The sequence below is a fragment of the Bicyclus anynana genome, chromosome 19 (assembly GCF_947172395.1).
Source record: "Bicyclus anynana chromosome 19, ilBicAnyn1.1, whole genome shotgun sequence".
NCBI lineage: Eukaryota > Metazoa > Arthropoda > Insecta > Lepidoptera > Nymphalidae > Bicyclus > Bicyclus anynana.
In genome coordinates this window covers 8,750,205-9,038,562 of record NC_069101.1, presented here as the reverse complement: position 1 = coordinate 9,038,562, position 288,358 = coordinate 8,750,205, and the positions used below count along the sequence as shown (strand labels likewise).

At 36.4% G+C, this 288,358-nt stretch overlaps 5 protein-coding genes and 1 long non-coding RNA gene across 10 annotated transcripts in view; 1 reads left to right on the top strand and 5 right to left on the bottom strand.

The window, feature by feature from the left end:
• Nucleotides 1-46,251, bottom strand: part of LOC112045005 (uncharacterized) — a 223,345-nt gene extending 177,094 nt beyond the window's left edge. For all 5 annotated transcript variants that reach the window (XM_024081038.2, XM_052887313.1, XM_052887310.1 and 2 more), the window contains exon 1: nucleotides 45,988-46,251. In XM_024081038.2, the coding sequence (XP_023936806.1) occupies nucleotides 45,988-46,009 (22 nt within the window). In that variant the 5' untranslated portion in view covers nucleotides 46,010-46,251. The remainder of the gene's footprint in view (nucleotides 1-45,987) is intronic.
• A 13,741-nt stretch (nucleotides 46,252-59,992) lies between these two features.
• Nucleotides 59,993-156,281, top strand: LOC112045359 (MOXD1 homolog 1). Its single transcript, XM_052887253.1, has 13 exons — nucleotides 59,993-60,222; nucleotides 112,785-113,395; nucleotides 139,962-140,111; nucleotides 141,225-141,383; nucleotides 142,586-142,898; nucleotides 144,222-144,323; nucleotides 145,505-145,668; nucleotides 147,723-147,839; nucleotides 149,176-149,322; nucleotides 150,376-150,530; nucleotides 150,664-150,758; nucleotides 151,154-151,320; nucleotides 152,257-156,281. The coding sequence occupies exons 2-13, from the start codon at nucleotides 112,829-112,831 to the stop codon at nucleotides 152,437-152,439; spliced, it is 2,319 nt and encodes a 772-aa protein (XP_052743213.1). The 5' UTR covers nucleotides 59,993-60,222; nucleotides 112,785-112,828; the 3' UTR covers nucleotides 152,440-156,281.
• A 293-nt stretch (nucleotides 156,282-156,574) lies between these two features.
• On the bottom strand, nucleotides 156,575-192,991 carry LOC112045358 (carboxylesterase 1C). The gene is made up of 5 exons (XM_024081508.2): nucleotides 192,559-192,991; nucleotides 174,975-175,081; nucleotides 173,338-174,572; nucleotides 160,280-160,414; nucleotides 156,575-157,866 (listed from the first exon to the last, which is right to left on the bottom strand). The coding sequence occupies exons 1-5, from the start codon at nucleotides 192,989-192,991 to the stop codon at nucleotides 157,434-157,436; spliced, it is 2,343 nt and encodes a 780-aa protein (XP_023937276.1). The 3' UTR covers nucleotides 156,575-157,433.
• Nucleotides 175,417-176,192, bottom strand: LOC128199139 (uncharacterized). The gene is made up of 2 exons (XR_008251816.1): nucleotides 175,874-176,192; nucleotides 175,417-175,833 (listed from the first exon to the last, which is right to left on the bottom strand). It is a non-coding gene; the product is annotated as an uncharacterized LOC128199139 (long non-coding RNA).
• A 9,936-nt stretch (nucleotides 192,992-202,927) lies between the features above and the next one.
• Nucleotides 202,928-203,746, bottom strand: LOC112045323 (uncharacterized). The gene has a single exon (XM_024081461.1). It carries the CDS (start codon nucleotides 203,744-203,746, stop codon nucleotides 202,928-202,930), a length of 819 nt encoding a protein of 272 aa, XP_023937229.1.
• A 23,902-nt stretch (nucleotides 203,747-227,648) lies between these two features.
• Nucleotides 227,649-234,608, bottom strand: LOC112045314 (antigen LPMC-61). The gene is made up of 3 exons (XM_052887425.1): nucleotides 234,450-234,608; nucleotides 229,938-230,097; nucleotides 227,649-228,549 (listed from the first exon to the last, which is right to left on the bottom strand). Exons 2-3 carry the CDS (start codon nucleotides 230,081-230,083, stop codon nucleotides 227,757-227,759), a joined length of 939 nt encoding a protein of 312 aa, XP_052743385.1. The 5' UTR covers nucleotides 230,084-230,097; nucleotides 234,450-234,608; the 3' UTR covers nucleotides 227,649-227,756.
• Nucleotides 234,609-288,358: the final 53,750 nt, after the last annotated feature.

The window sequence follows — 288,358 nt, the reverse complement described above, 5'->3', positions numbered from 1 at the left end:
TGCTAAATATTTCACGTTACTTACAGTTTAGCTAGCGCTTTTTTTACCTAAAGCTTTTACTTTATGTACTTATTTAATGTTCATAGAATACAAGTACCTAATAAGTCTATGTGTTATGTACACTGACGATCAAGTAATCTCAAATGCCTGCAGCGCTAACGGATTGACAGCCGATAAAACTGATCGTGTGTTGTGCAGGACATCATGCCGATCGCGACCAACACAACTTTATAACGCACCGCGACCGCGACCGCGTAAAATAAGCTTTTACAATATATATACGGTTTGTGCCATAATTAATGAATTAAACGAATGTGAAAGTTATATCATCTAAGAATCTGTTTGGTTAATTTTTAAATAAACCGAATTTTTAGATTTTTCGGAGTAAGTGTACCTTGCAAAGTATGTCATGCTATTTACGGAACAACCTGTAGCAGAAAAAAATATTTAAATAGTCACAGGCACAGGCACAAAGCCTGTGACTACTATTCTCACGGAACCTATACTTGTTTTTTCTGTGTCTTTATTTCAGTCTTAACTAATTATGAATTAAAAATTTATTCAGTAAACTTTTAAATCCGTTTACAGATTATAATAAACAATATAAAGCCTTTAGTTATAAAGCCTATATAGTTATAAAGCCTTTAGTTAGCCAATATAATCTTTAGTGGCTGGGGCACGTAGAGAGGATACCAAATAGTATAGAGGGCCAAAAGTGATGACAAAATCGAGACCACAGCACAGAACACATATGGACCACAGGTAAAAATATTAAAAGGAAGACCTAAAAACACATGGCTAGATTGTGCAAATAGTGGAAAAATTATATGTGTGGGAGAAAAAACATAAAGAAATAAAATGAACGGAGAAAAGTGGTTGACACAACCGGCTGTAGCGCCGAAAGCAGCAAGTAAGTAAGAAGTAACATAATATATAGCTATATTAAGTAGAGACCTAACAAGACTGTAAGTGATACAAGATTAGACCAGTCTAACTCCTTGGTTATACAATCCTAACATGAAGCATCTAACGAACAAGTTACGGGTATATTTGTTTACTGCACGAACTGGTAACTATTTGCTTCTTGAACTTCAAGTTAGCAATAGTTCCTATTGGATTTACCTTCCTTGTTTAAGGAATCTTTTTTTTTAAGTTTATGGAGCTTTTAGTCTAGAACTAACTGATACCTGCGTCTTTCTTACGTGTGACATTCTGTTTTATCTCGCGGAAACCATGGATTGTAACAGGATAAAAAAGTAAGCGTGTAGGAAATTGAGCATGTAAAGTACTCCTTCGTGGCGCAGTGTTATGCGCGGTGGGTTTACAATACAGAAGTCCTGAGTTCGAACCCAGGTTGAGCCGGTAGAGGTTTTCTTAATTGGTCCAGGTCTGCCGTGGTCGACCGACCACCGTACCGCCAAGCGATTTGGCGTTTCAGTACGATGTCGTGCAGGAACCGAAAGTGGTGTAGATTTTCATCCTCCTGCTAACAAGTTAACCCGATCCCATTGAAGATCGCATCATCATTTACCATCAGGTGAGATTGTAGTCAAAGGCTAAACTTGTTAAAAAAAACTACTATGTCCTTAACTTGGTTGTCACACAACGGTGTCGACATAGACACTCCTGAGACGAAAATTAATATCAGAGTATATTTTCCGACTCAAACAGAATTTCGACCTTTCAAAAGAAATGGCGAAAGCCCGTTTGAATAAAGCATTCTGAGGTTTTAGTGCGAGATTTGGAACAGTTAATGATTTGGCACTTCGGAATGAGGTCATGCGACTCAACGGCCGAGTAAAAGGAATAATTACACTATTATTTAGTTTCATTCAGCTTTGATCAATATGAAACTGGTCATTTACATGGAGAAGAGTAAGCATTTGAACAGCTTGCTTCAACAATCGTGCTTTTGTGCATCAAACAACTATTTTTAAATTGGCATCATAAACATAGGTTCCTTCAGTTTACATTACGCACAGCAACGTGTTTACTGTTACTTTATAGCCAATCCTGCTTTATAATAGTACATTATGATATAAGTGCGGTAAGTTGAAAATTACAGCTGAGGCAATATTGCAGCTCGAGCCAAAGGCGAGAGCTATAGTAAGGAAACAGAGGCTGTAATTATCAAAGCGCACGTATATCATACGACGTTTATAACGCATTTGCGAGAAAACACACTTTGAAAATGAATTTGCATCTTTGCCTGTTTTCCTTATGATGACATATTGATACGCTTGTTATTTTTATACAGATAACGAAGTGCGCACATCATCGTTAATTTTTTTTTATATAAATGCACCAAAAACAGCCAGTATTACTAATAAAGTAAATTAATTGTTTTGTGTTTCTGGTCCAGATAAACGGTTGACATGTATGGTCAAAATTATTAAAAATTAAAGAATTAAATGTTTTTTTTATTATATTTTATCTGATAAAGTTAATTAAGCGATACTTTACGAGCAACTGTGTTATAATAAAATATAGAATTATCCGCTGAGATATAGTTGCAGAAACAGTATTTATTTATTTTATTAGGAACAGTTGTGCAGAAAGCACTGCCTTTCTTGAGGACTTGTTTCAGGCCAAAAATTAAAAAAAAAACACTATACAGTACGTATAGCAGACACACCAGTTGGCAACTTTGAGCACGCCACTGCAACACTTGCTTTCTCACGAATAGTATAGGCAAACAGACGTCTGGGCGTTTATAGATGCTACGTCACATCACCCAGGTCATTTCTTAGGTCAGAGGAATATGGGGTGGTCACTGACCCGAATTGGATGACATCAGTTCACACTTCCACGGACAAAATATTGTCCTATGTACTGAAAACATTTTATCTAGCCGGCCGGTAAAATTATTTTTTTTACGTCATTTGCCCTAAAATAGCTTCATCAAAACCCGACTAGTGAGATGTTACTCTCTAAAATTATGGATCATACAATAAACATAAAATCATCATTATCATGTTGTCAGCCGATGGACATTCACTGCAGGACATATGCCTTTTGTAGGGACTTCCAAACATCACGATACTGAGCCGCCTGCATCCTGAATCCCTGTGACTCGCTTGATGTCTTCAATCCACCTGATGGGGACTAAAAACATAAAATAATATTAACAAATGAATGAAGTACTTGGCTATACTTACTTGAAATCTTTTCTGTTTTCGGAAATCAGAAAAAATAAAAATCCATTTTCGGAAATCTTAACAACTATTTTATAAGTGTCAATTTTGACATTAAATAAGACTACCAACCAAGATAATATATTTTAGAATTTAAACTATCGTGAGTGTTATTCATATTAATTGATTATGAAACACGGCTAAAACTCACGTGATATTACGTCGGAGTATGCCCGACTAGTTTCGAACCCATACGGGGCCCTTAGTCATGAGCTGGTTCTTGCATCGCGGCACGATCCAAACTGCGAAGCGGCTGCGCGACGCGCTGCTGCACGCATTGCGCGCGCGGAGAGGGGTTAAGTGGTGGGGAGTGAAGGTTCCGTTACACTCTCCGACGGTTCATTAATGTCATCTTCATTAGACTCGTCTTCTTGTAAGCAAACCGAACTAATGCTATCTTGTTCCAAGTTTGTTGTATGTGACAATGAAAGAAATAGCGGTTTCCACGCTGTGGGCAGCAACCATCCATGATCCCGATTAAAATTCGGGTGACGACTAATTTCTATCACTTCACGTATCTTACGAGGTACTAGAAACTTTTCCCTTGACAATACAGAAGCCTTATCAAAACGGATATAATGAGTCGTACCCGAAGCTAGAACATGCTCGCCTATTGCTGAACCGTCCGTGTCCACATTCTTCATGCTCCGACGTAATATCACGTGAGTTTTAGCCGTGTTTCATAATCAATTAACAAGATAATATAGTCACTAAGTAGGTGTGTACGACTATTTTGTAAATGTTCGCTAGTCAATCACTGCACATGGCCTAAACAAAACTAAATAAAATTGAGCACAAATATTGTTTAAAGTATATCAGAAAGGCTATTTTTATTCCAATATTCCCACAGGAATACGATCTACGCAGTTGTAACCACAGACCACAGGTAATACACAATATTTGACCTCGTAGCTATGTTATTCGACCTTTCGTAGTACACCTACGCGCTACGTAGACTGCTACGACGATAGCTCTGTGAGGTATTTATATGCTAATGCACGCGTCCATATGTGGGTAGACCTTAATAAAAACCTTTTTTTTCTTCTTGGGATTTATGTTCACGTAGGCATACCAACCCGGAAAATTTCATTCATTCTGTAATTAAATATGTGTCCTAGAATTTACGATGTAGATGAAAAGATACTTTAATATAAGGATTTTATTTTATTATTATTTTGAGATTCCATTAAAAAATTCGAGTTACCCGCTTTTTTTTTTCATCATCATCATCATTATAAGCCGATGGTTGTCCTCTACTGGACATAGGCCTCTTGTATAGACTTCCAATTACCACGGTCAAAATTAAGCTTTTCTTTCTTGTAACAAAGCCCGGCCCTTGGGAATTCGGTGGTGTTACAAACCCCCCCCCCTCCCCCCTCGAGTCATTAATAAGCCGTGGGTCTCGGTCATTATCATCTGATTAACATCTGATAGAGGTCGTTAAATAATTTAACATTATCACCCTAATAACACAAACCCACATTTGAGAAAGTCGTTGTTGGTAACTTGTATTTCACTTGGACAACTTGGGTGATTTAAATTGAACCGGGTGGCTTAGGTTACCGTAATAACAATGAACTTATATTCAATAACAAGAGCCGTGATAGCCCAGTGGATATGAGCTCTGCCTTCGATTTGGAGGGCGTAGGTTCAAGTCTGGCATGCACCTCCAACTTTTCAGTGTTAAGCTAAAAAATTAAATATCACGTGTCTGAATTAGTGAAGGAAAACATTTCTTAATTCTCTACGTGTGTGAAGCCTGCTAATCCACATTGGTCCAGCGTCGTTAACTATTAGTCTAACCCTTACATTCTAAGAGGAGACCCGTGCTCAACAGTTTTAATTGATGTAAACGATGATGATGGTTCAATCTATATAGATTGTATCTTATAATAAATCTGTAGAGAAATCAATTCTGTACCTGAAATATATTTCCAAAATAACTATCAGGGGGTGATTAGTGATGCCAAAAATGCAATCAGTAAAATATTTTTTCTGTCTGTCTGTCTTTGTGTCTGTCTGTCTGTCTTTCTGTATGTTCGTTATAGAAACAAAAACTTGGTAAAATTGTTCTTCATACTCCTGGGCTAGTTATAGTATACTTTTCATCACGCTACGATTAATAGCAGCAGAGCAGTAAAGGAAAATGTTGGGAAAACGGGAGAAGTTACTCCATTTTTTAAGCTTTCGTCGCGTGTGCAGCCTTAATGGGTAGGGTAGGGATAGCGGTAGGGTAGGGGTAGAGTAGGGTAAGGGTAGTTGAAAGTTTTCATTGACATTCACGCAAACGTAGTCGCGGGCGTCCGCTAGTTACATAATATATTGGTATGCAAAAAGTGAAATAAAATTAAAACCAGCAAACCAAATTCATATTCTTAATGAAATGAGACCGTGAACAGAGTAATTGTACCCTTATAAGTGACGTTTCTGCTTGCCAATCAAATTACGTATTCACGCCGACAAAGCGACAAGCGACAATTTGTTGCTCGCTCCCCATATTTGCAAAGTTGTCCGTATTTTGAGAAAATTAAGACCGCCTAACCGAATGATGGCGTTAAATTTAACAAAGTTATTTTAGATACGGTTGTTCATAATCATATAACTGAGTGGAGAAGATTTATCGTTTATTTATTTATTCTCAAAGGCATGGCTAATTCGTCTGCTTGTAAATCAGGTTTTTTTTATTCTCTACAAGTTAGCCCTTGACTACAATCTCACCTGATGGTAAGTGATGTTGCAATCGCAGTGATGATGTAAGCGGGCTAACTTGTTAGGAGGAGGATGAAAATCCACACTCCTTTCGATTTCTACACGGCATCGTACCGGAATGCTATATCGCTTGGCGATACGTCTTTGCCGGTAGGGTAATAACTAACCACGGCCGAAGCCTCCCACCAGCCAGACCTGGACCAATTAAGAAAACCTCAATCGGCCCAGCCGGAAATCGAATCCAGGACCTCGGTCTTGTAAAGCCACCGCGCATACCACTGCGCCACGGAGGCCGTCAAGATGTTTTTATATTTTTCTTATATATTATACACCTCTTAACCCCCTTTGGGGTAGGTTTTAGGCCAAAAATATACTATTTTCGGGAATTTAACTCAAATAAAGGATTTTGCGGAAACGTTCATGTATACAGGATATTTGGCATTCATTAAACTAAGTCAAGATAGAAAACCCTAGAGATTTTTTTTATTTTAACCAGATAACTAGGTGGTGTATCTACCATTTGCGTTTTATCCATGAATTACTTGTAGTTTACGTGTAGCTTGTAGACCTATCATATATATTCAAATCAAAATTCATTTATTTCAATAAGGCTTAGTTTACAAGCACTTTTGAAACGTCAAGTTATGTCATGATTTAATGGTGACAATTAAAGTCAAAAACTTAAAATTAAAGTTACGAGAGTTCCAAACGCAATTGGTCCGAGAAGAGACCACAGAACAAACTCGGCCAAGGTTTTTTTTTTTCACCACTATTTTACAAACTTATTAGATTACAACTGTAATAAGACTTTCCTTTATGCTTGCGTTTTATAAATTAACTTTATATGTAACAATACAGATAGGTTGGTACGTTGGTTTATACATCTTTTAAGGTACCTACCAACAGGAAGAAATCTCCCGTGAACGTGCCTTAACAGTCAAAAGGTGCTATAATTAGTAATCTGCTTAGTCTTAGGTTGGTGAGTTAATTAGAATTCTCCGAGCGCCCTATTGGGCTATTAACACCAGAAACATAAGGCGTTGTACACACGTCGCAATAAATCACCGAAATATATTAGTTTTCTTATGTAATATATTTATCAAGGAAAGCAAAAATTATATCATCATTAATATCAGCCATTAACGGCCCAATACATTACATCCTAATTGTGGGACTTATGTGATAGATTATAATATACCCTCTACAGAGCTTAGACCCCACGTAGCAAAAATATTATTTTCAATAAAGTTAATTGAACAAAATTTGAATTGTATTCAATAAAGGTAATTTTACGACGGCCTCCGTGGCGCAGTGGTATGCGCGGTGGATTTAAAAGACGGAGGTCCTGGGGTCGATCCCCAGCTGGGCCAATTAAGGTTTTCTTAATTGGTCCAGGTCTGGCTGGTGGGAAGCTTCGGCCGTGGCTAGTTAGCACCCTACCGACAAAGACGTACCGCCAAGCGATTTAGCGTTCCGGTACGAAGTCGTGTAGAAACCGATAGGGGTGTGGATTTTCAACCTCCTCCTAACAAGTTAGCCCGCTTCCAACTTAGATTGCATCATCACTTACCATCAGGTGACATTGTAATCAAGGGCTAACTTGTAAAGAATAAAAAAAAAAAATTTAATGAAGAATTTTTAGGTAATAAAGAAGAAATACTTAATTACACACAAAAATACAATAATAAAGAAAACATTTAAAATTATAAACTTAAACTTAGCATGCAAAGGCGGCCTTATCTCTATATGCAATCTCAAGATCTCAATAAAAACACCTGACGATGAAAGTTTTATTTTCATGGGTTTTCTTGCAGTGGTCGGAAAAAAAGAATCTTACATTACAGACACAAATTCTTATCAATAATAGAACTTTCCTTTGTTAATAAATATAAATGGATCGATTTTGATGCATTATTTTAAGTTTGAAAGCTGATGTAATTGAGAGGGATCTTATGTGACAATAAAAATCAAATTCGAACATATCGTTATTTTCAATTATAATAGGAAAATCTAACACAACACACATGAAAGTCGTTAGTCTTTGATGGGGATTTATATTATTGGGAACTATCATTTAATTAATAAAAGATTCTTGCCACCATTCCACGTGGTCATGATTTGTATAGTTATTAGGATAAGCTAGCTTAAGTTCCTTATTGTATTCTTTATCAATAAAAAAAAACAAGAATAAAAGATAAAATTCAAAATAAATCAAGCCATAAGTATAAGAAAACAAATGGTTGTGGATTCTTATTGCACGCATATATTCTTTCAGTCTGCAGTCTAGACTCTAACGAGGATTCCTGCCGGGGATGCGCATAATAGGGTTGACGCCCCCCTTTCCCCCCTTGGGATAGTTCTTTCAACTGAGTTTCTTTGTGTATTTTATAATATCGTAATAAAATGATCTTTATTATTCTAAGAGCTTTCTTAGAGTATTTGACCGACTTAAAAGGTTTTGTACTTGCCACATATGTTTTAACTAGCTGACGCCGCGCGGTTTCACCCGCGTGGCTCCCGTTCCCATAAGAATACAAGAATAATATATAGCCTATAGCCTTCCTCAATAAATGAGCTATCTAACACTGAAAGAATTCTTTAAATCGGACCAGTAGTTCTCGAGATTAGCGCGTTCACACAAACAAACTCTTCAGCTTTATAATATTAGTATAGATACCTCCAACTTAGATGGGGCTTTCGTTTAGGGCATTTTTTCAGGCAATGTTATTGTTCGATCTTGCCATTACCATGCAGGTAGTTTGAGAAAAACCACATCAGAATTGTGTCAATCGTCAATCAATGTCAGATGTCGGTTTGACAACTGATGCAAGCGTCATCTCCAAAAGACGCCATCTTGGACTACCTTGCCACATATTGCATCATCCAGCCGTGCTGTGTGCATGTCGTACCTGTACGCGTGTTTCTTTCATTCGGCCGTGCCTAAGAAACAAATTCGCACCGTGTGCGCGCGTTAAATGCAAGAAAACGTTTTTCTTGCAAGAACAATCTGTGTGTTTGTGTGTGCCTACCTCCTGAAAGAAAAGAACTACTCCAAATCGCAGGCTCTCCTTGGTCTTGCCGTGCTGCCATTGGGGGCGAGTGATGCAAGGTTGGTGTGGATCACAAATTACTTTTTTGGTTTTGGCAGAAATCAGCAAACATACATACATACAAAATACAAATAAATACAGTCCACTCATCACATATATCAATAACCAGCGTAACATTAAATTAGTGCATAAAACCACACAGTTATTATATTAGCGGTTTCATCAGCATACTTCCCATTACCGTGAGAATATGGGGATAAATTATAGCCTGTGATAACTTGACTTTCAAGTGGTAAAGAAATTTTCAAAATCGGCTTAGTAGACCCAGGGATTATCCCCTACAAACTTTACCTCTTTATAATATTAGTATAGACTAAAGGATGGTCGCGACTATGTCCGCATAAAATTCAGTTTTTTACAAATTTTCTGAAAAAAAAGTAGCCTATACGTTGCTTAATAAACTTCATTATCTTGCAGTGAAAATCTTTTTAAAATATGTATCGTTTCCAATGGTTAGCTAAACAAACAGACAGACAAATGAAAATCTCAATTTAAAACTTGTTTATGCTTTATTATCATTTGTAAATAACTTTATGCGCTATTATTTTAAAGTCGGAGACAGACACTTCAAATTTATTTAAATGTATGAATGATGATGATGGTGATCTATCCATGATGTTTTAATAATAAATTTAAGGCTGTCTGCCAGCCCACCAAAGCGGAGCGAGGCAGCGGAGCCGAGAATTAGAAAAATATTAACCAATAGGATTGTACGAAATCTCCGCTCTTTTCAGTGGACAGGCACTTGCGAGCTAGTTAAAAAAAACATACAAAAACGGTAAGTGGAGAGGGAGAAACGGAACAGGGAATCACGTCTTCACAATACTTTCTCACTCCGCTTCACAATATTGCTTCTCTCCGGTGGCAAGACACAGTACGCAACTCCGCTCCGCATTAGTCCATTTCTCCGCTCCGCTGCCTCGCTCCACTTTAGTGGACAAGCAGCCTACGCTAAAAAAAATCATAATTACAAAATATCCTATCGACAAGATTAATTGAGTTTCAACCCACACGTTTGTATTATGCTTTAATATTCCCACCAATTTCAGTGTGTTCTGTGCGAAGCTATTCCAGGTAACCGTTAATATACTCGTAACTACGGGGAATTCCTGTACATTCACAAAACCGAGGCTTGCGTTCTGGTTATTTTAATCAGCAATAATGGATATTTTATATATATTATAGCCGTGATAGCCCAGTGGATATGATCTCTGCCTTCGATTCCGGAGGGTGTAGCTCTTCCAACTTTTTAGTTATGTGCATTTAAAAAAAATTAAATATCACATGTCTCTAACGGTGAAGGAAAAACATCGTGAGGATAGTTGCATACCTGAGAATATTCTTAATTCTCTACGTGTGTGACGTCTGCCAATCCGCATTGGGCCAGCGTGGTGGACTATTTGGCCTAACTCTAACATCTTCGCCTCTGGTTGAAAAACAGGGCATCATTTTGTAGAAAATCGCTCTTACCGTTGAGCTATTGAGGCTTTATTTATCTTACTATATAAATACAAAAGGTCCATCATTCATCAAGAAAACTCAAAAACCACTTGACGTTCAAAGATGAAATTTTTCTGGGACGTAGAGTATAGTTAGTAGAGGTCCACTAAGAAGGGATTTTGTGATATAGCCGGATTAAGGAGGTCTAAGGGCGAACGAAGTTGCGGGCGTCCACTAGTTCTATATAAAAAAAAAACAAAAGTATTATATTACACTCTCATAACCCGTCTATCACAAATCGTAACTATACACCACCGCGTACAACCACTGGAACTCGCACAAACACATCAATCGTCACTTAAGCGGCTGGGCGGCACGAGAGCCTGTCATAGCCACACCTTCCTCAACTACTAATATAATTTAGTTTTTAAGCTATAGCATATCTTTTATCTGAACCGCGCGACCGAATCAAGAAATTCCGTATGGTTTCCAACCGAAACAGCGTCTAACGTCGTTTCAGTTCGACACACTTCGGCATGGTGTTTGTGTGTTTGTGTGTAGACGTATGCTTTAATTGTCTAAGTAGTTAAAAAATGCAATCGAACAAAAAGCTTTATCGAGTACCACGCGTATTTATTGTTTGTAGCAAATAGACTTCGAAACAACTGGACAGGTTTTTAAAATTCTTTCACTAATGAAAAGCTACATTATGAGCGACGAACATTTTATCTCCGTGTTCTGACAGGATTGGAATCAACCTCAGGTCTGCGTCGCAGGGGTCTGTTAGTTTTCTAAATGTTAAAAGTTTATTAGCCCATGCTCTTACAGGTATTTATGTAGGTTTAAAATATGTTACCATACATAAGTATGGTAGGGAAATGGAGTTTTGACATTGGTGGCTGTGGAGGTAACCATTTTCTAGGTCCAGACCTTCAACCGTACAAGTACCTATAAAATGTATACTTTTATATTTTTCTCAGCATTATGTAAGAAATCATGTCCCCATTTAGCAGTCGGTTTGCTTCAAGGCAACCCATCTGAAACATGTATAAATATTAAAGTGCAAGGGTGTGTTTTTTTAATCTTTACATGACTTTGCCCTGAGCCCTTGACTACAATCTCACCTGATGGTAAGTGACGATGCAATCGAAGATGGAAGCGGGCTAACTTGTTAGGAGTAGCTTGAAAATTCACACCCCTTTCAGTTTCTACACGACATCTACCGGAACGCTAAATCGTTTGGCGATACGTTTTTGTCGGTAGGATGGTAACTAGCCACGGCCGAAGCCTCCCACCAGCCAACGAAGGGTTGCTAAGCTAAGCGTCTGGTAACTGAGAAGTGATCTAATGATATTCCTTAAAAAATATCAAACAATTTTGTTTTATAACATTGGATAATTGCAGAAATGGAAACCTTTGTACATTTTTTCTTCTTCTCCTTTCAAAACCACCATGGGACCATGGGACCAAACCCCATAGTTGTCTACTGGAGTATAAGTTGGCAAACATCAGCTTTTACCAAACATTCTGTGGTAATATCAAAATCAAAAGAAGCCCATATTCGATACTGTGCCATTTTTTTAAACCGCGACGCAAAAAGAGGGGTTTAATAAGTTTGACGTGTCTGTCTGTCAGTCTGTCTGTGTCACCATAGCTGACAGATGAAGCGATTTCAATTTAGTTTTTTTGTATCAAAGCTGACTTACGGACGAGTGTTGTTAGATATATTTCATGAAAATCGGTTGAGTCGTTTAAAAGTTGTTGGGGTTGAAAGTATGGAAGAACAACCGAATGTCTGCAAATATACTCGAGTGAGGTCTCAAATTAAAGCTAAATATTGACGACTTGATTCTGAATGTAATTAATAATTTTATGACATTCGGAGGTTTTTCAAAATATTCTATTTTATGTTATAAAAGCTAACAAATCCTTATTTTTCAAAATTTGGTTTAGCTTTTATAAAATGTAGAAGATCTGGCTATCATAGGCTCTTAGTACAGTATGAGGAAATGTCTCACTGTTAATGAATCACAATAAAAGTTGTTATGTACGCCGCACCGCCGCCATCCAGCGCGCCTCTGACGCAGATTGCTTTATGTGGCCGTGGACATTTGGGCCATTTAGGCCGTAAAATTTACGGCCTAAATGGCCTAAGGTACCCTAAAGCAAAATTCGACTAGAAATATATGATGACAAGAGTATTCAGTTTCAGTTATGGATGTTCAAACCCATCAATATAATTTTGATGGGTTACGCTGAAGTCGCTACGAAGTGTTGCTGTTTATAGACGACGGTGTTCCACTTATCATCATTATCATCATTGCGTATGTTACTCACTGATAATGTAAGTTTTTGATAACACAATTTAAAAATTTGTCTAGTTTTGGGGGCTATTTCCAGATTGGCCTGCTTGGTTAGTAAATTATTACAACAAAAACCTATGTAACGACAACCTAAACCTAAATAGCGCACCAAAATAATTTTGATTTAATATCAATAATATCTTAACATTAGTCAGGTTTTGTAAATTAAATAATAATTGGCGGGTCAAGCAGTCCCCCCTGATGGTAAGTGGTAAACAAACGACTATAAATATCGCAATACTTTGCAGGACTTGCGAGGAACACGTCTTGCGAGGAACGAACTACAATAGCCTGTGATAATACACTGTAATCTTTGAGCCTGTGTTCGTCAAGCTTAGTTGGTATAGCGCTCGGCAAACATCTTGAACCATAACCGGCGTAGTGGGGCAAAGTTCGCGCAGGTACACTTTATGACAATGGACAAGGCGGACTGATTTACCAATAGAAGGCGCGCGCGCGAACTGTATTCTCCCGCGTTCCCTTCGCCCTACCAAAGAGACCGACAAATCGACTTCTGCTCATTTTAATGGATTGTTCAAGATGTTTGCCAAGAATTATAAGCCTCAAGTGCGTAGCTACCGCCTTATCATTGATATGGGGCCCCGGAATACAGGAGCCCCTTACGTGTGCAAGCAAAAATTGGTGAAATGTTATTAACAATGTCTAAATCTGGTGCTTTCTGGAAAAAAATCTATACTAATAATATAAAGCTGAAGAGTTTGTTTGTTTGTTTGATTGAACGCGCTAATCTCAGGAACTACTGGTCCAATTTGAAAAATTCTTTCAGTGTTAGATAGCCTATTTATTGAGGAAGACTATAGGCTATATATTATCCCCGTATTCTTACGGGAATGGGAACCACGCGGGTGAAACCACGCGGCGTTAGCTAGTCAGATATAAAAGCTTTCGGCTCGGTTGATAAGTTACAAATATCAAGCCCAATAGAAAAATATTGTTACCTTAGTTACATATTGATAGTTATGATTACACTAATAACTTTTTTATCGTTCCAATTAAATTTTTAGTTATTAATAATTTACTTAAGTAGCCGCACCGCAAGTAGGATGCGACCCGAGGTCAATTGACCTCGTACGTCATCATACTTGCAGTGTGGTACGGGGTCAATTGACCTCGTACCACCGTACCAGCGAAGGTGTTAAAGTTGATATTTGGTGTTATTTGGTTCTTGTCCGATGTAATCAATGTATACATCGTGTTGGTGTAGTTTGAACACAATTGAAGAATAGATTTATTTTTCATATCACCGGGAAGATTTTGCAATTGAACATTGTAACACTACAATGTTCAATTGCAAAATCTTCCCGGTTAAAAATTATGTTGACACCAACATAATTTTTGAGGATGCTCCAGTTTTGGAATGAAATGTCCGAAAATTATCTTTGGTATCTGGGGGACGCTTGAATTAATCGTTTTTTCGGAGAAGATAACAAAATTATGCTCTAATGATAAAGAACTTACACAATTATTTCCTCCACACATAATCCGCAAAGTGACACCTGCTTCTATTCCACAGTTATAAGATAGATAACTTTTAACAAGTTACGTAAATAAACGCAAAACTACGTTAGTTCCCGTAACAATCGCAGCTGCAAAAATAAGAACAGCATACGAAATGTGACCTACATTTCTCTTCCTATTTTAACGACTGTCAAAGCTACAAGCAGCTTATCTGGCATCGTATGCTATTCCGTTGTATCTACCAGTTCTCCAATCTAGATACAATCAGCTTTTGTGCATTAAGTAACACGTCTACAAATAAACATTGCACCTCCTGGTTTACACTTGGACTTTTATAGATAAACGGATAAGGAACTGGACTCTCATCTCAGAAGTCTAGGCTTCGTTGGACTGTCACCAATACCTACCCATTCTTACAGTCTTTAAGACTAATTGAAGGGAATATTGTTCATGCTAAAGACATGCTTAAACTATATATAAACATCAATGCCACTTTTCGTTGTGATTTTATAACTCAAGAACGGGCTCACCTATCCAAACCAAACATTTAGGCTTTGTTTGGACTATTTAGTAGATAGTTTAAGTGAATTTTGCACAAAATCGGTCAAGCGGTTCTTCATTTATCATATTTTTTGTAACAAATGAATTCAGGGTAGGGTAGCGAAAAAAAGCGAAGCTTGACTGGGTCCGCTAATATTCTACAAGATAGTTATAAAAGTTAAACACCATTTTTAAAAAAAATATTTAAAAGTGCATGTTACAAGTAACCCAAGAGTTAATTTAACCCAAGAGTTTATTTATTAAGGACAGTATAACTGTTGTCCAGTTGGGAAATTCGTATATTAGTTGAAAAACTACTGACCTAATGGTCCGGTACTTTATCTGAACTGATAATAAAACTGGTATATAAATATGTCTTCGAAGAGCCTCTTGTTGCTCTCTGGTGTGTGGGTCGATTTTGGCGACCTTCCAGATTTGGTCGAGTGTCTCGTAACCTTCAAATATATAATTTTCTCAACTGTCTATTACGTAGCGGCTGAAACTTTAGTATCTGAAACTTGATATTGTCTGTTGGAAAAACTCTTTTTCTCGAATATATTTTTTGTTCAAATCGAATCGAATAAACCTCTTTTTTTGCAGGCTGACTAGTATTTCATTTTGTGGAGTAAAAAATATAGGTCTACTCTAAACGAATTTATTTTTTGTTTCATATGTTTTATGTTTTACTAGCACTAGACACTTGTATTTGGGAGTGTTGTATTTTACAGAAGGCCTATGTCCAACAGTAGACATTGACTTTCTGATGCATCATAATTAATTAACTGTCAATAAAAAGTGTTTTTTATAGCGCAAAATAATACTATAATTCTCTATTTCAAACAGGTAAAGTTTGTGGTATTTTAGGATGTAATTTCTAGATCTACTGAGCCGATTTTGGAAATTCTTTTGCCAATAGAAAGCCACGTTAATTGTGAGTGACATAGGCTATATTTTATCCCCGTATTCTCACAGGAACGAGAACTACATCGGTAAAACCACAGAGCGTCAGCTAGTATGATTTAAAGCATTACATAGTCCTTTCACGCTGAATTTAACCTTAATCAGTGGTGTCAGCAGGTGTCAGTTTGTAAAAGTTCAGTTTAATCAATGAAAAATTGATTTCTTTTGTACGATAACCGTCTAAATCAATTATGAATTTAAAGTTTTAAGCCTTTAGTGGAAACTTTATAATTTGTAGCAAAATTTCGTTCCAACTTTACTTTAAACTGAATATTTCATCGTTACATTACACGTTAAAGCTTACACTAACGGTAACGTACGTCATGAGCACACTTTGAAAGCTAACTCGATCAGGAGCACCGTTATACGGGTCAGGTGGTTTAAGTTAAAATTTACAGAATATAATACATTTACCTTGTTTTTTCTTGTTTATTACATACTAGTAACTATATTTATTTTAGTTATCGGCTTTTAGTTATGCCAATGCATAAGTTTAAGCAATGTGTCAAAAAAACATTTATTTTGTCAACGTTACTTACTACACAATTGATGAGATCCTTAAGAGCGCGCAGCGTGTCGGTACGATATGGTAAAATTCGAAGCGCAAGCGAGACGCCGAATTATGACTTTCACGTGAGTGAAAATCACGGAGTGATTGACGCGCGACGCAAATTTTATGACGTGAGCGCCAAAACCATTTTTACCTAATTGCGAGTAAATTAAACAAAATAATGAAAAACAAAATGGTCATGTTCAAGATATATACCTAATTTTTCTATACAAAACAAACATTTAAGAAAATAAGTTTGCTTTTCCTGAGATTGAAAGCAAAATGTGAGCAAAACATGTATTTTTCAAAAAAAATAAACTAGCGAGAAAAGTTTTACAAATTGTGTATTTTGTATAGTCATAACGAAGCTCAAGTCAAATATCAGGCTCCTAACTTTTCCAGAAACTGAGATCCAGAACCATTTGTAACCATCAAATTACATATTGCACACTCTTAATGATAAAGATGCTTAGAGGTCATACCATTGGATCAGCTTCTACCTCCACACAGAAAATAAAACTAAAAGAAATGTTAATGATGTTAACAATTGTAAATTCTTCAAATAGATTTCTTTTTGAAAAGAGCAACTGTTGAGTTTCTTACCGGTCTCTTCTCAGCAGAACTTGCCTTCCAAACCGGTGGTAGAGCCTTTACGAATAGTTGAAATTGACGTTTCAAAATTGCTTGTAAACTATACCTACTTGAAATAAATGAATTTTGAATTTAACATCTTTGCATACTAGCTTATGCCCGTCGTCCAGGAAACCCACAGGAACTATAGATTTTTTAGAGACAGCACGTATAACCAAGCGTCGGTAGATATCTCAGGATTTTGTAAAGAATATCCACAATTTGTCTTCAGATTATTCCGGAGTAGGTATAATTCGGTCATATGAGAAGAGTACACACTACAAGCACAAGAACAGAATATGTATACAAACTCTAGTATGATTAATTCTATACACGAGTATTAAGTTCCTCCTAAACTTCCAAACTCAATAATTAAGCTTTGCACAAGCGTGAAACATTACGTGCTCTCTAAGGCATGGAAGTGTCACGTCACTGCAGATTTCCTAACTCCAGGCTACTTACTAAAATGATAATAGACTACTGTTTTTTTCTTAACAGTGACATTGAATGTTATGATTATATGATAATCATACATATTAAATGTGTTAAAAATGGTTAAAATGCATCACATACAAATCTTGATAAAGATTCATAAACTAGCGGACGCCCGCGACTTCGTCCACGTATAATTCAGTTTTTCACAAATTGAAAAAACCATGGATTTTTCCGGGATGAAAAGTAGCCTATGTGTTAATCCAGATTAAAATCTATTTCCATTCCAAATTTCAGCCAAATCGCTTCAGTAGTCGCAGCGTAAAAGAGGAACAAACATACTTACACACTTACACACTTACACACAAACTTTCGCCTTTATAATATTAGTGTGATAAATGATTTTCAAGATCAATAAGATGATTTGACAATCCGACAGGCTTTGAATTTAACACAGAATATACCGATTACTATATAATATATTAATCCTTCGTTACATTGTAACTATAGAAATAATAATTATTATTATAAATGATAGCTCAATAGACTATATGAATGCTACTTTACTTGTTCCAAATATAGAAGCAACCATCGTATATAAAAACCTATTTGAAACAAAACAAAACAATTCAAATAAAGAAATAATTTACGTCGCTTATCGTCAAACAAACATGAGATAACTTATCCAAGCGGCTATTTAATTTATGATCACGTGGAGTAATGTTAATAATACTGGCTGCATTTCCGCGTTTAACAGCCAGGCTCATTCTTTGCTCAAAATGAGCCAGTCATTCTTTAACAAGTCAAATTCAAGCCATTCTGTCTTGACAGGTTTTAGTCTAATCAAAAAAATCGACTACACACACACTAATAATATAAATGCGAATGTTTGTGTGTGTGTGTATGTTTGTTCCTCCGTTATGCTGCAGCTAAACTAGTCTTACTTATATAAAACTTGCGGACGCCCGCAACTTCGTCTGCGTGGAATTCAGTTTTTTACAAATCCCACGGGAACCATGAATTTTTCAGGGATGAAAAGTAGCCTATGTGTTAATCCAGATTAAAATCTATTTCCATTCCAAATTTCAGCCAAATCGCTTCAGTAGCCGCAGCGTAAAGGAGGAACAAACATACACACTTACACACTAACTTACAAACACACTTACACAAACACTCGCCTTTATAATATTAGTGTGATTCCCATGTATTTTCTGTCTTAGTCTTTTTTCAAGTTTTTATATAGTTTTGCTTGCGACCGTCGGAACTTGGAAATGTATAAAAGACTGGAAAAATGTGTGGAGCTCACTCGGATTATGTAACGTCGCGTATAAAATATTGGAATCTTTATTTCTTTTTGGTATATTATAACTGTGGAAAAAGATTTCAGTTAAACTTTGCGTTATGCAAAGCGAAGAAATGTTTTTCCTGTCTGTAATATCGATATCTAAATTTTATTTATTTTAGCCCGCAACGCTATCCACTTAAAATTTTAAATACGCACAACAATTTTCCCTTACATTCCATCCATTCCTTAAATGCAGTGGCGTGCACTTCATAAATGCATTAAAGTACTGCATACTCTAAAGGTTGTTTTCTTATTGCTTATTAAATGAAGATTTTCCCAGTTTGGTTAATTTTTCTTACTAGTGCATACCCTGATCAATAACCATATGCACGCCACTGCTTAGATGAAATAAAACCCGAAAACTGCATAAAAATCAGTTTATTAGTATAATAGTGAGGTTTGAACAAACGTATAGATTAGAGGATTTTTTTAGTAACCATCTTTATCAAACATTCACGTAATACGTTCATACCTATTTGAATGACCCTCTACAGGAGAATTAACGGAGAAAAGATTTAGAACTTACACTCACCACACTGCTCCAATGCAGACTGACAGACTTAAAGTTGGACTTCAACTATAATGAAAACTATTAATGATAATGATTGGGACTAACAAATTAACGTGCTCTCGGAACAACCTACTAACTTCCCAACTCCGGGCTCCTACTGGAAAATTCTTGGAATTAAAAAATCCAAAAGACCTAGGTTCTCATTATCCAGATTTGCATAAGCTTACCATTAGATCCACAAGTATCAAAGTTGTTGAGCCGTGATAGCCCAGTGGATATGACATCTGCCTCCGATTCCGGAGGGAATAGGTTCCAATCCGGTCCGGGACTTGCACCTTCAACTTTTTAGTTCTGTGCATTTTAAGAAATTAAATATCACGTGTCTCAAACGGTGAAGGAAAACATCGTGAGGAAACCTGCACACCAGAGAATTTTCTTAATTCACTGCGTGCGTTAAGTCTGCCAATCCGCATTGGGCCAGCGTAGTGGACTATTAGCCTAACCCCTCTCATTCTGAGAGGAAACTCGAGCTCAGCAGTGAGCCGATTAAGGGTTGATAACGAAATACCTGTAACATGTAACGGAAACTCATATGCCTGCGCCTATACCCGAAGCTCCATCATTGTTTGCGGAGCTTAATAAAACCCAACGACGTGAGCTTAACACGGTTTATCGAAGCGACATGGTAAATTGCCCGTGATAATTGTCTCGACATGTAGGGTGACAAAGAGTGAAGACACTGAATACAAAGCGGAAGAAGCTATTTACTGCGATTAGTTATACTTTTTCTTGGTGATTATATCATTTATTACGCGTGATAACTGTCGTAAAGTCATGTCGTGAGGAGGCAAAGAGATTATGTCAGACTTATACCGACTAATACAACACGGCATTCCTATTTTATGACTGGACCATTGAAAAATGGCACATTTTTTGACAGAATTGTGTTACGCAGGGTGTAAAAATTGTGTAACTGAAACATGTTTATTTGCTACGCACATTAACAATTCAAACGAATGTTTTACTTTGATGTTGTAAAAGGCTACAGAAAAGGACAATAGTTACTTCTATATCTACGGTACTACAATATTTTTTTAAATAATTGTACCTACTACAATTTCACCTTATATTAATTGATCCAGTGTAAGTAAGATACTTTAAAAGAGTAATTCACTGCTACTCATTACATCGAAACTAACCTTGTTCCTTCGCTGTATTTTGTAATACATCTAAATCGCTTTACCGGTAAGGTGGTCTTGAAGCCTACCAAATCAGAACTACACCATTTTTCAGAATACTAAGTTGACCTGCCAATTCAAGTTTAACAATGGCACTCTACATGTATACATATAATCGAAGACCGGGAAGAGCATCAAATGAAGATTCCAAGATTTTATTACATACATAGTTATAAGTGAAGCTAATATAAAGCGTGTAAAAAAGGAAACCACGGAAGTTATTTAGTATCACTTAATTGAAGCAGTCATTTCTCATTTTGTTATCAACTGAGTCAAATTACTCATGGAACTCAACCGTAAATAATACTTCCAATGAATAATAAATAATGATGGAAAAATTGGATAAAATGTCTTCTGAGACTTTACGAACAAAATGTCGAAGTTTATGTAAAAACAAGTTATTTATTCTGTTTTATCTTCAACAATAAAGGGTCTTCTGACTCGATGTTGTAAGTGCGGAACCGGAAACGTACTTTTTCCTTTCTTTTATCTTTGGTTTCGTCAAAAGGCCAATCTTTTGTACAATTTTTAATTCAAACACTTTTTCGCTGTGTAATTAGAGTATTCGGTTAATTTAAGATTTCTTTTACAGCATTGGTTTTATAAAAGATACTCGTGAAATTATCTACAGCTTTAGACTCATGATTTTGGGATTAATTATTAATAATGTGAATTGTTGTAGTAATAGTTGACGGGGTGGATTAATGAAATAAATGCTTAAATAAAAAAGCATCAATTAATTATACAGAACCCCAAATTATCGAAGAATCTGTTTTTTTTAATGTAATAATTAATAACTCGCTTTTACCAAACTATCATACTATGAAGGTGGAAATTTATGTGTAAGCGTGTCTATGTTAGTTTTTTACGCCGAAACTACTGACCTAATTTACCTACAATTTGAAATGAAGATAGATTATGCTGAAATAATGGTACTTCTATCGCGGAAAATACCTTTAACAATCAATAACTTTCTTGAGCATGTTTTACAGTACTGCGTTTATGACCTCACTACATCTACTATATAAAAATAAGTCGGGTTTTCCTTCCTGACGCTATAACTCCAGAACGCACCAACCGATTTCCACGGTTTTGCATTCGTTGGAAAGGTCTCGGGCTCCGTGAGGTTTATAGCAAAGAAAATTAGGGGTAGGGTAGGGGTAGGATAGGGGTAGTGTAGGGGTAGGGTAGAGTAGGGTTAGGGTAGGGGTAGGAGTAGGGGTAGGGTAGGGGTAGGGTAGGGGTAGGGTATGGATAGGGTAGGGATAGGGTAGGGTGGGGCTAGAGTAGGGGTAGCTAGTTGAAAGTTTACATCGACTTTCACGCGGACGAAGTCGCGGGCGTCCGCTAGTTACTACATAAAAGCAATATAATATGAGCAAGAGCTTATATAACTCTCATTTTCCCATTTTCTAAGGCATAAGCTAAGGCATCATACATACACAAAACTTTAAATATCCATGAATATAATGACATATTTATATATACATGTATTTATATTAATGTATGTATAATGTATGTCAGTATAGTTTATAATATTTATTATAATTATTTTATATTTTGTGTAATATGGTTTATATTAGGTACACTAAAACTATAGGTATATTAGGTATATTTAAATTAGGTATACACCATCTACAGATTAATGTCCTCAAATAAGTTCCTTAGCCTTCTTTTTATGTTTCTGTTTCCCTTGTTTTCTATTATTGTGGTGTGCAAATAAAGGGTATTCAATAAAAATTACCTTTTTGGTCCTGCTTTTATTTATTCTAATTTATCCAACATATTATTTACTAGCTGATGCATCGCAGTATCATCCGCGCAGATCGCAGATACAGATATCAAACATAGTGACACTCACAAATGTCTTGACTTACTACTGGTTAAAGAATTTTCATGATCGGATCAGTAAATCCAGAGGTTTTCCCTAAAACCACACAAGATTTACTTTTTTATAACATTAGAAGATTAACTCCGTAACTCTATAAAATAAACAATATCTGAAACGGACAAATTACTAACACAAAATAATTGTGACGCAAAAATCAAAGAAAAAGCCTGCTTTTCGCATTCCGGCGTAGTATCATTCCTTTTTTTATCGAGTTAATCCTATCAAGATTCGTAGCCTATTTAGAGCTGTATGTCAAACAAAAAGAATTCCCTTCAATGTCAGCAATTCATCCCTTAAATGTCGGTCCCTTCGCACGCTACAAACACTTAAGGGGAATTCCTTTTGCCGCTGTCCCGACGTCTCGGTAAAACGCTGCCTATGTTTTTCATTATCCCAACCTATAACAATAAATCTTCGCTCTGTGAATTTGGGTCAGATGAAAATTTCTCGTTTCGTCCAGTTTTAAATGCGTATCATTCTGGAGAATATTTTTTTATGGGACCCACGTTGTGCGAGCCATGTGTAGAGCCGTGATATGACCTCTGCCACCGATTCCGGAGGGTGTGGGTTCGAATCCGGTTCGGGGCATGCACCTCCAACTTTTCAGTTGTGTGCATTTTAAGATATTAAATATCACGTGTCTCAATCGGTGAAAGAAAACATCGTGAGGAAGCCTGCATGCCATCGTGAGGAATTATCTTAATTCTCTGCGTGTGTGAAATCTGCCAATCCGCATTGCCATCTTAGATGGCATCATCACTTACCATCAGGCGAGATTGTAGTCAAGGGCTAACTTGTAAAGAATTTATTTCCTCTCCTATAAGGATCACCCAGAACTTATAACTCTTTGGCAGTTAGGGATATACGTAGCCTCACTTATGAGTACCATACAAGTTCACTTTACCTAAATAAGGACATTTTTGTGACTGAGCCAATTACAGTCAATTTTGTTCCTGATGAATGTTCTGTTTTCAGATGAGTAAATGTGTTCATAAATATTGCGTATTAGTCTAATCGTTGTTATAATACTAAGGAATAAATAATTCTGTTTTCAGATCAACACATAGTTTCATTTGTCTATTAAAATACTATCGTCTTATATGTATAATCAAACCAGAAACAAACTACAACGCCTAATATTTATTAAAATATAAACATAATAATTATTATAGTAATAAAAAAATATAAAAATCGTAGTCTTATCAGATATGTCACAACTGTATTACTGTACAATTTGTTTCATCGCATCTCCGGCGTTATTTTATCTCATTTTGCTCCTTTTATTTCACAAAATACATGGCAAACTTCCATAAAACCCGCGACGAAGGATATTGCTTGACAATAATTGTCTTGTCAAATAGGGTGACAATATTCCATACGTTTTTTAACCGACCTTTAAACCTGGTGGTGGCTCTAGGTAGTCTTTTCACTAACTTTTATTAGCGTCGTTAGCCTATATTGACCATATTAACATGTACGTTAGCCAATTTAGGAATTTTGAAGGTAGCAGGTTTCGAGAGTACAGGTAGGCCAATTCACTAACTTTGACTATGTTAGTGGACATATCCGAAATGTATTAACTAGCTATTGTTGATAAGTTTTATTCGCTATTTTTTTAATGCTGATAAAAATTGAGATTATAAGTAAAAATGTCAGAATCCGTTTTCCGTATTCGGAAAACCGAATGAATGAAATCAGTATAAAATACATTAATGACGCACATGTAAGTTTTTCCGAACGGAACAAATTCCACGCGTACGTAACGAATGCGAGCCCTTGCGACAACATACATTCAGAATAAAGAAATACATAAAGTCTGCGGTAGTCTCACGGAATTCCAAATCGAAATTACACATTAGAAAAATAAACACGGAAAACAAATATATAAATATAAAAAAAGATTTGTATTTGTATTTATTCCTAAAGTAAAACGGAAAGACTGCGATAGCCATACACCTCGTATAGCTATCGCAGTCTCTCGATCCACAATATTAAGCAAGCAATATCGTTAAGGGCGCAGTGTGTAAAAAAAATCTAAAATTTCCAAAAGCCTTTTTATCTCTAAAATACGTGTGTTTTATCCACTAGATGGCAAAACAGAATTTTCAGAGCGTTAATAATAATACATAATTGAATGCAGAGCAAATTTATGATATTGCATTAATGCGTCGGTATTTAGTGAATATTAAATTGGATCGAGGGTAAATATATCACTCGCATAAATCGAGAGCAAACTTTAATAAAGTTGAAGTTACTGCCTCCACAAGCAGACGTGAATACCACATACATTGTATCTCTTGAAATGTTACCGTAACATAATCTAAGATTTGGTTTAGGTTTAATTAAAATGTAACAAAATTTTAAAAGCTTATTGAATCACACCTGAGATTCTTAAAAGCTTTTCTAATCAACGACAACTTTGCCCATAACTGCGATCTCATGTGGCTTATTATGTATCTCGGTGTCCCATTCAAATAATGAGTCACTATATCGTTTTTCATCGTATGTTCGTTTATGCAATCATCCAACATCGTATTTCCAACAAAATTGTATGAGACGAATATCTTAGCATTCCATGGATTCACCGTGCAGGTGCCAGGTCCATCGCGTGGTAGAGAGAAATAATCCGAGCAGAGTCCTGGACTTGTGACTACAGAATGTAGGGCTAAGGAATTCCTTGATGATCGATTAACACTCCCCTCCTCCGCTCGTGTTGTTCCTGCCTAGCCAAATTTGGTAAAATCCTATTAAAGCAGCATTGTATAAGTTAACAACAAGACAGATAACACATCAACAAACATAACAATATTAATTATAATATACTTTACTAATTACAGCAACATAATTTTAGATTCACTCGTATGATCATAAGCTTGTGTCGACGCTTCAATACCATTAGCGCCTCAGCAACAATTCAATTTACGGAATGGCTCGGGTTAACCGTGATGGATAATGCCTTTTAAGCTTTATATTTCTCTTGCAACACATCAATCTATTTTGATGTCTTGAGAAAACTCTTTTAAGAAGCTTTTTAACTTGTATTTAGTACTAGCCTGACGCCGCGCAGTTTCATTTCAGTACGGGCATAATATATAGCCTATAGCCTTCCTCGATAAATGGGCTAGTTATATAAAATTATAATAGATAGTTCAAATGAATATATGTGGTACGTGGACTGCCTATGAATTTTCAAATAAAACGCATTAATTTTTTTTTTCGTTGTAAATATTGTTTTTCGCAAGAATTTCTCTGCCAAGAATTTTGCAGAGTACGATTATCTACGAAGAATTTAGAAAATAGTGTGGATTACTTTGAGGGGTGAGGTTACGACGGGGATGAAAGGAGATGGCTGCTTATTACCTGCGGATTTAGCTCGGCATTCCGAATTTTTTAAAGTGCACTTCTATAAAATATTTTATGCTGGGACTTTTTCAAAATCTATAAATATTACTACGTATACCTAATACCGTCAGCCGTGATAGAACAGTGGATATGACCTCCGCCTCCGATTCCGGAGGGTGTGGGTTCCGGGGCATACACCTCCAACTTTTCAGTTGCTTTCAAGCTTATCCTAATTGGTCCATGTCTGGCTGGTAGGAGGCTTCGGCCGTGGCTAGTTACCACCCTACTGGTAAAGACTTACCGCTAAGCGATTTAGCATTTTGATATGATATCGTGTAGAAACCGAAAGGCGTGTGGATTTTCATCCTACTCCTAACAAGTTAGCCCGCATCCGGTGTGATTGTGGACATTTAAATAATAAAAAAAAGTCTGAAGAAACATAAAAGCTTTGTTTCATGAAATAGATATAAGGAAAAAATGGCATATCACAGTACTTCACGTGGACGAAGTCACGGGCGTCCGCTTGTATTGAATTAAACCACAATAGGTATCGCGTCATGTTTATGACTCAGCAGAATTAGTTGACCCAAAAACTTTGCTAATTAATGATGTTTGCTACGCGAAATTTTGCCTCGATAGCTCAGTATTACAGGGTTTTCGTGTAACAAAAGTTGTTTAAAAAAAAACAATTCATTATTTTAATTTTAATCACCATATTATCATATATGTATATATCATATCAGCCGATGGACGTCCACTGTAGGACATAGGCCTTTTGTAGGGACTTCCAAACATCACGATCCTGAGCCGCCTGCATCCAGCAAGTCCCTGCGACTCGCTTGATGTCGTCAGTCCACCTGGTCGGGGGTCGACCAACATTGCGCTTTCTAGTGCGGGTTCGCCATTCCAGCACCTTGGGACTCCAACGTCCATCGGCTCTTCGAACTATGTACCCTGCCCTATGCTACTTCAGCTTCGCGACTCGTTGAGCTATGTCAGTGACTTTGGTTCTTCTGTGGATCTCCTCATTTCTGATTCGATCACGCAAAGATACTCCGAGCATCGCCCGCTGTATGATTCTGAGCCTTCTAGTGAGGCCCATAGTTAGCGACCAGTTATTTTTAATTAATATTCTATTTATTTAATTTATTTCTTTAAACAATTCAATTTCTTACCAACGTGCAAATCTGTTCGCGCCTGTTTAACACAAATCCTACAGGAACCATTGATTTTTGGGATAAAAAGCAGCCTATGTGTTACTATGTGCTATAATCTATCTTTAATCCAAACTTCAGCTAAATCGGTACAGTAGTTTCAGTGTGAAAGAGAAACAAACATCCGGACAAGCTTTGTTGTTTATAATACGAATAACTTTAAAAGTTCTATATACAGTGGCTTGCACTTCATATATACAAAAATGCATTGCCTACATGTATTAGAGGAGAATGTTCTATTTTGTACGTTGTAATACGTATAGTGCTTACCCTAGTTGAATACCTTGTGCACATCACTGCGAGTATGTAGTAGTGCTACTGTTAATAAATTGACCTTTCTAAGCCCTCGAACGTGGGCCCGTGTTAACAAATGGTGTTTAGTTTTAGCCAAATAATTAGGACAAGTTCGCTAACTAAAAGTTTTAATTAGAAGAGCTTTGCGTTTGGAGTAGCTTACATTAAATCCTCTAACCGACTTTCAAAAAGACGTAAAATAATTTCAGAGCATGTTTTCTAAGCACGCAATTAAATTGTCGATCTCTTAAACGCAAATCTGTGCCACATTCCATTTGACTGGGGTTCGTTTGGTAATTTAAAAATGTATTAGTTTATTAGGATTTATCACAATTAATAAGGAAGTTGCGTTTTGAATGCCAGTTATGTTATTAATATTCTATGGAGACGAGTTATTAAAAGTTCTCTAGTACATAACAGAGTATAAATACTTTGCCGCACAAGGCATTTTCTGCCTCGTCGTTAACAACCCATATTCGGCTAACTGCTGAGCTCGAGTCTCCTTTAAGAATGAGAGGGGTTAGGCCAATAGTCCACCACGCTGGCCCAATGCGGATTGGCATACTTCACACACGCAGAGAATTAAGATAATTCTCTGGTATGCAGGTTTCCTCACGATGTTTTCCTTCACCGATTGAGACACGTGATATTTAATTTCTTAAAATGCACACAACTGAAAAGTTGGAGGTGCATGCCCCGGACCGGATTCGAACCCACGCCCTCCGGAATCGGAGGCAGAGGTCATATCACGGCCGTTATTTTCTGCGTATTGTATTTAAAACCCATTTATTTTTCTTGTAGCCTGATTACCAGAGGCATATGTGTCTAATAGTAATTTAACCAGCATTACTTCACACCAGTGGCAATGAATGGAGTTTTGACGAAGGTAAGCCGTCCCAAAGAAAAGGAAATTCATACCGCTCAACACAAACTCCGGTTTGTCATAGATCCATACATATTTATTCAATCCATCACCATAATGAATATATAAGTATGGATTTTTAAAAGGTAACCCGGAGGGAATCTGTCTGTATGGACTCTTCGCCGCTGCTTGACACTGAATATCAGCAGTGGATGATTGACAGCAGAATTATTTCATTTTTCATCATCATCTTATCAGCCGATGGACGTCCACTGCAGGACTGAGTGTGAGTGAGAGTGCATTGCTGAGGTCATTAATCATGATGTTCATCCAGAGTCTCTGCCATGATGACAACATCATCCGCGAACCGCAGTTGAGTTGAGTTCTCGCCATTGATGTTGATGCCAAGTCCGTCCCAGTCCAGAAGCTTAAAGACGTCTTCCAATGCGGCGGTAAATAGCTTGGGAGAGATCACATCTCCCTGTAGCACTCTTCATTTCATTTTTACTACTCATCATCATCATCATCATCATATCAGGCGATGGACGTCCACTGCAGGACATAGGCCTTTTGTAAGGACTTCTAAACATCAGGATATTGAACCACCTGCATCCAGCGAATCCCTGCGACTCGCTTGATGTCGTCAGTCCACCTGGTGGGGAGTCGGCCAACACTGCGCTTACCAGTGCGTGGTCGCAACACTTTGGGACCCCAACGTCCATTGGCTCTTCGAACTATGTGCCCCGCCCATTGCCACTTCAGCTTCGCAACTCGTTGAGCTATGTCGATGACTTTGGTTCTTCTGCGGATCTCCTCATTTCTGATTCGATCACGCAAAGATACTCCTAACATAGCTCGTTCCATCGGCCGCTGTATGACTCTGAGCCTTCTTATGAGGCCCATAGTTAGCGACCAAGTCTCGCTCGCTCGTTTTTACTACTATTATTTATATATTTTCTATACTATACTGCACCGAAATTATTCTCTAACAAAAACCTCTTTTTAGGTACTGTTTGAAGTGTGGAAGCGACGTTGAAAATATTACAAAAAAAGAGAACTTGAGGTTCCAGTAACTAGTAATTTTTATATAAAACTTTTCCTCTACTAAAGCCCGATTTGCTCTTACAACAAAATAAGCTGTTCACAGATGAATGCACTGAAGCTTTTGATCGCTCATGTTAAAAAGAGAAAATATTTTTGAAATGTTATTAAAAGTTTCTTTGTGATACTGTTCAAGCGATATACCAAGTTTGTAGGATTCTATCGATACGCAAAACGAACATTATTTTGTAAGCTTAAAATAAAACCATTTGTATGGTGGTAGGCCTCGAAAGTGGTTAGTCGAATATAGTACGCGGCCTGTAAGTTGAAGAGTGCACAATGACACATTTTCGTGTGTTATCGACGATAAGAGGGAACAAGTAACCATAGCAACGCGTTGACTCTAATATAAACTCGTAAATAATTATTTGACATGTTTAATGTTAGTCAGGGATCAGTGGAACATTATGTACAACGGATTAACTTGTTGAAGCTACTCACGAAAAATTTACTTGTTAGTAACAAATTAATTGATTATGAAACACGGCTAAAACTCACGTGATATTAGGTCGGAGTATGCCCGACTAGTTTCGAACCCATACGGGGCCCTTAGTCATGAGCTGGTTCTTGCATCGCGGCACGATCCAAAAAAAATGTTAGTAAAAAGTTACTTTTTCGTGAGAAGCTTCATCTCGATGAGACGAACAACTTATTTATTTACGAAAATTGATGCTGATAGCTAACTGAGTAACCAGGAAATAAAAATTTCTGAGCGTCGAAACGTGATAATGTACCACGCAATTTGTAGGACACTGTTGTTGTTAAGTTGTATAACTATTAATAAATCAACAGTTAAAAAAACATCTGGTTAGTAACAACTTCTGATAAACTACCCTCCTCTGAACTTATACTCGTATCAATGACGAGGTTTTTAAATTACTGCCGTATTTACCAGTTGTTTTTTACGGTTGCTTAATGCCCCCAGTGACGTCGTAGTGGTTCCGTAGGGAGCTATCGGCACATACTCAGACAGAAAAAAAATGTTGCTTAATTATTAATAGGTACCGGAATCCACCGGAGATCTCTTTAACACTTATGTTTAGTTGATTTTTTGTACCTGCGTTGACAACTGTCATTAAGGTATAACTTACTTGCCGAGGTCTATACCACTGCATAGTGTATACTATAGTATAGGTACTTACTTATTTATACTTGGTATCTCATTGTTAGTTTAAATAGGTCTAAACTGTCAATTAGATACCAAGATAGGGTAGGCGTAGGATACGGGTAGAGGTAGGGTAGTAAGAAGTATGTGGACAAGTCATAGCGAAGTTTGACCGGGTCTGTTGTTAGGTAAAAACTGGTACATAATATACTAGATAAATAAAGTTTATTTTATGAACAATTATAATGTGTTATAGTCATACATACTGGTGGCATACATAATGAAACCCATATTTTGGTTTATGGAGGTCAACAAGGGGTCAATCTCGACCGCCAAATGACGCTACACACTCGTGTGTGGAGAATTATGACGTCATAATTCAAATTGGACATTTTCATGTTAGCTATTAATTTTGTTTTTATTAATTTATTGTGGTCAGCAATTATTTTATACTGTTGTCGGTAGCATCGTCTTAATCATCATCATGAGTTTTTATAAGGGTTTCTATAAAGTATTTGAACATCATACATTATTAATAACTCATATTCGGCTCACTGCTAAGCACGAGTCTCCTCTCAGAATGAGAGGGGTTAGGCCAATAGTCCACTACGTTGACCCAATGCGGACTTCACACACGCAAAGAATTAAGATAATTCTCAGGTATGCAAGTTTCCTCATGATAATCGCCATTTTAGACCCGTGATACTTAATTTATTAATATTCACATTACTAAAAAGTTGGAGGTGCATGCCCCGAACAGGATTCGAACCTGCGCCCTCCGAATCGAAGGCAGAGGTCTTATCCGCTGGGTAATTACGGCTCCTCCTACCTACTACGTCATTATAAGTAATTATGTTTAAAATTTAAAAATAAGTTTTATTTTCGGAAAGATACAGAGATAAAACTATATCGTATCTAACACGAGGTTGTACAGAAATCCTTTGATTCGTGTTTGAGATTACCAAGAACATACTGAGTAGGTACGTACGCCGTATATGCTCATATTTATCATCATCATCATTATTAACCCATATTCGGCTCACTGCTGAGCTCGAGTCTCCTCCCAGAATGAGAGGAGTTAGGTAAATAGTCCATCACGCTGGCCCAATGCGGATTGGCAGGCTACACACACGCAGAGAATTAAGAAAATTCTTTGGTATGCAGGTTTCCTCACGATGTTTTCCTTCACCGGTTGAGATACGTGATATTTAATTTCTTTAAATGCACACAACTGAAAAGTTGGAGGTGCATGCCCGGACCGGATTCGAACCCACACCCTCCGGAATCGGAGGCAGAGGTCATATCCACTGGGCTATCACGGCTCTTACTCATATTATACAAACATTATTCGTCATATCTATATAAATACCCTCCCATAAGAAGTTATCGCTGCAATTAGATTTTGACGATCGTGGTCTCATTCGCACGAGAGTTAAAAAGCGATGGGTTAAAACCGATCGTTGGTGGGCGTAGCGTACTCATATAGTACGATGTTGAACGAAGGTCTGTTTCAAACGTCCAAAATTTAAAATGCGACACTGCTCGTTAAAAAAGCGTCGTTTTAAAAACGCTGTCGTGTAAACATACCTATACTTGGAAAGCATTTGTTGTATTTGAACGCCTTTTCAACGTCCGTTATAAAAACTCTTGTGCGAATGAGGGTTAAGTCACTTTAGTAGATTATGTTTGCTATATTAACTTACTTTGCGCCATTATTTAATATGTTTCTCTTCATAAAATTAAAATACTTTAGCAGAAATGTACAAACCATGTTCCATGCGAATATAATTCCGAACGAATGTTATATTTTAATTTAATGGCCTACTTTCATGTGTTAGGTTTATGATGATAACGTCTCTATACGTCCATTACATTATAGTTATTACGATTATATAACTATTTGAGTCACAGGAGACAGGAGATAAGATCTTAAACCCACCACACCGCTCCAATGTGGGTAAATTTCGGCGATTTCTCTGGTGCAGTTGATAGTGCTGCAGTTCTCAATAGAGAGGTCCAGGGTTTGATTCTCAGTTTAGGATTCTGTGTAGATTGGCTCTGGTCTGGTCTGGTAGCAGGCATCGGCCATGGCTACTACTACTACTACCCTACCGGGAGTATAGGAAAACATAAAAAAAATATTTGTACCTCTTTTCAAGTAAGCCCGCCTTCGTATATATTATTGAGTATATCACTGAGTCGTGATATAACATCAGGTGTGATCGTAGTCGAAGGCTAACTTGACATTGAATAAAAAAAATATTGTGGCAATTATTGAGACTGGAACAATCACTGTGAGATGTTAGCAATAACTACCAGGAGTGACCAAATTCCGAGAGACTAAATACACGGGCAATTATACCTTGACAACCGATACACGGGCAATCATACCCTGACAACCGATACACGGGCAATTATACCCTAACAACCGATACACGGGCAATTATACCCTGACAACCGATACACGGGCAATTATACCCTGACAACCGATACACGGGCAATTATACCCTGACAACCGATACACGGGCAATTATACCCTGACAACCGAAACACGGGCAATTAAACCCTGACAACCGATACATGGGCAATTATACCCCTGACAACCGGTACACGGGAAATTATACCCTGACAACCGATGCACGGGCAATTACACCCTGACAACCGGGACACAGCAATGATATTTTGCGGCGGAAATAACCAATGCAGTAACAGTAACTTCATTGGACGAGATCTTAAACACAATCAATATCTGCACAGCATCTTTGTCAGCCAAAACGAATTCGCTACTAAGAGACTAATAAGACGGAAAGACCCATAGTCATTCCGACCCCCTACTTTCGTTTCGCCCTCAGGCTGAACTCTAGCAGTTTGCGCTCACCCATACCCCCTGGGGACAGCTTCTGAGGTCCTCAATAGAAGCAACAAATATAGCATCAGAAAAAATGCGTCAATGCGTCAATGCGCCCTCTTCCTACCAATAGAAAGTCAGCAAATCCCATTTATGAAATACGGGGATAAAATTCTAATGATTATTTTTTTTAATCGGTCCAGTAGTACTCAATGCAAACAATCAAACCTTTTCTCTTTACAATGTTAATATAGATACGGTGGTAGTGTTTCATAAATAAAAATATACCCATAGAAGGCTTATTTTTTATTCAGTGACAAGTCTTACGACGATTTCATTTGTTGTTAATTAAAGATGCAATAGAAGAACTAGCTTAGAAGTAGCCTACTAACAAGATAATAGTATTAATAATAATAATTATTATTATTGATTCACTAGTACACATAAAAATAATTTTACATAGGTCTGTGATTTCCACACTAGGATTCCTTAGTGGTAATCACTTTCTTCCACAGTAGTGAAACAATATAACAGTTTATGAAGTGTGTGACAAACAAGTTAAATTAGGTAATGTTAAGTTAGGTGGTAAGGTAAGAAAAGTTCTACTTATCATGTAAAATACCTAATGACAAAAACATTTACCACCCCAAATCATTACAGAAAAGGAAGGACTGAACACGGAGAAAAAGTAATAATTTTGACTCTAAAAGCTCTTAAGTAAACTTCAAAGTAAACAAAAAGATTTAGCTCAGAAGCCGGGACCGTGAAACACAAATTAGATGACGTTTCACTAAATCCATCTCCCGGCGAAGGCTTCGAGGGAGAGTGCTTAATGAAATCCTGATTTTCCTCCTCTAATTACTGAAATGATTTCTTTTTGTTTTATGTTATAATTCACAATTATTTTATAAAACTGTGGACTTTCACTTCGATTTCTAATTTTCCGTCAGATTTAAATTCAAAATTAATTTATTGTAAGTAGGCTTATTTTACAAGGACTTTTTTAGCTCCGGGTTAATGGACACCTGTGTAGGTACATTCAGGCTTCAATTATTACAGGATAATTTTCAAAAAAAGTTTCACTAATCACTAGTATACGATTTTAATGCCGATCTATACTAATATTATAAAGCTGAAGAGTTTGTTTGTTTGATTGAACGCGCTAATCTCAGTAACTACTGGTCCGATTTGAAAAATTCTTTCAGTCCTAGATAGCCCATTCATCGAGAAAGGCTATAGGCAATATATTATCCCCGTATTTCTACAGGAACGGGAACCACGCGGGAGAAACCGCGCTGAGTCAGCTAGTAATAAATAATTCAAGGATAGTATTTTAGAAATCAAAAGAAACGTAAAAGATTATTTAAAATTAGTCTGTGTTAATTTTACAAGTAAGTACTGTTGTTTTCCAATTGCCGTTAATTAGTAATATCTAGTTATTTCGGGGATCAGTGAGTTGAAGGACTCTGAGCAAGTACCTCTTATGACCCTGTTAATGTTTGTAACCCCTATTCCTTTAATAGGGGTTTCTAGAAAGTTCCGTCCCTAAAGCTCATTAAAATACAGGAAAGACAAAAGGAACATTCAAAAACGGTTTATATGAAAATCATCTTAAAAGCCCTTAAGTGAATTTCACAGTAAACAAACGACTTGCCGGCTCGGGACCTTGGAAAACAAATTAAGTGACGTTCTACTGAATCCAGCGCGTGGAGAGAGCTTATGACTTTTTCTCGAAGGGCTGAAATTAAAATGAAATCCTGCCTTTGGGTAGTGGAAACTATACCAACCTAACCTAGCTTAGATCGAAATTTTAGCTGAGTAGAAACGATCGTGAATCTGTGGTAGACAGTTTATTAAATTGCGTGACTTATGGGCTTTTTTGCCAGATTATATTTAATTTATCACGTAATTATACGTATTATGTTGCTAATTTGGACCATCTAAACTTACTACTAAAATGTGGCATGTTTGTTCAGCATAAATTAAATTAGTAGAAATAACTTTACAGCCTATATTGTTTTGTCATCATCATCATCATCATATCAGCCGACGGACGTCCACTGCAGGACATAGGCCTTTTGTAGGAACTTCCAAACTTCACTACTTTGGTTCTTTGTTTCCTCATATGATTTAACAAGTCATCATAACCATAATCATCATCTATTTTTAACCGACTTCCAAAAAGGAGGAGGTTCTACGTTTGGCTGTATGTATGTTTTTTTTTTTTATGTATGTCCAGCGATAATTCCGTCATTTGTGGACCGATTTTGAAAATTCTTTTTTTTGTTTTGAAGGGTTTGATTCCAGGGTGGTCCCATTTTTTTCATGTCAGGATCTGATGATGGCATCCTGGAGAAATCGAGGGGAACTTTCGAAAATCGTAGGGTGCCGATACAGTGTCATGTTTTAATTAACCGTTTCTGAAAGAACCACCGAAATTTTGTAATTTAAACGGCTTAAATTAAAACATCACTGGCTTGACACCGCCTTCAAACTGATCAGAAGGTAGCACATAGGTAAGATATTATTTTTTGCTTTTTAGTTTAGGTTAATTTTTGAGTTGGAAGTCGGTTGAATTTTTTTTTTTTAATTTTTAATTTTTAAAGGCCCCCCATAGAACTAGGCCTACCGTCATGAAGTAGACCCACCACGCAATGTAGGTTGGCATAAACGGTTTAAAGAAAACACAAAACAATGGTAAGTCAGTATAAAATGTTTTGTAAAGATTTTCTTCATTGTATACGGTTACATCCCACCCCACTCCTTTCCATATCTCCAACAAGGCCACAAGACAAGATCTCTCAACATATTATTAAAAAACTCAGACCAATTATTGTATAGGACCTGCCTCGCTAGACGTTACTTTTCTGTTAAAGTATATGATCAACGATCTAATGCGATTATAGAAACTGTCTCTATAGTATTGATGTTAAATAGTTGTAATCGTGTTCGTCGGTTAAAGAGCTCCGTAAAAATACCTTTTTGTGTAATTGAATTGTGTAAAAAACGGACAAAAACTTCTAGTTTAGTATAAGATATATACCAAATCTAAGCTTGTTTTCTTCAGAAAATGACAGACAATTTTGTTCGTGACTATGAGTGCGATACAGGTCCTTCTATAATTGGTCTGAGTTAAAAAATTATACTTTAAAATAACATGTTTATTCAAGTTTTGCTATCATTTCAAGTGCATGCTACAATTACGAATGCATTGCTGCAAGGTCGCTTAGTTTTATGAGAAGTAGTTAGACTAACTCAACTCAACTTATAACGAAGCTGACAACATCAGTAAGTTCTAAAATAAAAACATTTTACTGACATTATGTTTTATTTTTTGTTTGTTTATATATTTGCGTATTTCATCATCATCATCATTATCAACCCATATTCGGCTAACTGCTGAGCTCTCTCAGAATGAGAGAGGTTAGGCCAATAGTCCACCACGCTGGCCCAATGCGGATTGGCAGACTTCAAACACGCAGAGACCTCAACCTCCGATTCCGGAGGGCGACATTCGAATCCGGTCCGGGGCACGCACCTCCAACTTTTCAGTCATGTGTATTTTAAGAAATTAAATATCGCGTGTCTCAAACGGTAAAGAAAAAACATCGTGAGGAAACCTCCATACCTGAGAATTTTCTTATTTCTCTAAGTAGGTACGTGTGTGAAGTCTGCCAATCTGCATAGGGCCAGCGTAGGAGACTATTGGGCTAACCCCTCTTATTCTGAGAGAAGACTCGTGCTCAGCAGTGAGCCGAATATGGGTTGATAATGATGAATCACAATCGGGGTCATCTATATCCATAAGTTTTTGCATTATACAAAACTTTATGACAAAGAGTAGACTCAATAAATTCATCAATTCAATTTCATTTACATTCTATTCAGTTCACTTTAGTTTCAGTTGGGCCCTTTACGTAGGTATAGGATCTGTATCTTACTGTCCTTCTTAATCATTATTATTTTAGTGAGAAATAATGCTATTAATAAAAATTAATTGGTAAAATATTCTTCCCCTAGAAGTTCTTAGCAGCATACTTTAAAAATCCTACATGCCTGTTAACTTTTTTGCTTTACTAGTTTTAGCCAATCAAGCTAAAAGATTAGGCATATATACGTAATAACAACTTGAGCAATGTGCGAAATCGCCTAAAGGCATCCTCCATCATATATTACCTCTCATACATCACCACTTGACGTCTAATGTCACACTGAAGAGTAAAGTTTCGCGTAGGATTCGATTAAGAGAAACTATATTTATGAGACTTTTACCAGACCATACGACTTTCATGTATGTACCTAATAAACAAAATATACTTACCTAGATTTTTGACGGCCTCTGTGACGCAGTGGTATGCGCAGTTGATTCATAAGACGGAGGTCCTGGGTCCAATCCCCGGCTGGGCCGATTGAGAATTTTTTTAATTGATCCAGCTCTGGTTGGTGGGAAGTTTCAGCCGTGGCTAGATACCACCCTACCGGCAAAGACGTGTCGCCAAGCGATTAGCGTTCCGGCACGATGTCGTGTAGAAACCGAAAGGGGTGTGGATTTTCATCCAACTCCTAACAAGTTAGTCTGCTTTCATCTTTGATTGCATCATCACTTACCATCAGGCAAGATTGTAGGCAAGGGCTAATTTGTAAAGAATGAAAAAAAAAAGGCTGTGAGAGAATAATGGGTTTGGTTTTTAAATGGGAGATTTTAGAGGTTTGATCGCAACAATGGATGCATTCGTAAAATACAGAAAAACTTAGATATTATGTCTGAATTCGCTAAGTCAGAGCGATCACTCGTTAATTTTATTTATAATAGCGTTAGAGAATAAAATCGTGAGAATACCCGAGAAGTCTCTTAAACGAACTTAAGTATCTTTAAACCAAAAACCAACTCTTACTTTCTTAGTCATGGTAATTTTAACTTTTACTCTTACTCTTGGTAATTTTAAGAAGATAATAGTAATTTATTATGACGGTCTTGTATTGTACTATAATTATATATTGCATTTACTTAAGTGTAAAACGTTTATCGTTTTAAATCTTATTTTTAATACACAATTATATTTCAACAAGGACAACGGGGATGATGACTAGGTTTGAATATATTGATTTTTATGATACATTTTTGATAGAAAGATTGTCTGGATATTTGTAAAATAAAGAAGATTATAAAATTTCTAAATCTATTAAAAATCTTTCATCGTAAATAGATGAAAATTCAAACAGCTTCAGCTTCCTTACATTAAATGTGACATGTTTAATAAATGAACTATAAACATAAACGCACAAATAACAAAGATATTAGAAATTTTGTTTGAACGCCCATACAAATCTAACGATCATTATGTATCTACGTCGTCATTAGTTCGTGCCATTTTGTATGGGGCGTTCTTCAGGGATCCGCGGCAGCGCCGCAAATCTGACCCTTTAAATCCCTGTAACTCCGAAAGTAATCGCAAATACCCTGTTACTTTTACAAAATTGCTTTACTAGTAGCATACTCTTAATTTATATACAACTAGCTGACACCGCATGGTTCCCGTTCGCGTAGGAATACGGGGATAATATATACCCTATAGCCTTCCTCGATACATCAATTCAATCAAACAAACAAACAAACAAACTCTTCAGCTTTATAATATTAGTATAGATTTAAAAAAGTGTCATCATCCCTACTAAAGATCTTTAATTTAATTCAATGAATACATTATTCAATACGTCATTAGTCCCTGACGCCTGAGCTAAAAGCAGAAATAGCTCAATCGACCACTTGAATGGTTGCGGTCTCGTGAATAGACACTAATTACTATCGGCACTAATTAACTAGCTTTTGTCTGACGGAAAGCAAACTGAAACTGAACATGAACGCTAGAACAAGCTCATGATTTAAGACCAGGGAATGTTATCGGAACTAATACGGCACCTACTCAAAATATCTACGTGAGTTTCCGGTAACATTTTTTTTATTAAAGTTGCCCTACAGTAAACCCGTCTTTCGATTGGTCTCAGATATAACATACCTACTTACCTATCTTTGACAAATAAACATGTATTAAGACTAGCTGACGCTGCGCGGTTACACCCGCGTGGTTTCCGTTCCCGTAGGAATACGGGGATAATATATAGCCTAAAGCCTTCCTCGATAAATGGGCTATTTAACATTGAAAGAATTTTTCGAATCGGACCAGTAGTTCCTGAGATTAGCGAGTTCAAACAAACAAACTCTTCATCTTTATAATATTAGTATAGAAGTATAGATATCATCGGAGCTCGTGTAATGATAGTGTCGATATACTTGTAGCAAAAAAGTCCAATTGAACCTAAACAGTTGTTATAATTTGTCTTCCACTTACATATAAAAATACTTACAAGACAAGCTAAATAAATGCTAGGTACGATAGTTTAAAGTCTGAAGAACAACGAGCCATTTTCAATTCTAAACTATCATCCAATTACATTGAAAGTAGTTGTGCAAGGTCGTCTGGAATACTAATATCTTCGTATAAATAGGGCTAGAACTGTATCTCTACGAAATAAACTGCCAGACTTAAGAAATAAATCAAGTTTGAGTTATAAGAAAGTGTTTATGGATTATAATCCCTACACAACTGTGAATCCAAAATATAATGAAACAAAAAAATAACTTTTAATCCGCTCTCGCTCGCTCTCCTGAAAAGTAGATTTTTCCACTTTCGATACTTTACCTAGGGACCATCGCCATAGCTATGTTTTCTATCCGAACAGACAACCATAACTGTCAATACATTATCGCAGAACATAGAACTTAGGCCCAATCTTGATATTCATAGGGTACTAGCGGATCCGGTTTCGCTTTGACTTCTTCCCTATGCCTACCCTACACTGCCCTACCCTACCCCTACCCTACCTCTAACCTACCCCTACCGTACTCCTACCCTACCCCTACGCTACCCCTATGGCCTATCTCTTCCAATAAAACCGCCTCCATCTCAGACTGCATCGTCACTTAGCAGTCAAGGGCTAACTTGTTCGCTGAATGAAATATAAATAAAATAAACAGAATAATATATACTTAATACCTAACCTTTTGGATGTTCCATTCTCGACCCAAGTTCATAAAGAAGCTTCGAATAAGCTGACCAATGCACCCAGCAGTCGTAAAATAGTAATAGCCTGTTACACTCGTAGTACTGAATATACTAAATTGCAAGACAAAAGCTATAAATATTTTTCTAATCCTGAAAAAGGTTCCTAACTTTATAGCAACCAATAAAATCTTATTGATACATATAAAGCTGGTTATAGATCGATTCATGTGAAAGGAACGCTGACAAGCAATATGCGTAAGCACTAAGTACACATGCTCAATGCTTGGAAATTGTATACTTTACAAGTACATGCAAAAAGAATCTCCTACTATAACGATAACTTCAATGAAAAGTACTTCTTTGTAAAATACGAGTTTATGACAAATTACTCTTACATAACTTCCTTACATATAATAAATGTCGGTTAAACAACCTAACTGAATAAAATGATTAAAGTATTTAACTTTGCAGATTCTTTAGCACTTTTTTACTTTCAAATGTTATGTCAAATTACTGTTTTATGCGAATTAGTTTAAGCTAAATATTTTACTGACAGCCTTTTTAAAGATGATCCACTCTCGTGGAGACCTACTTAAAATATTATCTGCTCATAATATATTTCTTAATCAATAAATTCGTTTCATGTCACGGATAATAGAGCTCTTGAAATCGATACTTTTATTTATTTATTTATTTATCTAATATTCTATAAGATACATATTTATTTTGCCTAACCATGACAACAGACCACAGTTGGTTTTATTGTGCATTGGTCTCTCATTTATTTATTACTTCTTTTTTTTTTAATTTTTAACAATATAATTATAAAATACAAAACATTATTAAAAATTTATAAAAAAATTCACCCTCCCGCTGCGGGACATTTGAGTGCCCATTGTAATTATTACATAAACAATATTGAAAAAATAACAAACAAAAAGACAAAATGACGAAAAAAGAACAATCATTAGCGGATAGTAAAATAAACAACATAATTATTGTGTGAGTGTACCGCTGCTGCGACGCTACACAGGCTGTCCAAAAAGTATTCCTTAAATTTCCGCCTATGCACGTTCGTAAATATAGTAGTATCTTTTAAAAGGTTTTTGACCGTGTCTGGAAGATCGTTAAAAATAGTTGGAACAATTTATTCCAGCCTTCTAAATCGCTTTCGGAGGAATCCATTTTATTTAAGTTATAATATTCGAAATAAATTACGAGTATGTAGGTAGCAAACATTGTCATTCGGATAACTTTCGCGTAGTTCAGTTACTTTATCAGTGCTTCTTTTTCGTGACATGACTTATTCACCCGGGTTACCCGCATACCCCCTTACTGGAAAGCCTTTCGCAGCTATTATCTCTCTCTTATTTATTTCTCCTAATCGAGTTAGCAAGGGATGAAAGATTTATATTTTCATCCAACAACGAAAATATAGTCTCAATCTAAGTATTTTTGGGGGCATGTAAATCTTCTTTGTAAATCTATTCGTTAAGAGCGTTTTTTTTTTAGAAAAAAATTGCTGGCCTAATGCGGATTGGCAGACATCACGAATAGTAGAGAACTATTCGTGATGTCTGCCAATCCGCATTGGGCCAACATGGTGGACTATTGGCCTAAACCCTCTCATTTTGAGAGGAGACCCGTGCTTAACAGTGAGCTGAATATGGGTTATGTGACAGAGATCATCCGGGAAAATACTACCGCCATGCCTATTTCAGCATTACTGTGTTCCAGTCAAAAATGCATGGTGAATTATAGACACATAACGTCTTAGATGTTGTTCCTTGCAAGCCTTGCGAAGTGTTGCTTCATTTATAAACGAAAGTATTCTACTTACCATCAGGCAATTCAATTTGGTTCGTCAATTTTACTATAAAAAAAACTTTAAGACTGAGGATGATTCCTGAAAATATTTGTATTCTCAAATCACCGATTAGTTACAGTTGACAATTATGTAGAAATACCAAAGAAAATTGGCTTTCATTTTCACGGTAATAATAATTTATGTCTTACAGCGAAAAGCTTCTACCAACACCATAGGAATCTTTTGCTTAACTGGATTGGATGCTGGATTTAACTGCTAGATCAAGAGTCGGATACATAAGGCAGTTAGTTATTTTTGAAACTTACCTACTGTGAGAAGATACCTCACCTGGACCACTCAAATGTCAAGTGTTGAATATTTTTTTTATAATTTTTTAAATAGTGTTATATATTATATTTTGTATTTTATTAACATGGTTAAAAAATTAAAAAAAAAAGAGAAATAATGAAAGAATTTTTTTTTTGTATATTATATATGTAGGTAAAGTTATTAATTACGAAAATAGATATAATTTACTTCCCAAAATAGCCTACTCTAACATACCTATGGTTGCACCTTGCTGCCGTACTAAAGTTGCTAGCCATTCCTCCATTAATCGAATTTGTAGCCTATTTAATTCTCTGCATCAAAATAATCAAGACATCAAACTTTTTAATTCTAAAACGACATGCTTCCGTCGTAACGTTATCAACTCCCTGCGCAGGGAAGTTGAAGATTAAGTGTAGGTACTTTACTTTATTTTACTATTAATTAGCTCTTTCTTCTTTGTTCATTATTGCTTTCTTTATTTTTTTGTGTTAATTGTAATAGGGGTGATGACAGTTTTTTAAATTGTACATAAATTAAGAGTACGCAAATAGTAAAGCAATTTTGTAAAAGTAACAAGGTATTTGCGATCATTACTTTCGGAGCTACAGGGATTTAAAGGGTCAGATTTGCGGCGCTGCCGCGGATCCCTGAAAAACGCCCCATACAAAGTGATACGAACTTAGGCAATTAATGATCGTTAGATTTGTATGGGCATTTAAACAAAATTACTAATCAAAATTACTAATATCTTTGTTATTTCTGCGTTTATGTTTATAGTTCATTTATTGAAAAATGTCACATTTAATGTAAGGAAGGTAAAACTGTATGAATTTTCATCTAATTACGATAAAACATTTTTAGTAGATTTTGAAATTTTATAATCTTATTTATTTTGCAAATATCTAGTCAATCTTTGCTTTTTATGTATAAATTAGTTAACATTGACCTTATTTACCCGAATGTATCATAAAAATCAATATATTCAAACCTAGTCATCATCCCCATTGTAGTTTATATTATTTTATAGTGTGTTTTGTTTTGCCTAAGTATTTCTGTGTCTACAAACCAGGATGTTTATGTTTTAAATCTGTTTTTCCATTATTTATTTATTTATTTATTTATATACATAACAAGTGCCCAGAGAAACATTACAGTTTCCCAATTCGTTTCTCGAGCAATCAGGAATAATAATTACTACAATAAATCTTAAATTACAAAATGAATATTAAGCAAAAATAATAAATTAAAAATAATAAATTCAAATTCAAACAAATTAAAAATTAAAAATAATACATTCAAATTCAATCAAATTAAAAATTAAGAATAAATTAATATTAACCAATTCAAATACATTAAAATTAAACAATTCAAATAAATTAATAATAATAGTCAACAATTAAAATACACAAAACAAAAATAATAATAATAATAATAACAATCAAAATGAACTATTCAAAAAACAAAATTAAAAATGTCATATACATAAAATCTATTCTAATAACAATTTTATTTTATTTACAATCTGATAGACAGGAGTGTGAAAAGTGTGAAAATTATATTTTATATCATACTATATAAATTATTTTGTGTGCATAAATTGCATTCCTGTTTAAATAAATAAATAAATATGATATCACACGTAACATCTTCATCATACAGATCGTAAACCATTATCCAAGTGTGGTAAGTTTCCAAATAAGTACACCAAAAGGTTCCTTCGTCAATATTTAATACTTCCAGTCAACGAAAGTCTTCAGTGTTTTAAAATTTAAGGCTCTATAAATATTTACAACAGATCTCGGATTCCACAGCGTAAAGGAATAAACATGTTGGAAGTAGAAAATCGACAATATGTGTAATATATCTCTATAAGGTGCTGGATTGGCGACCCCGCACCGGAAAGCGCAGCGTTGGTCGACCCAAGCGGGTTGCGGGGAGCCGCTGGATGCTGGCGGCTCGAGACCGTTATGTTTGGAAGTCCATGCAAGAGGCCTATGTCCAGCTGTGAACGTCCATCGGCTGATAATGATGATGAATGATGAATATCTCTGTATTAATTAATAATTCTTTTGTATAAATTGTACCATCATAAATACACAGAAAGACTGTCTAATAATCATCACTTACCATCAGGTGAGATTGTTATAGTCAAGGGCAAAGAATAAAAAAAAATTACAGATAACCATTATTCAAAGTAAGCTCGAGTCTCCTCTCAGAATGAGAAAGGTTAGGCCAAATAGTTGTATGCGTATAGTAATGCGGATTGGCTGACTTTTAGCAGATTGTTACATTCAATTGACTAACAATATATAGCTTTTTGATATTATTTTCAGTAATTTGAAAGGGTTTTTTTATGCAACGCCTTACAATGCAACAAAATCATTGCATTGGGCTTTATTCGCAAAATAAAACGAAGAAAACTATTTAAATAACGTAATGTAAATATTCTTTCCAAGTTTACAATGACCATATACCACTGAAACCCAGCCTGCTGGATTTATACATAATTATACATATACATCACAATAATATAATCTCAAGTAGCTTCAACTTCAAGAATATAGTAAAAAGATAAAGCAAATATGTAGTAACAACGATCCATCATGGAGAGAGGGTAACTATGGCAGCTTTTTCACATCAACATCCAAGTTATCCTCATAACCCTTAACATGTTCGCTGAAAGAGGTCAATTGACCTCGTACCGCAGCAGCAGAAAAGTATTTTAGCATCTTCAAGAGTTACGAGGTCGATAAACCTCGTTCCGCACCACAGAAAGTTTTAGTACGAGGTCAAAAAACCTCGTACCGCACCAGGGGAAAGTACAGAAAAATCAGTGCCGCAGCGAACGTGTTAAGCATCAGCCACTATATTGAAAAAGAGGTATAAACATGTGGATTTGACAGTCGCATAAGAAAAAAAATTGTTAAATTATCTAATAATAATATTTTCCTGAAAAAATGGGGCCCTTGAAATATTTACTCACCGAAAATTATATTGGAATTATAATCCAAGAGAATGATTACCATGTAAGTTCTACAAACATAGGTATAGCAAGCACATAATAGGTATCAAATATCCTTTCAATTTTTTTCAGTAACTATTAGTCCTACAGTTTTATTCACTATTAATTATAGCAATAAACAGCTGTTTTTATAATATAAAACAAGAAATCATAACCACGTGGGTCTCACAGCCGTTTAACAAAGAAAGTTAATGCTAATACTTTTGTTTTTCAGTGACCTATAACTTTAGTCACTGAAAATGTTGGCTGTATAATTATACAGGATGTTCTTTTTTTGAAAATCAAACGACTATTAAAGCCCGAATTTCCCATAAATAGCTTTTCTAGTGCATTTGAACTCCAATAGAAATGAAATCGAGCTTTTTGTTGTCAACAAAAAATTGCGCAGGTCTTATAGATAAATAAATGGATCTAAGCAATGTACATAACCTAAATGTTTTATTTTGGTTGCATAGACAATTAAACCACAGTGAATATTAGAGTAAGTACACATCAATAACATCAATAGTAACGTAGAGACACGACTTAGAATGCCCAACGCTACCCAGTTAGCAAATTAGCTGAAACACAGACCCATTCATAAGCTGGTAAACGGGTAAGGCTTACCTGGTCTCAATTCGAAAGGCATGATATCAGGCGTAAAGCGCCCCTCCCCGCACCGTGGCCCGGTCACGCCGTCCCACCACCCCGCGACATTGCACGCCCGCTACTGCATCCACACACACACTAACACTTGAACACTCCAAGAGTTACCGTACCGCGGCGTGGTACCAGCGACCTGTCAAACGGTACGCATGACGCACGGAACGTACCAGTTACGTCGAGAAACGGTTCGGGACGGTACGACACAGCGTCCGCTCCGCCGGCGGTCACAGTTCTGGCGCTGGGATGCGGCGCGCGCCGACTGCGCCCCCCGTTGCCATGACAACGGTCCGGGCGATCCACCTCGTCCTCTCTCGCATACAAAAACAAAAATAGCGAAATTAATTGCGTAATCGTGTGAAAAGACAATTTTGCACCCAAATTCATTAACAACTTCAAAGAGTTCAAATCATTCACAGCCTTAAATTAAGATTATCTAACCTTTATATTTACAAGCCGTGATAGCCCAGCGGATATGACCTCTGCCTCCAATTCCGGAGGGTGTGAGTTCGAATCCGGGAATGCACCTCCAACAGTTGTGTGCATTTTAAGAAATTAAATATCATGTGTCTCACTAAAGGAAAACATCGTGAGGAAACCTGCATACCAGAGAATTTTCTTAATCCTCTGCGTGTGTGTAATCTGCCAATCCGCATTGGGCCAGCGTGGTGGACTGTATATAACCCCTCTCATTCTGAGAGAAGTCAGCTGTGAGCCGAATATGGGTTGATAACGACGACGAACCTTAACATTTGAAAAAATAAACCCATTAAAAAAAGCATTCCATCGGAAAATTCGCTACTTGAAGAATGTTATCAATACTCGAATAATATCCAATTAGTTATATGTTACAGATGAGTATATTATGTGAATAGGTTAATTGGTGCACCCCGATATCAGTTGAACAGAGATGAATATATTTTATATTCAGGTGACACAAAAAAATTTAACGCAAAATCTGTGATGCAGTGAATTGCACCTCATGAAGCTAAATATAGGTACTATTATTCAATGGCTATTTGGGAAACGTTAGTTGCCAATTTTATTAATGCGGGTCAGTAAATTAATATTTGGACTAAGAGGCTGCGATAGCCAGACATACTTTTACAAGGTTCTCGAGTAAGGGTTGTATTTTCATTTATTATTTTTATTATTAGTTTATTACAAAATCGGAGGTATTTGTATGTAGTTGTTACGACAGTGATAGTATTAATAAAAGGGTATTTGATGATATGATTTCAGTTGTTTGTTAGGCAGCGTGAACGCCGTCACACTGCTACTCGCGTTAGTGATTTAGTGCACTAATGTTTTGTGGTGGGATTATTACTGATCATAAATTGTTTAATGTTGGCATTTCGGGGAGGTGAGTGTTAATGCATTCTAAAGGGATCCCTTAAACCTACACCCAAGGTAAGTCCTGGGACCTGCTCGAGGTGTTTCTTAAACCGAAAAATGATAGTACAGTCACTATCGCTGCTACCCGTCACGTATAGGCTGAAGGTTTGTCAGCCTATACATTAAATGAACATAATGTACCGTAGCCAGTTATGGAGTTTGGACTCTAGTGGCTTGGGAAGGTGGTCCGCCTTTAAAATAACTCTGACAAACGCATAGTTGTGGGAAAGATGATGAAAGTCAAAAGACCGTGCGGTCAAACACCTAGCTGCTGGTATGACCACGTAGACAAATGGGACGGTCAGTGACCCGACTGTGTAGAAAATTATAAAGAAAGCAAAAAATAAACTGGATTATCGACACGACCTTCAGCAATGGAGACCACGAGAAAAGTTCCCAACAAAGACACTGGATTACCGACACGACCTTCAGCAATGGAGAACACGAAAAAAGTTCCCAACAAAGACACTGGATTACCCACACGACCTTCAGCAATGGAGAACACGAGAAAAGTTCCCAACAAAGACACTGTATTACCCACACGACCTTCAGCAATGGTGAACACGAGAAAAGTTCCGTAGACAAGAAAAGAAGATCCCTTTAAATTTGGCACACAAATTAATGCATAGTCACTTAGGTGAGTGCAATTATATTTTAACCCGTAATTAATAAAATCTTAAGTTGTGGCTTTTCCGCGTATATTTAACCGCACCATCGGGTTTAACTGGGCTTTTATCACCAAATTTTAAGGGCGTAACTCGTCATTATTATCAAAGTGTTTTAATTCAGTTTAAGCCTCAATAGCCTTACGGTTAAGAAGAAAGGTCTTGTATTGGGTTATATTGCTGACCATTGGATTATTGTCCTACCCACAACCTCAGTCTTTATGAGTAATTAAAGGGGAAGAGGAATATTGGTCATAGTTAAACAAACTGATATTCTTTTTTTTTAAAAATAGCTCACTATATAACAAAACTAACAAAGCGTTTGTAATTCTGACTGTCAAAGCAATTAGTTACTTTGTACAGGTCACAGGTTCTCTCCTACAGAAGAGATTGAATTAGAGCTTAATTCTACCTCACTTCTTCAATAAGCGTTGGCGAGCTGTCAATGTTGGACTGTATAACAATCAGAATGTGTTATGCCCGGAACCGATAGTTTAAACTGCTGTCGAAGGCACGAAGGTCGACGATCGTACTTGGAAAGTCGGCATACCAAAAATTTCTTGGAAGATAGAAAAACCCAGAACTTGCTATTCAGTACTTGAACCCAAGGCAGTGGCGAATCTGCGAGACCCCTTTTTTAACCGACGAAAAAATAGACCAGGTTCTCATTTGTCCGAATTTGATAGCTCTGTTTTGTTTGAACGCGTTTTTTGCGCGGTGAATTTACTAGATGGAGGTCCTTGGTTCGATCCCCGGCAAGGCCGATTGAGTTTTTCTTAATTGGTTCAGGTCTGTCTGGTGGTTAGTTACCACCCTACTGACAAAGACGTACCGCCAAGCGATTTAGCGTTCCGGTATGATGTCGTGTAGAAACCGAAAGGAGTGTGGATTTTCATCTTCCTCCTAATAAGTTAGCCCGCTTCCATCTTAGACTGCATCATCACCGGTAAGATTATAGTCAAGGGCTAACTTGTAAAGAATTAAAAAAAAACGTCAAAGAAACGAGAGTTTCTCCTTCAGATACATGTAGTGCTTTGTTAATTAAAGCCGTTTATATCAATTATACACTTACTCATAATATAATACTCGCATGATAGTGGGAGAAATATAGATGTGCTGAAAGAGAATATTATATAATTATACTAATATTATGAACAGGTTTTGTGATGTCGTAGGGACCTCGCGGGGGTCTTGTGGCTCCGTAAGGCCCCTTTGGGTGGGGGGCAGTAGGCAGCCGTCCACTTTGCCCATGCCTAGCTACGCCACTGACCCAAGGTCACTAGGTCCAATACCCCCCATACTAACAACTGGGCCAACGTAGCTGTTACGACATAACGAGCTATGCTAATAATATGTTAAACATTGTTTACCCACCTGCTGCCCCAAAGCTAACACAGAGCTGTCGGTTACCTTTATTAATCCGCGTCAAACAAAACAAACAGCGCGTTTGTATTTCTAATTATTGTCAAAGCAAATAGTTACTTTGTACATGTTTGTTTACTGAAAAAAGTTGGGTCATTCATTACATAACGACTTGCAGAGCGACGGCCTGCGTCAGCCAGACAAACCTTATATTATGAAGTGTAAGTCTAATAAAATCAGTTTTTCACAAATCTCGCGGGAACCATGGATTTTTCCTGAATGAAAAGTAGCCTATGTGTTAATCTAGAGTTAAATCTATTTCCATTCCAAATTTCAGCCATAACGTTCAGTAACCGCAACGCAAAGGAACAAATATACACACATACACACGCACTTTCACACACACACAAACTTTCGCCTTTATAATATAAGTGTGATGAAAGAAAGTCAACCCACAGGTCTACCATAGGCTTCGAAATTTTTTTTTCCAGACACTCGACCATCGAAGTATGAAACGTATTTTTTGATATTTTCTACGAAATATCATGAGATATCATGTATTCAATCCCCAGGCCCTTTGTTTTTTGCTTTGCTCCTTTCCTTCTTTGCTCGAGACTATAAAATGTTAACGCTAAAAGCTTTCGGACTGGGAACATAATATCTAATTTCTTATATGATTTCGTATCATGCTAAGGAAAATACAAAAATTCGTTTTACATTTGGATGGTTGAAGGTCTGGACCCCTGAAACCTGCTACCTCTCAAAGCCACCACAGTCCAAACTCCATAATTGTCTACCGTAGTTACCTATGTATATATGTATATTAATATAAACGAAGCGATATATCTAATAGGGAGAGTTACAAACGATATTAAAATTAAAAGTACGAGGTTCCAACGTCACAAGAACCGAGTGTTCCAATTACCATTACTCAAAGGAAATATTTAAATCCATTGTAAATTCAAAGTTTCATAACTTATCAGCATAACTAAGGTACATTTTTGAGTTTACGTTGAGCTTCGAAAACTTTCTCCCGTGTTCGGAGTAATTTAAGTGGGAAGTACGTGTTACATTAATTAATACGTCATACACTTTATAATAAAGCAGATAACGTGGAAAATGAACACAAAGTTGATGTAAAGTTTACTCCGAGACAAGAATATAAAGCATAAGACATGAGCACGTCTCATTAAGGAGTAAGAAAAGTTATGCTTATCTACTTGTGACAGTTATTATGCTGAAAAGTTGGTAAATAATGCCTGAATCACATTTATCAGCATCGATTCGTTAACAACCCACATACGGCTCACTGCTGAGCTCGAGTCTCCTCGAATGAGAAGGGTTAGGCCACCACGCTAGCCCAAGGCAGATTAGCAGACTTCACATACGCAGAGAATGAAGAAAATTCTCTGGTATGCAGATTGTTTTTCACCGTTTGAGACACGTGATTTTTATAATTTCTTAAAATGCACTGAAATCTACTGAAAACTTGGAGGTGAATCACACCTCACACACACCATACCACACAATCACACGCTACGGAATCGGAGGCAAAGATCATATCCACTGGGCTATCACGCACTCCACTGGGCAATTAAAAAAATCCTTTTGTGATTTCAATGGGAATTTCGTTGTTTATCATGATTTGAATGGGTCCATCTTTTTGTTACTTATTCAAAACTAGCGGACGGCCGCGACTTCGTCCGCCCTCAAACCTCCTTAATCCGGCCCTATCGCAAAATCCGTTCTTAGCAGATACCTACTAACTATAGACTACCTCCCTGCCAAATTTTATTTTTGTACTTCAAGGTTTTCGAGATTTCGTGATGAATGGACTGTCGCATTTATACAGGATGTCCTATAAATATTACGACATACTTTACAGGGTGATAGCTGACATCAAGTCCTAATAGATAACGCAATATATGTTAGCCGAAATTTTACGGTTGTTTTATACAAAAAATACAAAAATCCCTACCTTCAATGCAGTTTAATGTATGTCGTAATATTTACGGTACACCGTATATTTAGGTAGTTACGGTATATTAAGATGTAGGGAAGATTTTAGTATAAATTACTTTCTATTTTATTGAAGCTGTTTTCAAGTCAAAAAATTATCTTTTTAAGCAAATATGTTCTACCATTGGTTGCACCATAGCTTACCATCAGACATAATTGCAGCCAAGCTAGCTTATCAGAAAATACATTAAACATAACGAAACAGTTAGCGAAAGAAAAAAAAAAACAATCGTACTATAATATTATAAACGCGAAAGTTTGTATGGATGTTTGGATGTTTGTTACTCTTTAACGCCGCTACTACTGACGCGATTTGGGTGAAATTTGGAATGGAAATAGATTTTACTCTGGATTAACACATAGGCTACTTTTTATCTCGAAAAAATCCATGGTTTCCCGAGATTTGCGAAAACTGATGATTTTGATGATATGAATGTTTGTTACTTTTTCACGCCTCAACTACTGAACCGAATTAGCTGAAATTTGGTATTAAGATTTATTATAGTCTGGAATAGCACATAGACTACTTTTTTTCCCGGAAAATCCATGGTTCCCGAGGAATTTCTGAAAAACTAAATTCCACGCGGACGAAGTCGCGGGCGCCCACTAGTTTGAAATAAACTGCAGAATTGATTTATCTGCCAATGTAAATCGCAGTTTTTCAAATCTCTACTCATCCAAGGGCAAATCAAAGAATCTATATAAGTAAGAAGTGTAGAATTTTATTGAGACGCCATATTGATTTCTTTTGATAGACTAACGTACTTATTCACAAAGGGTGTCTGAGAAACCTCTTTATAAAACTGTCGATAGAAAAGAGATAGGTATTTCTTAGAAGGCATATAAGTTTCTAGCTTAAAGAAAAAGGTTCTATTTGAGTATATATGTAGGTGGCTCGCAATATCCATATCTAAAATCTTTTTTTATCATATCTAAAAATTATCTATGATAAAACTACCCTCCTCCCAACTTGTATCAATAACGAGGTTACAATACAATAACTTTACAGCCTCAATGTCCTACAAATTGCGTGGTACTCGTTCCGACGCCTAAAAATTTTTATTTCCTGGTAACTCAGTTAGCTACCAGAATCAAGAATATCGGAGAGAAAAAAAAAGTTGATTGTCTCATTGATGAAGCTTCTCACGAAACATTAACTTGATTATAATCAGTTGTAAAAAATGTTCTACGGATCCTGGACTATATGCTCACCGTGTCTTCTGATATAATTATTATGTACATAATATAAAATATAAAATAGAAGTCGCATCCGCTAGATGTTTGAGTAGATTCTGAAGATTTATGGCAAATATTCTTTAAAAAAAAAGCATTCTACGTGGCGGTGGGTAGGTATACTCTTGTGAGCAATGGTCTTTGATTCTCTTTCCTTTTATGTTTTCACCAGATTATCATAATGTGGAAAATGTCTTATGTACCCAATGTAAGCATGTGTTTGCTTCAAGAAGGTACAATTACATGAGGATGAGTATAAGCTATTTTTGATATATGTTAGGTTAAGTCATGCCAGTTTAACAAACCAATAAAAAAAATCAATACACTGAATACAATAATGTTAAGATTACACGGATGCATTTTAGGGATTACAATTAGAAGCAATTTCTAATTAAATAAACATACTACCTACTCATAGATAACTTAACTGAACTGACTGGAAAATATTATTATTATGAAATATAGCCAAAATTGTATTTGTACCTACTTCGAAACTTTTTAGACGATAAAATATCGGTTCATCCAAATACGAAAAATTATACTCCTGATTTCCCTGTGGACTAACTTGTGGTTGACTGTTAAAGAGGAGGTAGGTAGGAATTATTACGAACCGTATCCATTTTTAAGGTTCCGTAAAAATGAGAAATTGGTACTCTGTTTCTACAAGTTTTCCTCCAACTTAAGCACTTTGTGGATTTAAATCCGGTCCGGGGCATGCACCTTTAACTTTTCAGTTGTGGTGCATTTTAAGAAATAAAATATTACGTGTCTCAAACGGTGATGGAAAACATCGTGAGGAAACTGGCATTTTCACAGAATTTTCTTAATTCTCTGCGTGTGTGAAGTCTGCCAATCCGACTTGGGCCAGCGTAGTGGACTAAGGCCTAACCCCTCTCATTCTAAGAGGAGATTCAAGCTCAGCAGTGAGCCGAATATGGGTTGATAACGACGAAGTACTATGTCATCATCATTAACGACCCTTATTCGCCTTACTGTTGAGCGGCCTCCGTGGCGTAGTGGTATGCGCGGTGGATTTACAAAACGGAGGTCCTGGGTTCGATCACCGGCTGGGCAGATTGAGATTTTCTTAATTTGTCCAGGTCTGGCTGGTGGGAGGCTTCGGACGTGGCTAGTTACCACCCTACCGGCAAAGACGTACCGCCAAGCGATTTAGCGTTCCGGTACGATGCCGTGTAAAAACCGAAAGGGGTGTGGATTTTCATCCTCCTCCTAACAAGTTAGCCCGCTTCCATCTTAGACTGCATCATCACTTACCATCAGGTGAGATTGTAGTCAAGGGTTAACTTGTAAAAAATAAAAAAAAATAAAAACCCTAATAGTCCACCAGACTGGCCCAATTGACACATACGAAGAGAATTGAGAAATTTCTCCAATTTAAATACAGAATATACCTACCTAAGTTTTAGAACTTGAAAAAAAACTACAAAAGATTAATCAATGTTTATCCTAATACCTAGCAGTGTTTATATTTTATCTTTAATGTTTGAGATCATTCTCCCTATCCTTTATTAGGTATGTATTTATTTTAGGCTATAAAATGGCAAATTTAAATAGTCACCCTATTCTTAAATTCGAGGGAATAAAACTTTTACGACCCCTCTAAGTTACTATCAGCTTCACGAGCAATTTGAAAATTAGGTAGTACGTGTTCAGCTTTTTAAATGGTGGTTTTGTGCGAACGAATTGTAACAAAACGCCTGGCATTTGTTTTGCGTTTTTAACGGTCGACCCAACATTTAGTATTATATTTTAGCAGGCGCTAAGTTATTTAATTACCCATTATGCCCAGCAGTTCCACTCGTGTATACAAATTATCGTGTATATAGCGAACTAGCAAACGCCCGCGACTTCGAACAAGCTTTCAGTTTCATCCTCTTTTTATCTCCATTACATTTTACATTCTAACGACAATTATTATGTTATAATCAAGGACATTCCATACAATTTTTCAACACCTATCTCAATCCTTCTCTTTGACTGTGCCTGGTCATGTTCTGGTTCAAGTTTTCATTTACCATTAGGTACCTACAACAAAATTCAACTTGATTGATTCAATGCGACTTTTAAGTTGTACTTTCTAAAATTTTGCGCCTTTAAATAAACTGTTCAGTGTTATAATATTAGTAGTTAGATATACGTAAAAGAATTTTTTACTCAGACGTGGTGGCGGGTGTCTTTTTATAAACTAAGGCCATAGATTTATAACACATAGATAGTGTGTAGTCGAAGAATTCGTTAGCCGTCTTATGTGCCCCGAAATGGGAGCCCTTGACGAATCGCTACACTACGATAAGTACGCTTGTGTGCGTGTCTGCGAGTGAAATTAGGTTAGCTCTTACGCTATTCTTCTTTTGCTTCTTCTTCTTGATGTTGCGGCTCTGCAGGTTGACCGTTACCGATATATTGTGATCGTTACTGACTAAATTTCCCCTCTAATACTGGTTGCCGCCAGGTACAGCAGCAGTTTCTTGGCTGGGATGTGTTTTACCTCCTCCAAGTTTACTGTGAAATGACTAAGTGGAGGTTACGTTTATGTATTAGAGCTGGGCAATTGCATAAGATGTGCATAGGTGTTTCCTCTGCCTCTAGACAGAGTCTGCACAGATCTGTGTCTCGTAGGTTAAGATTGAACATGTGTCTGTTAAGTCCACAGAGTCCGGTAAGTTAGCTCTTACGCTCACAATACGCACAGAAGTGGCTTACGTTTGGAGTAAAAAATGTTAGGTGTTGCGGGTCTATAAGTTATCAGTCTAAGGCATTTTTTTATACGGTCTGCGGGTGGTTCAGGTACTCCAACCTTTTGTTGTACAAATTATTGTGTGAAGCTATTGTTTATGTTGTAGTACGTACTTGTTATTAATTATGTTTATTGTTATAAGAGTAGTGACGTATAATACTGTAACCTTTTGTAAAGATAATGTTTTGTGTACGCCTTTCTTTTATGGTACCATTGTATTCACGCCGAAAATGAATGAGTATGACAATTTATGGTATTATTTATGGGTTCCTAATTATCATAGTTTAATTTTGATTAATTCTAGTTCTAGTTAGATTGTTAGGTATTTCATTTATTATAAACTTCATCATCATCATCATTGTCAACCCATATACGGCTCACTGCTGAGCTTGAGTCTCCTCTAAGAATGAGAGGGGTTAGAGCTTAATAAGTTCCATATTTTCTCTCCTATAATGTCAGCCACTGACGATCAAGTAATCTCATTTTAATCGACCAACAAACGATCAGTTTTATCAGCTGTCAATCCGTTAGCATTAGGAAGGCCAAACTGATAGAATATGCTTATAATGACGATTCCCACAGGAACGGTATCTACGCAACCGCAAAGTTATTATTATTATTAAGCAAGTTATACCTACTTATAGCAAAAAAGAAATTGAGGACCCAAAATCCCAAAGTCGGCGAATCTTACGTAAAGGCATTGTTACCTGCCCATCACTTCGTCCTGGCATCTTTCATTCATTGAATTCCTTTGAATGGGAAGGCGAGTAAAGAATTCTTGGGAAACGGCGGATAGATACGAGCCATCTGCAATTTGTGACTGAGTGTGTTTAATGGATAATATATTTTTTAACCAACTGGAGGTAATGTTTTTCGGGAGTATTTCGTCGTTATCAACTGCTGAGCTCGAGTCTCCTCTCAAAGTGAGAGGGGTTATGCCAATAGTCCACCACGCCGGCCCAATGCGGATTGGCAGACTTCACACACGCAGAGAATTAAGAAAATTCTCTGATACGCAGGTTTCCTCACGATGTTTTCCTTCACTGTTTGAGACACGTGATATTTAATTTCTTAAAATGCACACAACTGAAAAGTTGGAGGTGCATGCCCTTACACACACACACACCCCCCGGAATCGGAGGCAGAGGTCATATCCACTGACACGGAAGGTTGGATATACGAGTATTTTAATGTAATAATTTACACCATCTTTTACCTTAATAATAAAACAAAATCGTAAAAATATCTTCTATTAGAGCAGGTAGAGCCAGAGATACGTATTGTAAATATCTTTAGAAATCATTCTTGAGTGAAGGACGTTTTTATTGAAAAAATAGCAGCGGGTAGTAAGGAGCTAGAGACAACACTTGAAGTGACAAAAAGATAGCCCTTCGCCACTCCAAATTCAATTATGAGCTGTGAGAGGGTTCTAAAGTGCCCTTTAGGAATGCTACTGGCCATACTTGAGTTTTATGACTTTTACTACCTTCTTATTAATGGATTTTACTCCAAGTGATTAAAAAAGAAATTTAATATCACGTGTCTCAAACGGTGAAGGAAAAACATCGTGAGAAAACCTGCATACCTGGGAATTTTAATTTTCTACGTGTGTGAAGTCTGTCAATCCGCACTGGGCCAGCGTGGTAGACTATTGGTCTAACCCCTCTCATTCTGAGAGGAGAGTCATGCTCAATAGTGAACCGAATATGGGTTGTTAATGATAATGATGATGATTAAAAAAGCTAAACGTTTGTCAGACCATGTTCCTACCGCAGGTTCAGCCATACAGCCGATGCCTCCCTCTAGACCAGACCAGAGTTAATAATTTAGAAAAATTTTAATCTGTTGAGAAACGTCATCAACTCATTTTCGTTTGAGTGGGGTTAGGCTAATAGTCCACAACGCTAGCCCAATAGATAGACTTCACACAGAAAATTCAGGTATCAAGTATGTCTGTCAACCTAAGTTCGAATTGTGTTATTTTAGTCCGTGCTATTCGAAAATCCCAAAGTCCAAAGGGATTTTTTCCTCCCCGAATTGAAAAAAGAATCTCTTTCACAGAAGCAGAGTGAGACTACGCGCTTTTTTACCCCCACTCGGGAACACGTGCGGGGTTTTTTATAGCACAGACACGTAATGAACCGTATGCTCGGAAACCGTCGCGCTGCCCAGGATATCCTGTTTGAAAAATAAAAGAGCTACCCCACACCTTTGTAAGAACAAAACGTTTATTACAGGAGGCCGTTCAAAGCAAATTGAACTTTACGTTCTAAGCGATAGGGATGATTTTAATAAAAAATATTCAGGAAAAGCGTCCTGTTTGAGTGTTCAAAAATAAATTACGTAGTTACTTGTATAGTTTCATTACTTATAGTTATATAGGTACGTCATCCGTTTAGGGTTGTGGATATTATGATCATGATCATACATATGACATATGACTAGGCATCATTGGTTTCGCTGCCAGAGCATCGCAGTAATCTTCATTCTTTGACAACCCTTGGACTCGTACAAAACGTTTTGCGACTGCGAAGTTATGGACTGACTTCCAGCTTTAGTTTTCCATGCCACATACTACATGGGTCATCATCCATGATAGTTATATTCTTAATTGGTAGAACGATAGAAACAAATTGCAGATGTAACAAACATTTTGCTTAATAAAACATGTTGAATAATTTTAGACACATAAATTATGTGTATGTATAGCTAATGAAAGAATCACAAATACTCAAATTGGTAGGTGCTCATATAACTTGGTTTGTTGGTTGCTTAGCTAGTTACCAAATACATACTACCAAAAGGCGTTAATTTGATGTATAAAATATTAGCATCTAATCGTGAACAACTTTGAAAACCACTGCTTTAGAATGTGTAAACAAGTCCATAAATTTACAAAGTTAGTTAGTTTGTATTATGTCACACATGGGATCTAAGTACATTTTACAAAACTGCGCTTTTTGGTGTGAGTGAGGCCGCCATTCTAGCACCTTGGAAAGAAGAAGATATTTTTTTTAAATGTAAGGGTCACAGATAGTAGGTAACTGTAACCCTTATAAAAAAGAATTTACCTACAGCTCAACATATGCCACTCGACTTCTCGACTATGACCATTTCAGCTTCGCAACTCATTCAGCTGCGTCGGTGACCTAAGTTCTTCAGCGAAGGACCATATTTCTGATTTGATCACGCAGAAATACTCCAAGCATAGCTCGCTCCATCGCTCAATGAGTGACTCGAGGCTTTGGAAGACAGATTCTACTGAAAACAGCCCGCAAGAAAGAAATGGAAATAATTTGCAAGACATGCTGGGATTAAGTTCAACATTACTACTACCCGGCAGCAGATATGAGCATGGCGGTTTTACTTCCCAACGAGTTCAAACCCTGAGAGTCAAGTTTTAATTCACATATTATGCTATCTTGTCTCAGCAGACGAATAAAAAGTATTTCAACATTTAAGTAACTTTAATTTGTTTGTAGGCAAACAGTACACATCAAGTAGGGCTGTAGTATAATAGGTATATATCATAACATGATAATTAGAGGAATCTAAATTCTAATCAAAGTGGGAGTCTGGAAATCGTGACATTGAGACCGGGAAGGAAGGCTCAATAAACGAATTGAAAACATGAATTAAACTTTAACTTTAAGTAAAGTTAGATATAGATAGGGCATAAAAGAATAATTTGATGTCTAAATAGGTAAACTAACTTTTTAAATTACTTGATATAATTTGTGACTATCGCACATAATGTAAAAAAACCCCCGAAACGTGGATTTTATGAAATTTCCTTCAAGGACTTTTGTCAGACAGCCCTCACTAGAGTTTTCTATTTCATCGCAGATTTTTTAAAATACTTTTATGCTCTGTTTAATATGTTCTCATTTTCTTTTGACATTTGCTTTCTTAACGGTACGTTACACTTCTAGGTGGAAGAAAAAATCTACTCCTATTTGCTAGTCTTTCCGTTTTAAATAAGGTTTTTTTAAACACTAATATTAATTTTATTTATACTTACATATTATATTATAAGTAATTAATAATAAGACTTATGACTCATTATCAAAAATAACTTCAAAATATTGCGTTTTCTCAAGTGCATAGATAAAAATATATAGCCGTTACCAAAATACAGTCAAACCTTTTTTATTTTTTGTCAGTCTGTTTGTCTGGGTAAAGCTATGGAACGGCTGAAGTTACATTCAAAAATTAAGTAAATAAGTCCCAATGTCGGTAATTATTTCGACTTTACCTAAGCACAAATTGAAAGTCAATAGATCGAAAAAAATAATCATAACGAGCTGAGTTGGTATAAAATAAGTAGTACAGGTAGGTAACGTTTATTTTTAAATAATTACTAGTAAAAGGTTTAAAACTTTTAAAAGGTTTGTTAACCCAGACACATTAAAAACTACCACCATTGATTTACCCCTACCGGCGGATTTCGTTTCACGCACGCCACACTCATTCTGCACTACTCGCTCTCTTTCTGGCTCATTCAGTACGAAACGTTTGCCGGCTGTTCCGAAACGTTCGACGTTCGAAAATATCAGTCGCGCGCTGACCGTCATATTGAACGCACTGCGCATGCGTGAACCTCACCAACGGACTAACTTCGAAACAACGTAAATAAACAAGTGATTATCTGTGCCTTAAATCCGAATTCTTTTGTGTGTGTCTATTTTTAATTGATATTGCGATCTTTATTCGAATACAATTAACATTTTGTTACGGAAAGTGCCAATTTGTGCTACGATTTTGCGAGTAAGTTCTTACTTCTTACTAATTCTTTTGTTTTTTTTTTCTTTTCGCGGACCCGGCTGCGGCCGGCTGTGATTTTGTGATTTCTTTTAATCATTTATTGCAACAGGAATCTGCAGCGGAAAGATGTTTTCATTTTCTTATTGTATTCATTAACATTTTGGTTATTGTACCTCGATTGTTTATTTCTAAGAAAGATCGTATTATCTATCCTCGTATCGTATTATTTATGTTGGCTGGTGGGAGGCTTCGGCCGTGGCTAGTTACCACCCTACCGGCAAAGACGTACCGCCAAGCGATTTAGCGTTCCGGTACGATGCCGTGTAGAAACCGAAAGGGGTGTGGATTTTCATCCTCCTCCTAACAAGTTAGCCCGCTTCCATCTTAGACTGCATCATCACTTACCATCAGGTGAGATTGTAGTCAAGGGCTAACTTGTAAATAATAATAATAATAATAAATAATCTATCCGGTTAGGCTTGCTGTATGGCATGTGTGACATTGAAATACTTACGTCATAAAATGCATTTTTAATTTTTTATACATATTCATTAATATTATGGTCATAGTTGAGGAACTATTTATTAAGTATTACATACATACACACGCCACTACTTAACTAGGTACTTAATATTAAGTAAACGTACATAAGTTAGTTCTACTCGTAAATAAGTACCTACGAAGTTAGGTATTAATCAGATTTATTTTAATGCCAACCACACACGATCAATTTACCGTCAAGTACGCAGCGCTTAGGCTGTGGGCAGTGAAAAGAATATAGAAATATAGGGTAAACTTGATCGTGTGTGGCTGGCGTTAGTGAGCACCTAGGTAGTAGGTACGGTACCTAATACATAATACCAATCACAAACTTAGTGCCACGTCTAGGGAACAAACTCATGAATACAGACGCAGGGCGGGTAACTAGCTATAAAAAAATATGACGTTCGTGTAGGTAGGTACAGCTACCTAGTTATTACAATAATTTTTGATTTTTTTTTATTATTAAAGACTTCAATGTGAATTAAAACTTTCAATTCAATTTGAACTAAAAATACTCGAGTAGCAATCTAAAAGTTTATTCTAATTAGACAGCTAAGTAGGTAGGCGGCTAACTATCTATTTGTATTAGTTCAATGACCTTTCATCTCGAGACAAAGATATTCAGACAGCTTGGTCTAGACCCAAATTACATTGCTCTGACGCTAATATAGGTATCTATAACATAATAAATTATTAAGTAGGTTGTAGAATTTACTTACCTAGTTGGCTTTATCTATACTAATCTATATACTCTATACTAATACATAAAGCTGAAGAGTTTGTTTGTTTGTTTCTTTGATTGAACGCGCTAATCTCAGGAACTACTGGATCATAGGATCAAACCCAAGTTTTCTGTTTGGTTTCGTCTAACAGGCATTCATTTTACAGATAGTAAAATCTATACTAATATTATAAAGCTGAAGAGTTTGTTTGTTTGGTGGAACGCGCTAATCTCAGGAACTACTGGTCCGATTTGTAAAATTCTTTCAGTGTTAGATAGCCCATTTATCGACGAAGGCTATAGGCTATATACTATCCCTGTACTCCTACGGAAACGGGAACCACGCGGAGGAAACCGCGTGGCGTCAGCTAGTATTACCTATAAAGAGGTAAAGTTTGTGGCGATGTAGAGGGTAATCTCTGTTATACTGAATCAATTTTGATAAATCACTAGAAAGCCCCGTTATTTGTGAGTGTCATAGGCTATATTTTATCACCATATTCTCATGAAAACGTGAACTACGCGGTTGAAACCGCGTTGCGTCGGATAGTTGGTAAATAAAAAGGCAAGTAGGTTATTACTTACGAAGCAAATAAATATTATGTTTAAATTATACGTATCTACCTAGTTGACTCACTAACCAACTCACGAATCGGGAAGTATATCACTGTAATACACGAAAATATAATATTAATCATATCATACACACAGACATGTAATGCTAAAATTAGCTAAATCGCAAAAGACCAATTAGCGGAGATTTATTATATCAGTTGACTCTATTGGAATACCTTCGCTAGAGCGTTGCGAAAATCTTACAACACCGCTGTATAAAGCCTAAGGCAAACTACACACGTGCATTCTATTTATAATGTTGGATTGGTTGGACTGTTTGAATCGGCGGCTTTGAAAAATTAAAGCCACATAGCAAGCAGGTGTCTGATTACCGAATTTAGTGTTAAGTATCTTTACTTAGTAAAATATTGTTTATTACGGTTCATAATCCGTATGTTTGTTAAAACAACATTGATTTACGACAAACTCATATTGCCTAGATATTAGCATAGAAGACAATAAACTGTCTACTAAATTATCTTTAGCATTTTTACTTATATCATTGTTTTGTAGCTGTATAAATCAGCACACATTCAAGGGATTGTAATTAAAATCTGCCGAGGGAAGATGAATGATTCCTTGGCAACACTTTTTTCTAATAATGTTTTTTTTTGAAAGGGTAGGTATTTGTCGGATTTTCAGCTCCTCCACCAAAAGCGTCGCTTAGATAATTTTGTTTCTTTAATTAGAATCAAAAACTAACCTTATAAAAAGAAAAAAAATACACCGTACTTATTATTTATTTATTTACACTAACAATATACCATATGAGACACGCACAAATAGATAATTTTTATAAATACCTCACATTCACAAGTACTTACTATTAATATGCAAATGGAATCAACATCATAATGCAATCTTAAGTTTTGCAATAGACAACTGCAGACAGCAGGTGTGTCCCAGAACTGCCAGACAGTCGGGTGTGTCTTGCTTAATACAAGGAGCGGCCCAGCTTCTTAAGTTCTAACCTAAGACACCGTAGCCTTACATTCCTTTATAATTAACACCATTTAAAACCATGGGAAGTAAAAAGTGCTAAGAACGAAAACCGAATCGGTTCAGAATTTCAGATTCAAACCGATTGATGCTAATTGGTAGAAAAAAGAGGATGTTTAATTAACTCAATTAGCGTTTAAGAATAAAATTTGCATTTTATCGGAAGACCGGTCGTTATATTCCTTGTTTGCGAAATCTATAAGTGTTTTCCTTAGTACCGGAGTAAACAATTTTCACTGGGGCCGAAACTATTAAATTATTAATTTAGGTATTTGAGATGAAAGATGCCCTTAATTTACCCTCTAGTAAGTTACTTAACACTTAATTAAGTCGGTATTTCATCTGCTAAAAGCAAAACTAAAGTTGAAGGAATTTTAGAGAAACATTTAGATTTAGAGAGAAGACGTCAATTTGGTGAATATACAATACACATGATACGATACATGTATGTCCCATTGCCTTTATTGGTCTTGTGGTAAGCTGGTTCGGCTACAGACAATGAGGTCCGGGGTTCGAATCTCGGGTCAAAAAAAAAATGGGTTATTGGGATTTTTCTTACAAGAAAAATCCTAATAGTAGCCTGGATTTGTGAAGTTATAGCTTGGCAACTTCGATCGTAACACTCCCGGTGCGGGAGCGGGCCGGGGGGCGTATAGCGATGAATGAAAAACCCACGACTGACGCACCTCACTACCCCGCACGCACGATTTCACACCCGCACTGTCTTTCCCCTAGTCGCCCGCATATCATGGGAATGTCATCAACGAACTTGCTTGCAGCGGTGGTAGTACATCCCCGATTATAAAATTTCAAAATCTATTAAAAACCTTTTTTCGTAATTAGATAAAACATCATACAGCTTTAGCTATTAGAAACATAAACGCACAAATAACAAAGATATTAGTAATTTTGTTTGAACCGCCATACAAATATAACGATCATTATGTACCTACGACGTCATTAATTCGTACCATTTTGTATGCGGCATCTTTCAGAGATCCGCGGCAGCGCTGCAAATCTGACCCTTTAAATCCCTGTAGCTCCGAAAGTAATGGTTGCAGATAATACCCTGTTACTGTTACAAAATTGCTTTACTACTAGCATAATCGTAACTTATATACAATTTAAATAACTGTCATCATCCCTAATAAAAACACATAAACTAAACACTAGAAAACACAATGTTCATCACAGGAACATTTTCCAGTTGTGAAAAACGAACACACGGCCTTATATGCAGAGGGGTCACTCACTGCGTACCGTCGTAATTTGGCCGATAATAATCCTAAATTAATTAGTTAATAAAATATAATATTTCATGGTCAGAGCAATGGCAGTGGCGTTGACTCCACGGCCTCGACCTCGTGAGACCACGTATTTTTAGTTCCCATTTAACATACCTAACCGAACTAGCATGTGAGTCACAGTAGGTAGGAAGTTATGCGAACTTTGCCTTTGTGAAAATAAAATTTTTACAATTATTATATTACATATGTAAAATTTTATAACCGTGTTCTTGAAACTTCCATGCGAGCGGTCTTTTACTGTGCGTAATATTTTGTGGTCTTACACAACGATTTATAGCCCCCGTGATACTATGACGTTGTGTAAATAGACAGGTGAAATGGCATTATTGAACTTATGAATGAAAGGCACTCTCTTGCATGATCAAGAATAACATTCGCTTTTATCATTACCAGCATATTTTAACGATCCTTAAAGGACAGAAAATTCTAAAGACTATTATGACTATTTTTAATAGGTTAGTACGAGTAGGTACAAAATAGGCAATCTCTAAATCTGTGCCAGCGGGCCTGTTCACTATTTTGGTCTTTATTATCAACCTAATAAAATAAACATCAAATCGATTGACAAAGTGTCATTTACCTACTGTGTAATATCAGCTGACAAATCAGATTCTGTATAACAAAAGGGTTGATAAAAAAATAGTGACCAGACCAGCTGGCACCATAGATTTAGAGATTGCCTATTTGTAACTAATCATACTAACCTATTAAAAATACTCATAATAAGTAGTGTTTAGTATTGTCTGTCTTCGTTTAACTAACGTTAAAATAATGATAATGATGAAAAGCGAATTAATCTATATCTAAAGACATAACTGATAAGAGTTAAATAAATAAAATAGATGTACGTAAGTACCTATCAGTTCAGGCTTTCGCTATGCAAAAAATGGCATTATAGTGTGAACTCGTAATTTTGGATTTCACTCACGGATTTCTCCGAAATTAATTTGTTATGATATTATATTATACTAAGTAGTTTAACATATTATAGACTACAGATCCGAAACAAGTCTGTTTGCAAGTGAAATATTACCGGGTAGTCTTGTGTACCGCCGAAGAACGGCATAGACTATGCATCTACGCTTATTAATTACATCTTTGGTTATTCGAAGTGAGTAGTATGAATTCCCAATTACTCATTAGCTTTACGCATTAATATAACAACCGGAAACGTATTATTATACTGACAAAGTAATGAAAACTAAAATTATCACCTTCCCAATTACATCTTCCTGATTTACTCATTTAATCGGCTTGGACACAACTTTTTGTTTGTTATTCTTTCTACATCTGAGACCATGTTTTATGTATGTAATATCAGCTTTGTCTTTTAACTGGCACTAATTACCATATTAGTCACGAGTCATGAACATAACTGATGATCAGTAAGTAAGCAACGGAAGGAGTTTTTTTCTATCAATAATAATTATCACACGAAATTGTTAGAGTAGTGAATTAGTGCTAAACCATGATCTCATTTGATGGCAATTGGTAAGTTATGATACACTCTCATGAGGATGCAAGTTTGGTATTATAATGACGAATTCAAAAATTATACCTAATCTTGGATCCTAATGCACGCCATTGACGATCAATTATTCTCACGTTTCTGCAGCACCCACGACTTTAAATGATCGTGTATTAGTCACTGCGTGCATGACGGCTCGACTTATGAAACGTATTCGCTGCCGTTTGCGCTGCAGATTGGATATCTATGGATAGACACTCCAGCTGAACTATCACTATTTTGGTCTTTAATATCAACCTATTAATATAAACATCAAATCAATTGACAAAATATCATTTACTGTGTGATATCCACCAGTAAGCACCGGATGACATTCTTACATAGAATCTCACAATGTGTCAACTAGCACACGTCAAAGATAGTGAAAATAAGACTGTTGAACTAATAAAAAACACAAAGTTATCTATTTTGGGCTCATCTGTTGTTTTGATACGAGTTGCGAAGCTGAAGTGGCAATGGTACATACTTCGAAGAGCCGATGTTGTTTGGGTCCCAAAGTGTTGTAATGGCGACCCCGCACTAGTAAGCGCAGTGTTGGTCGATCCCCCACCAGGTGGACTGACGACATCAAGCGAGTCGCAGGGATTTGCTAGATACAGGTGGCTCAGTATCGTGATGTTTGGAAGTCCTTACAAAAGGCCTATGTCCTGCAGTGGACGTCCATCGGCTGATATGATGATGATGATGATGACTTTCGCTCAGGTAGGTTTACTTTACTTACGTTCAGTACAGTATAGTCCAATCTAATACGCTCGGCTAACTAAACCCCCTTGTCGGCATTAATCGTTAAACCTGTGATGCGAATCGTTTCGAGAGCTAGTATTCCCTTGAATGGTTTCGCGTTTGTATCTGGGAGGACCGATTTGTGGCTAATACCTTTGATATTGCTACCAAAGCACTCATATCAAGCCTTTTTTTATTCTACACCACTGCAAAATCCTCGTGGATACTCAGTTAAGCTGGGTAGATAGAATTTTACTGTCAAAAACTCATGGTAACGAAGATAACGAAGTGCGAACACCGGCGTTTGTTTTTGTTTTGACAAATGCACCAAAAACAGCCATTTTACTAACAAATCTCACATATCTCTTATTATCTCACAAAGTTAATTTTATTTATAAAATGTTGAGCACTTTACATAAAAACTCTTTGCCTTGATTTAAAAAAGTACTGTTCGTTTTTATACGGATGATAAAGGTTTTATATTACATTACGGCACATGTGCGTAATGAGATACATTACGATATTGAAATTGGTGAAATAAGCGATATTTTACGAGCATATGTGTTACAAATATATATTTTTAGAAGCAGAACTAGTTTATTCAGCAACTGAAATTGAAAACGGATTAGATGTATGGATAGAATAAACTTGTACAAGTAACAAAGTAAACCCGCTTCCATCTTACAGTGGAATTCATAGACGTTGTAGGTCCGCTGAGAGTCAAATTCTCAAACAAATAGAGGTAAGATTCGACACTCAGCGGCTGAATGGTCCCCTGGGGTTACATCAGGTGAGATCACAGTAAAAGGCTAGCTTGTCATTCAATAAATAAAAAAATGCAATGTTAGAGGAATATTTTAGATGTACATTTCATCATTATCAACCCTTATTCGGCTTACTGCTGAGCTCGAATCTCCTCTCAGAATGAGAAGGGTTAGGCCATTAGTCCACCACGCTGGCCCGGATTGGCAGACTTCACACGCAGAGAACACGAAATTCTCTGGTATGCAGGTTTCCTCACGATGATTTTCCTTTTTAATAAGTTGAAGATGCATGCCCTGGACTGGATTCGAACCGATACCTTCCGGAATCGGAGGCAGAGGTATCCACTGGGTTATCACGGCGGTACATTTACAGTGTTAATTTTAAAGGAACCAGACTTGCATCCAAAGAGTATAGAAGCGATTAAATAATTAATACCAAACAGTGTGCTTTGCCAAAAAGCATTGATAACGTTGCCTTTGATATGAGAGTCGAGGACCGTTTTTGCAATAATTCACTTTCAATTAGGATACTCGTAACGTTCATAATTTACAGTTTAGACAGTGCACTGTAATTATACCACTAGGGTGTGTTGCATTACCAATCTCTCTCAATTTCGAATAATATTACTAGCTGACGCCGCGCGTTTTAACCCGCGTGGTTCCCTTTCTTGTAATACGGGGATAATATATAGCTTATAGCATTCCTCGATAAATGGGATATCTAACACTGAAAGAATTTTTCAAATCGGACCAGTAGTTTCTTAGATTGGCGCGTTCCACCAAACAAACTCTTCATTTTTATAATATTAGTATAGATTTTACTATCTGTAAAATGAATGTCTGAACGAAACCAAACAGAAAACTTGGGTTTGATCCTATGATCTAATGTAAACATCCAGCAAATTAAAAAATGCTGGATGTTTAGATTAGGTCATAGCATAAAAAGGAACTGGCACTGTATTTTGGATAAAAAAGTCATAATTAATGAAGTATTAAGTATACTTAAAGTTGTAAATGCAAATCCGAAAGTGGGCAAACAGTATTCAAGTTGTAAGTAATGATAATCACATATGGCAGGACTACACAATTTAACTGTTGTATGGAACGTCGAGTATATGATCTATGCGTCAGTCAAATTGGCTTAATTATAGAGTTCATCAATCTCAAGGGAAATAACGGTAAAGCCTAAACCATAATGTGTCCAATTAAATGGACTACTGGAAATTCTATCCGCAGTAACACAACGCCAACGACACATTTATTTAATCGTTAACAATTATAGAGAAAAACGAAACAGTGTAATTTGCGTTCTCTATTTAGCTATTTTTTAAACATTACATACTAAGTTAATCATTCAATGCTAGGTTTGTGTTTTACATTGGTAAATATGTGCTTTTTAAATCAAAACTTTTTCTCTTTCTCCTAAAACTATGGTTGAGGTGTCATTAATTTATTTAAATAAATATTTAGTCCGACTTCTAAAATTTACAGTTTTTGTTAACAGTTTTTTTGCTCTTATTTTTAAATATTTTGTCAGATTCGAAATATCTTTAATAGTTTTTTAGATACGAGTATAAGTAAAAACCAAACCCCTTTTTTATTTTTAGTTTTAATTTTTAAGAGCAGCCTTTAAACTTTTTAAAAACTATCTACATACAATTCCGAATCGAATGTTAACCTTAACCATAGTTTTAGGAGAAGGAAAAAGTTTTGGTCTAAAAGCACTCGTTTACGTACACTGGTATTTGAGAATTTCTGACACTTCAATATAATAAATAATACTTACAAAAACAAATAATATACTCATATAAAATATGTATTAACTAAGCAAGACTTCTTAACGATTAAAATTAATATTTTCAATCAAAATTGTATGCGTAAATATTATTGAAATGCACTGGAGTACACAAAGTATAGCGTGCTAGCTTCCTCTATTTTGAAATCGGTTGAAAAGGTTCAAAGAATCAGGAAATTGAAACCGGATGATGACAGTCGAACAAAAAGTCTACATTTAGACGCTCCTGAACAAGCTTACAAACAAGTAAAAGTGGAATTCAAACCATTCCCAGAGGGGATCGTATTTGGTAACGTGGGAGAGCTAGAGGTGCTAAATAACCAGGACCTTAAGTTGGCGCCTTAGGGACACCGGAATCTTTACCAGGACTTTATTAGTGTTACGAAAGGAAGTTTGTTGAAGAAATACTTAAGCCTGTCACCGTATTTATTATTGAAACTGACACAAAACAAACTACAATTGAACAATTAGATGTAAGTGCCATAAATTTAAATGTATAGATAGATATTTATATAAATAACATTAGTTTCACCCACGTAGTTTCCGTTCCTGTGAGAATAGGGGTTAAGAAATAATCTACGACACTGCCAAATAACGTAGCTATCTAGTGGTAAAAGAATTTTCAAAATCGGTTTCGTAGATCCAGAGATTACCCCCTACAATACCACAAACTATACCTCTTTATAATATTAGTATAGATTTACATGTGAATTGATTAAACTTTAATGCATCGAGATATTTAGTAAGTTTATAGAATGTCAAGACATTTAATAGTTCTAAGTTCATATGACATTAAACGAAGTCTTAAGGTTAAAATGTTAATATTGCTTGAAAATATAACTTTCCAGACGACCTCTTGCGGAGATGAGCAATCCAAATAAAATAAATCAGAGTCAACATTTATTGTCTTGGTTGATGTTTTGGTAACCTGTTAAATCATTAAGCGTGAAACATACCTAAATTCGTACTTTATAAATATTTCATATAATGTTTTATTATATTATAAATAAATATTATTTAGTTTGTAGCAAATGGTTTTAGCTTTAACGTTCTAACTTTAGATTTCAGAAATCATTTTCTTGTTTTTGGAATCGATGATAGAGTTAAATTAAATACTCGTATTATGTTTTTGACGTGACAATGTCTTATAATTCGATGGAGCTGACCGATCCAAAACATGACGTCATGCGTCGTTCCCTCGCTCTAGGGTTGCCAACTTTTTTTACAAGAAATAAAGTATATTCTGGTCTATGAAGATTATTAAATAGTATTTTTGAAAAACGATCATTTTCTTTTGAAAAATGCAACCATTCCATCAGTGTTTTCTTAAGACGTTGTCACGTTCAACTATCGTCAGTAAACCGACTTTACAGACAACCGATTTTTCGTAACAAAGATAGTTATCATAAAATCAATCACACATAAATCTAAAACACATTAACTGTCACTTGTTATTCGAATATCAGCAATAAATAATATTGATACGATCCGGACGTAAAGCCAATAAACATATCGCTGTTAATGAATAATCTGCGTGTAGATATTTACTTTGGGACAAGCGAGACGCCCAATTTGCATTTATTTTAAGTATTTTAATGAACCCGACGTTTTTAGGATGTTACATGTGAAACCGTGCAAGATACAGATAAGATACCGTTGTAAAGCATTTTCCGTTTCCTACATTTTATTTTGTGTTATTCTCACGAGATCATTTAAGTGTTTGGATTTGTAAATAAGTTTATTTATAAAAAAAAGTAGTAGACTTAATTATACTATTAATATTATTGTTGAAGATAAAGGTAATAATTTAATGACTGTATTGAAGTTATCTATAAATATAAGTCAAGTTTTTGCTAGATCTACTACATATTATGCACAATAATAACAATAGATACAATATATAAAAGAATGATGAAGATGACTAGTTTGCGCCAATGACTAAGCAAGTGATTATGAAATATTGTAAAACCTCCCTAGTATTGAATATTGAATTGAATTATGTTACGCATAAGAAATCTTCTTATAACATTGTTCTATAAGTAAAAACCAACAAAAAATGCTTTTGTCAAATCTATAAATTACTGCAGATAAGGATTAATTTTATGACTATGACACAGACTATAACACAGAACATAGATCACTAAAGCTAATGCTTATTGGTCTGAGATCCGGTATTAAAAATATATACCCTCATATGTTATTTATTATTTATATGAAACAAATGATAGATAATACTCGCAGTGACACATTGGGTTGCCTAGAAAAATTGCGGCCAGACACGTTTTCATGCAAAATCTAGAAAACCATGAACTAGATCAAAGGTAACTTAATAAAGTATTAATTAAGTTACCTTTGATCTAGTTCGTTAGTAGTTAGTAATTTAGAAGACATTTATAGAAGACTATTTTTTTTTTGTATACTTAAACAATACACATCACTATTTAGCCCCAAAGTAAGCATACAGAGTAGCTTGTGTTATGGGTACTAAGATAGTTGATATTATAATATTCATATACATTTTTATACTACAAATAAATACTTATATAATGTATAAATACACACAGACACTGGAAAACACCCATGCTCATCACACAAATATTTTCCAGTTGTGGGAATCGAACCCACGACCGTGGATGCAGAAAGCAGGGTCACTACCCACTGCACCACGCGGCCGTCACTAAAATATAACTGAGAAGGGTAACTGTTTATTACAGTTGCAGTGCGAAAGCACAGATACAGTGCGAAAGCAAGCAACCCTTCTCAATTCTGTGGAGTATATTCTGATGTACGATTTTTATTAATTAACCAAAGAGAGAAGTATATCAAACACATAATAAAAAAAAACTACTCAACTCAACTCAGAAAAAAATAAAAAAAATAATTTCCTATCCCAAATAAATAACAGATGAGGATATATTCCTTATGCCGGATCTCGTACTATACATACAGTGCAGTGGTTGTATTTGAAGTATCGTCTGACTTTCAAACGCCGTACTGGCACAGCAATAAATCAACGCGCAATGAGAACATTACTCAGATGTTATCATCTATGAGTCATCTTCAATTTTATCACATCAGCCTAAGACATGTCGTGACCGGTCGATGCGTGTCATGAACTTGACTGATCCAGCGCCGTTTGTCTGCGGTATGCCACAATTAAATTGTATGGATTAGAGTAATATGTGTAATCAGCCGTTGACAAAGAGCCGAGTGATATTCATAACTAGAGAGGAAGCGTCGCTTGTAGCGTGTGACTATGAATTTTGATGTAATTGTCTGTAATTGTGATGACTGAGTCGTGTTTAATAGTAGAGAAAGAGTTAATGAGAACATTAGAAATCGTGGAAAGCTATTCATAAAGATTGAAATTGTTCAAATTTAGTATCATTTTGCTTAAGTCTTCTTTGATGTGAATTTTATATAACTGTTTACTAGTTTTAAGAAGGGATATTATTATTATTTCAATTACCCAATCAAGTTTAGCTTTGACAGTTATGCAAGCAAGAAAGCTATCGGCGACAAATAAAGTTTTTAGCTGCTAATATTATATAAGGATTAAATTTTAATGATTGGTGGTATTTGTTTAATTAATTACTCTTCTGAAATCTAAAGATTTATTTTAACACAGCTATTATATAAATCATTAAATTGCCATGAAATAAAAGTAAGTTTTATGTATTTGAAAACAGAACAGAAATAATCTGTCAAAAAACGAATGAACTCGGCCCCTAAACTTGTTTTATTGTACCAGTTTAAATTGTTCATTTTCTTTCGTGCCAGTTTATAATTTTCGAAGGAAGTAACTTATTAACAGGTTTCTTTTATCTTTATGAGTCGCTTACTCGCTTCTGATTCACGTCTGACCTGCGTGTCGTGTCAAAGTAATTCGTCATCTTTTATTTGTTTTTTTTTTCTTTGTTTGTTGTGTATGTTTAGTAGGAATCCGCATTTAACTTTGTATTTAAAAACTACGAATAGTTTCATAATTGGGTTACTATTTTTATTTTTTAGTTAAATATTATGATTTTATGTGTGTGTGTACATTGTATTTAAAAAAAACAATAGTAATTTCATAACAAGTACAATTCAATATATAATTGGATAAGTGCAATTCTTATCTATATAGTTAACATTTATGAATTTCTTAAATCGATTATATTTTGATTTTTGTTTCCGTTTTCAATTTTCAATTCATTAAAGACATCGAACTACGACTAAGTAACCACTTGTTGGTAAAACCATTAAGAAACAAGACGAAAGGTATCAATCATTTCAATTTTAAATGTGGGTGTACGTAATACTGGCCGTGACTACTATGGATAAACAAAGGTATAACCTTTAAGAGTATAAATATAACGATCATTTTATATTGAACGTAGACTGCTAAGAGCTAGTTCATAAGCAAAAAACGTGGATTACTTCGCACATAATGACCCCTTGTGGTTGAACAGCGGATATCCTCCACATATGTTTTAAAGGAAACAAAAAGTCGGCAATGTTTTGTACCGTACGGCTACCGTACAATTTTTTCCTTGCCCTAAGGGTACATTCGCGTGCCGAAAATTACACGCAAAGGTAATATTGAACAGCTCCTTGCAATCTTAGTAATAGGCATTCGGGAGCATCGGTAATTTCCATGGGTAAAATGCAAATGGGATCTTATTCGTTTTGTTTGCTAATTTATTTTATCACGCAGCATTTCACGTGTAATCTAAGAGCTGGTGGCAGGGTGTAAAGAATAGTTGGGTTTTGCATTACAATTAAACCTCACTACACTAATTATATTTAGCTAAGTGACTTTATTAGCTAGCTATACCTACCCATCCAAGTTTGCCACAAATATGTGTGTTCTATACACTTAAAGACTGCTTTTATATTTGTGATTTAGTGCTACATAAAAACTGTTAAGCAGTTCCAAAAAAATTGCTCGATTTTGTGCTACATAAAAAAAATGCTATTTCATTAATCTAGATAATAATCATAATATAGGTACTTATATTATCAATACCAATTCTTGTTCTAGTCACGTTAGTTTGTCACACACAAAAATCAAAACTGCAGTATGTGTAATACATATTAGCAGAAGTTTAATTACTTCTGCTATAGAATTACTTAACGATGAAAACACTTTTACGTAATTCTCAAACGTAAATAGTAGAATTTCATTTAGAACTTCTATTATTATTCAGGCAATCTCGTCTGAAACTAGATGGGACATTAGCATCCGAATCGTCTCTTAGATTGACGTATTTCATCTGTTTAACGTGAGTAATTCAATATTTCAGAGGCGTTATGGAAATTCATTCAAGCGCACATTCATTGTGGAAGAGGTTGATGAAAATATGAAAATTATTCCAAGAAAATTTTTGTACTTTTATAAAACAGATAGCTAAGTAACCTGTCAAGTAGTTACTAAACGGAGAATGAATTTATTATTAAGTTATAGTGTTTGTTTTTTGTAATTTTAGAGACAAAATCACGTTTACTAAACAGAAGATAATGAGTTTGTTTCTTCAAATTCTTAGATTCATTCAATATGTTAATAGTAGTGATTTAATGTGTCCTTTTTGTTTTTAATTTGATAACGTAATTATATGAGTACCCTGTTTTAGCAGCATTTAAACTAAATTAATTTTGAAATCAGAACATATTAATTTTTGAAAGAACACAAATAAGACAAGAATTAGTAGTTAAAACTTTGCATCAGTCATACACTTACACAGAATGTTTAGGTGTAAATAATCTTATTATGAAGAAAAAAAAACAAGTATTGAATCTTATCGTCTACTTAATGTGGAAGTCGATTCACCAGGTCCTATAATAAAAGAATGGTCAGTAACTAACTACTCTATAATGATGGGTGTTGGCCGCTTGAGGCAAAATGTAATGGGCGATATGCCGATGGTCGATACTTTTAAACTTGTATTAAAACTAAGCGCACCCAAATACTTAATAGCATCACTCATTTCTGAACTTATTTATTATATAGCTTTAGACAGACAAACACGGCAGGATGGGTTTTACAATAGGCATAATATTGGCGCTTATTTGATCGAGAGCCATGTCATTTAGAGAATAGCGTCTTGTTCATGGATTAGCTATAGACTACTATAGCTATATTTATAAAAAAAAAAACGAAAAAATGTAAATTTTTTATTTCTCTTCTTATCATTAATCTGGTATTAAAGTAGTCTCAACTACTCTTTATCAGCATCAGCTATCAATCTGTCAATGAAAGTCTTGTTGGAATTCGTTCTTGCCATTTCAGAGATAATTCGGAACAAACAATTACTTACTGACAAAAAAATTTTGGTTTTTAAAATGAGTACCTAAAAAGTGAAAACTTGTTAATTTACAATTACAAACATACGCTTGTATTTTATTTATTTGTAAAATAAATGTATAAGTTGCTTAAATGTTATCATGCATGATTCCAAGCAGGTGCGGCATCAATTTTAAGCCCCCCATTTTATAAGTTAAAGCTAGTTTTCCGAACCTTGGCTACGTCGTACACATGACAGTGCGTTCACACATTATAGGGGCTTGATTGATGTTCATCAATTTGTCGTGAGTTCGCCCTTGACAGGTCGTTGAAAGTTTGAGGCACAAAAATTCGTCATAAAACAACAAATTGAGGTTAATGGTGAAAGCTATTGTTTGGAGGAAGTAGATAATGTTGGGCCTTTATCCTTTTGTAATTACTAGGGTCTGTAGCCAAGTCACACATCAATTCTCTTTCTAAAAACGCTAACTCTTCGAAATTTAGAACAAATTCACATAATCAATTAGATAGAATAGTTTACAAGCACTTTCGAAACGTCAGGTAATCATAATATTAGATAATGGTGATAATGAATAGTCGAAAACATAAAATTAAAGTGACGAGGTCCAAGAATAGGTCAAAACAACTCAGCTAGGTTTTTCTTTTTTAGTTTATTAATAGTAGCCATTAGTCAGTAATTTAGTATATTTTATTTCCAAGCTTTTTTTATCGTTTATATAATCAATAACATTATAATACGACTTTTCTATAAGCTTGCGTTTAATATCCATTCCGTAACATTTATTTAAAAGCGAATGCCTAATTTTCAGATCTTTTTTTCTTCTAAAGCACACATCCATTTGTGCAGACTGTATTTAAATTATATTTTGTAACATCTAGTGCCATAAATACATGCAAACATAAATCACTGTTACATTTTAACACCAAACATTTCAACGAGGTACCCCTTTAACCGGTTATCGTTACTACCTAAGAAGGCAGGTTAACCATCGGTCAAATCACTCTTGATGATATATGATTGCCGAGATTTGTGTAATGACGAACCGACAGCTACCAGACTCTGTTAGGTTTTGTTTTATTTGTTGGGTAATGAAATGAGTAATTTTGTTATTAACTTGAACTATTATCAGGAAAATTGGTTTTTGTGTTGAAATTGCTTTGTTTTAAGATAACAATGTGTTCCTTCAAATTTACCTTTGCCCGATATTCATTGATCGCATCGTCTAGTTTTTAGTCATCATTATTAGTTAATTACAATACCACAATGTCTTGAGATGCTGTAAAGACTTCCATAGCCTAGCTATTACATATTTTACTTTCCAACGCTAAGATCAACTCGAAAATTTGTAACTTAACATATTGATGATCAATTTATAAATTTAGGGTCGTATATACGAGTAGATCCAGTTTTTTTTATTTTTACATAAAATTATGCTCCACAGCAATGGACAAAAATTGTTTGATGACACGATGAAATGATAGTATCTTTTTAAAATTCTTGTATTTGAATTTGATGAGCAAAGTTGGACACATTTTAAATTATAAAGCCATCACGTTCCCACAATTCTATACATTACAGGTGCTCAGGTGTCCTGCTATTTTTTAATAGTACACGCGAAACAAAGCTTCACAACCTGCGCGGAAATCTGATTACGGATTCTCTTCCAACGTAAGCTTTATGCAAATAATTTAATGCTACCGTACGTACACTGAATACGGCAGTATTAACTTTGGGGCCCGCATTCCTACGAATGCCTCTATAAATTTAATGGCGCTCGACTACTTAAATACATACATTACCTAAAGGTACAGACAACAGAACTACTCAAACTATTACTGGTTTTTATTTCAAGTGTTTTCGTCGTTTATTACCCATCCCACAAAGGTAAACTTTTATAAAAACTGTATAATGGCCAAACTGTAAAAAAGGTTACATACGAGTACAATGCGGTTAAATTATTGTCTGTGCATATTTTAGGCGTACAATAACATCTACAATTCGTGCCTATAACAAAGCTTAATCCATAATTTTTCGTCTATAGTTTTTTAGAAATTCTACTTCACAATAAGTCTTGCGGTTTATTAAGTATTCAGACTTCCAAATAACTTGCATTTCTATAAAAATCTATATTATTTTACAAGGTTACGAAATGCGGGTACAATAATATATCACAAGTTATTATTTGAGAAACTTTGCTCCCGTGCATTCAATCCAATACGCTATTCTTCGGTACATAATTTTCCTCAGTTTCTTATTGTTTTCTCTTCTCTTGCGAATCTGCTCGTTAAACTATGTCTGCCTTGCTCAGATACGCCATTAAAATTATAATAATCGCAGCATGTAGAGTTTCCGCGTAACAATTACTACTTGACTTTTGCATCTAAGCTTAGAATAGTTTAGAATCACTTGCCACTTTGCTTTTAGCGGTTATCTTGAAACGTTAGCGAATAATAATGTCGAGTAATGTGCTTCGTATGTGGCACGGTAGAGACGACTTATATAATTTAACTAGCTGTGGTAACAGTTTACTAAATGGTTTGTTTTCATATACTTATAAAAAAGTTACTTCCTTATGTTTCAAATTCGTCATGTCCACGTCATAAAAAGTATCCTATTTTGAGTTTTCGTTAGATGTTTTAGTCAAGATTGCTTATTTTGTTACTCAATAAAAGAAACACTTTCGCGTTCGTTCCATATAATTTGTATCAAGAGACAGAACTTAATCTGAATAAAATATGGCTGAGAACCCACGTGTAGTCGTCTATCATTTTCAACCTGGAAAGGAAACAAGTGGACCAAACCCGTCGTGTGAGTTTGTTGACTGACTGCGCTGAACTGGTTATGATGTAACAGACTGAGACTGACCGTCAAACAATGACTCATACAGCGATTATGTTCCGAAATTTATCTCTAGATTTATTGTTATGAGGTTTTAATAGGCTTTTCTTTTATGTTGATCTTTAAAATAAGTAGGCGTATCTATAAATAATAATTTTTGTGTAATCTTTTGTTGTGATATTTGTTAAGTAGATTTTTTTAATCGTTATCTTATGGAAACACTTGACTTTCTTTCACTTGAGTTTGAATAAAAATAATGATGGGAATCGTAGAAAGGGTCTGAATTTCAAAATTAAACAAGTCGAGGCCACCATTCACCCGTCCTCTTCAATAACTGGCAACACTACTGACAGGTGTGTTCCCGTCGTGCCCCTTTTTTCAACGTCCGTTTTGTTCAATGATAGCATCTTTAAAAAGACCAAAGACCCGAACCAGACGTCATCCAAATTTCTACGCTTATCAATCGTAATAGAGCTTAAATTTAAAGGCGTTAAATTTTAAGCGGTACCAGTGTTAACAATGAATGGATCATTTCCCATACAGTATGTTACAACGGTTAAAACCGTCGGGTCACGGTAAAAGCAGTTTTATATCGATCACACTGGTGTTAAGATTGATCGATCGAGAATGAGCTACCTCATTTAAAATAAGCAACTATAGTCACAGGAGTTGTTTTTCAATTTATTTCGGGATACGAAATCACGGTTTATATGCTCATTCGTGAGTGAAAGCTTACAAGTATTTTTTTTTTACCAAACAATGAGTCCATTCTTAAGTATAACTTTGGATTTAACACATTCTTATGTATATAGTCTATCCACAGTGGATTCAGCTTCAGAGTAAGTCTAGTATGTCTCAAAAAACTCATGAATGGCAAAGGATATTCATAACTGCATATCTCATGTTACTCATTGCTCTACCTTGACGTTATCTTACTCTATAATGTGTTGTATTGGTCTTATACTTACATTAGTTTATATTGTACAATCTCATACCTCTTGTTACCTTTCTACGTAAACAAAATCACTGTAATAATGTGGTTCATTTTTAGAAATTTTTCGATGTACGTCAGAAGTAGTAGGTACAGACGATTTCTTTAAATTCGTTTCCCATCATTGTTTTTCACGGTTCGTAACAATATCGATTTTTATGCTTCACACGCGATGATTCTTTCCTCCATATTGGATTCTTCTCACGTTACTCAGGTGAAGGCGTCTCGATAATTGATTTCTGGGTCATTATTTGTCGGCGTTTTGAAATCATTGGCATAGAGTTTCGCTAACTAAGTTAAGGTTAAGGTTAAGGTTATATCTTCATTGATTCTTGTACTAAATGTACATTATTAAAAAGTGATCGTAAGTAATTTTAAATCTAAACATCTAATTTTTGGTTTACGAGTACATTATTTTAGTATATTTTTTCATTTCAATAGTATAGTTTTCAAATAAAATTTTCTTAATTTACGAGGCTTATTTCCTTCAAAAGAAAACAGTACGGACAAGAAAGCCTTCGTAAATAAGTTCGTTGCAGATGAAATCACAAACATATTGTTAAATATATAAAATGTTGCATTCTACGTTCATTTAAAACGTTTTAATAGACACTGTTTACATGCGTTAGGTCAACCCATTAACGCTTTGTAAATTAAACTTTTAAAACCGACATTTATCTTACATCGTTCAACTTTAATGGCCTCACGAATTCACGATACTGCAGATTTGATATTTGTAACTGATGGTATTTAAGTTGGCGCTACTCCTATTATTTTTGGAAAATGTCAGCTTGCCAATTACTAGCAACCAAAGCCACTTAAATGTTTTGCTGCTGTTCGAAATACTTTACATTTTCTTTATCATTAACTTTACCAATGCCTCTTCCGCCGTTAAAACTTAATTCTCGTGATGTCTTGAATCTGCTTAAAATATTCAACTTGTGTCAATTGGTATTCAAAATTGTATTGAATCTAACACTATTAAAATTATACACCTGTCTTTAATTTAGTTATTTTTCCTTATTTTTGCTGCAAATACTATTGCTAGTAAAAACGAACTTGAATATAAATCATTTAGATACTTACATTCCTAATGAGTTTTTTTCTTGGATTTTGCATCTCCAAAATCTGATATGCATTCAGTGCCTTTGTTGAAATCCTTTATAATGATAAAATCAGTAAGTTAAAGAATGCGATGACTGCGAACAAAAAATATCTTATGTGGGTTGTATAGTAGATATATTTACATGATACTCGTAACAAAAAGGTGAACCGTTCGTCGACTCATTTGCTCATCAATAAATATGCTAGTTTAAGAATCAGTTAGTCATTTATAAAGTATGAGAAAGCCATTTAAATGTATCGCGATTCTAGGTGTACCAATGAATGATGCATGGGATATTCTTAGTAGTTTTGCGAAATGGTTGATTCTGTTTTATGAGCATGACACATAAGCCCCATAATCTGAGGTAAAGATTATGGTATTACAGGGCGTTATCTCTGGATCTACTGAACCGATTTCGAAAATTCTTTCACTACTAGAAAGCCACGTTATTTGTGAGTATCATAGGCTATATTAAATTTCGTATTCTTACAGGAACAGAAACAATACGGGTAAAACTACGGGGTGCCGGCTTTATACAATTTGGTAATATGCTGTTGACTGCGACTTGACTGGTTTACATAACGAATTCCAACACATCGATAACGAATCATTATCAGGTGTAGACTAACAGGTAAATGCCGAATTTGGTTCTACAAACCATTTACCTACTCTGTCACCATCGTTATTAACTTTGTAATAATGTGTGAATTTGCAATTTGTAGCCTGTGTTGAGTTACGTGCAGTGGCGTGCATAAGGCTGTCGATCAAGGTATGCCCTAGTAATAAAATTAAGCAAACTGGAAAAAGAGCCGTGATAGCCCAGTGGATATGACCTCTGCCTCCGATTCCGGAGGGTGTGGGTTCGAACCGGTCCGGGGCATGCACCTTCAACTTTTCAGTTGTGTGCATTTTAAGAAATTAAATATCACGTGTCTCAAACGGTGAAGGAAGGAGCACAAGGACAAGGACAAGGAACATCGTGAGGAAAGCTGCTTATCAGAGAATTTTCTTAATTCTCTGCGTGTGTGAAGTCTGCCAATCCGCATTGGGCCAGCGTGGGGAACTAATGGCCTAACCTCTCTCATTCTGGGAGGAGACTCGAGCTCAGCAGTGAGCCGAATATGGGTTGAATATGATGATGATGAGGTAGGCGCTTATTAAACTATATTATAAGGTTTAATAAGCCTAAATTTCCCTCGGGGTTCTTTGTAACAATATCAACAGAAATCAAAATTTTCAATGTCAACATTTGTATAAAGCAAGCGTAATAACTTTTAAATGTATGTAATTATACTAAAACAAACATTGTTAGTATTTGTAAAAGCAAATATGTAAATTTTCATATAATTTGTCATACGAACATACCTATAACGAATGTATACATGGCAGAAGATCAATTAATACAAACCAAATGTTTATTTTTTACTCTCAAAGGCAATTGGAGCCGGGCTGTATTTACTGTCCTAAGCAAGTTTACTTTGTGTTGATAAGCGAATGACTTAGGACTTACTTTACCAGGAATAATTCTCTCGGGACGAACAGAGGTAAAATGGATGTGAATTTTATATAGGACGACTTGAAGTTTATCGGAAATGGGTAACTGTTCAAAAGGCTCTTGGGTATTCTGAAAAACTTAATAATATATTCAAGAGTTCTAAATATTTCATCTCATTTACATATCTCTATAATAGCCCAGTGGATATGACCTCTTCCTCCGATTCCGAAGGGTGTGGGTTCTATGCACACAACTTTTCAATTGTGTGCATTTTAAGAAATTAAATATCACGTGTCTCAAACGGCGAAGGAAAAACAGCGTGAGAAACCTACCAGAGATTTTTTTTAATTCTCTGCGTGTGTGAAGTCCGCCAATCCGCATTGGGCCAGCGTGGTGGACTATTGGCCTAAGCCCTCATATTCTGAAAGGAGGCTCGAGCTCAGTGAGCAAATATGGGTTGATAATAATAATGATGATGACATATCTTTATGTAAGTAGTCAATTCAAATAAGCGGCTAAAGTTTCTGTTTCGCTGAAAAGGGGTTGGGGGGGGGGGGGTAAATAGTTGTACTAAATCTGCTTGAACGACCTCAGGGTAGGGGTACAGGTTAGGGTATGGTATGGCAGGGGTAGCATTAGGGTAGAAGTAAAAAGGAAGTTTGGACTAAAAGTCATGGACTTAAATAAAAGTTGAGGCTGACAAACTCAGCCTTTATAAAATGTGGTATATCTACACAATCCAAGCTCTTGTTCTAGTCGTGATACCGATCAAACGGCAGCTTATAAAACAAATAAAAGATAACAACTGTCAATGTAGTACGAGATCCGGCATAAGAAAAATATACCCTCATCTGTTATTTATTTGGGATAAGAAATAAATTATAAAAAATATTCACATTGGCACTTTGCAAATAGGTAAAATTACGTTCGGATAGAAATGAATGATTATTTTTTTAAATCTACGTCTCTTATTGGTTAATTAAAAAAAATCGTATACTAGTTAAAATAAAACTCAACAGAAATAAAAACGTAAAAGCCTGCTTTTACGCTGTAACTGTTGGATTAGTTATTTGGAGGTCTAGTATGTCAAATGAAAGCTTATTTTAACTGTAAGTATTAAATTATGAAATGACATGCGTTTTCTGCCTTCATTTCTAATTTCTTTGTTGGTAAACAGTACCTGCTCATCAATAAAGGCAACCTATTTGCAATGTGTCACTGTGAATATTATGAATTATTTATTTGTTATCTAAGTATACTAATATTATAAAGATGAAAGATTTGATTGATTGTTTGTTTGCATTGAAGAGGCTCTGGAACTACTGAACCGATTTGAAAAATTCTTTAACTGTTGGGAAGCTACACTATCCCCGAGCGCTATAGGCTATATTTTATCCCCGTATTCCTACGGGAACGGGAACCACGCGGGTAAAACCGCGCAGTGTCTGCTAAAATAAATAATAGATGAGTATACATTTTTAATGCCGGATCTTAAACCAACACGAAGCGGTGAGTCGTTGAAATTCTGTTTGGAACTGTGTGGCTCACCGAGGAATGATAATAGTGTATTGAAAAGGAATCTGGTGAATATCGCTCTCACCAGTACATTAACCCCCCGGCATTATATCCAACAGTGATAAACGATTTACGATAGAACTGAGCAAGCCGAATTGGAAACAAGGTCGTTGTGGAAGAGTGGCGTGCTTCGAATACCGCTTAATTATAATCGTTACTACTAAGTGTGAAAGAGTACACTCACGCAAGATGCTCTTACAGTGAAATTCGTAGACGTTCTGGGGGCGCCCCCAGGGGATCGTTAAAAGCAAGAAACTTCAACATGTTTTACTAGTTTTAGCAGACTCAAAAGTGAATACAAAAATAAGAAAACCAATGTCGAACAACGGTTATAACTCACAACATTAGTCAGGACAACTTAATTAACAAATCAAACTGTAACCAAAAGACCCTAGAATGGCAGAAAATGATCTTGAGTGAAGTCACGCACTTGTGAACGTTGTGTGTAGGGTTAAAGGTACCTTTGACTGTTAACAAACATTCCCCTTTTCCACACAAGTCACTCTCCCCGCCTATCCCAAGTAACCCATAAGAATTACACAACAAGAGATGTGGACGGCTCTAACGCCACGAGCACACTGAAGCCGTCCGTACCGCAAGTCGTTGCAACGCAACGCAAGCGCACCTCCTGCTATTTCGCCTGCGTAGTTTGCGTACCTGTAGAAACACGGGGATAAATATAGCATAGCCTAAGTACGGGTGATCGTGATAACTCAGTGGATACGACCTCTGCCTTCGATTCTGGAGGGGGAGGAGTTAACTGTCAATTAACTGTCTTTCGTGTTGTTACTGTAGCTTGACATTATTAAAAGAATTTTTCAAATCGGTTCAATCAAAAAATTTATCGTTATAACATTAGCATTATTTACTTGAAAGTAACGTTTACTCTTTCTTTCTTTGCTTCATGGAAATTATTTCATTGTTCAAATATTTATAGAACTTAAAGTTAAAAGTTAAAATAGCCCTCTTACCGTGTCGCACATATACTCGTAATTTTGTACTCCGTGCCGGTCATTAACAGAGAGGGAGGCAAGCTGCACGCGCTAAGACAGCTGTTGCACGCAATGCTGTAGTAAAAAAAAAGCAATAAAAACTACAGATAGACCTGTCCATTACGTTTCAAATCGGAAGTTTTTTTTTTTTAATTTAATTAGTCCTAGATTGCTGCTCATCTCATGTTAAATGATACAGTCGAAGGTCGTCAAAAGAAGTCTGAAGTTGGGGACGATACAGAAATGAAAAATGTTGTCCATTTGAATCTTGGACGAAATAATATTAACCAACAGGTATAATAAGCTGATGTCATTATTTTCATATTGATCCAGCTTTACTAAGTAATACGTATTTCACTGATTGATATTAGTTATCAGCTGTCTTTGAAAATGCGCACTGTCTTTAAATGTGAAGATCAAAAACATCGGATACGTTTGACAATTATGTTTCCTAGAGATTTTGACAAAATATGTCAAATTAATGCGAAGCCTTTAGAAAAACTGTCAATTTGTCACAGATAATGCAATGAATTTTATGTCAAAAGGATCCGATCAATTTGCGCAAATGCACCTTTAACAAGTAATTTAACTGATTTAACCAACGCAGATTTTTCTGAAAATTTGCCTCATGAGATCTCTTTATATGTTCTAATTTATGGAAAAATTTCAGCTTTGTATCGTTTAAATTATTTGGGCCCGAGTTTGCATGGAGACTGGGTTTCTCCTTTTAGATATTCCTTGGAATCGTACTTAGCGGTTTGACTGTTCATTCCATTTAATTGCTACTGTAAAGATAAGAATGCTCTTCTAGCTTTCGTTATCCCTATACAACGTAGATATATCTACAAGTCTAAAGTGAATAGGCATCTTCTATGCAAGCACGTTTCACCTTATACTGCATAATTGCTTACCATCTTTTGCTGTCAAACGCTAGCTTATATCATTAAAATCAAACCATATCCCTTACAATTTTTATATGATTATGTATATGTTGCCGATGTCGTTAAATACATCCACGATTTTGCAGTTCTACCTAGAGTTTAATTCTCTGACCTATATCCTTCAATGGAAATATCTCTTGTTGTTCTCATTCGAACGCATGACACAATTTCAAATGGACGCACAACTCGCAGCAATTTCCGTTCGATGACAATCGATTGTATCGCGATAACCAGCACTTAAATGCCTACAGCTTATTGCACTCATTTCAGTTTTATTGAGTCTTTTGCGCACTCATTTTACACGAGAGTGCATTCCGACAAATTACTGTTTATCCACTTTATTATTTTACCATTAAATTGCCAATTTTCATTTACGTTTCGTTTTCCATTGGCGATATCGTAAATTTTGTTATTGCGTATCATATTTTAAGTCTGACGTTCCCTAAAGTTCATTTACGTAGTAAATGACATGCGTTATTTGCTTTCATTTCTATAATTGTTTGTTAGTAAACAGTGCACATCGAATAAGGCTTTAGTAAAAGTATTTTGACGGCCTCCGTGGCGCAGTGGTATGCGTGGTGGATTTACAAGATGGAGGTCCTGGATTCGATCCCCGGCTGGGCAGATTGAGATTTTCTTAATTTGTCCAGGCCTGGCTGGTGGGAGCTTCGGCCGTGGCTAGTTACCACCCCACCGGCAAAGACGTACCGCCAAGCGATTTAGCGTTCCGGTACGATGCCGTGTAGAAACCGAAAGGGTGTGGATTTGTCATCCTCCTCCTAACAAGTTAGCCCGTTTCCATCTTAGACTACATCATCACTTACCATCAGGTGAGATTGTTGTCAAGGGCTAACTTGTAAAAAATAAAAATAAAAATCTTTCTTCTACTACACTTCTTGCAGTACAAGATTTTTAATTGCATCTTTGTCACTGCAGATCGTTAGGTAGGTAATTACGTTTAATTACTTTTCATTAATTAACATTAGCCGTGATAGCCCAGTGGATATGACCTCTGCCTCCGATTCTGGAGGGCATAGGTTCGAATCCGGTCCGGGACATGTACCTCCAACTTTTCAGTTGTGTGCATTTTAAGAAATTAAATATCACGTGCCTCAAACGGTGAAGGAAAACATCGTGAGGAAACCTGCATACCAGAGAATTTCTTAATTATCTGCGTGTGTGAAGTCTGCCAATCCGCATTGGGCCAGCGTGGTGGACTATTGGCCTAACCCCTCTCATTCTGAGAGGAGACTCGAGCTCAGCAGTGAGCCGTATATGGGTTGATAACGTAACGTAACGTAATTAACATTGGTAATTGTCGTATATCCTTAACCATATTAATACATATTTTTAACCGACTTCCAAAAAGAAGGAGGTTCTACGTTCGGCTGTATGTATGTTTTTTTTTATGTATTTCTCTTAACTAATAATTGAATTGGTACGTAAAGATCAATGTAGGTTAGTTAATCTGGTTCTTATATCTCTAAATTACTCATTTAATGGTATAGACATAGCATACATCGCTTTCTCTGTGTAACCGAGCTAAGCGCAGATATATTGCTATCAAGGTATTTCATTTTACCCGCCACGAGCTACAACAATCGATTAAAGCGCTATTATTACTGCACGGGCGAGTGGACAATATAAACCGTCGGATGTTTTTCTCCTCGGAACCATTAAGGTTGTTCCACACAAAAACATTCGCAATAGCTCCGAGACTGTTACGAAAGGCTCCGCGAAGCGTGAACATTCCATCCGTGCTCACTGAGCTTGAGTCAACGGGATCGCGCAAAAACGCATGCTATATCCTAATGTTTTCAATGTAACTGTAACCTTATTTAAAACCTTAGAAACGTAATAAAAGAGCTTTTCTGACAATTTGTGGAGTTAATAATGGTAGATATTGCTTACTGAGCCACCTGCATCCAGCGAATCCCTGCGATTCGCTGGATGCAGGTGGCTCAGTATCGTGATGTTTAGAAATCCCTACAAAAGGCCTATGTTCTGCAGTGGACGTCCGTCGGCTGAAATGATGATGATGATGATGATGAGATATTGCTTTGCATTACTATGCCTAGACTGACAAGAACGTAAGACGGTGTAAATATAAGTACTTGAGGCATCAGTCTCAGAATTATAGACGCAAGGCAGTGCGTGCACGAGCGACGGTTCATTTTCCTTGACCTTTATTATTTTATGTCTTATTCTCTATTTTGACGATATCAGGTGGGCCATCAGCTTGTTACGTCAACTATACTACGAGGAATTCTGGGATTAAAAGTAGCCTCTATGTCGCTCTATCTTCTAGTCAGTCCCATTAAAATGGGCCTGACTGGAAGATAGAGCCATCGATCGTAGATCGTTAGATGGGCCCCAAAGCGTCGCGGAAATATCATTTGTTTCGCAATGACTTACCCATGGAAAGTAGCACCTTTCCTCTTTATTCGTGTTGCGGCTTGTGTTAAACTAGAAAAAAAACAGTAAAATGTTTTTTTAAGTCCACGGCCACTCACAGCATGCGCTCGTTGCGTACTAAAATAAGATGTGCTTGCACGTCTTTGTGTAATGACATAACATTGTGCGTTCTTTAATATGTAGGTGCCCATCTAACGATTTACATCGATGGATAGAGTGACATCGAAATCGCTTTATTCGAGATTAGCCCGGACAAACAGGCAGACAGTGAGCCCGATAGACAGACAGACAAAAAATTCAAAAAAGATAGTTTATTTTAGTAACGTGACAATTCAATTTTATTTATTTATATGGTATATCAATACCACATAAATAAATAAAATTTTCAATTATTGGTATTAATAAAGGAATTTACGATAAAGGCCGGTCCACACTACATCATTCGCAAAAGCACGCGACGTTACGCCGAGCCGTGAAGCGTGAAGCGTGAACACTGAACATTCCTCTGCCGTGCCCACTGACGACGAGTCAACTGGAACGGATTAGAAACGTCGAAGTTTTATCCTAATATGTTCTAAACAACTGTAATTGAGCCAATATACTAATACTAATATTGTAAAGGTAAAGTTTGTGGCAACCGCGAACTAGAAAGCGCAGTGTTGGTCGACCCCCCACCACATGGACTGGCGACATCAAGCGAGTTGCAGGGATTCGCTGGATGCAGGTGACTCAGTATCGTGATGTTTGGAAGACCCCACAAAAGGCCTATGTCCTGCAGTGGACGTCCATCTGCAGTTCATGATGACTTCATCATCATTTAGCGTTCACGATTTAACGTTCCGGTACAATGTCGTGTAGAAGCCGAAAGGTGCGTGGATTTTCATCCTCCTCCTAACAAGTTAGCCCGCTTCCATCTTAGATTGCATCATCATTTACCACAAGGTAAGATGTAGTCAAGGACTAATTATGATGAAGGTTTGTAGTGTTATAAGGCTAACACCTCTCTGGATCTAATAAACTGATTTAAAAAAATTACCACTAGAAAGCCACATTCTTTGTGAGTGTCATAGGCTAATATTATATAGATAGGTGAAATGTTAGACCTTACCCAACTTGCGTTCTAGTTTACCGTCTAATTTGCATTCGTTGAAGTTGGATCAAGTAAATTGGATCCTTATGAATAAATTAACTTGCACAAGAGGTGTACGAACTTGGTGGTGCAGGAGTGAGCATTGTGTGTAATGCATTCAACTAATGAATAAAATTGCAAATTGAATACAATAAGTCAAGATATTACGTAGTATAATGCTGCTACATACCTGCAGTTTTTACTGTACAGTCGAACTGTTCAGTTAAATTGCCCGTGTGTAGTGTCCGTCAGTGAACTCTACAGTTTTTCGACTGATTTTGATTGAAATTTTCGAGATATAGATACAACTGAAACTGCTAACTTGTTAGGAGTAGGATTAATTAAATCCACACCCCTTTCGGTTTCTACACGACACGCTACCGGAATGCTTAATCGCTTGGCGGTACTTCTTTGCCGGTAGGGTGGTAACTAGCCACGGCCAAAGCCTCCCCCCGACCTGGACCAATTAAGAAAACCTCAATCGGTTTAGCCGGTATCGAACCCAGGACCTCCGTCTTGTAAATCCACAGCGTATACCATTACACCACGGAGGCCGTCGAAACTTTCTTTAACGATGTTTTTATAACTCGACATTGTGAGTGTCGAATTCGTCTGTGTATCTCTCTGTCTCACATGACATTATAGAGAGAGATAGTGATAAATTTGTAACTCCCATAATCGAGTTGGAAAAAAATCGTACAGCATTTCAGCTTTGCAATTCATTGCAGCTTTGTCATCATTTTGGAAAAGAAAATTATAAAATTGGTTTTTCTATGAATCTCCCAATTTTTAATTCGATTAGATAGATATTTTCTATCTATATATAAAGACAGCTCTCTATAATATGAAAAATGAGATAGAGCTCTCTAACGGAAAATATTCATAAGTGCAAGTAAACAAGTCTGACTATAATAAGACCTATAATCTCTTTTCTCTGCAATAGCGAAAGAAATAATTTTTCCATAAACATCCGTTATATTAAGATAGAATGTAAAATCGGAAATAACTCCGCATAAAAGCACGCTTATAAAGTAACTGAGTGGTAAATGCGCCGGAAAGAAATCTAGCCCACATTTCTTTGTACCCGCTTACTTTCAAACTATTAGTAACGAAGAAACTAGTTTTTTTCCATGTCTAATTTACCCTGACCAATTGGGAAGTGCTCTATAATATTGCAAATAATAATAATTTAATTTTAATATTACCCCTACAACATCACAAACTCTTTATAATATTAGTATAGATACACAGAATAGAGAATGATACAGAATGAGTCTTTACAAGCCGCGCGCTGAGGGCGGTGAAACCCATAAAAAACAAACGTCACACGCAATGCATAAGTTTGTCGATCAGGGTATGCACTAGTGAAAAAAATTAACCAAACTGGGGGAATCTTCATTTAATAAGCATTAAGAAAACAGCTCTTAGGGTATGCAGTACTTTAATGCATGTATGAAGTGCACGCCACTAGTCATTGGTCACACGTTCCTTGACAACTGCATATACGAACTTTTTTCTTTGTATTTTAAGATTTAACACTACGTAAATTAATTCATAAATAGACTAATAAATAATAATAAAAAATACTTCATCTTATTTATTTAATTTCTTGAACAGTTTTTAAAATATTTAAAAACATAAGATGCTATTTTTATTGAATAATATTGAAAATTATTGATACGACGCTTTGAGTCGTGACTCAATTAGGTATGTATTAGTTTTTGAATTTGTATTTCGAATGGCTGCATCACTGTCGTGTTATATGCGCTCTATCTGCCTATTATTCTTTAATCTGTGTATAGATAGTAAAGATAGATAGATCGTAAATATTTTCTGGCTACCGTATACAGAAAAACAAAATGGCGTTCAAAATTCCATGTACGAAGAAGTGAATCGATCAATTCGTGCATCGAATGGCGTGTTCGCAAGAAGCGCTCCGGAATGTCACGTTCTTACAGGTGCACGGACATTGCTCTCGGTTCGTTCACTTTATATCCTCTTATACAACGTCGACACAATAGGTATTTAGCTGAATACCTCGTCGTCATCAACCCATATTCGGCTCAATGCCGAGCTCGAGTCTCCTCTCAGAACGAGAGGGGTAAGGCCAATAGTCCACCACGCTGGCCCAATGCGGATTAGCAGACTTCACACACGCAGAGAATTAAGATAATTCTCTGGTATGCAGGTTTCCTCACGATGTTTTCCTTCACCGATTGAGACACGTGATATTTAATTTCTTAAAATGCATTCCAACCCACACCCTCCGGAATCTGAGGCAGACGTCAAATCCACTGTGCTATCACGGCACTCTTACCTACTTTAGCTAGTTAGCTAGCTAGCTGAATACCTACTGGAGTAAAATAGCGATAGCCAGACATACCTACCCCATTTTAAGTAGGTAAGGTTAACTAGCCACGGCCGAAGCCTTCCACCAGCTGGACCGGGACGAATTAAGGTCAATCGGCCCAGCCGGGAATGGAACCCAGGACCTCCGTCTTTTAAATTCACCGCGCATACCACTGCGCCATCAAAAATTGGGTATATATTGGTGGTATTTGGAAGTCCCAAAAAAGGCCTATGTCCTATAGTGGACGTCAATCGGCTGATATGAAGGTGATGATGAAAATATCTATACTAATATTATAAAGCTGAAGAGTTTGTTTGTTTGATTGAACGCGCTAATCTCAGAAACTACTGGACAGATTTGAAAAATTCTTTCAGTGTTAGTTAGCCCATTTATCGAGGAAGGCTATATATTATCACCGTATTCCTACGGGAACGGGAACCACGCGGGTGAAACCGCGCGGCGTCAGCTAGTCTTGATATAAAGTTTATAGTTCTATAGTTACATATTTTCCTTCAAGTAGCCGCGCAATTTTGCTTATTACACGATATAAAAATCGATTATAATTACTCGCACGATAATAATTCTCCAACACAATGTGTTTCCTGGAATTGTCCATTGTCATTTCGTTCCCACAATCTCAATTAATCTGGTATAATTACGCATATCTCATTACCGGGGATAAGGCTTTGCCGGCGTGTGACCAACATAGATGAAGTATGAGTAGGAATCGCACAAACTATAAATACTCAACAATTTTTTTTTTCTGATTGTGTAAGTGCCGTTGGCTCCTTATGGGACCTCAGCGGCGTCACCGGGGGGTTTGGGCGAGCGCAGAAGTATCGCCTGATGGGGCCCGAAGGCAGAAGAAAGTAGTGGGCGGAACGACTCTCTAAGGGCGTCTCCTCTGAGACTCGGTACTCCACTGAGCGCACACATGCACAATTTTGTGTTAACTTACATCGTATATTTAAGTAGGTACCTATATATAGTTTTTACACTCCCTGAACACAACTCGTCATTGTATAGAATTCAATAGGTGACATTTGTTTAAATAACATTCATGGTTTTATAAGCGACTAAATGAAATTAAGACAATTATGCACATTTTTCCGCCTTAGTTTTGATGCGCTAGTGACCTATCTCTAGTATAAAATATCGTTGTGTATACTAATATTATAAAGCTGATGACTTTGTTTGTTTGTTTTAATTGCGCTAATGTCAGGAATACTGAGAATTTGAATTGTTTTTTTTTTGTATTAGTTAGTCCATTAATCGAGGAAGGTTATCTATAGGCTATTTAACGTTACACTACAATAAAATAGGAGCGGAGCGTCAATGAAAATTGTGGCAAACAAAACTGGAAACCTATTCCTTCGAAGAGCTTCCGTTGCGTGCGCTGTGTAAATGGTACGCAAAAATTGTGAATGACGAAATTATTTTCCTTTAAAAGAACTAAAGAAGCTTAAAAACCTCTCTGATACAATCAACACCACAGAGATCATCGGAAAATTTACTGTTTGAATTGAATTTTTTCATCTTAATAATCCTTGTGTGGGAAATATATTATTCTTAAATGTGACGGCCTCCGTGGCGCAGTGGTATGCGCGGTGGATTTTCAAGACGGAGGTCCTGGGTTCGATCCCCGGCTGGGCAGATTGAGATTTTCTTAGTTTGTCCAGGTCTGGCTGGTGGGAGGCTTCGGCCGCGGCTAGTTACCACCCTACCGGCAAAGACGTACCGCCAAGCGATTTAGCGTTCCGATACGATGCCGTGTAGAAACCGAAAGGGGTGTGGATTTTCATCCTCCTCCTAACAAGGTAGCCCGCTTCCATCTTAGACTGCATCATCACTTACCATCAGGTGAGATTGTAGTCAAGGGCTAACTTGTAAAGAATAAAAAAAAATAGTTTTTGCTCCACGTATTAATAAATAGTTTATGAAGAACATTTATTATTCAATAATGTTACAAAACGAACGTAACAGTGTGTCAGTACATAAATTTAAAACTGCATCGGAAAATTTTATAGCACCGGAAAATTCACTGGAGCATATTATTCCTGCAATTTTTAGGTGTGAATTGCATTTTGTTGTGAGTTTTTATTTTATCAACATTTTTATTGTCCTTTTAATACGAATTTCTTCTAATTTCAAAGTCAATTAATAATTTTGACAAGTTAAATAATAAAAAGTAAGTATTTTACACGTTTCTTTGGTTCATCGAGATACGCGGCCGCGTATCTGCCAATTTCGAACGAGTGATTAACAGTGGAATTCATAGTCATTGTGGGGGTGCCCAAAAATTCTTTCAGTGTTAGATAGCCCATTTATCGAGGAAGGCTATAGGCTATATATTATCCCCGTATTCCTACGGGAACGGGAACCACGCGAGTGAAACCGCGCGGCGTCAGCTATTGTTATATAAATATAGAGAAAAAATTGAAGGTCATTACGCCATTTATCAATTTTCACAGGTAGGAGTTTGTTTTGAAAACGGCTGTAGGTATATGATTTAATTAGCCACGGCTAACACTTGTATGACCATCACAAATTAACAATTGTCCGCACTCTGTTATTAAATCGGCAGCTCGAATTATATTTTGGTTTCGTGTTGCACCGTGAGAACAAAGTTTTATTGGGAATCGTTTGAAGCCTTCATAATTGGAAGAGACTTCGATTATGAAGGCAATTCTTTTGAGGTGATAACTTCTTGAGAAAGGGTAAACCGCTTCGTAACGTAACGCGTTACGGCGCCAATCTGCCTGGCTTCCTTTTTCTCATGCATACCGCAGCAGGTTTAATTTATCACTTCTGTCGAGCGTCCCGATACGTTTTTTTTCGCGCGTTGCGTAAGGGGCTAGAAGAAAAAAATAAAGACCAAAAAGTTGTAACGACACTTTTTACCCGACTGCGTAAGAAGGAGGGTAATGTTTTTGCTATAGTTGTAAGCTGTGACCTGAAGACAGCTGGTGAGCTCCAGACTCCCCGACCCCAAAAGACCCCTCGACTCCAAAAGAGCCGCAAACCTAAAAGACCCCCCGACCCCAAAAGAGCCGCAAACCCAAAAGAGCCCCAAACCCAAAAGACCCCCCGACCTCAAAAGAGCCCCAAACCCAAAAGGCCTCCCTGACCCTTGGAACGAAGTTCCTTTCGATGAATGTTCGAAGATTCGATGGTGGGATGGGATTGCTTGGGATGAGATGGGATGGGATACGATATCGATAGCGCAAGCGTTGATAGCTATAGCGAACTTCGTTCTATCCGGGTGTCCCTTGACACCTTAGTTGCATTTATAAATTATTTACTTAACGATGGTACTTCGACGTTCCTATTTTAGGAAATAACAATTTTGTTTTTTCGCTAAAATGCTAAAACAAATGAATAATTTATTCATGTATTTTCTTCCGAGACAAGGGACCTTCTCGTGGCGCCTGCGAATGGAGACGTTTTAGGAATAGTAAAACATCGGTCGCGTTGGAACCGTTTTGTTGGCCTAAATGTGTCTGAAATTATGAGCTAGATAAAGTGATAAGTGCTTTCCAAATTGGTAATTGACAGAAGACTCTCGAAGACCTCGATTTTGAAGATTTTTTTTTTTATTCTTTACAAGTTAGCCCTTGACTACAATCTCACCTGATGGTAAGTGATGATGCAATCTAAGATGGAAGCGGACACCCCTTTTCGGTTTCTACACGGCATCGTACCGGAACGCTAAATCGCTTGGCGGTAAGTCTTTGCCGGTAGGGTGGTAACTAGCCACGGCCGAAGCCTCCCACCAGCCAGACCTGGACAAATTAAGAAAATCTCAATCTGCCCAGCCGGGGATCGAACCGACCTCCGTTTCGTAAATCCACCGCGCATACCACTGCGCCACGGAGGCCGTCAAAAATTGTTTATACATAATATCCTCAACAGTTTATTAATACTAGTTACCTATTACCTATTAAAGTATACGGGAATTACCGTGGCATGTAGGTCTGTATATACATCGACCCCCCATTAAGTGGACCGAGGTTATCAAGAGGGTTAACATTTGTTTTCAACTATAGAATAATTGAATTATTTTTTTCAAAAATCTAAAGCAATACTTCAGGTTTAGAGAAACGACAGTGAGGCTAATTTTGAGTATATTTCGCTTTAGTTTCAGTTATTAAATAAATATTCTGTACCTATTATTTATACTATTAAAATACTATTATACTAGCCATTCAGATTATTATTTTTTTTATTAATATTTGCCATATCTTTTTAAATACGACCAATATTCACATTCCCCTCTAACTAGTCGGGAAATACTGTATCAGGAGTGGATACGACAATAGACCAACGAGGCGGGGATCGAACCACCACCCCTAGGTGATGAGTCCAACCGCTCTTACCGTTGAGCTATTGAGGCTATATTGTATTACAAACTGATTCGTATATTATAAGTAATAGATTTTGAAATTTTATAATCTCATTTATTTTGCAAATATCCAGACAATCTTTGCTTTTTATGTATAAATTAGTTAACATTGACCCTATTTACCTGAATGTGTCATAAAAATTAATATATTCAAACCTTGTCATCATCCCCATTAATCGACTCTTAGTAAGCAATTACTTAGCCAATCTAATAGTACAATAATACCTTTTATGAAGATTCCTCGGAACGAAATCTCTTTAATCTTATTCTTATCAACGGCATGTAACTTTTTTGGGAATCGGATTTTTCCTTATAATTTGTGGTTTTATCACAAACTGGGGTAACAAAAAACGTTGTCCGTAACCTAATTACGGCAAGGCAAAAAGTTTACACACGGGCCTGCAAATCGGAATGTGTACCGACCCTTAATTATGAGGCAGTGTCTTCTGTGCCACAATTTACTGTATAGGACAAAAACCCAGGGGTTCTACGTCAAAGACTTGTCCACCAAAGTTCATTATAGAGAACTTGGATCGCAAAACCATTACCATTTTATGGACAAGTATGGTCTTTGGATCATGATGGCTTTGCAGTGGCGGATTTACCTGTAGCCTAAATAGGCTGGAGCATATGGCGACAGATTTTAGTTCAGCAGTTCAAAGAGCAATTCGAGCAATATATAAATTAAAATCACGGGAGTCCCTTCGTCAAAAGTTTAAAGAAATGGGTATACTAACAGTAGCCTGTCAATATATGTATATAGTAAGACAAAATATTAATTTGTACAAACGAAAAGGATATTTAAACCACAGAAAAAGCGTTAGCTTTTAGCGATGTCTGTTCTGTGATTTAAACCCACATCTTAGTAGACACGGGTATAAGTTAGTTATTTCTGCATATCGTCTCCAAAGAGTAAAAAAATCTTTTGTAGGTTTGGGTGTACTCTTCTATAACAAGAAGAAGCAAATTTGTAAATCCGCCACTGTGGCTTTGGGAGGTAGCAAGTAACAAAGTCAGGTATCATTATAGGCTATAAGATTAAATAAATGATACTACGATAAAAGTAGTAGTAATTTATCATTGTCAGTCTATTTGAACGGCCTAATGCAGGTCCAGACCATTCCAGTAGATTTTCCCCTCTATATAGAAGAGGGGATAGGGATCTTAAGACCCACCACGCTGCTCCAATGTGGGTTGGCGGGCTAGTAGTACCTATACAATCATATTAAAAATATTTACTGTAAATTAAAGAAAATTTTTTCATGATTTTGAAATCTGATGCAACGCTTCGTGTCGTACTGACTCTAGAATGTAGGTATTAGTTTTTGAATTTTGTATTTGAAACGGCTACTACACCGTCGTGATCCGTACGCTCTATCTGCCTATTATTCTTTAATCTGTGTGTGGTACAAACAAATATTGCTATTGCAGAATAATAACATTACCTAAGTTCTGACTCTTGTGTGGGCGATGCATTACTGCCTCCCCGGTGAATAAACCTTGTTTTAGGCAATGCTGTACATTTGCGTAACTTGATTCAACTATTCGGTGTTGGGAAATTAGTTAGAACTGCATGAGTGGGTATTTGCTTATATTTTGTAATGTTACTTGCTAGCTTCTGTTTATTATATGGTAAATAATTAAAAAAAACCGACTGCCTAACCTGCTACCCTAACCTAGTCATCAATAAATATCGTTTTTCTAATTGTAGGTTTTTTAATATGACCATGATATACCATTTTGAAATCCCCTTCATGAGTACTTGAGTTTGATACCCATATCGCAATATTCGAAAAAAAAAATCACCTCGAATCTATACCGTTTCACAGTCGTCTTGTTTTTTTTACTTCACCTATCTAAGAACACTTGGGTTATTATAGCCAAATCCAATGATATCTTAATTATAATGATACGTTAATCCGTTCTGCGGTTTGGAAGATATTAGGTAAAAGAATATTATATACATACATAGGTACAAGATACCGGCGAAAAACATAACCCTTCTGGCAGTCTAGCTAGCTTCGGCTGTGGCTATTTACCACCCTACCGAAAAACCGTACCGCCAAGTGATTTAGCATTCCGGTACGACGTCGTGTAGAAACCGAAAGCGGTGTGGATTTCATCCTCCTAACAAGTTAGCCCGCTTCCATCTTAGACTGCATCATCAATTACCATGGTGAGATTGTAGTCTAGGGCTAATAAAATAAAAGTTTCTTAAAAATATCGAACCCGAAAACTCTTTCAATGAGTAGGTACCTGGTTTATTTTATTTATACTTTATTGCACAAAACAAAAACAATAACAAAAAAAACAAAAGAAAACATAGAAAACAAGTATGTGAAAAGGCGGTCTTATTGCTTATAGCAATATCTACCAGACAACCTTTGGAAAGAATACAATATGGAACTTAAGCTAACTTATCCTAATAACTATACAAATCATGCCCACGTGGAATGGTGGCAAGAATACTGGCTGCATTTCCGCGCTGGATAGCCAGGCTGGACCTTTGGATAAAGGAATTAATGTAATTACACTGGTTAGTTTACAGTTGATAGTTAAATTCTCATTTATAAACCCAAGTTGGTAAACACGTAGGTAAATGGAAATTATCGTCTTACAATTGTATATGAATGGAAGATACCTCGCATACTGTAGATGTAAACGGAGATAAGACATGTAAAACATCATTGTATTCAAATATACCTACTCTGTTACACTGAGCTTTAAACAATGACGTCACCTCGTGTGTAGGCAGCCTATTAGCATTTACTAGTATGATAGAATAGAATTGATCATTTAGTTTTCTTTCCTATTTAATAAATAACCTGGCTTTATTACTTGGAGTAAATTAAATCATCATCATTAAACAAACCACATTCGGTTCACTGTTGAGCACGAGTCTCCTCTCAGAATGAGGGGGGTTAGACTAATAGTCCACCACGCTGGTCCAATTCGGATTGGCACACTTCACACACGTAGAGAACTGAGGTTGTTTCACTATGTTTTTTCTTCACCGCTTTGAGACACGTGATAATTAATTTCTTAATGATAATAAATTATGCTCCTAACTGAAAAGGTGCATACCCCAGACCGGATTCGTTCCTACGCCCTCCGAACCGAAGGCAGAGGTCATATCCACTGGACTATCATGGCTAAACGGCTGGTAAATTAAATATTTTGAGTCAAATGGACCTAGTAGTGTATTGGTGTAGTAGAGCTAATTATTAACTTCTTTCATGTGATCCATGATCAGGCAGTTCGTTTGTTAACAATCCTTAACTATCAAACAAGCAAGACTATCATTGGCCCAGTAGTTGTTAGCCTGTGTACTGTTTCGAACCACGAGTACCTGAGTTCGAGTCCTGGATCGTGGTGGGTATAAACTCCATATCCAGAGCACCCATCACTCTCCTATAAAGAGGAAAGCCTGGCCCTCTAGTTCTCCATTAGAATAAGCTGACAATATTGATGATCCTGCAAGTTGGACACTTATAGGACCGTTGAAACGTTTAGCAGTCTGTAAATTGAATGAAGTTCCTGATTCAATGAATTTTACATCACTCTTGAGTCTTGACCCGAACTTCACAGAGTCGAAATCCACAAGACTGTAAGTAGATATAGATAAATAATATCTTGTAGGTAACATACAGGATAAGCCATAGTCATTTTCAAGTTTAAATAGCGAGGTAATTGTGAAAAATTAGTAATTAGTAGTTTTGTTGACGTGAAAACGTCTTATAATTCGATGCAGCCGGCTGCACACGCGAAAAAATATGACGTCATGCGTCGTTCCCTCGCTCTATGGTTGCCAACTTTTTTTTAAATAAAGTATATTCTGGTCTATGAAGATTATTGAACAGTATTTTAGAAAAACAAACATTTTCTTTTGAAAAATGCAACCATTCCATCAGTATTTTCTTATGACGTTGTCACGTTCAACTATCGTCAGTAAGCCGACTTTACAGACAACCGATTTTTTTATATAAAAATACGGACGTACAGACACTTACGGGTCGACCTAACAACATCCTTACAAGAAGTCGATTATTGTAAAAGGAATCAGACTTTGTTCTCAATCGTCTGCTACTATACCTAACATAATTATGTACCGTCTATAAATTAAAAAAAAATACTGGTAAAACTTCATAGCTAAAATAACATAGTAACCATCAAATTAATATTTTTGTTACCAAGCAGTCAAGTCATCATGTATTTTTTGCTAGCATTACGTTTATATGAAGCTTTTTAATAATTCTAATTTAGACTGGTTTTATTATACATATAAAAAATCATTTGAGGTAAATGTTTTTGCAAGCTGGTTTTTTTATTTGAAGACTATTCAGCAAAGAACGCAGTTAATTACTATTTTTTTCTGGGTGCACTCTGCAGACGATCTCAGCATATGTATTTTTCCACTTCAGTAAATTTGTATGGTTACATATTAATTGGTTTAATTTTTTTTATCGATGATAATGATGACGCAATTTAAGATGGAAGCGGGCCAACTTGTTAGGAGGAAGACGAAAATCCACACCCCTTTCGGTTTCTACACGACATCGTACCGGAATTCAAAATCGCTTGGCGGTACGTCTTTGTCGGTAACTAAGCCAAAGCCTCCCATCAGCCACCAATAAACAAAACTTTAATATTTACATATTATAGTTATCGCTTGATTACTGTTTTACCATTTGCGATACCAATTATTGCGATTCTGGCATGTTTTTTTTTAACAAAATGACGTTAATTAACGTAATTTTAGATGTCTTAGTCATTCGCACGCACGTTCAAATATAATATAAAGTTAAATGAAGGTCTATGTCCAACGCCCAAAGTTCTAAATGCGACACTACTCGAAAAATAGCGCCGTGTTTTAAAAACACTGTCGTATGAACATATACTCGGGAATGCATTTGTTGTACTCGAATTTGAACGCTTTTTTAACGACCGTTAAAAAAACTCTCGTGCGAATAAGGGTTTATACTTATGATTGTAATAATGTTGTTCTAAATCCTGTAAATCACGCTAACGAATACTTGGGAATACATTTGTTGTAGTCGAATTTGAACGCTTTATTAACGACCGTTAAAAAATTCTCGTGCGAATAGGTGTTTACACTTATGATTGTTTTTGAATGATTGATTAAATCCTGTGAATCACGCTAACGAAAATAAAATCCTTATTTCACTTATCAATACATTATCAGCTTATCTTGCTTATTTTTCTAACTAAAGTTTGGGGTGACATGCAAAAGGTCAAAAAACTAACGATCCAAAACTTTATCCATGTATCAATACGTCACAGATCTGTAAGTATCGAAGGCAAAGAAAAAGTTATTCGTATTGAAAATGCTGTAACTACTCGTAATATAATATGGATCTATGTTATGAGTATATTGCTAATACAAATCAGCAAAATGCAATGGAATTATCTCGTTTTGTTTAAGAGTTCCTATAGCCACTCTTTCTCTATTTTATCTATTTTCTCATTTTATTAAGTACTAGCTGACGCCGCGCGGTTTCACCCGCGTGGTGCCCGTTCCCGTAGGAATATGGGGATAGTATATAGCCTATAGCCTTCCTCGATAAATGGGTTATCTAACACTAAAATAATTTTTGAAATCGGACCAGTAGTTCCTGAGATTAGCGCGTTCAATCAAACAAACAGACAAACAAACTCTTCAGCTTTATAATATTAGTATAGATATTTATTTTTATCTATATTTTCGACTTTACCAGCATACCAGCTCCATGATACCTTATTGTTACATTCTTATCGAAAATACGCAAAAGTATATTTGCGTTCAATCGAGTGTCAAGAAGTGGTTCTAATTTAGATTCCGAGATGATCTAATTTTTAACTAGAGTAGGTATCAGCGGCGAAGAGTTTATGCAAGCCGATTCCTGTCGGGTTACCTTTAGAAATCCATGCATATTTATTGTTGTACTGTATCTAGATAAGCGAAAAACTAGAGTTTGTATCACGCTATATAATTTTTTATTTCTTTGGGACGGCTTACCTTCATCTAAATTCCATCCTTCTCCACTTGTAGGTACTTAGTAATTATACGTACAAACAAGAAAATAGATAATTCCTTCTCCAAAACAGTGTATAGTGCATTTTTGTTATAAAAAGCACGATGTATCGATGCATACAGATTGAGCAAGCTAAAAAAAACTTGTAAAAACAAATACCTACTAAATACAGTAGCTTAAAAAGCCTTTTATGAACAAGCAGCATAAGGCTTAAAATATTTAAGAGCCAAAATGAACTCTAAATTGAAAGCGCTTTTTGGAATTCATGATTGGACATCGACTTCCTAATTCGATTTTTTTATTCTTACTTGCTTGTGCCGTTATTTCCATCTATGAATGCCAGGGGGATTAACGGAAAAGTTTTTTTAACTGCATTGTTTTTGCGGCTACCTACACATATAACTACGGTATTACTAACATGCGCATTAATTAAATGGTTAACTGCCATTAACGGTGGGTAAAAGCTTTCCACGTTGGTATATATTTGTATAGTATGAGTTATATAAAAAGTAGACTTGTGTAGATTAATTAATTTACTAAATAATTGCTAGGTTTTGTGCTGTAAATTGAATTTTGTCATAGATTAAAAGGTTTTTAACAGCTGTTTAATAGGTAGGTCAATATTGTATATCAATATTTAAAATATTATCCCTGATCCTAATTATTCTTTTATTTATTCTTTACAAGTTAGCCCTTGACTACAATCTCACCTGATGGTAAGTGATGATGCAGTCTAAGATGGAAACGGGCTAACTTGTTAGGAGGAGGATGAAAATCCACACCCCTTTCGGTTTCTACACGGCATCGTACCGGAACGCTAAATCGCTTGGCGGTACGTCTTTGCCGATAGGGTGGTAACTAGCCACGGCCGAAGCCTCCCACCAGCCAGACCTGGACAAATTAAGAAAATCTCAGTCTGCCCAGCCGGGGATCGAACCCAGGACCTCCGTCTTGTAAATCCACCGCGCATACCACTGCGCCACGGAGGCCGTCAAATTAATTCAAAATCGATATACTCTTAGTTTATGTAACATAACAAGTTCAATTTCAAGTTATACTGAAGCAGGAAGGAAAATCCTTATGAACTATGTATAAAACTATGTATTCTGCACATAGTACAAAAATATATCCAAACAGGGCTATAATAACTACGCAAGTTGCAACTTCAGAACGGACTGTTTTGTCGCGACTTCGTTTGCAAAATCCGTACGTACTACTGCTAACTATCAACTACCTCCCTGCCAAATTTCAGCTTTGTATATTAATCGTTTTTCGACCTTTCATATAGTAAGCATATAAGATGAACGCTATTTGCCTAGAAGAATACTGAATAACGAAAAAGCGGCTGAAATCGGGGCACATAGTTTTTTTCTTTTTTTTTTTAAAAAGAATATTTGCCATATCTTTTATAATATGACCAATATTCCCATTGCCCTCCAACTAGTCGGGAAAGACTGTGCTAGGAGTAGGTACGACAATAGACCAACGGGGCGGGAATCGAACCACCAACCTTCGGTGATGAGTACGACCGCTCTTACCGTTGAGCTATTGAGGCTATACAGTAGTTACAGTACTGAGTAGGTAGACACATACAAATGATTGCTGCAAGTTAAATGAATGCTTGTAGTAAAAAGAATTGCCTATTCAGGGCAATCTTAGGAATAATGAATGAAGTTTTCGCATGATCTCTCCTCGTAGGCACTTTTCGCCTTGTTACAGTTTGAATAATGTATTGTTTGAGCTTAGGAAACATCCGTCACGACAAAGTTTTGAAGGCCTTATGGCCTTATTGAAATTGCAATGCATATGTCACGGAAACTGTTCCGTTTACATAGGTAGTTTAAAAAAAGTGAATTGTTTATTGATACTATCAAAACTTTAGAAAATAACAATTTTGATTTAATCATCATTATCAACCCATATTCGGCTCACTGCTGAGCACGAATCTACTCTCAGAATGAGAGGGGCTAGGCCAATACCACCACGCTGACCAAATGCGGATTGGCAGACTTCACACACGCGAGAATTAAGAAAATTCTCAGGTACCTATGCAGGGTTCCTTACGATGTTTTTCCTTCACCGTTTGAGACACGTGATATTTAATTTCTTAAAATGCACATAACTGAAAAGTTGGAGGTCCATGCCCCGGACCGGATTCAAACCTACACTTTCCGGAATCGGAGGCAGAGTTCATATCCACTGGGCTAATTTGATTTAATACAGAAGTGATTTTGAAAAATAACAAATTAGATAAAGCAGAAAGTAATAGTCGAAAACTTATCACTAATATTGTATGGGATTTGCAATTTTGGCAAATGTGGTACAAAATCCACCAGTGTGCCTTGTGAGAGTTTTCAATATTTTCATACTGTTACTATCGCGTTAACGTAAACGCGAGTTTATATGGAATTTAAACAGTTGTGCAGTAGTGCCACTAGATGGCGCTGTTTCAATTCCTTAGAAATTCGCGTTTACGTTAACACGTTCGTCACAGTATCAAACTGCCACTAGATTAGCTAGTATATGAATATGCATATTAAAGTGACAAGGAAAGCTTCGTTGCTTTTTTTGTAATATTGAACACAATTATTTTTCTCCTTTTTATTTTATTTTTTTCTCTTTTTTATTAATAGTTAATTGATGAAGTTAATCATCAATTTTGATCGTGACAGGTTTATCTAGTTTAAGAATAATTAATCAACAATTTGGCGGATGCACTTCCGAAAACACTGTCGTAAATTAACTTATTAATTAATTGTAAGCTGTATATTTAACTAGCGGACGCCCGCGACTTCGTCCGCGTGAAATTCAGTTTTTCGCAAATCCCACGGGAACCATGGATTTTTCTTGAATGAAAAGTAGCCTATGTGTTAATTCAGAGTAAAATCTATTTCTATTCCAAATTTTAGCAGTTCAATTGGTTAACATTAATTTCAGAGGTTACTTACCTACCCCCTACAATACCACAAACTTTACCTCTTTACGTACTAATATTAATTAGTACTTAAAGTTTATAACATGTTGAGTATAGATTACTCGAATAATACATATTTAACGTTAAATCAGACGAATTATTAGGCTTAAAAAGACAATTTAATACAGATAAAATGCTAATTTTCCATCTTTTAAAAAATATATTCGTTGAAATCGTAAAAATTTCACGATACAATGTAATTTAAATGCAAATTTTTCAATTTTCATTTAAAACTTTTTCAATTTCAGCATAACGGTTTCCCCTATGAGTTTCCTCGGTTCTGGTTTAACTTATGGGTATGGTAGAATACAATGGTAGATAATTATCTCGTTGATAATGAATAGCTATAGCTTGGCAACTTCGTTCGTAACACTCCCGATGATGCGCGCGGGTCAGTGGGCGTGTAGCGATGAATGAAAACCTCACGACTTTTGCACGTCATCTCCCCGCACGCACGATTTCACACCCGCGCAGTCTCTCCCCCTGTCGCCCGCATATCATGGGAGTGTTATCAAGGAACTTGCCAGACTATAGTAGACTTTGTCCACAAGGAAAAGTCGGGGGAATGGTAATAGGTATAGGTCATTATTTAAAAAAAAGATATGTCAAATATTAAAAAAAAAAAACTTACTACTACTAATCTTGTGCATAGCTCTAACAATTACTTTATTTAGTATTTAGTATTTAGTAATCCTCAGCCCTCATTCGCACGAGAGCTTTTTTAACGGAAGTTTAAAAAGCGTTCAAATATAGTTTGAAGTTAAATGAAGATCTACTTCCAACGCCCAAAATTGAAAATGCAACACTGCCCGAAAAAAGGCGTCGCGTTTTAAAAACGCTGTCATGTGAACATACTCGTATACTTGGGAATGCATTTATTTTATTTGAACGCTTTTTTAACGCCCGTTAAAAAAACTCGCGTGCGAATGATAGCTTATTATTTTAGAAACTATCTGACGAGCTGACGATGAGCAGTATTACCCGCGTGGTTCCCGTTCCCGTAGGAATACAGGGAGGAAGGCTCTAGGCTATATATTATAGCCTATAGCCTTCTTCGATAAATGGGCTATCTAATACACAGAAAGAATTTTTCAAATCGGACTAGTAGTTCCTAAGATTAGCGCGTTCAATCAAACAAACTTTTCAGCTTTATAATATTAGTATAGATTATAATATTAGTATAGATAACGCGAATGAAGGCGGCGGACATTAGCTGATTAATTATAATATTACGTTTTTGCATACATTATAACACCTAGGTATTTAAAATATATGTACATTTTGCTAATGAACACAAATTGCAAACACATTAGCTGCTTGTTTATAGGCCCTTTGCTGTGACTCATGATTCATCCATAAATTAGCAGTATTCAAATGTATAATTCAATATACTACATAGTTGGGGTTAATGTCCTATTAGCTACCTACTGCGTAGTAATGGATTTTGTAATGATATTGGTGTTATAAGTAGGTGCAAAGTTAGAGCTTAGGCAGGTAACCTACTTAATGGTGTTAGAATATTTGACAATTTCTAATTAAATGGTTGCTCACCAGGCAGGCATTTTTTTTTATTTACGATAAACTATATTTGTGTTTGGTATTCACAATTAGTAGTCAATTATTTCTTGGATTTACAAGACGTAATTCCTAGGTTCCATCCCCAGCTGGGCGGATTGAGGTTTTCTTAATTGGTCCAGGTCTGGCTGGTGGGAAGATCGGCCGTGGCTAGTTACCACCCTACCGACAAAGACGTACCAAGCGATTTATCAATCCGGGACGATGTCTTGTAGAAACCGAAAGGGGTGTGGATTATCATTCTCCTCCTCACAAGTTAGCCCGCTTCCTTAGATTGCATCATCACTTACCATCAGGTGAGAATGTAGTCAAGGACTAACTTGTAAAGAATAAAAAAAAACTTAGTTTAATTTCCGCGCATTATTTGAGAAAAGTACTATACAATCCTTGGCCGCAACTAGGCATTGATGAACTTAGGTCTGTGTGCCTCGGCTTCGTCTCGACCCACTGTTATACCTTCATCCACCAGTGCCTCTCTCTTGCCGGCCGCTGCCGTACTTAATCTAAACCCAACAATAAAACTTATTCCCAATTAATCGTCATCAACCCATATTCGGCTCACTGCTGAGCTCGAGTCTCCTCTCAGAATGAAAGGGGTTAGGCCAATAGTCCACCACGCTGGCCCAATGCGGATTGGCAGACTTCACACACGCAGAGAATTAAGATAATTCTCTGGTATGCAGGTTTCCTCACGATGTTTTCCTTCACCGATTAAGACACGTGATATTTAATTTCTTAAAATGCACACAACTGAAAAGTTGGAGGTGCATGCCCCGGACCGAATTCGAACCCACACCCTCACGCCCCACCACCCACCCGGAATCGGAGGCAGAGGTCATATCCACTGGGCTATCACGGCTCTTTCCCCCCCCCCCCCCAATTAACAGCAATCTTCAAATTTTTTTTTTATGTTTATTAGCTTTAATATTTTTTCAAGATTATATTTAATTACGTACCGTCTACGAAATAAGATATTTTTACGAGCTTCTAAAGAGCATCAACCTTTATTCTAATATAGAAAAATCCAATAACCAGAGCTATTTTCGTGGTTTTAAAAAAAAGTATCGGTTGTTATAACGAGCGCTGAGCGATTCCCACTTCCGCCCAATAAGTGTAGTCAATGGATGGTGTGACTGCACGATTGACTGGTTTTGTGGTCGTATTGCATACATTATCAGATTGACTAGACTTAGAAAGGTAATATAATAAAATCTAGTTACGTAAAATTCAACAAAAAGCGGTGATAGCCTAGCGGATACAGCCTTCGATTCAGAGGGCATAGGATCGAATCCGGTCCGGGACATGCAGTTCCAACTTTTCAGTTATGTGCATTATAAGAAATTGTATGTCTCAAACGGTGAAGGAAAAACATTGTGAGGAAACCTGCATACCTGAGAATTTCCTAGGTGTCTATTGGGCCAGCGTGGTAGACTATTACCCCTCTCATTCTCGTGCTCAACAGTGAGCGGGACGTGGGTTGTTTATGATGAGTAGGTACCAGTGGCGAAGGATAAAATTTAGATGATGGTAAGCCGTCCCAAAGAAAAGGAAATGCATATTGCGTGATACGAACTTAATTTTCTCATATATCTAGATACAGTACAACAATGAATATGCATGGATTTTAAAGGTAACCCGGGGGGAATCGACTTGCGTGAACTCTTCGCCGCTGGTAGGTACCTCTCTGACCGAGAGTAAAGTTTGTTCTGTTTCCGTGGGCCTCTGGGCAAGGAAGTCACCGAATTATATCACCACGGCTAGTTGCATTGACTGTTGACAGAAGGGCTGGCTAATTTTTTGCGCAAAGGATCAGCCTGGCTGTCCAACATAGAAATACAGTCAGTATTAGTCTCAGACTAATTAGATAAAGACCTGCCTCGCAAGACATTATTTTTCTGTCAAAGGATATGATCGACGATCTTATGCGATTATAAACACTGTCTCTATAGAATCGATGTTACATAGTTTACAATCGTGTCCGTCGGTTAAAAACCTCCGTAAAAATACCTTTTTGTGTAGTTAAATGGTGTAAAAAACGAACCAAAACTGCTTGTTTAGTATAAGATATGTATGAAATCTTAGCTCATTTTCCTTAGAAAATGGCAGAAAATTTGTTCGTGAATTTGGGTGTGATACTAGTCCTTACGTATTTAGTCTGAGGTATTAGTACAAGCACGTACAAGTTAGTAGAAGTTCCTTATTTTAACTTGCGACACACAACTTTTGCCTGGAGAATTAAAAAATATGAATCAAGAACTTCCTTCTTTTATAAGTCGTTTAATAAAGTTAAGGAATAAGTATTTCACTTAACAATATACTATTTCAGTTAGCAACGTTTACAAATTGCGAATGAATAAAATAAACAGGACAACAATAACAATAGCGAAGGGTGAATCTCAGTTACCATAAAAAATACAGACATGTGGGAATAGCACTCGTGCAAAAACTCTAACATCTGCTCCCTAAGGTACCGCGAGCCAGATTTACGGCCCATTACTGCATAAATCATTTAATAGACATATTTATACATACTGCCAAATTACTACCTATTAAATTTATATCATACTAGCGGACGCCCGCGACTTCGTCCGCGTGAAATTCAATGTAAACATTAAACTAACCCTACCCTACCCCTACCTAAGCCCTACCCGACCCCTATGTACTTATGTCCAAAAAAATCAAGATTTTTAAATAAAAAATTGGTTGTTGTGCCTCACTCGACATAGATAGGTATAGTGTGTCGCGGACTTTATTGTAGATATTTATAAGATCTACAATTAATTAGAACATTTTATGGTTCTATCTTTTGTAGTTTAGGCAGCGTACGCAAAATAAGTAACTTTTCTGGTTGATTTATTACACCTTGTGTCCGAAAAACCCAAATATCTTACGGAACCCTATTTTTTTCCAAAATAAAATTTGACCTATGTTACTTGTGAATAACGTAGCTTTTGAATGGTGAAAGAATTTTTAAAATCCGTCTAGTACTTTATGAGCCTATTCATTACAAACAAACAAACATACAAACAAAGTTTTCCTCTTTATAATATTAGTATAGACTAGCGGACGCCCGCGACTTCGTCCGCGTGGAATTCAGTTTTTCACAAATCTCGTGGGAATCATGGATTATTTCGGGACGCAAAGTATCTATTTCCATTTCAAATTTCAGCCAAATCGTTTCAGTAGCCGCAGAGCTAGAGAGACAGTGCCTCCTGTAACACAGTAGTTATAACTAGTACAGGAGGCAGCGTTTCAAATTTTTTTTTTTTATTCTTTACAAGTTAGACCTTGACTACAATCTCACCTGATGGTAAGTGATGATGCAATCTAAGATGGAATCGGGCTAACTTGTTAGGAGGAGGATGAAATCCACACACCTTTCACACACTAATTGTGATAAGTAATTTTGAAAGACAAAGATCTATTTTTATTTATTTGAAATCGAACTAACTTTTTGATGTTTGGTAATAGTAACGATGTGAAAGCGTAACAAACAAACTTAATTTCAAAATTTTAGTTACAATGTTGGCCATATAAATGAAAAAAAGCTAGCTGTCAGTCTGTGTATTTGCAAATTAATGCCATAATACGCTTTCCAGTTATATTTCGGGTATTATGAAAATTTATGCTAAACGTGAGAGCTTGAACTTGTTGAGGTTAATTTGCAAATGCGATGTTTTTAATATACAGTTTATGCTTCACGGTTTTTACGCATATAAAGTAGTCTGGATTACGAGCGCGCTGTGGCGCCGGTCTATTGAAATATTTTACTACCTACTACATTTTATCTACTAATATTACTTTTATTAACTAGTTAATATTGTTTATTCAGCCAACAACAAATACATATTATATTAATAAATAAATTATTGAATCAAAATTTAAATAAATTAAATAATTATAACAAATACACACCATCTAATTGTTCACCAATAGGTAAGGTACCCAATAAGCTGCTTTGACGGCCTCCGTTGCGCAGTGGTATGCGCGGTGGATTTACAAGTCGGAGGTCCTGGGTTCGATCCCCGGCTGGGCAGATTGAGATTTTCTTAATTTGTCTAGGTCTGGCTGGTGGGAGGCTTCGGCCGTGGCTAGTTACCACCCTACCGGCAAAGACGTACCGCCAAGCGATTTAGCGTTCCGGTACGATGCCGTGTAGAAACCGAAAGGGGTGTGGATTTTCATCCTCCTCCTAACAAGTTAGCCCGCTTCCATCTTAGACTGCATCATCACTTACCATCAGGTGAGATTGTACCTAGCCAAGGGCTAACTTGTAAAGAATTAAAAAAGAAAAAAAGCTGGCGCTGTTACCCTCTGGATGGCAAGACTTATCCTTTGGGCCAAATAAGCGCCAGCTCTTGGGTCACCTGACACATGGATCAATTTTTCGGATATACAATTAAAACATTTTTTGGTGTCTAATGACCAAGGGCCTAAAGTCTCAAAGGCAAGCGCCGCAAATACATAATCGAATTGTAAATATTATAAATGAGAATGTTATTGTTTGTTACGCATCACGCGTAATACACAAAACGAATTAAAAAAAACTCTTTTACCATTGGACATCTATATTATCAGCGAGTAACATGGGTTATATGTTATCCTCGTATTTCCACGGGAACGTGAACTATGCTGGTGAAACGGGTTCGTTAGTACGTAATATAAATGGGTGATTTTATATCTACGAGTATGTACATCGAGGTTTTGGTAGTATGTTTGGTCTGTAATTGAATATTGTTGAGTCAATAATATCGACTGAGGTTGTTCCGGTTTCCAAGTAAAAATAACGTATGTACTTATAGGTTTTCTCTGGGATTTGGATGATGTCTTCGCCAATACAAACTAATGGTTTTAATTCATTGGTGTTTCGCGAAGAATAGAGAAATCAAGTATTGCCTATTCATAATGACTTTCTCACAGTCCTTTAACTCAATAATTTTGGTTGTTATATTTAATTAGCGGACCCGGTCAAGCTTCGCTTTGACTTTTGTGAACTTCTTCCCTATACCTTCCTTTCTCTACTCCTCCCCTACCCACCTACCTCACCCAAAAAAAACTCTCTGTAAAAACCATCGTTGATTTCTAGGAATATTCAAAAAGAATTAGCTGAATCAGTTTAGTCGTTCTCAGATTTGCACTTATCAACTCATTTCATACATACATTTTTATATTATAGACTAGTTGATGCCGCGTGATTTAACCCGCGTGGCTCCCGTTCCCGTAAGAATACAGGGATAAAATATAGCCTATAGCCTTCCTTGATTAATGGGCTATCTAACACTGAAAGTATTTTTAAAATCGGACCACTAGCTCCTGAGATTAGCGCGTTCAATCAAACAAACAAACAAACTCTTCAGCTTTATAATATTAGTATAGATGACATATAGATATTATAGAGAAGAGACTCTGTTTTTTAACGCTAACTAAAATTGTTGTTCTGTAACGAAGTTTGCAGTCTTATTTATTTAAAAAAAATTGAGCTTTTTAACTTTTATTACCCACAGTGTAATTTGTATACCCTTTACGATTTCGATTGGTATTCTCTAAACGCGAGTACTCAAAGAACGAATTCGTGATCGGCTATAAAACGTGCGGTTTTTGCCGACATTCGACGAAGCCTGTTGACGGAACGCTCTTCCTAGTAGGATGTGTGCATGTAAGGTGTCTCGAACCGGAAACTGTACCAGTTTGATGGCAGCGAACAACATTTTTATGAGCTGTTTTTTGTGCGCTGGGTCGCAGTGAGAACCAGTCCTTTCATTGAGCGAATTTTGGATTAGTTTCGTTACGTTTCCGTGCGTTCAGTTTTACGGACGACTCGTAATACGAGTAATGCGTTATAAAATTTATATTGAAAAATTTTATTGTAATGACAAAAAATATATACAAGCAGTAGTTTGACTTCATACTATAGGTCGAATCGCGATCGATCAGCCTTATTTAAATCTACCAATCAAAAAACAATTTTAACAGAAACGCGTTTTATTGATCACTTCCTATTTTCCTACAATTTACAAAGAATTTTATATAAAAAAAGTGTATTTACAATCACAAAACTAAATGGAAACAGAAAGTTGGCAAATGTAATTAAATGCTGAAGGCGGGCAGCCCTATCGCATTACGTACCGCGCGGCTGTAGGTATTCATTTCAAAAATACGGCCGAGTTCCAATACTGCTTGTATATATTTTTACTGTGATCTAATTGAAAGTCCAATTCGGTTCTATGATTCGGTATCTGGCTGTATTCGCTATTGTGTATAAATTGAAATAATAATACATTTTATATTCCCTGAAACATTGAAATATGCCGTAAGTTATTAAATAGCTTCCACTGTAGTGAAACTTTAACGCATATATTAATTTCATTTTTAAGCGAATTTTCATAACTCCACATTCAGCAAAGTGATTATATTACGATTTATGGCGCACAAAACGTTCTAAGAAGTTTTAACTTATCTTCTTTTGTTTCAGATTAATCAGAAGTAATGCGCGGACTGGACTGAATAAAATTAAAAATGCATCTACAAACTGTTTTAATATTAAGCGCTATTTTCCTTTGCAACGCGAAACTGCCGCGGTTAAGACAACACGTTCCAGAGCTACCACAGTATCTCGCACAGAATTCTCACAGCTCAATACGAGAAGAGCTAACAAAGTATCTCGCACAGAATTCTCACAGCTCAATACGAGACGAGTTACCAAAGAATCTCGCACATAATTCTCAAAGCTCAATACAAGACGAGCTACCACAGTATCTCGCACAGAATTCACACAACTCTATAATAGAGAGGAGAAATGAGAGAACAAATCGAATAGTCGACCAATACAGAACAAGGCATCGAAGGGAATCGTTCAATTCGCGTTCATATGAATCCGGTTTGGTATGGGCGCACACAGAGAGGTTGGACGATAGCGGAGATGTGATTTTGCGGTGGGTGAACACAGATTCGAGTATTACATTCAGATTGGAGGCGAGGACCCGTGGTTACGTGGGCTTAGGATTCAATTCGGCGAGGAATATGAGAAAGGCGGACTTGGTCGTGGCCTGGGTGGACGACACGCATGGCAACGCACAAATTCTGGTGAGTTTGCACCTGTTGTTTTTTTCTCACGTTCCGTGGTGGTCTTGTAAAATTATGCGCTAACAAGATTTAAGACGCAATTTGGCTTAGAATATAGATTTTTATTATGCATCGTAAACAAAATTGGTTGGGTTACTAAAATTATAAAGGCGAAATATGCGTGTCTGGATGTGTGTATGTGTGTGTTTGTTAGACCTTCATGCCGTAATTATTGATCCGATTTGAACTACTGCTACTTTTTATCCAAGAAAAATCAATACTTGGTTGATGGATTTTGTTATAAACAGAATATAATGCAAGCTCCTTCTTATTTGTTCGTTTGTCTAATTTATAAACATTTTAATTTATTATATATTATTTATATTATTTAATTTTATTATTGTGAGTGTAGTTCTATAGTAAATGGATAAATATGAACTGAATAAAGAAAATGTATTTTACAGTTGTCTAGTTAAAAAATAATTGGTTCCCAAGCGCTGCTCAGTTTCTGCTAGCGTTGAATTCTAATTAAATTATTCTCATATCACTAGCATTCGTCGTATATTTTATGTTTTATCGTGCAAAATGTATACTCGTATCTAGATTATGAAATAATTTTCATACATTTCTAAAACTTTGAGGTCAAATATCGCTCTGATTATGTTTAGGTTGAAGTTAGTTTTTAATTCGTAATTACGTAACTCAGTAACCGCTAAAAAAAAACAAGCCACGAGCCCATACAGAAGTAGGTACAACCCCATAGTTCCAAATGCAATAACATTGTCTTACCATGTATTTAATACTTGCCCGTATGTGGGCTTCTAAAAGGTTCTATTAAATATATTATAATGATTTTTCCTCCTTGTAATGCATAACATATGCTGAACTAAACACTGCTAATTTTTAGTTAACAGATAAGGTAGGATTTTAGAAAAAAAAAACATTTTTTTTTCGTGACATACATTCAATGCCTTAAAACAGCACTTTTACTGTAAGGTACAACCTACCGTTGTATGTATTTTGCTATAGGGCTGTAGATTAACTATTAATATTAAATTAACTGTTAAGAATAACTGTATTTTCTTTATTTTATTAAGAAGATTATATTGAATAACGTCCACAAAAACTTGAGTAAGTAAATAAGGGTTCAGAGCTGTATGCTTTTTGAAGAAATACAAAATATGAATATCAAATCTTTAACTTTTCTTATACAGCTTTAATGCGGGTAAAATTCCCAACTTATTGAATATAAATTGCCTTAAGTATTTTATGTCCATTCACATATAATGTTAAACAGATGTTTGGTTGTTATACTAAAAGCAACAATGTCATCGCATCTACCAAATTGTACCTACATTTTGATAAATTGCGGTCTTCTCATAATATATGCTCTTACTAGGGTTGCCAACATTTTTTCTGAAATATAATATGGTAAAATATAGCATTTTATGAAATAAGCAAAACAATAGATAATTTTTAAAAACAATATTCATTTCTGAAATAAGAGTGGCATGGGGTATGCTTTATCACATTTTATTATCATTTTTTTATAATTTGTTCGTTTAATGATATATGATCTCAATAAGGTAAACAAGTTCGGATAGGCTAGACGCTATTGCATTTGTCAAAAACTAATATTCATTAATTTTTAAGATTAAAATTTTCTTTGTTAGATTTCAGCGTTGAAAATACAGCATTTTCGCGAACTATATATTTCTTCAAAAGTATATATAGTACGCAGACCCGAAATATGATAATATATGTATATTATAGTATATAGGTTGGCAACCCTAGCGCTTACAGACCCTAATATCAGGTTTACAAATATTTATCATTGGACAACCTAATACCACATAAAGTTGGCCCCAAAAATATCGCTTTTAAGACACGAAAATTATGACTGAATTGATAATATAACTTAACTTTTACTAGCTTTATAGTAAGACTTCGTGCGCACTACCTATATGGTAGAATTTTGGTGACCCCTCTGCAGCATATGTATTTATTATTTAGGTTCGATTCCCAACGAGGGTAAGTTACGATTTCATATTTTCTTGATTGTCTCTGGTCTGGTATGGTGGTAGTCTTCGGTCGTGAATAGCTTAAACCCTAATGACAGCATTCCGCTTGCTCCGTGTAGAAATCGGTGTATACTTAAGGTAAATAAAACGATCTTACGATCACTGATAACCAACCATTTGGAATTAAAGGGAAATGCAAGATTACAGAGTAGACATTTTAACTTCATAATAACTACAAATTTTTTAAAATAATAACTCATAATCGCAAGCGAAGCCACTAACATTTCCTTGTGCATGAAATAAGGACGCAAAGGTTTCTGTATAGTATTACCAACAGGATTATTTGTGAATCAAAGTTTTATGTTACGTCAAAAGGTTCCCATTCATCCCATTTAATATAGAATCCTAACAAGGTATCTACTTACGTAACATGAATAAAAAGATTTTGCGTCCCACGCTGTTAACTTTAGACTGTACGCCTTTGTATTAAGAGCGATTGTGACGGCAAATGTAGATTGTTTCTGAAACAATAGTTATGCTGCGGTTTTTGATTGCTGTCAACGTCCTACTTACCGGACCATGACGGTTGCCACCATCATCTTAACTGTCTCTTTGTATACGTTGAGTTCGTACTTCTCACCTGCCGGACAAGTGCAAGCCGGACTCGACGGTCGAGGGTTCCGTACAAATCAGTCTTCGTCATAAATTGAAAACTATATCATAAACATAATAAAAAAATTATTCAAGCTTGTGCCAATGAATGCCTTTCAAACACCACACATTATGGTTAACATAATTCAAAATTATGACCGCCATTTCTTGAAAATTCATTGATGAAAACCCTGTTTTTTGTGATTAACTATTACTTAACAACAGACTATACTTTTTCGTGTATTTTTAGTTTAAGACGATATTCCTTGCCATATTGCATAGTTCATGGTTACGGGAATTACCCTATATTTTGATTCTCTTAAGAGTTTCGAAATATACAATAAATAAATAGATACGGCAAGTTATGCCATAAAACACTATGGCATAAATTCCGGACTTATTTTTTTATTGTTTCACACATTCAAGGGACTGTAAACCTGAAATACTAGTTTTAATTTCAATACCTCCACGCGTTTTCGAGATAAAGGGAGACAGATACGAGTTAATAGACGAACAAAAAAGTGATCCTATAAGGATCTGATTTTTCGTTTTGAGGAACCCTAAAACTGGAGTTAAAGCGGTTTTTTGTAACCTTACGCTCATAATCTGCACGTACTTATGGAAAAAAACCTGAACAGTTGATCCAGTTGAATCTGAGTCCATATTGCAAACATTACGGGAACTAAATACGGGCCAAAATTTCATAATTAACTTCTAATTCTAATTCAAAATTCAATTATTTCAAGTACCTAGTTAGATTACTTTTGTTTTTTTTGTAATTCTTTACAAGTTATAATAAGTGATGATGCATTCTAAGATGGAAGCGGGTTAACTTGTTAGGAGGAGGATGAAAATCCACACTCCTTTCGGTTTCTACACGACATCGTACCGGAACGCTAAATCGCTTGGCGGTACGTTTTTGCCAGTAGGGTGGTAACTAGCCACGGCGGAAGCCTCTCACCAGCCAGACCTGGAAAATCTGCCCAGCCGGAGATCGAACCCAGTACCTCCGTTTTGTAAAACCACCGCGCATACCACTGCGCCACGGAGGCCGTCAAAAATTTTGATACAGATGTAGTTTCTGTGTTATTTGGGTAAATGAACCAACTTTTTTATTTATTTAGTTCATATAACAAAAGTTAGTTATTCATGAAACCATTGCAGTGGCTCTTTGGTCATAGCTCGTAAAACTGAAAAATTAATTACCTACCTGTATTCGCCAGTGCTCTGGTTATTATGCCAGTCAAAATATTTTAACGCAAACAGTACCAAGAGAATTTTCAGTTCTAAATTATATTACTTAAATTTTCTGGCATTATGACGGATATAATATATTTACTAACGTTTGTATTTTGTTTAGTCTGTGTATACTTTGGAGCCGTGATAGCCCAGTGGATATGAGCTCTGCCTCCGATTCTGGAGGGGTAGGTTCGAATCTGGTCCGGCGCTCCAACTTTTCAGTTGTGTGCATTTTAAGAAATCACGTGCCTTTAACGGTGAAGGAAAACATCGTGAGGGAACCTGCACTCCAGAGAATTTTCTTAATTCTCTGCGTGTGTAAAGTCTGCCAATCCGCATTGGGCCAGCGTGGTGGACTATTGGCCTAACCCCTCGCATTCAGAGAGGAGCGAACCTCGAGCTCAGCAGTGAGCTGAATATGGGTTGATAATGATGATGATGATGATGATGATGATGATGATGATGATGATACTTTGGTATATTTCATTAATGGCACATGTGAAATACATCTCCGTCTTTAATTATTATGATCTGTGATCCTTATGTACTATATGGGAACCGGATATGTGGTATGTTAGCGGTTTAAATGTAAATAAAATTAACGTTTAGACTACACATACGTTCGCCTGTCCAGAGAATGCAAAGAAAAGTCTCGAGATATCACAAAAAATATTTTACAAGTAAGTACTTACTCAATGTATGTATGAGAGCCGTTATAGCCCAGTGGATATGACCTCTGCCTTGGATTCGGAGGGCGTAGGTTCGAATCCGCACTTCCAACTTTTTAAATATCACGTGTCACCTCCTTCAAAAACGGTGAAGGAAATGGCATGAGGAAACCTGAGAGTTTTCTTAATTCTGTGTGAAGTCTGTTAAACCGCATTGGGTCAGCATGGTGGACTATTGGCCTAATACCTCTCATTTTGAGAGGAGACTCGTGCTCGACGGTTAGCCGATCATGGGTTGCTAATGATGATAACTTAATGTACAAGTTAATGGAGAAAACAATTCTATATTTTTTATTCAATTTTGTAATGAAGTATTGTATGAGATGGAGATAATCCAACAAATAAAAATCGATCTAGCGATTCTTGCTCGTATAACTGATGTAGTTTTGAAATACAGGTAACAAGTTTGCTTTATAAAGCGACAAGCTTTTAAAGTGTTTTAAGAAGAAAAATAAATACTTTATTGCACGCAAAAATACAGTTATAAATAAAAACAATAAAAATGATAATTTAAACTTAGCATGCAAAGGCGGCCTTATTACTATAAGTAATCTCTACCAGGCAACCCCTGACGAGAGAACTTGTGAAGAAAGAGCGGGTAGGTGCAATATATATATATATATATGTGTGCTTTAATATAAAATATGAATAATGTATTTCCTAATGCTTCATTAGTTATCGTACCTACGTAGGATTTTATTGAATAGGTATAACGTTGTATAGCCATTTGGGCTCGGGATTACATAGTAGTAAGAAACCTTTCAAATTTAGCCTTTTATACGTAAAGGGTGAATCTTCTCGCTATCGTCAGATATATCAGAATTCCATTCGAGTTGCCCAAACAAAGCCAGTTGGTTTGATTGCGTTTTTTCTACTGGAGCTTGAATAAAATATACCTTCTATTTGCAAGGGATTCATTTCAAAGACACCGTTTTTACTCGAGTCAGGTATTTTAAGATGTAATTAAAGCTTTATCAGCTGTATTTGCATAACGGTCGCGCTAATTAGAAACGTTTCTTTGGTTCTTTTAATATGAAATGAAAGTTGGCTAAGTGAATACAAGTAAATAATGTTATGTTTGTGATTTAGTTTAAGTGTCTGTAATTTCCAATTTGTTTGATTTACGTGGATATATGAGATTTTTTTATTAAATTCTTCAGAGCATTATTTTTTAAATGAATCGTGTATTTTATTTTCATCTTATTGTATGACTAGTAGAATTTGTACGAACACAATTTACTCAATAATAACGGAATAAAACCGAACGAAATTGTATATTTTATATAAAATAGTGTCCACCAAATATTGCGACATCCACATAAAAAGGTAAATGGAAAAAAACATCTATTCCAAATTATTGTGTAGCCGAAAGATAGGAATTTGACAAAAATCCACAATTCGAGTTTCTTTCCCACTTCGAGTGTTATAGAACTTTTTTGCTTTTCTTCTGTATTCTACGTGACATCGGAAAAAATACATTCAGCCAACATTAATGATGTTACAAAACTCATCTGTAAAGTTTTTGTTGTACAAGCAATATGCCCAACAGTAAGAAATATCTACTCAATCTAAAAACTATCAGTTGTCATGGCTTTTTATGGATCTCTATCACAGATATAAGAGGTAACTAGATTTATAAAGTGCCAATTCTTTGTATTGAACCCAGCGTACTCAGGGGCGTGGCCTAAATGGCTGTTTAACATTTAGTGAAAAATTAAATATGTCACCCTTACTTTAGAGTTGAATATTATTTATTCCTTTTGTCACAGAACAAAACAAGACTGCTGGTACACGCTTGCGATGTTCCGCACACCCGGGTGTACGCGGGCTACGCCCCCTTGCTACTTCTATTGCTAAAAGCGTTAGCTTTTAGCGTTGTCTGTTCTGTGATCTCTATTATAGGCTTTAGATGACATTTTTTAACCTATGAGTAAACACTGATTACTTCAATAAATGTAAGATAAATGCAGCTTTTTAACCGACTTCAAAAAAAAGGAGGAGGTTTGTCGATTCGACCGTATATTTCTTTTTTTTTTTTATGTGTGTTTATAGTTATTGTAGAGAATACGCTTTTATTCTAGCGCTTGGCTGAAATTATGGCTGATGGTAAGGGAAAATGTAGCCTATGGTGGAATCAGCCTGGATGCCTAGACAATTCTTGACGGCACGGCGGTAGAAAAAATTGAAGCTGCGTTAGCAATGCCACTAAAATGTTTTTTTATAGTCCCAAGGGACTATGTAAGCAGCTCTGAGTGATGATTAGTGTAATGATTATATTGGTACTGTAAATCAAAACTTATTAGTATTTTAAGCAGTTATTATAGTTATTAAATCATTGAATATAAGTAATTAGGATAAACTCAAGATTTATATTTAAGTAAGTAATGTTGAAAAGACTATTTGTAGTCTATTGAAGAAGTATAAGTTAAAAAAAAATCAGCTAATTTAAATATTCAAATATCCAAAAATAGACTGTTTTAGAATATTCCAAAGACGTAGTACTAAAGACTAAAGAGCCATTATAAATTCAATACAAATGTCACTGTTGTTAAAGTTCTTTTGTCATTCAATAAGCAGTAGAACACAGCGAGGAGTTTATGCGATTGTACTATCAAAGTGGACATTGATAAATGGTCGAACAACAGAGAAGCTTTAGGGGGCTTTAGGTATGTGCTAAGTACATATTGGATAGGCTGTGACTGCCTGCACAATGTATTATACCTACTTAATACTTTACATACGAGTAAATCTAACTTAGGTATTGTAGTTTATCTCGACACATTAACATAATAAGCTTGTAATATATGTATGAACTGCCTCGTTCGTCCAATAGTTAAAGAAGGCTTCGCATACGAGTCCTAGGTCGAGTTATGAGACTCTTCTGTCTTCCAAGAAATTCTCTCTAAAAATTGTAAGTGGGGAAGTTGGTGACTACACCCCCTTGCCTTGTATGGTAAGCCATCAGTCTCAGTCATTCATATCATCAGCCTGTATTCGTCCACTGCTGGATCCTCCACCTACCTCATCCAGCCACTTCCCAATACCTTCTTAATGTCGTCGGTCCATCTGGTTGGAGGGCGTCTTACACTTGAGCCTACGTGATGAGCTAGCGTTGGCTGGTACTTGGTTTCCACTGTACACGTCTGCCCCAGCGGTCATCTGTTCTGTGACAAGTATGACTCACCCACTGCCACTATAGGGTGCTAATCCTTTGAGCTACGTCGATTAATTTCGTTATCCTACGGATTTCCTCATTCCGGATGAAATCCTTCAGAGAGATCCCTAACATAGCCCACTCCATAGCTCGCTGAGCGACTTTAAATTTGTGAATAAGGCCAACCATCAGTGTCCATTATCATTAACTAGCGGACGCCCGCGACTTCGTCCGCGTGGAATTCAGTTTTTCACAAATCCCGCGGGAATCATGGATTTTTCCGGGGTAGCCTATGTGTTAATCCAGAGTAAAATCTATTTCCATTCCAAATTTCAACCAAATCGCTTCAGTAGCCGCAGCGTAAAAGAGGAAAAAATATACTTACACACTTACACACGTTCACACTTACACACAAACTTTCGCTTTTATAATATTAGTGTGATATATGACAATTGACAGTGATAATGCCATCCTAAACCCGCCATCCAAAGCTGGTTATAATTATAGCATGGCATGTCTAAGCTCCATGTCCATATCAATACAATTTCTCATAATAAGACAATACCTATGATGATGATGAAAAGTCATGATGATGATATTTTGTCGTGCGACATATCTTTAGTATGCCTTTCGTACTTTGTCTTAACTTATCGCATCGGTCGCCGCCTAATGGCATGCAGTGCCCAAACCGCAAATATTCCATTTGCATACTGATCTATTTGTGGTCGAAATTAGGACAGGTCTTGCTGAAGTGGCACTGGTGATTAACATGAAGTCTTAAGATTATTTACTTACACATAGCCCATCTATACTAATATTATAAAGCTGAAGAGTTTGTTTGTTTAAACGCGCTAATCTCAGAAACTACTGGTCCGATTTGAAAATTTCTTTCAGTGTTAGATAGCCCATTTATCGAGGAAGGCTATATAGGCTATATATTATTCCCGTATTCCTACGGGAACGGGGGTAATATATAGCCTATAGCGGCATCAGCTAGTGATGGATATGTTCCTAATGAAACTTCCTTTTAAGTGAGAAGAGGCTTATTCCCTGAAAAATAGGGTTATGATTATGGTGATGATGATTACTAAGGAACAGGACCGTAATGTTATAACGATGTAACTCAATAGTACCCAACTAGTTTCGTGTAAAATATGCTAAATTTGAAGTTTCGGATGGATGGTGGTGTTTTTTTAATTAAAGATTGATCGAGTTTGAGAAAGGCTCAGATTTAGATGTTACTTTAATTACAAAAAGAAATAAACTCTTTATCAACCAAAATTTTACCTTACGCAACTAATTGGAGAAGAGACAAAATGGGCCTGGAAAGGAGAAAACATCCTGGCTAAAAACCATGTGCAAATGGTTTAGTAAGTCACTCTATTCTGTGTAAAACAAACAACCCATATTCGGCTCACTATTGAGCACGAGTCTCCTCTCAGAATGAGAGGAGTTAGGCCTTAGTCAATCACGCTCGCCAAATGTGGATTGGCAAACTTCACACACGTAGAGAATTAAGAAAATTCTTATGTATGCTGGTCACCTCACAATGTTTTTCCTTCATCGTTTGCGACACGTGATATTTAATTTCTTAAAATGCACTTAACTAAAAAGTTGGAGGTGCATGCTCCGGACCGGATACGAACCTACACCCTCCGAATCGAAGGCAAAGGTCATATCCACTGGGCTATCACGTCTCTCTGTACACTTAGCTATTTCTTATTTCAATATTTGCCCAAGAACGAGAGTAAAACCGCAGATCACAGCGAGTATGCTTATAATTGCTGTGTGAACGTGAAATCCTTTTACATGCGGTTAACACATCTGTAGGTAATCTCTGATTATTATACTGCTGATTTATGCGGTTTCTTTGTAATTAAAGTTAACCGAACAGTCATACGTGCGCCATTGTAAAGGATTAAGGGTTCTAAACCCATATAAAATGTCAACAGGGGTTTAGTGTACCTACGGTGGTTAACCGCTACAGCCTGAATTTCTGTTAATGACTCATTGTAAGGTCACACGAACAACTGCTTAACTGATTTTCAGTAATTTAAAAACATCGTCCGTTTAATTTGTATGGAAAACTAATGTTTTTTGCCAATTAATGGCCGTGATTTTCGCAAGTTTAATACAGAATAATACATTAAAGTTTTTTCGCATTGAACGTTAATTTTATTTATTTAAATTACAAAACTGAAACTTTTAAGGACATTAGTCAACGCCCAGTATTCACCCGCGTAGTTCCCGTTCCTGTTAGAATACGGGGATAAAATATAGCCTATGACACTCTCAAATACCGTGGCTTTCTAGTAGCAAAAAATTTGTCAAAATCGGTTCTGTGAATCCACATATTGCTCCCTATAACACCACAAACTTTACCTTTTTATTAAATTAGGATATATTTAAATCTATAGAGCGTCAATAGCTCAAAGGTAAGGCGGTCGGACTCATCACGGTGGTGGTTCGAGCCCCGCCCCGTTGGTCTATTGTCGTACCCACTCCTAGCACAGTCTTTCCCGACTAGTTGGAGGGGAATGGGAATATTGGTCATATTATAAAAACATATGGCAAATATTCTTTTAAAAAAAATCGAATTAATCCACAAATCTGCACTTGGAAATACAGAGACCAGTACATCTTTATAGCCTCTGCAAGTCATTCTGTTGCCAGAGCGTTGCTTGTTAGAGATTGCTCATAGTAATAAAGCTGCCTTTATTTATTTTTTTAGTATTTCATTTGTTTTATATTTCGTGTGCAATAAAGTATTTTTTCTTCTTGTGTTCCAATACTGCCGACTTTCCAACTCCTTCTGATAATTTCTGGAAAGACATTAAATATACAATACACCAATATATTTTCTTGGAACTGCACACTTTACGATCGGCAACCAAAAAACTAACCACTAAATCAGCACGTGTGTTTGTCGTGTTTTTCGCTAATGAACCAAACGTACACTGTACAGTAACAATAGCCGAATAAATTTCACGGGCCAACCCGTATAGTATGACGAACGGTTAACCGCTGCCGTGCCGCGGACTGGGTCCCATTTAATGAGGGGAAATTAAGTCAATGAGGAGAGAAAATCTTGAGTTTATTTGCATTATTTTAAATTTAAATTAAAGCTTATGTTGTTGTTTGCCTAAAGTAATGTATTTGCAAATTTTTGTTTATGTGATTAAAATTTGTTTGTATTATCAATGTAAACTTTGATTATGCTATTGTCTAGCTAAGGTTTAGTTAACCATATTAATTTGTAACTTTTATCTTCTACAGCAGTAGGTAAGGTTTTAATAAATATTTGTGAGTGATATTTTTATAATCATTTCAAATACAGGCATAGCCAATGGCAAAGATGACATACAATGATGTATTTGTATTTTCTACCTCCAGCAGATATTATCTATTAGCAAAATTGCACAAAAACAACCCCTAATGGTTCTGCACAACAGTGCCTTTTCAAAATAAAACAAATTGCCAGTTTAATGAACGAGTTAAAATAGTAATTTTCCCTAAATTATAGTTAACAGTCATTCACAGAATACCTCAATTAATGATATACCACAAATTAAATAACATACATTAAATTGATCAAATTAGTATGCCTTACATTGTGTGCCGTCACTCGAATTCTCGATGCAATCAGTTGTGTGCGCGACTGTACTTCAAAATTCGATTTATTTGTGTGCTCAGTACAGTCACGTAGAAATGACTCATTTTCATGATTTCTTGTCACATAATGACTCATGTAACTAAAACATGTTGACTTTGCATTTTAAAACCACTTTTCTTTGAAGTCCCTCTTTTAGAAGCCAGACAAAAATTAATTAAAACTGGGTTTCTTACTGAAGCTTTACCAACTATTGAAGTACTAGTATTGTTGATTGAGTAACACAAATAGAAAACAGAAAGAGAAATTGGAACTTAATAAGTTTCTGTTGTGATAGAAGCTTTTGAATTTATTTGATGTAATAAAATATGGAATTACATATGATGCGAAGTTAATGTATGTATTCAGTGTTTAACCCAACTTGTGCCCTTGTTGTTGTAAAATACTTATAAAATTTTCTAATCTATATTAAGTAGGTAGAGTAGGGGTAGGGTGGGGCTAGGGTAGAGGTAAGGTTGGGGTAGGAGTAGGGATATAAAGCGAAGCTTGACCGGGTCCGCTAATAAAAAAAGTACAAATGAATTTTTGAATAAAGGCTAATTTGTTCAATTTAATAATTTATAATCATCATCATTATCAACTCATATTCGGCTCACTGCTGACCTCGAGTCTCCTCTCAGAATGAGAGGGCTTAGGCCAATAGTCCACCACGCTGGCCCAATGCGGATTGGCAGACTTTACACAGGCATAGAATTGAGAAAATTCTCTGGTGTGCAGGTTTCCTCACTATGTTTTCCTTCACCGTTTGAGACACGTGCAATTTCTTAATATGCACACAACTGAAAATTTACAATAGATATTTTTATTCATACAAATCAATATCATATGATATTTATCTATACTAATATTATAAAGAGGTAAAGTTTGTAAGTTTGTAAGTTTGTCACATTTTTTAAATGGGGTAATCTTCGGAACTACTGGTCTGATTTCAAAAATTCTTTCACCAGTAGAATGCTACATTATCGGGGAGTGCTATAGGCTATATTTTATATTGGTATCATATATATTAGGCGAGTTAACACAGTTTTTGTCATACAGGTCGGACCGAAAATCCTCTCAAGCAGACTTATTCGCATGCGCTTCCTTAACCATTGTGTAAAATTGAAATTAATGTATGGAGGCTTTATGTATCTTTAAAAGTTCTACAAAAAAATCCGCGACACCATATATCTATTTTCTCTATATATAAGCAGATATAGTACCTTTTGTGTTTTAAAAATTATTAATTTTATATACTTAGGTTTGCGTCATTATTTATGCTACTTTATTTAAATCCTTATCAAAATAAATTATTTAATAATCACAAGGATATTATGGAGATAAGATTTGCTTCTTATAGTATGTTAATTAGTTAAATAGTTTCGGAGATAATACAAAATTTCTAAAAGACGCAGAATTTCCGCTACATGACGACCCGCGCTTTCAATTACGTAGTTCCCGTTCCCGTATGAATATGGGGATCAAACATAGCCTATGACACTCGCAAATAACGTAGCTTTCTATTGGTAAAACAATTTACCAAATCGGTCCAGTAGATCCAAAGATTACCTTCGACAACCACACAAACTTTACCTTATTATAATTTTAGCATAGAAGTCTCTATTTCCCTCTGTCATCGCACCACGCTCATATGGCTGGACCGATTTTGCTAAGGGTAGGGGTAAGGTAGGGAAGGTATAGGGTAGGGTAGGGTAGGGTACGGGTAGGGTAGGGGTTGTGTAAGGGTAGGTAGGGGTAGAGGTAGGGTAGGGATAGGTTAGGGGTAGGGTGGGGTAGGGTAGGTTAGGGCTAGGTAGTGGTAGGGTGGGGGTAGGTTAGGAGTAGGGTAGGAGTAGAGTAGGGGTAGGGTAGGGGTAGGATAGGGGTAGGGTAAGGGTAGGGTAGGGGTAGGGTAAGGGGTAGGGAAAGGGAAGATTACGGGTAGGGTAGGGGTAGGGTAGGGTAGGGGTAGGATACAGTTAGGGTACGGGTAGGGTAGGAGTAGGGTAGAGGTAGGGGATCGATACTGAAGCCTATTTTCTATTTTGAACCGACTTCTTTGTCTGTCTGTCTGCCTTTTTTTTTGACTGGGCATCACGCTGAAACTACAGAATGAATTCAAATGATACTTAAGACGATTTGAGACCATAATACGTAGAAGGATAATAGGATACTTTTTGTCGCGAAAATAAAATCAGAAATTTGTGAAGTAGGGGTAGAAATTTTGTACGGAAAGTCCTTAATTTTTCTAGGCACATTTGTAAATGTAAAGTGATAAGTGGACTATTTATTAGGTATAACTGTATAAGTTATAAAACTTGCAAAATAGAATGTGAAATAGGGGTTGAAAGTTGACATCGATTTTTACGCGGACGAAGTCGCGGGCGTCCGCTAGTATGAAATAAAAGTAAAATCTGGTTCATACCTTTTCTTGACAATTACAAAAAATTAATTAGCCTAGGCGCAATCAATACCTATGTGGTACCATACATTCGGCATCAGATTTTATTAGATGACCATGTACAGATCTATGGTTATCTTGATGGACATAAAAAGTCCACCCACATCAGACATTGTTACATTTCTACAGCTTAGTAGCTCATTGTATGCGATCACAATGACAATTTCTCAACGTGGGAATCTATAACAGGAAAGGCACTCGATTAGATCTATTTATAAGGAAACATCTTTATATTATCTATTCCGAAAGCGACTCACCCATAAGTGTGTGTCGTATGTCTGAGTTTAAAATGCCGCAACACTTGGTGAATCCTAATGGACTAAGAGCCTGTGGAACCCAGACCTTCCTCAGTTTACTCAGTACATAAAAGTACAAAAATAGCTTATGCTACCATATTGGATAGAAGCAGGCGTTACTTTGCAGAAGTTCATCATGAATATAATATAATAATTTATTTATTTTGCTATCCTCCGCGAAAAGCCGACGAACCCATGCGACAACGTCACCCAGGTCCGACAAAATACTCTCTACGTACGTTTCACCCCGAAACCAGAGCATCTTCAGGAGATGATGGGTCTACAACGTGCAATTGCACGTTGTAGACTCAACATCTCATCGACAAAATAAATAAATTATAATATATTTATGCTACCATAGATATTAATTGGCATGCACGTCATAAATGCATAAAAGCATTACCTACCCTAAGGACTCAATACAAACCTATGTTGGACCACAGAATACATAGTTGGAGAAGAAATTTGCCAATTTACTTATAGTGCAGTTAAAAACCTTATTCACGCTACTGATAGGTAAGGTAAACAAAGGCTCTTCTCAGCAGAACCTGCCTTCTGTACCGGTAGAGTCCTTACAGATAGACAAACTTATGACGTTACAAAAGTACCTAAGTACTTGAAATAAACAAATTTTGGATTTGGATTATCGAATCTGCCTGGCTAAACCCGCTAGCTGCCAAAGCCAAAACGATCTCCATACTTACAGTTGCCTACCGTACTTACGTAGGAGAATTGGTGGACTTCCAGCTTTTTTAAAAGTGGTAGGTCTGGTTAACACAGGCTCACAGACTATAAAAGGCTCGAATTCGACGTGACGGTAATGAAGTCGTCAAATGTCGGACCATTTGTCGGACTTTGCATGCTTAGATGGGTTGGCGTTGGATTTACGGGGATCATGACCGTAGTAAGGGTATTTATGTATTTAAGAATAGGGTTAAATGGGGTTAAAAATCTTTATACGCAAAAGAAACAGGTTTTCCTATTTATTTGATATACCTACGGCGTTGTTAATTTTTAAGAAAAGTGTAGATTTGTGTTGTTATTATTTATTATTATAAACTAGCGGATGCCCGCGACTTCGTCCGCCTCTAGACCTCTTTAATCCAGACCTTACAGTAGTATCGATGTATAAAAAGGAGTAACTTCTCCCGTTTTCCCAACATTTTCCTTGACTGTTCTGCTCCTATTGATTGTATTGTCTATAACGAACATACAGACAGACAGACAAAAATTTTACTGTTTGCATTTTTGGCATCCGTATTAATCACTAATCACCCCCTGATAGTTATTTCGGAAATATATTTAATGTACAGAATTGATCTCTCTAGATCTATACTAATATACTAATAATATTATAAAGAGGAAAACTTTGTTTGTATGTTTGTTTGTTTGTTTAATTGTAATGAATAGGCTCAAAAACTACTGGACCGATTTTAAAAATTCTTTCACCATTCGAAAGCTACATTATCCACAAGTATAATAGGCTAAATTTTATTTTGTAAATAAATATTATAGGGTATATTAGGGTTCCGTAAGATATTTGGGTTTTTCGGACACAAGGTGTAAGAAATCAACCAGAAAAGTATGGTATGGGTAGGTAGGAGTAGGGTAGGGGTAGGGGTAGGCTAGGGGTAGGCTAGGGGTAGGCTAGGGGTAGGGTTTTGGTAGGATAGGGGTAGTTGAAAGTTTACATCGCATCTAGTTTCACGGGGACGAAGTCGCGGGCGTCGGCTAGTTTATTATAAGTCTACAAATACGTTCTGCAATATATAATGGCCGTTTATTAATGTATAGTCTATTCATGTTCTAAGCCTTAAGCAACAAAGTATTTTCTTTCCCGGACGAGGTCACTGATATAGTATCGAGTTAAAGAATATTATTACAAACCTGATAAAATATTCCAAATTCCTCTAGGCGTGCCATTATACATTATATGTACAGACGTACGTACCTACCTATGTACAATTTGCGTAATATGCATACTAATCTAGCTGAGAACATAATAAAATGGTGGAATTTATTACTTAGAATTGTGGGATTTGTTATCATTGTTACAAAAACTCTTTGAATGAACGCAAGATAAAAATCTTGTATTTTTTGTGTGTAAATCTAGGAGTAAGTTAATTAATTACATGAATGTATGCTCTGTTATTTTTGTGTTAGTGCAGTTAATATTCTGTAGTAGAAAACAGTTTCAGACAAAGATTTTCTACCTAGATATGTTACGTGCGTACAAAATCACTGTAAAAAGTGATCAGAATTTAGCTATCTCACTGAGCACACACATGTGACGGCCTCCGTGGCGCAGTGGTATGCGCGGTGGATTTACAATATGGAGGTCCTGGGTTCGATCCCCGGCTGGGCAGATTGAGATTTTCTTAATTGGTCCAGGTTTGGCTGGTGGGAGGATTCGGCCGTGGCTAGTTACCACCCTACCGGCAAAGACGTACCGCCAAGCGATTTAGCGTTCCGGTTCGATGTCGTGTAGCAACCGAAAGGAGTGTGAATTTAATCTTCCTCCTAACAAGTTAGCCCGCTTCCATCTTAGACTGCATCATCACTTACCATCAGGTGAGATTTTAGTCAAGGGCTAACTTGTAAAAGAATAAAAAAAAACATGCACAATTTTATGATTAGATATTTATGAAGACCGTAAAATTACGAGATCCGAAATAACAAATATATACCTACTCGCATCTGTTATTTAATTGGGATAATAAATAAATTATAGAAAATATTTATATTAACATATTGCACATAGCTTTTGTTACTAAAAGCTCTATAATACTAACTTTTCGTACACAAAAAAGTTAAAGTAAGGTTAAAATAAAGTTAAAGTAAGGTGTATATTACAGTAAGTAGGTACTAAATTCAAAACATGCAATTGAGACTCGACTGTATGATCCATAATGCAAGGTGCATGCGGACATAAAGACACCTGCGCTTTGTTTATGTACGTACGTCTACCTACTCGGTACATAAGTAGGATTGAATTTCATACAGTACAAAGTCCCACGTTACAAAGTATACTTTATGTTTTAATAGGTTAAAATTAAAAAAAATAACCTTAAATAGTAATTACGATATGCTCGTTATTTGATAGAGATACAGTGCCAAATTTGTTTTTTTATTCTCTACAAATTAGCCATTGACTACAATCACAATACACCTGATGGCAAGTGATTATGCAATCTAAGACGGAAGCGGGCTAACTTGTTAGGAGTAGGATGAAAATCCACACCCCATTCGGTTTCTACATCGTACCGAAATGCTAAACCAAAATCAAGCGGTAGTCTTTACAGTAAAATATTGTAAAGTTAACATTTCCTGATGATGCTCTGGTTTCGAAAGAACACCTACATTGAAGGCTTTATAGAGGCAGGCTGCTGCCTAGTTTTCGAAGTAACCACAATAAGTAAGTAGTTCACAATAAACTATCGCAAAGCGATTTAGCGTTCCGGTACGATGTCGTGTAGAAACCGAAAGGGGTGTGGACTTTGATCCTCCTCCTATCAAGTTAGCCCGCTTCCATCTTATATTGCATCGTCACTTACCATCAGGTGAGATTGTAATCAAGGGCTAACGTGTAAAGAATAAAGAAAATAAAAATAAAAAAAGTAATGTTTGCTTCTATTAATTAATTAAATTAAATTAAAAATTGTAATTGATTATTTTAAAAAGCTTTTATCAGATTAAGTAAGTTCCGCCTCCGTAAAAGTACTTACCGAAGTTGAGTCACAAACAAGAATACTTTTCCCTTATAAAGTTTTTCAATATTATCTTAGGGGCTGGATTTTTGGGGTGCGTTGTAATACGTAGCTTAGCGTAGATGTAAATAAAAAATGTACTTTTCTTAATTAGTTTAGTTCCATAAAATTTAATTATCGTCGCATCCTGTAAAACCTTTAACTCTTCATCATCGTCAAAGAACGCGATCTCTCGGCATTTTACAACATCTCAGAGAAAACCGACCAGAATCTTCTTTTCAATCTAGTTTCATCTTCAGCATTTAATAGATTTGGTTTTTTATTTCTTGTCTAGCGATCGTCCGCGTGGATTTCAATGTAAACTTTCAAGCCCTATTTCACCACTCTAGAGGTTAAATTTCAAAAATTGTTGCGTATTTTTTTGCGTATTTATTTTATGATTTATGAATAAATTTTTAAAACTGTAACTCTAAAAATTAAGGACTTTCCATACAAACTTTCAACCCCAATTGAACCCCCTTTTTATTTGATTTTCGCAATAAAAAGTATTCTATAACCTTCGCCGTATTATGGTCTTAAACCGTGCTAAGTTTCATTCGAATTCATTCAGAAGTTTCAGAGTGATGCCCGAATAACAAAAAAAACACGGACAGACAAAAAATTGAAAATAAATATTTTTAGCTTCAGTATCGATTATACATATAATGCCCCTCAACAAAATTTTTCAAAATAGCTTCAATGTACAGAATGTACAGAATTTGACCTGTTACAGTCTTATTATCTTATTATAAGTTCTAGATGGCGCTAGTAGTACGTTATGCCACAGTAACGTTTGGTGTTACAAATGGTATAAGTAAAATCTCAAATTGCGAATAAATATATAGAATTTGACCAGTTTTATTATAAGTATAGATATAGATAGATAGATAGATGAAGATGTATTCACTATTCATTCCAGCCATAGTTTTCCCTACTACCTACCTGTGTGTATCTTCAAGCCAAGAGTGAATTGACTTGGAAAGACCTTGGCCACGTGCCTTTACCGCGGTAGGCTGCAACTTCCCTACCATCAGATTTGATAACAGCCAAGGTCCAACTTGCATGAATTAAAGAAGATAGAGAAGTCTCTACAAATAGCCTCAATAGCTCAACGGTAAGAGCGGTCGGACTCATCACCGAGGAGTGGTGGTGCGATACCCGCCCCGTTGGTCTATTGTCGTACACACTCCTAATACAGTCTTTCCCGACTAGTTGGAGGGGAATGGGAATATTGGTCATATTTAAAAAAAAAGATATGGCAAATATTATTTACAAAAAAATATAGGCAAACTTAACGTTTCAAAGGTTTCAAAAGTGTTGGTAAACCTTAACTGAACTTTACTATTCCTAACTTCCTGCCACATCCTGAGAAGTGTGGTATTACTTGCCGATAGCCGAGGCTGACAATCTACTTCTATGTGTCCACTATTACGTACTAGAAAAAAATCGGTTTTCCTTCACACGACAGCTTCGCAATCGTTTCTACTTTTTAATGTATTGTGCTTTCTCGCACTGTCACACTTTCTTGACAGTAGAATGAGAAATAACACATTCCCCATAAATTCTACGTATTAACGTTTCCCATTGGGCTCACCTAGCATTCGTCGGTCGACATTACACGCATTGTGTTATACGAGTATTCACATGCGCAAACCGTCGAGCGAATTCTCAAAACTTATTCTTTTGTGTGGACGTAGAAAGAATTTTAATGCTTCCGCCTGAACTTGGAATAAATCGCACAATAGTAGAAATGGTTACGCAATGTTGGTTTGTGTCATTCAAACAGCAGACACTCATCGTAGGGGGATACACGTAAAGTTCGTTTCTACCAAAGTACCGGACCACTGGGTCGTGAAAATTCAAAACGTAAGAGTTATGGAAATGACATTAAAATTAAGGATTACCTATCTCTATATTAAAGGACTTTTTATTGTTTTCATAATAAAATATTCTGTCGTTTTGTTAAAAGTTAAGGTCCAAGTTAGAATTATTTATGGAATAAAATTAGTTAGTTTCTTTTTACGTTGTTGAATAAGCCAAAATAGACAGCAGTGCGCTGATATTCGAAGAACGGACTTGAGCGGCCACGTTACGAGTGTTCTGTAAAATGTTCGTAAATCATAAGGCTATATTGTCAAGGGTCGCGTTACTCAATGGTCTCCCAGTCAATCGTTTATCTGACATGTGTTTCGATGCCTCCTCGTGCGCATTGTTGTTTGACAGGATCGATTGGTATCTGTTGCTTTGTACTTTTGTGATTTTCCGATACGAATGATAATTTTGGTGGCGAAGGACTCGTTACGTGTTCACTTTGAACATCAACATATCTGGGTTTTTATATTACTCTACCAACTGAATACAAAAACAGATGAAAGATTTGTCTCATCTGAATGATTTCTCAAACACCATCGTCTATGAATAGTCCATATATCTATACCTACTTAATATTTTAAAGTTGCAGAGTTTGTTTGTTTGATTGATCGGGTTATCGCAAGAACTACTTACTTGTTTTGTGTTAGATAGTCCATTTATAAAGGAAGGTTGTAGGTTATATGTTATATGTGTATATACACGCTCACGCTACGACCAATAAAAACCGGACAGAACTATCAATGAAAAATGTGTCAAAAACGGAACAAAACATTTTTTCAACCTTTATTCTATTTGAGAGCTTCTTAAATACCCAAGACATAGGTACCTACTATTTAAAACAAACAATTAGGTATATTATAAACAATGTAACTTAAAAGAGACCTATTTATATTTTATTAAGTTATTTGCTGACAATGGTTGTAGATTTTGTAAACACATTTCAACTGTGGATAATAATAGTCGAGTAAGTTATTGATACGGTTTAAATTGCGACTAATGACACGTAACATGTGTAACATTTACATATTCTTAGGGTTGCCATTTAAATAGTGGTGGTTTTAGAAGCGACGTGTATGAGTCAAATCTAGAAATCCCAATTAGAAGCTTTACTTTCTGTCTATTGGACTATTTTGTGTACCTATTTGCGTATCTTCAATGGCAATGGATTCATATCAGTAATATAGAAGGTAACATAGTGTTGGACAAATAAAAAAAAACTAAACAAAATAATATCCTAAACTATAATAAATAAAAAAAAAACATGCACTCGAATTGAGAACCTCCTCCTTTTTTTGAAGTCGGTTTGGACTTAAAATGTCTTTGCAAACACTGAAGCGTGTATCTATCTACTAGAATATAGTATTATATCAGAGAATTTAAATTTATAGAATTATTTCCCAAAGAAGATATTACGAGTGAAGTGATTTTATATTTTTTGCATTATTTGCAACATTATTGCTATAAGTTCGATACGTCGTTACTACTCAGAGTGGTTCTAATTTAGCGTTCCAAGTTTGACCTACATATTTAGTACAAGTGGGTCAATACTGGGCAAGTTAAAAAAGCTTGTAATTGTGTACTGCTAGTAAACGGCAACCCTATGCAAAAGTAGCAAGGAACAGGCTTTAGTACGAATTCAGCGATTCGCCGCAGAGCGCCAGCGGTTCCCACGGCGCAATAAAACCTCTTTATATCACATCCTGAGCTTAATTGATGTGATTTCAACCCACCGGACCCGTTTCGCAACGTTTTCGTGCTCCACTTCCTATGAAGACGAGGAAAAAATGCTTTATTTCATCTATTTTTAAATGCATTCGATTTACATTAAAAAAAATACTTTTTGACGTGACAACGTCTTATAATTCGATAGGGCCGGCTGCGCACTTGAAAAAGATGACGTCATGCGTCGTTCCTTCGCTCTAGGGTTGCCAACTTTTTTTACAAAAAATAATAATATTCTCTGAAGATTATTAACAAAATTTTAGAAAAACGAATATTTTCTTTTGAAAAATGCAACCATTCCATCAGTATTTTCTTATGACGTTTTCACGTTCAACTATCGTCAGTAAACCGACTTTACATAGGTTCTCTAAACCTTCATGCCCCTGTTAAAGATATTCATACATTCATTCATCAACCCATATTCGACTCACTGCTGAGCTCGAGTCTCCTCAGAAAGAGAGGTGTTAGGCCAATCACCACGCTAACCCAATGAGGATTGGCAGATTTAACACACGCAGAAAATTAAGAAAATTCTCTGGTATGCAGATTTCCTCACGATTTTATCCTTCACCATTTGAAGCACGTGCTATTTAATTTCTTAAAATGCACATAACTGAAAACTGGAGATGCATGCCCCGGATTCGAACCTACGCCCTCCAGAGTTGGAGGCGGAGGTCATATCCCCTTAGCTATCACAATGTTAAAGATATAATACCACTATATTTTATGATCACTGCAAAAAGTGATCTGAAATTAGCTTCTCCACACAATTTGCACAATTTTATGTTTTTTTTTTGTTGAAGTTTATTTTACATCAGTGTACCTGTGCCACTACCTACTTTTACCGACTCGTCAATCTATTACCTATCTACTAAAATTGTTTAACATAAAACTGGCCATTAGCAATAAATTAATAAAATATAAAAAAAAACTTTCATAAAAATTCATATTAAAAATGTGACCATAGATATTGTTTTTCTGTCAACATTTTTACAAGCTGGCGTTTTTACCGCATGTTGCATGTTGCATGGTGTGGTTAATGGGACCAGCAGGAGGAATTAGTAAAATGAAATTGTTAAATTCAGTTTACATTTAATGGATATTACTAACCTACCTTTAAGTAACATTGTCGATAACTTCACTCACATAAGTAACTTCACGCGCTGATATTTTTTTTATTCTTTACAAAAGTTAACCCTTGACTACAATTCTGCCTAATGTTAAATGATGATGCAATCTAAGATGGAAGCGGGCTAACTTGATAGGAGGATGAAAATCTACACCCCTTTCGGTTTCTACATGACATCGTACCGGAAAACTAAATCGCTTGGTGCTATGTCTTTGCCGGTAGGGTGGTAACTAGCCACGGCCCAATGCACCCAGCCAACTTAGTACACAGATGACTAGACACTGATTAGACACAGATGACAATAACAAGAGTAATAGTTCAATTAGATATCATCATTAACAACCCATATTCAGCTACTGAAGCACGAATCTACTCTTAGAATGAGAGGGGTTAGGCTAATAGTCACCACGCACCAATGCGGATTGGCAGACTTCACACACGCAGAGAATTGAGAAAATTCTCAGATAAGTATGCAGGTTTCCGCACGATATTTTGCGTACACCGTTTGAGCCACGTGACATTTGAAAAATTAGGGATGCATGCCTCGGTCCATAAGGTCATGTAAGAGGTCATATCCTCTGGGCTCCCCAATTAGATATATCTAAAGGAAATAATATAAAAATTATAGTATAAGCAACAAAGAGAAGACGTTAACATTTGGTAAATGACAGCACCATTACTAAGGCCAGGTGCAAGCGGCACGTGCGATGCGACATCTGCCGGCTAAAGGCAAAGGAAAAAAACGTAAAATACTAGTAGAATTGTTATTTATCTCCCGCGCACACCTCGCGAGCATCTGCCGTACATTTAGCCGAGTCAGCTGGTTGACAGCGGAATTAAAATTGCTTTTATAGCGGATACAAATAATTCCAATTATACTGCACTAGCGAACCTGTGTGGCTTTGTATACAACGCTAAATCGCTTGGCGGTACGTCTTTGTCGGTAACTAGCCACGGGCGAAGCCTCCCACCAGCCAGACCTGGACCAATTAAGAAAACCTCAATTCGGCCGAGTCGGGGATCGAACCGAGGACCTCCGTCTTCTAAATCCACCGCGCATACCACTGTGCCACGGAGGCCGTCAAAAATTATTTAAAAATTAAAACATGAGACTAACCATTGCTTCAGGATGTCGAACGTAGATGGGTAAATAAAGCTCCATTTAATGAAAAATATGTCAAATCCCTAGGAAAACTAATAGATAAAGAAAATGGTTTTTTTTACTGTAAATGTATATGACCTCTGCCTCCGATTCCCGAGGGTTTGGGTTCGAATCCGGTCCGGGCATGAACCTCCAACTTTTCAGTTATGTGCATTTTAAGAAATTAAATATCACGTGTCTCAAACAGTGAAGGAAAAACATTGTGAGGAAACCTGCATACCAGAGAATTTTCTTAATTCTCTGCTTGTGTGAAGTTTGCCAATGCACAGCTTGGTGGACTATTGGCCTAAGTGAAGTTTCCCAATCCACATTGGGCCGGCGTGGTGGACTATTGGCCAAACCCCTCTCATTCTGAGAGGAGACTCGAGCTCAGCAGCGAGCTGAATATGGGTTGTTAATATTAAAACGGATTCGATCAATTGTCGCCAGGTCAACGAATTGTAGGACGTAAGTATCCCCGGTGCCATGTGAGTTTTACACTGTAATGAATTATGGCTGTGATGGTTCCCATTCCCTGTAATGGAACACATGGTTTATTATGAATGATATTTAAACGGGTACATACCACGATAAAACGACAAGATTTTTATTGTCGATATTTCGACCCAGTTGCATGGATCGTGGTCACGACGGGACTGAAGTTGCGAGATGAGAAGTGAAGTCAGCTATTAGGGGCAAAATCGATCTACCCTCTTTCTTGTTCTTTTTCTTTTTTCTTCCTTTCCAAGGTGTTACGTCGAAATGGTCATAAGCCCCTTGTATTAAAAAATAGTTCACATCAACGGAGAGAACAACCTTTGGAAGTCGAAAGAAGAATGGCCTACTTACCTTTTGTTAAAGGGGTAACTGATAAAATTGGATCGTTCCTAAGGAAAAAATACAACATAAAGACTGTGTTTACTCCTTTACAAAAGATCGCCCACATGATGCGTTCTCCAAAGGATCGTTTGCCATACCAGTGTCCGGGTGTGTATAAAATCGACTGCAGCTGTGGTAGCTCTTATATTGGACAAACGAAGAGGCCCATAGCAACCCGTGTAACAGAACATATACGAGCGATAAAAAACAACGACCCGCAAAAGTCTGCGATAGCTGATCACATTCTACAACCGGGAACTAAACATTGGATTGAGATCCATAATCCACGCATTATTTCCACGGACCGCCACTATATACCCCGAGTAGTTCGAGAAGCCATTGAAATTCGAAAATACAAAAATTTCAATCGGGAAGATGGTTTCAAACTAGCCAGCGAGTGGAACCCGGTGGTAGAATTGTGCAAACCAAGGGGGCGCCGCGATACGCATAATAACAAAAGCGATGTCGTGAGTGTGGTTTGCCTAAACAGCCAAAAACGCGAGGTCGTTGAAAAAAGAAAAAGAACAAGAAAGAGGGTAGATCGATTTTGCCCCTAATAGCTGACTTCACTTCTCATCTCGCAACTTCAGTCCCGTCGTGACCACGATCCATGCAACTGGGTCGAAATATCGACAATAAAAATCTCGTCGTTTTATCGTGGTATGTACCCGTTTAAATATCATTCATAATGAACAACCACGAAATAAGTTTAAAATCATTAGAACACATGGTTTCTTATGTTCTGTACCATTCTGTGTAGCGAACATGTCTAAACATGCACGAACATGTTAAACAATGAGCAAAGAACGCAGAACAAAATAGATAAAATAGGGTAGGTAGTTGACTCAAACCAAAATATAAACATTAAGTATTTATTTCGTATAGTTGTAGGTACATGAAATAAGAGTCCGAATATATCGGTATTAATAAATAAAAGTTTATCGGAAAATTTAATTTAAAACTAGATTTTTTTTAATATTCCAAGCGTCAAAAACGCTGCCGTCCATTTTATGACGTCACAATTTTACTTGAAGTACTAAACGTCAAACTAATTATTGTATAGTATTTTTGTCAAACGTTTGTTAACGTGACGCCATGAACCAGTAATTCAATGTAAATAATTTTTTATTAAATGTAAATTCATTAAATGTAAATAAATGTTCATTAAATGTAAATAAATTTTCATTAAATGTAAATAAATTTGCAATATAATTAAATAATTTTTTATTAAATGTAAATTTTCATTCAAAAAGTATGATAATTGTTTTTCAATCTTGTAGAACGATAATGAACAATTTAAGACTATTTAAAAAAAATATTAACTAGCCTATTACTTAGGGTCTGTACCGAATAATAATAGGATTTAATGTCATTGTGTTAACTCGTATCTCCCGCGTGTAACTACAGTGCATCTGCCGTCCGTTCAAAGCCCTCAGCGTAGAGTCAGCTGTTCGAATATGATGTGAAAAAACGCGACCGACTTTACAGAAGTGTCCATTGTAGATCTTATTGCATTGTGATAAAGTTCATTTTGTTATAGCTTATTTCTTATAAGAATTAAAATAGTTGAATAGAAGAATAGTAAAATAACGTTAAAGGTCTAAGGATGCATGGTATTTACTGAGTTCATTTTGATAAGTTGCTATAATAACGAAGAATTCGTATTTATATAAAGTAATATGGCTCATATCAATGATTCAGCTTTACCTACAAATTAATTTAATATTCGACCGCAGCGTAAAGGCGCTAATTAGTACAGGAAATCTAGGAAATATGAGTAAAAGAATGACATAACTCGAGATTTTTAAACCATCGGTAGGGGGCAAACCAACAAGCTTAACTTGAGTACATCGGCCGCCCGTAATTGAAACACGTTCAAATAATTTTAACAATTTCCAGGACTGTCACGGACTTGCGTTTGAAGACCGAGCGGTGGCTGACGAGGTGCAGAACTACGAGCTGATATCAGGCTTCCAGAACGACACACACACTACCGTGGAGTTCAGGCGTCAGTTGGACACTTGTGACAAACAGGACACTGTTATTGGTGTGAGTATATTTATCAAATACCCTCATATATATCGAACAACGAGTCTTCGATGAGTGCGCGTTGCCAGTGATGAACTATGGATCTGAGACTTGGTCGCTACGCTAACTATGTACTTCTACATGTGTTTTCTGTGCTATGGACCTTATAAGAAGGCCCAGAGTCACTCTAAAGGGCGATGGAGCGAGCTATCCTAGCTATTAAAACAATTTTATGATTGTGGGTAAGTAATATATACTCAAACAATCATATAAATTGTAAAATTTGCGCGCCATTTGTATGGCAATACACTGTGACTTTATATTTTGTATGTCCATCTTGTATATTTATTAAGTGTATTAAGGCAAATAAAGTTCATTTCATTTCATTTCATTTTATTTCATTTTATTTCATTTCATTTCATTTCATTTCCTTGGAGTTTCTCTGCGTGATAGAATGAGATCCGCAGAAGAACCAAAGTAACCACTTTTTACTACAGGAGACGGTGTCTGGACTTTTTATTACGTCTATGTCTGCATAAACCTAGGTCTAGCCTAATAACGGAAGGAGGCACATCGTTTTACTCGTACTTAGCAACTAGAAATAACAAATTGCAGATTGAAGTTCTTTTGAAAGTGCTACTTGAACAAGGGATTATTGTTCATTTTAGTGTTTTGAATAAGACCTGACTGCTATATTAAACCATTAACATTTTTTAGCACCTAGAACATCCTTCTCCTTTCAACTCCTTTGCCTTGTAATTTACTTGGATGATTAAATCAAAAGGGCTTATTCTTCGAAGTTCAATATACTACAACCTTTTGATATAATTGCAAAAGGTTATATCATGACATATAATACTCCCCATTGGATACTAGAATCTCCAATCCAGTATTCAGTATCCTCCGTTTTGTCCAGATTTCAATCTATACTAATATTATAAAGCTGAAGAATTTGTTTGTTTGTTTGATTGAACGCGCTTATTTGAAAAAATCTTTCAGTGTTAGATAACCTATATAACGAGGAAGGCTATAGGCTATTTTATTCCCGGGGGACGGGAACCATGCGGGTGAAACCGCGCGGCGTCAGCTAGTTTATATGTTTATATGTCTTAAAATATGTGTATATTTTTGCAGGAAGACACTCTTCAAGTGCTATGGGCGCTAGGGCCAGAAGGTTCGGATGGTCAACTGCCCAGACACGTCCAAAGCGGGTCCCGACCTCTAAGGCTGTTGCAGCCGTTAGCTAAACCTGACTCCATACCACTGAAACACTGGGACGTTAGAATATCCAATGTAAGTTGCCTAAGTTCCATCCATCCATCCATATTGTTTTTCACAGAGCATGGGTACGGATACAGTCGCCTGTATTACTTTTATAATTCGTACTATCGTGAATCGCGGTAAACTTTCAAGAGTGAAACGAACTATCATCCGCACCATTCCACATGAAAGTAACTGTTATCACGGAATTTGAACGCTAAAGGTTACCTTTAGCGATCTGTGATACTAATATTATAAAGAGGTATAGTTTGTGGTAGGTACTCTGGGGATAATCTCTGGTACGAGTTACTGAACCGATTTAAAAAATTCTTTAACAACTAGAAAGCTACATTATTTGTGAGTGACATAGGCTATATTTTATACCCATACTATCACGGGAGCGGGAACTATGCGGGTGAAACCACGGGGCGTCGGGTATATGTAGTAGTAGTAGTATATGTATTAGTAGTTTATCTACGAATAGGTAGTAAAATACAACACAAATTTATAAAAACGTCTAGAGAAATAATGGCTTTATCTTTAATTAAACATCTACGTGGCTTTTTAATTACCCGCATATTTTTATCTTTAAAGATAAATGCAATTTATACCTATAATGACTAAAAGTAGCTACTTTAATTTAGAATATCTTTTCTATGGATATTTCTATTTCTTGAAAGATGTAATTTGCAGTCATTTTAAGTGCAATTATTCTTTCAAAATAAATCTTTAGCTTCAGTGCGGAGCTTCAGGATAATTCAAAGACAAAAGTCAAAATTCTTTTATTTTCATTAGGCTTATTTTTACAAACACTTTTGAAACTTCAAGTCATGATTTAATGGTGATAATTAAAGACAAAAACTCACTTAAGTGGGGTAAGGGAAAGGAGATGATGAATTAAAGACAAAAACTTAAAATTAAAGTTATGAAGGTTCAAAACGCGCCTTGGTCCGAGAAGAGCCCACAAAAAACTTAGCCAGGCGTTATTTGTTCATCACCATTTTACAATGTTGTCTCTCTACCTATCCTAATAGATGGTGTTAACGTATTGCTAGGTAAAAATAATATAGATACTTGGTACTTTCTCGACTTTAGGAGATGGAATCGTAATGATGACAATTATAATGATGACAATTATTGTAATGATGACAATTGTAATGATCACAAGTGTAATGATGACAATTGTAATGATGACAATTGTAATGATTATAAACTTAACGTTTGTACATTTTCAGTTCACCATACCCCACGTGATGGCAACACTATTCTGGTGCAAAGTGTTCAAAGCCCCAGAGCTGACGAGGAAGCATCACATAGTCGGCTACGAGCCCCTGATAGACAGCCGACCTATCAGGAGTGGGATACCAGTGATGGAGAAGAACAGTCTGTCTCCAGTGCACCATATGGTACTCTACGAGTGCAACGAGGACCACGATAAGAGGCAGTGGAACAAGTGGTCGGAGAGTGAGGGGTTTCTTGGACCCAGTAGGCCTGGCGAGCTGGCTACTTGCGCCACCCCTATTGCTGCTTGGGCTATGGGGTCGAAAGGTACTGCTTATTATCGTATTTTGTTCACAATCAGATGATCAAAATCTAAATTGTATATTTTAAGTAGGTAGTGTTAGGCTCAAACGGTGAAGGAAAAACATCGCGAGGAAATCTGCATAGTAGAGAATTTTCTTAAATCTCTGCGTCTGTGAAGTCTGTCAATCCGCATTGGGCCAGCGTGGTGGACATTCTGAGAGGAGACTCGATCTCAGCAGTGAGCCGAATATGGGTTGATGATGAGTGTTAGTTTCTCTGCGTGATCGAATTAGAAATGAAGAATATAAGTCACTTATATAGCTCAGCGAGTCGCGAAGCTGAATTTGCAATGGGCAGGGCACATAATTCGAAGAGCCGATGGACGTTGGGCTCTTAAAAGTGCTGGAACGGCGATCCCACACCGGGAATCGCAGTTTTGACCCCCACTAGGTGAACAGAGGACATCTAGCGGGTTGCAGGGAATACATGAAAATGTCATTTTTTATTTTTTTATATGTACAAAAAATAAAAGTAAGATGTTTGTTTTTAAGTAATGCAAAAATTCCAAGTTATATTGTGGCTGAACTGTCCACTCAAACAGTAGAGCAATAAAATAATGCCCTGAAATGTGTGGCATAACCTACAAAAAGGGCTCAACTCAGCATTTTGCCAATTCCTATACAAAAAAAGCATTTGATATCATTATAATTGATAGTATTAATATACGCCCTGTAATCAGGGGCGATGTAATCTTAGAACTCGATTCTAGCGGCTTACCTTTTAAAATTCTATACATACTCGTACATATTTACTATAGTTATTTATTTTATACGCTCGAAATAGGTATCGTTTTACCACAGCATTTCTACAATCTGTACAAGAAACGCCTGCGCGCTAATAAAAACATAATCGGGTTTTTAACCTATTATAAAATTTCAACACTCGCGACTGGTATATTATGATAGTAGATAATGGCTACAATAACAACACAGAACAACAACTGCCATTTCAAAGCGTTACAGAGACATTAGAAACTTATAGAAACCCCATTATCCGCGCAGTTCAAATTCCCATTATGAAACGGAAACTATGCCAACAAACACGAGGTTGAAATGTATCAAATATTAAAACATTTCACTTAAGAGCCGAACTTCCTTAACTATGAGATAATTTAAATCACTATTACCGCCTACGCTTTGAAATTTACGTCTTAAAGCTGTCATTAGCGATGAAAATTCTTAGCAAGTCGCTTTCGTTAGTGTTGGAGGAATTTAAACCTTAACACAATAGTTTTAGGGTGTGTTTATGTGTGTGATAGTTTTTTCATTGAGTTGGTCTTGTTTGCAGGTGAATTCCTGCCTGAAAACGTCGGTATTCCGTTAGGCGAGAAGGGAGGCGTCTCATACTACATGCTTGAAGTTCATTATGACAATCAAGAACTACATCAATGTACGTATAATAAGTATAGTGAATAAGTATCTAAAGGTGCTGATAGACTTGACTTGAATTCGCTTGTAATGAGCATTCGTGCGAATGTTCCATCACAGCAAAATTCAAAATTCATTTATTTCAAGTAGGCTCAGTTTAAGACTATTTGTAAAGATTTGGAGGTTCTGCTGAGAAGAAACCGGCAAGAAACTCAACGGTTGCTCTTTAAAAAAAACATACAATATTATAATTTACAATTGATGACAACATTACAAATTCTTATAGTTTTACTTCCTGTGTGAAGGTGGAAGCTGATCCAATGGCCTTCAAACATCTTTATCATTAAGGAATTCATCAATGGAGAGCAAAATACGAGTTCGCTAGAATTTACAAGATGTTCGTAGCAATATTTTTGGCTCTATGCTTGGCTCTGCTCGTTGTACAGATCGACAAATATAAAAACGGTGAATGCTCGATGTTCTGTTACAAGTGAATGCTCAAGTCTATCAGCACCTTTAGTATTTTCTAATGTCATTATCGTCAATACAGGACACTGGCATCCTCAGTCCTAATATTAGAGGGACTTTTGAGTTGCTTTGCTACAATCACACCTTGTGGTAAGTTAAGACGTAACCTACGGTGGAACCCAATTGCCTAGAAGGTGCCTGTTCTTGAAGATACGCAAGTAGAGAAAACGCAAGCTGAAATGGTATACCATAACTTCATTCAGAAACGAAGTGCTAAAACGCTTCATAAAAATCCAAGGGCCATAGATCATCGAAAGTTCTAATGAGGTAGCTTATGATCTAAGAATTTAAATATCACGTGTCTCAAACGGTGAAGGAAAAACATCGGGAGGAATTTGCATATCTGTCAATTTTCTTAATTCTCTGTATGTGTGAAGTCTGCCAATCCGCATTGGGCCAGCGTGGTGGACTAAGGCCTAGCCTCTCTCATCCTGAAAGAAGACTCGTGCTCAAGAGTGAACCGAATATGGGTTGTTGATGATGATGATGATGAAGAAAAGCCCGATATTTCACATTGAACTGATTTCGTCATTTTTACGGCTTGGCGAGTTTTGGATAATATTAGAGATTGATGATAATATCCTGAAGCCACGACAAGGAGTTTTATCCGATCTACAGAGTGTAACACTAACTTCCCAGGCTCCGTCAATTTTAATGAGCTCTTTGTTTCATCAGTTTTGGATAACTCGGGCATCCGCATCCACTACACGTCATCGCTGCGCGCCCACGATGCTGCGCTTCTGGGCGCCGGCGTGGGCGTCTCCGCACTGCACATGATCCCACCCAAGCAGCGCGCATACAGCACTGTGGGCATCTGTAGCCCTGAATGCACCAACAACGTGAGTTAACTTTTTAATACGTAATAGGACCATTTCACCTGATAGTACCTAAAGTGTAGATGTCGTCAAGATGGAATGCTAGAATATGCCGATTCACTCTCTTCTTAAAGATGCCCAGGTTTTAAACTCTAAACATATCTTTAACTGAGATATCTCTGGCATTTGAATCTACTATGAGTATACATTGTCCATGAGAGCCGAGATAGACCAGTGGATGGACCTATGCTTTCGATTTGTAGGGCGTAGGTTCAAATCCGGTCCGGGGCATTTTCAGTTATGTTCATTTTAAGAAATTAAATATAACTTGTCTCAAACGGTTAAAGAACGTGAGTAAACCTGCATACCTGAGAATTTTCTTAACTCTCTACATGTGTAAAGTCTGCCAACGTGGTGGGCTATAAGCCTAACCACATTCATTCTGAAAGGAGACCCGTGCTCAAAAGTGACCCGATTCATGAAGAAAATCAGTCGAAACGTTTTGAAGAAGTGCAAGACACCGTGACAAGAAATATAATTATATTAGACCGTCTATCGTCGTTTCCATAAATTTAAATTTAAATTTACTTTTAAAGTACATATTGGTACATACCAAAGATTACAATTGGTACATACTTTCCCATCTGTCCTACCAAAGTTTTCCTACAGCTACAGTTGTACTGCATAGAGCTTAGTTGTTAATCCGAGCGCAGAGATCTCGGTGTGAACTGTGAAGTTGGCTCATAAATTGCCTGCTGCCGAGCGCCGCATTGCAAATAGATTTCACTTGATCTATCTTGCATATTTATAAGACCAATTAGTATCACTGCTCTGTATGTAAGGTTGAATTACCACTGACTTCATGATTATGAAATTGCTTTAATTTCAATGATGAATGAAAAATGAGGCGCTCAAAAGAGGAAATTTCCACATTTCAACTCAATGTTAGTTGTGGTCAACAACAACAGTTATCTAAACAAATAATATCGAATATTGTCCACAATGTCGAGTTGTATGTTCAGAAAATGTAAAAACTATATATACGTAAATAAATAATGGAATTTAAAACAAAATTGTGCATGTGTGGGCTCAGTATTGTAGCTAATTATTCGGATCACTTTTATAAATCGGTTACGTCCCTGCATTTTGTATAAAATTATCATTGTTTAATTTTAATAAACATACAGATTTTTATACTTATCTTAAATTTAATAAGTAAGTCCAATTAGGTAAGTAAAATGTTATAGGTAAGGTAGTATGTTTTGAAGTAATGTAAATAAACATACAGTTACCTACATTCCTACTATAATTTTATAAGGAGGTCCTATTAAATAATTACATGTTTATATGCTTTTTTGTTTGTTAATAACTTAAAACTTAATAGAATATAATTATTTGTGTGCTATTAGTAACTATTATAATTTATAATGTTTTGCACAATCTAAGCCTCTAATATGTGTAGTAAATGAATATATAAATAAATACCTCGTATAATTGCACTTAATTGGTTAACAGATTATTCATAATATAGGTAATAAATTATACCTGATTTATTAATAATTATTTGTGGGTATATGTGGGTATATTAGCATAGCTAGTGGACGCTCAACTTTAATATTGCGGACTTAGAAAGTTATTTCTATATTGGATGGATGCGACTTATTTCAATTTACTAGATTTAGTCTAATATACGAACAATTATTTCATTTGTCATATTACGTATGTAATCTCGTAAACGGGATGGATAATTTTTATTTTTATAAAAAAATAATATTGTAGTTTTTAATAGCTTTCTTTCCTTCCAAATACAATTTTAGATTTGCCCAGAATTTTATTTCTAACTCATTAGTAGGTACATGTATTTAAATTACTTACAAGCATTTTCTAAAAACGCCGTTAGAATTGTTACATGGCACTGTAATGTTAATTTAACCAGCATGATAACAATAGCCGCATAAACCTTTACGTTTATGGCAACTTACATAACAATGCATTGTTTAGCATAAATGCAGCCCACGTCTCTAAAATGCAGGCGTACTGTTTTGTTTTCTAAATGGAAGTGTATCCAATAATTACAGACCATGCCAGAGGAGGGAATCAATATTGTATCCGTTCTGCTACATGCCCACGGCACTGCGCGGAAGATTTCGTTGAAGCACATCCGAGGCAATGAAGAGCTTCCCAGAATATCTGAGGTAATTTCACAATAATTGACCTATAGTGCCATCTATGTATAGCATCAAAACATCACTAAATATTTCAAGCAAGAGTTCTAAGGTACTACGTAGTTCATTAGTTTTTCAATAGATGTCACTTGTAGATACTTGCTAAGTTACACATGTACTACGAAATTCATAAGATTTTCGATAGATGTCACTAGTACTTTGTACTAGACAAAGCGTTTTAATATTAGTGGTAGTTGCGTTGCGTCTTACAAACTACGTGGTATTTCAGTAGATGTCACTAGTAGCAAATTTAAAGAGTTTTCTCAATTTTATCACGGATTACGCTAAATTGCATGGTGTAAGAAACTTTTATCACAAAATGATAAAAGTTTCTTACACCATGTGGTTAGCCTATTTTGCAATAGATGTCGCTTTAAATCTTTTAATAATTTTTTTTAGAACGTTAGATATTCCTTTTGTGCGGTTTTTTTTTGCACAACTTAAATGTAACGCTGGTTATTTTTTTTTCTTTTAATTGTTATCTATGCGAGTGGACTCTTATATATACTCAGAGGCACAATTATCCGCCCACTTTTATATGACGCGAGTATATTAAAGTGGGCGGATAATTGTGCCTCTAAGTATATTTATATGTTTTTATGTAGGTATGTGTAAGTAATTTGAGAACCATGCCAACCTTTGTATCGCTTGTCTATAAAGATTGCACGGCAGGACCAATGAGCTTCGCGATTTGGAAAAGTTCTTGTAGATGACACACACACAGGATTGTTTTTTGATGAAAATGTTTCGTTCCTATAAACGAAAAGTTGTTATCAGCAATGCTGAATGAGTGCAGCAGATAGTTAGCATCTATAGCAGCAGATAGATAGATAGCAGCAGATAGCAGATGGTTCCAGTAATGAACGCTGGACGCTTGTAAAACTGACATAGACATTGAATGAGAATTTCGAACAAGTTTTGATACGGTTCTTTCTCGAACTACCTGCTAGTAATGGCAATTTCTAACACTAGCAGTCGCAGTTTAATGATGAAAGAATTTATTAGGTATAGCTTGGCAATTTCGTTCGTAACACTCCCGATGCGGTAGCGGGCCGGGGGCGTGTAGCGATGAATGAAAAACCCACGACTTACGCACCTCACTTCCCCGCACGCATGACTTCACACCCGCGCAGTCTTTCCCCTCGTCGCCCGCATATCAAGAGAGTGTTAACGAACTTGCCAGACTATAGATACTTAGGTAATCTAGTTCGTAACAAACTAGGACACCAAAAAAAAATTACCTCTAAAAGTATAGTGTATTTCTTTTTGTTTAGATTGGATTAAACGTTTCTGTTTTACTTTCTAGGAAAATAATTACGATGCCCGATATCAACAATCCCGGATCGTTCCCGGTGGTAGGAGGTTCTTCAAAGGCGACACTTTGATCACTGAATGCACGTATGACAGCAGTTCCAGGGATAAACCTATCCTGGGTGGATATTCTGCTACACAGGTTTGTCACTATTTATGAAAAAAGATTTCTCAGAGCACTCGCTCACTTGCAATTCTTAGTTGGCCGACTAGCGGACAACTAAATTGCAAACGTTTACAATTTAGTTGGACAACTTTTTAATTGTACATTATCAAAAGGTAGTCAGGTTTCTGATGCGATTGGGGTCCAATTTATTTGTTGATTTAGTTGGAGAAGATGTGTGGGCTGACATAGGCACCTACAAGCTGACGTCGCGCGGTTTCACCCGCATGGTTAACGTTCCCGTAGGAATACAGGGATAAAATGTAGCCTATAGCCGATAAATGGGCTATCTTACACTGAAAGAATTTTTCAAATCGGACCAGTAGATCCTGAGATTAGCGCGTTCAATCAATCAAACAAACAAACAAACTCTTCAGCTTTATAATATTAGTATAGATTAGCGACTACTCTGCGATTTATTCGGCCAACTAAAAATTGTAAGTGAGCGGGTGCTCTAAAAAGTTCAGATTTTTACTTAGACGCTAATGAAGGGAAGCTTTTCATGTGGAAATTTCACGTTAAAAATTATCGGTCAAATTGATTTTTTTTTTAAATTTCTTTCGTAGTTCCGCCCTGTGGGAAAACGAGGATAAAATGTAGCCTTCTTCTTTCCCGGGCCTTATCCGCACTTGGCCACTAGGGGTTGGTTAAAATGGAGCCTATGATACTCACAAATCATGTAGCTTTCTATTGGTAAAAGAATTTTGAAAATCGGTTCAGGCGATCAAAGACCCTCTTTAAACCGCACGAACTCATTTAAACATTTTATTAAATAAAATGTTCAAATGAGTTCGAGCGGACGCCCGTGACTACGTCCTTCCTTATACCTCCTTAATCCGACCCTGTCACAAAATCCGTTCTTAGCTAACGTCTACCAACTTTATGCTACCTCCTTGAGAAACTTCATCTTTGTACGTCCAAGTTTTCGGTATTTCGTGATGACCTTTCGATTACTTTTCATTTCGATTTTGTTAATTTATTATTACCACACCATATGCCATGCCAAATTAATTAAATTTTATTATTTGCCAGGAAATGTGCTTGTCCTTCGTGCTGTACTACCCTCGGACCGAGTTAGCGGGCTGCTACTCCATGACTCCAGTGGTCGAGTTCTTTGAAACGTTCGGCGTTAAAGAGTTCTACGGCCTCAACATGATGGAGGTGGAGAAGATTTTCTTGTCTTCAGGGTATGTAGCTACGCCCCTGCTGATTTTGCTGATGAAGTTATTTGTACTTTGCCGATCAACAAAAGATGTTATATCAATATGTTTCTTTTTTTATGATTTTCGTTAATCTAATAGTAATTTGTTTCACTTTCAGAACTTTAGATAGTCTACCTCCGCAACTGGAAGCCAATATAAGGGAGCACAGTGTCGACGGAATGCAAGGCGATGACCAAGGAGTGGGCTTGATGAGTTAGTATTTTGTTTATACCATATCTATACTATAATCTAATCATCCGACTGATTCATCTCCGACGCTGAGTCTTCTTATGAGAAGGCTCAGAATCACTCAGTAGACGTTGGAGCGAGTTATGAGTATGCTCAGAGTATATCTGCATAATCGAAATAGAAATGAGGAGATCCGCAGAAAAACCAAAGTCACTCACATAGTTCTCAGAGTCGCAAAGATGTGATAATGGACACGTCACATGATTTAAATCGAAAACTGTGTAATTTCTGCTTCGCAACACTAAATCTTCTTTCTCGGTAGGGTGATAATTAGACGATGCCTTCCACTAGATTAAAAGATCTGTGTTGATATAGAAGATTTGGAAATTGTTATTTATAATTGTTTTACTCCTCCACAGAGGGCCTGGTGATCAAAGACCCGCCCGAGTTCCGCAACAAGACGTTCATGGCGCACCTCAACGAGATGCCGTGGGTGGAGCCGCTGCTCACCGAGCAGATCGAGAAGACGCTGTCCAAGGGCTGGCACATGACCTTCTGCAAGAGGAGAGACGACAGCTGGGGAGCGGTAAGTGTAGCCGCAACAGGCTCATGGCGCACCTCAACTAGATAGTAAAGGACTTTTGGCATCTGGTTCAGGAATGCAATCGGCGTTTTTATCAGGGTTTTTGTTGCAAGCCTCGACCACTAGTTAACCTCCAAATAAGTTTTCGAGATATGTTATATATTATATTGAGCTATTGTGGGGAGATATAAGTCTAGGTCTCTATGTAAGTCGTTATTACGTACAAACCATAGAGCACCCGTGGTCTGACGTATGAATCGGTTCGTGCGAAGGGTCTGGAGGGGCTGTGGTCGCCTTTGGGTCATGGGCAAACACTAGCGTAGGTCATTATTAGACGGATACAGGTCTTAAAAAGAGTGACCTTGGAGCGGAGAGAAAGTTCGCTTTAGCGCAAACCATTGGATAGAGACGACCCATCACATACGCAACTCCTTTTCTGGCTTTCTGTATGTTAGTCGCGAAGCTCATGCGGGTATCAAAGATCACACGTAGGTATTTAGCAGTGGGTTGCCAGGGAATGGATCCCGTGTAAGGAGACCTCTTTTAAATCGAATAGACGGAGCCGCTGTTCACCGACCATATCGCTGTCAAAGGGCCAGTACATGACCTTTTGCAAGAGGACATCTTAGTTAATGGGTTAGGTCCCAGGTTAAATTTATTTTATGATAGTTTGTAAGGACTTTTAGCAGTAAAAGTCTCCTCCAATTGTAGGCATTGTACTCTGTTCCTGGCTGTTCGTGGCCATGTTTTCCGACAACTCTGACTATTTTGCCACTCCACCTTCTTAATAGTCTACCTTGTATGCGTTTTTTTTCTCGAGGATACTAGTTTGTAAACTTTTGCTAAAATCCATCGTCTGTTGTACTGTGTATGTAGCCAGCCTTTATATAATTTAGTTAGTCCTGTGCATAATTCTCAAAACAGTAATTTCTTTTCCAGCCCATCCAGATACAGAATTACCCGAACTTCACCGAAATAACGCGAAACGAAGCATCAGAGAAGTCTTGCAACTACAAAAGTGTTAGGCTACCCTCAATGACGACCACTGGCGGCACAGCGTCAAGGAATACCCTCGCGGCAGCCATCTTGGCTGTATGCATACCGATCATTGTCTTGCGGTAAAAAAAATACCGTATAAAAAGGAACCGGAACCAATGATACTGTTGTTTTTATTTTTGAAATTTTTATTATTGCCAGAGGTTATTCTGTTATTTTGAATTTTTCATGTACACTTTTTGTGTAACAATAGACTTTTTTTAGATATATGATTTACGTTTCGACATACTCTTTCTTTAGTGAAGAAAGTTATTTGTTTTATTTAAGTATGTACGTACTCGTATTTGCTACGTTTTGTGTTGTGATTTTGCGATGTGTTTCTTTTCTACGAAAAGATATCATTTTTTGTTATATTTTTATTTAATCCAGGTCAATGCAAAGGTGATTTTTTATGGGCAATTATTTTATGAGAATATTTTGTGTACCTCTTTCAGAAGTGGGATGATGATTATTGTTCTCGGAACACTTTTCAGATGACAATATGGTATTTCGATTTCTACAGTAGTATAATTAATAATACACACCAGTTAATAAAAAATAGTGTGGGTAACGAAAAAGTATATCGATAACTTAGTCATTCGGTATTGACTCAAGGGTTTTTTTTCATAAAGTCATATTAGCATATACAATTTTTTATGTGTGTGTACACAGTACAGTATTATAAATAACACTTTAGAGATCCAGTATTAAAATTGAAATAACATGCCTATAAAAAATCATCTAATAATTGATAAGTGAAAACAAAAAGGTTGCTTTTAATTTTGTATACATTGAATTTTGATATATGGGTGAATGTGTGATCTTTGTACTTAGTGAGTTTTTGCTCATTTAATTTCAACATAATTGATCAATCCGCGTGATGTGTCCGTCAGTATATAGGTACTATATCACCTATATACCTGTGTAAACACAAAGTATCAATCGAGTATTGTTGGAGCATTTGTGTACTCAGTCTAAGTCAGTTTTGTGAAAACGTCATTCGAAACAGTGCTACAAAATGGCTTATTTTGCATTTTTGTGAAATTTAAATCTATTATTTTTTTTCATTTTGGTCGTAAATAGTACATAAACGCTCTTACATTGCTTTTCTTGTATCGTACGCAAACATGTCGCGCGATTTGTCAAACTGCCGACGCGACGAACGCTGTCAAACAACGCCCGTCAGAAGGCGACGTGTGCACGCGTCGAATTTCATCGCGTTCGTCGCAGGACATTCCGTTCAAACTGCATCGCGTTTGTCGCGTTTGACATTTTACATAGGACAATATGTTTCTCTTAAGTTGTTCTTGGAAGTTGGACTTTTAAAAACTGAATGTATTGCAACTACAATAAGTGATGAACGATACCAAAAGTATGGTATTAATGTACTTTATAATTTTTGTAACTATTTTAAGGATACAATTCCTTTAGTGTTTGTTTATTTTTTAATCGTGTAACGTATAATTTCCAACGAAAACAACGTTTTAGACGTTTTGTATTGAAGAAGTTCCTTACAACTTTTTAGGTTGATTTGAAAGTTGCTTTTTTTTTAAACCAGTGAGAGGCAAAACAATAAGATTTTTTTTTTTTCAGTATAAAAATACTTGAAAAACATAATTCAGTCATTATTCTGATTTTGGTTCATTAAAAATGATAACCAATAAATAATTAAATAATTTAATGTATTATATTATTATTTAAGTATCGATATTATTCATATGAGACACGAACAACCCTTTTTACTCTGTATATATAAATTGTAAGATATACATTCAAACTAGGGCTGTGCTAAATAAGCTCCTTAGTGAACCTATTTTTGCAACGATTATGGTATTTTGATAGAATTTTTATAGTTTTTCAGTAACTTATGGTGTACGTAAGGGTAACTATAGCGATTCATATGATATAATAATATATAAACTGCCATTTATCTTCCTAATTCATATAATAATTTACTATGTATTAATCTATGGATTTCCTAAGTACCTAAACATAAAAACAACAATAATTCGATATAATAATAATTATTATTATCATTGATTATAGTGTTGTTCATATAGCATGGCTACGATGACAGTTTTACACTGGAAAGTTTGCCGCGATTCACGATAACGGTACGTATTATGAACGTCATAAGGCAGCTGTCCCCGTACCCATGCTATCTGAAAAACACTTTAATTGCATTTAAAAAAATGATTCCAGATAAAGTAATACGTAAAGTGTTTCTTTTTTTATTTACCATTTTTTAAGGTTTTTGAATTAACTTCATTTCATTAGAAAGAAAAAATGTATATTCAGAAAAAAAAAATATTTTGATGATTAAGTTTTTATTCAGATTTATATAAACCATTTTCTGATTAACACAGACAGATTGTTATGAAACATATTATAGCGTATTAGAGATACTCTTCACAGTTAAGGTCAGCGTCAACGGACGGAATAGTAGTGATAACTTGATAAGTGACCTCTAGTTTATAAGTGACGTCTATACTAATATTATAAAGCTGAAGAGTTTGTTTATTTGCTTGAACGCGCTAATCTCAGGAACTACTGGTCCAATTTGAAAAATTATTTCAGTGTTAGATAGCCCATTTATCGAGGAAGGCTACAGGCTATATTATCTCCGCATTCCTACGGGAACGGGAACCACGCGGCGTCAGCCAGTTTGAGATAATAACGTAAACACCTATCTTTATTGTCAAAGGTAAACACCAACAAGCGGTTTCTGTCAAATATTTACTGTCGAATACTATTTTGTACATCCTACAATTTCACCCAAAGTTGGTAGACAAACTATTATTATTACAAACTTTTATGGACAGTATTAATTATGCAAAAACAATTTTCAAGTTGAATTTATATTCTTACTAAGGCATCATTCGCACGAGAGTTTTTTTAACGGAAGTTAATTATGCGTTCAACAAATGCATTCCTAAGTAGGTATATGATCACACGACAGCGTTTTTAAAATTCGACGCTTTTTTTCGAGCGGTGTTGAATTTCAATTTTGGGCGTTGCAAATAGACCTTCATTTAACTTCATACTATATTTGAACAAATGCATTCTTAAGAATATGTTTACACGACAGCGTTTTTAAAACACGACGTTTTTTATAGAGCTCTATTGCGTGTTCAATTTTGTGCGTTGGAACTTGGAAATTTATTTATTTAAATTAAGTCATAGATAAAATGTCATAATTATTACAAATGGAACCCTGAGAGGGTGTTGTAACTACAAAGTATAAGTAAATTAACTTAACTTAACTTAACGTAAGTAGAGAGGTGAATTTATTGTTTTTCGGTCAAAAAGTCATTTATTTTATAATATACTTTTTCAAGCAAAAAGTTTTTTATTGTTGTTAAAAAGTCACAAATGTTTTCGTTTTGCTTCATGCTTTGCGGTAATTTATTATATATTTTAATGCACATTTTGTGCGGGCCAGTACTGTGCATTTTTAAATTTTGACTTCGGCTGTACTAAATTAGACAAATAGTTACATGTGACTTAAATGAATAAATAAAATAGACCTTCTTTTAACTTCATACTATACGCTACGCTCGCCAACTCTGGATTTTACCGCAGCGCTTTTTTAACTCTCGTGCGAATGACGCCTTAGTCGGTTTGCTGCCATACCGTCCGTCAACGCTGACCTTTAGGAGCTAAGTTAGCGCTAATTGGATCTAGCTCTCTACTATGGTCTGGTCTTCTGGTTTTTCTGGTCGCTATATAGTTACGCCTATATATATAGGGTCCGGGGTTGCAGAATTAGGTGTAAGTTTTGATTCCCGAGTCATTCTGTTAGATGTAATTAATGCATTTTGCTATTTTTAATTTATACCTCCCTAAGGTCTAGCTGTAAGAATACGCTTAGTATTAATTAAGGTTAATTTATTTAAAAGTCAATATAATGTGTTTTATTACCTTGAAAATTTGTTTTATTTACTTCAGTGCCCTGCATATGTTTAAAATCAAAGTGATTTCTATGCATTGATTTTTTTACATTACTTAAAATAATGAATGTTGCCATGTATATAATTTTTTTCAGATATTTAAGTAATAGGTATAATCCATAATAATATTATAAAGAGGAAAGATATGTTTGTTTGTTTGTGTGCATTGGATAGTCTCTGAAATTTGAAATTTTTTTTAGACAGGGATACAAACGTCTTCAAACGGGAACGGAATGTATGCGAGTAAAACCGCTAGAGAATAAAACAAAAGCTCTTATTAAATATTTTAATAAAAATATAAAAAAACGTATATAAAAAAACTTTCATAGATTCTAGAGTAAGCTTATTTGTCACTCAACCTATCATCATAAATTTTACGAACACGTTGTCAGGAGAACTCAGAATTTCTTTCATCCAGAATAATATTATACTGTTCGAGAGGGACATATAAAATAACGTCACGTGCGGTCAATAGGGATGATGACTGTTTTTTAAATTGTATTTAATTAAGAGTATGCTAATAGTAAAGCAATTTTGTAAAAGGAACAGGGTATCTGCGATCATTACTTTCGGAGCTACAGGGATTTAAAGGGTCAGATTTGCGGCGCTGCCGCGGATCCCTGAAAAACGCCCCATACAAAATGGCACGAACTAATGACGTCGTAGGTAATGTAATGATCGTTAGATTTGTATGAGCGTTCAAACTTTTGCTAATATCTTTGTTATTTGTGCGTTTATGTTTATAGTTCATATATTAAAAAATGTCACATTTATTGTAAGGAAGCTAAAACTGTATGAATTTTCATCTAATTACGATAAAAGATTTTTAATAGATCATGAAATTTTATAATTTCATTTATTTTGCAAATATCCAAACAATCTTTGCTTTTTATGTATAAATTAGTTAACATTGACACTATTTACCCGAATGTATCATAAAAATCAATATATTCAAACCTAGTCATCATCCCCATTGCTCGCTAAATTGGTTTCTATATAAAAGGTCCTAATTATGACAAAAACAATATATGACTAAATAATTATGGCGCATGCATTGAGTATATTGATCGCTATTACAAAAGAAAACATATCCTTTCACAAAATGTCTAAGTCTAAATGTGTCTTGAGTTATTAATGCCACTGCCATCCGTTATTATTATCGGAAGAGAAGTAACCTCGTGTTTGGTGGTTATTATAGCCTTGGTATGGTTGATAACCGTTTGTAGTGCTAGCGAAATTCCCAGCAGGGTTTGACGCAAAGTTGACATTCGCCCCGTTATTAGTTTCACCAAACTTAGAGGTTAAGCCAGAGTTTGCGCCAGAATTTGATTGAGTATTTGGGGGGTTAGTTTGAAAGTTCGTCGATTGAGGCTGACCAGAGTTCCCTTGGTTAGTGAAGGAGTTTTCTCTTTGTGGGTATGTTTGGGGATTCTTCCTGTTCTCCTCTATAGCCTTCCAGTTGATGAACCAGAAGGGTTGCTTGTCGATTGGCAGCTTGCTGAGACGCTCCACAAGCGCACGGTCGCCTTTGGCTTCTACTGGCAGTGGTGAGTCGTCTCCGAAACTGCAATCGAGATAAAAAGCTGAAATTGGTATTCAGAAATAATCTTACTAACTGAAAACTTAACTGCACAAATTATGATTTTTATAGGACTTGAATTGAAGAATTAAGAAAATAAAGTTTGGATTTTTAGTTTTTTGAGGTTTTATATGATGAAAGATTCAATGTTTTTATTGTCTACCTACAATCAAGCGATCATATGATCTATCAATTTTCCCTATTTTTAACTTTGTTTTTTAATTGTGGCAACATTTCCGAAACCGCCATTCTGCCTCCTCTTCCGCTCTCTAATTTAATTTAACAAATTTTTTACATATGTAACCAATCTGATTTGGATAAAAACTGAAATTACAATAAAACATTTTAAATTAATTCCATTGATAGTACTAAATTCTAGTACCTGCCTACCGTAACTAGGTAAGTGCGCTTGACACAACATGCTTTGTAAAGGTGTGTATGACAGTTGAGTGCTTTTCAGCTAAAATTCTATAGGTCTCACAATTACATACACAACACAAAACATAGGTCGCATATCGAGATGTGCAGCTACGCTCAGAAGTTATTATGACCTACCTAGTAACCCTGTGAGCTACCAGAATCAAGAATTGTTGAGTGTCTCATCAAGATGAAGCTACTCACGGAAAATTAACTTGATAGTAGTCAATTGTAACAATGCTCCTCGGATCCTGGACTTTTTCCCTTATGTAATAATATGAGAAGGTAAAGTGCGATAGGCAACTAAGAAATGTGGTCCGTGGTCACCTTGGAAAGTTTCAAAGATTCAGATCCTCTATTGTCTAAATATAAGACGTTTTTCTTTTAATATTTTCCTTTGTTTAATATGAGAAACTATTTCCCAAGTCGCCACACAAGTTACCTTCGCGGCAACCATTCGAAAAAGCTTTTAGTATCAAGCTCTTAATATGTTTTTATCTACACTTAATCATTAAGTTTGCAACAAAACCGCGATACCTAGTCGTGGGTATCAAGGTATCAAGCAAGACATCTCAAACGTTGTAGCAAAAAGTGTACGAAAAACGGTAACCTTTGTTATAACAAAAGGAAAAGAACGCTTTAATGAACGCAATAATGTTATTTGTGAATTGTCATGTTTTTAATTTAAAGTCTATTAGAGTAGAATCCTAAAATACTTGTGCTGAGGATTGAACCTAGAATTGCGTAATGACTACGCCTCAGAAAGCATTAAAGTAAGTCATGTAGAAAAAGTTAGACATCCTCCTTGTTTCAGTGGTTGGTATTAGTCAGATCACGATGTTCTGGGTCGCGCTAAAAATGTTCAGAATCCGCGGATGTGCTACTAGGAGGCAATCGTCTGGTACTAATCATCATTACGGCGTTCTTGCCGTACGCCGTACATTTCACTAGCCTTGCGAGTGAGTGGAGACCGTATCTTGCATCATATCAGCCAATGGACATCCACTGCAGGACATAGGCCTTTTGTACTCCAAACACCACGATACTGAGCCAGCATCCAGCGAATCCCTGTGGCTTGTGATATCGTCAATCCACCTGTTGAGGGGTCGACCAACACTACGCTTTCTTACTAGTGCTGGGGTTCCAGCGACCTTGGGACCCTATCAATGTCAACATCACCCATTGCCACTTCAGCTTCGCAACTCGTTGAGCTGTCGGTGACTTTGGTTTTTCTTCATCGGTTGGCGTCACTGGGGGTTTGGACGAGCAGAGAAGCATCGCCTGATGGGGTCCGCAGGCAGAAGCAGAAGAGATGGATGGAACGACTCTCTAAAGACGTCTCCTCTCGCCAATTCACATTGGAACAGGTCGACAGGTCTATCACTCCCGGTCGCCATTTGCTTTCTTAACGAGGCCCTTCGACGCTTTTAGTATTCCTGATGCGCTTAAAAACATTACAGGAGAGATGTACGGGTACTGCTGACTTGGTTGTTGTAGCTTAGGCATCATTCCCGTGGCCCAGTCATCAGGCGACGGGTCAGAACACCGTGGGGTTTCAGTCGGTTGAAGTTCAATTTCTTCTTGCCTCCCGTGGCGAGAAGGTAGACAGACCATGTACTTAAACTTCGTCGTCATCAACCCATATTCGGCTCACTGCTGAGCTTGAGTCTCCTCTCAGAATGAGAGGGCTTAGGCCAATAGTCCACCACGCTGGCCCAATGCGGATTGGCAGACTTCACACACGCAGAGAATTAAGATAATTCTCTGGTATGCAGGTTTCCTCACGATGTTTCCTTCACTGATTGAGACACGTGATATTTAATTGCTTAAAAGGCACACAACTGAAAAGTTGGAGATGCATGCCCCGGACCGGGTTCGAACCCGCACCCTCCGGAATCAGAGGCAGAGGTCTTATCCACTGGGCTGATAGCCCATGCTGCATGCCCATGGAGCTACTTAAAGGTACACAAGGTATTCTAACCGGTTTCCCAGCGCATCAGAAGGTGACGCTACTTCGGGATATCCAATGGGTCTGGAGCCGGCGAATGAAGGTCGTTGACCCGCCACCAGCCACGCGGGTACCATCAACACCAACATTAGTTGTTTAAATGCCATGTTCTGAAAAGTAATCAGATAAAAATTAACACAACATTACAGAAGTAGCCTATATAAATATAAGTATAGACCTCGGCTACGGTACAATTACATGCAAAAATGTTAAATGCATTCTCGTGGTTGTCCGGCACTTTAAAAGGGGATGCCCATCCCCGGCCTTGCCCTATCCTAACCACCCGGCAATTTCATCATATCAGCCGATGGACGTCCACTGCAGGAAATAGACCTTTTGTAGGGACTTCCAAACATCACGATACTGAGCCACTGCATCCAGCGAATCCCTGCGACTCGTTTGATGTCGTCAGTCCACCTGGTGGGGGGTCGACCAACACTTCGTTTTCTAGTGCGGGGTTGCCATTCTAGCACTTTGGGACGCTAACGTCCATCGGCTCTTCGAACTATGAGCCCCGCCCATTGCCACTTCAGCTTCGTAACTCGTTGATCTATGTCAGTGACTTTGGTTCTTCTGCGGATCTCCTCATTTCTGATTCGATCACGCAGAGATACTCCTAACATAGCTCGTTCTATCACCCGCTGTGTGACTCTCAGTCTTCTTATGAGGCCCATAATTAGCGACCAAGTCTCGGAACCATAGGTCATCACTGGCAACACGCACTGTTCAAAGACTTTTTTCAGTAAATTGCCGCGAGTGAGATTATAACTAACGTATTTTACAACTTGACGGTAACATATATATGTATAGTGTCGCTTTTAGCGTACGTCGCTACACTCTAAAATGTGGTGTTCGGAAACGTCACAAAGATTGCATCCGACTTACACACATATATCATATATATGCACACATAATACGGCGTATTATACCTTTTCTCATAAAATAAAACCAAGTAAGTAAACAACAGTAAGTTGGTATTTTCCTATTTAAACACATGCTTCTTGTGAATAATCATTATGAGAATTTTTTAATGAAGTAGGTATGTAAATCTAAATAATTACGCTTTTTACAATCTACGAACTCGTTCGTAATGTATGTTAAAAAGAGGCATTCATTATTCAAGAAATTTTAACTTTGAATGAAAACCTTCAAAGAAGTTGAAATGCAGGAATTAAAAGCTAGCGTAATTGAAATAAATAAACACGTTTAGTTATTCAGTGTTCGAATTCCATTTCTTTTAGAAAATGTATGCTTCAGGTACCTTCTTATAAGGTACTAGCTGACGACGCGCGGTTTCACCCGCGTGGTTCCTGTTCCCGTAGGAATATGGGGATAATGTATAGCCTATAGCCTTCCTTGATAAATGGGCTATCTAACACTGAAATAATTTTTGAAATCGGACCAGTAGTTCCTGAGAATAGCGCGTTCAATCAAACAAACTGTTCAGCTTTATAATATTATTAAGTAGGATATACCTACCTATTACACGAATTTCGAAAAAAGCTCTTTTAAAACTTTCACGTTCTAGAATAACTTACTTAGATAAAATGTCTCCGTAGGTCTTTACCTTCCACGAATTGTGGATATCGTAAATTGGATTCATTTATATAGCACGTGCAGATTAACTTGACACCCGGCTCGAATGATGTTTGTATGGATGAGTTTGGTACCCAGGTGTTTGCTGGTGGGAGGCTTCAGCCGTGGCTAGTTACCACCCTAACGGCAAAGACGTACCGCAAAGCGATTTAGCGTTCCGGTACGATGCCGTGTAGAAACCGAAAGGAGTGTGAATTTTCATCCTTCTCCTAACAAGTTAGCCCGCTTCCATCTTAGATTGCATCATCACTTACCATCAAGTGAGATTGACAAAGGGCTAACTGGTAATGAATAATAAAAAAGGTGTCAGTTAATGCGCACGGGTTATACTTACTAGACCGAGAGCATGTCATAGTCAGACATGCCTCATTTTATGAAGACTGAAAGTTTATCTGCCAATGCTCCTAGCATGGGTAAGTAGTTATGGAAGTCAATAGGGTAGTTGACTCATATCAAATTTAATATAATAATATTAATTTCGTGTAGAACAAGGGTCCGAAATATATAGATACTAGCGGACGCCCGCGACTTCGTCCACGTGAAACTCAATGTAAACTTTCAACTACCTCTACCCTACCCCTACCTTACTCCTACCCTACCCCTACCCTACCCCTACCCTACCCCTACCCTACCCCTACCCTACCCCTACCCTACCCCTACCCTACCCCTACCCTACCCCTACCCTACCCCTACCCTACCCCTACCCTACCCCTACCCTACCCCTACCCTACCCCTACCCTACCCCTACCCTACCCCTACCCTACCCCTACCCTACCCCTACCCTACCCCTACCCTACCCCTACCCTACCCCTACCCTACCCCTACCCTACCCCTACCCTACCCCTACCCTACCCCTACCCTACCCCTACCCTACCCCTACCCTACCCCTACCCTACCCCTACCCTACCCCTACCCTACCCCTACCCTACCCCTACCCTACCCCTACCCTACCCCTACCCTACCCCTACCCTACCCCTACCCTACCCCTACCCTACCCCTACCCTACCCCTACCCTACCCCTACCCTACCCCTACCCTACCCCTACCCTACCCCTACCCTACCCCTACCCTACCCCTACCCTACCCCTACCCTACCCCTACCCTACCCCTACCCTACCCCTACCCTACCCCTACCCTACCCCTACCCTACCCCTACCCTACCCCTACCCTACCCCTACCCTACCCCTACCCTACCCCTACCCTACCCCTACCCTACCCCTACCCTACCCCTACCCTACCCCTACCCTACCCCTACCCTACCCCTACCCTACCCCTACCCTACCCCTACCCTACCCCTACCCTACCCCTACCCTACCCCTACCCTACCCCTACCCTACCCCTACCCTACCCCTACCCTACCCCTACCCTACCCCTACCCTACCCCTACCCTACCCCTACCCTACCCCTACCCTACCCCTACCCTACCCCTACCCTACCCCTACCCTACCCCTACCCTACCCCTACCCTACCCCTACCCTACCCCTACCCTACCCCTACCCTACCCCTACCCTACCCCTACCCTACCCCTACCCTACCCCTACCCTACCCCTACCCTACCCCTACCCTACCCCTACCCTACCCCTACCCTACCCCTACCCTACCCCTACCCTACCCCTACCCTACCCCTACCCTACCCCTACCCTACCCCTACCCTACCCCTACCCTACCCCTACCCTACCCCTACCCTACCCCTACCCTACCCCTACCCTACCCCTACCCTACCCCTACCCTACCCCTACCCTACCCCTACCCTACCCCTACCCTACCCCTACCCTACCCCTACCCTACCCCTACCCTACCCCTACCCTACCCTAATCCTACCCTACCCCTACCCGTTGAAATTTTTGTTAAATTTTCTTTGCTATAAACCTCACGAAGCCCGAGACCTTTCCAACGAATGCAAAACCATGGAAATTGGTTCGTGCGTTCTGGAGTTATAGCGTCAGGAAGGAAAACCAGACTTATTTTTATATAGTAGAAAGAAGATTAATTAATAAAAATTAGGGATTATTAGAAATTAAAAATCATGTAATTTTTTAAATTTTCCAAACGCTGTCGTCCATTTTGTGACGTCATAATGTTACTTGATGTACTAAACGTCACACTAATTGTTAACTAATATTTTTGTCAAACGCTCCGTTTAAAAGGGATTTGTTATAGTGACGTCATGAAACAGATGATATATAGACCATCATGGCCGACAGGCGTTTTGGCTCGTATTGTCAAAAACATATTTAAAAACTAAAATTTTTATGTGAGGTCTCAAAAAATTTAAAAATAAAATCAATCTAGTAGAACGATAATGAACTATTTAAGACCATTTAAAAAAATGTAAACTAGCCTATTTGAGCACCTTCAAGGCAAGCGTCAATAGGCAACTGCTAGGCAAGCGCGATTCATCTTAGATCTCATCATTGCTTTTCATCAGGCATGATTGTAGTCAAGCGCAAGCCTATACTATTAAAAAAATCCCATTACTAAGTTTTTGGATAAAAGCGTTGGGTTGTGTCGTCTTTGAAAAAACGACATTGACCTCGGACTAGGCTTGGGGACCGGTTATTTACGACCGAACAGGAAAATAAAGACCTTCAAATAGGTCTTGTCTACATAAAATATAATATAATTAAAATTCTTTATTATCATGCGAGCTAATTAATGGCTAGAGATACAAGCATTAAGAACAATCTTAGCATAACTAGGTACTCTTAATGTATTTACATACCTATAATAAAACTATAGAAACCAAGTCGCTATGTGGAAAACTTAGTTTTTAAAAATTTATGAGGAAATAATTGGGTAAATTACAAAATGATAAAAGAGGATTAAAGATTACAATGAAATAACTAAGTAGGTATATATGAAATGTATGTGTCTAACTTATTTACAGTTAACTCTGAAACTACTAAAAGAAATTTCATCTATAGGTGCCTACATATCTTTCGGGAAACCATCTTTTATATCTATCTCTAACAATGTAAGTAGGTACATAGGCACAATTTTCCAGTTAGTACTTATTGTGCACTTATAATATAAGTTAAGATATGAGCTAAGATATTAAAAAGAACGTCTAATTTTGAAGTTACTCGCGACTTCGTCCACGTGAAACCCTACTACTACCCTACCATACAGACAGACAGAAAGACAGACAGACAAAAATTTTACTAATTGCATTTTTGGCATCAGTATCGGTCACTAATCACCCCCTGATAGTTATTTTGGAAATATTTCATGTACAGATTTGACCTCTCTACAGATTTATTGTAAGTATAGATGTATTAAGTACTTATGCGTAAGTAGGTATAAGCAACGACATTTTACACCATAGACATGTTACGTGCCTACAAACTCACCGCAAAAAGTGAGCCGAATTTAGCTAATCCACTGAGCGCACACATGAACAACTCTGTGTTTAAGTCCATTGCTTATTTACCTATGTATATATCTACAGTTCTTAAAATTCCTAAAAATAGGTAAAATTCGACATTGTGTATGTAAATTTGGGTATTATTTGTGTAAATAACTTTTGTTGTTTACTATGCTACTCAATGAAATTAATTATTATTTACTTTTGTTCGCCTCAGTTTTGACGCGCTAGTGCAAATCTATACTAATATTATAAAGAGGAAAACTTTGTTTGTATGTTTGTTTGATTGTAATGAAGAAGCTCAAAAACTACTGGGCTGATTTTAAAAATTCTTTGACTATTCGAAAGCTACATTATCCACAAGTAACATAAGCTAAATTTTATTTTGGAAAAAAATAGGGTTCCGTAAGATATTTAGGTTTTTCGGACACAGGGTGTAAAAAATCAACCAGAAAAGTAGGGTAGGGGTAGGTAGGAGTAGGGTAGGGGTACGGGTAGGATAGTTGAAAGTTTACATCGAGTTTCACGTGGACGACGTCGCGGGCGTCGGTTAGTCTCTGATATAAAATCTTTGGGTACAAGAAATGAACCGCAACGAAACGTATTGGACCATTTTTATTGGGGGCATCGAACTGTACTAAGCTTTTGGTTTTGATTTTTATCCTTTAAAAATAAAGGCATGTACTTTCCAACGGTATCTCTTCGAGCCTTTAACAGTAAAATTAACAGTTAAAAATCAATTAAATATGCTATTAAAATACAAAGTTTTATATTTTGCTCAGTAAAAACAATAATAGATAAGGTAGTGCGTGCAATTTGTTTATTTAATTATTCGTATCTCGGGCGATATTTCTAATTTATTACAGGCCGTTTTAATAATAACAAAATGAAGATAACACTCACTGTTATGTTCTCCAAGGAACACAAAACACAACCAACGGCTCACAGATATCACAAGTGACTGGTTCGTGGTTACTGGTTAGTGGTTATCCGATATAAGTAATAAGTAAGTGTGTGAATATAAAGCAAAAACAACACACGCAAAAACAACCGTTTCCTCAAAGCGGTATTGGGACTATACGTGTTTGTTTTGAAGACGGGCAATACCCAAGCATTCACCTTAATACCTTAGTCCAGATTTTAAACCTAATTTAGAACGAGGCTCAATAAAAGTTATCGTAATTCGTAACTTATTATATTTTTTTTTTATAATTTAGTTTTTTTTTTAATTTATTGACAAATTATAAAATAGAAAAAAACCGAAACTGTAAGCCCTGTTCTTGATTTTTTTCTGTAATTGTTTCCTTAATAGTTCATCAGGTTAAAGTGACAATCTCAGAAACGAATGAGGGTGTCTTTTTTAGTGTTTATCTCATTGGCCCTTTGGTTAGACACAGTAGCTTCAGATCTTGATCTATACTGAAAGAAGAAAGAAAGAAAGAAAATAAATTTATTCATATCTAAAAGTTACAGACAGTCAATAAATACCTTATCTTTATGACAGCATGTCTGTCTGTAACCCTTAAAAAGAAAGGGTGTACACTGATCGATTGATACTGAACTTTTCTCTCTTTTGAGGTGTTCTTAGTAAAAATTCTCAACTTATACGTTTTATTAGTAAACATTTTCAAGTTAAGCCCATCCGCGCTTGTCTTGTTCCGAGACAAAAAATGTGCGCATTGTGTTCTGCAACTTATTGTAAAGTAAAGAGGAATTACTATTACATGAGTATAGTCATCAACCCATAGTCGGCTCACTGCTGAGCTCGAGTCTCCTCTCAGAATGAGAGGGGTTAGGCCAATAGTCCACCACGCTGGCCCAATGCGGATTGGCAGACTTCACACACGCAGAGAATTGAGATAATTCTCTCGTATGCAGGTTTCCTCACGATGTTTTTCCTTCACCGATTGAGACACGTGATATTTAATTTCTTAAAATGCACACAACTGAAAAGTTGTGTGCATTTTAAGAAAAACCCGGACCGGATTCGAACCCACACCCTCCGGAATCGGAAGCAGAGGTCATATCCACTGGGCTATCACAGCTGTTATTACATGAGTACGTCTACCTAATGAGAAAAAAGGTTATTGTTTATCCATTTCGATTCTGAAAATTGGAATTTTCAAATATTCGTCAAGTTAAGAGTACCTAACCTATGAAAACGGTATGAATTTTGTACTAGTTTCAGATATTAGGATAAAGTAACAAAATAACTGCGTTTTTTTTCATGTCAATGATCGGGAAATGACCCGTTCAATTTATTGACATTGTCACTAAGAATTTAAAAAATAAGTAACTTCTATAACTTAGATCAAACCCAGGAACCTCGTTATCTGCATTTAGCAGCGGCGAAGAGTCCATACAGATCGATTCCCGCCGGGTTACCTTCTAAAAAACCATAGATACATATCATATTCATTATTGTAATGAATATGTATAGATGTTTGAGAAACCGGAGTTTGTATCAAGCGGTATGTATATCATTATTTTTTGGGACCTTCGTCAAAACTCCAACCTTCGCCACTGGTATTTAGCATTTTTTTTAAATTTTGTTCATTTAAATTTATTTATATTTTATATTAGCTGTGACGTCACACTTGCGTCACGTCATGCTTTTGTGTAGTGCATGGCATATGCTGAGCTGTACCTACATCCTTTTTTAAGGGTTACAGACAGACAAGCTGTCATTAGGGTAGTCCTAGTAGTAGTATTTTCAGCATTCAGAACCAACATTTCCATTCTCAATGAACTAAAAGATAAAAGAAAAAAGAAAGGCTTTCGTCGACTGTGCTTTTACGGGTCTTAAAGTTCTTTGGCCACATCTCCAGAAATCATGATTCTATAGAACGGTTGGTAGTGCAAGGGCAAGTCCAAGGCAAAAGATCCAGAGGCCGATCTCCAACCCGCTGGACGGATTTAGTTAAGGCTGCTACACAGTCATCTTTGGCGGAGTGTACTCAAAATGCAGCCAACCGCCAAAAGTGGAGGAGCATTGCACAGAAGGCGTCGCTCATCGCTGCAACCACGACCACTCGAGATACGAGTAGTAGTAAGTCTGTAACTTTTAGATTTGAATAAATTCAGTTTATTTATTTCCTTCTTTCTATCATATGGCAACCAGTATACCTACCAATGAGACAGTCTAGCGAAAAGATAAAATATCCATGAGTAATAACATCTTTCATTAACCCACGGTTCAACAAGATAACCTTTTTTATCTTCATTCAATAATTAGCGGACGCCCGCGACTTCGTTCGCAATTCAGTTTTTCACAACTCCTGCAGGAATCATGGATTTATTCGGGATAAAAAGTTCAACAATTATAAATAACATAATATGTTGCTTAATAATCTCGTCTGTGCACACTATAATATGATGCTTAATAACCTCGTCTGTATGTACCAGTGAAAGTCCCATTAAAATCGTGTGGATTCCTGGATAAAAAGTAGACTATGCGTTGCTCAATAACCTCTTGTATCTTCCCATTAAAATCGGTTCAGCCAATCCAAAAATTAGATTAGTATAGAAGTTAATACTCAGTAATATAGAGAGGTAATGTTTGTTGAAGCCGTGATAGCCCAGTGGATATGACCTCTGCCTCCGATTCCGGAGGGTGTGGGTTCGAATCCGGTCCCGGGCATGCACCACCAACTTTTCAGTTGTGTGCATTTTAAGAAATTATATATCACGTGTTTCAAACCGTGAAGGAAAACATCGTGAGGAAACCTGCATACCAGAGAATTTTCTTAATTCTCTGCGTGTGTGAAGTCTGCCAATCCGCATTGGGCCAGCGTGGTGGACTAAGGCCTAATCCCTCTCATTCTGAGAGGAGACTCGAGCTCAGCAGTGAGCCGAATATGGGTTGATAACGAATGTTTGTTAGTTTGTAGGAGTAACCTCTGGATCTACCGAACCAATTTTGAAAATTCTTATAACAATAGAAAGCCACATTAAATGCGAGTGTCATATGCTATATTTTTTCTCCAAATTCCCACCCCAACAGGAATTACGCAGGTGAAACCGCGGGGCGTCACATAATCATATGCAATTTAGCATAAATTATGCATAATACAAAAAGGGATCAAGTTAGCATTTTCTGCTCCACTCTCTCGCCTCGGAGGTTTTTTGCATGACTGAAACAGTCTTTATATTATATAGATCCGTAAGGATCTCATCTGAATGTTTGCCAACTTAGACCAGCTTGGCAACTGGCTTACCTCGAGGGAGATGATCCCGACCAACATACTTATTTCGCTGTATATATAGTAAAGAAAAGTTAAAAACTTCAATAGCGTGAGTTAGAACTCGATACGTTTGGTGTTGTATTTAACGATTTGTCGATAGATGGCGTTGTTAGGTTGGCGTTATGTTGCATTTAATCTTTAAAGTACGAAATGCGGCTTAAGAAATATATACCCTCATATGTAATTCATTAGTCTTAAGAAACAAATGATAGATAATAATTGTTCACTTTGACACATTGGAAATATAAAGTTAAATTGCGCTCAGATGAATAATAAAACACAGTTCCACCTTGTGAATCTATTCTCGTTCTTAATCATAATAAACAAAAGAACTAATTTTCTATGTACTCGTAAATACTTATTTTTAAAACAATCTTCGCGATTTGCCAGTAAGGTAACTTGCCACGGGTGTTGGCTGCCACCAGACATTACCTTCTTTATACGTTGGGATATCCTCATGGATACCTTCTCGCCACGAGGAGGCGAAACGGTTGTGTTTAGGATTGCCAACATTTCTTAAGAAAAATATAGTATTTTTCAGATAAAAAATATAGTACGCTCAAATAAAATATAGTTTATTGAAATAAACGAAAATATATATTAACTATTATATTTAAAAAGCTATAATTATATGCATTTTTTTTTGTCAAGAGTGTTTTTAATTTTTGCAATTACATCGTTAAGGTAGACGAATTTGGATACGGTTTACGATTATCGCCGTGATAGCCCAGTGGATATGACCTCTGCCTCCGATTCCGGAGGGTGTGGGTTCAAATCCGGTTCGGGGCATGCACCTCCAACTTTTCAGTTGTGTGCATTTTAAGAAATTAAATATCACGTGTGTCAATCGGTGAAGGAAAACATCGTGAGGAAACCTGCATACCAGAGAATTATCTTAATACTCTGCGTGTGTGAAGTCTGTCAATCCGCATTGGGCCAGCGTGGTGGACTATTGGCCTAACCCCTCTCATTCTGAGAGGAGACTCGAGCTCAGCAGTGAGCCGAATATGGGTTGATGACGAGATACGATTATCACTTGTCTAAAACTGAGAGCGTTAACAACTCGAAGACTTATCTCTGATGGGTGACAGATTCATCGTAACTAACTACTCATATCACCCGTAGCTGTGCTAGGCCAGTGGATATGACCTCTGCCTCCGATTCCATAATTGAAATAAATAAATATTGACTATTGACTATAGTACCTTTAGCTTGTTATAAACTAGTTTTCACCCCATCACTTCCACAGTACTATGATCTACGTGTATGAAACCGCGGAGCACAACTAGTGTAAATAAGTAAAATATCTGTCTTCAAGGACGAGTCTTATTAAATTTATATGTAAAGGGGCTGTCACATTCGATATCGACGGTTAGTGTCATTTCGTAAGGAATTTCCCAGCATTTTTCTCCCTTTTACGTCGACGTATCATGTAATAGTACAAACGTATGTACGAGTATTTATATATACGAGCCAATATACATTTTGTTTACTACTAACCTAGTATGGTTACATTTCAATATTAAATTTTTTCTTCTATATACTTAAATCAGAAATAAAAAAAATTACGGACGATATAACGTTAAAATAATATTCTAAGTTTCTTATTATAGACGACCTTCACCCATCTGTTTATTGTATGATCTAAAATATTTGAAATCTAAACTAATATTATAAAGCTTAAGAAGAAAGCGTTTGTTTGCTTGAACGCACTAATCTCAGGAACTACTGGTCTGATTTGAAAAATTCTTACACTGTTAGATAGCCTATTTATTGAGGAAGGCTATAGGCTATAATATATTATCTCCGTATTCGTACGGGACAGGCTACCACGGGGGTGAAACCGCGCGGTGTCAGCTACGAGTAGTATAAAATATTTTAAATATTGATCTGGTCACTATATTCATATGTTGTTAAGTTAGCTAATTATGTAATAACTTAAGACAGAAGATTCCTTAGTTACGGACTGAATAAAGTAACCGATTTGGTAATACATAGATCTCACAACTTTTTACGAAAGAAAAACTGACTTCCAAAAATTGCTATATTTTACAAGTGTTGATTTTGATAGCATTTATTTTATAAACATGCCGACAATCTTTGTTTTTAACCACCAACGCAAAAAGAGGAATGTTATAACTTTGACGTGTCTATCTGTCTGTCTGACAGTCTGTCTGTGGCACCATAGCTCCCGAACGGATGAAGCGATTTCAATTTAGTTTTTTTTGGTGAGTGTTCTTAGATATATTTGAATAAAATCAGTTGATCCGTTTCAAAGTTGTGGGGGTTGAAATTGGGGAAAACCAACTGAATGTCTGCAAATATACTCGAGTGGGGTCTCAATGAAAGCGCACTGACAGAGAATATTGACGACTTGATCGAGTGTTAATTCATGACATTTGGGGGCTTTTCAAAATTTTCAATTTTATTCATGTATTAATATTGGTTTATATTGACATTATTTACCCGAATGTCTCATTAAAACATACTCGTAGTCATCATCCCCATTCTTTCAAAGTTAAAAGCTAAAGAAAGCCAAAGGTTTCACTTATCGACCTTCTCCCAACTGATCAATAAACGTCTATTGTTTCGCTAGTGTTTCGTGATTGCGGGCCATTACTCATAAAACTTACTTGTTCGAACGTCAACGTAGCGATAACGGCCACAAAGGAAAATTTGTACTCGCCATTTGAAAACTTTTTAAATAAATTACCGTTGATTTTACATGTCAAGTATTTCACAAATCTTGTTTCTGATTCATCTTTTTGACGATCTTTTTTTTTAAAGATTTATTTTGTTTTAATATGACCAATATTCCTGTTCCCCTCCTACTAGTCGGGAAAGACTGTATTAGGAGTTGGTACGACAATAGACCAACGGGGCGAGGCTCGAACCACCACCTCTCAGTGATGAGTCCGATCGCTCTTACCGTTGAGCTATTGAAGTCTTTGGCGCAATTGGTAGTTTTCACCTAAGTTCTAAAATGGTTCAGGTCTAGTGGTAATCGGCCGTGGCTAGTTACCACCCTATCGGCAAACACCAAGCGACTTAGCGTTTCGGTACGATGTCGTGTAGAAATCTAAAGGGGTGTGGATTTCCATCCTCCTAACAAGTTACTCCGCTTCCATCTTAAATTGCATCATCACTTACCATCAGGCGACATTGTAGGCTAATTTGTAGAAGATAAAAAAGCGCTTTAAGCGTTCCGGTACGATGTAACACTGGGCCTACGAAGAAATTACTATTACAACAATTCGTGTATAAATAAACATTATTAAATATCTTCGGCACATAGTTTGCGGAGCCGATGGACGTTGGGGTCCCAAAGTGCTGGAATGGCGACCCCGCACTAGTAAGCGCAGGGTTGGCCGACCTCCCACCAGGTGGACTGACGACATCAAGCGAATCGCTGGGATTCGTTGGTGTTGTCGTGATTGGATCACGTGGCTCGTCGTGATGTTTGGAAGTCCCTACAAAAGGCCTATGTCCTGAAATCTCTTCTCTGAAGATGGGACGATCTTCATCGAACTACATAATAAGGTAAGTTCTTTTGTTCATTTAATAATAATGCAACATTGTTTTATTAAAATTTATTAGAAGGGTTTCGTATATCAATAAATATCTTTGGTTTGATCCAAGTTTGAATACAATAATTTTTCATAAATAAATTGCGACTCTATTAAATAGACTATACAAAAATAACGCTCGAAATTTATCCAGACAACTAATTTCGATTTTCATGAAAGAATAAACAGAATTAAATGTAAAGCCACTACATTTAGAAATACCTTTTGAGCTAATATTGAATTGGTGCCGGAATCGTCCTGCGGTTCTTTACAACACTTTGTGCCGATTTCTAAAACTTTAGGATAAAAATCTGTCCAGAACTCAAAAGCTTTATAATTAACAGTCGCAGCCGTGCTCATAGTGAAATTCTGTCTGTCGATTATAAAAAACCCGGGCCTTTCGATTTCAAAAGTATCCCATTGAATAATAACACCCGAATTAGTTGGATTGGAGTACCATGCAAAATTGGTCCACATTTTCATGATAATTTCCGAAATGCTCTTATCTCTGTAGTCCCATTTGTTGAAGTCTTCAGGTAATGCTAAATACGGTAAGCCAAATGTGAATATTAAGTCGAAATTATGTGGCACTGCGATCCAATCCGGTATATCCTCGTTGGCTACGTCCGAGAAAGGTTTCAAATCGAATCTGTACAGATAAACTGGAGCGTGTTTGCTAATAAACTTCGCTAATTGGTAGGTCGTGGCCCCGTAAACTTTATCAGTGTAAAAGTCCAAAAATTGTTTTCGAAGAATTGTTTCATTGGTCGTTGGAGGTATCGGTTTGTAAAAGAACTCGACGGCGTCCTGTATATGATGCTGATTGGTGAAACACGAACTGTTATCCACAGTAATATCGGATAGGATTACTTCCTCGCGCATGATGTCAAACTCTCTTTGACTGATGCCAGAATCCTCTCCTTTATCGAGAAGAAGGCCATCTTCCATGTTAGTGTAACCCGTCAAAACAGGTACTGGGCTAAATATTTCATCACTGAACAATTTCCTCGGCTGATCGGTTATAAAGGGTTGGGTGATATTACTAAATCCACTATCAACGATAGGTTTCCACGTTGCTAACGGCTCACCGATATCTAATAACGCTTGATAATTTACTCTTCTCAGGCAATCCAGTAACTGAAATGTCGGTTTGCGAAAACAACTGAAAGCGCTTGCTACTTTATCGACGGTTATCATTTCTTTTCTTGCAATGTTCACAGTTTCAGGGGATAAGACGTTGCCACTCATAGCGATAGCTTTTTGGAAGAGACCTGATGAATATGGAGATAGCAAATGAAGGCCTACGCTAACTGCGCCGGCATCGTGACCAAATATGCAAACGTTGTCGGGGTCTCCCCCAAAATTTGCGATGTTATTTTTGACCCAAGCCAAAGATGCTACTTGGTCTAACAAGCCAAAGTTTCCCGGAGCTTCGTTATCCAGTGTTGAGAAGAATCCGAATATATTCAAACGGTAGGCGACAGACACAAATATTACCTGTAAAAATGAATAATTTATTAAATTATAAGTTGGTAAACTATAAAAATATAGGAGTTAAAATTAATACAAATAAGTCAATAATAATTGAATATAAGCCTCAATAACTTACAGCTATTGAGGCGGTCGGATTCAAACAAGAGGTCGAAGATTCTATTGCCGCCCGAGTCGGACTATCGACGAATATTTTTAACCGACTTCCAAAAAGGAGGAGGTTCTACGTTCGGCTGTACGTAGGTTTTTTTATGTATGTCCAGAGTTATTTCCGTCATTTGTGGACCGATTTTGAATTTTTTTTGTTTGGAAGTGTATTAAAGGGTGATCCCATTTTTTTCATGTCATAATTCAAAAAATATTTTTACGATCGTACGTAAAGTTTTCTAAGGTAATATTTGTAGGTACCTTTTGCTTTAGTACTAGTTGAAAGGGGTTTATATTGTTAGGGCTGCCTCTCACGAAGTCTCCGCCGTGAAACCACACCATAGCGGGGTAACCTTCGACCTTGAAGTCTGTAAAAGTTAAATAAAGATTGATTTATTATGATGCCTGCTACTAGATTATAATAGTAACAAGTAGATTGTAGTACATAATTTTTATTTCTATATGCTTTAATCAGTTTCATTCATTTATATTACTTACTAGCTGACGCCGCGCGGTTTCACCCGCGTGGTTCCCGTTCCCGTAGAAATATGGGGATAATATAAAGCCTATAGCCTTCCTCGATAAATGGGCTATCTAATAGTGAAAGAATTTTTCAAGTCGGACCAGTAGTTCCTGAGATTAGCGCGTTCAATCAAACAAACAAACAAACTCTTCAGCTTTATATTAGTATGAAAAAATGAAAAAAATGAAAAAATCTTTATTCGTCAACTAAGTCTTACAAACAAGTAGCAAGGGCCCCTGTACTAGGTGGAAAACCCGTATTACTGGGTGCCCCGCTCATTCACCACACAGAACAACCGTAGTTAACAAATAACAGAATTATAAATTATAATATATTTAGTGTGTGTGTATGTGCGTGTGTGTGTGTGTTTGTGTGTGTGTGTGTGTGTGCGTGCGTGTGTGTGTGTGCGTGTGTGTGTGTGTGTGAGTGTGTGTGCGCGTGTGTATTATCAGTTTGTGTTTTATTTAAAATAATTGCGTCCGTATTTAAGAAAAGTTATCTTTAAGTAAAAGTTCAGTTTGTTCATAGTCTAGGGCCAGCAAGGTATCAGTTACCACCCGTTTCAATTTATTATGAGTCAAAGCATTAATTTTGTGACTTTTATTAAATTTGTTATAGAGAAATGAAGATTGGTAACCATATTGCTTTCTTATAAATTTAGTTCTGCTTCGTGTATATTGGCAAACTTTAGTAGTTCTACGTTTTGAAGTGTTGTGTGGTTGGAACGGCAGCTTTTGGTGAATTTTATTTATACAGTTAAATATATATGTCTGTCTAATTGTGAGTAATTTATAGCTGGAGTGTAGTGAAAAAGTGGGATATCGAAAAGGTTTAAAGAACATCACTTTTAACAATGATCTCTGAGCTCTTTCAAGGGCAATTAAATGGGTTTTGGCTGCACCTCCCCATACGGTTATGCAGTAACTAATCACAGAATGTGCCAGAGCCTTGTATGTATTTATAAGAATATATAGTATAGATAATAACCAGTTGTAAGTTCGACAGTCCGGGGCATGCACCTCCAACTTTTATGTTATGTGCATAATATGAAATTAAATATCACGTGTCTCAAACGGTGAACGCAAAACATCGTGACGAAACCTGCATACCTGAGAATTTTCTTAATTCTCTAAGTGTGTGAAGTAAGGTGCTGGAACGGCGACCCCGCACCGGAAAACGCAGTGTTGGCCAACCCCCCACTAGATGGACCGAAGAAATCACGCGGGGTGTCAATGATGATGATGAAGGAAAGCTCATCTCATCATTAAAAACTACATTTTTTTTGAATATTGAGATATTGAATTAAGTAGGTAATAACGTTTAGACATTACAAAATTTCTATAGATTTTGCAAATTAAATTCTTCAGCTGAAGATGAAAGACGATCGTGAGATATTGAAGTTTCTAAAATTGTAATCAATGTGGGTAGAAACTTTTGACGTCCAACGATTTTCTTTAAGAAGTTGATTAAATTGTCATAATATTTTAGATTACAATTGTTGAAAATTTCATTATGAATTGAACATTTTTGATGACAGGAGGATAAATGTGGAAAACACTTTTACTTATAACTTCGAGTAAATATATTTTTTTCTAGAAACATCTGCTTGACTTGATGCTTATCTGTGTATAGCATAACTACGAGTATGCCTTATTCAAATGTATTTACAAATTTGCGTAAACCATAAAGAGATAAAGAAGAAATTGGGCCCACTATTCAGAACGATACAGAAATTAAAAATGTACTAAAACATTGTTTTTTTTAATAATTCCATTTGAATCTTAGTTGAAGTAATGTTGGCAAACAGGGAAAATAAGCTGATTTTATTATTTTCATAATGATCCAGCTAAGTCAATTAAATTTTTGACTTTATGGCTTGCTGCATAAATGCATATTTCACTAATTGACATTGGTTGTCAGCTGTCTTTGAAAATGCTCTCTGTCTTAAAATATCATCATCGTCATCGGATATGTTTGACTATACATTCATTATATATATGTAAATGTATTCTAAATTCATTCTTTGATCATTCATATTTGATCAAATTCATTGCATTATCTTTGTCAAACTGACAGGAGGAAGGGTCTTACATATTATTTGGCTGGTGGGAGACTTTGGCCGTGGCTAGTTACCATCCTACCGACAAAGACGTACCGCCAAACGATTTAGCGCTATTTTAGATGTTGTGTAGAAACCGAAAGGGGTGTGGATTTTCATCCTCCTCCTAAAAAGCCCGCTTCCATCTTAGATTGCATCATCACTTACCATCAGGTGAGATTTTAATCAAGGGCTAACTTGTAAAAAAAATATTACAACTATCTAAAACTCTCGTTCCATGCTCAACCAGTTATGACTGTGAAAAGTTATTTCTTGTAAGGAAAATAGCCCTGTTCTGAAACTATCAACGCAATTGAAACAGTTGTAGGAAACTGGGCATTAATTTTACGAATGATAAGGTCGGGTAGGGTCATAAAGGTAACTTTTTATTTATGGTCAAGAAAGTTTATAGCGTCATTCAGGAGCTTTTCTGTATGCATTATAGGTATCTATAATATTACTACCTATACTAAAGCCATACTCGAAGAGTACTGTTTACTAACAAACAAATTAGAAATGAGGGTAGAAAACGGATGTCATTTCATAACTTTTTCATTTAAAATTATGTATTGTTTTCTTATAAAATATAAAAACTATATCTAATTGTTTTAAGGTCATTAATCAAATTTATTTTCATTAATTTAAGAACAAGTTCATTATAATTATTGTTAGGTGTGAAATGACTAGCGATTAATACCCTCATTTTTAATTTGTTTGTTGGTAAACAGTATTCCTCGTATCGAGTATGGCTTTAGTATAAGTACCTAGGATAAGCATAGGCTTTGAGAAATTAAACTTTTTTGACTTCCACGTTGTTTTACTGTAGCTTGCATCTTTGCTTACTATATATAAGGCATGATTGCAGCTAGTCGCTAGCCTATATAAAAAAGGCTTTCCAAAAATTTATTTAATTGAGAAATATTGAAATGTGACAAAGAAAAATATTGTTTTTTGTTCAAGATAATATTATCACACTTCACACTAATATTATAAAGGCGAAAGTTTGTGTGTAAGTGTGAAAGTGTGTAAGTATGTTTGTTTCTCTTTTACGCTGCGGCTACTGAAGCGATTTGGCTGAAATTTGGAATGTAAATAGATTTTACTCTGGATTAACATATAGGCTACTTTTCACCCCGGAGAATCCATGGTTCCCGCGGGATTTGTGAAAAACTGAATTCCAAAGTCGCGCGCGTCCGCTAGTTTTATTAATAAAATTTATTCACAAAAGATTTGCTATGCGTTTTTAAATTTTATGCCTGTATGAGGCTTTAGTATACACTATTTGGGTCAGCTTGTTAAATTAATGTTGGGTTAGCCATGTCAAAGTTACACTAATATTGGCACGAAAGTCCTGCATTAATGCCACGAATTTATTCACAATCATGGAACCTATACATTGTTTGCCATTAAGTTGCGCTTAGTTGACAATTGAGGTCAACTTTATTAGGTCATACAATGTTGTCGTGGTACTGAGTCAAAGCTAAGTGACGTTGCTTCTGAGTAGTTAAGGATTATGATCAACATTACCTTGTAAAGCTTATTTTTATTTGTATACTTACTATTTTTTTTTTTTTTACAAGTTAGTCCGTGACTACAATTTTACCTGATGTGATTATGCAATCTAAAATGGTAGCGGGCTAACTTGTTAAGTGTAACTAGCCACGGCCGAAGCCTCCCACCATCCAGACCTTGACCGATTAAGAAAACCTCAATCGGCCCAGCCGGGGATCGAACCGATCACCGCCTTCAAAGTTATCAGAAGGTAGCACACACGATGTTTTTTTTGACTTTTTAGTATATTTTTGTGATTTTGAAGTCGGTTGAATTTGTTTGTTAAAAAGATTTTATTCTTATTTTTTTTTTTTTGTTAGATTGTTGTGATCAAAACAGTCTAGGATAGACTAATACCGGATACAATACCAATCAGAAAAACCTACCTAAGCTACCTAGCCTAATCTACTAGCAAAATTTTTGACGACCTCCGTGGCGCAGTGGTAGTGGTATGCGCGGCGGATTTACAAGACAAGACGGAGGTCCTGGGTTCGATCCCCGGCTGGGCCGATTGAGGTTTTCTTAATTGGTCCAGGTTTGGCTGCTGGGAGGCTTAGGCCGTGGCTAGTTACCTCCCTACCGACAAAGACGTACCGCCAAGCGATTTAGCGTTCCGGTACGATGTCGTGTAGAAACCGAAAGGAGTGTGGATTTTCATCCTCCTCCTAATAAGTTAGCCCGTTTCCATCTTAAATTGCATCATCACTTACCATCAGGTTGCAGTCAAGGGCTAACTTGTAAAGAATAAAAAAAAAAACATATTGACAAACAATAAACGCAATCTAAATGATCATACTGTTGGTATTGGTATTTAATATTCACTCATATTTATACGGGTAATAGCTATATCAAATAATCCGGGTAGAGTAATAAGCGGGTTCTCTGTTTTAATAATAGGATTATGCTGGGCCGAAGATTTCATTAAACTGAATTGAATGAAGATCGCTCAGACCACGTTAAAAATTCAGTAGCATAAAATTATTTTGCCTACCGGAAATAAATTAATCCAACTCTCAATTAACAATTAGTATATATTCGGCTTACTGTTGAGCACAAGTCTCTCTCAAAATGAATGGGCTAGGCTATACCTCCACGCTGGCTCACTTCACAGACGTAGAGAAATAAGAAAATTCTCAGGTACGCCGGTTTCTTTAGGTTGTTTTCCTTCACCGTTTGAGACACGTGATATTTAATTTCTTAAAATGCACACAACTGTAAAGTTGGAAGTGCATGCCCCGGATATAATTCAAACCCTCCCGAATCGAAGGCAGAGGTCATATCCACTGGGCTATCACGGTTTGTGTTCCATCATTTATTAATACAAAATGTGTGCGAGTATTTTCTACAAATGCCAAAGTATCCATCTATACTAATATTATAAATGCTAAAGTAAGTCTGTCTGTCTGTCTGTTACCTTTTCACGGCTAAACGGCTGCACCAAACAAAATGATTTTTTAGGTAAATGGGATCTTATAGCAAAATATAGGGTACTTTTTGACTCTAAAATAAAAATAAAAAGGGGCGAAATAAAGGGTTAAAAGTTTGTATGGAAAGTCCTCCATTTTTAGAGTTACAGTTTTAAAAATTTGTTCGTAAATCATAAAAAAAATACGAAAAATTCAAAAAATTTTATAATTCAACCCCTAAAGTGGTAAAATAGGGCTAGAAAGTTTACATTGATTTCCACGCGGACGAAGTTGCGGGTGTCCGCTAGTACGTCATATAAGAAATATCCATGTAGTCTCTGTATCATAATATCGACGTAGGGCAGGATTTTCCGCTCCCTTAAGAGGTTTCCAGACATAAATGACTCCATTTATCCACCCTTTTATCGCTTACTATTTTATATGCGATCGTTATTTGTCTTGGCTGTATATCACATTGATCGCATGAGTGTCTCTTGGGAAAAAATATTTTATCTTGTCAATAGTTTGGTTTATCTTTGGTCATAACATATTTGATCATTATAAGTAGGTAGTTCTTTTTAACTGACTTAAAAAAAAAGGAGGAGGTTCTCAATTGGACGCGTATGTTTTTTTTAATGTATTTAATGTTTGTTACCGCATAACTACGTTATTTCTTAACAAATTTCAAAAATTCTTTTTTGTTTGAAAGAGTATACCTCCAGATTGGGTTCATTTTCGTGGCATGCACCTCCAAGTTTTCAATTGCGTACGTTTAAGAAATTAAATATCACGTGTCTCAAACGGTGAAGGAACGTCGTGATAAATTTTCTCAATTTTCTGTGTGTGTGAAGTCTGCCCATCCGTATTGGGCCAGCGTGGCAGACTAGTAGCCAAACCCGTTATATTCTGAGAGGAGACTCGTGATCAACAGTGAGTCGAATATGGGTTGTTGATGATAATAGTGATGATGACGGAACAAGATATTCAATTTAAGTAAAAAACATCGGTTGTCTGTAAAGGCGGTTTACAGACGATAGTTGAACGTGACAACGTCATAAGAAAATACTGATGGATTGATGAATGGTTGCATTTTTCAAAATGTTCGTTTAATAATAATCTTAATATACCAGAATATACTAAAAGATGACGTCATGCGTCGTTCCGTTGCTCTAGGGTTGCCAATTTTTTTAAATGAAATACTTTTAAAAAAATTGGGAACCCTAGAGCAACGGAACGAAGCATGACGTCATCTTTTTTCGAGTGTGCAGCCGGTTTCATCGAATTATAAGACGTTGTCACGTCAAAATAAGGGGAAATTTAGTAATGCTCACGTTTGTATCACAAAGGATATCATAAACAATATGCAGAGGTTTATGTCACAAAGGGTGTGATATAATATGTCGTTTCTCGCATCGCGGCATCATACGGGAAAGCTAAATTGCTTGCTGTCTTTGCTAGTAACTAGTGACAGCCTAAACTAACAATGAGATGAAACTATAGCTTGGCAACTTCGTTCGTAACACTTGCGATGGGCCGGGGAGCGTGTAGCGAAGAATGAAATACCCTCGACCCGCGCATTTTTGCCCCCCGTCGCCCGCATATCATGGGAGTGACATCAACGAACTTGCCAGACTATAGATACTATATGTACCTCCTAACTAATATTATAAATGTGAATTTGTTTGTTTAATTACACGCCTAAAACTACTAAACCGATTTAAAAAAAAATCTTACACCGATGAAAAGCATCAGCTATTTAAGCTATATTTGGAGTTTGAAACGTTACATTGTTTCAAAGCCTATAACGGACGTAGGTCGAAACAATTTTTGTTTATCTATAGGTACTAATGTTATAAATATGAAAGTATGTCTGTATATCTGTCTTTCTGTCTGTTTATTATTATAAACGGCTGAACCGATCAAGATGAATTTTGGTATAATGGTAAATAAGACCTTGAAGCAAAATATAGGGTACTTTTGACTCTAAAATAAAAAATCCTTGGTTTTTAGAGAAACAGTTTAAAAATATATTTATAAATCATTAAAAATATACGAAATATAATGCGATTCAAGAATTTTTAAAATCAACTCCTAAAGTAGTAAAATAGGGGTTGAAAGTTTACATTGGTTTCCACGCGGACGAAGTCTCGGGCGTCCGCTAGTTATCTATACTAATATTATAAAGAGGAAAACTTTGTTTGTAAGTTTGTTTGTTTGTAATGAATAGGCTCAAAAACTACTGGACCGATTTTAAAAATTCTTTCACCATTCGAAAGTTACATTATCCACAAGTAACATAGGCTAAATTTTCGAGAAAAAGAATAGGGTTCCGTAGCATATTTGGGTTTTATTTGGGACACAAGGTGTAAAAAATCAACTAGAAAAGTAACTTATTTTGCGTACGCTGCCTAAGCTATAAAAGATAGAACTATAAAATGTTCTAATTAATTGTAGATCTTATAAATATCTACAAAAAAGTCCGCGACACACTATACCTATGGCACAACAATAATTTTTTTATTAAAAAGTTTTGATTTTTTTTTGGACTATATTTAAACGCATTTATTTAACTCATGCTATAAATCTTTATCAAAATAAACTTTCATCACTAAGTACAGTTTATGTAGATAATATTTGGTCTTTGAATGATTAAAATTGGACGTTTGGTTTTGAAGTTATGGCGAAAGGATAGGGGTAGTTGAAAGTTTACATCGAGTTTCACGCGGACGAAGTCGCGGGCGTCCGCTAGTTATCATATGTATAGTTATAATACTGATTATTGGATTACTGAAGTACTAAAATAAATCCGATTTCGAAGGGTGTGGGTTCGAATCCGGTCCGGGGCATGCACCTACAACTTTTCAGTTGTTTGCATTTTAAGCAATTAAATATCACGTGTCTCAAACGGTGAAGGACAACATCGTGAGAACACCTGCATACCAGAGTATTTTCTTGGTCTCTGCGTGTGTAAAGCCAATCCGCATTGGGCCAGCGTGATGGATTTATGGCCTTACCCCTCTCATTCTGAGAGGAGACTCTAGCTCAGCAGTGAGCCGAATATGGGTTGATGACGACGACTAAAATAAATATTAGATACCTAATGTAATTACTATTTGCTACGAAATAGCTAAGAGTAAAATGTATACAAAATAATGGGGAATTTAACGAAATATTTGAACTGTATCGTTTTTCAGTAAACTTGGCGGGTACTGGGTATTCCAGCCCACTCAAGGCTCGAGGCATCCTTATAAAGTTCAAAGTGTTTCCTTAAACAGTTCTTAATTGATGGAAAACTTTTGGGCGAAGAGAAAATTGATATAATATTTAAGCATCTACGTATTATTAGGTCGAAATATTTATTGAAATACCATTCCTCAGGTATTCTTGAGTTAAGAAACGTTTATTTATTTAATCAACTTTATTTTACATACAAGATCAACTTTATTTTAGATACAAGAAGAAAATGTAATTGTTTGTGCTAATTTTATTAGTAACACTCTGACATTTAAAAAAAATTATAATAGTGAATCTTTTAAGCTACCTAACATAAAGGATTATAAATTATGTGAGGTTTCACTAGGTAATTCAATTACGAAAATATCTTTCAATGTTCGTGTGTCGATGCAATTTATTTTATGTTAATACTAGCGGACGGCTGCGACTTTGCTCGCGTGAAACCCTACTACTAGCCCACTCTACAGATAACCTATATATACATAATATATACTATACAGGAGATAGTAGGGACTCAACCCTACCCCTACGCTACCCTACCCTACCTCTACCCTACTCTACCCCTACCCTACCCCTAACCTACCCTACCCTACCCCTACCCTACTCCTACCATACCCCTACCGTACCACGCGACGGAAGCTTCAAAAATACTTTTTACCCTTCACTGTTCTGCTCCTATTGATACAGATAGATAGACAGACAAACAGACAGACAGACAAAAATTTTATTGATTTCATTATTGGCATCAGTATCGATCACTAATCACCCCCTGATAGTTATTTTGGAAATATATTTCATGTACAGAATGGACCTCTATACAGATTTATTATAAGTATAGATAATGATGCAATTTCCAACATCAAGAAATTGTCGTAAAACAATTTAATATCGGTAGGTAGGTATGCAGAGTTTTGAAGTTAGGTTCTCAATTACATGGAACTTTGAGTTTGCAAATTGTACTCCATTAAAATTATATCCTACAGTTTACAGTTTCACGTGGCACGTGTAAGTAATTTTACCTTAAGTACGGGTAAATTATTAGGTGTGCCAAATTACGCATAGTTTCCGGGCAATTTGCACGAGCGAATTTTCATATTTATGGTTGCTTGAGTCCGTAGCTTTCTTGTGTGGAATTTTTCAGGGTTAAAACACATTTACATACTATAATGATGTAGAAATTTAAATCATCCAGCCAGCTATGTGTACGAAATGTAAGGAATATGTTAGAATGGCGTCAACAGTAAACACTTGAAAGGGAATGTTTTACAGATTTAACCAAAAACGTATTACCAATAAAAGAAAGAGAGAAAAGGCATTGAATGATAATCATTTTACAAAAATTCAATTTATCATTGAATATTTGAAGATAGGTGCCATCACACTAATGTTATAAAGCCGAAAGTTTGCGTGTGTGTAATCTTGTTTTGGCTGATGGGAGCCTTCGACCGTGGCTAGTTACTACCCTACCGACAAAGACGTACCGCCAAGCGATTTAGCGTTCCGGTACGATGTCGTGTAGAAACCGAAAGGAGTGTGTCATCCTCCTCCTGACAAGTGACAAGTTAGCCCGCTTCCATCTTAGATTGCATCATCACTTACCATCAGGTGAGATTGAAGTCAAGGGCTAACTTGTAAAGAAAAAAAAAAAATCTTTCAACGGTAAAATTTTCGAGATTTGTTAAGAACAATCATACTTCACGTTACACTTCACTATCATTTTTTTTTCATTCACACTAATATTATAAAGGCGAAAGTTTGTGTCTAAGTATGTGAGTATATGTTTGTTCCTCCTATACGCTGCTACTGAAGCGATTTGGCTGAAAGTTGGAATGGAAATAGATTTTACTCTGGATTAACACATATTTTTCATCCCGATAAAATCCATGATTCCTGCGGGATTTGTAAAAAACTGAATTCCACGCGGACGAAGTCGCAGACGTCCGCTAGTAAGCTAATAAAAATAAAATGCCCTGACCAACTATGAAGTAAATTCAAGCAAATAAAGAACCATCAAAATTGGACAACAATTTTCTTTATTACGTTACGCGAAATATAAAAAAAACTTGTTGAAAAAGGAAAAGCAGAGACAAAACTTTTTTTTATGTAAACGCAAATAAAATGATAAATAATGATAATAAAATATAGCCAAGCTTGCAATACTGTTTCTTTTTCATGCCGATAGAATCAATTTGACAAAATGTCCATTTTATCACATGTAAACGAGTTGCGATAAACGGAGCTGTGGGGTGATATGAGCCCTTGGAAAACTATATATCACATAGAGATAGTAAAAGGTCTTTGAAGGCACGGGTAGTATATTAAGATGATTTATCTTTCACTAAGTAAAGTTGTTGTGGAAACGAATACTGAATTAACATTTAAAAAAACTTAGACCAAAACTTTGTAGACGTTTGGGATGAAAAGATTGTAACGAGTTAGATAACTGCACATTAGAAGATATCCGCCTAGTAAATAAACCAAAAGGGAATTACAATCTTCATGTAGGCACTTACGGAAAGCCATTAAAAATCATATGATTATCATAAAACTGAAGATTTTGTTTGGTAAAACGCGCTAATCTCAGGAACTCCTGGTTCGAATCGAGATGTCCTTTCAGTGTTGGTTTTTTTAACCAATATATATTGCCATATATTTTTTAACATGACCAATATTATCATTCCCCTCCAGCTAGACGAAAAACACTATATTAGGAGTGGATACGACAATAGTTAAGTGGACGGAGATCGAACCATCTCTTGAAAATCTCTTGGTGTTAAGTCCGGCTCGTCTATCGTTGAGCCATTGAGGATTTTACTCGAGTGCAACCGCAGCACATAGCTAGTAGAAAAATAAAGCAAGAAAGTGCAGCAATTTTAACGTTATGTCGGTAACAGATGTCTCAACATTGCTGCGAGCGCTGGCTGGATATTTTAAACTCCGATCTGAGAGTCAATAGATTCAATAAATCGGACGCTCGAGACCAGGCAAAATGGACTAGACTGTGAAGCAAACTTTATATCCGTGAAAGCGTTTAGTCGACGAAGAGGTCATATTTATATGACTGCAGTAAACATTTTTTTTATTTAATGACGAGTTCTTGACTGCGATCTCTCCTAATGTTAAGTGACAATGCAGACTAAGATGGAACTAGACTTACTTGGAAGAGGTAAAGGTTAATTCTACCCCTACCGGCAAAGACGCCAATTCGCATGGCGGAATTCTTTGCCGGGTCTGACCAACATTTATTATTAGCTACTTTACTATATTACTCATCATCAACATCATTATCAACCTATATTCGGCTCACTGCTGAGCTTGAGTCTCCTCTCAGAGTGAGAGGGGTTAGGCCAATAGTCCGCCACGCTGGCTCAATGCGGATTGGCAGATTTCACACACGCAAAGAATTAAGAAAATTCTCTGCTATGCAGGTTTCCTCTTGATGTTTTTCCTTCACTGTTTGTGACACGTGATATTTAATTTCTTAAAATGCACACAACTGAAAAGTTGGAGGTGCATGCCTCGGACCGGATTCGAACCATACCCTCCGGAATCGGAGGCACAGGTCAAATCCATTGGGCTATCACGGCTCTTATATTTATACCTCATAATATGTGCCCATGAACTTTAAATAAATCTATAATTCCATACCTAATGCATGTTTAATACCTAGTAAAATACTTTCTACCATTTTGTTTGTAAAATTTTGGGGTAGGTAAATCGCATTCAACATAGGCTCACTTAATTTCGTTATCGTTCGTTAACAGGCTATTGTCACAGCTACATAATTCCAGAACTATATTTGGCAGTGCTTAAAAAGCTTGTTTGTGGATGAATGTTTCATGCATAGGTATCTAAGTATATATAAATCATTATAGAGGTAAAGTTATTGGTATTGTCGGGGGTAATTTCTGGATCACGTTATTTGTGAGTGTCATAGGCTATATTTTATTCCCGTATCCTAATAAAATAAACATAAAATCAACTGACAAAGTGTCATCTACGTACTGTATGATATCCACCAGTAAGCACCGGATGACATTTGTTACATAGAATCTCAATTTCGTATATTAAGTCAGCTAGCTTACCATAGCCTACAGGTGAGAGATTTTTATAAACTTTAAATCACTTGGTTTTAGCCGTTTTATAACAATTTATTAAGACTGATATCGATTTATGTAATAAATAGTACATAGCAAGGTTATGACCAACTAAAATCAAGTGCAGACCATTACAAAATTGAAAGGTCAACATTATAACACTTGGTCACTAATGTCCACTCGAGGCACGATTGAAAACTTCAGCGGTTTTGTAAGGATCGGAAAATTTCCCGATACTCGAGCCCGGGTTGCATTCTTCGACCGAGAATAAATTTCATGTGCAAACAAAGGATCTAAGAGGAGCGTCTCGCTCTTTAAGAAAGGCCTCTTTTTAAGAGGGGTATTAAATTTTGGGTCGTAAGGGGGAGGCTAGTATCAGTCAGTTCGTGGTGCACCCTGCAAATTGACTGAGGCTCTGGCGACCGACGAATGGCGGAATATCCATTCCCACAGGTAAGATTATTACCTAAATAGCACAGGCCGGTGTCGGGCAGCAGCGACACCGGAGCGAGAAAACTAGCTATACCACAGAATACATACTCGTATGTAGAAGGCTCTGCGTTAACCAACCCGCATGCTCAGCGTTTTCATTATCGAGCAAATCTTTATTTATGTTTCTGTTTGGACGTCCCTACAAAAGGCCTATGTCCTGCAGGCCGTCCATCGGCTGATATGATCATCACCATTATCATCATCATATCAGCTGATGGACGTCTACTGCAGGATGTAGACATTTGTAGAGACTTCCGAACATCACGATCCTGAGCCGCATGCATCCATAGAGTCCAAAAGATGGGGGGTCGACCAACACTGCGTTTGATAGATGATGATAAAATTTTGTGGTAATTTTAATTATAGAAAATTCTAAAACTTTTTTTAGTAATTATTAAAAGGACAAGCATATTTGCCACCAGTAAGTACGCCTACCATGGGTCTTTCACATATCTCGTAAAGAGGATAAGACATACTGTCGACCAATAGGGGCACTGTTGAAATATCGCTGTCTTCGCAACGAAAGAGAAAGCGATATTTTCCATTGTACCTACCGCTATTGGTCGTTATTCGTCTTTATCTTGTCGCAATGTATGTCGATCTGACGTTACGTGGAAATCTGAAAATGGCCCGCCTTCGCCATTTTTTGTTACTTTTAAATAAGGTCAGCCCCAATTTAATCTGGTTAGGTAGTAGTTTTTTTGTAAATAAGACTGGACTTGATATGATAAGGTATGTCGTGTCCCGGGTAGCGGTTATGGGTAAGCAATAAAAGTAGGATCCACTGATAAACACTTTAATTGACTGCAGCGTACAGTTGGGCGACAAACCGCCCGACATCGACTTCGTCTTAATTGTTACGAAGTGCTTGTTTGTAGCCGTAGCATTTTACATTTACATATCTATGTGTGTGTTACCACCACAGTTTTATGAGAAATAAACAAATATACGCGTCGAAGACAAAACCTTTTTATTGAATAGTTAACAAAACGACTAACTTCGGAAAGACATATACAATTGCTATATAAAACAGCTATAATTAAAAAATCACTCAGTTGTTCGAAAAACAATCACGTTATTCGAGCAATTTGGAAAGTAAGCCAGTAAGTATTTCATTATTGATATTAGGGAGAACTGGCGTTCACTTTGAATCCTCATCGTTCGTTAGTAGAAACTATTAAAGACATGAGTCTGATCCAATAAATGAGAAATAACGTATCATGGCCGATACAGTTACGACAGTCGCACAAACTTCTTATCAAACAAACTTGAGCTAGCTTCTGGGAATGCAACAAGCGAGAAATGTTTTTACAGCTAATTAATGACAAAATATTGTTATATAATAAACTAGCGGACGCCCGCGACTTCGTCCGCGTGAAACTCGATGTAAACTTTCAACTACCTCTACCCTACCCCTACCCTATCCCTACCCGTACCCTACGTTGAAATTTTTCTGAATTTTCTTTGCTATAAACCTCACGGAGCCCGAGACCTTTCCAACGAATGCAAAACCAAAAATTGGTTCTGAAGTTATAGCGTCAGGAAGGAAAACCCGACTTATTTTTATATAGTAAAAGATGGGTTCGAATCCGGTCCGGGCATGCACCTCCAACTTTTCAGTTGTGTGCATTTTAAGAAATTAAATATCACGTGTCTCAAACGATGAAGGAAAAACATCGCGAGGAAATCTGTACACCAGACAGAGTATTTTCTTAATTCTCTGCGTATGTGAAGTGTGCCAATTTTGGAATTAGCTCAGCAATAAGATTTTGTCTAGCAAGTCGGACTGAAACACCACTTTACATGTACATCTTTCACGGATTTTGACTGATGGGAGGCTTCGGGGGAGACTAGTTACCGTCCTATCGGCAAAGACGTACCGCTAAGCGATTTAGCGTTCCGGTTCGATGTCGTGTAAAACCGAAATGGGTGTGGATTTTCATACTGCTCCTAACAAGTTAGCCCGTTTCCAACTTAGATTGCATCATCATTTACCATCGGGTGAGATTGTAGTCAAGGGCTAAGTTTGTAAAGAATAAAAAAAATAGATATTTTAGATGTAGACAATATGTGTGTGAGTATTGGATAGTTTGTTTAAATTTTCATAAAAAAGAAAGTAGATGCGAATAGCGTTCGTCTTCATTCTTCTAAAACATTTTAAAAGCATAATCATATTTTACCTTTTTACTACGATTTCTGGGGTTTCTGTGACAGAAACAAAATACGGTTCGAGTCAAGTCCATTACAAACAAATTCCAGAGGGTCAATTTGATATGTAGGTGGACTAGAAACGGAGCGAATAGAAATGTTATCTGATGAAGGGAAACACGTGAATTTTTAAAAGTAGGCCAATATGGGTGAATATAATTATTTTCGGCTTTTCGGCGAAGGTTTTTTTACCACACGTCGTTTGAAATCACATGTTTTATTTATCTGCGTATGTTATTTGTAATTCTTAGTAAGGCTTAGTTATATTTTTCTTACTAAAAAACCTTTTACAAAAAATATAATTGAAGATGATGAATTCTCTCAAAAAGTTCAAAGTGTTTATTAAACGCAAGCTTTTGGAAAAGGCTTATAATAGTGTTAATGATTATAATAATAATAAAAAAAAGCTTGGTTTTAAACTCTAATATACGACTGTGTGCATAGTTTTAAATAAGTTTCTAAAATGGTGGTAAACAAAAAAAAAACCTTGGCTGAGTTTGTTGCGGGCTCTTCTCGGACCAAGGCGCGTTTGGAACCCTCGTAACTTTAGTTTTAAGTTTTCGACTATTATTACCACCATTAGATTAAATTAAATTATGACATAATCTTGACCTTTCAAAAGTGCTTGTAAACTAAGCCTAATTGAAATAAATGAATTTTAACTTTGACTACGATTTGACTTTGATACGATGATGGTTATGTAGATGATACACTCGTAAACTGTAAACTGTAGTTAAAATGGGTAGTAGAATATTTATTAGTATATTTTCTTTTTTTTTATAATAAGTAGTTAATATAATAGCTGTAAGTAGTTAATATAGTACTAAGTACGTAGTTTAAATATTATTTTGAGAGAGTTGTACTTTTCCGATTAAATAAAGTTTAATTGATTTTATATGATGTCTAGTTATCAAACCCTTTTTTTTTATTTATTTGGGCTTACAAACAGTAAACGTTAAGATTTTATTTTAAAAACATCAATACCTTATAAACTAGATCGTCAACCAGCACCGTTAACCACAGAATAAAGATCCTTTGATCAACTTCTAATAGGATCTCCACTTAGCATTATGCTGTGTTCTGAATTTGACGTGGAGTAAGTCGTATATGTCCTTAAAGTGTTTTTCAGATAGCATGGAGCGGGAAACAGTTCGTTTCGCTCTAGAAAGTTGGCGTCTCGCGATAATAGTACGTATTATGGACGTCATAAAGGCAACTGACGGAAAAGTGCTTGTAAACTGAGCCTACTTGAAATAAATGAATTTTGAATTTTTGCCACTGTCACCGTACTCATGCTATCTGAAAAACACTTTGGTCATCACAATTTAAATAAAGTCTGTCTGCCTGTGACTTTAAAATAAATGTGTTTGCAAGTTCTTATATTATTTACCCAAAACTAAAATACAAGTAAGAGTTTATTAATTTGTTTGTCTGTCTGTCTGTTTGTCCTGGTTAATCTGAAAAACAGCTAAACCGATTTAACGAACTTTCACTGGAGGATAGAGGAGGCTATTGAGCATATTATAAGCAACTTTTTTAACGAAGAAATTCATGGCCCCGCGGTTATTGTTTAAAAATGTTCACGTGGACGAAGTCACGGGCGTTTGCTAGTGTCAAATAAATGTCAATGTAATATTGAATTTGGTTGACTCATAAATATAATACATAATTCAGTTTCGGTAAAATATTTGCTGGCACAGCAAAAGTTTCAAGTGTTTACATTTCACAATGGGTCTGCCCTTTAAACCCTTTTCAGGCTTCGTATTCGTACACAGCCTGCTCAATTATAAAGCTTGCATATTTTACTAACATACAAAACGATTTTTATAGAAGCATGGTTTTTTCGAATTCATTAAATTTTCAATCGACTTCAAAATAGCCTCAACTATTTGTAAATTAATTAGCTTTAGAAAGAAATGTTTGATCTTTTTAAGAACAATCACACTTCACATCATTCACACTTCACACTATTTCACACTAATATTATAAAGGCGAAAGTTTGTGTGTAAGAGTGTGTGTGTGCTTGTTCCTCCTTTACGCTGCGACTACTGAAGAGGTTTGGCTGAAATTTGGAATGGAAATAGATTTTACTCAGGATTAACACATAGGCTACTTTTCATCCCGAAAAAATCAATGTTTCCCGCAGGATTTGTGATAAATTGAATTCCACGCGGCTCCGTTAGTTATTGTAAAATAATTAAAATATTAAGATTATATATATTAATTAAATACATACCATCTGGTACATAAACATTGAGGTACAAACAGTCCTCCGAGTACTCTTTTTTCCGCGGCTCCTCCATTTGAGACTCAAGCAACTTAGTAAACAGCTCATCGTGTTTATTCAACGGATGCTGTATATCTTCTTTTTTGGGATCATTTTGCATGCAATCCGGTGCGTAAATTGTAGCATTTCTCATTCCTTCCCAGCTTGGCAGATCTGTGTACTCCGGTGGTGCAAAACGTCTAAAGTCTATCGGAGGTTGAGCATATGGTATGCCCACATATGCTGCTATTCTCTTCGTCCTGAACCTTGTTATATACATCCCTGCTATCGTTCCTTGATTCGCCAAAGTGATCTGCTTCGGTTCTCTCGCTGACATCACCGATATTATTATCATTGACAGCACTATCAAGTAAATCATCTCGTTCATCTTAATTCTTATCATTGTCTTTTACTTTAAGACCAATAATACTATATGCATGAGTATATTATACTGTTAATAATAAAAAGTTATTCCTTTCACTCACTTGTAATATGCCGCTTACTTTATGCATTGCACCGCCTCACGCAAACAACCTATTGAGTAAGGATTTCAGACGATTCTGAAACATGTTTGACTTAATCTTGGCTTATCTCTCTTTTCGTTTCTTTTACTTGTACAAGTATATTAGTATTATTGTTGTCTTCATATATATTCTGTTGATAAATGTTACTTGTTATATTACTTGGTTTTGTATGTTTTGTATTTGTATCACTGATATTCACTGTTGAGGCGGTGGTTCGGTTTCGAAGGTGGTGCGTTACTGTTTCTCGTGTATAGTTCGGCTCGTAAACAGTAGGGCTGTCCGTCGTTATAGCGACCAAGGAATTGCCTATCGGTCCTAAGAATATCTAGAAATGGCAGCATTTAATAATTTGCAATTAGAAGGTATTTATTTATCCACGTTAATGCTACAGAATAACAAAAGGTACTGTTGGTGACTTTGATATCGCAGCTATCATGAACAGAATGCATCCTAAGAAACAACCCCAATGTCATATGTATGTGGGATTATTGAAGTGATAACTTCTTATGGGTGAGTAAACCGCTTCGTAACGTAACGCGTAACGGCGCCACTTTGTCTGACTTCTATTTCTCACACACATACAGTATGTTATCTCTTCTGTCGAGCGTCCCAAGATTCATACGTTTCTTTTTTTTATTCCTCGTCGTATCTTTGCTACGAGAATTAGAATGTAGACATTATGAAATTTTGAATATTTCTTACCGTTATAATGTAAAAGTTGTATGTGTAATAGTATTATAACAATTATTTCAATCTAGATGATGCCTACAACTTCGTCCGCATGAAAATATATCCCGAGGAAACTCTCTCTTAGCAGGTGAAAGTTGAAAATTCCTATCATGATACGACTAGCTTCAGCGTTTGGCGGTTGGATCTGTGTGACTGGTTGCCCATTATAATATGTAAAGATATTGACTTTAAAATAAATTTCCCCAAAATCGTATTGCATAGTTACTAAATAAATATAAAATAATCTCTTTACCCAGGCCATAGAAATTTACCTATATTATTTCGGTGATATACTTTAAGCCTTTGTGTAAGCGTGCCACTTCTATTAGTTTAGTAACTCGTCGACAAGTTGGCAGTAAGCTTGCGACGCGAACGGATCGCGTGACTGAAAGCTAAGCATTGGAGTCATTGCATTCCGACTCCGGACTTTTTGTTACTTTCCATCTTCCCCTATATGGGTCAATGCGACTGAATTATTGATCTTTTGTTATGCCAATATTAGATTTACAATGCTATTTGATTTTTATATCTACTCTTTATTGTTTTTTTAACCCACGATGCAAAAAGAGGGGTGTAATAAGTTTAACGTGTCTGTCTGTCGGTCAATCTGTCTGGCACTATAGCTCCCGAATGGATGAAGCGATTTCAATTTAGTTTTTTTTGTATTAAAGGTGACTTACGGGCTAGTCTTCTTAGACATTAATAGATTTTTCAAGATCTGTAGCACTACACTAATGTTGAGATATCAAAAGTGAGGTCCCAGGTTCGATTCCCAGTCCTTGATTGGACGGCTCACTCAGACTACGGGCTAATTCTTCTCATGTCGGAGAAAGTTTTGTATACCATAATTACATAATTATTTTTTTTTTTAATTTTTAATTACGGTTTTAACTTTGGTAATTCCTTGTAGGAAGGTACCTTTGTTCCGTATAAGTTAAAAAAAAACAGATTTTTATAGGGTTAGTTTGATTTTTATTTTATTTGAGACTAGACCAGCTGTATTCCAAGTTTAAACCGTTGTAACAGTAAATAAAAACAGGGAACTCAACTATCAACAATTTTCACCCAAACAAACTAAGAAAAAAAATTAGACTACAAACATTTTAGAGGTCAGATTTGATATATTTTTATATGTCAATAGGTTTTGAAAATACTAAATCGATTTTAAAAATTCTTTCACCAATGGAAAGCTGCATCATCAACGAGTGACTCAGGCTATTTAAACCCATCATCCCACGGAAATAGGAACTACGCGAGTAAAACCGCGGTGGGTTCATTATTTATTTAGTATTATGAACCTTATTTATTTAGTGTTCCAATACACATATTGGGGTCATTATCCTAATATCATGCAGTAACCTTACAATATTATTGAAAACTATTCTCTAAGGACTACAGAATAGAGTTTAAATTAGTGTAATACAAAGAAAGTGACATGATCGAGCTATTTAGTGTTATCGCGTATTTCACGAGGTGTATAGCATGTGAGATTTTGTTGTTCATTTGCATATAGGTATGTGGTAACAGTTGTATTTGTACCAGATTGTTATCATTTACGCTATCGTACAGCATAATGCAATTAATATAAAGTTATGCAAATTTTTATTTTTGTGTGGAAAATTATATTCAACGACCGATCTCTACCTGCTAGGTGGACCGAGGATATCAATCGGCTCGAGATCGCTGTGCTTGGAGGTCCATGCAAGAGACATCGGATGATGATAATTTACCTACATTTATATCTATATCTATACTTATAAGAGCCGTGATAGCCCAGTGGATTTAACTTCTGCCTCCGATTTCGGAGGGTGTGGGTTCGAATCCGGCCCGGGGCATGCACCTCCAACTTTTCAGTTGTGTGCATTTTAAGAAATTAAATATCACGTGTCTCAATCGGTGAAGGTAAACATCGTGATTAAACCTGCATACCAGAGAATTATCTTAATTCTCTGCGTGTGTGAAGTCTGCCAATCCGCATTGGGCCAGCGTGGTGGACTATTGGCCTTATCCCTCTCATTCTGAGAGGAGACTCGAGCTCAGCAGTGAGCCGAATATGGGTTGATACTTATAACAAAACTAATCGAATTCTATACATTTATTCGCAATTTGAGATTTTACTTATACCATTTGTATCAACAAACGTTAGCGTGGTATAACGGACGACAGCGCCATCTAGAATCTATAGGTACTTATAATACGAATTCTGTACATTTTGTACATTAAAGATATTTTGAAAATTTTTGTTTCGGGGCATTATATAATCGATACTGAAGCTAAAAAAATTTTTTATCGATTTTTTGTTTGCCGTGTTTTTTTTTCACACTGAAACTACTGAATGAATTAAAATAAAACTTTTGCTCGGTTTGAGACCATAATATGAAGAAGGTTAAAGGATACTTTTTATTCATCATCATCATCATCATATCAGCCGATGGACGTCCACTGCAGGACATAGGCCTTTTGTAAGGACTTCCAAACATCACGATACTGAGCCACCTGCATCCAGCGAATCCCTGCGACTCGCTTGATGTCGTCAGTCCACCTGGTGGGGGGTACTTTTTATTGCGAATATAAAATAAGAAGGGGGTGAAATAGGGGTTGAAAGTTTGTATGGAAAGTCATTTTAAAAGTTACGGTTTATTTTGTTAAAAAATCATGAAAAAAATACGAAATATAATGTGATTCAAAAATTTTTATAATTCAACCCCTAAAGTGTTGAAATAGGGCTTGAAAGTTTACATTGATTTCCACGCGGACGAAGTCGCGGGCGTCCGCTATTTAATTATAAGATACTTTTTAGTCACAAACAATCAAATTATTCATACCGCGTAGAACCTTATTAGCTTTTAAAGGAATAACATTTCGTGGAAATTTGTAAACGCCGTCTTTTAAAATAATTTTCAATTAATTTCAAGTCTGAATTTTAAGTGGACAGATGAAGATGTTTACTATACCCGAGGGCATGTCTTGCCGACGTTTCGGAGAAGCCTTTCATTAAGGTACGCTAACATTAAATAGATCAAAGCCTCAAAGTGTCAACAATTGGCCTGTTGTACCAAACATTTTATATAAATCTATAATAATTTGCTACTCTAATGGACGCTTTTGACTGCTTTTTGAGGTTTTTTCTATTTTTTTAAACAATAATCTTTTTAACATAAAAATGGGACATTGGTGCATATTCTTGTATACTCTTTCAAACAAAAAAAAAATCAAAATCGGTTTATAAATGACGAAGTTAAATTAAAAACATTAAAAAAGAAACATACGCGTCGAATTGAGAACGTTTTTATTTTGAAACTGGTTAATTATTCAAAAATAAACAAAAAAACAATTATTCAAACCGCTTAAACCGTTATCGTAGCAAGTAACGGTAGTTAGCAAGATTGACTAATAGCACTTAATTTTTTCATGAATTATTCAAACACTAGTTGAAACTTCATTCTTGATGAAATGTTACCACAGAATTTTAGATGAAGTCTAAAAATAGTCGGCATATTTACTTTTTAAAATAATTTTTCAAAGGGAAAACTACAAAAAAAATGTAATTGAAAGAAAAAATAAAACACGGACGACACGACAGTGGTAGAAAAAGAAAGCTGGAACAATAGCACATAGATAGATTTATTACACATAGATAATGTGTAGTCGTAGGATTCGCCGATACGATACGACTTATGTGCCCCGAAATGGGAGCCCTTGACGCATCGCTACGCTACGATAAGTACGCTTGTGTGCGTGTTGGCCAGCGAAATTAGCTTAGCTCTTACGCTGTCACAGAAATGGCTTAGTGAAATAGTAGATTGTTATACAAGGGGGCTAAAAAGAAGAAGAATATACGAGGTATTTTTAGGGCATGAGCCGTAAGGCGAGGGCCGCTGAATAGAAACCGAGTTTATACTTAACAAAATTTTAACTTCTAACAAAATTACTTTAGCCACTAGAGGGTGAAATGCTTGTTTAGCCCCGCCGTGGAGTGGTAATATGACAGTCTTTTTGACCAAGAGTAGTAAAAAAATATTAGGTGTTGCGGGTCTATAGGATATTAGTCTAAGGTTGAAAAGGTATTCAATATCTTTGCAGAGTATCAAACCTTTCAAAGGGTCATTAAATACCGGTGCATAACCTGTGATAGGTATCAATAGGTCCTACGATCCTAGAAACGAGAACAAATAGTTCTCATGGACACTGCTGTTCCAAACTTTGTAGTTTTGAGTTTGTTAACGCTTCGTCGACTGTGAGTCCTTTAGTACAACAATTTACCGAATCCGTTCTATCCTAAAATTTGAAAGCTATACTAAAGCCATTCTCGAGAAGTACTGTTTACTAACAAACAAATTAGAAATGAGGGTAGAAAACGCATGTCATTTCATAACGTTTTTTAAATTGAATTAAATTATGTATTGTTATTTTATAAAATATTTTTATCCTATATCTAATTGTTTTAAGCTTATTAATCAAATTATTTTTGATTAATTTAACAACAAGTTAATTATAATTATTATTAGGTGTGAAATGACTAGCGATTTATACCCTCATTTTTAAGTGGTTTGTTGGTAAACAGTATTTTTTTTTAATTTTTTTTTATTTTTTATTCTTTACAAGTTAGCCCTTGACTACAATCTCACCTGATGGTAAGTGATGATGCAGTCTAAGATGGAAGTGGGCTAACTTGTTAGGAGGAGGAGGATGAAAATCCACACTCCTTTCGGTTTCTACACGACATCGTATCGGAACGCTAAATCGCTTGGCGGTACGTCTTTGTCGGTAGGGTGGTAACTAGCCACGGCCGATGCCTCCCACCAGCCAGACCTGGTGGGAGGCTTCGGCCAGAAACCTAAATCGACCCAGCCGGGGATTGAACCCAGGACCTCCGTCTTGTAAATCCACCGCGCATACCACTGCGCCACGGAGGCCGTCAAAAGTAGTAGTAGTACTCCTCGACTATGGCTTTAGTATATATAGTTTACACACTATGCGGTGTCAGCTACAGAATAACAAAATGACAACTTTGTTTATCGTAAAAATGCTAAAAAATTTAACCTCTATTTTCATTAATTTCACAGCTCAAATATAAAACACCTTCAATCATAACCGATAGACCTACCCTATATTTTGCCGATAACTGTGGCAGTTATAACAAATTGCCTCCCAGTTTTCCACTAACTGACCTTGTCGTTTACATAATGCTAGGATCGTTCATGGGCGGCTTTTTACAATAACATGTATGCTGTCAGTTTATTTTAATATCTACAAGTACTTTTAATTAAGGCGAGAATCAGGCCAACATGCTATACTGAGTTAACACCACGCAACACATAAATAATGTCATATTTTGAAATTGATGTGGTTTTAATGTGTCAAACGAACAAGGCATTTAGAAATTTAAATTAACAAAACATAATAAAATTTTAAAACCTATTTCGGTTCTGTTATGTTAATCACTGACAATCAAGTATTGGTCGCGATGTGCTTAACATGCCGATCGCGACAAATGCACGATCAGTTTTATCGGACGTCAAGCCGCGCGCTGCATGCATGTGGGTTTATCGGATGATGAGTGGCTAGCATTAACACAACTTCAAATTGTAAGTTTCTTAGAAAATAAAAATTAGGAAAGGAGATCTTATTAGAGACTAGTGGACGCCCACGTATTCGTCCACGTGAAATTCTTTTTTTCACGAATGCCGTGGGGACCAAAGATATTTCCGGGTTAAATTGTAGCCTATTTATGTTGCTCATGAAAGACAAACAGGCAGACGGACAGACAGAAGGACATACAAACAAAAATTGTAAAAACTGCCTGATTGTGTTGAGTAAATAGCTATAAACACTTGAAAAAACAGCTATTTTGAGATTTTAGACAGACACTAAAATTTTATTTACATGCCGTATCGATCGATGTTAAAAAGTGTTACAATGTTTGTTTAATGAATTTTTATTTGGTACAATAAAATTATTTTCAAGCTACATTTTACTTATTTTTACTACCTAATATAAATTATTCTTGTTAGCTGACTGTCACAAATAATTTATGTCCCTTTATTAATTAATTTTAAGCCGTTTATTGCGTAATTGCGTTCCTTCAAAAATGCCCATATCTTCCATCTGGCCTTGGTTTTGGGCCAGTCGACGTCATTGAGTGGCCAAAGAAACGATATAAACAGTTCAAGGGTAGTGTTATTCATGAGTTCCAATAGCTTATCAGATCGCGGTAGCCTTAAATGACCGCTACTTATTTTTTCCAACTACCCGCTTTTGTGAGTCACGCCCAACAACTTTGGACAGTGATACTTTATTACGGACTATACAGTCGGTCCTCGAAGAAGAAGAAATACTTTATTGCACACAAAAATACAATTATAAATTGAAATATTAAAAACATAAGTTAAACTTAGCATGAAAAGGCGGCCTTATTACTATAAGTAATCTCTACCAGGCAACCCCTGACGAGAGAACTTGCAAAGAAAGAGCGGGAAGGTTCAATACATTATATGCAATTATATATATAAATAAATATATAAATATAATATAATATAATATATACGTAAATATAAAATTAAAATTTACATTTACATATGTATTACATAATATATTACAACTAATACAAATATATAATATATACTACATAAATAATAAATAACAATAAAATAAATACCTCGAAAAATAAAATATTAATTCAACGACAAATAATGTCGTTTCAAACGTAACTTTTTTTTTTAATTTTGACAGCCTAGCCTCGAGTTGATAATAGATAAAAAATATGAATTACCCCTTACGGCATACGAAACCACACATGGCTTCGATACTTTAGGAGTTTTTTCTGTATAATAGAATCGGATTTTTATTAATGTACCTTCTCACTCTAACTATTCGTTTCTTTGTGTAATGGTATGTATTTTTGTTAGTCTATGTCTAAAGTTAGTTGTTAATTTATTTCAGTATTTGTACTGCGTGAAGCTACTACTACTACTGAAGTGATTTAGCTGAAATTTAGGGTGCACTTCGAACCAAGGGGGTCATCGTCATCATCATCATGTCAGCCGATGGACGTTCACTGCAGTGCATAGGCCTTTGTAGGGACTTCCAAACATCACGATACTAAGCCTGCATCCAGCCGACGACAAGCAAGGGTGCAACGCACCAATTTTCTTCCTCCAGGATGCCCCCAGTTTGCTACTAAGAAATGCTGGAATGAAAAGTTTAAAGAAATAGGTATACTAACAGTAGCCTCTCAATATATATATAACAGTATAGTCTATGTAAGACAAAATATTAATTTGTACAAACGAAAAGGAGATTTAAACCCACGTCTTACTAGACACGGGCATAAGTTAGTTATTTCTGCATATCGTCTCCAAAGAGTAAAAAAATTCTTTTGTAGGTTTGGGTGTACTCTTCTATAACAAGATCCCCAAGACTGTGATGGACCTGCCAATGCATAGCTTTAAGCAATGTGTTAAAAAACATTTACTTAGTCGAGGTTACTACAACATTGATGAGTTCCTTAAAGATAAAAGCGCTTGGAGGCCATTGGATCAGCTTCCACCTTCACACAGGAAATAAAACTATAAGAAATTGTAATTGTTATCAATTGTAAATTATAATACTGTATGACTTTTCAAAAGAGCAACTGTTGAGTTTCTTGCCGGTATCTTCTCAGCAGAACCTGCCTTCCGAACCGGTGGTAGAATCTTTACAAATAGCCAACTGACGTGTCAAAAGTGCTTGTAAACTGAGCCTACTTGAAATAAATGATTTTTGATTTTAAAGAAAAAACATGGAAAGAGAAAAAAAAGCGTGGTTAAAATTGAATTCAACTACGAGTAACTAACTACAGCACAAACATTCTTTCGTTGTGCAAGCCGTTAAGTTATGGAATGCTCTCCTTTTAAACATCACTGGACATTTTTAAAAATGCCGTAAAGTCAATCTGTATATATATTATTTCTCTCCAATATAATGTATTTATTAGTATATTTTGATATGTATTTTATTCATTATTGTAGGTATTTGTGTCATATTGTTTATATATTAGGATGTAAATTATTTGTATGTATGTGTATTACTAATACTATGGTTATTTTTGTTTTACGCCACCTGCTGATGTCCTTAAGTTTTCCTAAACCGAAGGTTGCCTGGAAGAAATCGCTACTTAGCGATAAGGCCGCCTTTTGTATGCTGATCTCTTCCTAATTTTTTTTTATTTCACTTGTTTTTGTCTTTGTGGTGTGCAAATAAAGTATATCTATCTATCTATATACAGCACTGTAAGTACTGTTAACTACAGTAGTAAATAAAGTATAGTCATGTGCATAAAGTAGAACTAGTAGATTAGGTAACATATGATCAAGTTTTAAGTTAGATCACATGACAATTCTGGATCTAAATGAATAAGCATAACAGTATTAAATTACAGTTATCAGTATTTACTGTATTATGTTTAGTATACTCACATTACAAACTGCATACATTAAGTACATGCTAGCTGTTTTACCCGCGTAACTCTCATTCAGAATAGTCATTCAGAATAAAATATAGCCTAAGACATTCGCCAATAACGTGGTTTTCTACTAGTAAAAGAATTTACAAAATCGGGGCAGTAGATTCAGAGATTACCCCTACAACCTTAGGAGCTCACAAACATTACCTCTTTTTAATATTAATATCTAATACAATATATTATCTTTACAATGATATATTGTATTTACAATGATATTAATATTTAGTATATAAATATTTATGTATATAAACATTCAAGGATTTTCAAAAGGCTTTTCATCAATAAAATAATCTAAGTGCTATACTGCAATTGATCCATATCAACATTTTCGACTAAATTAGTATGTAAGTTCTTACTCGTACATATTTCAACAGATAACAATAGCAAAATTGAAAATTATTTATGTAATAAATGAAATAACAGTTAATAATATTCATTTAATTAAAATTTACAATATATTAATGAAAAAGTAAAACTGACTAACATTGAAATATTCTTTAATTCATAACAAATAACCTATTAAAAATATTAAATTAAACTCAAGTAATAGTAAAAATTGCGTCATACAGTTTCAAAAGTAAATTCAGTTACAGTTTTTGCGCATTTTGCAGAATTGCACGCCGTATTTAGTGTGGTATTGACACGGTTGACTTTGTACTACCTGCTTTGGCGAACCGTTTTGAGTTTTTTTAGGCTGAAAATTGCATTGTTCATCTCGGCACTTCGATCGCGCCCTGAATTGTTGTCTTGGTTTCAGAGTTTGTACCTTTTTGTTCAAATTCTCCACTTCCTTCACCAAATGTTCCATTAAATCTGTTGGAACGGGGACATTAGTTTCTTCAACCGGCTTTGATAGGAACACTTTATAAACACGATCGGCTATTTTCGTTTGTGTATCGATTGTATAATCTTTAATGCACTCGACTACAGCGCGTATTTTACTCGGCAAACACTCAAACCATACTTCTTCAATAAAATCGTCGCGGACGTAACAGCCCGCCAAAGTGTTGAGGTAACAATAAAACTGGGACGGTGTACGATCACCCATAGGTTCTGCCATCATCCGTTTCTTTGCTTCCTCCTCGTTTTTGTTGGTGATACGCTTGATTAGTTGTTCTTTCAAAAAGTCATACTTGTCGAAATCGGGTGGATCGATGATTACGTCCTTTACTTGTAAAGCAGTCTGTTCGTCGAGAAGGGACACGACGAATTTGAACTTCTTAGTGTCGACGTCGATATTACAATTCGACAGTTGTGCTTCGATCTTCTTGAACCATAGTTCGGGACGGTTTCTCCAAAATGGTTCCGCTTGAAATCCGACAAAGTTACCGTCATCTGATTGTACTGTTGCATATTTTTTCATTTCGTCGCGTAAATTTTTAATTTCTGTGTTTCTCGACATTATGTTTAACCCGAACACAAATAATTAGTTTTTATTTCGACACTTTGAACACGATTTACTTTGATAGAATCACTTAAAGGGTGTTGGGGTTTGTATGCGAGGCTCGATGTTATTCGACTGACAAGGGTATGCTCAGAGAGGGTAAGCGCCTGCGCATGCTACGAGTATTGACAACGTATTAGGTGTCAATCGCTCAGAGTAATACTGCAACAGAGAAAACCTTTACTGTTTTATATTTGGTAACAAGTCAGTCGAATAGTCTCACGAATTGACTAAGTATTTTAATCACTGGTGATAATTGAATTTATTTATATATTATAACTATTATAATAGAGTATAAAGTAACCATTTATCAAATGGTTTTGTGTCTGTCAGTGAATCTGTTAACGCTAATGAATTTTTAGTGACGACGTAGTTTTTTATTAATTCTAAGGTACTCGTATACTTTACTACGAATTATAATATTTTTTATAATAATTATGCACTACATTATTAATTATACAGGATTTCGGATAAAACGGAATTTTGCGCGGACGGATACGCGGTCCTTTGCTAGTTTATTATAATGACAAAGAAACAATTGAGTATTTGCAAATTACAATGAATATCAGAATAAAATTATTAAAAATCAAGATGGCATTATTAAAAAAATCGATTTTCAAGATTTTTATAGTTTTGGTAAACTGTAAAAATCTTGAAAATTGGATTCTTGTGCTGTTGTAAACTGCGAAAATATCGGTTAAAAATTATAAGGAAGAAGATTTTTTAGCAACTGACAGCCGGATAGATAAATAATTTTAATTATTAATAACACTTATTACATTCATTACTCTGTGAGTTACACTCATCGCAAATAAAATTTTACAAAAAGCGGGTAGAACAAAACCTTTTTATTACTTTCTAGTTATTTAAACTAGAAAGTAATGAAGTGCAGTTTCTAGTTTTGTACCTAAGTAAACGTAACATAACGTAAGTAACGTTATGTTACGTTTACTTAGGTACAAAATAACATAGCATCGGTGATTTCTCTGGTATTCCAAATGGTTTTTTAGGTGGAGACAATCACTTATCCTTGTACTTGTCACCCGATTTGTCGAATGTCTGTAATTATATTACTGTATGTATATACTAGTATATATATGTAGTAGTGTATGTATATAGTTACCTATATACTGTATGTATACTACGAGCAAAATTGTTCCTGTTCAGTAGGAAACAAGGTACGTAGGTACATACATAAAGATTGTATTTTAAGTATGATCGTTAGCTTCTACAAATAATTTCACTCCCGATATTTCCATTCTAGACAGCGTGTAAAAACAAAAAGGCTGAGCTAAATCGACGAGAACGAAGGCAGACATTTTAACACGAAAATTTTCGGTGAACTTTGAAAGTAATGGCTGTTTGCCGGCGTAAAATGAAGTCGACTGTACACCGTCAATGCATGTTTTGTTAGGAACGAATATTTAGTTTAAGGATATTAAACGCAAGCTTTTCAGAAAGGCTTATTATAGTGTTAATGAATTTATTAATGATAAAAAAGCTTGGTGTTAAACTGTAATGTACGACGCTTAGTTTTAAATAAGTTGTTAAATTAAATAAATAAAAAAAAACCTTGGCTGAGTTTGTCGTGGGCTCTTCTCGAACCAAGGCGCGTTTGGATTAAATTAAATTATGACATAATCTTGACCTTTCAAAAATGCTTGTAAACTGAGCCTAATTGAAATAAATGAATTTTGACTTTTGACTTTTTTGGATAAAATAAATCGCTGTTCTTAAAGCCCCTGGTGCAGAAAGAGTTTTTTATTTATTGTGAAGTTTGCCCTCAGCGACCTCAACTGACGTTAAGTGACGATTAAGATGGAAGAGGGCTTCCTTGAAAGAGGTATAGCTTGGCAACTTCGTTCGTAGCACCGATGGCCCGCGCCTGCAGAGATGCGTGTAGCGATGAATGAAAAACCCATGACTGATGCACCTTCGTCGCACGCACGATTCCACACCCGCGCAGTCCTCCCCGCAGTTGTAATAGCTCAGTTACACTCTCGCCTAGTACATTGTCGACCTCGACGCGTCCTCGCCTCGCTAAACGCAAGCGCCGCGAGTGGCGAGACGAACTACGAGCGCACAGTTTACACACTCGTCCTGTACTTCGCCTCGCGGCTCGTCTCGCCGCTCGCGCGTGAGTGTAAATGGGGTATTAAAAACTCTGCACTAAAAATTGTACACGTCCCTTTACACACAATATTCTAATTATCATTATCAACTCGTATTCGGCTCACTGCTAAGCTCGAATCTCCTTTCAGAATGAGAAGGGTTAGGCCAATAGCCCACCTCGCTGGCCCAATGCGCATTGGCAGACTTCACATACGCAGAGAGATAAGAATATTAAGAATATTATCTGGTATGCAGGTTTCCTCACGATGATTTTCCTTCGCCGTTTGAGATATTTAATTTCTTAAAATGCACACAACTGAAAAGGAGGTTTAGGAAAGAACCGGACCGAATTCGAATCCACACCCTCCGAAATCGGAGGCAGAGGTCATATCCACTGAGCTATCACTGCTCGTGATATTCTAATTAGGTTGGTTAAATTTAGTTAAGGAGGTGAACTGCCAAATCCAAATTGGCTGGGCATCATTCAGGAATCTATGCGACATCTTTTTGTTGAAAATTCTACTTTAGGGGGATTGACGATATCACGCGAGTCGCAGTGCATTGCTGACTTCTTTTTTTTTATTTATTGTTTACAAGTTAGCCCTTAACCGGTAGGGTGGTAACTAGCCACGGCCGACGCCTCCCACCAGCCAGACCTGGACTAATTAAGAAAATCTTAATCTGCCCAGCCGGGGATCGAACCCAGGACCTCCGTTTTGTAAATCCACCGCGCATACCACTGCGCTACGGAGGCCGTCAAAGCTTACAACTTCATTAGCTTAGCGTTGTGATGTGCATAAAGATTAATTGAAGAGGGTGGGCACTAAACATATATTTAATACACACTACACAGTACATTATAACCTATACAAACTAGATTAATTCCTTTTTTAAATAATGCCCAAGCGAAAATGATACCCTAGGGTATGCAATTAGGGTAGTTTCGCATCTATGAACTGCGCGTCTTCTTCAGAAGGTCTCTCAGAAGTGAAAGTCCTTCAACTGTTAATGACGATTGATGATGATTGCGCTAATAACCATTATGATTCATAGCCTATTCACGATTGGATCGAAGCAAAGGAACCAGTGAAGGGTGGATATTACTCCAAGTTTTGTACTTATAATAATTTGGTTCCCCTATCGTAAAAGTTAAGGACGGTTTATAGCGGGCTTGTACGTTTTCAATAAAATACTACCGTAAAATGCTGATTAACTCGCTCGCTGGTGTTACAGATGCTTTTAGGGCTTGATATTTTCTAGAGGAAAATAAATGTGCTATTTAAAATGATAGTTACGATCAATATGCAGAAATTATTGCTTGGTATCTAATAGTTACTGCTGGGCTAGCTATGCTCGTATCAATAACATCCTTTTTTTTATTCTCTACAAGTTAGCCCTTGACTACCATTTCACCTGATGGTAAGTGATGATGCAATCTAAGATGGAAGCGGGCTAACTTGTTGGGAGTAGGATGAAATCCACACTCTTTTCGGTTTCTACACGACATCGTGCCGGAACGCTAAATCGGTCGGTCTTCCCCCCCGGTTTTTTTTTCTTTGTCATCATCATTATCAACCTATATTCAGCTCACTGCTGAGCACGAGTCTCCTCTCTGAATGAAAGGGTTTAGGCCTAATAGTCCACCACGCTGACCCATTGCGAATGGCAGACTTCACATACTTAATTTAAAAAAATCTCTGGTATGCAGGTTTCTTCACGATGTTTTTCCTTCACACAACTGAAAAGTTGGAGGTGCATGCCCTGGACCGCATTCGAACCCACACCGTCCGGAATCGGAGGCAGAGGTCATATCCACTGGGCTAGAACGACTCATAAAAAAGTTTTACTATATTACTATATTCTATACTATTGCTTTACTATATTATTCTAGTATATAAATACTATCAGACACTGGAAATCACTCATGCTTATCACACAAATATTTTCCAGTTGTGGGAATCGAACCCACGTCCGAGGATGCAGAAAGCAGCGTCCCTACCCACTGCGATATGCGGCCCTCATAATAATAATAATAGTAACTTTTTATTATCAGTTACGGAGCCCTATAGTACCAGTAAATTCTTTTAGAAAGGGGAAAGACTAAAACGTCAAAGTGTAAAGCGTAAAAAAGCGTACTTTCACGACAGAACGTTTAATTAAACTGGTAAGAATTCGATAAATGGACAAACAGTCAGCAATAGCCAGACATACCTCATTCTGTGAAGGCTGAAACATTGTCAGCCTACGCAGAAGCGGACATCTTGACAGACAACTTTTCGGTATTTTGTTCATGATACATGAACTGTGATACATGAACTGGGGGTGTAAGGGGGAGGCTAGTACCAGTCAGCCTCCCCAACTGTCAACCACACCTGCTCGTGGTGCACCCTGCAGATGGACCGACGAGGCTCTGGCGTCCGATAAATGGCGGTATAACCATTTCAATTCAGCTAGACTTCACAAGTATCACAGACCGGTATCAGGCAGTAGCGACACCGGTGCGAGAAGTCTTGGACTGCGAATGACCAACCCGCATACCCAGCGTGGTCATTCAGCCAAAAACAAACAGCCCCTAGTCCCTGGTGGCCTCGCTATTCCCGGCTCTGGCAGCGGTTGTGGTAACGGCGGGGTGTCATGAATCTCCGGGGGACATTCCGCTGCCAACTCCGACGAGTGGACCTGGCAACATTTAACGCACGCACCTTAAGGACCGACGAAAAGATGATCGAGCTTTAAGAAGTAGTGAGCAAGTTGCGCTGGGATGTAATAGGTTTGTCTGAAGTCTGAATTTTCGCATTAATAATATTGTAGTATAGATTATACTTGGACAATTAAGGATGTGGACCCTTGAATCTTGCCTTTCAGAGCTAGTAGTAGTCCAAACTCCATAATTGGCTACCGTACTTACCTATGGTAGGAGTATAGGCTGATAAATTTTCAGCTTTCATATAATGAGGTAAGTCTGGCTACGCAGGCTCGCTTCCTAAAAGATTTCGATGTAATTGAAATTCTAGTAAGTACCTATCTTAAAATACAAACAAATTCCTGTTCCTTACACGAATGAAAAATGTAAAAATATTATATTTTAAAATTAAAAGATTTTAAATAGATTTTGAAATTTCATAATCTCATTTATTTTGCAAATATCCAAACAATCTTTGCTTTTTATGTATAAATTAGTTAACATTGACCTTATTTACCCGAATGTATCATAAAAATCAATATATTCAAACCTAGTCATCCCCATTGTGGCATATGTTAATAAACTTGATATCATACGTATAAATGCGATAGCAATGCTTCATCACGAAATCTAGAAAACCGCTTGACGTAAAAAGATGAAATTCGGCAGGGCCGTAGTTTATTGTTAGTAAACATTCGCTATGGACGGATTTTACAATAGGGCCGGATTAAGGAGGTCTAAGGGCGGAAGAAGTCGCGGGGGTCCGCTAATACTTAGATATACCCAAGCTAACAAGAGGATAAAGTCTTGATAAATATAATAAAGTATCATAAGAAGGCCTTTTCTTTGAGCGAAAGTTGGTTTTGATAAAGATAATTACAAAAGTTAGCCAACATAAAATTACTTGAGTAACTGATATTACGAACATAGGCACTATTATTATGTTTTTTTCTTAGAGCCATTACACTGCTCTTAAGCGGGTTGTCAGGCTATACCTATACCTACCTATTGAAACAACCTATTACGACCTACGAATCTATACTTATAATAAATCTGTAGATAGGTCAATTCTGTATATGAAATATATTTCCAAAAAAACTATCAGGGGGTGATTAGTGTTCGATACTGATGCCAAAAATGCAATAAGTAAAATTTTTGTCTGTCTGTCTGTCTGTAAAAACTACTCGACGGATTGTAACGAAACTTGGTACAATTATTCTTCATACTCCTGGGCAGGTTATAGTTTTTTTTCATTACGCTACGATGAATAGGAGCAGAGTAGTGAACGGAAATGTTAGGAAAACGGGAGAAGTTACTCCATTTTAGTAATACTTCTGTAAGGACTGGTTTAAAGAGGTCTAAGGACAGACGAAGTGGCGGGCGTCCGCTAGTTGAAAATCAATAATAAATTTATTAGAGCTTTTTTTTTTAATTCTCTACAAGTCCTTGATCCACACCCCTTTCGGTTTCCACACGACTTCGTACCGGAACGCTAATTCGCTTGGCGGTATGTCTTTGTCGGTAGGAAGGTAACTAGCCACGGCCGAAGCTTCCCACTAGCCAGACCTGGACCTATTTGGAAAACCTCAATCGGCCCAGCCGGGGATCGAACCCAGGACCTCCGTCAAGTAAATAGACCTCTCAGATGTAAGTATTTTAACCATTAAGTCTTTGAAGTTTAAATAGATTGCTTAGTTCATCATGCATTTCAGTTAAGCACGAGTAAGGTCTTAAGTTGTTAAGCTCACATGAGAAATGGATATTTTGGCCGTACGATACAGTTAGCAAGCCAGTGTTGAGACAGACAGATAAATCTTTGAGGATCAAGGAGATATATACGACGGTCTAAGAGACCTGGAGACTGCAGGTGAGATTGAAACTGATATCACATGTATAAACTTGTTTTAGCAGACTTGAAAATCTTCAGAAGTGGATTACAAAAATAAGCATTCACAATATTTGTCAGAACAACCTAATTGTAATATGTAATACAAATCAAACTGTAACCAAAATAAGACCTAAGAATGACAGCCTTTGACCTTGAGCAGTCCCAGAGACTTGTGACTCCGGATTGTTATAATCAATCAAGGATTTTGTAATCAATAATAATCATATATAATTATCACATCAGTTCGCGTGATCGAATAAGAAATGAGGAGATCCGCAGAAGAATCGAAATCACAGACATAACTCAGCCAGTCGCGAAGCTGAAGTGGCAATGGGCAGCCCATGGACTGCATGGATATACATGGATTAACAACCGATGGACGTCCACTGCTGGACTTAAGCTTCTTGCATGAATTTCCAAACACGACAGTATCGAGCCGCCAGCATCCTGCGGCTCTCTTGAATCCACTCGATGCCCTCGGTTCACACAGTGGGGGGTCGACCAATAATGCGTTTTCCGGTGTGTGTAGTTGGGCAAGCAATTAAATGATCTTTTCTACTCCCATTTCGTAATGTACTCAATATGAAACCTCAAACTACACCATATATTCATTATTACAGGACGTTTGGTAATGTTCATTACCACACGGGTAAACCGTGCTATGATATTTTTTATTTTTAAATAGTTCCATAGCATTGCCTACAAAAATTCAGGCTTAAACGAGTAAGAGACAAAATCTAGTAGGCCACGCCAATACAAAATCGAGGAGGCCGTGACTAACGCCAATCATATAATATTTACCAATTTTTTTTTTATTTTTTTATTTCTTTTATCATGGTCGTACGAGTAGAAAAAGTATATGTATGCCACTGCACATTACTATCTATTGTAGCACTCGCGCTGTCTATTGTGCAATTCGCCTTCCCCAAAGTAGTACAAAAATCACTCATGCTCCATGCTCCATGCTCATGCCTCATAAATAACTATTGAATAATTGAAGAATAGCGGTCCTTTAAATTATGCTCCGATAACAACATTGTTTATGAAGTTTTAATAAAACGAGTAGGAGTAGAATTTTCTGAATCAAAATTCTCGGAAGCACCAACGTTATTCGATACAAGACATTACTGAGCTGGCGGGAAAGGAAAGTAATATACTTGTTTCCTGATTCCGAAAATAGCTCAGTCGCTCTTTATACAGTACCTACTAAGAAACTGCGAATGCCAGACCTACCTTATTTTGTCAAAATTTCAAGTTTGTTATTTTTATACAATACTAGCGGACGCCCGCGACTTCGTCCGCGTAAATTTCGATGTCAACTTTACTACTACCCCTACCCTACCCTACCTCTACCCTACCACTACCCCAACCCTACCCAACCCCTACATCTACCCTACCCCTACCCTACCCTACCATACCCCTACCCCCACTCTACCCCTACCCTACCCAAAACCTACTCCTACCCTACTCCTACCTTACCTACACCCTACCCCATCCCACCCCTACCCCCATCCTACCCCTACCCACCCCGTACCCTATCCCTTTCCTACCCCTATCCCACCCGTACCCCTTTCTCACGCCTATCATACCCCTACCCTACCACTTCCCTATCCTACTCGTACCTCTACCCTACCACTACCCTACCTCTACCCCTACCCTACCACTACCCTAACACTACCCTAAACCCGGCCCTAAACCTACCCTACCCCTACACTACCCCTACGCTTCCCTACCCGTACCCTACCCTACCCTGTAACTTCTCTATCTTACTCCTACCCTTAGCAAAATCGTTCCAGTCCTTCGAGAGTGGTGGTATGACCAAGAGAAATAGAGACTTCTATGCTAATAATATAAAGAGGTAAAGTTCGTGTGGTTGTAGGAGGTAATCTCTGGATCTACTGGACCGATTTGGAAAATTGTTTTACCAATAGAAAGCTACGTTATTTGCGAGTGTCATAAGCTATGTTTGATCGCCATATTCACACGGGAACGGGAACTACGTAAATGAAAGCGCCGGGCGTCATATAGCGGAATTTCTGCGTCTTTTAGAAATTTTGTATTATCTCCGAAACTATTTAAGTAATTAACATACTGTAAAGGGCAAATCTTATCTCCATAATATCCTTGTGATTATTAAATAATTTATTTTAATAAGGATTAAAGTTTAGTTGTATAAATAATGACGTAAACCTAAGTATATAAAATAAATAATTTTTAAAACACAAAAGGTACTATATCTGCTAATATATAGAAGATAGATATATGGTGTCGCGGACTTTTTTGTAGAACTTTTAAAGATACATAAAGTCTCCATACATTAATTTCAATTTTACACAATAGTTAAGGCAGCGCATGCGAATAAGTCTGTTTAAGAGGATTTTCAGTCCGACCTGTATGACAAAAATTGTGATAACTCGGCTAATATATATGATACCAATATAAAATATAGCCTATAGCACTTCCCGATAATGTAGCATTCTACTGGTGAAAGAATTTTTGAAATCGGACCAGTAGTTCCGAAGATTACCCCATTTAAAAAATGTGACAAACTTACAAACTTACAAACTTTACCTCTTTATAATATTAGTATAGATATGCTTGCGCTTGACTACAGTCTACGACTAAACCTGATGGAAAGCATTAATTCGGCCTAAGTTGGAGCGCGCTTACCTAGAAGATGCCTATTCACTTTTGCTGTAAAGGTGTTTAAATTGTTACCCCATACTCTTATCATAAGTAAGTACAAAAGCAATTTATGAATTTTGGACTGCAGTGGCTTTGGAAGGTTTTAAGGGTCCAGATCTTTATTGGCATTATAATTCAGTACTCGTATATGACGAGCTTTTATATCAATGTTTCGATCGATTAAATCGAAGGTCGACTGTGGTAGTTTTGGAAGATTAAACCTTCCAAAACTACCACAGTCCACTCCATAATAAGGTAGTCGACTCATATCAAAGGAGCTATCAGAAATTGAGCCCACTTTTCAGAACGATACAGAAACGAATAATGTGCTTAATAAGTTTTTCGTATATTTTACTAGATTACTCCATTAGAATCGTAGTCGAAATAATATTCGCCAATAAACACAAAATTTCATTATATTCATACTGATCCAGCTTTGCAAACGCATATCGTAGTGATTTACTCGGTGGAGGTATGTTTTTTTATATATATATAAAAAAACATACCTCCACCTCGACCACCTCTTTGACAAAGTCTTCGAACAGTGCGTGTTGCCAGTGATGACCTATAGTTCCGAGACTTGGTCGCTTACTATGGGGTATTATATAATAATCTACAATAATTACCAATAAAAAAATATTCCATCTTATTTCTTTACCTTTTGTGAACAGTTATTAAAATATTTAAAAACATAAGACGCCATTTTTCTTGAATAATATTGAAAATTACTGATGCGACGGTTCGTGTCGTACTGACTCGAGAATGTATTAGTTTACGAATTTCGTATTTGGAGCGGCTACGACAGCGTTGTGTTCCGTACATATCATCGCTACATCTATATATTATTGATTAATCTGTGGTGCGGTATATCTGACTACAACAGGCTTTTGTTCTAGCTGCTAACAATATTGTCAGAGTTTGAGCACGTTTAAAGGATAAATACATTCTATATCCGTCTACCACCCACACTTTAAAATACTTGGATTAAATGAAGGTTCTTATTACTTAGGTAAGTGCGTCATTCATTTTGTGCCATTATATTTATTTTCCGACCTCTACTAGAGTTTGTTTATACACAGTAAGGGTTCATTTACACGAGCAGCAACTGCTGCCGACGACTGTAGTTGACTGCAGTCGACGGCAGTTGTCGGTAGCAGTTGCCAGATGCCGTTGGCAACGTACTGCTCGTGTAAATGAACCGTAAGGTAGTCTATGCAGAGGGCTGCTCTAAGCTTTGCACCCGTGTTCTTGTAGTTTGGTTCGCCTACATAAGACAAAGCTAGCTCGTTCCACGATCCGCGACCGGAACATACATAACCCGTGAACCGGAAAGCGTAGTGTTGGATGACCCCTCCCTTAGGTGGACCGAGGATATCAAGCGGGTTGCGGGGAGCCGCTGGATGCTTTTCAAAATCTGTTCAGTAGATCCAGAGATTACCCCTACAAAGAAACCAATACAAAGAAACTTAACTATGAACTATTTAATATTAATTGTTTATAAGGAAAGTGTAGATATAAATTTTGTTCTAGGTTTTGTTTTGTTATAATTACATTTAAATTTTTTTTTTAATTACATTGAATAAGCTCGCGCTTGACCACGATCTCACCTGATGGTAAGTATAGATGTGGCCCAAGGTGATACGCGCTTGCCTAGAAGATGCCTATTCACTCTCATCTTAAAGATGCCCAAGTTGTAAGAATTAGGAAACACTGACTTCGGGAGAGAGTTCCATACCCTAGCCATGCGTATAAGAAACGAGGAAGCGAATCGCTTCGTACGAGTTCTAGGAATGTCAATGTCGTAGGAATGGAAACCTACCCGGTGTCTTGCAGTGCGATGGTAAAAAGTTGACGGTGGTACAAGCTCAAATAGCTCCTGTGCACACTCTCCGAAATTTATAGTGTAAAAAACCGAGAGACTACGATGACCAAGGGTTTGAAGTTTTTCAGAAGGAGTGAGTCTTCGCCTATAAGTCTCCTGGCTCTTTAAAATTTGATTTTACTTTATTTTTTTATGCCAACCACCAACGATAAGCGATTATGATTTAAAGCAAACAACAAATTTTGTAATTTTTTTCTACAAACTCCAGTAAAGATAAACAAATGAAAGGTGTAGGTGACGCAAAACATTTTTCACAATACGTTCACAACTAGATAATGGTGGATACGTTGGGCCACGAAATTGCGATTTGACTTGAAGAGTTGAAGTCTTATCTATACTAATTTTATATACTTAGATGTAAAGTTTGTGCTATTGTGTATTTTAACGTCATTTGTGAGGGTTGTATTTTATTCCCTACTAGCTGACCCCGCGTCAGTTTCCGTAGGAATACGGAGATAATATATAGCCTATAGCCTTCCTCGATAAATAGGCTATCTTACACTTAAATATTTTTTTCAAATTGGACCAGTAGTTCCTGAGATTAGCGCGTTCACCAAACAAACAAACTCTTCAGCTTTATAATATTAGTATAGATTTATTCATAGTACATACTCGTAATATATAATGAAAATATGGGTGACTTTTTATTGTGTATGTACTATATAAGTATGTTTATATCTATGTGCTGGCGTTAGCTTTAGCGTTTTTTATAATCTGTGGTAGGTATTATGTATGTTTGTTCGAGTACCTATGTACTTCTGCAGTTTAAAAACTACTGATGCTATTTGTATATGGTTAATTTTAATTAAATTTTTCAGAAAAGGCAAATGGGTAAGGAATTCAGAATTTTTAAGCAATATATTTTTTTTTCATATTTACAAATCGCTGCATGCTTGCCTGAACGTGTCCTCATCCTTATAGAAATTGCCAAGTGAATGCCCCTGTTGTGCTCAAAGAAGCCTTTAGCGCTGATATCTGCTCGCTCGCCTCTTCGTAACTTTTTCATAGGAAAGTGCTTCCTCCTATACCACAGGTTCTCAACATTTTTTTGCCCAACCCCCAGTGAGAATACTTTTTTACCTGAAGCGTCCAATATGTCATGCTCTTAAAAATTGCGATTTACCTGTAATCAATGTCGTCGATCAAATAAATAAATTGATTGATTGATTGATTGATCCATTTAGTGGGGATCAACCAACTCGCCAGGATTTATATGCCCCGCCTATTGCCATAACAGAGCTAATTGCTGAGTAATATTGGTTCTTCAAAGATATCCTTATTTCTGATGCGATTATGCAAATATACTTGGAACATATATAGTTTCCTCCAACGCTCACTGTGCGACACTAAGTCTTCTTTAATAGTTCATAGTTTTTTACATTAAATTAATAAATTGGATTATATGAGGCTCATTATATAATTCAATTTAATGTACACTTAAACGTAAAACATTGCAATTAAATTTTCATCTAATCACCTTCACACGCATAATAAGATTATTTTTCTGTGTTTGATTATTATTAGGACTTTTAGCTGGGCAGGTTCGTTGATGAACTCCCATGATATGCGGGCGACGGGGAGAAAATCTGCGCGCGGGGAAGTGAGATGCATCAGTCGTGGGTCTTGCATTCATCGCTACGTGCCTCCCAGTTCGCGCAGGCCTTTGTGAGTGTTACGAACGAATTTTCCAAGCTATATATTATTTTAATTTAGTTACATTATTTCTATGTCATCTCAATGCCCTCTCTTTCATAAGTGCCTACTCTAGGTCTATTTTCCTACTAAAAATCTCAATGGCCTACAAGGGCCCACGTTGAGAAGCTGTGTCCTATACAGACTACATTAAATTTTATGCTCCTTTCAAGAGAAGGCAATATAGAGGTATTGATGATTTAACAGTATTACGTCTTCATCGAATATTAGTCTTGGAACTATATTTTTGTGAATTTAAAAGAAAATGTAGATTTTTATTCAATGACAAGTTAGCCCTTGACTGCTATATTCGGCTCATTATTGAGCACGAGTCTCCTCGCAGAATGGGAAGGGTTAGGCCTTAGTCCACCACGCTGACCCAATACGGATTGGCAGATTTCACACACGCAGAGAATTAAGAAAATTCTCAGGTATGCAAGTTTCCTCACGATGTTTTGCATAATTTCATCCTAATCGAAGACCGTGAAGTGGGTCAAATTTAGTTTCAAAGATTTTCTTACATACATAGGTACAACTGAAGCTTATATATAAAACGTATAGAATTCGTGAAAATTATTCGAAATGCACATAAAGCTTCAATATTTTTTTTTTATTAATTAATATTTAACGATTTAATTTAAAATTTCGAATATATTTTAGGAACAAAATGAAACGTTTACCAGTAATTTTGCAAAACATAATAAGGGCTTTCGCTTTAGAGGGGTTTCCTTTATTACATTTTGCTCAAATCTCGTTGATCTGCAAAATCAAGTCTAATAATACAAAAATTTTATACGGGGAGGGTGCGAGACCGCTATAAAAGATATTAATAATATTACTTAACTCGCAACATTTTCATAATATTATCCAGGATAATGTAGGTCCACTTCCGTGCTTCCGTGGCGCAGTGGTATGCGCGGTGTATTAGCAAGATGGAGTTCCTAGATTCGATCCCCGGCTGGACCGATAGAGGTTTTCTTAATTCGTCTTCTTAAAAATAAAGGTCTGGCTGGTGGGAGGATTTGAGGATTTGAGGCTAGTCTACCACCCTATCGGCAAATACGTACCGCCATATCTACAGATATTTAGCGTGCCAGACACTTGCCGTGGCAGACAAAATAATATTCTTCTATATAGTGTACTATTTTAAGAAATTAAATATCATGTGTCTCAAACGGTAAAGGATAAACATCGTGAGGAAACCTGCATACCAGAGAATTTTCTTAATTATCTGCGTGTGTGAAGTCTGCCAATCCGCATTGGGCCAGCGTGGTGGAATATTCGCCTAACTCCTTCCATTCTGAGAGGAGAATCGAGCTCAGCAATGAGCCGAATATAGGTTGATAATGATGAAATACATACGTACAAAACAATATGTCTGTAGGAAGTTCCAAAAATAACACACGTCAAGATGGCGCCAAGGGTTTAGGACGTGTCACGATATCGCTTTGTTACCACTCGAGGAAATATGACCTCCGTAGGGTGGAAACAATTTTTCATTTACCCTTGCAACATTTTTGCTGCGCATTATTTTCAGTGAAGACCTAAATCCCGAGTTCATCATTAATCATTTCCAGTATGTTTTATTAAAAAAAAATCGTAATGAGTGACAATTTTTTTTTATATAATTTTTCTTGCCTTCAATCCAATCGAGTTTTGCCAGCTGGTCTATTCACTATTTTGGTCTTTATTATCAACCTACTAGCGGACGCCCGCGACTTCGTCCGCGTGGAACTTAGTTTTTCACAATCCCTCGGGAACCATGAATTTTTCCGGGATAAAAAGTAGCCTATGTGTTAATCCAGGTAGGCATATTTTTCAATAACAAATTTCAACTAATTCGGTTCAGTAGTCGAATCGTGAAAGAGTAACAAACATTCATATCATCAAAATAATCAGTGTTTGCAAATCTCGGGAAAGTGGAAACCATGGATTTTTTCGGGATAAAAAGTAATTTCAGCCAAATAGCTCAGTAATAGCGGTGTTAAAGAGTAACAAACATCCAAACATCCATACAAACTTTCGCGTTTATAATATTAATAGTATTAAAATAAACATCAAATCAATTGACAAAATGTCATTCACCTGCTGTGTTTTATCCACCAGTAAGCACCGGATGACATAAGTTACGTAGAATCTCCATTCCATATATGTAAACTAGCATTGTCAAAGATAGTGAACAAGCCTGGGAACTAGTGTAAGTTTGTAAATAAATAAATGAATGAATGAATGAATGAATGAATGAATGAATGAATGAATGAATGAATGAATGAATGAATGAATAAATAAATAAATAATTCAATGACCTAATAAGACGTAGTAAATGGAAATGGATTGACAGAAGCCAAGCCAAAGGAGGTATTGAATTGAAAGTGGTTTATGAAAGCAAAAATGCCAGTCTGTCCTTGTCATGTAGCCAAGTGGCACGTCGACTGTCTTTCAAAGTCAAAGTCAAAGTCAAAATTAATTTATTTCAAATAGGCTTAATTTACAAGCTCTTTCGAAACGTCAGGTAATAATATTAAACTTAAGATGATGGTGATAATAATCATTCGAAAACTTAAAATTAATGTTACGAGGGTTCCAAACGCGCCTTGGTCCGAGAAGAGCCCACAACAAACTCAGCCAAGGTTAATTTTTTTTTATTTATCACCATTTTACAAAGCACACAGTCGTATAATACAGTTCAACACCAAGATTTTTTATCACCAGGCTTTTTTCTACAAACGTTAGGTCAAATAGTGCACCACGCTGGCCCAATGCGGATTGGCAGACTTCACACATGTAGAGAATTAAGAAAATAATAACAAGATATCTGTAACAGTCACTAGTGGACCAAATATAAAAGATGAGTATATTTTAATTAACAACTGGTGACTTATTCCACGTACGCCCACGAAGTTTAAAGTTCTCCGTACAGTTAAGATAAATTAACATTAAATTGCACTGATATTATTCAGACGACATCGGTACGGTGCGAGTGTTAATAACAAAGTTGCTGTTTGTAAAATTACCATACAAATTGCGTTGGCTTCTCTCGAGTTGTTAGAGACGGGAAGTTAGTGTAGCTTCTAACATGATGACCTACATTGTTTTACCACGCACACGCTATGGGCCTTATTAGAAGGCTCAAAGTTACTCAGTGAGCGATGGAGCGAGCTATGCTTGGAGTTTCTCTGCGTGATCAAATCAGGAATGAGGAGATCCGCAGACAAACCAATATCACTGACATAGCTCAGCGAGTCGCGAAGTTGAAGTGGCAATGGCCACATAGTTTGAAGAGTCGATGGACGATGAGGTCCCAAGGTCCTGGAATGGCGACCCCGTACCGGAAAGCGCAACTTATAGTGTTCATTTACACGAGCGTCAGCTACGGCTACCGACGACGCCGTCGCCATCGCCTGCCGCCACGACGTCGCCGACTGCAGTAAAGTGCCGTTGGCTGCCACCGAGACGTCGCTGACTGCAGTCGGCGATGCCGTCGCCTGCCGCCGAGACGTCGTCGACTGCGGTCGTCGGTAGAGATGCCGCTCGTGTAAATGAACTATCTCGTCACGTAAAGAAACGTCACCAAAAGTATAGTGCCACAAACTCATCTTGCCCGGTGAGGGTGTCGCTGTTTTTTGGAGTTCCTTCCCTACATGCAAAATGGGGATGAATTTTTTATCGTCTATCCCATGTTAAGGGGTATTGTATTTGTATTTTTCTGCAAGGTGTGCAATTGTGAAATGAGAGTTTAAAGTTCTAATTTAATCTACGGAACCCTACATTGCGCGTGGCCCGATACGCACTTGGCCGTTTTCTTAGTATAATGTGTGGCAAAATGGCAACCGCTGCAACGTTAGTTCCAGTTTTGGCCACCGGCGCTGAAAATTTTGTGGCAATACCTATTTTAGAAAACTTTAACGCATTTACATTCAAATTACAAAAACCGTTTATTTTAAGGAGGTTTATAAAAACTAATTGATGATTTGAAAATGTTAATTATACTATTGAAATAATAAGACTTGTATTTTTATATCACGAAATATCTATCTGTGTACGTATATACAGGGTGCTCGAGAGTATTTCCCATAATTCTGGGGTTATATTTTTTATCGAAATTTAATTAAAAATGTTCAAGGAACTTGTGTCCTAAAATTAATATTTTCGGAATAAATAATATTTCTTTTGTAAATAGATCTTAAAATGTGTCCTTTATACGCATCCTTCTAATTATGACAGCCAAGTTTTACGTACTTTAAAATGCAAGGATAGATAAAGGCATTTGTCACATGGGTAATCGGAATTATTTGAATTGCTTTGATTGAAAACATAAAAAGTTTTATTTTTTCAGTTTAAAAAAATAGTTATGCAGTTCGGCTCCTATAAGTGGACTTGTCAACATATTGAAGTTATGGAAAATACTCCTGAGCACCCTGTATAATATTTACACGAGTAGACTGATAAATTCAAATTAAATTTAAATTCCTAGTTGTGTCTCAGGTGATTAAATAAACGACCGTTTGTTTATTTTTCCAGCGCTGTCTTGTGAAAATGTTAATTCATCTGTCAACAATTTTGTAAATTTATTCGCTTTGTATGCAAATTAGATCTTTGAACTTTGCATAGGGATACTTCTCAATAAATTGAAAACTATTAATTGTTTTGTTGACTCTTATCCCTTGGATTATTATTCTGTACAAGTTAGCCCTGACTACAATATAATATAAGTATACAATCACCTGATGGTAAGTGATGGTGCAATCTAAGATGGAAACAGACAAACTTCTTAGGAGGAGGATGAAAATCTACACCCCTTTCGGTTTCTACACAACACCGTACCGGAACGCTAAATTGCTAAGCGGTACGTTTTTGTCGGTAAGATGGTAACTAGCTTCGGCCGAAACCCTCAGCAGCCAAATACGAGTGTATGAAAAGCACTTCCAGCTTCCATTTTCCCGACCAACAACAACAAGAAAGAATAGGCATCTTCTAGGAAAGCACGTTTCACGCATAAGCTGCTAAATTGCTTACCATCGGGCCTGATTGAAGAAATTCTCAGCAGAAACTCGGAGTTGGGAATTTTATTCTATTACATTACGTCCCTTGCCTCGAAGCACATCTGACAGTGATCAGATTTACGCTATATAGGTATAGTAAAAAACCGACCAAGTGCGTGTCGGGCTGCGTGCAGTGTAGGGTTCCGTAGATTAAGTTAAAATTTTAATTCCTTAGGTAATGAACACAAATACCGATAATGATACCCCACACCATGGGATAGTGGATAAAAAAATTCATCCTCAGTTAGCATGTAGGGAAGGAACCCCAATTTTTTTTCAAATTTTCTTTCTAGAACTATAAGGACGTAATTAATATAGATACACTTACATGCAGGGGAGGTATCCTATAAAAATATTTTTCAAGAATTTCTTGTACGACTAATACTAATACTAAATACTTAATACTCATACTAATTTACAGCATTTTACTAATTACAGTTTCTGCGCTAAACCGCGGATGGATGGGCGGACAGACAGACATGGCGAAACTATAAGGGTTCCTTATGGACTACGAAACCCTAAAAAGACGAGAATAAAGTAATCATCATCATCATCAGGTGCCTTCTTCAAACTGAAGTTATGGGATCTGATGGAGAAAACTTTTCCGATCACTAGAGATATTTTTCAGCTGGCTGTAATTACTTATGGACCTTAGCTATACACCAATACCAATTGACCCTACTGTGGGGCATTAAATCGTGATGATATTATAGTAATAGTACTGAAGATAAGAAAATAAAATCACAATTTTGCCCTACTTCAGCTTTAAATGTCTTAAAAGTAGTGTTAAACTTTAAAACTGAGGTAATGCCAATGGTGACATTTACACCGCTTTCGTGCAAAGTAATTAAGACAAAATTTATAACATTAATGGCTTTTAAAGGTTATAGGTTCTACGTCGTAGCCCGTACTCAGTAAAATAAAATAAAATATAAAATAAGTATACTTTTTTTTTTTTTTTTATTCTTTACAAGTTAGCCCTTGACTATAATCTCACCTGATGGTAAGTGATGATGCAGTCTAAGATGGAAGCGGACTAACTTGTTAGGAGGAGGATGAAAATCCACACTCCTTTTCGTTTTTTACACGACATCGTACCGGAACGCTAAATCACTTGGCGGTACGTCTTTGTCGGTAGGGTGGTAACTAGCCACGGCCGAAGCCTCCCACCAGCCAGACCTGGACCAATCAAGAAAATCTCAATCGGCCCAGCCGGGGATTGAACCCAGGCCCTCCGTTTTGTAAATCGCGCATACGATTTTCTGCGCCACGGAGGCCGTCATACTTACATAAAAAGTTCTATAAAATACTTTTGAAGTTTACCTAAGTGGTTTTTGTTAACGTTTTAGACCAATGCCGAATGCTTCCCAAAAAACAATTTTCTTTATCCCCAAAACAGGCAAATTTGCATGAGCTTCAATAGGGATGATGACAGTTTTTTAAATTGTATATAAATGAAGACTATGCTAATAGTAAAGCAATTTTGTAAAAGTAACAGGGTATCTGCGATCATTACTTTCTGAGCTACAGGGATTTAAAGGGTCAAATTCTTGGCGCTGCCGCGGATCCCTGAAAAACGCCCCATACAAAATGGTATGAATTAATGACGTCGTAGGTACATAATGATCGTTAGATTTGTATGGGCGTTTAAACAAAATTACTAATATCTTTGTTATTTCTGCGTTTATGTTTATAGTCAATTTATTGAAAAAGTCACATTTAATGCAAGTAAGCTAAAACTGTATGAATTTTCATCTGATTACGATAAAAGATTTTTAATAGATTTTGAAATTTTAAAATCTTTTTAATTTGCTTTTTATATATAAATTCGTTAACATTGACCTTATTTACCCAAATGTATCATAAAAATCAATATATTCAAACCTAATCATCATCCCCATTCAATTACTAGGGCGTAAAATGAGCAATCAAATAAAGTAATTATGCAATTTCGCATTTATAATATACCTACCAAAATAGATTGAAATAAAATTGAATGGAGACTTTATAGTAACCATAATGAATTCAATAACTTATCAAGTGCACTTGCACTCAACAACTGGTATGATCTCGAATTGAATGAGGACGTGTCAACAAAAGTCTTAAACTGAAACACAAACTCATATAAATATTTATATGATTTTCATGTTCGTACAACCCATGTACCTAGTCATAAAATATCCATATTAATTCTAGTTAGGAATAACGTTTATGGCATATTCCGATGTGCGTTTGATGTAGAATATATTACGGAATGGCATCGGAAAACGTGCATTTCGTTTTTATGAACTGTATTTCATAGTACTAGATCCGTCATATGAATTATATACACTCATCTGTTATTTATTAGGGATAAGAAATATATGATAGAAAATATTCACATTGACACATTGCAAATATATTACCTAGTTAAATTGCAGCCACGTTATGTTAAATGATTAAATTTTTAATTAAATTTCTTTTCTCTACTTCCCTCGTTGGAAAATTAAAAAAAACGTACATTACTTATAAGAATGTATCAAACGGAATCGAAAATGTAAAGGTTGCCTGCTTTCAGCACTGCAACGGTGTTGCCAAATATAAACAGAAGAGTGAATGTTATTTATAGACCTTCATCAGTCATTAAGTCGTCTAATATTATGTCAAATGAAATCTTATTAATTATTTATGTTTAATTAAACTGTATTAAGTTGCCTTCATTCTAGTTCATGGTTTCCTAGATTTTGTAGGTAAAATGTATCTTACTGCAAAACGAAGCAACCTATTTGCAATGTGAATATCATCTATTATTTATTTCTTATCACTATTAAATACCTAACAGATGAGGGTATATATTTTTAATGCCGGCTCTTAGACCAAATTGTATTTTAGAATTTTACGACATTTCGCGGGATAAGTCAAAAGGTTCCAAGTTATTTGGATGAAACATTTCCATATTTCGTTGATACGAAATCGCTGTTTCGTAATATTTAGGAATTTTATTTCAGAGGTCAAAATATTTTCTTCGTTTTTATGCTTTATGTTTTTCTACCTAGAACTTAATATATCTGTTCTGTTATCGTATGAAAAAATAATGAATAATACGAGTAGAATAGAAGAACAGAAACAGTTTTTAGATCATTGATCTTATACTTTAACAGAGGGTTAACATCTAACGAGGGAGGTCCTATTATAATTGGTCTGAGGTGTTTTGGTGGAGATGAAATGTGGCGCATGAAATGTTGCGCACAAAAAATGTAACGCTGTCATTCGTTCATCGAATTTTACTGTCAATATTTTTTTCTCACCGGGGGCTATATACTATAAAAAACGATTCGTAAGGAGTAAATTCCAAAAAATAGCAACAGACAAACGTCAGAAATTTAGTCAAATTTCTGTGAAAATTAGCGCGATGGGCGTCTATATGGCTGGGCTGATATTAAAGTTACACTCAAAGTGGATAATTGGAAAAGTTGAGCGTGGTAACGCACCTGTAACGCTTTTTATTGGCTTCCTTTAACATCGAAAATAAGAGCCATGCTAAATCTTACTAGCGAACGCTTGCGACTTTGCTCGCGTGGACTTCTTACTGAGATTGCAAGAGTCGTGAAAATGCCATAGCTTTAAAACAAATTGTGAACTAATTCTCTCAGTTAAATATTTAAAAATAACTATCATAAAAATCTTCAACTTTGGAAGAATAAAGTTACCATTTTATGATCCTTATCATCATCAATAACGACCTATATTCGGCTCACTGTTGAGCACGAATCTTCTCTTAGAAAGAGAGGGGTTAGGCTAATAGTCCACCACGCTAGCCCAATGCGGGTTGGTAGACTTCACACATATAGAGAGTTAAGAAAATTTTAGGGTTTGCAGGTTTCCTCACGATGTTTTTCCTTCACCGTTTAACACCGTTTACGTCATATTTAATTACTTCTAGTTTCCAATAAATTGATCATGAAAATTGGTGCAGTCATTCTTTATTTGCAAGTAGCTAACCTAGTTTTGTTTTATACACTAAATTCTATACTAATATTATAAAGGAGGGGTTTGTTTGTATGTTTGGTCTAATCTGTAATCTAATCTAAGCTAATCTCAGGATCTACTGATCCGATTTGAAAAAATCTTTCAGTGTTAGATAGCCCATTTATCGAGGAAGGCTATAGGTTATATATTATCCTCATCTTCCTACGGAAACGAGAACCATGCGGGTGAAACCAAGCGGCGTCAGTTAGTTAAATATACATAGATTGTTTAGTTAAGCAATTGCTAAGTTGTTGCATCACGCTTTGATGATGGAGATGATATTTGTCATTATCACTATCACTGTCAGAAGTTAATGATAATGACTTTAGTTAGGCGATTGGTAAATTGTTATCAGTGACTGTGGCTCACGATTGCTTATAGGTACAATGTTTGATCTAGTAACGTTCATGACTTTGGTTAGGTAATTGCTAATTTGTGGCATCACGCTCCAGCAGAAGTGACAGATCTGAGTCACCTGAGCGCACTGTACCTCGCAGTAAACCGCAGGGCGTCATCAGTGGCTGTGGCTTACCACATGACCGCTTCTACACTGACAGTGCTACTGCACGTGTGAACATTTACGAATGTGTTAGGTACAACGATATTGGCTAATTACGTATTTTGAACCTATGCTCAACACTCTGCTCAAAAGTGGTTTGTAATCTTAGGACGATGATATTTGTCATCGTCACTATCACTGTCAGAAGTTAATGATAATGACTTTAGCTAAGCGATTGGTAAATTGTCTGTGGCTCACGATTGCTTATCTGTCTATGTTTGATCTAATAACGTTCACTATTAAATGTTAATGGTTGTGGCTTTAGTTAGGTAATTGCTAATTTGTTGTATCACGCTTCAGCACAAGTGACTGATCTGAGTCACTGGAGCGTACAGTACGTCGCAGTAAACCGCAGGGAGTCATCAGTGGCTGTGGCTCACCACTTGACCGCTTCTACACTGTTAGTGCTACTGCACGTGTGAACATTTACTTGAATATGCAATTTGTTATTGTTTTCAAGGTTTTCTTGTTTTAGAAAGACATGGAAAATTTAAATGATTTACTTTGTTATCATTTAATATAAAGGTCACTTCTGGGGGAAAACATGGAAATTTAAAAAAAAACTTGCTTGAACTACATCGTCTGGTATATCAAACAAACGAACTTGTTAATAGGATTACAAATATGTTATTTTTTGTAATTTTAAAATAAATAGTTTTCGAGTTATTGAAGAAAATAGACCTTTCACCCCTTTTTCTCCGTAACTACCCAACCTAAAAGTTTTTGACTGTGTTTTAAGTTTAGTCTCATACAGTTACGATTCGAAATAAACTTTTATTATGGATCAATTCTAAAAGCTGTTTAAAACTAATTTTCAAAATGATGTTAACATCTTCTTTTCAAACATTATCAAGTGGTTTAGGTTAGTTAGTTTTTAACTTTGATTGTTCATTACAAATTCAAAAGGGAATGTTCTAGGCAATTACCTAACACATTGTCAACAATGGTGACCGCAAATCCCCAAATAACAACAACAAGCAGAAAAGCATTTAAACCAAAGGACTTTGAAGTAATTGCAATTACTACGAGTACAAATTGCAAGTATTGCAGGTAATTTGTTGAGGTTAACCGCTTTGTCGCTACTAGTCTCACTTCTCTACGTCGGAGAGGTTATCTGTGAAATGTCCAGTAGCATAATAATGTAATAAAATGCATAGAAAAATAATTTCTACAGAACTTTTGTTTGCCCATCAAGTATATCTATTCATACCAATAGTCCTCAATTTCACACAGTTTACGAGTTTTTACCTAACCAATATTTATTAAATTTAACCTAATTGACAACAGTGCAGTGAAAAATTACAACATATTTAGCTATAAAATATTTATATATTTTTTAAAAGTTCACAGCTCAGCTTTATTTTCTTAAAAACAATATCTTAATTACAAATGCAATACAAATTTATTGTCAGAATGTCTAATATGTTTCAGAATCGAATTCTTCTTCACTGCTACTAAATCTTTGTTGATTATTTGCATTGGGAAAACGTTGATTATTTTGGACCTGTGGTTGGGCATTGGGAAAACGTTGATTGCTCTGGAATTGTGGTTGAGCATTCGGAAAACGTTGATTGTTCTGGAATTGAGGCTGAGCGTTTGGAAAACGTTGATTGCTTTGGAATTGTGGTTGTGCGTTCGGAAAAGGTTGATTGTTCTGGAATTGTGGTTGTGCGTTCGGAAAAGGTAGATTGTTCGGGAATTGTGTTTGCGCGTTCGGAAAAGCTTGATTGTTCTGGAATTGTGGTTGTGCATTTGGAAAAGGTTGATTGTTCTGGAATTGTGGTTGTGCATTTGGGAGTCCTTGTTTGTTTTGGATTTGCGGTTGAGTAGGAAATCCTTGATTATTTTGAATTTGTGGTTGTGCGTTTGGGAATCCTTGATTATTCTGTAATTGTGGTTGCGCGTTTGGAAAACCTTGATTATTTTGAAGCTGGGGTTGACCATTTACAAAACCTTGGTTGCTTTGAATAGGTTGTTGAGTATTTGGGACATTTTGGACTTGCTCGTCGGGGAAAGAAATACTACCAAAAACACTAGGCCTAAGAGGGTACGATTGTGGGCCTTTTCTATTAGCCTCTAATGCTTGCCAGTTGAGGAACCAAAACGGCTGTTTATCTTGAGGTAGCTTTCCGAGTCTGTTCACCAAGTCTCTGTCACCGAGAGCTTCTATGGGAAGGCGCTGCGTGGTTGACGTTGAATTTTCACCAAATCTGGAAAATAATTTATACAAAGGTTAATAAAATTAAATGTTCAAGTTTTTATGATAAGGCTTTTACAATAATTTTCATTGCGGCAGAGTACGTAAAGCCTTCAGTTTCAATCATTAAAATTAATAACTACTTATACATGTTACTATTAAATATTAGTATATGTCACGATTTTCCTACAGTGAGAAGAAAATTTTCTTCTGTCTGTTGCTCAGTTGTGGGATTATTAACTACTAGCTCCCCGCGGATTTCACCCGTGTAGTTCTCATTCCCGTGGGAATGCGAGAATAAAATATACCTTACGCGTTACTCGCTTATAATGTAGCTTTTCATTGGTGAAAGCTGGCCCAATCGTGTCACGTTTAAGACACGTGATATTTGATTTCCTAAAATGCACATAACTGAAAAGTTGGAGGTGTATACCCCGGACCGGATTTGAACCTACACCCTCTGGAATCGGCCGAGGTCATATCCACTGTGCTATCACTGCTCTTCTCCAATAGGTAATAAGTATTAGTGTAGGTTAAGCAAAACAATGACGATCGTGCTATAATTTTTTTAAAAAAAACTTTATTTTATATTATTACAGAAACTAGTTTGTGACATTAGGTACATATTTGATATTCTTATAAGCTTAGGATGCTGAATGTGGCACTAATTTTATAAAAACCATTATAAAAGCTTATTTAGTAGGAAGTTTAATATGATGAGTAATGACTATGACCAGAACCGGAAGCAGGTGTCCTCATCGCATATAGGTACGAATGAATTCATAACAATGCTTAACTGTGAGCCCAGAATCCCCTTTAAAATATGACTTAATACTCTAACACCCTTAAACAAGTGGCTATTTTACACATACGTTGCATGTTGTTAGGGTTCCGAACGTACGTAGTACAAAAAAATGGAACCCTTTTAATATCACTTGCGCACATTTTAATGTCTGTCTGTTTTTTTATGCAATGTAATGTAATTTCCCCGTGAGCCGTGATAGCCCACTAGCCGTATCCACTGATACGACCTCTGCCTTCGGGTTTCGATTCGTAGGGCGTAGGTTCGAATTCGGTCGTTGTATGTACCTCTAATATTCAATTAGGTGCATTATAGGAAATATCTCGTGTCTCAACACGTGATATTTCCTAAAATTCTGCAGGTGAAGGAAACACATCGTGAGGAAACGTGCATACCTGAGAAAGGAGGTGTGGATTTTCATCCTACTCCTAACAAGTTAGCCCGCTTCCACCTTAGATTGCATCATCACTTACTATCAGATGAGAGTCAAGGGCTAACTTGTACTTCAGCCAGATCCAGGAATTGAACCCAGACCCTCATAAACCAACCACTACACCAGCGAAGCGGTTAGAAGACGGATAGTTAAAAAGTTTCAATACCTATTTCCTAAAGTATCGTTCTGAGTGTTCACTAAAGTCGTGGTTTCTATAATAGGATAACCCACGGGGCGTGAAGCGTACGGTGACCTCTGGCTAGCTCCAATTGCAACCAGCGCCGAGAGCAGGATATACTGGACGGCACCCATGTTGATTAATGTATCTGAAATTAAAACACTAATTGATAAAGTTGTTTAATTAATTTGTGTTCTGTTTTCGCGCCATTCATCTTACTAGGGGTTCTTTTTAACTTCGTTGCGGTTTGAGAAAGGAGAAAATTTTCAAGTTTTTCCGAATAAGGTAGCTATAACAAGATTTTTATAAAGTATCTAGCGGAGAGCCTCGACTTCTTCCTCAAACAATCATCTCTTCAAAACCGAAACACAGAAACGCTTCCCTTGATAAGTTCTGTAACGAAAAGCTCTACTACTGAAGAATAAAAATGTACCTAACTGATATTTGTTACGAAATAATTTCTACGTAGGCCCAGGTATCGGCATATATATGCGCAGAGACACAGTTGGGAGTCGTAAGAAGAAATAACATATATTACCCCATTTATAAAACTTACCGTATAATATATACTACAAGACGCCTTGAGGTTTCACCAGCCTAGTTCCCGATCCCGTGAGAATTCGGGGATAAAATATAGCCTATGATACTCACAAATAACGTGGCTTTCGAGTGATAAAAGATCGGAAGAAAGATTACCCCTAAAATACCTTTTTAAAACAGAAGTACCTATAGATTTGTATATAATGTAAATATCTTAAATATTAGCAGAAAAGTAGTTTATTGTAGGAAGATTAATGTGATGTATTGTTTTAGTCGGATTAAGGCGGCCATGCGTTAGGGTGAACTGGTTTGTGCGTGATTCCTCATTTATATGGAAATTAATTCGCTGAGTGTGTGACGCACACCGGGGGATTTAATTGATGATAAATCCGTATTCCGCATAAATAAGTAAAAGACGCCGGCTCATTTATATATGGTTTATAGATAAGCCGTGATAGCCCAGTGGATACGACCTCTGCCTCCGATTCCGGAGGGTATGGGTTCGAATTCGGTTCGGGGCACGCACCAACTTTTAAGTTGTGTGCATTTCAAGAAGTTAAATACCACGTGTCTCAAACGATGAAGGAAAATACATCGTGAGGAAACCTGCATACCAGAGAATTTTCTCAATTATCTGCGTGTGTGAAGTACGGAGGGAGAGTGTGAAGTGCGGAGGGTGTGGGTTCGAATCCGATCCGGGTCACGCACCTCCAATTTTTCAGTTGTGTGAATTTTAAGAAATTAATTATCACGTGTCTCAAATGGTGAAGGAATAACATCGTGAGGAAACCTGCATACCAGACAATTTTCTCAATTCTCTGCATGTGAAGTCTGCCAATCCGCATTGGGCCAGCGTGGTGGGCTATTGGCCTGACCCCTCTTATTCTGAGAGGAGACTCGAGTTCATCAGTGAGCCGAATATGGGTTGATAATGATGATGATGATACAGGTGATAAAGCTTGACAAGACGTTCATTCGTCACTACCAATCTATTTTAACAGCCAGGCTCTTTAGTGAGAAGGAATATAAAGCTTAGAATCACCAAGCTGCTTCAATGGAGGTTGGTGGGTGATAGTGTTCGACTCTTTTACGATCACCATCAAGTGTTAATGATAATGCTCAATAGGGTTATTTATTAAGTGCAAAAATAATTAAAAAACTAACAGCTACAATAAAATAACACCCTGTATACTGTTCTGCACAAAAATCACGTGCGAACTTTTTATATCCAGATTTGACATTCAAAACAAGATACGGCGTTAGTAATGAACCGGTTTCTAAACAAGTTCTTTATTTTGATGTTTTTTTTTTATTTTTTTCGATGACATGTTAGATCTTGAATGCGGTCACTTGACTGCTCACTTGATGTGAAGTGACAGTGCTGTTAAAGATAACTGTACTGGGTTAATCAACCTGTCTGGTTCCAAATGTAGGGCTATTTTAGGGTTCCGTATACATAAAAGGGAAAACCATAACACTTTGTTGTCCGTCCCTCTGGCAATACCTAATGACCTTTTGTCTCGGGAACAAGTAGTATTCAGTTGAAATTAATACCATAGTATACTCAGATCTACGGTCCCGTGAAGCTGTGAAAAAGGATGCGGCTTCCACAAAAATCTCATATTTCGACATTCCTTAGCGAACCCAAATTCATAAAGGTAGCACGGTAGGCCCTTTAAGCCCATTGAGCGTACTAAGTCCACTAACATTATCACCCGAATAAGGATGATATCAGTTTTCTAAATAGTATATAAATTAAGAGTATGCTAATAGTAAAAATTTTGTAAAAGTAACAGGGTATCTGCGATCATTACTTTCGGAGCAACAGGGATTTAAAGGGTCAGATTTGCGGCGCTGCCGCGGATCCCTGAAAAACGCCCCATACAAAATGCAACGAACTAATGACGTCGTAGACTAATATCTTTGTTATTTGTGCGTTTATGGTTATAGTTCAATTATTAAAAAATGTCACATTAGTGTAAAAAAGGTAAAACTGTATGAATTTTCCCTAACCTAATTACGATAAAAGATTTTTAATAGATTATGAAATTTTATAATCTTATTTATTTTGCAAATATACAATCAATCTTTGCTTTTAATGTATAAATTCCATCTTTCGCCACTGATACATAGAGAATTATATATTTTTATGTATAGGTATTTAAGGAAAATAACAAGTCAATTATAATTACTGTTTCATATGCAAATCGTTATATGTCTATGTTTTTACATAATTAAATTTAATTAATAGACAAAAACATTTTAGTATGATCGTGGGAACGCTGGCGTTTACCGACCTTTTAATATCCAAGTTTATAAAATTTGATATTGTTGTTATTTATAATAATTATAATAGTAAATATTGTTTAAAAGGTTTAGCTCCTTCAAGAATAGGGATGATGACAGTTTTTTAAATTGTATATAAATTAAGAGTATACTAATAGCAAAGCAATTTTGTAAAAGTAACTGGGTGTCTGCGATCATTACTTTCGGAGCTACAAGGATTTAAAGGGTCAGATTTGCGGCGCTGCCGCGGATCCCTGAAAAACGCCCCATACAAAATGGCACGAGTTAGTGACGTCGTTGGCTCGCTGGTCGTTAGGTTTGTATGGGCGTTCAAACAAAATTACTAATATCTTTGTTATTTGTGCATTTATGTTTATAATTCACTTATTGAAAAATGTCACTTTAACCTAATAAATAATAATAAACCTAGTCATCATCCACATTAATGTTACTTGTTATCTACGCAGGTACTATCTTTAGTAAACAGTTTGTAACCTGTCCTGTGGCCTAAGATGTGGGAGCAATTGGGGCAATTGCTATTCATTTTACTAACGAGGAAAATATTACAATACAGTTATAATTATCAATGATAACACTATTTATCTTGGAGACCGTCACTTTTTTTGATATTGCGGTTAAGTGATGTGATATGGGTGCGTTTGTTAATGGTCTTGTAACTCTTAAACGACTTGGGCAATTGTGTTAATATTTCAATAATTTACTCACACTTCAGAGTTGTATTATGATTTAACAGACTTACATTTATCTACATACTGCAAGTTATTCATGCATACGTGACAGAATTATGTAGCTAAATTATGCTTAGAATATTATCCGTACTTTTTAACTAAATTTGTTATATCAATTATTAGAATACTTTGCTGATGCTCCAAAAAATAGTTGTCATTTAATTTTAATTTTATTAAAACACTAGCTGACGCCGCGCGGTTTCACCCGCGTGGTTCCCGTTCCAGTAGGTATATGGGGATAATTTAAAGCCTTCCTCGGTAAATAGGCTATCTAACACTGAAATATTTTTTAAATAGGACCAGTAGTTCCTGAGATTAGCGCGTTCAATCAAACAAACAAACTCTTTATAATATTAGTATAGATTTGTAGTACCTATTAATGGTGAAACATTGTTACCTAATACATAAGAATCACTTTGTAATAACTAAATGTAATGTTTCTAGCAGATAAATGATTCTGATTCTGACTACATTGTAACTTTTTAGCCCCTTAATCAAAGTAATTGAGTGCGTTCCTTAATAACGCACAACAGTGCACTTTAAAACGAGTAATAAATAGTCAAAACCTCATTGATCTCGGCTCAGTAGTTTAGGTACTATGGCAGACCAAATGAACATACATACTCATTTGCCTTGCCTGTAGATAATCGTTAAAAAATACATTACATAACTTCGCAAAATTTCCTTCTCTATAAAATTAGTCTTTACTAATATTATAAAGAGGTAAAGCTTGTGGAGTCTTAGGGTGTGATCTGTGGATCTACTGAATCTATTGTAAATATTCGTTTACCACTAGAAAGCAAGTCACGTTATTTATGAATGTCACAGGCTATATTTTTTCCCGTATTATCTCGGAATGGGACCTAAGCGAGTGGTACCGCGAGGCGAAAAAAAAAAATAATCAATAAAAAAAGCATCTATTTACCTTTTTTAAAATCCAAAAAACCAACACACACTTCACATATGATGTCTAATTATACTTTTTAATTACAAGTCTCAGAATAATTTTCTGTATTTTGAGTTAAAAATATAATATCATATTATCGTCACCGGTGACAATCTTAAATGAACTGACTCCAAATGAAGGAACTAAACATTTATAAATGTTCGACAGCTATTAAGAAAACTAATGAGACAGACATAGGAATTCACTAGAGATAGAAAGAGACGGTAACTCAAATTAGCATTGCAGGTAAACTAGTCATCGGCGATTTCATCTGTCAATCGTGGGGTTTTCCTTAACGGGGATAATTTTTAATGGGTTTTTATGTAATAAAATTTTTAATAATTAATGACGTGTTAGTTTATTAATATTGCAATTATAAAATGCTTCGAAATGATACATGTACCTACTGCGGTTGTTAGTTTCCCTGAATAAGCTGTTTTTTGTACGTTTATGATTAAATACTGTGACTTAAAACTATTTGTCCGATTTTTATATACTCGTTGCATTGCGTACCTACCTTAGATACATAGACATATATACTATGCACAAAAATTAAGGGAGCAGAAAAAAAATCCAAATTTTTGGGGGATTTTCAACAGGCTGTAACTTATACAAAAATGGTCGTACAGCAAAAAAATAAAAAGCAAATTGTAGCTCTAAGTGTTTAGTTTTTGGATCTGAGTTTGAAAATTTTTTTTTGAAAATATTTTTCGAGTAATCATAAGAAAACCACTGAAAAAAAAATTTTCGAAATTTTTTTGGTTTTTTTTTTAATCTACGGACGTGGAAAAAATTTTTTCGACTCAACCTCCATATGGACCAGATAACTTGTTTATTCAGATTTAATTTCGTTTGTTTTTTAATCTCGATACGAGCATTTCTCGCTGAGATATCGATGTTTGAATGGAAAAAGATCATTTTGTCTTTGATTACCAATATCTCAGCAACCAATGATCGCACAAAAATTTTGAGGTTGGTTTTAAAAACTTGAATAAATTCTCTACAAGGATTGGCAATTGAATTTAAAAAAAAATTTTTTTTTCAATCATTACATGAATTTGAAAAAGCATCCAAAAAAGGGCTTTTTGTCGTTTTTTGGAAAATCAAGCGCCCAATCAAAAATATTGCGGAAACCACTGACGTTAAGTGTGCCTTTTACTGTTCAATATACCCACAAAAACCCTACAAAGTTTCAATTCAATCCAGCCAACCGTTTTTTTTCCCACTTGATCGAATTTTTGAAAAAATTAAAGGAGCAAGAATTTTGCTCTGAAAATGTCATAATTTTTTTTTTCTTTAATTTTTCAAGTCACTAATAGAGAATTGAGAGAAAAATTAAAAAAAAAAAATTTTCATTTTTGATAAAAATTATGACATTTTCAGAGCGAAATTCTTAATTTTCGTAATCAAAGACAAAATGATCTTTTTCCATTCAAACATCGATATCTCAGCGAGAAATGCTCGTATCGAGATTTAAAAAAAACGAAATTAAATCTGAATAAACAAGCTATCCGGTCCATATGGAGGTTGAGTCGAAAAAATTTTTTCCACGTCCGTAGATTAAAAAAAAAACCCAAAATAATTTCGAAAATCTTTTTTTCGGTTTTCTTATGATTACTCGAAAAATATTTTCAAAAAAAAATTTTCAAACTCAGATCCAAAAACTAAACACTTAGAGCTACAATTTGCTTTTTATTTTTTTGCTGTACGACCATTTTTGTATAAGTTACAGCCTGTTGAAAATCCCCCAAACAATTGGATTTTTTTTCTGCTCCCTTAATTTTTGTGCATAGTTTAGGTGTCAAAGTCGCGTACCTTTTCAAAATACAAATAGTTCAAATATTTTTGAAATGTAAGTATATAATACCAGTAACTAACAATTAATTGACCTTTGTCATTAATTGTAATTATGCGGTTTTAATAATACACCTACAAAAATGATTCATACCAATCTAGAATTCAAAGCAAACCTATTAATATAAGGCTCAATCCGCACTACATGCGATGCGTTTCCGAATATTTTTCGCAGAGCAAAACACATTATCACAATATTACTTGTATGAACAAATACTCAACCAATATCCGTCGCTTTGGAAGCATCGTGAAATCGACATTCGATTTATATGCGACTTTTTTAAAAGCTTTTATTTAACTTGCAATATATATAGCTATATATGATACGGTAGATTCTTTGAATTCAATTTTAAAGTAGGTAGATAAATCTTCAACCGATTGAGCCGAAATTTTGTATACACGTTAAGTTTGAATGACAATGTACCTATATATGATACGGTAGATTCTTTGAACTCAATTTTGAAGTAGGTAGATAAATCTTCTACCGATTGAGCTGAAATTTTGTATATACGTTAAGTTTGAATGACAATGTACGATATGCTATATGACGTCATTCTAAATCTAATATAGCGGACCACCCAAGATGGCGGAATACTTAGTTTTTATGCATTTCTACAATATGGGTATCAAATGATAGGGCTTATTAAGAGTAACTTGAAAATATGAACATACTTAGAGACCTAGCCAGGGATAACTAAAATATAAATTAAAAGCGAAAAAAACTTTTTAAATAAAAAGCTCTTTCAAAAAAAGCTTTTATTTACGCGCAAAAGAAGATCTTTTTTTCTTTATAAATTTTAACTATCAATTTATAACCTCATTATATACAATTTATATGACAGTATAAGCTTGTCGCGCAATTTGAAAATAAGCTAGTAGGTACCAATTTAATTATGTAAATTGATCTGGTAACTTTATTATATATATAATTTCAATTTAATTAAGTACTGATAGGTAATTAAACCTCGCGACAAGCTTCTGATAACATATAAATTGTATATAATGAGATTATAGGCTGATAGTTAAAATTTTCAAGGAAAAAAATATTTTCTTCTTTTTAGACCGTTTAAACAAAAGCTAAAGTTATTCTGCTTAAATTTATTATATGAGAACTTTCCTCTGATTCAAAACGGATGTAGTGTGGAAAAACCTTAATAGGGTTTTAATAATATTGGACTAAAATTTTCCAATCATTATTTATTTTTCCATTGCTATATTATTTTTTCATTTTTGATTTGTTATACAAGATAGCGCTTAGCTGCAATCATTCATAACATGACATATACTCTGGTTAACATGTGCTCTGGAGTAGGTATATTTTTTTTCTCCGTCTCCTATAAAAATGCTTGAGATGTCATTCGATTTGAAATTGAATGTAGATAGTTATTGAAAAAATTGAAGGCCCGCTCGCAAAATTTGCAAAAGTTATAAGCAATTAACTAAAAATAAAAAAGGGTTTTGGTTTTTGACTTATAACTCAAAAACCATTTAAGATATTTCTATAGCATTTTTATAGGAGACGGAGAAAAAAAATGTACACATGTTAACATACCTACTAGATATACAATACAACAAAACTCATGACACAATTTCGTACACTTTTGAGGTACTTTTCAGTATGCTAACGTAAGAATTTGACTAACTTCAAACATCCAATTATTAATGATTAGTTGGTAAGACTATTCTCAGTAAAATAACCATTTTACTGAGAATAGTCAAATATGAGGTATTCTTATATTACCCCAAAAGTTATTGTTTATACGCATAATACGTATGAGGTTCAAATCTTATATTCATGACCGCTTTTTCATTTATGCTGGCGTTGTTCCAAAAGATGCTAAATTGTTTTTGTTTGTCGACAGTAAGATCGATTTAACTTTTTGTCCATCGATATTATAAGGATAAGGAAAATGATTTTATTAGCAAAGTTCATTCTGTAGTTTATACCGGATAATAAAGTGGTATAATTAATCTTTGATTAAGTAACTAATTCTTAGTATTCTTGTTTCTACCAAAAAATTATTTTATCTAAATATATTGGAACTCAAACGGTGAAGGAAAAAACATCGTGAGAAAACCTGCGTACCTGAGAATTATCTTAATTCTCTACGTGTGTGAAGTCTGCCAATCCGCATTTCACATCCGCACTCACCGGGCCTGATAAGTTTGTGGCTCTATACCTCGCTTTAAGAAAGCTATAACTGTCAGCTCATGCTCCTACCATAGGTTATGGCATGCAACTATGAAGTTAGGGCCGTGGTGGCTTTGGAAGCTACCTTGGACAGATCCATTTTTATGTATATAGATAGATAGATTAAAAGACAGGCAACTGTGTATCTGTCTGTCTTTAATAGAAAATTTCCTTTAGTAGAGAATCTCTCGCAAGAAAAGCAAATTAAAGCGCTTACTTACTTTCCATGAGGCGGGATTCTACTGAAGCACAAGCCAAAAGCAAAAGAATGGTTAATTCACCACGAAGTGTGTGAATGACACAAACTGATAAAATAAATAGACAAATATATTATGTTTAAAAGTTATTATAATCATGATAATCAAACGCATTTGATATCACAAGTTTCTCTTTAAATATATTCTTCATGAGATGACGCTGACAGAACTGAAGAGGCACCTCTACGTATCCTGCAAATAGAAAAAGAAAAATGTCATATGTAGATTTTTTAACTGACAACGAACGGGGAAGTTATATGCGTATATGGGTTGGTATGTGTTAATGAGTTTTTCCTTGTGTTATGTGTAATTCGCCGTAAAGCCAATAATTTTCCGTGTGAACCGTGGTAGTAGTGGATATGACCTCTGCCTTTGATTCGGATAGGCATAGGTTCGAATCCAGTCCCGGGCATGCATCTCAAACTTTTCAGTTATGTGAACTTTAAGAAAAATATTATGTTTCTCAAACGGTGAAAGAAAAACTTCGTAAGGAAACCTGCATATTATCTGAGAATCTGAAATAGTCCACCACGCTGGCCCAATGCGAATGGGCAAACTTCACACACACAGAGAATTAAGAAAAAATTCTGGTATGCAGGTTTCCTCACGATTTTTTCCTTCACCGTTTGAGACACGTGATATTTAATTTCGTAAAATGCACATAACTGAAAAGTTGGAGATGCATGCCCCGGACCTGATTTAATCACACCCTGCAGAATCAGAGGCAGAGGTCATATCCAATGAGCTATCATGGCTCTCTTAACCTAAGTCTTGTCTTTAACATACCTGAATAATCTTCGTCTCCTCTGCAGTTAATCATATCAAGATAGCACCCATTGTTGAAGGTCCGGTACACGTAGTCCCTGTATTGAGAAGCCCCACATACTGGACGGTAGTGGTTTGGGCAGAAAACTGGACACGACTCGCCGTAAACCCGACGTGAGGGTGAGAAATGGTTGTTTATGCAGAATCGCAGAGGTGTTTTGACGAAATCTGTGAAAGAAATTATTAGACACTAAAGGCGAAAATTTGTATGTGCGTGTGTTTATGTGTTACTCTTTCTATGCAACTATTGAATCGGTTCAGATTTGAGATAATAATTGAGATAGATTATTATATTTGGCTCGGAATGGGAAATATAGGTTATAAATGAGATATAGATTATAATTGTTGTTGTGGTGCTGGCGGGATTTGCGAAAAAAACTCTCAAGTGATATGTAATACGAGTAAGATGTGAATTGAAAACGGAAGAAGCGTTTTTTGATCATTTAGTGAAATTTAGCGGTCTCTCTGACGTAATTAAAACCTTGCTTTATATCGTTATCAGAATGAGAGGGGTTAGGCCAATAGTCCACCACACTGGCTCAATGCGGATTAGCAGACTTCATACACGGAGAGAATTAAGAAAATTCTCTGGTATGCAGGTTTCCTCACGATGTTTTCCTTCACACTACATTTCGAGTTCGATCCGACGAATTTCTAAGCTCAGTAGTCAGTTTAGAGTAGAGGAGATAACCGAAGTTTCCACTTACTAAGTTGGTATTTTTATGACCGTCATCCAAATTGAAAATTAAGTATTTTTTTTAAAAGAATATCTGCCATATTTTTATAATATGACCAATATTCCCATTCCCCTCCAACTAGTCGGGAAAGACTGTCCTAAGAGTGGGTACGACAATAGACCAACGGGGCAGGGATCGAACCACCATCCCTCGGTGATGAGTCCGACCGCTCTTACCGTTGAGCTATTGAGCTATTGAGATTTAATTGAGAGATTTTTAAAGTATATCGTTAGATAACTAAATTTGGAGTCAAAAACATTTTGTGTTTAATGTACCTTTTTAAATAAATGGAAGTTAGAAGATTAAGTTATGCCATTACGCCAAGTAAAACCGTACAGCCGCGGCAGGAATTTTGGCAAGCTCTTAAAGGAAATACGTGCCTTACTTAAAAATGCAGTCAAGTCTTTATACACTTAATATGAAGTCGCAACCAGAATATTATTAACGAAATACGTACATTTTTAATTTAAAGGTTTATTTATCGCTTATTTTTCATTTGATTGGACAAAACATAGGGTAACTAAAACTGTATCTATACTAATATTATAAAGCTGAAGAGTTTGTTTGTTTGATTGAACGCGCTAATCTCAGGAATACTGGTCCGATTTCAAAAATTCTTTCAGTGTTATATAGTCCATTTATCGAGGAAGGCTTTAGGCTATATATATTATCCCCGTATTCCTGTGTTCACGTAATGAGAAAATTACAATATACAGACAAGTAGGTACGTAATAGTATATTATGATATAGTGCGGTAAGTTGAAAATTACAGCCGAGGTGATATTGCAGCTCGAGCCGAAGGCGAGAGCTGTAGTAAGGAAGCAGAGGCTGTAATTATCAAAGCGCACGTATGTCACACGACGTTTAATAACACATTTGTGAGGAAACACACTTTGAAAATGAATTTGCATCTTTGCCTGTTTTCCTTATGATGACATTTTGATACGCTTGTCATTTGTACACAGATAACGAAGTGCGCACACCAGCGTTTGTTTTTTTTTGACAAATGCACCAAAAACAGCCAGTATTGCTAACAAAGTAAATTAATATTTTGGTTTATTGTCAAAATTAAAGAATTAAATGTTTTTTTTATTATATTTTATCACACAAAGTTAATTTTATTTATAAAATGTTGTAAAACTACTGGTCCGATTTGAAAAATTCTTTCAGTGTTAGATAGCCCATTTATCGAGGAAGGCTATAGGCTATATATTATCCCCGTTTTCCTACGGTAACGGGAACCACGCGGGTAAAACTGCGCGGGCGTCAGATAGTAGTAGTAGGTAGTAGTTAAAATAAACATTTCGAAACGCGGTATTCACAAGGACAATATACGACAATACATGGTATGTTAACACCTATTGAAGAAGATTATACCTACTGTACTGATAAATTAAATTGGAATTTCCTGAGGAAAATATAAAGACGGAAAATTAAATAATAAAAGGAAAACTTTAGCGATCACTCACAGCTTGGTACGAAGATAAAGGGAAACCGTACGGACTTAATGACGATGCATTTAGTTAATACTCTGCAGCTGGTGAATCCAAGTTCAGAGTTCAGACGTAACTTTATTTGTCTTCCTATAACTTTTGTTATTTACCGTTAAGAGCGCGCAGCGCGTCGGTACGATATGGATAAAATTCGAAGCGCAAACGAGACGCCGATTTATGACTTTCACGTGAGTGAAAAGCACGGAGTGATTGACGCGCGACGCAAATTTTATGACGTGAGCGCCAAAACCATTTTTACCTAATTGCAAGTAAATTAAACAACATAACGAAAAACAAAATGGCCATGTTCAAGATATATACCTAATTTTCTATACAAAAACAAAAAATTAAGAAAATAAGTTTGCTTTTCCTGAGATTGAAAGCAAAACATGTAATTCATTAAATTCAAAAAAATAAACTATCGAGAAAAGTTTAACGAATTGTGTATTTCGTATAGTCATAACGAAGTCACTTTGAAATATAATTTACCCAAATATCAGGCTCCTAACTTTTCCAGAATCTAAGATCCAGAACCATTTGTAACCACCAAATTACATATTGCACACTCTTAACCGAAGATTTTGATAATATCTTTGTAAATGGCCTTTTTTTAGCGCAAGGTGAATGTCTTGCATTGTTCTTTGTTTGGTTTTGGTCACGGCTAGATAGCGATCTACCGGCAAAGACATTGAAGTTGCCGTTGCAATTCCCGTTCTTTACCTACATATTAGTTACCGCTGTTCGTTTGGGATTTTTCTAAACCTTATTAGGGTTCCGTAGTCCACAAGGAACCCTTATAGTTTCGTCATATCCGTCTGTCCGTCATTTTTTTTACTCGTTTATTTCATAGTGTGGGATATTGTTGGATAGGTCTCTTAAAGGTATGAGGGGTATTATTTCAATATTTTCTGATTTAGAGATCCGTTTGTAAAATATTAAGCTAATTTTTGTTAGAGTCAAGTGTCCCCACCCTCTACCGGCTAAACGGTTATTTATGGATACGTGAAAAAATTCACGAAAGAGGGACCTATAATGAAATTACAAGAAAAACTATGTCGGTTAATTAGCAATTATCATTTATAGAGTAATAGTCGACCAACTTAAAAAACGTAGTTGGAAATCGAAAATTGCATACTAATTAGAAATAAAAGTAGTCCTAAGATAACTCTAGAGTTTGTTAAAAGTAACAAATTAAACTTGGTAGGGGTATGTATATTATTTTCGTCCATAAAATGGTACCATTAAAGTTTGAAAAAAAATTGTTTTGGGTTCCTTTCTTACATGCAAAGTGAGGATGAATTTTTTATCGCCTATCCCATGGTGTGGTTAGCGGTCTTTTTGTACATTACATTAAGGGATTAAAGTGCTAACTTAATCTACGGTACCTTGACCAAAAAAAACAATAAAGTTTAACCTATGGTCTCAACTTTTAAACATATTTTGAATTTCATAGAATCTAAAGAAACAGCAAAGATTTTCCATGCTGGTATAAAAGTTACGTGCATGAATTACTCATCTCAGCACCTTAAATGTGCCCTCGGGTAGATGCCAGCTTGCAATAGCATAAACTGCATCTTTACGAACGAACATATAATAAAGTTTATTACAATTTAGATTTATTTTACCTATCTAAAACAAAACTTAAAAAAGAAGTGATTAAGTCGCACATAACTTTATGATTTACACTTACACACACACACACACACAAATACGCAAACTTACACACACACTTACAAAATTTTGTTAAGATTTTATAGAACACTTTTATCTTTTAATATAGATACCCGAAATTGTATTGTAGCTTTGTATAATATGTATATTCTGTAATCTTTGTGGCCTTCGTCGTCATCGTCATCAACCCATATTCGGCTCACTGCTGAGCTCGAGTCTCCTCTCAGAATGAGAGGGGTTAGGCCAATAGTCCACCACGCCGGCCCAATGCGGATTGGCAGACTTCACACACGCAGAGAATGAAGATAATTCTCTGGTATGCAGGTTTCCTCACGATGTTTTCCTTCACCGATTGAGACACGTGATATTTAATTTCTTAAAATGCACACAACTGAAAAGTTGGAGGAGCATGCCCCGGACCGGATTCGAACCTACACCCTCCGGAATCGGAGGCAGAGGTCATATCCACTGGGCTATCACTGCGCTGCTTTGTGGCCTTAGTTTTAAGCCTATGTAATGTAATAATTATGTACCTACTGTTACGCTGTTGATTACAAATAAATCTATAAAATAAAACTAGGCGATGCACCCCCAAGATAAGACTTATAAGATAAGAATAAAGATAAGGTATAACAAAATGATAAATGTAATTCTCTGCAGTAATGATAATAGACTACAAGCCCTTGAAAAAAAATTACCTGTGAAATGAACCAACGTAAATAACGCTTAGAAGGCTGTTTGTTACTATATCAGAAAATAACTCTGAGCACTATGCCGTCACTTCTGACCGGTACAGGTGAGTACGCGAGTGAATAAAATTTCTCAGGTACAAATGAATTACGACTTATTAATTATTAATGTACGGCATTAGTAATATACTGTAAACATACTGGGGTGGTTCCGATCACTATTACTGCAACGTAAATCATATTTTATGAAATCTTTAAAGAACTAATAAGCAATAATGTGAAAAAAATAGGAATGATATAAAAAGATATCGTATTTTTATCTTTAAGTAGGTAAGTGTCTTTACGAGTAAGTCTGATTTTAATGATATAATTGCCTAGTCTGTTTCCAACCTTAGCTTTATAGTATCTGAGAATTGAAATAAAAATCAGCACATTAGCATATGAGTAATGGCTGATTAAATAAATGAAATAAAAACACAGAATTGAAGAAAACAGAATATTTTGTCTTTTTAGTAATTATGACATCATAAAAGATATTTAGGTATTTATTTCATACATCATCAAAATATAGTGATAAAATAAAAATTACGAGTAAAGTCGTAAAAATCCTGTCGATACGACGTTACTCGTATCAGAACAGTGAGCTTAAGTCAAAGTCAAATTTAAAAATCATTTATTTCAATTAGACTTAAAGCACTTTTGAAATGTCAGGTAATGGTAATAATTAAAGTCGAAAACTTTTGGCAAATAAAGAAACGTAGGCAGTCGATTTTTAGACTTTTCTAGCGACGCCCGCGACTTCGTCCGCGTGGAATTAAGTTTTTCACAAATTCCGCGGGAACCATGGATTTTTCTGGAATGAAAAGTAGCCTATGTGTTAATCCAGAGTAAAATCTATTTCCATTCCAAATTTCAGCCAAATCGCTTCAGTAGCCGCAGCGTAAAAGAGGAACAAACATACTTACACACTTACACACAAACTTTGTGATACATATTAATGTTATAATTTATGTTAATGTAGATTTTAAATAACCTTCGAAATAATTGTAAATAGCAAAGTAGACTTTGAGGTTTTTAATATCCGAGAATTATGATATTTTTGTCCCGCTGTATTAACGTCACTAAACGAATGTAAATGAGTGGTATTTACAAGAAATTACTGGAACATATTTACGTTAGCCACACGAAAGGTTGTGCGTACACATTAAATATTACTTTCTTGGAATTCTCTCGGAAGTGAAACCAAAGAGTAAACAGCTTTACGTCCTCTTGGACAAAGTTAATTCGTTGATTTCCCAACGGATGGCTGATTCATCATCTCCATAGATGTGACTATGGCTATGGCCCAGCTAAAGGAGGGAATATGGAATGACCCATCACACTGCTCTAATGTGGATTGTTGAGGTAAAGTTGACAATTTTTGTGTCTAACGACCACTAAAGTCTGACCACTCAGAGTTTGCGTTTCTGACAGGTCGTTATCGAAAGGCAAAAACATCATCATCATCATCATCACTAACAGTCGTTGGAGTCCACAGCTGGGCATATAGGCCTCTTGCATGGACTTCCAAATAAAAAGGTCTCGAGCCGCAATCATCCAGCTGCTTCCTGCTACCCGCTTGATGTTTTCGGTCCATCGGCTCGTCGAACTATGTGGCCTGCCCATTGCCACTTCAGCCTCGCGACTCGTTGAGCTATGTCAGAGACTTTGGTTCGTCTGCGGATTTCTGATTCGACCACGCAGAGAAACCCCAAGCATAGCTCGCTCCATCGCCCGCTGAGTGACTTAGAGCTTTCTACTAAGGCCCATAGTTAGCGACCAAATATCGGTTCTGTAGTTCACTGGCAACACGCACTGTTCGAAGGCTTTCGTCTTCACGCACTGAGGAATTTCAGACGAAAACATGTCGCGGAGTTTCCCAAACGCTGCCCAGCCGAGCTGGATTCGGCGATTCGCCTCTTTCTCGAAATTTGACCTACCTAACTGGACTGTGTCTCCTATATATTCGTCTACGATTTCAAGCGCAGAGTCCTCAACAATAACTGGGTGAAGCGGTACATGAGCATTAGACATGGATCATCATCTAAATAAAAATGATCCATGTATGCATAGCAAACTACTAGAACTAGATCGATACAGATGAAATGTTCAACATTCAGCATAATCTTATATTCTTTACGCTCGGAACTGGTTTGCTAGTAGTCTTCGCTCGTAACTGTCGGAAAAATGAAGCTTTATGGGTGCGAAGAGTATTTTACGACTTGGTTAACTAGTGGTTACAGGTAACTCATAACTGTATTAGTTGGTAGGTCTAGTATACTAAATACCACTGAATTTGTGTTTTATTTTTTTTTGAGACCGAGTATTTTCTTGGGCGTATCCAAAACAACTTATCAAAGTTTATAATAGATGCTCATAATTGACTACTTTATTTATTTATTTAAACAAGTATGTGCAAAGGCGGTCTTATTGCTTATAGCAATATATCTGCCAGACAACCTTTACTTTGTTAAAAATTCCATCTTAATTATTGGTAAGTATATAAGTAATATGTATTTTATGCAATTATGTGTGTTTTATTGTTTGCTATGTCATTCTTACTAGGTTCTTATTATTTAATCGCAAGCTTATAGAAAAGTCGTATTCTAGTGATAATGACTATACAAACGATAGAAAAGATTGCAAATGAAATGTACTACATGACTGGCTATATACCTTTTGTTAAGTGGTGATAAACTAAAAAGAATCTAGGTGATTTTGTTGTGGGCTCTTCTCAGGTCAAGGCGAAAACTCGAAAATTTCATATTTAAAAAGTTTTTTTTTTAAAACGTCTACTACTTTTGCTTGCTGATATACGAGCAAAAGTAACCTTTCTGAGTAAGTAAGATGAAAAATATAGTTTTTATACAGATAATATCATTTAAGTGAAAGAGCTGAATTAAAATGTACTCAAGACAAAAGGAAAATCTTGTGTAAGGATGTTTTTTTTTTCTTCCTTCATATACAATTATACATATAATCTTATTGAGAAATACATACAAAATAATAAACCGACTAATCGGCGCTTTTTGCCGACTAATCGGCACTTTTTGCCGACTAATCGGCACTTTTTGCCGACTAATCGGCGCTTTTTACCGTCTAGTCGGCGCAAATCTATTAGTTTTACTTACCAGAATCATAGCATTTAGCATAGCCTTCCAAAGAGCAATTATTAGGGAACATTTTGTAGATCTTCTTGTTAATATCAAAAGCGCATACCATGTCATCTTTGCCTTTAACAGGGCAGTCTATTTGACATTCATTGCTGTCTACGGTGAATATTACTGCAATAGGAAAAAAAAATCAACTATGTATAGATATAATCTTTTTAACATGGAACATGAAAATGGAACCGCCTTCAAAGACGTATTTTCAGTTATTTTGATTTTTCTGCAAAATTACTAAACCGATTTTCATGAAAATGAAATAGAACCAATCTGAAAGTATACTATCAAACAAAAAAAAGTTTAATTTAAAAAATTGGTTAGTAAATGACGAAGTTATGAGGTAACAAATGTTTAAAAAAAACATATGCGTCGAATTTCTTCCCCTATAAACCTTCTCCTATTTTTGTAGTAGGTTTAACGTACAACCTGGGGCCTTAGTGTCTCTGTTACCGCAGTGAACTTGACGTGTTTAGACATTTATAAAAACGCGAACCATAGATAATTTATTATGTTTTTTCTATTCACGCTGTAGAATGAGCTATCAACATGAGTCGAAGCGTAGACAATCTTCATTATCGTTTAGATTACAAGCATTTCAACTTGGCTAAGGCCCGAACTATTAGCACCTATACAGGTCTAGGCACCGCGAATATTATGCTTCTAACCCGTCCTACTAACAGTCGTGCATTTATAACTGAATAGTAAACTATTTTAATTGAAATTTCGATTTGATAAAACTACAGTTAAAACTGAAGGTTTGTACGCCTGAAGGCGCATCTAACCCACAACTTTACCTTAAAATAAAATTGAAGTGTCGGTCTGTAATTTCAGAATAATCATCATTATAATAGCAACCCGTATTCGGCTCACTGTTGAGCACGAGTCTCCTCTCAGAATGAGAGAAGTTAGGCCAATAGTCCACCACCCTGGGCCAATGCGGATTGGCAGACTTCACACACCTGGATTATTAAGAAAATTGTCAGATATGACAGGTTTCGTCACGATGTTTTCCTACACCGTTTGAGACACGTGATATTTAATTTCTTAAAATGCACGTGTAAGTGAAAAGTCGGAGGTGCATGCCCCGGACCGGATTCGAACCTACGCCCTCCGAATCGAAGCCAGAGGTCATATCCACTGGGCTATCACGACTCTGTGTGTTACAAGTGCTAAAGCCAAAAATGCTTTCAGGGTGATTGCCAATGTAAAAAATCTGTGCCATCTAACTTCATATTTATTTATATAGGTAAATGTATAGCTATCTATCTATGTATAAAATAGGGATGATGACAGTTATTTAAATTGTAGGTATATAAATTAAGAGTACGCTAATAGTAAAGCAATTTTGTAAAAGTAACAAGGTATCTGCGATCATTACTTTCGGAGCTACAGCGATTTAAAGGGTCAGATTTGCGGCGCTGCCGCGGATCCCTGACAAACGCCCCATACAAAATGGTATGAACTTATGACGTCGTAGGCAATTAATGATCGTTAGATTTGTATGGGCGTTTAAACATAATTACTAATATCTTTGTTGTTTCTGCATTTATGTTTATAGTTCATATGTTAAAAAATGTCACATTTAATGTAAGGAAGCTAAAACTGTATGAATTTTCATCTAATTACGATAAAATATTTTTAGTAGATTTAGAAATTTTATAATCTTATTTATTTTGCAAATATCCAGTCAATCTTTGCTTTTTATGTATAAATTAGTTAACATTGACCTTATTTTCCCGAATGTATCATAAAATCAATATATTCAAACCTAGTCATCATCCCCATTACATGTTCGGGAAATGTACAAGATTATGTGGTAAAATTCAGTTTACATGGCGAATCCGATTTGTGGAATCCATCAAGGTACGAGCAGTTGATTGATTGGGTAAAATAAGGGGAAAATTTGATTTCCGCTGATTCTAGGTTAGGTATTTTTAGGTATTTTAGTCTCCTAAAACTGCCTGACTGCACGGGTAATTAACTGGCATAGTCGTATAAAGCGGGTGGGCCGGGCCCACCCTAGAATTTTTTTTTATTTTTATTCTTTACAAGTTAGCCCTTGACTACAATCTCACCTGATCGTAAGTGATGATGCAGTCTAAGATGGAAGCGGGCTAACTTGTTAGGAGGAGGATGAAAATCCACACCCTTTTCGGTTTCTACACGGCATCGTACCGGAACGCTAAATCGCTTGGCGGTACGTCTTTGCCGGTAGGGTGGTAACTAGCCAAGGCCGAAGCCTCCCACCAGCCAGACCTGGACTAATTAAGAAAATCTTAATCTGCCCAGTCGGGGATCGAACCCAGGACCTCCGTTTTTGTAAATCCACCGCGCATACCACTGCGCTACGGAGGCCGTCGAAAATAAATAGAATAGTCCAGTGCCCACTCTAAAATTCTTTGATGGACGCCAAAATACAAAATATACAAAGAAAAATCAATAAAATCAGTCGACCCGTTTCAGAGGCCATCGTCCACAAACATTGTAAAAGACATTTCTATAATAAGTGTCAACTCAGTTCAGCGGTATGTCAGGGGCTGGCCCCATATGGTGGGCCTGGGCCCACCCTAGGAAATAATCCTAGATACGCCAATGTTAACTGGTTTAATTACAAATCTTCAAGTCAGGGTTCGAGTTTCAGGTTTAATGAAAAATTATTGCTTTTTTTGGGTAGGTAGGTTAGTTTAAATAACTTTCGTTGTTTATTTAGCGAGTAAGTGAAATTAAGACAATTAGCCACATTTGCCCGCCTCAGTTCCAACGCCTAGTATAAATATCGTTGGTTGGCAGTCTTAGATGATGATGAACACTATTAGATGTTTATGACAGAGCGAGTGGAAGAATTTTAACTGCTTTTTTAAAGACAGAAAAACTCAGTATCTCGGCTCTACCCAGGGTTCGAACCCAGGACCTCTTGGTCCGAAACCACGTAGACTAACCACTGAACCTTCAACAAGTCATCCCCAATATTTTATTAGCTGATGAACGTTCACAAACGTCTACGGGTCTTTTGTAGGGTCTTTTGCAGGGAACACAAAGATTCTGAGCCGTTTGCATCCAGTGGGTCCCTGCGTAAATGTATGTTTGTGGTAAACAAAAAAAAATAAACCTTGGCTGTGTTTGTTGTGGGTTCTTCTCGGACCAATGCGCATTTGGAACCCTCGTAACTTTAATTTTAAGTTTTCAACTTTAATTAACACCATTAAATCATGGCATAACTTGACGTGCTTACAAGCACTTTTGAAACTAAACCTAATTGAAATAAATTAATTTTGAATTTTGAATGCTACACGTGTATAAAATGAACACTTGGTCTTAGGATCCGCTGAGGTCTCATAATGTCAGACACTGACGATCATAGGTTAGCGCTGCAGGCATGTGAGATTACTTGATCGTCAGTGGCTGACATTAAGGAGCGTACGGCACTCACAAAATCGGTAGAAAAAACATGCGCTTTCCGTTAATTACCATTTTTTATTTTCATTCTGATTTTTCAATTGTTTCTTTGAGTATTCCTTAAATTTTCTTAAATATTAGAATTGAAAATTAAAAAAAAAATCTTACCATTTAAAATTAGAATTGCAATAATGAATTTTTTATTGCTTTTCATTTTACTCTTTACACGGGTATTACAAATTCGATTAGTCAAAGGAATAAAATGCAATATTACGATAAACATTCAACAGGGTCCATGGTTAAGGAGCCGGACACAAATACAATACGGTCCACGGTTCGATACCTGCCAGTTAGATTAATTTCAGTTACTCTCCTAATGTAGACATTTAGCTAAATTAGAGGAAAATAGTAAAATGGTTAATGTTTCAGAAAAAGAAAAAGAAAAAGTGTTGTGTTTTTCTTTTTGAACCATTTACGCTTATTCTTTTACCGTATCATGTGACTTATTCTACAAAATATACATTGTAATTATAGTCAATTAAAAAGTAACATTTGTGGTTGCGTTTTTTAGAGGACACAATTTTTTGGAGTTTATTGGTGTTTAAGAATCGTATTTTTCATATATAGAAAAAACATTGGCAGTAAAATTCGATTTTTTGTGCGCAACCTATTCTGCGCACCTTTCACCGTGCATGCCGCCAATAGCGTTAACATGAGTGCGATAGTATTGTGTACTGACACACACTTTTTATGTGTAGGGGCGTCAGTGGAAAGCTAAAGCCAAGTTTGTGGGGTCGCCACCTTGCCCTACGGCCGCCATCTTCAAAATAGGGATTATTGGCTACAACTTAGTTTTTTTCTTTTCAGTTTTTATAATTTATGCAGGCGGGTTTTGTTTTGCATTTCATTAATTATTTATTTTATTAAATAGTGTTTTTCGGCCCATCTTGAATAGCTTGCCTCAACATATTGATGATTTGCTATTTCTTTTTTGGCAGGCGTTCCATTGCACTTTTCCTCTTAAACATTCTGTATGTTACTTACATTATTTATATAGTTATAGTAAGTTAAGTAATTTATATGTGAAAGTAAGTCTGTCCGTCTGTCTGTTACTTTTTCACGGTTAAACCACTGAACCAATTTGGATGAACTTTAATCGTGAAAATTACGACGGCAAAATTATGATTCTTGGAAAAAACAGACAATAATTGAACCTTGGAGCAAAGATACTATTTATTCCGGAGAAATCAAAGTTTTCTACGGGATTAAAACAAAACATATTTAACGCGAATGATGTCGCGGGGTTATGCTAGTTTATTTAACAGGAATTCTTGTGAGTACGAGTATCTATGAGTATTCTTAAATGAAAGATAAATAATGAAATTGATGATTATATTTTGCTATTTGGCTATTTTTTTTGTGTTATCACTAAAATTCTACTTAAATATTACTAAATTGTTATATGTTTCAGTTTGTACAATATATTCTGTGGGTTCAATACCTAATGAACCAGACCTTAGATTACCTTAGCGTTGATAGATGGCGCTACTAGTAACTTCCATCGCAGTAGCGTTTTGTTTATTTGAAATCTCTTATGCTCGGCTCGACAATTTTGCGTTGGACCGATTTTAAAAATTCTTTCTATTTTTGTAAATCATTCTACTTCGCAAGAAGTATATGAATGATCAGAATCATAAATCGTAAATTTGTATTGTAATCGATTTGTATATAATAATTATTTATTATTATTATTTTTCTCTCATTTATTTATTAGTTATTTTTTTTTAATTTTTAACAACGTCAATATAAATAATAAATATAAAATACAAAACACTATTAAAAATTTATAAAAAAGAAAATCAACCCTCCCGCTGCGGGACATTTGAATGCCCAAGCAACCGGTGTGGTTAGGGCTCCAGAGTGAGGAACCTCCTCACAATACGCGCCGTCTCAAGAATCACCGCCTTTTGTATCCGACTCTTGATTATTATTATTATTAAAAATACAATTAAAATTATTTATTATACTTATTACTACTATATCAAAATATCTAAATTATCTATATTCTATATACTACAGAACATAATATTATTATCCGTTTCTGACTTGTGAGTAAAATATGTTCAGTGGGTTCAATTTAATGTTCTAAGCTCAGTTTACCTTAACGTTAATAGATGGCGCTACTAGTAACTTCCATCGCAGTAGCGTTTTGTTTATTTGAAACCTCATAAACTCGGCTCGACAAGTGTTCGTTGGACCGGATTTGAAAATTCTTATTTTTTGATAACATTCTACTTCGCTTGAAGTTTATGAATGTTCGTAATTTATAAAATTGTAATTGTATTATTAGAAAAATCAAGAATTCGAAATCTTTCTTAAATCCTTTTAAATGCGTTTGTTATTTGTAATTAGTATGGAATATGGATGGATGTTTGTTACTCTTTAACGCCGCTACTACTGATTAGTGATTACTGAACCGATTCTGCTGAAATTTGAAATGGAAATAGATTTTACTCTGGAATCCCGCGGGAACCGTGGATTTTTCCGGGTTTTTTTTGATATGTTTTTATTAAAGTAGCCTATGTTTAAAACATATGTTTTTATTAAAGTAACCTATGTTTAAAACATAGGCTACTTTAATAAAAACATATCCCGGAAAAATCCATTTTTATTTTTGATATCATTCTACTTCACAAGAAGTTTATAAATGATCGTAAAATTCGAAATCATATTCATTAAAGTTAAATTTAATTGTAACAGAACATTATTTATGTATCTGTTTCAGTTTGTTGGTCTTGGCCAGTCAATCAGAGCTCAGTTTACCTTAGCGTTGAAAGATAGCGCTACTAGTAACTTCCATTGCAGTAGCGTTTTGTCTATTTGAAACCTCTTAAACTCAGCTCAATAATTCTAATTTTACCGACCGATTTAGAAATTATTTCTATTTTTGTATATCATTCTACTTCGCAAGAAGTTTAGGAATGGTCGTAGTAGGTAGTAGGTAACTAGGTAAGGTTTAAATTACGAAGAGGCAAATCATTCCAGCACTTTGTTGCCGCGAATTTAAAGCTTCCTCGAAAGGCAGCTCTGAAATGTTGCGGCATTTTAAGGGTCCAGACTCGATTTGATCTTGTTAAGGATGTTTCACTCTAGCTTATCAAATAAGTAAGCAGGCTGCTGAGACTTAGACTCCAAATAGAAGCGTGGCAAGGTGAAGTTTCCGCCTTGCTTTCATATTGAGTTTAGCTTCGTTAAAGGTGGGTACAGATTGGTGCAATGCAACATGCAATGCAAGAATTTGACGTCCACATTGCTGCAATGTATCACGAATGCTCGTGGTTTGGACGCCTCGCGCGCACGAACTGCGCCTGGGTCGCGCACGCTCCGAGCGTTACAACTCGTGCGCGGTTCGATCCGAGATTTGTCGGTTTTTAGTACGAACACAAAGGGACGCGCAGTGCGCGCAGGACTGAGCCGACTGATTCGTAGTCAATGCGCGTACCGCGCGCGCCACACGTCCAAGGCAGCAGGGAACATGCAATGTAAGGCAGAATATTACATTACATGTTGCATTGCACCAATCTGTACCCACCTTAATAAACGGCGTAACATGCGTTCTGGGGGGAATATGAAAGCAGAACCGGCCACAGGCATTTTGGATGCGTTGTATTAGCCGTTGAGTGCGAACGAGCAGTCGTGGCCCATAGAAAGCATCGGCGTAGTTTAACTTTGAGAGTATTATAGACTCATATATCCTGACACGCACATCTACACTCATATAATTCCGTACAAGGTATAAAGTTCTTAATCTATAGAAACAACTGCGCACTGTTTCCAATATCCAAATTTCACAATAGTCCACCACACTGGCCTAATGATTGGATTGGCAGTCTACACACACGTAGATAATTACGAAAATTTTCAGGTATGCAGGTTTCCTCACGATGTTCTTCTTTCAAGAAATTAAATATCACGTTGTACCGAAATGGTACATAAATATAACCTTTTAATATAAATAATTCATTGATAGCAAGCTATTAGCGACATATAATAAAATAAGTACGATGTGCTGCGCGCTCCGCGCCCGTCGCCCGGGCACTCCCCGCTGCTGCCGGTCTGCAGCTAGATCGCGAATTGACTTCAGTGTGGTAGCCTCGTCATTAGAGACTGCACACGTCCAACTCCAATTACTTCGTGACAGTCGCCTTAGTCAGTCGCGGAGAAATATAATTATTACAACTAGTTAATTAAATACGCGAGTGCAGTATTCCCGATTTAGGGTAAGTTTAGATTGGCACATTAAAACCTATTACGTAATATCAATCTCATTTTGTCGATAGCTTGTTTCTTTGTTCATTTTGTTTTAACTTTTTATAATGTCTTATTTTCAGCTTATTTTTATTTATTTCATTTCAATTCAATAGTAGATTCATTCCTTTAAATTCATAGTAACATCATATTAATTGCCAACTCATTAGTAATGTAATATTAGAATTGCATCATCTTAGTTTTATATCCACCCACATATTTTTGTAATTTTAACGTAATGATTTCTTTGTTCTTTTTTCTTAGCCTTCAGCTCTTAAAACATTTTAAATTATAACTATTGTAACTTCGTTCTGGTTGTTTCCACCACATCGACATTTCTACCATGCGTATGTACAATCCGTGTTGCACATCTGCCGATGAGTGGTAACCAGGACGAATCGATGTAGCTACCACTAATTAGGTGTGCTATGTCTATTCCAGGAGCAACGTACGGCTTAGGTCAGGCACGTACGGCTTAGGACGACCAAGTCAGGCCGAGTCACAAAGCTACTCAAGTTAACTTCACGCATCTGCGCGTCACCATCTTCGTCATCACCGTCCAGGGCCGGCTCCAGTATCCGCCTTGCTCCCGTTCCTGCTGCCACGTCACATCTCGGCCACCACAGGGGAGTACCTCGCACGGCAACGTCAAAGATTAGTAGATATATCAAGGACCACGACCTTAAAAATTTGTGTGCCTCCGACGAGCTATTTAAGGGATAAACCTAAATTATTAAATTTTAATTATTTAATTGCCGTAGTTTGTTTTTTTTATTTCTTTTCGTCATCAACGGCCTACCGGCACACTGGCGCCCTCCACGTGGTTTTATCTGCTTTTCTTTTTTGTTGCCTAGTAGTAGATCTGTACGGTGCATGGTTTTTTTTGTAAAACGCTTGATTTTTTTTTGGTTTGCAGTAACTGAGGTGAACGTAGTGTCCTTTTATTTGTAATCGTTGACGATTTTGACGAATTAGTGCATATTTTTACTTTTCTTTTTTATTTCTAAAATTATTAAACTTTGACTGGTGGTACAGTCAACAAAAAAAAAAAAACTTATCAAAATGTTTTTTCTTATTGTTAAAATTTATTAATTGTTATAATTATCTTTGTGTACTCCAGGACTAGTAGACTAAAACTAAAGGTGCGTTCACACCAGTTGCATTTTATTTTTTGTTTTTTTTGTTTTTTCACTTTTTTATTTTTGTTGCAAATCATTATTTCATATCATTCATTCATATTATCAAACCAGGGCGTTCTGTTAAATTGATTGTAACAGAACGAAGATTTTTTTTTCTCATTTAATTTTTTTGTGCCATTCCACACATACCCGATTTTATTAATTTTTGTTTGGATAATTATTTGTTAGGTTTTGGGATTTTAATTTTTTCATAATTATTTTTTTTTCTTTTTATTTTTTGTACTTTAATTTTTTTTTTTCTCAATCTTGTTAAATATGTCGTATCCAATTAAGTATTTTTCATTGCAAAAGTCTGAGTTGGAATACGAGGTTGCGGTAAGAGGCGAAGTTCCCGCTAGTACAGTTGCTGATCTCAGGAAACAAATTAATAAACTGAGTCAGTTATATCCATCTGAAGATATTTTATGCGGTCACCTCGAACCTCAAGATGATTTGGAGTGCTGTTTAGAATTATTAGATAAAATTAACTCGTCATTTACTACAGAGGTCACCGATAAAAATGTTTTAGCGCGGTTTGAAAATTTATTAAATCACCTGTATCACAGGCTCAATCGAATCGAACCTAGCAAGGAGTTATTAGATTCTAAATTACAATGCAATGATTTATTTAAGGAATTGTATGAGAAGCTTGTAAATTTAAAAAAGAAAAGTATCGATCCTTTATCAATAGCTGATATTAGCTCGGATGCACAGTCTTCTCTTGCACCCGTAAATATTAGCGTTACTTGTGAAGGTGGTATGCGAATTTCATCCGAAATAGGAAAATTAAAATATAACGGTAAAACTTGTGTGCGATCTTTCATTCAACGAGCAAACGAATTTAGTACTGCTCGCAATATTTCTGGTGTAAAATTACTCTCATACGCAACCGAAATATTTGTAGACGATGCTTTGCATTGGTTTCGCGGTGTAAAAGATCAGGTATCGACCTGGGACGAGCTCACCATCCTTTTAAGGCATGATTTTGATAAGTCGGATTTTGATTATCGCTTATTGTCCGAAATACGTGCTCGAACACAGGGTAAAACGGAAAATATTACGATTTATCTTTCAATATTGTCTGGCATGTTCGCGCGTCTGTCAAAAACTATACCTGAGGAGGATAAGTTAGAAATAATTTTACACAATATTCGCCCTTGTTATGCCAGCACTTTAGCTTCTTCTACACAAATTACCTCGGTTGATCAACTACAAACTTTGTGTAGGAATTATGAAAATGTTCAATCGAGATTATCACAATTTCATGAACCTACTACTGCTACTTCAGACACTTTAGCGCCTGAGTTTGCTTATAAGCAGGATTCAAACACTAAAAATAATTATAATTCTAATTTTAATAAAAATAATATTTACACTAATAATAAAAATCAATCTAATTATCCTAAACCTAACACTAATAACAATGATATTAATAAAAAATATTTACATCCTATTACTAAAATTAATACTACTAACCCTACTAAAAACGTTTATTGCCCCAGATGTCGAAGTAATACCCATGGTTTTTTGAACTGTAAAAACACGGAGGTCGTTTGCTTCAAGTGTGGTTTAAAAAATGTTAAAAAACCAGAATGCCCCGTTTGCAATCCAAAAAACTAGACAGGCAGAATTGTATGATTAAAGGTCACCTAGATAAACAGGAATGGAATAATTGGTTAACAACTATTAAAAATTTTTTCGCCTGTTACAAAATTTCTACAATTCTGCCAAATAAGCCTCTAGGTGATATTAGACCTTACGTTAATGTTAAAATTAATGGCATCGAAGCGTCAGGACTTTTAGACTCTGGTGCAACCGTCACAATTATTGGTAACGGTTCTCACGATCCATTATTACGCCGTGGTCTTAAACTTATTGAGAACGGAAAAAATATGTCAGTTATTGCTGCTGGCGGAAACGTTTTGAAAAGTATAGGTACTATTAACTTACCTATAAGTTTTGAGGGTAAATTCAAAATAATTGAGGCTCTAGTTGTTCCCGAAATACAATTGTCGCTTATATTAGGCATTGATTTTTGGAAAGCCTTTAATTTGTGTCCGAAATACTTAAGTACACTAAGTTTTACAGCTTCACTGGCAGACTTTAGTGCTAAAAATACATCAACAAAATTGTTAAATTCTTATAGTAATCTAAATTTTACTCAAAAAGCTATTGCTGACAATGTCATCGAGCAATTTTGTGACATTTCTTTTACAAATCGTGGGTTAGGACGAACACATCTAATCACGCATCGCATCGATACGGGTGATTCTCCACCAATTAGGCAGAGATATTACAGGCTCTCTCCCGAAAAGCAAAAGATCCTTGTTGATCAGGTAGATGAGATGCTAGCATTAGACGTGATCGAGCCCTGCGAGAGTCCTTGGCAGTCACCTGTTCTTTTGGTAAATAAAAAAAACGGAGAGCCTCGATTTTGCCTCGATAGTAGGAAGTTAAACTCAGTCACCAAACGCGACGCTTACAATCTTCCATATATATCGGAAATTCTGGATAATTTACGAGATGCGCGGTTTTTAAGCAGTTTAGACTTGTCCAAAGCTTTCTGGCAGATTCCTATTGCTGAAGAAGATAGAGATAAAACAGCGTTTTATGTGAATTCAAGAGGCACGTTTCGTTTCAAAACCACACCGTACGGACTGACCAACGCTCCGGCCACGCAACAACGCTTGGTGGACGCTTTATTAGGTGATGTTGACCACCGTATCTTCGTTTATTTAGACGATATAATTATTGTTAGTGAAACGTTTGATGATCACGTCTCTCTTTTAATTCGTGTTTTAGACAAATTACGTAAGGCTAACTTAACAATAAACTTAAAGAAGTGCGAATTCTTTCGAAGCCAACTTAAATATTTAGGTTATGTTGTTGATGCTCACGGATTACGAACCGATCCTGATAAAGTGGAGGCCATTCTTAATTTTCCAACTCCTACAAATCGCAAGGAGTTAAAACGATTCTTAGGTACTGCTACTTGGTACCGCCGATTTGTCCCAAATTTTAGTACAATTGCTGGACCTCTCAATAAACTTACTACTAATAAAAAGAATGCACCACCTTTTCAATGGTCAGAAGAAGCTGACTTAGCTTTTAAAAAACTTAAAGAGCGTTTAGTTTCCGCTCCAGTTTTATCATGTCCCAATTACGATTTACCGTTCGATGTGCATACAGATGCAAGTAATTATGGGGTAGGCGCTATGCTTACGCAAACCATAAATGGTCAGGAACACCCTGTTGCATATATGAGCCGATCATTAACAGCACCTGAAAAGAACTACAGTATTACTGAGCGTGAAACTTTAGCAGTATTGACAGCATTAGAACACTGGCGTTGCTATATAGAAAATGGGAAAACATTTAACGTGTACACAGATCACAGCGCGTTGAAGTGGTTTCTCTCGATCAACAATCCAACTGGTCGTCTTGCGCGTTGGGGTCTACGTCTGTCTGCATTCAATTTTGAAATTAAACACCGTCGTGGTGCTGACAATATAATTCCTGACGCCTTGTCTAGAGCCATACCTGTCTCAGCGATTACTACTGCAAAATCCGTCGCAACTACTACTGACGATTGGTACAAAAATATTTACAACAACTGTATTACACAACCTCAAAATTTTCCAAATTACAAAATTAAAAATGATCGTCTCTTTCGAATAACTAAAAATAAATGTCACCTAACTGATGAGTTTTCTTGGAAAGAGGTAGTCCCATCAGAACTTAGGGAGGCTATTATTGGTGAAAATCATAAAGAACCCACGGCTGGCCATTTAGGAATTTTTAAAACTTATAAACGACTTACACTTAGTTATTTCTGGCCAGGCATGTTCCGTGATGTTTCAAGTTACGTAGGCTCATGTCAAACTTGCTTACAATATAAAGTACAAAATCACGCAACATTAGGTGAAATGGGTCGGCCTAAGCAGTGCGTACGCCCCTATCAGATGCTTAGTTTCGACTTAATGGGTCCTCTTCCCGCCACTCGTAAACAAAATTCTTATATTTTAGTAATAACCTGCTGTTTTTCGAAATTTTGTCATATTTTTCCTATTAACCCTTAAATTGGCAGAACCTTTTACATTAGAATTTTTGAGAGTTTTTCTTAATTATGTATCTATTTAGGGATAAATAAAGACAAAATGTATGAAAAAGAAATAAATTTATTTTATCTTCACAGGTTTTTTATATGTCATTTATAAGTGACATTGCCAACTAGTCTATAAAACTGAGCACAGTATGTATGTCACATGAAACGGACATTGCCAGTTTGGGTATATATGAAAAAATACAAAGAGATATAAAAGTAAATAGAAAAACCTTAGGCTTATAACTAATCATGAGATCAGAACATAGGAACTTTTGGAATATAACAAATACTACTCTCAACAAATAAAACTTTTTAACAAAACTAACTTTTGTACCTTTTTGGTCATAAAAATAAACTTAAAAAAAAATTAAACAAAACAAATTACTTATTCTTGTGAAATAACAGAAAACAATTTTTTTTGACAGTAAAACACAGTCTTTGTTCACACTTTGAACATGTCACCATCGTCTTTCCGTTTTTACACAAACGGCATCGTCCCTGAGCTGTATAAAGGGGAAAATGATCGAAACAATCAAGACGTGATTCGTCGACGGGACGGGGTATGAAAGGCTTCGTGATGGTAGCAGATGCAGGTTCAAGGCTCCCTCTTTGCAAATGAGATTTGGTGTTGGTTTTTATAAGCGCAAGAGCAGCCTGAATGCGAAACTTTTTCAGCGCCAATTTGTTCTCATTTCCAAGCTGTGCACAATCACGGCGGTGCAACAGCCAACTATTATTGAGAGCAATATCCATAAGCTGGGCAAATATTGACATATACCACCGCCTCGTCTTCATGCGTATTCTGTACAATGCAGTCAACATGTCAGCAATGTCGACACCGCCCATGTGCGTATTATATATTTTGATCACATGTGGACATGGCACAGAAACTCTTTTTCTGTCTTTCTTGTCGTATCTCTCTATTGTTCCGACCGGATCTTGGGCACAGAAAGAACTCGCAATGTGTATACATTGCGAATCTACCCACTTTGTTACCGCCAATCTCTTCGTATTATCGCAAACAACTTCGAATGCTCCACGGCCTTTCTTCTTCATATCTTTGTCATTAGTCAGCCGACAATTGCGCAGTCTGTCCTTTCGGATTGTACCCAATGACAGTAACCCCATCTCGTTACGTAAATAATAAAGCAGCTCCAAAGATGTGAACCAGTTGTCGAAGTAAACCGTAGCAAGAACCGGGTTGGATATGGTTTTGCAAAGTCTGACAACTGTTTTACCTCCAACCCCGAGATAATTTTGTTCCCATTCTGTAAATGGGACACCTTGAAAAGTGTTTGCCCCATCATAAGCAAAAAAATCATACACCATCCCTGAAGTGCCAGCTCGAACTAAAAACTTAAAACCCCATTTATGCGGTTTTTTGGGATTATATTGCTTGCGATTGCCAGCTTTTTTACCTTTGTATGGTATAATCATTTCGTCAACAGCAAATGATCTCTCTTCTTCCACTTTGAGGCACCCCTGCCGGATATGTGTCATCACGGTAGACACTTTGTAATAGCTGTCGTTCTTGTCTATATTTGTGTTATCACAAAAATGTAAAAAACGTTTGATGGATCTGTACCTTTTTATTCCCATAGCAGACGCAATTGGCTCAAACCTAAGATCATTACTCCAATAATCTTCAATAGCTGGCATCTTTACAATCCCCATAATAATTTCGATCCCTAATACTATTTCTATTTCCTTTCTTGTTACACAAATAGATTTACCTTGTTGTTGTACTGAATATAAGTTCGTCATGTCTACAATAAAATCCAACAGATCGTCACTAAAAAATTTTTTGAAATATTGCAGGGGAGATTGCATTTGATACTGTTCTGCAAAACTAACATTTGTATCTACTTCCACGCCTCCTGTATATTTAGTTTTCTTAAATGTAAATACTAATTGTTGTAGTTTGCGCTTTTTCGCAACAGGTTCTGCAGGTAAAGGTGGCAAAGGGGACGACTCAATATTGGCAACTTGTCTAGTACGGCGACGTGTTGTAACTGTACTTGGTGTGAGCGGAGATCTTACTGAAGATGTGGATGGTGTTTCCGGTATAATGCAAGGTGGTAAAACTGGAGCCACTACCGAAGATGATGCTGATGGCATAGGCGTTGGATTTCCATGCTGGTTTACGTGGTTATCTGATATAAGATCCCTAGAATTTGCCTCTTGTTCTTCACCATCGCTGAGATCTTGCATGAGATCTTGCATGAGATTATACAGATCAGGTGAAATGCTTCTCACCGGCGAAGAAGTGTGAGAATCAGCGTAATTATTTCTGAAGTACTCACGCGCTAGTATTCTTCCCTCTTCATCAGCATCTGATTCAACCTCTGAATCTTCAGAATCGGGTGGAGGTAAAAGTGCAAGAATTTGCTTAGACCGCCAACCTCTCCTCGCCATATTGCTGAAATGAATATAGTCAATTTTAAAACTTATAGTACTATAGTACTATAAGTATGGACAAGTGACGGTAAAATCAAGAACAATACGAATTTTTATTCTACTAGTACTAACTGGCATTGTCCGTTATAATTGACTAATAAAAAAGTTACTCCTTATGAGAGTAAATGGCAATGTCCGTTATAAATGACAATAAGATTTTTTTTGTTATTGAAAAAAAACTACGAATAATTCTGTAATAAAAACTATGAAACACTATTGTTTTATCATTATTCTATCTAAAATAAATATAAAAATAATATAAAACAAGGAAATACTTACATAATAAAAAAAAATTTCACCCCTGCAAATGTAGTCTGCCGTTGCAAATTTTCTAAATGATCGACGCGACTCATCCATCGAGCGAAACAGCGATTCAAATGCGCGAGTGTGACAAGGATAGCCTATATGACGCGTATATCACGTGACATGCGGCGGGCGTAAACTCAAATCATACTTGTGTGCGTTTTTATTACATGTCACATGAAACGGACAAAAACAATTTAAGGGTTAAAAGAGCAACTTCTGAAATTATTGTTAAAATTTTAGAAGAGCAAATATTTCTAATTTACGGAGTCTGTCAAACTATCTTTTTAGACAACGCGCCTCAGTTGATTAGTAACATTACCAAAAATTTTTTCAAAAAATATAATGTGCCTAATGTATTTTACACACCTAAATATACCCCACAAATTAATACCGTGGAGAGGTATAACAAAACTATTATCACGTGTCTTTCTACATTTGTTGACAAAGATCATCGTACATGGGATACCTTTATACCTGCAGTACAATTTGCCATTAATAATTCTGTCAATGAAGCTACAGGATATACACCATCGTTCTTAGTTTTCGGTCGAGAACTAGTTATTTGTGGTTCACACTACCTCGACAACGACATTGGTGACGAAGTCTTATTTATGCCAAGAGACTTATATGCGGAAAACCGTGGATGTATGAGCAACATATTTGATGAAGTACAAAAAACTTTATTCCATGCCCACGCGAAAAACACGCAAAAGTATAACTCGCGCAGAAAGGCTTACGAATTTAATGTAGGAGACATCGTTTTTAAAAGAACTTATGTCCTGTCTGATAAAGACAAGTATTTTAGTAAAAAATTAGCCCCAAAGTATATTAAGTGTCGAGTTATTACAAAACTATCGCCGCTTGTATACATACTAGAAGACATGTCCGGAAATAACTTGGGCACTTGGCATATTAAAGATTTGAAAATAAGTAGTAATTAATACCTTAAAATTTCATTTGTTATATATTAACTAATATTATTATACCTAATTACATTAATTTAACTTTATATCATATGATATTTATCATTATTATTTACATTATTTATACCTACATAAGTTACATTACATTCACTCGTCCCTATAACAATCATAAAACATTCTTTGCTATAAGTCATCAGCTGTAGCATAGCTGTGACTTCTTAAATGAAAGATTGCGACTTGTAACGCTTAAGTTATAAACCGTTTTCGTGAAAGGTGATGTATGGAAGTTTGTATGAAAGGATAAGGTAAAGGATTGATACTGAGTATTTAATGCGGATTTTATTCTTAAAATAAAATCCTTGTATGGACGAGGGGGTAATGTACCGAAATGGTACATAAATATAACCTTTTAATATAAATAATTCATTGATAGCAAGCTATTAGCGACATATAATAAAATAAGTACGATGTGCTGCGCGCTCCGCGCCCGTCGCCCGGGCACTCCCCGCTGCTGCCGGTCTGCAGCTAGATCGCGAATTGACTTCAGTGTGGTAGCCTCGTCATTAGAGACTGCACACGTCCAACTCCAATTACTTCGTGACAGTCGCCTTAGTCAGTCGCGGAGAAATATAATTATTACAACTAGTTAATTAAATACGCGAGTGCAGTATTCCCGATTTAGGGTAAGTTTAGATTGGCACATTAAAACCTATTACGTAATATCAATCTCATTTTGTCGATAGCTTGTTTCTTTGTTCATTTTGTTTTAACTTTTTATAATGTCTTATTTTCAGCTTATTTTTATTTATTTCATTTCAATTCAATAGTAGATTCATTCCTTTAAATTCATAGTAACATCATATTAATTGCCAACTCATTAGTAATGTAATATTAGAATTGCATCATCTTAGTTTTATATCCACCCACATATTTTTGTAATTTTAACGTAATGATTTCTTTGTTCTTTTTTCTTAGCCTTCAGCTCTTAAAACATTTTAAATTATAACTATTGTAACTTCGTTCTGGTTGTTTCCACCACATCGACATTTCTACCATGCGTATGTACAATCCGTGTTGCACATCTGCCGATGAGTGGTAACCAGGACGAATCGATGTAGCTACCACTAATTAGGTGTGCTATGTCTATTCCAGGAGCAACGTACGGCTTAGGTCAGGCACGTACGGCTTAGGACGACCAAGTCAGGCCGAGTCACAAAGCTACTCAAGTTAACTTCACGCATCTGCGCGTCACCATCTTCGTCATCACCGTCCAGGGCCGGCTCCAGTATCCGCCTTGCTCCCGTTCCTGCTGCCACGTCACATCTCGGCCACCACAGGGGAGTACCTCGCACGGCAACGTCAAAGATTAGTAGATATATCAAGGACCACGACCTTAAAAATTTGTGTGCCTCCGACGAGCTATTTAAGGGATAAACCTAAATTATTAAATTTTAATTATTTAATTGCCGTAGTTTGTTTTTTTTATTTCTTTTCGTCATCAACGGCCTACCGGCACAACGTGTCTCGCTAGACACAGTTGATGACATCGATCGTAGATCGTTAGATGGGCCTCAAAATGTCGCGGAATTGTCATTGGTTTCGCACATTGAGTACGCCATCACTCGTAACACATTTCTCTTTATTCATGTTGTGGCTTGTGTTTTTACACTTCCAAAAGGAACACGAAGGCATAATTAAGGCATTAAAAAAAAAACAGTAAATATTTTTTTAAGTCCACATCCACTCACAGCATGCGCTTGTTACGTACTAATATAAGATGTGCGTGCACGTCTTTGGGTAATGACATAAAATTGTGCGTTCTTTAGTATGGAGGGGTCCATTTAACGATATATATCGATGGTTGAAGGTGCCTTGGACCGGATTCGAAACTATAACCCCTCCGAATCACCCACCTGGCTGTCACGGCTCTGGACCATTCACTGTGAAAATATTTCGGTATGCTAAATGTATTAATGCTGTAGCAGTCCATTCATTGCAAGTGCAAGCATATTAGTGACACACTCGGGAAATAGCTTCTGTCGTGTGGACACATTTATCTGTTAGAGGAAGAGCCTGCAGCAGCTAGACATATCACATACCTCATTTTTTAGCTACCTCTATGACGCAGTGGTATGCGCTGTGGATTTACAAGACGGAGGTTCTAGGTTCGATACCCGGATAGGCCGATGAAGGTTTCCTTAATTGGTCCAGGTTTGACTTGCTTCAGCTTTTAGGGTGAAAATCCACACTTTCGGTTTCTACGACGTCGTACTGAAACGCTAAATCGCTCGGCGGTACGTCTTTACCGGTAGGTTGGTAACTAGCCACAGCCGAAGCCTCCCACCAGCCAGACTTGGACCAATTAAGGAAATCACAATCGGCTGGCCGATTGTGGTACGGGCCGATTGAGGTACAAGTTAAGGATTTCTTAGAAAACCTAATTACAAAATCATGTGATTTTTAAAATTTTCCAAACATCAAAAACGCTGTCGTCCATTTTGTGACGTCACCATGTTACTTGATGTACTAAACGTCAAACTAATTACTAAGTAATTTTTTTTACAAACGCTCCATTTGGTAAAGGATTTGTTGACGTGACGTTATGAAACAGTTAAAATATTAACTGATACAGTGTTTTGGCTCGAGTTGTCAAAAAATAGTTAAAAGTTCAAATTTTCATGTAATCACGTCTCAATAACGTATGATTTTTTTTTCCAATTTTGTAGAACGAAAATGAACAATTGAAGACTAATTAAAGAAAATGTCAACTAGCCTATTTTCCAGCCTCCATAAATTAATGACGCACGTCTAGCCATCGCAGTCACTTAGTCCGTGTGGGGGCAAAGTACGACGTAATATTATTTATGACTTTACTGGCAAATAAATAAATATTATGTTAGATATAAATTTAAAAGGAGACCACAGTGTAAGGATATAGAATGCATTTTATTTGGTAAGACTATTTTTATTTATGGTTTTAGCTTATCCCATCCATAGCAGTGTAGTGTTATCTTACAGTAAAGTCGAATTTATTACTGCATTTGTATTTAACTTTTTTTTATTCTACACAAGTTAGCCCTTGACTACTACTCTCACCTGATGGTAAGTGATGATGCAATCTAAGATGACGGGCTAACTTATTAGGAGGAGGATGAAAATCCACACCCCTTTCGGTTTCTACACAGCATCATACCGGAATGCTAAATCGCTTGGCGGCACGTTTTTTGTCGGTAGGGTGGTAACTAGCCACGGCTGAAGCCTCCCACCAACCAGACCTGTACCAATTAAGAAAACCCCAATTCCAGCCGGGGTTCGAACCCAGGACATCCGTCTTGTAAGTCCACCGCTCATACCGCTGCGCCACGGAGGCTGGAACGGAACTTATGGATTTATCTTACTTAAGGATGATAGGTAATAGATGAGTCCACATCTATTACCTATCAGTATCATCATAGTAATATTATAAAGAAGTTTGTAAAGAGGAGAGGAGGAGTTTGTAGTATTGTAGGGGGTAATCTCTGGATTAACTGAAAAGATTTTATCTTCTTATTCCCACGAGAAAGGGAACTACGCAGTGAAAATTAGGGCGTCGACTAGTTTTATGAAAACCGAATACAGTTTAGTACTTACATGTTTTCTTGTTTATGTTATTACTTGCGATGTTTGTGTGTGTGGGTCATTCATCTCAGAAACCTTCGAAGCTTTAATCTCTCTGGCGCATAATGCTGTGGTTTTTTACAGAGAGTTCGTGGGATCGATTTCCACCTCAGTTGAATGTAGGATTTCATGTTTTCATTGACTCAGGTCCGGTCTGGTGAAGCATCATCCGTGGCTAGTATGCGACCATCCTACCGGCAAAATCGTACCGTCAAGCGATTAAGCGTTCCGGTACGATGTCGCGTTTAGAAACCACAGTGCTACCAACTGAGCCAGCAAGGTCGTCAACGGAGAAGATTTTCTGTGTGATGTGACATATACATTTTCTTCTTTTTTTGTTTTTGTATTGGGCTTAGTCACAATGAGGTGTAAGTACTTATCCTTCATCATTGTTTCGTATTGAATTTAACACGTATTTTGCGTAAGTATTTACTCATCAGTAAAGTTTGGGTCATTGATAAAAAATAAGTCATGTTTTGCGGTTAGCTTGCAATTGTAAATGTTTTTGATGTACTATGAGTAGTGTGGTTTTCGGCACATTGACTTATTTTGCGGTCTACTCAAGGCTTTGTCATTTTTTACAATTAATGCACATTTACATTTATCTACATGTGTTGGTGCTGGATAAGAATGCTCCGTATTCCATGGACGGCACATAGAACCAATGTATCGGTGCTAAAACAGCTTAACATCTCGAAGAGGTTGTCCACCATCTGTCTTCAGAGGATCCTCGTGTACTTCGGCCACATTGCCAGGAGAGAAGGAGATAACTTAGTGATCACTGGTAAAGTGGAAGGAAAGAGACCTCGAGGACGTAGCCCGATGTGTTGGTCCGACCAAATCCGCGCCACACTCGACACCAAAGTACACGAGGCTCTGCAAGTCGCGAAAAGCCAAGCCACATGGCGCGACATCGTGAAACAAGCTTGTGATAGGGGTCGCGACCCTCAGTAATGAGGAATACGACGCAAGGAGGACATGTGGTGACACAAGCTAAGGTTACGTGACGATGAGTCCAGTTATTCATGATTGGCTAAAAACCTTATGAGGCATTTAGGTAGCAACCAAAACTTTTCAGCTTTGTAGAATAAATCAATGGTTAATGTCTGACGGCCTCTGTGGCGTAGTGGTGTGCGTGGTGGTTTTACAAGACGGATGTCCTGGGTTCAATCCCCGGCTGGTTTTCTTAATTGGTCCATGTCTGGCTGGCGATAGTTACCGACAGAGACGTACCGCCAAGTGATTTAGCGATCCGGTACGATGTCGTGAAGAAACCGAAAGGTGTGTGGATTTTCATCGTCTTCCTAATAAATTAGCCAGCTTCCATCTTAGATTGCATCATCACTTACCATCAGGTAAGATTGTTATCAACTTGTAAAGAAAAAAAAATCAAAGTAAATTCACTGTCAAGTAGGTCAATTACGAGTATAATTACTGTCGAGTAACATTTTGAAGTGATACAATAATTAATTAATGGAGCTAAATTAGAAAATGTCTGCGTTTATAATCAAGAGGTGTTTGCAGAAATTGTTGAACTTGATTATACTGGAGTATGTTCATTTGCTCCCTAAGGCAAGATGGCGACAAAATTTCTCAGTGTTTGTTTCCCTTTTGGCATTAAATAAAGTATCCTGTATATATTCGTTAGAATTCCTGATGACTTTATTAGCATACTGCATAGTGATGTGGTTCTGGTATGGAGGAATGCGCAGTGTCGGTCGACCTCCCACTAGGTAGACCGAGGACATCAAGTGGGTTGCAGGACGTTGGATACTGGCGGCTCGAGAGAGATGCTAATTTGTATCTATCGCTCGCTGTCTATAGTATCGTGTTAGACAGGGAGAGATGAAGGTGAAGAGAATGCAGAATAGCAATGCTGATCGACTAGCATACTCAATAAGCAAACCTGTTCAGACGCGCTAAAAGCACGCCCCCTTCCACCCGCGCAGCAACTAGCATGCGACTGTTGATTCTTGAGCAAGCTCGAAATAAGCATGCTCATTACTAGCAATACACATGCTAATAAGTAGCAACTACTCAATAGTAGCATCAAATACATTGTAATCTTTGAGTAGCATGCTTTCATGTTTGATGTGAGCATGTGTAACAGTAGCTTATCATTAAACAAATGAAGCACTTAATGTCAGCCACTGACGATTAAGTAAACTCATGTGAGTTTATTTGATCGTCAGTGGCTAGCACTATGTGTGCTGAAAAATCAACGGTAATAATAGTCAAAATGTAAACAAACAAACACAATTGCCTCAATTTGCATAGGTATTTAACTGTTAATGATTTAACTACAAGGTTAGTAATAGAAACTGGAAACACGCATCTTGCATTGTTTCAAATTTATTGCTTGATTGTTTTTCATTTAAAAAATGACACGGTTTTAAGTATGCCAGTAATGTACCAACATACTTCTTAAAATTGGTTTTAATTTGAGGCATAATAATTTAAATTATTAATTATTTAAATTTTATATATTCTTGTATGTTTTAATAGTTTGTATAATATAATTGTATAAGATAATATTTCTTTCATAACTTTAAAACATGTTGTTATCGCCGCGTTGCAACGACTTGCGGTATGGACGGTTTCAGTGTGTTTGTGTCGTTCGAGCCGTCCACATCTCTTGTTGTGTAATTATTTATGGGTTACTTGGCATAAACGGAGAGAGTGACTTGAGTGAAAAAGGGGAGCGTTTGTTAACAGTCAAAGGTACCTTTAACCCTATACACAACGTTCACAAGTGCGTGACTTCACTCAAGGTCATTTTCTGCCTTACTAGGGTCTTATTTTGGTTACAGTTTGATTTGTTAATTAAGTTGTCCTGACAAATGTTGTGAATCGTACGTAACCTTTGTTCGATATTGGTCTTCTTATTTTTGTAATCACTTCTGAGTCTGCTAAAAATATCGCTCATAATATCTGTCTTTAGCACATAAATAGCATGTCTAACGTTCTGTGATCTTCAACGTCAATCAATCAATCAGCCTGTATCCTTTCACTGCTGGACATAGGCCTTTCCGAGAGCGCGCCACCACATACGATCCTTCCTTATCCTGCCATTTCCCTTCTTGATGTCGTCGGACCAACTAGCTGCAGAGCGTCCTTCACTGCGCTATGGAACGTGGTCTCCACTCCAGAACACGTCTATGCCAGTGGCCAACTGTTCTACGAAAGATATAGCCCGCCCACTGCCATTTCAGTTTGCCTTTGGTAATCTTCAACGTATATCCTTGGTTAATTAGCGCATAAGTAAAAATAATATTCGTTTTTGACGTGACAACATCTTATTATTGATGTGGCCTGCATACTCGAAAAAATATGACGTCATGCATCGTTCCCTCGCTCTAGGGTTTAGTAAGGGTACAACTTTTTTTATAAAAAATAAAGTAGGTATATCTCGCTCTAGGCTTACCAACTTTTGTTACAAGAAAAAAGTATATTCTGGTCTATGAAGATTATTAAACAGTATTTTAGAAAAACGAACTGTATTTTATTTATTTATTGTTTTAAATACGTTGGTTAAAAATTTCTTTTGAAATATGCAACCATAAAATTAATATTTTCTGACGTTGTCCCGTTTAATTATCGTCAGTAAACCGTCTTTACAGACAACCGATTTTTTTATTACATCCTCAGTGATCTATACTGTTTAAGAGGCCTATTGAGAGGCACTTATGAAGTATTTAGCCAATAAATATAGCCAGCATTTTATATTTCCTTACAAGATAAATAAATGGTACTTTTTAAACAGGGCTTTTGCTTGATACCGTCAGCGGTTTTCAACGCTTTGTAGCCGGTGAGATTCAATGAAGCACTCCCAAGAGAAATCTGCTCCGAAACCGCAAGCAGTATGATTAAAAGGAAATCTGATTTTCTTTTTTTTACGCAGTTTCTTCAAACGGACATATTCAAAATAAATTGCTCCTACTTTAAACTGTGTGTATAATGTTTTTTGTATATGTATACTGTTTATTGTATACTTCTGTCTTTTATCTTCATTAAAAACCCATAGTTTTGACGGCCTCCGTGGCGCAGTGGTAAGCGCGGTGGATTTACAAGACAGAGATCCTGGGTTCGATCCCCGGCTGGGCAGATTGAGATTTTCTTAATTTGTCCAGGTCTGACTGGTGGGAGGCTTCGACCGTGGCTAGTTACCACCCTACCGGCAAAGACGTACCGCCAAGCGATTTAGCGTTCCGGTACGATGCCGTGTAGAAACCGAAAGGGATGTGGATGTTCATCCTTCTCCTAACAAGTTAGGAGAACGGGGATAATATATAGCCTATAGCCTTCCTCGATAAATGGGCTATCTGACATTGAAAGAATTTTCAAATCGGTTCCTGAGATTAGCGCGTTCAATCAAACAAACAAACTCTTTAGCTTTATATATTAGTATAGATATAGATATATTTCGGACTCTTATCCATGTGCATACTATGCAAATTATATTATTATTGTTTATATTAAATTTGGTATGAGTCAATTACGCTATAGCTCGGTAGTTTGCGTGCCTTGGTGTTGTTCCACGTGTTACATCAAGCTATCGAGTGTATCCAATAAAATATCTGAATTGCGGATCATATTTCAATTTCAACAAAATTAATCAGCCGAAATTTAACGTTTTCCGTTGAAATTAATTTACCTACCAATACGAAACCAATCGTGTCGCGTTGCTCTGTAATATTGGGTACACGTTGAATTAATAAGTTGACTATATTGAGTAATATTATAGGACTCAAAGTGATTACAAATATAAGAAAACTAATGTAGAACAAAGGTTATGATTCACAACACTTGTCAGGACAACTTAATTAACAAATCAAACTGTAACCGAAATAAGACTCTAGAATGGCAGAGAATGACCTTGAGTGGAGTCACGTACTTGTGAACGATGTGAGTAGGGTTAAAGGTACCTTTGACTGTATACAAACACTCCCCTTTTCCACTCAAGTCACTCTCCCCGCCTATCCCAAGTAACCGATTAAGAATTACACAACAAGAGATGTGGACGGCTCGAACGCCACAAGCACACTGAAGTCGACACTAGATCGAGCGACGTCACTGTCACAGACTACTATTTCCAACACTAAACGGCGATAACATTCGGCCATCCTGGTGGCGCATCCGTCCCTGGATCGCGTTCGTGTCTGGTGCAGTTGCGTTTACACTGACAACTTGAGCGTGTACAAACCACTATTGAAGGTCGTGTATGACTCATTTTTAATCGAATGAGTGTGTATAGACCTCGTGTATCTAGGGTTATGTACCTATAGTTCAAGTCACCATTGTATGTAACGTCGTATATGACTCATATTTATCGAAAAATGGGAAGGGTTACTTAATCCGGTAACCACAATTCACAAATTTCAAACAGTTATAAGTTGAATTATTAACACAAAATCTATACGGCAACATTTCGCGTCTTGTCATAATATTAAAACGCGAAATTCTATCGAGAACACCGTGAAACATAATTTCTAAATAATTTCTGTCTATACCGTCAATACTTAAAACTTGAAATCACGATTCACACACTATTTACATTCGAATTTAACAATACCGTAATGTAAAACTTATCGGTGTACTATACTAAATTAATTTGTTACCCTCTTTTTATAAAAAATGCTCTCATGCCATATTAACAAAGAAATGAAAAACGATTGGCCTGAAGTAGGGTAGTTTTAAATTACGTCGTTATCTTTATTCACTATGTGGGCACAAGTTCTTTATCGCACTTCTGATGTTATAGGACTCAAAGTGATTACAAATATAAGAAAACTAATGTAGAACAAAGGTTATGATTCACAACACTTGTCAGGACAACTTAATTAACAAATCAAACTGTAACCAAAATAAGACTCTAGAATGGCAGAGAATGACCTTGAGTGGAGTCACGTACTTGTGAACGATGTGAGTAGGGTTAAAGGTACCTTTGACTGTATACAAACACTCCCCTTTTCCACTCAAGTCACTCTCCCCGCCTATCCCAAGTAACCGATTAAGAATTACACAACAAGAGATGTGGACGGCTCGAACGCCACAAGCACACTGAAGTCGAGACTAGATCGAGCGACGTCACTGTCACAGACTACTATTTCCAACACTAAACGGCGATAACAGTAAATATTCTTATTTCATTGATTTAATAATATGTCAAAGTTTGTATTTCGTGGTTGTTCATTATGAGTATCATTTAAACGGGTACATACCTCGATAAAACGACGAGATTTTTAATGTCGATATTTCGACCCAGTTGCATGGACGTGGTCACGACGGGACTGGTGTTGCGAGATGCGAAGTTGACAGTTGCTAGGGGCAGAACCGATCTACCCTCTTTCTTCTTCTTTTTTCTCATTTTTTCAACAACCTCATGTTTTTGTCTGTTTAGGCAAACCACACTCACGACATCGCTTTTGTTATAAGGTTTTTCGCGACGCCCTCTTGGTTTACACAATTCTACCACCGAATTCCACTCGCTGGCTGGTTTGAAACCATCTTCCCGATTGAAATTATTGTATTTTCAAATTTCAATGGCTTCTCGAACTACTCGGGGCATATAATGGCGGTCCGTGGAAAGAATGCGTGGGTTATGGATCTCAATCCTATATGGAATTGAAACAGTTGTTCAGTAGTGCCACTAGATGGCGCTGTTTCAATTCCTTAGAAATAGTTTCCGTTAACGCGATAGTAACAGTATCAAACTGCCACTAGGCCCTCTGTATAGCCTGGCAAAAAAGAGTAAAAAAATAATAGAGGCGCCACTATTGCCAATATGGCAACACGAATATAATTATCTATAATTTTTGTTAAAAATCATTTTTTAACAAAAATTATAGACCAAGTGCGTGTAATGATCAGACTTTCGTTATTTAACAAAAGCTAAAAGTTTGTTAGGCTTTGGAAAGGTGGAGCTTTTCTGGGCCAGTCCAAACGCCATGGTTATATTTTCAACTAGCCCGCGGTCTCGTCCGCGTGGAATTCAGTTTTTCACAAATCCTGCTGGAACCATGGATTTTTCCACGATGAAAATTAACCTATGTGTTAATCCAGAGTAAAATCTATTTCCATTCCAAATTTCAGCCAAGTCGCTTCAGTAGCCGCAGCGTAAAAGAGGAACAAACATACTAAAACACTTACACACAAACTTGTACCTTTATAATATTATTGTGATTGCTGTATCTGAAGGGTAAGGGGTACCGAAGACATGTTGTAAGTGTAAGTGTAATATAGTTTTTAGTCTGCCAAACCGAATTATGCCAGCGTTGTGAACTATCAGCATTACCCTTCTCATTCTGAGAGAAGATTCGTGCTCAACAGTGAGCCGAACATGGATTATTAATGATGATGATAGCTGGGCATCTGCTCGTTCTACAAACTACTAAAAGAGAAAACACAGTAAAACATTCCAGAAATTATTTTTAGCTGACAAGCTTAGAAGGCTTTATTAAAATGTCTTCTTCTGTAATAACACTAGAAATGAGAAAGCCTCAACAATGGTTTTCACTGTAAAATTCACAACAAGCCCCTACTCATATTAAGTGGTTGTTTCCCGAGAGAACTGATTAAGGATGAAACTTATTCTCTTTGATCAAATAATTTTGTGAAGAACTACTAGGTATACTAAGTGGATTACAATCTCATCTGTTTATTTTAGTGTTACATTATTTATTTTAAGTATATTTTCTAGTGCATTGCATACTTGCACAGTGCATACATACCACGAGGGCTATCTGGCCTTTTGCATCCAAGGTCGTGGGCTCGATTCCCACAACTGTTATTTTTTTTTTGCTTTGTTGATAGGTGCTGATGTCTGAGTGGGTTAACCTTACTGAAAGGTTATACCTACATATTTATGACAAATATTTAGTATGTAAAAAAGTATAAAATTAAATTTGTATAATAATCCTCTGCTATCTTAGTATCTATAACATACTATGCTTATTTTGGGGCTAGGTGTATGTGTACTATCCAAATACATTTATATATTTATTTATTTAATTTTTACATTCTAGTGTTACAAGTTCCTTGATTACAGGCGGTATTAACATTTAATATTTATGTTGTATTTATTTAATATATATGTTATTGTGGAGGAGACGTATCAGTTTTGGTATAAACATGAGGGTATTTGATGACTCGAGCTCAGTTGTTTGTTAGGCAGCGTCGATACCGTCACGCTGACAGTTGGGTTAGTGACTTTGTGGAATAATGTTTTGTGTTGTAAACATTGTTTATCATACATTGTTTAATGTGGGCATGGAAAACATGTCAGGCAAGGAAAGTAAGTGTTTTTGCAATTTAAAACGATCCTTTAAACCTACTCTCCAGGTCAAAAGTCCTGGGACTTGCTCGAGGTGTTTCCTCTACCACTAAATAATGGTACAATCACAGTCGCTGTTACCCGACGTGTCACATTAGTACTGTCGCCGCACACGGGCCACAAGCGGCAGCCACAAACGCCACTACAAGAAGCAAGAAGGGGCCACAAAAGTAGATGAAGCGCGCGACAGCCACTTATGGCCGGTGGTCGATTAGCGTTTAAAGAAAGATAATCGACATGGTTCAGGATCAGGTCCGCATTCACTCCTCAGGGTAGGCAATGCATGTTTGAATCTATGAAGTGCACGCCACTGCGATGACTAGTTTGCACATTATGCATCTACACACTGCAATAGTTTGGGCAAACAGATATGTTTCCAGATATTTTTATACGAAACACAGAAAACAACATTTCCGCCAACACAAAACTTGACGTCTACACGTTCCGTTTATTTTCAGTTCCATTTCATGTTTAAACACCGACCGCTTGTCCGTGCAGTACGATTGTAGCAAAACATTTTCATTGAGTTCAAAAAAGCCCGGCTTGTTTATCACACGAGTACAATGCATACATAATACACAGATTGAAGAATAATATTTTTTTTTTATTTTTTTATTTTTTACAAGTTAGCCCTTGACTACAATCTCACCTGATGGTAAGTGATGATGCAGTCTAAAATGGAAGCGGGCTAACTTGTTAGGAGGAAGATGAAAATCCACATCCCTTTCGGTTTCTACACGGCATCGTACCGGAACGCTAAATCGCTTGGCGGTACGTCTTTGCCGGTAGGGTGGTAACTAGCCACGGCTGAAGCCTCCCACCAGCCGGACCAGGACAAATTAAGAAAATCTCAATCTGCTCAGCCGGGGATCGAACCCAGGACCTCCGTTTTGTAAATTCACCGCGCATACCACTGCGCCACGGAGGCCGTCAAATAGCCATAAAGTAAAGAGCCGTGATAGCCCAGTGGATATGACCTCTGCCTCCAATTCCGGAGGGTGTGGGTTCGAATCCAGTCCGGGGCATGCACCTCCAATTTTTCTGCACTGCACTGTGTCTCAAATGGTGAAGGAAAAACAAACCTGCATACCAGAGAATGCATACCATTCATGAGATTCATTCTGATAGGAGACTCGAGCTCAGCAGTGAGCCGAATATGGGTTGATAATGATGATGATAAATGAAGCAGATAGAGCGCACGGAATACGGCAGAGATGTAGCCGTTCTAAATTCAAATTCTAAAACGAATACATTATCGAGTCAGTACGACACGAAGCGTCGCATCAGTAACTTTCAATAGTATTCAAGAAAGATGGCGTCTTATGTTTTTTTATATTTTAAACCTGAATATTTTTAACCTGTTTTAGGTAGTTACGAAACCTGAGGAAATAAGCTGGAGTATTTATTATTGGTAATTATTGATTATTATATTAATTTACGGAATTGTTGGTAGTGTTAAATTTTGATCGACAATTAAAAAAAAAAGTTTGTATTGTTGGTAGTGTTAAATTTTGATCTACAAATTATAAAAAAAGTTTGTATATGCGGATGTCAAGGAGACGCGTGAAGTTTAGTTTTTTAATGGGTTTCACCGGCTTCACCAGTCCTGTTCTGCCTGTAAAGACTCATTCTGTATGATCTTTATTCTCTGTGCATGATATAATTTTTCATAGCTGATGTCTACGCAGCAAGCTTATTATTTCTGTACTGCTTGATTCAGTTCAGAGGGTAATGCAATTTGTTTTACACCTTTCATATGCCAATCGAGCTCAAACTAGTTTGCCAGTGTCTGCTGCACTTATGATGACTCGAAAGTGACTTTTCGTTCAAAGTGTTTGGCTATAACTTTTGCTTTGCTTTTGCTTACGTCAGATTGATGGTTTTATGCAGTAGTATGCAGTATATTTAATGCAGTACTAGCGTCCGTCCTTACGCCTCCTTAATCCGGCCCTATCGCAAAATTCTTTCTTAGTGGGCCTCTACGAACCTATGTCCCTGCTAAATGTACATAAAACGGATTTCGCATCTATATATTAAGACTACCTGATGCCGCGCGGTTTTACTCGCGTGGTTCCCGTTTCCGTAGGAAAAGGGGATAATATATAGCCTGTAGCCTTTATCAATAAATGGACTATCTAACACTGAAAGAATTTTTCAAATCGAACCTGTAGATCCATCAAACAAACAAACTAACCAACAAACTCTTCCGCTTTATTTTAGTATAGATTTAGTGTTGCACTTTTTACTTATTAGTTTTGTATAAATCTAAGTTAATGCAAATGGGATTATGGTTTGTGTTAATTAATTAAATTAAAATATATAATAATTAATGTGCTTAATATTTTATAAACTTATTTTAGTAGGCACAATAGGTATATTCAATGAGTAATATATTTTATAACCATAAGCCGTAAGTCTTCAAAAAAATCAATACATAACCTTGATAGCAAATTGTATAAATTATTAAAAAATAACTATTATTTTGCTGTAAGCACAAACAAACCTACTCTACTCTACCTACTCTACCTCTCAAAATTAAAATTTTGTTCTGATAACTAACAAAACTTGGCGTGGGCTTTTTAAATATTACTGAAAGATATTGTTTTCCTAATTATGATGTAAGTTATTGTTATTATATTTCACAGTTTAATAAAAGTTAATACCTTGTCTTTAATAATACAAAAACTTTTTTTTTGATCTTGCATAAAACTATCCTTTTCATAACAATCTTGCGAATGAGTAAGCTTTATGTTTGACAATCAAGTTTGATCGTTTACTAGCACCTTTATTGAACAAAAAACAGCAAAATCTCATACATTTTACATTTTCGCGATCCCTAAAAAAATTATCATTCATTAAGTACCTATATATTTTTTTAAATAGAATGGAAATAAAAAAATAGAGTAAAACTTTTCGTCAATCTTAATTAATCACTAAACACAATTAACACAAAGTGCAGTAATAGCCCAGTGGATATAAACTCTGCCTTCGATTCGGAGGGCGTAGGTTTTAATCCGGTCTGGGGCATGCACCTCGAACTTTTCATGTCCATTTTAAGAAATTATATTTCAAGTTTCTCAAACGGCGAAGGAAAACATCGTGAGGAATCTAGGTGTATGAAGTCTACCAATCCGCATTGGGTCAGCGTAGTGAAGTATTGGCCTAACCCTCACGAGGAGACTCGTGTTCAACAGTGAGCCGAATATTAATGACGATTAAAATTATTGATTGCTTCGAGTGCGCGTATTGAAATACGTTGCAAGGTAAAAATTCTAACATTGAACTTCAAGTTAAGCGAGGGGTTTAAAAATTCATTTCATGTAGGTAGGAAAAGAATCCTTTTTACCTAGGGAAAAATAAGAAACTACCCACATAACGGTGCAACAGTAAATACTTAATACGTTTTACGCATATACGGAATTCCAATTGTAAAGAAAAGGTGTCGAGACTCGAGACTCAACAAAAATGGGGTTCAAAAATTCATTTCATGTAGGTAGGAAAAAAATCCTACTTACCTAGGGAAAAATAAGAAACTACCTACATAACGGTGCATTAGTAAATACTTAGTACGTTTTACGCATATACGAAATTCCGGTTATAAAAATATATACGGTCGAATTGAGAAACCTCCGCCTTTTTTTGAAGTCGGTTAAAAAAGGTGTCGAGACTCAACAAAAATGGCAGGAAAGTGAGTAAATGGAACGTAATGGACCCTTTTGTATTTATATTGTCCAATAATGGTATTCAAGATGTTTGGAAAGTTAAGGTCGGAGGTCAACTGGGGTAAATTCCTTTTCCTTTCCGATGGAAATATTTTTGGAACAATGAAGGGGATCATCATAGAATAACTATTAAATTTACGTAATCTTTGTTGTCCTCTTCTTCATTATGATAAATATACTCAGAGATATTCCGCCCACTTTAATATGACGCGAGTATATTCAAGTGGGCGGATAATTGTGCCTCTGAGTATATTAAAATTATTTTTATTTTCCATGAGAATATTTTTTTAATGAACCATGAATTTTTTCGAGATGAAAAGTAGCCTATATATTGGATAGAAGCAGGCGTTACTTTGCGGAAATTCATCATGAATATATATTAATTTATTTATTTTGCTATGATCCGCGAAAAGCCGACGAACCCATGCGTGCAATTGCAATTGCACGTGGTAGAGTCAACATCTCCTGAGGATGCTCCGGTTTCGGGGTGAAACGTACGTAGAGAGTATATTGTGGGACCTGGGTTCGTCGTCTTTTCGCGGATCATAGCAAAATAAATAAATAAATATTTAATCAAGTAGCCTAATTATGTGTTAATCCAGAGTAAAATCTATTTCCATTCCAAATCGCTTCAGTAGTCGTTGCACAAAGTAAGAACAAACATACACACTTACACACAAACTTTTGCATTTATATATAAGTGTGAGTGTGAATGTGAGCATTGCAGAATAGAATGTTTAACCACAAAATTTTACATTTTTAATAAAATCTATACAATTTAGATCGCAGACAGACAAGTTAATTTATATTTATAGATTTAACGGTAACAAAACATAGTTACCATGTACCATATGCACATTCCTTCATTTTCCCATATCCTGTGCACATTATGCGAACTCACGAGCGCAAACGCTTCTCTGAAAACAAATGACCTTTTTATATTGTTCGAAGTCCGTCTGTTTACATTCATTTATTTATTATATATATGAAAAAATAAGCCAACAAAAGGAGTTCCTCTTTTACATAATATTAACTAACGTAACGTGATAGCTATAAAAGTACACAAAATACACAATTTGTAAAAATTTTCTCGATAGTTTATTTTTTTGAAAAATACATGTTTTGCTCACAGTTTGCTTTGAATCTCAGGAAAAGCAAACTTATTTTCTCGTTTTGTATAGAAAATTAGGTATATATCTTGAACATAGCCATTTTGTTTTTCGTTATGTTTAATTTACTTGCAATTAGGTAAAAATGGTTTTGGCGCTCACGTCATAAAATTTGCGTCGCGCGTCAATCGCTTCGTGCTTTTCACTCTTTTTTTTTTTTTTTTTTACGTTATATAGGCTAGCGCTTGGCAGCAATCATGCTTGACAGTAAGCGATGATGCAGCCTAAGGTGGAACGTGCTTGCCTAGAAAATGCCTATTCACTCTTAACTTGAATACATCCATGTTGTAGGTGGTAGGGAAAACTGAAGCTGGAAGGGCATTCCATAATTTCGCAGTGCGGATCAGGAACGAAGAACCGAAACGCTTCGTACGAGTCCAGGGGACATCAACTACGTATGGATGCAGACCTCTGCGATGCCTGGCAGTTGTGTGGTAAAAAGGTGAAGAGGGAACTAGATCGAAAAGTTCCTGAGCGCACTCTCCGAAATAAATCCTGTAGAACACCGACAGACAGGCAACTTTTCGGCGATGCTCTAATGATTGCAATTTCGCATTAGTTAGCGCCTCGTTACCGATGAGCCTTCTAGCTCGGCGATCCACCGAGTCCAGAGCAGCAAGCTGGTATTTGGCCGATCCATCCCATAAATGGGAGCAGTACTCCATGCACGAACGAACCTGAGCTTGGTAAAGAGTAAGAAGCTGTTCCGGTGTGAAGTAGCGCTTCACCTTATTTAGGATACCGAGCTTCTTACCAGCTGTTACTGCTTTGGACTCAATGCATTCTCCAAAGTTGAGCTTGGACGATATTGTAATACCTAGAAGCTCAATACTGTCGGTGATCGGAACAGGTGTATTCCGGAAAGTAGGAGTAAACTGGAATGGACTCCTTTTCGCAGTGAATAAACACGCCTGTGTTTTGGTAGCATTAAATTTGACTAGATTGGCGTCTCCCCAGTCGGACACCTTGTTTAAGGTCAAATTGACACGTTCTACCAATGTCACTCTTTGCTCACTACTCACGTGAAAGTCATAATTCGTTGATAGTCAAATCTCGTTTGCGCTTCGAATTTTATCCATATCGTACCGACGCGTTGCGCGCTCTTAACAGTTTTGTCTGTCTGTCTGTTTATTCTGGCTAACCTCTTAAACGGCTGGACTAATTTAGATAGGCTTTCATGGGTATAGCTGATGTTATAAAAAATGGTACCTAGTAGGTAACGTATTTTTGCAATTCACCTTTATCAAAGGGTGCTTCCTCTAAAGGACAAAAATGCAGTATGTCAATATTATGAGCATAATATGAAGTCTTTAGGGAATATATGAATACTGCTGTGTGACATATTAAAGCTTTGATATCAAGCAATATTATTGAACCAAGTTCTGCATATATGATAAGAGCTCAACCTATTCCAAGCACGAGTACTGTCGCTTTGATTCTTAGTTTCTATTATACGACGTTCCTTAATATCGCCATCAAGGAAATAATTATAGAGCAGCTAGTATCACGCGTTTCATATTAAGTCTCCTGCTGTGAGATGTGATCTTTTATGAGGAAAATCATCTTGAGCTGTCTTCACACGATTTACGACAAAATCGCTTTTTATTCAGGTTCACGTCGTTTGACCTACTTTCACAAAGATGCTTTTATTAGAAAAAAATATATAAAATCCGATACTTTACTCGATTTCGAGTAGAAGGAAACAAGAGTATTATGATTTTTACCGTATGTATTTTACTTACTCAAATCTAAAATATTCAACATACAATCGAAACAATAGGGTTGTTGATTCATGTCAAATTTAATATAAACAATATTAATTTCGTGTAATACATGAAATAAGGGTCCAAAATATATCGATATAAATTAATAAAAGTTGAGGATATCATAAAAAACTTAATCTAAATATCACGTATTTTTTCAAAACGTTTGCAAAAATTAAATAAAATACACAATTTTTAAATTAAGTTTTATAAGAAATCCTTAACTTATATTAATTAATATCGACATCGATATATTTCGGACCCTTAATACCTACAAAAATAATATTGTTTATATTAAATTTTATATAAGTCTACCCTATTGTTTACCGCGCCAAGTTTTCACGAAATCTTTCTACTATCACAAAAACTTTCAACCATTTATTTTCAAGCTTTCACCACAGATCGTAAGAAATATTGTTTATGCTAGAAAACTGGTAACATGTTCGTTCCAAAACTCAAACTTATAAATTCTCGAGTGAAATTTTACTAAGCTCAAGTTTGAAAAACAAAAGGTTAAAACCTCCAGGGAAGTGGTGACTGTTTTAGGATTAAGTTTCCTCGATTCGATGCCCGGCTGTACCAACTCAATATCAAAAAATATTTTTATTAGACAATTACCTAGAACATACGAGTATATTGTTAACATTTGCACAGATAGGTGACAGTAATGGCCTATAATAATACAAAATACAAATAAAACTTAATCAAAATCGGTTAAGCTGTTTCGGAAGTGTATGGCAACAACTTTGTATCACGAGAGTTTTATTTATTTTATATACTCTCTATTTCTTATTTAATTTTTTATATAGCTAATTAAAATATTTTTTTATATACTAATATTAAAATTTTAACCGGAGAACCAGATTTTGACTTAATAATTTTTTCAAAGTCAAATTTCAGAAAATGTAATTAACTAGAAAAATACCCAATTTCCATATAATCGTTTAAAAAAATCTCTATTTCTATCTGTTAAAGGCATTACTGCTTTCAGAGACTTACATTACCTAGCATTTTTTCAACACTTTCGTTTCTTCTCTGGGTTACTCTTTCTCTACCTATAAAAGCATTTTTATTCAGTTTCATAACCACAATAGGCCCAAAATGGCTAGATTCCAGACACGTGAAGAGTGTTAAAACGATAACATTGCATCTGTTAGTGTGGCATTACATTATTGTTGAGCTGTAGTTTTAGTTTAAAACCTAAGATTCGAGATTCAACTTATGCTTGCCACAAACGGTCAATTATTCTCACGTTTCTGTAGCACCCACGACTATTTGATCGTGTGTTGGTTACTGCGTACATGACTTGTATAGTACGCCGCGTGGGTACTGACGTTTGCTATTTAGAAACGTGAGATTATTTGACCGTCAATGGCGACCTTTACATTTAATTAAATTCACACAGTTCTAGACGTTTAGAAAATTAGTTTTACTTAATTGTCAAAAAAGCGATAAAATTGATGCAAAATACATGCTTGAAATTTACTATTTATTTAAGGGTTAAAGTTCTATACTTTATATGGCTTTCTCCTGAACCACCTTTGTTAAACTTTATAACTTATACCTACGTAACTTTACTTCCTTCCTGACTACCTCAACGGAAGAATGGTTTGCATCACAGAACTCAGAAAACGCTAAAGCTGGCGTCTAGTTACTAATGTCGTGGTTTGCATGAATTGATGATTTTTTTTTATGCTTTACAAGATAGCCCTTGACTACAATCTCACCTGATGGTAAGTGATGATGCAATCTGAGATGGAAGCGGGCTAACTTGTTAGGAGGAGGATAAAAATCCACACCCCTTTACGGTTTCTACGATACATCGTACCGGAACGCTAAATCGCTTGGCGGTACTTCTTTGTCGGTCGGGTGGTAACTAGCCACGGCCGAAGCCTCTCACCAGCCAGACCTGGACCATTCAAGAAAATCTCAATCGACCCAGCCGGGGATCGAACCCAGCACCTCCGTTTTGTAAATCCACCGCGCATACCACTGCGCCACGGAGGCCATCACAAATGTAGATGTAGTATGAAAATAGCTCTATGTTAATGTAGTGAAGTCTTACGGCCGTTTTCAATGACCAATCTATCCGCCATTTTGCTTACTAAAGTTAAGAAAATCTATCTTTCTGTTCTTATCTGCTTTTTAATAAACTACTGACAGATAGTTTCACTATGTAAAGATAGTTTGACTGTTACTGATAATCGAGGATAGCTATCTATCCGTAATCTTGGGTAGGTTATTGAAAACGGCCGTTAGCAGTTACTTACCAATAGGGATTATGACAGTTTTCTAAATTGTATATAAATTAAGAGTACTATATATATACTAATTGCAAACTATATAGTATACTAATAGCAAAGCAATTTTGTAAAAGTAACAGGGTATCTGCGACCATTACTTTCAGAGCTACAGGGATTTAAAGGGTCAGATTTGCGGCGCTGCCGCGGGTCCCTGAAAAACGCTCCATACAAAATCAGAAACCAGAAAATAGCGGGTTTTAAAATAATTTTAATTTGTACTGTCTGTTGGTATGTAATATGTGAACTGTAAATGGTACTCAATACGCAATATTCCCGATATCTAGTCCCTTTAAATCAAATTTATTATTAGTTTAGGCCGGAAAATAAGCCCAAAGGTAAAAGTTTCTTCGTGACGCATTAACTTTTCTGGGGTAAACAATGATGAGTGGGCCTTCTCCTTTCAATGTACTTGAAGTGGTTTTTGACCTTTAGCTTTTGCATATAAAGACGTAATCTTACATTGTGTAAATATTTTACATGTCATATACGGTCAAAGTATGAATAATACGAAACAATATTTCATGGATTTATTCGACACTATACACGAAAAAAATGGAAACATGGGATTACAGTCACCGTTTCCAAAAGCAATCCATCCATCAGACTATTTGACGTCTCCGCGAGAGCCTGGCGTGAAATCAATCAGCTTATTACGAAAATACCAAGTATGCAACAAACATAAATCGGAATTTTCGCCGCGAAAGTAATTTATGTAAGAGAGTTTTCTTTTTTTGTTGTAGTTGACGAAATAAGCATAATGTACGAGTAAGCATGACCTATCAGAGTAGATCCTTTTTTATTCTATACTAGCGGATGCCTGCGACTTCGTCCGCGTGGAAATCGATGTAAACTTTCAAGCCCTATTTCACCACTTTATGGGTTGACTTTTAAAAATTATTGAATTACATTATGTTTCATATTTTTTTTTATGATTTATGAACAATTTTTTAAAAGCTGTAACTCTAAATTAAGGAATTTTCATACAAACCTACAACCCCTATTTCACTCCCTTCTCATTTTATTTTCGCAATAAAAAGTACCCAAAAACCTTTTCCGTATTATCTTATATATAGTAGATTAATACCTTCTTCTTATTGTGGTCACAAATCGTGCCAAGTTTCATTTAAATTCATTCAGTAGTTTCAGCGTGTTGCCCGGTAACAAAAAAGACGGCTGGACAGACAGACAGACAAAAAACAACAAAAACGTGTTTTTATGTATTAATCAGCTAATATTGACATTATTTACCCAATTGTCTCATAAAAATCAATATGTTCAAACCAAGTCTTCATCCCCATTGAAAACTGTGTTTCTATGAACCGTTAGTTTGTTCAACACAAAATGTACTGAAATAAATCATCATTTAGTGACGTTATCCTGAAACAACTTCGGCTATAGTCGATTTATCATCATCAATCTGCGATCGCTATTTTTACACTCCTATTGTTTTACAAAAGTTATATAAAATAATTATTATTTTAATGAAGATGGATCATCAGGGATTACTTAAAAATAAAAAGTAACAAATAATACGATAATCCTTTACCTTCATTTTTAATCGCGGAAAATGTTTTTTATTACTCTTGGAAAACTCTTTCTATATTGTAGATTCAGATTATAATAATAATTAGGATCGTAAATAAGGCTTATATAATAAAAACAAATGAATAACTTGAATCAAAAACACCAAACTCAGTATACCGTTAAGGTGGTTAAATGAAATAATTTTATAGTACTTCATTATTCATCATCATCATTATAACCCGTATTTCGCTCACTGCTGAGCTCGAGTCTCCTCTCAGAATGAGAAGGGTTAGGCCAATAGTCCACCACGCTGGCCCAATGCGGATTGGCAGACTTCACACACGTAGAGAATTAAGAAATTTCTCTGGTATGCAGGTTTCCTCACGATGTTTTTCCTTCACCGTTTGAGACACGTGATATTTCATTTCTTAAATGCACACAACTGAAAAGTTGGAGGTGCATGCCCCAGACCGGATTCGAACCCACACCCTCCGGAATCGGAGACAAAGGTCATATCCACTGAGCTATCACTGTTCATAGCTCATATGGTCATATTACTTCAATCCTAGTAAAATATTTTAGAAAGAAAGAAAGATAAGAAAGAAAATTATTTTATTTGCAAAATTATTTTATTTACAAAATTAAAATAATTAAAACAAACTTTACTGGGGAGTAACATCAAGTTATTTCAGTTAAGCTAATATCGTTTATTTACTTTGTAAAAAGTGCGAGCTTCCTCATAACTTGCAGGGGAAGTTGGGACATAGGGAATATATAGCTTTTTTTATTTATTTACTGAGAGACGTTCGCTATTTCATCCGCGTTGTCCCACCTATTCTCCCTACCCTCCCCGTTTAAATTGGTTTATGTCACTTCTTATGAGTCAGACTATCATATACCTAAATAATATGTCGAATCCGACTGGTAGTTCCAAAGAAGAAGTTTGAACAAACATACGAGCAAACTCATATTATTATCGATATATAGGATAGATCCCCTCTCCCAAAGTTATCTGTGATAACTGATAATGCATGAGCACTCAGATAATAAAATGAAAATACAAACAGACAAACGAGAGTTTATTGTTATAAAAAAACATAAAAACTATAATTATAAAATTATAAAAAAATATAAATCATAAAAAAAATAGTTCTGTTACTTTACTCTCTTACTATAGTGTGGAATAAATAGTTATCTATACTAATATTATAAAGCTGAAGAGTTTTTTTGTTTGAACGCGCTAATGTCAGGAACTACTGGTCCGATTTGAAATATCCTTTTAGTGTAAGATAGCCCATTTAACGGGGAAGGCTATATGCTATTTATTATTCCTGTATTCTTACGGGAACGGGAACTACGCTGGTGAAACCGTCAGCGGCAGCTAGTAGATAGATAAAATGAGAACGTCCGGTCCGGGAGTACTACTGTCATGCTAATTTTTGTTGTGTTCTGTTCTGGAGTGGTTGTCGAAGGCCTCGTAACTTTAATTTTAACTTTTATTATCACAATTAAATCATAACATAACTTGACGTTTCAAAAAAAAAAAAATGATTTTGATCTTTTTTCATCAATTATTTGTATAGATTTTTCAGAAAGTTATTCAGTTTTAAAATATACGTTTGACTGCAATAAATTGCAGTAGGTAATAGCTATGTTTGACTGCAATTAATAAAAGAAACCATAAAACGACTGATGACCAAGAAAAAAACTATCGAAGTTAAAACAAAGAGATGGCTGGAGGTCTCCCCAAGGCACTACTAATTAAAACGATGAAACCCCACACAGTTAACGACATCGGCAAATACTCTGATGGCTCAACGCT

Coding starts and splice junctions, on each gene's coding strand:
- LOC112045359 (XM_052887253.1), top strand. CDS start 112,829: ATGCATCTACAAACTGTTTTAATATTAAGCGCTATTTTCCTTTGCAAC. Junction 113,396..139,961: donor ATGGCAACGCACAAATTCTG/GTGAGTTTGCAC, acceptor AACAATTTCCAG/GACTGTCACGGACTTGCGTT. Junction 150,531..150,663: donor AAGATTTTCTTGTCTTCAGG/GTATGTAGCTAC, acceptor TTTCACTTTCAG/AACTTTAGATAGTCTACCTC.
- LOC112045358 (XM_024081508.2), bottom strand. CDS start 192,991: ATGATAAGAATTAAGATGAACGAGATGATTTACTTGATAGTGCTGTCA. Junction 174,573..174,974: donor AACTAGTACTAAAGCAAAAG/GTACCTACAAAT, acceptor TCATTTTTACAG/GTAATATTTGTGTCTGTCGC. Junction 160,415..173,337: donor ACAAAGTGTTGTAAAGAACC/GCAGGACGATTC, acceptor TACTTTTCAGAA/CATGGCATTTAAACAACTAA.
- LOC112045323 (XM_024081461.1), bottom strand. CDS start 203,746: ATGTCGAGAAACACAGAAATTAAAAATTTACGCGACGAAATGAAAAAA.
- LOC112045314 (XM_052887425.1), bottom strand. CDS start 230,083: ATGGGTGCCGTCCAGTATATCCTGCTCTCGGCGCTGGTTGCAATTGGA. Junction 228,550..229,937: donor AACGATACTTTAGGAAATAG/GTATTGAAACTT, acceptor ATTATTTTCCAG/ATTTGGTGAAAATTCAACGT.